General features: G+C 37.8%; 1 long non-coding RNA gene across 1 annotated transcript; it reads left to right on the forward strand.

Annotated features, from left to right (window-relative positions):
- The first annotated feature begins 9,237 nt into the window (after positions 1-9,237).
- LOC132652210 (uncharacterized) lies at positions 9,238-197,437 on the forward strand. Its single transcript, XR_009589690.1, has 3 exons — positions 9,238-9,399; positions 53,687-53,817; positions 197,309-197,437. It is a non-coding gene; the product is annotated as an uncharacterized LOC132652210 (long non-coding RNA).
- Positions 197,438-288,358: the final 90,921 nt, after the last annotated feature.

The following is a 288,358-nucleotide window of genomic DNA, read 5'->3' on the forward strand; positions in this document are numbered from 1 at the left end:
ATTTAAGCTTTAATAATGTTTCATTTACGAATGTTGGTGCTCTTGTATTTGGGGCATAGATATTCAAGATTGTGATGTCCTCTTGGTGGATTTTTTCTTTGATGAGAATATAGTGGCCCTCCTTATCTTTTTTGATTAACTTGGGTTGAAAGTCTATTTTATTAGATATTAGGATGGCTAGTCCAGCTTGTTTTCTGGAACCATTTGCTTGAAAAACAGTTTTCCAGCCCTTTACTCTGATGTAGTGTTTATCTTTGTTGCATAGGTGTGTTTCTTGGATGCAACAGAATGTTGGATCCTGTTTCCTTAACCACTCTGTTAGCCTGTGTCTTTTATTGGTGAGTTGAGTCCATTGATAATGATAGATAATAGTGACCAATGCATGTTAGTTCCTTTTGTAATGGAGTCGGTGATCTAACCCTGTTTCATTGCTTGTTTTCTTTTCATTTTTGTTGGGATATTATCTGTATGCCCTGTTTTCTTGGGTGAATTTGTTTTCATTGGATTGGAGTTTTCCTTCTAGTATCTTCTGTAGGGTTGGTTTGCTGTGTAGATATTGTATAAATTTAGTTTTGTCATGGAATATTTTGTTTTCTCCATCTATGTTGATTGAAAGCTTTGCAGGGTATAGTAGTCTGGGTTGACATTTGTGATCTCTTAGAGTCTCCATGATACTTGCCCAGGCCCTTCTGGCTTTCATAGTTTCTGATGAGAAGTCCGGTGTGATTCTGATAGGTCTAACTTCATATGTTACTTAACCTTTTTTCCTTGCTGCTTTTAATATCTTTTCTTTGTTCTGTAGATTTAGTGTTTTGACTATGATGTGACATGATGTGTTTCTTTTCTGGTCTAGTCTATTTGGAGTTGTGTAGGCCTCTTGTATATTTATGGACATCTCTTTCTTTAAGTTGGGAAAATTTTCTTCTATGATTTTCTTGAAAATATTTTCTGGACCTTGGAGTCTGGAGTCTTCTTTTTCATGAATTCCTATTATTCTTAGATTTTGTCTTTTCATAGCATCCTTGATTTCTTGGATATTTTGTGATTGGAACTTTTCTGATTTTACTTTTTCTTTGAGAGAAGTATCCATTTCTGCAAGTGTGTCTTCAGCTCCAGAGATTCTCTCTTCCATCTCTTGTATTCTGTTGGTGATGCTTACTTTTGTGGTTCCTGATCTTTTCTCCAAGTTCTCCAGCTCAAGGGTTTTCTCATTTTGTGTTTTTTTTTTTATTGATTCTAATTCTGTTTTCATGCCTTACACCATTTCTTTCATGTGTTTGAATTTGGATTCCTGCCTCTCTACGATGGCCTCTATTTCTTTTTTCATTTCCTTTTTATATGCCCCTAATTTTTCCTCTACTTGTGTATCTATTTGTTTGTCTATGTTTACCTGTGTTTCTTTAAGAATATTGTCTATTTCTTCTTTCTTTGCCTCCAATTGATTGGCCATCTCTTTGAAAGACTTGTTCATTTCCTCCTTATGAGCCTCAAATAATTGGGCAAGCATGGCTTTAAAATCATTTTCCTGTGCTTCTGCTGAATTGGAGTATCCATCGATTTGGGGGTTTGCTGGTGAAGTCATGATGTCCTGATTTATGTTGGAAGTGTTCTTTCGTCTACCCCTGGCCATTGGCTTATCTGAAACCTTCCCTGTTTGTTTTTGGATTCTGCAGATCAGACTGGTGCTGTCTCTCTCTGGTATCTGGAGGGTTCTTCAGGAATCTGAGCACTCTCAGCGTGTGCTGAGGACTAGCTGTACCTGTGGGAGTAAAGTACGCAGGTGCAAACGGGGCAAATGCAAGCTTGCACGTGTGTGTGTGTGTGTATGTGTGTGTGTGTATGTGTGTGTAAGTGTGCGTGGACGTGTGTCTCGAGGGACAGTGATGGCTAATGTTGAACCCTTGAGTGTGTGGGAGGGCCTCTGCACTGTATATATCACAGGCGCTAATGATGATCACAGTGCAATTTCTGGCATTAACTGCTTTAACTCCTCAATTAGATCCGCAGGGCAGAAACTTCAATGTCCCTAGTGCCCCTCTGTTTCCCAAAGTGGGTATGTGGGTGGGAGGGGGTTCGATGCCTGTCTTTTGTTTTAGAAGGACCCATGATCTGGGGAATTGCAGATTCTCAAGGGTGCACTCACTTACAGGCAGGTCACTTGGCAGAGATCGTGGTATCCGGTATCAGGGGCTCTCTGCTCTCTGGTTTGGCCCTGCTTCTTTGATGTGCTCCACCCGTTCTGTGCTGCTGTCACTGCCAGGTTCTGAGGTCTTGCTGCAGCTGGAGATTTCAGGGTGGTCACATCAGCAGGGATGTGGTAACTAGGCTCTCTGTTCTCTGGTTTGGCCCTGGTTAGTCTTAAACTGGAGGGCTGTTGTGCCCTGCCAGCTCAGTGCTGCTCTGCTACCAAGTCCTGCTGTAACTGGAGACTGGGTCGCTAGTCCTGATGCTTTCTGGGAAGTCCTGGGGTCTCTTCACTGTGCTCTCCAAGCTTGGAAGGCCCAGGGCCTGGTGTGTCCAGGTTGTATGAAGTATCTGCCTGGTTTTGGTGAGTATATAGCGTATTCTCTGTCACTGTGGGATTGGGCGGGCCGGACCGTCAGTGATGGCGATCCTGCGGAGCTAGTATGGCATCTAGCAGATTTGTGCCCTGGGAGGATGGTGCAGCTGCCTCATGATTCTGGTACTCTGGGACAAGTACTGCTGGCCTTTGCCTGCGGCTAAAGGGCTTGGGGCTCTGCCTCAGCGGTTGTATACCCCAGGCAGTTAGGTCTGTGCTGAGAAAGATGAGTCTGCTGTGCCTGAGCTGCTGTGCCGAGGAGGAAGGAGGTCTGAGGGAAGGGAGTGCAGCAAGATCAAAGGATCATTTCTCTCCCTCCCCAAGCAAGTTCCCGGGTGACCGGAGACCAAAGTTTTCACCTCCTGCAATGTTCCCTGTTGTTTAGAAATCCTCACCGTGGTTTTCCTGGGTTAGAGGCCCTTCCATTCACCAACTCAGAAGTTCAGGTATCCCACAGCTCAGAAACTGTGTGTGCTAGTCGCCATCTTGGCTCCATCCCCCAGGCTCTTTCTGTCTTTCTCTGACTCTTTCCCCTCTCTCTCTTTTTCTCTCTCCTATCTTTCACCACTGAGTCCCTTTAGTATTGCCTGTGTGTGCATGGAACAACTACCTGAACAAGGATAGATCTCAGGGTCCACGTCACTGAAGAAAACTGACTCTCCAGGAAAATAGAGTATTTTTGGGAGTCTGCTCATTCTTTCCACCAGTGGTTCCAGGGATTAAACTTTGACTTTCTGAGTTGTTACAGCCTTGTAAGCCTTCTTATTGGCCCAGTATTTTCATTAGATAATTGACAGGACTGAAACAGCCAGTTCACGTAAATGCATCATCTAAATTGGCAGCATACATTAATGACAATTTCAGCAGTTGCTGGCAATTCTGACCTAATGCCCAGTTAAAATTTGTTGAATATTTTCATTTTTATAAAACTTGCCAACAACTCAGAGCGCAGGGTTTTAAAACAAACATATTTGTGCTGTAAAATTTAATAGACACTAATTCAGTATGTGCTGAGCAAAGACAGTAGGAAAATATTAAGCTTTTGTTTTCTATATTTTAGATAACATGACTCGACAAAGAGGAGATCATTTCATTTGTTCGGGAAAACATTGCATTTCATAATACAAAGTCATCTTGCATGGTTTTTGTGGCAGTGTTTGCAGGTCTGCGTGGTTATTAAGCACAGGGAAAAGCGGGGATACACTCTGTTCAGAACAAACGTTCTAGTGATGGTATCTGCTGCCAGACAGTTGGACAGTCCTAAAAAATCCCATATTCATTATGTGTTTGATTTTCTGTTAAGAATTGTTTCAATATCCAAGTGGGTTCCATTGTGATAGGAACAGGGACTGTCTCTGACATGAACTGATTGGCCTGCTCTTTAATTCCCTCCCCCTGAGGGGGAAGCAGCATTACCAGGCCACAGAAGAAGACACTGCAGCCACTCCTGAAGAGACCTAATTGACTAGGGTCAGAAGGAAGGAAAAGAAGACCTCCCCTATCAGTGGACTTGGGGAGGGGCATGCATGCAGAGGGTGGAGGAAGGGAGGGATTGGGATGGGGGGAGGGAGGCAACCACAGGGGGGATACAAAGTGAACAAAGTGTAATTAATAAAAAAAGACTTGTTTTTTTAACATTCAGAAACTTTTTACTGTAGACAGTTTTTCTCTACAACTACATAATTCAGTTATGTCACTCCTTATGCGGTCATGGTCCACAGTTTCGGAAGTTCAGTCCCAGGCCATGCCAGATTCAATTCACCTGAATAATTGAACATGAGGACATGCATCAACTTAATGATTTTTTAGTTTCATCTTGAGTATTAAGTATACCAAAATATGGATACACTGATATGATTTGTTTCTGCTTGTATGTAATTCTCTCTGCTGGGTGTGACCTTTTTGAGCAGTGCTTACAGCTGAAACTACCTCTATAGTTTCTTTCCTTTTTGTTTAACAGAAGAAATTTGAGTGTGTTCACATTTTGTAAGGGTCAGTCAGATATTTTGCAAGATAGCATTTGGTACCCCCCTTTGCCTGGTAATTATCTGCCAGTATTCCAACATACTGTTATTAGGCATCATTTCCCAACCAGTTTTAAGGCTTCTCTCTATTATGTGGATTTTTTTCTTTGTTTATGTTTCATATTTGTGGCTTCAATTTCATTTCATCCCTGGCCAACAGTGACTAAAATTAACTTATTTTTAGTTTAAAGATTTATTTATTTTTGTCTTGTATGTTCGAGGATTTGACTTCATATATGTCCATGCACCACATATGTATATTACTCTACAGGCCAGAAAAATTGGCATTGGATCCCCTGAAAATGGACTTTAAAACTGTTGTGATACACCATGTGTGCTGGGAACAGAACTTGGGTCTTCTGGCAGAGCAGCCTGTACCATAACCACTTTGCCATCTCTCCAGTCCATATGACCTGCATAGTTCCCCTTCTGATTATGTCTTTTTCACTGAACATAATGAAATATGTCAACTATTCAGCCCTGTCACAAACTGTCCACTTTATTTTGTTCTGTATAGAAATTGACGCAATCAGAAAACATATCAAATAAAACATAAGTAATGAGTAATAAAGCACAATATGTACAAATAAAACAATTGAAATGTTAACATGATGTAAATTTTTAAATTTTATAAATGCATATCTAAATCTAATCTATAAACAACTATTTGAAATTATAGTGTATGGAATTTAACATTGCTGTGGCTCTTATTTTTCTATATGGGATTATAAAATAAATTATATATTCATTACTCTTTTATAAGCTGTTACACTTTATGAGTGAATAATATCATTAAGATTTAATTAATGTAGACACAAAAAAATAATTTAAGTGGAGAAAATCAATGGTCGGATGTTTGACCTTCCCCCTCCAGTGTGGAGCAGCCCTGCAGGCCACAGAGAAGGACTTTGCAGCCAGGTCTGAAGATACCTGATAAAACAGGGTCAGATGAAAGGGGAGGAGGTCCTCCTCAATCAGTGGACTTGGAAAGAGGCAGGGAGGAGACCAGGGAGGGAGTGTGGGATTGGGAAGGAATGAAGGAGCAGGATACAGCTGGGATACAAAGTTAAAAAACTGTAACTAATATTAAAAAAGAAAAAACAAACAAACAAAAAAAGAAACTGAAAAAGAGATCCCCTCCATAGGCTGACATCTTGATGGAATTAGAAGGAACTTGAAAGTAAAATGGATTAGGTAGCATAATATTTTCATATACACTTTTTTGAGTTGTTTTCATTCCTATTTTCAATCCTTGGATATTGGCATGTTTACTGTTTGAGAATGGGGCTTGTCCTGTGTAAAACACAGCGCCTGCTATCTAATTCATCATATCTTTGAACTATCAGGTTTACTATTGTAACATTTACAAATCTTATATTCTTGACCTTATAAGCTAACTTGGGCTTTTGTCTAGGGGCCTATAGAATAAATGTTAAGTACAGATTTATGCAAATACATACATTATTTGGAAAGTTAAATGTTAAAATGGTGCTTTGAGAGTGGAAAACACCACAAAATTAAGGGAAATATGATAAAATTGATCAAGCAATATGAAGTTGATGCATTTGTTGTACTTTTATTATTGCAAAGTTAACTTGAGGGTTATTATCAGGTGCATAAATATAGATGACTAATTAATACCAGCAAATGTCAATACTTGAGAATCCTTGACGTTACTGAGCTTGTGCTCAGGTATTAAACGGAGGTCTGTACTACAGCATCCACATTCACTTCTGTTTTATCTCTAAAGTAATAAAGCAATGAGATAATGTCTGAGGATGTTAACTTCTTTCCAGTAATGAAACATGTGAGCAGCCTTGAAGCTCAGATTTAGTCACATAAGGAGCATACACTGTAACGTAGTAGAAGAAAAATATTTAAGAAATTACAGTGATACTTTTCATTAGTTTCATAATGAATGATTAATATTAAAATAGTTAAGAAAAGTATGAAAGGAAGAGAAAATCTTACTTATTTTTGTGCTCTTGAATTATTTTTCTATCTATCTATCTATTACAATTTATTCACTTTGTATCTCCCTCTAGCCCTCTCCCTTGTCTCTTCCTAGTTTCACCCACCCTCCCTCTTCTCCCCCTATGCCCTCTCTCTAGTCCCCTGATAGGGGTGGACCTCCTCCCCTTCTATATGATCCTAGCCTATCAGGTCTCATCAGGACTGGCTGCATTGTCTTCCTCTGTGGCCTTGTGAGGCTGCTCCCGTAAAGGGGGAGGTGATCAAAGAGCCAACTCTTGAGTTCATGTCAGAGACGCCCCTTTACCCCTTACTAGGAATTCTACTTGAAAAATGAGCAGCCAATGGGCTTCTTCTGAGCAGACAATCTAGGTCCTCTCCATGCATAGTCCTTGGTTAGAGCATGGGTCTCTGCAGGACCCCCTGGGCTCACATGTTTTGTCTCTGTTGGTCTCCTTGTGGAGTTCACATTTGTTTGTAAAGACACCACTGAAAATCTTACAGTTTAAATTATCTTCCCTGTCAAATACAAAGGCATTCTTATTTGTATTTTGCATTTTCTTCATTTTTTCTGGTGAAACTGCCTTTATTTTTTGTCAAAGACATGGTCTTAAAATGCAGCCTTGGCTGGCCTGGAACTTAAAAGGATATACTTACCTCTGCCTTGTGAGTGTTTAATTATAGGCACACACCCCTTCCCACTGCGGGTGAAAAGCCATAGATGATATTTATTAATATGATTTTAAATAGAAAGGTTTCAAATAGGAAGTATAAACACAGATAAACATTCTTAGATGCGATTGATACCCTAATCATCTGAGAAAACTAAATTTTAATTTTATGAAATTTGGAAACAAGTAACAGACACCTGACTGTCCATTGTACTTTAATGGGCACTAAAGCTCCTTGATCAGCAAAGATACATATTACAAATGTTGATATGAGAACACACGAGAGGTCCCATATTAGCAACCATGCTTCATCTGGAACAAAGTTAGGGATTCTATTAATTAGGTGGTATGTATACACACACACACACACACACGCGCGCGCGCGCGCGCACACACGCACACGCACATACCACAGATTAGATAGATAGATAAAGAGATAGATAGATATAGAGAGATGATAGAGATAGATATATATAGATGATAAATAGTTATAGATAGATAGATAGATAGATAGATAGATAGATAGATAGATACCTAAAATATTGGCATAGTAACAGTTTGCATAAGAACTAACATGTGAAACTTACATGCATGCTACATCTTCCAAATTTATGTTTTTTTATGCATCAGGATAATAGATACTTTTTAAGTAATTGTCTAGTAGATTGTTTAATCTGCCAACATAGAATTTTTTTCAAAATAAGCTTAGCAAAAGAAATAGAATATTCAAGGTGTTTATTCAATCTTTGAAAGGTGTGAAAACTGAGCTACTTTTAGAAATTGAGTAAATCTCTAGCAGTAAGTATTTGGAACATAAGCACTTTTATAAAAACAATTATCTAGAGCTGGGCATGCTGTCACACACCTTTAACTCCAGCACTTGGGAGGCAGAGGCAGGCAGATCTCTATGAGTTCTAGGCTAACATGTTCTACAAAGAGAGTCCAGGACAGCCAGGGCTATTACACAGAGCCACCCTGTGTCAAAAAATAAAATAAAATAAAATCATCTATCTTAAATAATCCACGGTTGGCATTAAAGATGGTAATGTATAGTCTCAGTGGCAGTGGCAGTTAAGAGATTACTTGCTGACATAGACCAGGACAGGCTTCAAGTCTTGTTTTTCCCATTGACATATTATCATAATGTCACTTTCACCTTTTTAAGGAAAGATTGACTATATGACTTTTATAGGACTTCTGTCCAGTGAAACACAGATACACTTGGAGATGTCTTAGCAATGACAGGGGAGAGAGGCATATCAAATTGGTGACCTATATCATTCAGTGTGTTGCTGATTGTAACATATTTCAGGTATAAGGGTTACATGTAAAATTGGTTGGCTCTAAAAGGCTATAAATGTATCAAGAATATAATATTCTGATCTATGTTATGCAATTAAGCTTAGCAAGTACTACCTTTTCATTTTCATGATAAAATCAATCAAATAAATGGTTTCAGGGAGTGCCTGCTTGGCCAACCTCATGAGAGAAGTTATTGGAATCTATGAGTTTCACAAAGATTCTTTAGTTGAAAAAGCACCTTGATAATCATAAATTCATCAGGATTCTTCTCACTCATTCCTATAATTTTAATGTTTAAAAGCGGTTACCTAGAAAAATAAACACCACTTTTAATACTTATGATAGATATTTTATTATGCAAAGGTATTTATTAATAAATAAATAGCTAAGAGAATATCTTCCTATCAAAGCAGTTTTCTCTTTCTGCAACTTTAATACATTCCTTTCCTTTTCTTGCCATGATTGAAAATGGCAGTTTTAAAAACTAATTTGCATAGGACCAGTTGAATTAGCAACAGGAAGCAATTAGACTTGACCAGATCAACTGAGAATTTTCACAGATTTTGTCAGTTTATAATAATGAAAAACCTGTGTGAGCATTCAAAGAAAACTGTTGACATAAGGAAAATATTTACATTTTATTATGCAGGAAATTCCCAGAGAAAATATTCAAGCCTCATTTCATCTCCTATGTTTGGTTTCAGATGAGAATCTGGAAACCTTCACAAACTGGAAATGACTCATGCAATGGGACATCAAACCAGATTTCCATGACTTTTCTCTGCTGCTTTCCTTGAGTCAAATTCATTGTTGACCTAAGCAAACTTTATTTTACAAGAATGCAAATCAAGCGATTGAAAATGGAAATGTTGTAAGTATGTAAATTGCTTTATCCCCGGCAAACACCTAAACTACATAATATTTATTCACTTAGGAAAAATATTTTATTTTATATTTTTAATTTTTTTATGTTTTATTTTTTAAATTTAATTTAACCAGTATGTATTTCTGACTGGCCTGCAACTCACTTTGTAGATGAGAAAGGCCTCCGACTTCCAAAGATTTACTTGCTTTTGTATCCTTAGTTTGTGTATTAAAGGTATGCATCACCATGCCTGGTCTTTTTTTCTTTTTAACACTCCCTGGTGTGTGTGTCTGTGTGTCTGTGTGTTTGTGTGTGAGTGATATGAATACAAGTCCCCACAAAGGGTATCAGACAGGCTAAAACTGGAGTTAAGGGTGGCTGTGATCCATCCAAGTAGGTGTTGGGAACTGTGCTTGGGTCTGCAATAAGAGCAAAGAATGCTCTTATGAGCTGAGTAGTCTCTCCAACCCAAGTATTTTAATATACATAAAACTAATTTCTAACACTTTTTCTCACAAACTATACACAAAACCAATGGCTAACTTTGTTGTTCTTCTGTGACTACATTTACATATCAGCAAATTATTTAGCATTGCACATTTTTAATGATTGCTAAATCAAAGTCAACATCTTTGCTTGGCAGGGAGGGAGGTGCTATATCTTGCTTCTAACTACTAATGGGTCTTAACAGTCCAATTTCTCTGTTTCAATGAAAGTATGATCACCTTCCTCAGTGACACTTTTGAGGTAGGATTAGAAGTCTGTTCTGAAGGTGTTTTTTTTTTTTGTTTTTTTTTTTTTTTTTTGATCAACAGTATTTTAGCAATCTGGGAGCAAGAAATAACAAAGTCCTACCATGCAATAAATCTTACACAATTTTGGGAAGTGACATAGAAAGGCAGCTGCCTCAGAACAGGAAGAGAGGGATTAGAGGGTTCGGTGGAGGGTAGGATTTTTATCAGTTTTAAGAGTATGTGTAATGAGGTAGTGAAAAAGAACAGACAGTGGAGACAGAAGTATTGTTTCGCCATTTAACTCTGAGTCAACCCAAGGACAGGGTGTTTTTCCTTTTGCCATATTCTTGGGCTTGAGGTCAGTTCAGGGACAGAGGATTTATCTCTGGCCCCTTTCTCTGCAGTGTTCTTTGTTCTATTAGCCCATTCTTCTTCCTGGCTATTTCAGACCTTTCTTTTCTTCTTCCTTTCACCTCCCAGGACTTCAGAAAACTTGCAGATTGGGATGCCTGCAATCATCCCAACCCTCTGAAATTTACATCATTGCAAACATGAATTGCTATGTTATTGGAACAGTGAAAGCAGGCCTGATTTTATCTGCAGTAAGGATGAGGTTCTGGAGGAGGTCACATTTAAGTAGATACATGTGGTTGGGGCTATAAAGATGAAAAGAGTATCAGGACAGATGTAATACCAGTGAAGTTCTGACTGGCATAGGAAAGGAGATATGAAGACATGGAGATGAGAAAGACAGAGAGAGAGAGAGGGAAACTAACTGACTGACTGAGATTAGACAACGATTTCAATGAAAGAATTGCAGGAAAGTATGGTCCATAAAAATGAAGATGAAGATTCAGTTTAGGATGATGCAGTGTGACAACATCCAGCAGGAGCACAAGTCTCTGCTGCTACACTTAAGCAGATATGAATGGGGATACCATTCTGTATCTGTGAGATACAGCTCATCTTCCTTCAGTCTGAAGGGGAATCACAGCTCCTATTGCTTACCTGGCAGAGAGGGGCCAAGAGAATCTGATCAGTCTCAGAGATTTCCTCAAACTCTTTTGAATTGTTTGCTTTCTGTTTTAAGGAGCTTCCCTTCAAGGTGGAATGGTTGAATATCTGAGGAAACTGTTACATAACAGCACTTAATAGCTAAGATATTACATTTACTCTATCTATTAATTATTTGTTAAAGATGTTAATACAGGTAAGATTTAATCGTTATCATCATCATCATCATCAATCTTCCTGGAATATTTATGTGGTAAAATAAATAGACTGAAGAGTGAAAATGTTACAGAAACTTAGCTTTATGTGTGTGCTTTATATGTGTAAGAGCAAGAACAATTTATTATAATCTCATCATCTAGACATAATTCACATAAATATTAAGTGAGGTTAATAATATATCCAGGAAAATACTGTTGACTGTAATAAGTGCTCTGATAGTTAATGCAAGGCCGTAAGACATTTTACATCAATTTGCTCTAAAATGTATGTTATAGATGTTTATTATAAAAGTTTTTGCTTATAAAATATAGGGAGCAGCCTTGCCAGGACAGAGAGGAAGACAATGCAGCCAGTGCTGATGAGACCTGATAAGCTAGGGTCAGATGGAAGGGGAGGAGGACCTCCTCTATCAGTGGACTTAGAGAGGGGCAGGTAGGAGATGAGGGAGGGTAGAGTTGGGAGGGAAAGAGGTAAGGGGCTACAGCTGGGAAACAAAGTTAATAAACTGTAATTAATATAAAAATTAAAAAATAATTAAAAATGTAGCTTATAAGTACCATGAACAATATTATACCAAAAAACTGTTGATTTTAAAATATTCAGCTCACTCTCTGTGTGGGTTCCCTACTAAGAGGAGAAGAGACACCCTCCTTGATTGCTCTTCCCTGATGGGGTGACCTAACCAGCCCATAGAGGAAGAGGATCCAGGCAGTCCTGATGGGACCTGATAGGCTACAGTCAGACATTAGGGGAGGAAGACTTCCCATATCAGTGGACTAAGGAAGAGGGATAAGGGAGGGGAAGGAAAGAAGGTGGGACTAGGAGGAGATGAGGGAGGGGGCTACAACTGGGATACAAAGTAAATAAGTTGCAAATAATAATAATAATAGTTAAAAAGACTCCTTTTGGTACAATTAATTTTATTTAAGCCATCAATACATTATGAATAGAATTTACTGAATTATTTTCTTGAAACAGACAAGCAGATAAACATTTGGATCGGTGTGTGTGATCAAACCTGTTACATGCTCTAGTCATTGGTTTCATAGTTTAGTAGACGACAGAAACTTCTACTGTATTATTTGTGAATGAACCTCTTAGTAACAATGAGTAATAATAAGCTACAAGGCTGTGTAACCAAAACAAATGAAGCATAAAGTGAATTAATAGAGTAACATGACAAATTAAATGTAGGTTTAATTTTTGTGGCTGAATGATGCTTTTTTTCAGTAGGATATAGCATAAATAAAAATGTGCTTCAGTATGCTAATTTCATGAACAAAAGCATAATTACCAGACCAGTTAAGTTACATTATTGAAATTCATTTGATCAAATCAATGTCTACACCCTTCATGTAGCAATTACTTGACACATGTTATGTACCATAACTAGGAAAATTACAACTCATATATTTTTATGGTGTGTATTTACATATCCTCTTCAATGTAATAAAATGGTCATTTATTTTTAATATCTTACTAAAATGTGTAAGCTTCCTGAAAATATGACTTTGTTCTTACCAATGAAGCTGCCTGGTTTTGTTTTGTTTTGTTTCATTTTTATGTATTTAAAGCCAATTTGATATTCCAAATTAATTGAGAGAATAATTTTGTTATTTAACTTTTGTTGATTTGTAAATGGGGATCATACCATATGGAGCACTAAACAAAGCCCATGCATGGGCTAGACCTAGGCCTCTTACACATATAGAGACAATAGGTAGCTTGGCCAACATGTTGGTCCTCTTGAAACAAGAGAGGGGGCTATCTCTGACACGGATTCTACTGTCTGCTTTTCAAGCCCTTATCCCTGGCGGAGCTGCCTCTCTAGGCCACAGGAGAAGATGTCTTAAGTCATGATCTGCCTAGATGTTCTGGTGTGAGTTGGGAGGGAGGAGGCTCCCCTTATCCAAGGAGTAGGAGATGGAGGGAGTTAGAGGGAAGGGAAAGGGAGGAAAAGAAAGGGAGTAGAGGAGGGAGGGCCTAAGATCTGGATGTAAAGTTAATTAATTAATTAATTATTTTTTTAAAAGCTGAAGAATAAAAAAGCATAGTAACAAATTCTGCAGTATAAACACTATATAACCTAGCTTTTTTCCAGAAAGCTCCGAATAAAGTTATTTAGAAGAAAAAATATTTCTTTGACAGCAGCACAGTAAACATCAATAGAAATAAATAAAACAAATCCATATCTCTGAATCCAAAATAGAAACTGAAAAATAGAAATCATGCCCATTTGCTTCAAATTAACAAGCATTCCTTCCATCCCTTTAAAGATTATATTGTCAAATTAAATAGAAAAAGCGGCTCTGATTTAAATCCATTCTTGGTGTTGGGAGGTAGACTTGAGGAATTAACCACAGACAAAGCAATAAAGGGCACATTGATCAGAAGACCAAGCTCTACATGTGGGAGGAACAATTGACTGACCACCCCTTGCGGTGCATGTTATTTTAATTGAGATTTAAAATGGAGATACTGTGAGACCAAAGATGACAACGACCAGGCATTCTGTGTCATAAGTACTTGTTAAGTCCCAGGCATCAATTTATGTGCTGATGATTGAAAGAATAAAAGGACCCTTCCTCAGAAGGACCAGCTTGACAGTCCTTAGCAACAGACATGGGGAATTACATCTGCATAAAAACAGAAATTCAAAGACAAGAGAAATCCTGTAATGTCATAAGAAATGACTTAGGCTGGATAATGATGTTTGGGATTACATACAAAGAAAGGATTATGGTGTGACAAACATGACATCTGAATTTAAGGGAGAAAATGGGAATGATGTCAGTGTGAGAATGTGGAAGACTTAGGTGTGGTCTGTGGTTCTAGACTTAAATTGCAATTCAGTGGGCAGTTTCCGCAGGATTTCAATTCTATATTTTAACAATCTTTTTCTATCAGAAACATTAGGAATGCTTCTCTTGTGATAAACAGGAGAGACAGAAATGGCACCTCAATAAATCCAAATAAGGAGTTTGATTCTAGTTTGATTCTAGTGTGTATGAGCCAAGAAGACAAATTCCTCTGATAACTGGATCTGTTCATATCTGTCACCACAGAGACTAGAACTCCAAAGGTGCACTGTGTTTTGGGCATATGGGAAACACTGTATTTACCATTGTGTGAACTCTAGATCACATTTGCAAATTATCAATATTTCTAGAGTGTGACATGTTCAAAGAGGTATGCAGCAAAAATGTTTTAGTAAGACTTTGAAACTTAGACAATTTTCTCATCTACTTTTGTTCAGAAACAGAAGTCAAAATATATAAAATGGAGCTTAGAATTTAAAATGGTTAATTAGCAGTAAAGTATTTTTAAGGGAGAGAGTTTTATTGTTCATACCATAGCCAGTTTAAGAAGATTTTTACTTAAAAAGACTTTGGAACTATGTACTTCATGAATAACCTTAGATTAATGAAAACTTCCAGTTTTGACTAATGTCACATTGTCATTAAAGCCAATGAGAAAATTCACTGAATTTTGCATAAATGTTTAATAAACTGCATTACTTTTAAATAAGATTACCAAAAGACCTGAGAAAAAACACACATTTCTTCAAAGCTCATGCGTGACCAGCAGCTAATTTTTCAAGTTTGTTGTATCAGGGTTGTGCTTTCCTAACTTCAAATGCAATTAGATAAAATTAAAAGTTTGATAAATGGCATGAAATTGGGAGGAAAGTTTTTAGAGCATTTATTGAACATCCAATACAAGGAGGAATGACTCATCTGCTAAAGGAACCAAAAGTAGCCACAGGAGCAGAGATAACAAGATGAGATTCCATTGGTCCTGAGGTAACAAACTTTCCCATTCAGTGCAGAATATGTTCTTATCTTCATGTGACACTGAAAGTGTGCCCTTGTTAAGACTTTATTAGTTAAACTGGAGGCTAATTTACTTTAAAGAAGGTCCAGAAGGAAAGAAAAGTGTACAGATGCATGACGTCCTACAGGTAGTGGGAGGAGCAATAGACTTAGGGAATAGTTTTCTCTGGCATATTTTAAATGCCTACTTCATCTTTTAAACTAGATTAATTCCCACCATCTGTCTACATAATTCAATGATAACATTATAGATTGAATAGACCAACACTAAGATTAATTAAAAATTTAATAGTCTTCAATTATGATAATCTACATTTATAAGGTGCAGTATGAGCTTTTTCTTTTCTTTTTTTTTTTTTTTGCGCTTTAATTTTCACACGGATATTAAAACTTCCAAACCGCCAAGGATAAAAACCTGTTTTTCTAATCAATGTGAAGTATCTGAGTATTTTTGCAAGAATAATTTGTAAATATTTAGTATTATTGCTTATTGATTTTTTTTTGTTAAAATAGTTAACTTTCTTATCAAATACATGTCTTCCTTATTAAAAAATCAAATAAAGGCCTGGGACTGGGTAAACTCTTTAGAACAGCAGCATACTCCAAGTGCCATCCTAGGGCCCTGCTCTGTTTCTGGGAACACATCTCCATCTGCATGCTCAGAGACCTGCAACCAACAGGGAACAGTGGGCATCAGAAAGCAGCAGCAACAATCGGGGAGCAATAGTGACCAACACCTATCAGGGACCAACAGCATCCTGTATGCTCTATATTTAACAACCCATCCCCACCTACAAACCCAGAGTCTAACACCATCAAACACTATCAGTTCTTCCTGTATCCATGGAGAAATGCTGTCATCACCAACAATTCTGAGTACAAGAGATGGAAGAGGAAATCGCAGGTGTAGAAGATACAATTGAAGAAATTGTTACATGAGTCAAAGAAAATGTTAAATCTAAAATGTTCCTGACAGGAAACACCCAAACATTTTGGGACACTACGAAAAGAACAAACCTGAGAATAAGAGGAATAGAAGAGGGAGAAGATACCCAGCTCCAGGGCCCAGAAAACATTTTCCACAAAAAATCATAGAAGCAAAATTTCCCTAACCTACAGAAAGAGATGCCTATACAAATATAAGAAGCTTGCAGAACACCAAATATATTGGACAAGGAAAGAAAATTCTCCCGACATAATAAAACACTAAATGTACAGAAGAAAAGAAGAATTTATTAAAAACTGCAAAGGAAAAAGCGCATATCATGTATTTAGGCATACCTATCAGAATTACACATGACTCCCCACAAGAAACTCAGCCAGAAGAGCCTGGGCAGATATCTTTCAGACACTAAGAGACCACTGATGTCAGCCCTGACTACTATACCAAGTAAAACTTGTAATCACCATAGAGGGAGAAGAGAAGATAGTACAACACAAAAGGTACAAATTTAAACAGTACCAAACTCCAAATCCAGCTCTACAGAAGATTCTAGAAGGAAAACTCCAACCCACGGAAGCTAACTACACCTAGAAAACATAGGAAATAAGTAACATCACATCAACAAAACCAAAAGAAAGGAAGCACACACACTCATACACACACATGTGAAAGCACACACACTCTACCACCAAAATAACAGGTAGTAACAATCACTGGTCATTAATATCTCTCAACATCAATGGGCTCAACTCCACAATAAAAAAAAAAAAACAGAGCTTAACAGAATAGATGCAAAAATAAGACCCATCATTCTGCTGACCCACAAGAAAGACATTTAGCAATAAAGATAGATATTACTTCAGAGTAAAAGACTGGAAAAAAGGTATTTCAAGGAAAAGGACCCAATAGGCAAGCTGGATTAGCCAATCTAGTAGCTAATAAAATAAACATTCAGCCAAAATTAATCAAAAAAGATGGGAAAGGACTCTTCATACTCATCAAAGGAAAAGTATACCAAGATGACGTCTCAATTCTGAACATTTATGCCCCACATGCAAAGGCACCCACATTCAAAAAGTAAGCATTACTAAAGTTTAAATTACACATTGAACCCCACACATTAATAATGGGAGACTTCAACAACTCACTCTCACCAATGGACAGACCATGATGAAACTAGCAGACATCATGGATCAAATGGACCTTACAAATACCTACAGAACATTTCACACAAACACAAAGGAATATACGTTCTTCTCAATACTTCACATAACCTTCTCCAAAATACTCTTTCAAAAAGCAAGCCTCAAACAGATACAAGATTGAAATAACCCCTTGTATCTTATCAGACCGCCAAGGATTAAAGCTGGAACTCAGCAACAACAGAAAGCCTATAAACTCATGAAAACTGAAAAACTCCCTAGTCAATGACCACTGGGTCAGGGAAGAAATAAGAAAGAAATTTAAAACTTTCTAGAATTCAATGAAATGAAGGTAAAACATACCCAAACTTATTGGACACAATGAAAGCGGGGCTAAGAGGAAAGTTCCTAGCACGAAGTGCCTTCATAAAGAAACTGGAGAGTTCTCATACCAGCAATTTAAAAGCAGATCTAAGAGTTCTAGAATATAAAGAAGCACACCCAAGAGGAGTAGATGGCAGAAAATAACCAAACTCAAGGCTGAAATAAATAACTTGTAAACAAAGAGAACAATGCAAAGCATCAAGAAAATCAACAAGATAGACAAACCCCTAGCCAAACTAACTAAAGACAGAGACACAGTATTACTTAACAAAACCAGAAATAAAAAGGGGTATAACAACAGACCTTAAGGAAATCCAAAGAATCATCAGGTTTTACTTCAATAGCCTGTATTCCTCAAAATAAGAAAATCTAAAATAAATTGATGGTTTTCTCGAGAGATTTCACTTACCAACCTTAAATCAAGATCAGGTAAACAATTAAAACAGTCTATAACCCCTAAGAAAATAAAAGAAGTCATTAAAAATCTCCAACCAAAAAACACGTGGGGCCAGATGATTTACCACTGAATTCTACCAGACTTTCAAAGAAGATATAATACCAACACTCCTCAAACTATTCCCCAAAATAGAAACAGAAGGAACATTGTCAAACTCATTCTATGAAGCTACAGTCACCCTGATACCTAAACCACACAAAGATTCAACAAAGAAAGAGAATTTCAGACCAATCTCCCTCATGAACACTAATGCAAAGATACTCAATAACATAATTGCAAACAGAATCCAAGTACCCATTAAGTACATTATAAATAATGATCAATTAAGCTTTATTACAGGGGTGCATGGATGGTTCAATATACAAAAATCCATAAATGTAATCTACCACATAAACAAACTGAAGGGGAAAAATTTGCATGATTATCTCAATAGATGCAGAAAAAGCCTTTGACAAAATTATACAACTTTTCATGATAAAAGTCTTGAAGAGATCAGGTATACAAGGCACATACCTAAACAGACTAAAATACAGCAAGTCAATAGCCAACATCAAATTAAATGGAGAGGAACTCAAAGCCATTGCATTAAAATAGAGACTAGACAAGGCTGCCCACTCTCTCTGTATTTCTTCAATACAGTATTTCAAGTCCTAGCTAGACCAGTAAGACATCAAAAATCAAGGGAGAGCACATGATGGAGAGGTTGTGGGGAAAGGGGAACATTCTTCCATTGCTAGTGGTTGTAAAAACTTTTACATACACTTTGGAAATCATTCTGATACTTTATCAGAAAATTGTGAACAATTCCACCTCAAGACCCAGCTATGCTACTCCTTTACATATACCCAAAAGATGTTCCACAGTATAACAAGGACATTTGTTCAGATATGTTCATAGATAAATTTTTATATTAATTATAGTTGATTTTTCCTGGCAGGGAAGCCTTGCTATGCCACAGAGGAAGAGGATGCAGGCAGTCCTGATGAAACTGGTGACACTAGGGTCATTTGGTAGAGGAGAAAAGCTCTCTCTTTCTGAGGAAAAGGGAAAGGGTAGGAACTAGAGGAAGAGGGAGGTAGTGTGGGACCTGGAGATGAGAAGGAAGGGGTCTATGATAAGGATGTAAAGTAAATCAATTTTAAAAAAAAGAAATTAAAAAATTAAAAAGCAAGATGTTTAAAAAAGAATAAATTTAGAGAATGGGAAATTAAACAGTAGAATTCTAACAGGCTTAAATTCTTAGTTAAAAATTAAATGCCCTTCCAATTTCAAATGAAACATATGTATTTACACACATATTACATACATATACATGTATATACATGTGTATACATAGTTGCCTTTTTTTGTTTAGAGAAGTAATGTTTCTTATGTAACCAGATATATTAAAAACATATAATACTGTTCATGTACACACATGGTAGGTGTGTTTATTTATTTATTTATTTATTTTTTATTTTTGATTGAGATTTTTCTTCAAACCAGGAGCTCACTGACTGTCTAGTTTGCTCCAGGGCTCCCATCTCTATCTCCCAGCTCTGCAGTTACAGGCATATGCTGCATGCTCACATTTTTACTTGGCTGCTAGGGATCCACCCTAAGTTCCTCATGCTACTCTGAACAAGTTTTATCTAGCTTAGCTTTCCTCTCTATTCCTTTTCTCCCCCTTCATTTTGCTTTGTTATTAATAGGTTGTCTTCTTTTGCAAATCTTCAGTTTTCAGACTTGCATTTTTTTTTTACCATATCTGTGAGAAATTCTTTCTGCTCATGATGTTCCCCTTTTTATTCTCGCTTATTAATATCCTTTTATAGATGTTTTAACATCTGAGCCTATGAAGCCCTCACCTACCATTTTTCTTTCTGACACTTCTTGTTTGGCTTTATGATGGGGATGAGTGAGTCATCACTATTATTTTTACTACATCAACTACCACTACACTTAAGCTTCTAATATTTCTAGCTTGTATTTTAAAGACTTTTTTTTATTGCAGCTAATTTTTTTCCCTTATGTTTTGAATATTTTCAGGCAAACCTGAAAAATATGGAATAAAGTTTCTTACATTTCACATGTCCTTCTCTTTCTTCATCCATTTGATACTTTTAAGTGGTTTATTTATATTACAGGATATGTATGTATATATTAACTTATTGTAGAACTTTGGCAATGGATGATGGACAGTGAAGATTCAAGATATGCAAAGGGTTTGCTGTCAAGCAAGGGTCACTTCACTACGCACTGCTATTCCTCAACTAACTTTCCATGTACTCACTATGCTAAACCACTCTGTAACTTACATCAGGACATCGCCCATAGTAACTGAAGATAGACTCTGGCTTTGTTTCAAAATGTAAAATCTGGGTTTTTATTTTATTTATTTATTATTTTTGGGGGGTGGAGGGCAGTGGATATCAGATATTCCCGTTTTTAATGACAATATATGTGTAATGATGGTTATCATAGAAGATCTGGTTTGGTCTAGTTGTTATGAACTTGGGTCCTAAGGCTGCTAACCGACCTCTCACTGCAGCTCTCTGAACTTGTGCTACCTACACTGGAGATCATTGTGAAGCTTCAAAGAGAAAAGAGTTTTCCAACTGCAGAACCTGCATCTTTGTCTAACTTCCCTGGGATCCACTTGATTTTTTCACTTCACCAGTTACAACATGATGTGAGGATGAAAAGGATTCTATATAACTATAAGACCTTATTTTCAAGGGAACTCATATGATATTTAAATATCCACTGTTTGTTTTTTTTTTCTTTTTCACATTTATCTACTGTACATAAAATGCATAAAACAATGTGCTTATGGGTGTAAGAACATAATATTTTCAGTCATAAACAGTGGAGACATACTACTCATCTTATGAATTCTTAGAAGGAGGAGTGCACAGTTATTGGCTCTCACTAGACCCATGCTTGAATGAACATTGTTGCAGTGTCGCTGTTACAGTTGTAAAAAAAAAATGCTCAAACTAACACTGGAGGGATGGTATTTGGCTTACCTACATCAGGTCATAGTTGATTGCGGGAAGTCAAGGCAGGAACTGAAGGCAGGAGCAAGGGGAAATAATTAAAACATAAGCTATGGAGCAACTCTCAACAGTGTACAGGCCTATCCCAGGGACTTTGTCAGCCTCCAATTTTATACGCTCAAGAACCGACTGCCCAAGGGTAGCAAAGTCCCCATTCCAAGTACTGTGAGCTCTACCACCTCAGTTGTTTAGAGAAACTCTTCTACAGACTAGCCTGCAAGTCACTATTATGAAAACTTTTTATTAAGATTCTTTCTTCCAGAAAGGCTGGGTGGGACTGGGAACAGATGGAAGGGGCTACAGCAGGATTCAAAGTGAATAAATTGTCATAAATAAATAAAGGAAAAAAGAGATCCTCTCTTCCTAGGTATGTCTGGGCTTGAGGCAAATTGACAAGAATCAACCAGCACAGCATCCGTTGAATGACATTGATCATTTTCACTTTTGATACTTTCTCATCTTTGTTTTGAGGCCATTCATATCTATAAAAGGGTTCAGTTCTACTTTTTCTCTGTTGATACAAGATTTGATATTCATTTATTTTTTTTCTGCAATCAATTGTCTTTTATAGTTCTTATGATTTTCTGTGGTTCTGACTCCCAAAAATTGCAGGGAACTAGCTAGAAAACATTGTATTTGATGCTGTTTCTACACATTTTATGCTTCATTTGGTTTGTAGAAAAATGAACACAAGCTTTTTAAAATAGCCATATCTTGCTCAAATGTATTTTTATAGCCTAACTCTAAAGCTCTAACTAAACCCTAAACTCTCCAGCACTTTGGCTCACCATCAAGAGCAGTACTGTGAGCAGCGGTTCCATAATATAACATTGCTATTGTTTTTTTTATGACAATCTGCAGGCACTCAGGAGAACAGGATGGGCCATTCGTATAATTCTACCACATAATGCAAATTTCTTTGAACTATAAGGTAGCATTTGTCTTAGTAGTAACATGAAGGTGAACACCGAGTGCTGTAGAAAAGCAAGTGATTTATGGTCCATGGGAAATGGTTGTGCCCCACTGGCTGTTTTAGTGTGGGGCTTTAACAGCTCTAAAGCATAAATCTACTGTCGATGAGGCTGCTCAGTTTTATTACTATTTTTCTAACTTGAGAATTTTTCTGTTGGGGATAGAACCACCTTGCCTAGTCATTTATTACTCATGCTTAAAGCTTTAGTTACAGAGTGAGTCTTTGCATATGGTGGTATTAGGATTTCTTAGTTCTCTATGTGGAATAACAGGTCGGTTCTCATAGGCTTTTTCACTCTCCATTTTATAGTTCGAGAAGGGAAGCCAGTTGTTAAAAGAAACATACTTGCAAAGATTCAAGGCTATAAAGATTCTGATTCTGAAGAAGGGATAGTAATACATAGTAAAGACACACAAATACACACACACACAGTAGTCATAATGATGAAGAAAAAAGTAAAACCTTTCAAAGCTCACAAGCAGAAACCAAAGGGCAACAAAGTATTACTTTAGTATATTCTTCCAAAAGACATAATGGAGAGGCCTTGGCCTATGGAACATGGAGTGGGAAGGGTTAAATCTATTTATTCATGCAGTTAATATTGTTGTCCATCTGAACAATTTTATTCTTGAGTCTTTTTGTGTGCTATTTTGGATCTTTTGCTAAGCATTTATCCTAGCTATATGCTTTGTTTATTTTCTTTTATTCATTCAAACAGAATAGAAACTATTTTCCTCCGTTTTAGCCTTTTGCTAGGCAAGCATTAATGTGTGTGTATGTTTGTGTGTGTGTATACATCATACAGGTACTGACATTTTTCAAAATTATATATTTAGTTTTCCATGGTTCCAAGTTGTGAAGTGATTTCCCTTTTTTATTAATATTTATTACAATTTATTCACTTTGTATCCCTCCCTCGTCTCCTGCCAATCCCACCCTCCCTCTCTTTTCTCCCCCATGCCCCTTCCCTAGTCCACTGATAGGGGAGGACTTCCTCCCCTTCTATAAGACCCTAGTCCATCAGTCCTCATTAGGATTGCCTGCACTGTCTTCCTCTGTGGCCTGGCAACCCCCAGTGGGAGGTGATCACAGAGCCAGCCACTGAGTTCATGCCAGAGACAGTCCCTGCTCCCCTTACTAAGGTATCCACGTGGAGATTGAGTCTATGGGCTACATCCGAGCAGGGGTTTTAGGTCCTCTGTATGCCTGTTCCACGGTTGGGTTATCAATGTCTTCAGGGCCCCCAGAGACTTTTTTTTTTTGTCTCTGTTGGTTTACTTTTGGAGCTCCTGTCCCCTCCAAGTCTTTCTATCTCCCCTTTCTTTCACAAAATTCCATGCATTTTTCCCAAAGTTTGGCTATGAGTCTCAGCCCCTGCTTTGATACCTTGATCAGGAGAGTCTTTCAGAGGTCATCTGTTGTAAGCTCCTTCCTGTTTTCTGTCTTCTCCTGCTTCCGATGTCTCATGAGGATTGAGCATCTATCCTAGGGTCCTCCTTTTTCTTTAGCTTCTTTAGGAGAATTTAGTATGTTAATCCAATATTATATGTCTAATAACCACTTATACACAATATATACCATGTGTATCTCTGCTTCTGTTTTACCTCACTCAGATGTGGTAACCTTTTCTTTACTAGTTCCCACCATTTGCCTGCAAATTTCATGATTTCCTTCTTTGTAACTGCTGAGTAGTGTTCCATTGTGTAAATGTACCACACTTTTTGTATCCATTCTTCCACTGAGGGACATCTACATTGTTTCCAGATTCTGGCTATTACAAATAGAACTGCTACAAATGTGAAATGATTTCTTTAAAAAAAATGTGGAAATCAATCTGGCACTTTCTCAGACAACTAGGAATAATGCTTCCTCAAGATCCAGCCATACCACTCCTAGGCATATATCCAAAAGGGGCTCAAGTACACAATAAAGATATTTAATCAACCATGTTTGTAGTAGCTTTATGTGTAATAGCCAGAAGCTGGAAACAGCCCAGATGCCCCTCAACTGAAGAATGGATGCAGAAATTGTGGTACTCCATCTACACAATGGAGTACTACTTTGCAATGAAAAATAAGGAAATCATGAAATTTCCAGATGGGACCTGGAAAGGATCATCCTGAGTGAGCTGTCGCAGAAGCAGAAAGACACACATAGTATATACTCACTCATATAGACATATAACATAGGACAAACCTACTAAAACTTGTACATCTAAAGAAACTAATTAAGAAAGAGGACCCTGACTAAAACGCTCAATCCCCATCCTGAAAGGCAAAGAGGATAGACATCAGAAGAAGAAGAAAATAGGAAACAAGTTAGGAACCTGCCACAGAGGGCCTCTGAAAGGCTCTGCCCTGCAGACTATCAAAGCAGATGCTGAGACTTATTGTTGGGCAGAGTGCTGCAAATCTTATGAAAGAAGTGGGAAATAGTAAGATGTAGAGAGGACAGGAACTCCACAAGGAGAGCAACAGAACCAGAAAATTTGAACACAGGGGTCTTCCCAGAGACTCATACTCCAACCAAGTACCATGCATGGAGATAACCTAGAACCCCTTCCCAGATGTAATCCATGGCAATATAGTGTCCAAGAGGGTTACATAGTAATGGGAAATGGGACTGCCTCTGACATAATCTGATAGGCCTGTTCTTTGATCACCTCCCCCTGAGGGGAGAGCAGTCTTACCAGGCCACAGAAGATGACAATGCAGCCATTCCTGATGTGATCTGATAGACTAAGATCAGAAGGAAGGAGAGGAGGACCTCCCCTATCAGTAGACTTGGGAAGGGGCATGTGTGAAGAAGGGGGAGGGAGTGTGGGACCGGGAGAGGAGGAGGGAGGGGCTTATGGGGGGATACAAAGTGAATAAATTGTAATTAATAATAATAATAATAATAAAATATATATATTCTTATATCAACTGTTAGCTTCAGTCTCACATACTTTACCCAAATAAATTAAGAAAATATCGTTAATGGTTAATGATGAAATAAAATAAATCACCCAGATTTGAAATGATATCTAAGACAGTAACTCTGATGTATATAAGATAGTTTACAAGATTTCTAGTAATAAATACTTAGTTTCTCACACTTATTTATAGATGTGCAGGTGTTAATCCTATGCCACATTAGACAAGCATGAGAGCATGTTCATGAGATTCCTGTGCATGTGTTTTGAGATGGCTTTAGCCTTTGGTAGAAAGGTTGCTCACTGGGATATATTTTTGATTGTGTGATCCACCTTTATTCATATCCTATCAGTTCTGTAATTTTTAGAACATCTTTTCATTTATTAATTTACATGATTGTTCCCTAATCTGCAATGGAAGAAAAATAAAACTTCTTCAGTTGTCAAAGTCCACTCATGTAAGTATGTGAACTCATTGGAGATGAGGCCTGGATAATTAACACTGGTGTAGAGTCTGCTTTACTGAAACAGTTTCAGCTGTAAGGATATGGTATCATTTTTTACCACTGTCCTATATTGCATTGGATAGCTGATTTAATAGAAAGGTTGTTGCTTTTCCCAAATCAGTGCCCTGCTGAGACATTCTAAGCAAAATGATTAGACATAGACTTGTACTGACAACATTTCCTGGGGATCTGGGATCACATGCAGCGATCACTGAACAATGAAAAGGTCACCTTTGTTGCATGCTCTAGTGAACATTCAAAGTTCACATATCAGACGTCCAGTCCAGTTGAAATGTTTATTTTCTTTATAAAAACAAAAACTCTTTGGAACTAGAAAGATCTAATGAGCAAAGCTCAGAAACAAAACATTTAAGACTAGTTTTTTTTTCTCCTTTCTTACAGGTTATAATTAATCATTTCAGGTAGCTAATTAAAATATTTGAAGTACAACAGTCCAAAAACTAGAGAAGCACATTTATTTTCTGTGATTATTATGTCGAGAGGCATTTCCAGGTCAACAAACTGAATGCCTTAGGGAACTGAGAAATAAGTATGACTCCATGAAAGATGAGACTATACTATGGTATGAACAGTTCTTAACACATGGACAGATGAGTCTCTGCATCTGAGTGGCAAGATTCAGTAATGGGTTGTTTTTAATGCAGTTATCTTAGATCAAGGCAAGTAGATTCTTTTTTTCATAATCATTTAACTAAATAATCTGGCAGAAAGCAATCTGAGGCTTTAAGATGAAATGGTTATGGCTATTGTAATTTGGTCCATGAAGAAAATAAAAAGATGTTTTGTTTGTTCATTTTTGAGACAGGGTCTCTATTTAGACTTGACTGCTTGAAACTATGTAAACCAGACTGTCCTGTAAGTCACAGAGATCTGCCTGCCTCTGCCTCTGCCTTCTACATGCTGGGAATAAAGGCATGAGCCTTTTTGCAAAGACAGATACAAAGCACACTCTCTAATTTCAGTGATGTTTAAAAAAAATTTACAGTCCCAGAGTATGGTACAATTTGGAGTTGTGTCATGGGCAGCACAGCTTGCTTCTGATAACTTGACAGGGGCAGAGAGGGAATAAAGGAAGGACAGACAAACAAACACAACTAAAGAAAATCTAGGGTCAGGTGAATCATGTCCCCTCCAGTAGAGTGGCTCAAGCTCTGCCACCAGCCAGAATCTCAGCACTCTTATTTATAAGACAGTGGAATGGGTTAGCTATACAAGACTCATTCACTCAGGACCTTACCTGCTCATTTTTTATTCACTTAGGACTTCCTTAACTCCCCACAGAATCGCTTCCCAAGGATGACTGAAACTGTAAGACTTGGTTCAGAAGCTAAAGACATGGCTCAGTGATTAAAGTTGTGCTCTTACAGAGAACCCTGTTCAGATCACACAACTCATGTTGGGCAGTGTAAAACCATCTGTATCTTTATTTCCAAGAGATAAGATGTCATATTCTGTAAGTGAAGACATCCTCACTCACACACACACTGCCCCCCCAACACACACACACACACACACACACACACACACACACACACACACACACATTTCCTGTACCCCTCTACAGACACGCAATCAAGTTTTTCTTTTTTTAAATTTTTTTATTAATTACACTTTATTTACTTTGTATCCCCCCTCTAGTTCCCTCCCTCCTCCTCTCCCAACCCCTCCTTTCCTCCCCTTTCTCTATGCATGCCCCTCCCCAAGTCCCCTGGTAGGGGAGAGTTTCTTTTCCTTCCTTCAAGACCATGCAGCCACTCCTGATGAGACCTAACACACAACTAATTTTTTAATCTAAATAAAAGAGTTTTATGAGAGCAGCAGTTACATCATACAAATCTTCTGCTTTGTGTTCAAACTCTTCTCTACCATGTTAAGTGTCTAAGAAAAGATAAAATAAAGTTGGCCACAGGCCATTTCCCCATTTATAATTTTCATCATTGTTCTACAGATAGTGTGACATGTTTTAGTACCATCAGTTATCCTCATGTCTCAAGAATTGTCAATCTGAGATGAGATGGGAACAGATTTATTAGCAAGGCTACAGACTCCCTTGCAGCTGCCAATTCTATTTATAAGGAATTTCAACAGAATTTTAAAACTGTGCTTGTAAGTGTGCTTTGTACTTGGTGTTCTAATTCTTGACAGTTCCATCCATTAGTTCAGATTCATAACATTCTTTTTTATTCAACTCTCATTAACAACATTTGGTTTACTATTAATGCACTTAGTCATGATAAGTCCAAATTAAATGGGATCGTTATTCCTAGACTAAAGCTATAATTTAGAACTCTACCATTGATTCAGAAACACTTTAAGTTTCTATTGAATGTAAGGTTATTGAAGAGGAGAGGGGTATTTTGCTGATCAATGGTTTATAACCAATAAAAACCTGCTTTGTACTCCTGAATTGTTTGTGGAGCTATTAAAGCAGCAGCTAGCATCCTTTAAAACAAAGTCTAAAGGACTGAATGTCTTCTCTGGATGAAAAATAATATTTTTTCAATAATCTGAAGTCAATTTAAAAGTATCTATTTTTGAAAAGTTTGAAAATGGAACTAAATACACAAGAGTACACATTAAATCCACTAAGCCCCTAATCTGCTGTTTTAGGGCCATCCTAACTTAATTTTCTCAAGTGCAAAGCCTTGATTTTTGCTTTGTCTTCTGACCTTTATCTAAAGGCAAAGAAACACATATATGGGACATCACTCTCTATCAAGATGAGAAAGGACTAATAAATCACTACCAATGAGAAATTACTACTGTGAAACTTATCAGTCATTGAACAACAAGCTAGTTTTATGTCTCCAAGGTACTGAATGTTGGGTAGCATGAGCAACCAGAATCCCTCTGACCCATTTTACACCCCTACTGTCCACCCATGTAGCTTTAAGTCCAGGTATGATAGATTGTGTGTTACAGTGTTTTCTTTTACTGAACTTTGATTTTCTGATGAAATCTGAGAAAATGGTTTCTATCATAATGACTGATAATATTGAAATGTAAACAATTTTCTGTAATTTCCATGACTTTTCAGGGATCATTGCTGTAACTCCTGGAAACTATAATAGAAATTCAATGATTTTCTCAGTTTCATGTGTTGGAAAGAAAATCTCAGCACTAAATCCAAATTATCTGACCACAGAAAGGCGTGGATCTCAGAATATCATCTTTCCCTATATGTATTTCTTTAGAATACACACCTGCAAATAATTGAATGTGCATCAAAATACTTGTTGAACTCTAACTCCCTGGTTGTCTGTAACAATATTTACTACATTTGGTGTTAGGCAATGCTTTGTTCTTCATCACATAATTAATCCAGTACATTCTTACTCTATTAATTTTTACAAGTACATATTCTTATTCTTCTCTTTTACTTTTGATTTTTTCTAAAACATTTAAACATAATATGGATTTAATTTTTCACTGCCTGTAGCCTATTCTGATAGCATTGCCAGACTTAATTTCCCAACCACAGCAAAGATGAAAACACTTCCTCTTGAAGATGAAAAATTATAATGTTGTCCTTGTCATATTACTTTTATTTTATTTGTTGAGAGAGGATCCTTCTGAGCAGACAAGGCTGACTTTGACTTTGCATCCTCTTCCTAAACCACCTAAACTGCTGGATTATAAGTGTGTGCTACCACATCCTGCTGTCTAGGTGTATTTCAAAGGCATAAATTTCAATCAGTCGTAGAAATTTTGCTGAGATGCAAAAGTTTTCATTTTTCCCATTAAAAAAAGACATATATATATACAAACATACATATATATAATTTTGTCTGGTCCAACTGCATGCCCTTTAAGATTATTTATCCCAAATTTGATAATTTTTCTGCACCATGCTGTTCATTAATGGTCTATGACTCAGCTTTCTTTGCCAAGGATCAGCGCTTGTATAAGTCCATGACCCTTGGCAGATGGCTATTAATAATTTTGCAGTTAAAGATTTTTATTTTTACATCACGCTTTTCAGGAGCAGCTTAATGTGGCTTCTATATCTTTAAAGACCAAAGTCTTGGAGGTTTAAATCTTTTCAGGTAAGTTTTACTGTGAGAACTGTGTAGATAAAATGCAAATTATATTGAAATGTACTACCATTTCTAACATCTTATGTGGTGTTTTTGTGATAAGAACAGTCAGCTCTGCACATTTAATGTCATCAACCATAATCCCACGTCACACATCAGAACACTAGATCTCTAAACTCATGCTATGCATCTGCTTTCTTGTATTCGTCTATAAATACCTCATTTCTCCTTTCCTCCTTCTCATCCTTCTGTGCTCTCTAATTTGTTCTCTGCCTGTCTGCATGACTTCATTTTGCATTTTATGCCTCTACCTTACCTATACTACATAATTGACTCCTACAAAGGATTATTTTTTTGTCTATGTGTGTCCAGATAATCTCTTGTACACGGTATAAAGGTTGCCTTTGTGTTATTCAATGGTTGGTTTCTGTATTATTCAGGCTGGACTGGTGTTGTGTCACACTCCTCACCATCCCCTTCTCATTGGTTTGATAAAGAGCTGAACAGCCTATAACAAGGCAGGAGACGATAGGCAGTAGGGATGCTGGGAAAGAGTCAGGCATGGGAGATTATCCAGCCAGAAGCAGAGGAAGAAACAGGTGCAGGTACTGAAGAGAGGCAACAAAACACACAGAAGAACAAAGATTAGTATAAATAAGTTAATGTAAATTATACAAGCTAGTTGGAAACAAGCCTAGGCTAAGGCCAAGCTTTCACATATTTATAAAATGTCTGTGTGAGTACTTAGGTGGCTGGCAAGTCCAGACAGTCTGGAGAGATATGTGACTTGCTAAACAGGGAAAAATGCCCTTCAAGTCCATTAGTGCATGTGTGGTAGATGATAGGATCTGGTTTAGACCCTAGACACGTGTGTATATGTGTGTGTGTGTGTGTGTGTGTGTGTGTTAACAATTTCTTCATCTATATAGCTCTTGGTGAATTTGTCTCTTGAATATAAAGTACAGACGTCTTGACAAGGTGTTGTTTTGTTGTTGTTGTTGTTGTTTTTTGTTTGTTTTTTTTTAGTCTATACGTTGGGAAACAGATCACTGGACTATACGATGCTTCTAACCTCTTTTTATTTGTAGGAACATTTTTACAACATTAGCTATGTTCTAGCATTTCCTTTTCTCCTTAACTAATGCTTGTTTCTTTTTTTATATAGAAACCACTCAACTGAGTACAGACATGTTAGTCCACAGAGATTTATATTTCTTTTTTTCTTAAGGTTTATTGGAATAGGGAACCCATTGCATATACTCATTGGGAAATTTCTCTGTCTCTATAGAAGTTTCTACTCATTCTTTGACAAAAATTGTATTTATTTATTGTTCATAACTGGGTTTGAACCCAAGGCCAAAAAATGCTTGGCACATGTTGTACTACTGAGCTATAATCCCAGTCCTATTTATTAATCAGCCTATTTTTCCATGATTTTGTAATGAAAGTTCTCAATAACATTGAATGTTAACATTTTGAATATTCATAACACTTAATTATCAGATATGTAGTTTGCAAATAATTTCTCCAGTCTATATGTTAATTGTTTCATTGGTTAAGATCCAGCTTTGTAGTTAGATGTGTTTTGTACAAGTTAATCAAACTACAGCAAAGATGGAGTGAAGGTATGCGATTTTAGTGTGTAATCTTGCTCTCCAAAGCAATAGGTTATTGTTTTCATTCTTATAGTATTAAGATTTTGGTGTGTTTTTCAACAGATCATAATTTCTGCCAAAGCAGAAATTAACTACTTTCTACCTTGATCCTTATGTTTTCATCTAGAAGTTTACATGGGTCATATAATATATGGAGGTTGTGTGTCCACGCTGCTGGATTTTAGAATATGAGTTAGATTGAGCTCTAACTTCAACCTCTTGCAGGTGAGATTCTTGTTTTACTAGAACCAGTCACTAATGAATCCGTCCTTTTTCTATTCTGGCTTCTAAATACCCTGTCAAAACTGAGTAAAGTTGGAGTTGTTTTCTTTTGTTTGTTTGTTTGTTTTTTACATTCATCTGTTTCTGCTTTATGCCTTTTCTAGGTTTATCTATACTTTTGTTTTGTTTTGTTTTTGCTTTGTTTTTATGTCACTTTCAATTAGAACTAGGTTGGCTCAGATAATTTTATATTATTTCTCATTCATAACATTGGAGAAAAACAAATAAACAACAATGAAAATAACTGCCCCCCCAAGTGTTCTGAATAGAGGCACTGTATTCCTTGAAGTTCATCTATTAATCTCTCCTCCTTATTTCTAGGTTAATTCTAATGAGTTCATAATTTAGCCACATAAAATAAAAAGGTAGGTGATTCACTAGAAAAACAAATGTTTTTTGTTCCAAAATTTTTATTTATTTATTTTTTCTAAAATGAGTTAACTTCCTTCAACTTACAGCTTAATGGAGTACATATAAATATGTTTTAATTTATGTGCTCATAAAGATGCTCTGAGATAATACCCTAAATGAACAAAGTCTGTTGTAAAAAAAACAGATACATTAAGCAAAGGAATTTAACAGAACATTTAGGAAATATCAGTTTATTTTCCTTTAAAAGACTCTACTTAGCAATGTATCAAAGCAGATGCTTTCATAACCAGTCTTTGGGCAGAGTGCAGGCAATCACATGAAAGAAGGGGGAGTTAGTATGACCTGGAGAGTACAGGAGCTCCACAAGGAGAGCAACAGAACCAAAAAATCTGGTCTCAGGGTGTTTTCTGAGACTAATACTCCAATCAAGGCACATTCATGGATATAACCTAGAATCTCTGCTCAGATGTAGCCCATGGCAGCTCAGGATCTAAGTGGGTTCCCTCGAAAAGGGAGCAGGGATCACCTCTGACATGAACTCTGTGGCTGGCTCTTTGACCACCTCCCTCCACCCCCAAGGGAGGAGCAGCCTTTCCAGTACACAGAGGAGGACATTGCAGCCAGTCCCAAAGAGACCTGATAAGCTAGGGTTGGATGGAAAGAGAGGTGGACCTCCCCTATCAGTGGACTTAGAGAGGGGCATGGGAGGAGATGAGGGAGGGAGGGTCGGATTAGGAGGGAAAGAGGGCGGGGGCTACAGCTGGGATGCAAAGCGATTAAAATGTAATTAATGCAAAAAAATAAAAATTTAATTTAAAAATGTTACCAGGAAGAGACCAAAATGTTAAGATGAAATCAAAGGGGGCATAAGCATAGCAACCAAAAAAAAAAAAAAAAGTGACCTGCAGATTGAAAGAAAATATTTACTGAAGAGGCTAACATCCAAACTGGATAAGGAATCTAAACAGCCATTAGCATGAAAGAGGGCAAGGAGGGTTAATATGGGTGGATTTGGAGGGAGGAAAAGGAAGGGGGAATGATGGAATTATATTCTCCAAAACTAAAATAAGTAATTTAGGAAATTCAATACAGAGATGCAAAAATAGAATGAATAACTCTTAAATATACTTCACAAAAAGGGTGAAGGATACCCAGAAGAAAGATGACAAAATATTTGACCAATTTAGTGATGAGAACAACTAAAAACACAGTGATATATGGGCAGGTTGAAAGGGAGACTGCCAATAGGATGGATGTTACCAGGACAGCAAAGCTGTGGAAAACAAGAAAAACTTGACCCTCAGTGGAAACAGTAACTTAGTGCAGCCATTTGTGAATAGTCTACAGGGTCTTAAAATCTAAAAGCAAAATGAAGAAATCACCAGAGATCAAGCTTCATCCCTCCAGGGAAATATCCAATGGAATTCAGATTGGTGTGTTGGATACATACATATTATCCCGTGTTTACTTTAGGTTGGAGTTAACAGTTGTAATGGCCACTTATTTCAAAGTTACTAAAATAGATTTTAAAATTCTCACAAAAAGATTATTGTTTAAATTGGTTAGGAAATGTATTGTTCCTTATATCGGATTAATATTTCTATAATATACATAGGTCAACTATTATTTTGTGTGACATTAATATCATAATTATCACTGGTGAATTAAAAATGTATTTTAAAGGCCAAGCAAATGTCCTAGCAGATAAAGAGATTTGAAATGCATGTCTCATGACTGGAGAGTTTTCCTCTCACCTCCATATGTGATCATCCATGGCACACTTTCATTCCCCCATTACACACATGTACACACACACACTCTCACACACACACAAACAAATACACACAAACCCAATAGCAAGAACAGGAAGGGATAACTTTTTAAATTGCAAAATAATTGTCATCCTGCAGAGATTGAATTCTCATAATAGCTAATAACAGATTAAGAGTATATATTGGCATATTTTTTATCCATAGGAAGACAGATGTTTTCTTGATACAAACATTGATTCTCAATATGGCTCTAGTCACCATGTACCCCTGAGCCAATGAATCTTGATATTGAACTCAATAGTCATCAATTCCTACTTCATGTTGCAAAGCCATAAATCATAGTTACCTGACACTCCACTGTTTCTGTTTTCTAATTTCCCAAGACATCACAAATCAATACTTTCCTATTTACAAAATGAAGAAAACACTTTATTCTGATACCTAATTTGTAGAACATAGCATTTTAAAATAGCAAAGCTGAAATGCTAGCATTTATAATTTTTAAAAGCCCTTACAGCATAGAATGTGATCAAGGGAACTGACACCTTTGAATTTTAAATAATGTGTTCCATAATTGATGATGGAAGCGCATTTTTCTTTCTAAGTGTGAAGGGTACATAAACAAATAGGTAGTTACGTTATTTTATTCAGAGACATGCCACTTAAAGCAATATTATAAATGCAAAATACTTGCAATTGAATTAAGCAATTTAACCTGAACCATAAAATGAGTAGCTGGAATGTGGAGTTGGAAGGTAATTGCCAGATTTCAGCATCCGTCTGTCCTATTCTCTAAAACTTTAGAAGTGTTATGACAGTATTTAAAATATAAAAAGCTGCACCTAGATAAAATTGACTCATCAAAAGAAACATCCAGCAAAGAGACTGCAGAATGGGCCTGGAAAATTAACAAGGCCCTGGTGCTCTCCGCCTAAATTATTGTCACACACTAATTAGCGATGCGCTCCGTTTTGAGTCTTTAAGCTTGTTCCTTTGAAGATTTCCTTAAAATTGTATTCAAAGGAAAGCTCTTCTTTAATACAACTGTATAATTCTCTGCTCACTTGGGAAACAGAGCTTCCCAGCATAACATTGCTCAAATGAAAGAGCCGACTTTTAATAGAGGTGCTAATTATTAGCATTCTAGCACCAGCCGATGGCTGTATTCTTTCGTATGGATATAAAATAATAGTGCACATTTCAATAAGCACTTGAAAAATTAAATAATCTTCATCGAATCCATAAATGTGCATGTTAAAAAATAAAGATTTCCCCCTGTGATTTATTGTGCACTATCTGACAAGCAATGCTTAAGGAAGCTATCATTCTAGGCATGAGAAGGAATTTTGTGGCTGCTAATTAAAATATAAATTAATTACAGTCTAGAAAAGAGATAAGTCATATCTTAAAAAAAAAGAAAAAGAAAAAAAAAGCTACGCAGAGATAACTTGGTCACTCAAGATGCATTAACCTTCACCTCACATGGTACAGTAAGGAGAAGGGGCATGTAAATTGTTGAGAAGCCTAAAGACAACTTAAAAGAAAAATCTAGCAGTAGTCTGATATTAATGATTTAAAAAGTACAGCAGGGGAAAAGAGAGCTTTCTATGTGAGGAAGACAGTGTATTTTACAAGAAAACTCACAATCAGCCTTACTGTCACTATCTGCATGACACCTTATTTACTACTTTTTCTTTGTCAGCTTTCTCATGACATTGAATGTAATCTTGAGTTCCCCTTCTCACTATAAAACTCATTATTGCTAAGGTGGGAAAGGAAGTACCTCAGACTGGGAGATAAAGGAATAACTTGTTGAGATATGAAATTTGTGTGTGTCCTTGGGAAAACAGCCTTCTCAGTACCATGCCCTCACCTATGCAGTGAGAGAGCAAGATGAACTCATATCAGATGTTCAAGATTATACCCTTAAATAATGGCAGAATTGTTTCCAATGGTGTAGCAGCAGTGGGGTGTTAGGTCTTTTGTATTTTGTGTACTTAAGCTGACAACAGTCGATTCTTCTTCGGAGTTTCTTCTTCATCCTTCTGTGGCAATAGAAAAGGATAGGGCACAAAACATACTCTTTTCTAAAACTGAGAAGAAAAGAAATGAATAAAAATCATTGTAATTTGAAAGTCATTTTCCAGGCAGTGAGGTATGGCCAGGAACTGCAGTTTGTTTCACTTCCTCCTGCTCAGTTATACTTCCTTGTGACTTGGCTTCCTTCTGACCAGCTCTAAGGCATTTGTGACAAAGAGCAGTGGTAGCCACTAGCTTGCATGCTGTAGATTCCTGCAAAGTTTTAGCCATGCCTTCCAAGACACTGTAATGATTACCCTTTATTTTTTTCTGGGTCCTCTCTCCTTCCTTAACCTTGTAATTCCTTCAAAAATTCTACCATACTTAATTTCTCTATATACTGAACTTCCAAAAACTTAAGTCTTGCTTTCTTGGTAGAAGGCTAACTGATACAGTTTGTAAGTATTAGTTGTAGCTCTTTTAAAAAAGAGTGATAGGTAACACATGTATAATGATGAAAAGAAAATAAAGATCTATATGTATTTTATTTATATTACATTTATTATATATATATATATTTCAATTATAGTACTACAGAAACAGACAGATAATTCATGAGGTATCTGTGTGTGTGCCTCAGTGTGTGTGGGTGAGTATGTGTGTTTTTGTGGGTGCACAAATATGAATATGAACATGGAAGCTAGAGATGATGTAGGAATCTATTTCTTATCTGCTCATTTGTTGCTGTTGTTGAAACATGATCTCTCATTGCATCTGGACCTCAGCAAATTAAAAAACTAGAGAGCGCACACTTCTGTTGTACTGCCCCCATACCTGACTTGCTTTTTGTATAAGATCTAGAATATCAAGCTCAAGCCGTCCTTCTCACATAGCAAATGATTTACTGACTGAGCCATCTCTCCCGCAAAATAATCTTGAAGGTAGCTTAAATCCACCCACTCTACATGAATGTCTTTTGGATTTTGCCATCTGTTCAAAATTCTGCAGAAATATAATCAGTCACTGTCTTTTTAAAAAATCTTCAAAAAGGCTCAACTGTTATACTTTTATAAACTAAGAATAGACAAAAAACATTTAAGATATTATATACTAGGAAAAACTAATTCCACATTTAAACCAATCTGTGCTGAGAATAGTAATAAGGACCCTAAGTGATGAAGTCATTTAGATGCTTTTTCTCTTAGTTTGTAAGTCTAACTTGATATATTTTACATTCAACATATTTCCCTTGAGCATTTTCTTTAAGTTTTTTTAAGTCTTTCAACTTACTTTTTTTTAGAATATTTGTGGTAAAATGTAATAGGATTCATTAGGCCATTTCCTACGAACATTACTAATGAGCATAATTTGCTTATTGATGGGTGACATAGGAGAAAGGTTACAACTTTGCAAAGTAGTTTGTATTCTTTTAACCATGTGTCACCATTTTTTTTCAAGTGTAAAACAATCTATAAACTGTGACTGTCACAAACATGCAAGTTCCTGAGTGAGGATTTCTAAGAGCCAATGTAGACACAGAAAAATGCTGATTTGCTTTGAAGTTAAGGTTGTGTTTGGTGATCTGATTAAAGTGAGGTAGTCTGAAGAGTGGAATTGCGAGCTTCACTACAGGCAATACAGAGAAGAGAAGGAAGAAAGCAGCCATCCTTCGACATCACAAATGAGATGAAGGGGATGAGAAGAGCTCCCATGATCACAGAAACAATGCAGTCTCACCCTACCTCCAACAGCAAACTATCTCAGGGATGCTAAAGCACAAGGTGAATTAGGAAAACTTTCTACAAATAGCATTATAAACTCACGTCAGAATGTTTTCTCATTTCATGTGTACATTTTTCTTTGGTCGCTTTATGGTTGTTGTTTGTAGTTTTGTTATTTGGGCGTTTTTCTTTGTTTGTTTGCTGTGCGTGTTGGCATCCCACTCGGTGTGCCTTCTGTCTCCTGGCATGAGATGATGATCAAATACCACTAGATCCCACTCACAAATTTTTATTTACTTGGTTGGAGCTAAAGTGAAGATGAGCAAGTCTGAATATGAATGTGAAATACCAGACATACATTTTTTTTTTCTAAAACATGTATGATAAAATAGCATTTCAAAGGTTCTATAATGGAGCAAATTATAAAACATAGAGTTCAGTTCAAACTACATTCATAGACATGGGATGAATATTTTATATATTGTTCTTTTTATTTTGATAGATTATTGAAAGAACAGCTAACAAAATTCTGAGGGAGGAATTCCACATGAACAGGATATGAGACAGCAGGGGACAATGAGACAAACGTGAGAGGCTGTGTATTATTATTTAGCTGAGAAACCAAAGGTGAGGTATTGCTGGTGTGTCAGTCAGAATTATCTTCAATCAGAAGTTTTCAGAATATTTACAAATAAGCACAGTAAGCAAGAGAGCAAACAGTTTTCATCGAAGCAATAGGAGTTCAACAGTATCAAGTCCTGTTTTTACCTTGTGTGGGATTTCATAAAATCATTAGTGTGGCAGACAGCCATGTGGCTTCTGCAATCTCCACCCTTTATTTTCTCCACACAGCATGTATAATTTTTAGGTTGTTAGTAATTGGTGTCCTTCTGGGTTTAAGATAGGCAAAGATTAAGGGATTATGCAGATGTGGTATAGGTATCTATCTAAACTGTTGACCGTTATTTATCAGTGGAAACATTTGTTGGCATACCCAAGTTAATATGATAAGGTCTTCAAAGAACATCTGGGCTGTCTCTAGTACAGCTTGCATGTTGATTGAATAGATTGCCATGTAACATAGAAGGGTATCAAGTAGAGATAATGGCCAACATCTTGTACTTAAGACTTTGGTTCAATAAATCCTTAAAACTCAATTTGGCCTTCAACTACAAATTCGAAAAAGAGGAGAAGGAGCAAGAGATGGAACAGTCACCTCTTTCTCTGTCAGTGCCTTTATTACTGTCTCATTCATGAAAGTGTGAACTGAGGACCACTTCTAACATTTCCATATCCCTACCCCTAGAAATTATGAATACCAAACGGCTGCTAATTCTTCTTTATCTCAGATAATTCAACGACTAATGTCTTCATCTCTTATGTAAAAAAGAAGGGAGAGCTTACAAAAGAAGAAGATGAAGGAGAAGTTGGAGAAGAATCCACTGCCTCCCTTTAAGGACACTTTCTAAATTTGAAGGAGCATTGTCCCCCTCATATCTCAGTCACTACTACAATGTGACATCACTTAACTACTTAGTTCTTTATTCTGTACAGCTATTGAAAATTCATTACTGATAAAAGTGTGAGACTTGATAATCAGAGAAAACTTAATTTCTTTTCCACAATTTTGTAATAATTTGTCTGTTTAGGAGGGTAAAATTATGATGCTATTATAATTATGGGGCATTAGACCATAAACCAGAACTTTACCAGGCAGGAGACTTTCGGTCAGTGAGGACATAAAAAAGATAGACCTGGAGAAATCCATTATGTGACAGAACTCTCAAAATTCACATCTGTCTCTTATAATTATAACTTGGGTGTGATAGCTGTTTCCAAATTAAAAACATGCCATTTGTAGATAATAAAATATGAAAAGCTTGCTAATATTGTCTTTGCAGCAGCAAGATTTTTCTCTGAATATACGTGTGTTCTTATAACTTATGTCTGGTAAAGTTTTGAGGGAGCAAATGATATCTTGTCGGACTTCTTAACTTCCACTTTCACATGAATTGATCCCCAAATTTGTGGACAACAACCTTTAGTCTTATCAATAACATTGCTTTTAGGGGATTCCTATGGGACCACTTTGGTCAACAGCTCAGCTATCTGTAACCCAATTCCAGCAAGAAGGCTCTATTGTAGAAAAGAGATGGTCAGTTAGGATATTGTCTCCCTCAACATTTGGTGATGTTAATTACAATATTATCAGATACCTATATAACTTAGGAAGCTTCTACTCTTTTAAGTTTCCATAAGGTCTCTAAATGACTTAATCTTATCTGTTTCTCTGTGTGCCTCCTGCTTCATCCTCCGCCTCCCTCCTCCCCACTTGCTCCTCCCATTTAAGCTGCTCCATCCATTGACAAATATCTATTTTCTTTCCCTTTTCCTAACAAGATCAGGGAGTCACCCTAGTCCTTTACTCTATTTCTAGCCACTGTGGTTCTACCAATTGCAGCATGGATATCACTGATATCATAGCTATGTCCCCATATAAGTGAACACATACCTTCAGGGTTATAAATGTTGTTTTTATTTTCTCAGATATGAGGATGAGATGAGAGCCATTTCCAAGCTTTACTAATACATGGCTTAGGCTGAGCCCAGAGCGCTTCTATCTAAATATCCCTATGCCTAGGCCTGAAAGCTTCTAGTTTTATAGAATCTAAACTTCTGCAAGCCCAGGCCTTGAAAGCTTCAGCTTCCAGCCTCCACTTGCTAACCTAGGCCTAGAATGTTTTCAGCCTCTGAGATTTACTGCTGAATAAGCTCACCATTTCTAGTTCTTTCTCGACTCTGGTTGGCTGGTTCTACTCAGATGTTTTAACTCAAAACTCCTCTGTAAGATGACTAGTTCAAATTGGCTTCCTTAGTTTCTCACTGAATTTTTCACTCTGCTACAAAAAAAAAAAAAAAAATGCCACTGAGGTGCACACAGTGAACTGCACCAATTTGCCTGCAAGGAACTCAACCTAAATGCGCTAAAACACATTGTCTGCATGAAATGTACTGTCCTCCTGAATGGTACTCTCCTCTTTTCTCTGTACTACTCTCCAGTAGCTTTTCCGTCCTGTCTGTTCTCATGAGATTTGGGTATATCCTGTATCTGACACACATTTTGTCATTCTTTCTCTGAGTACTCACTTTGTTAGATTTCATTGTTTGGGATTAAGTGGGGTATACTAAAAGCATGTCTACATTTCCAGCCAGAGGGATTGTAGGTATTTACTAAGGGTAGATCTGTATTTCAACTAGATGACACAGACCTTGGTCTTTAGATATGAGCCCTTGCCAGAGTAGCTAAATTGTTGGATTAAAATCCTTCTACACAAGATAAACTTTTTTCATTTCTATTCATATACCTGTAAATGACATGATTTCATTTTTTTAATGGCTGAATAATACTCCATTGTGTAAATGCACTACATTTTCTTTTCTATTCTACTGCTAAGAGGACTCTAGGTCATTTCCAATTTCTGAATATTATGACTAAAACTGCAATATTTGAGCAATAGTGTTTGTAGTAGGATGAAGCATCCTTCGAGTATATTCTCAAGAGCAGTATAGTTAGATCTTTATGAAGATGGTTACGCATCCTTCTGAGGAAACACCAAACTGATTTTCATAATTGTTATTAAAGATTACACTCCTACCAACAATGGATAGGTATTCTCTGTACTCCACATCATTGCCAGAATGAGCTTCCATTTGTTTTAATAATCTTAGGCATTCTGATGGATGTTAGATGAAATCTCAAAGTGACTTTGATTTTTATTCCTGATGATTAAAAATGTTGAACATTTCTTTGTTTCTCAAATTTGAATCTTATGTTTAGAGAAGTGTCTGTCACCCAATCAAAGACAAGACTCGATATCTTCATGTAGAATTACAATCTTTCTGAATTCAGTTTCCTAGACTTCAGTGTAAAACACAATCAGTAAGGAATAGGACATTAGGTTTCTAATATCCTAGCAACACTCCCACAGCCGGCTCTGTGGAGCTGAAGAACAGGAGGGTGAAAACAAGAGAAACATCTTCAAATAGCTTTTAATGAATATGATAGACATCCTTAATTAATAAAGCCCTTAAACAAATCTATAGATACATAAACAAAAAGTAGAAGGAAACGAATGGATCAGTTTGAGACCAGAATGTGGAACCAGAACCAATAATGGAAATATAACCTTAGGCAAATCTTGAAATGAAAAATTTAGAAACTCAATCAAGAACTTCAGAGGCAAGCTTCACCAAAGGAATACAAATCATAGAAGAGAGAATAGCAGCCATTAAATTGAGGGTAGAATAAATTAATTCTCCATATAAAAAATGTTAAATCTAAAAAAATTCCTGGCATAAAACATTCAGGAAATCTGGGACACTATGAAAAGACTAAATCTAAGAATAATAGGAAAAAGAGGAAGAAAAAGACCCCAGGTTAAAGGCACAGAAAATATTTTCAACAAAATCATAGAAGAAAATTTCTCTATCATAAAGAAGGAAATACCTACCTAGGTACAAAAAAAAAAAAAAAAAAAAAAAACAGTGAACCATTAAATAGAATGGACTAGAAAAGAAAATATCCTCAGGACGTAATCAAAACACTGGACATACAGAACAAAGAGAGAAAGACAGAGATTATTAAAAGCTGAAAAGAATATCCAGAGACCTGCATAGCGTGCAGATAGGGCAAGGAAAGATGCTCAGAGACCTGTCTGTCACTACATTGCATGTGTGGGCCATAGATATAAATAGGTCCACTAGCCACATTATCTACCTGCAGCTGAAACCGCTACAGTGTGCACATACATATTGGACAGATGGAAGAGAAAGAGAAGCAGAATAGTTTGAGCATTATGAAGAAAGACGAAACTGGAGGAATAGCCTGTTGTGAATTGCCAGCCTCTGCACCTGAGACCACAGTAAAGCTCCTGCCCATACCGCCACTGACATGACTCGTGTCTGGGTCCATGCACATGCAGTGGCAGGGATTGGTGTCAAAGTTTGTGGTTCATGAAGAAGTCCCTGGTCTAGGCAGACACCTGGGAGTATGTAGATTTCTGAAGGTTGTGCAGAAACAGCCCTGCCCCTCACTGGATATACTACTCCATAGAGCTGATAGGTATCACCTCTCACTGGCTTCTGCACTTAGAAGAACAGGCTCTGCACCTCACCTGGGAAGCAATGTAGAGCTTGACCTCGTGGGAGGTGGGCACTGGTGAGCTGGCAGAGTTGACCCTACCACTCATCTGCCTTGAAGTGGCAAGGGTTGTGGAGGTGAGGCCTTCCTTGGAGCCTCTCTACCTGCAACTGGTCATAGGAACAAGAGAGCTGGGCCTGCCCCTGACCGACTGACTCGCTTGGGAAAGTGGTTGCTACATCTTGTCTGGGAAGTACAGCAGAGCTGGCCATGATAGTGGAAGAATGAGTGAGCCATAGGACCCCATTGCCAACTCTGGTAGTTGGGATATATGGCACCAAGGCGAGGAGAGCTTTTCCGGCCCCTGATGGGCTGCAGCTCTTGGGAGAGTGGAGCCTTGGCTGGACAGCACAGTGGATCTGGCTCTGGTGACATGAGTGCAGATGGGTCAGTCCTAGAGAGGTGAGCCTGCCCACTGCCAGCAGTGACATTAATTGAGCCTGCTGTGGCAGTGCTGGAGAGCTAGACCTGGTGGTGAAGATGTGGGTGAGCTGGTGGGCTAACCAACTCAGCTCTCCACTGAATCCTGGGCTTTGAGTTACTCCACCCTAGGCTACATCATCTGTGAACTGTAGGAGCACATGAAAGGGTGGGTCCTGCTGATCCCAAACTGCAGGATCTCCATGACACAGCGCTACAACAGGATACCCAAAAGGGGTCCCAGTGAGGATCCAGTATTGATGGTGTAGCAGAAACCAGAGGCTTCAAACCAGACCAATGACTCATTGCTATGAATATTGGCAAGTAAAACAACGAACGAAAGTGTAAACAAAAGGGCACACTGTGGGACACACTGGGGCACACTACAGCTTCCACAGCGAGATGCTTTCTATGGTTTCGCGTGTGCTTGATAACTGTACAGGTTTAGTGAAGGGTTTAATTACTCTTATCTTTTCAATTCTCAAGTGAAGGATATTCGTAATTATACTCAGGTAAAGTTTTGTAAATATGTAAATGACATTTTAATGCAAGGAATCAGGTTTTAAAGGCTTGGGGACACAATGGTAGTAGCTTCCATATGTGAGGGATAAAATGGCATTTGTAAGACTACAAACAGGAAGACAATGAGTCATGGTGATAAATGCTTCGTTTCTATTCCACAGAAGCATCTTTAATAATTTCCAATTATTGAATTAATGAAATAAAAATATGCATCCCACTAGAGTTTGCATATTGTAATATGGCTAAAATAATTTCAATTATCTGTAGTGCCCCTAGTGCCCCTCATGTCTATTTTCATTTTGATTATTTTAGCTATCAAATATTTTCTTTTTTTTTCTTCTTCTTTTAAATGGCCAAACTGTCATGTCACAACTCTATTCCACAGGATTTACCTACCACAACTGAAAAATTCATATTGTACTGAATTTCTAGTTAGCATGCTATTATCAAAGAATCGGTTTAGAACGCTCATACTTACTACACTGGAGAAACGTCAGAGGGGTCTGTTCCTTTTCTAATGTTCTTAAGTTTCCCTGTTCTGAATGAACTCCATTCGCTCTGTTAAAGCAGAAGGACAAAGGGTCACAAGAAATGAACTCAATTGGAAAAAAAATTAAAGTGCCTTTAGTTTCAACTAATACAATGTGGCACAGGGCTGGCATTTAATTCCCATTTGTTTACAAACAGCAGACAATTCTGAATTTCTGAAGCCTCAGGAGGGACCCTGAGAAAGAGGTAATATATTAACAGGGCAGAATAAGTCTCTTTTATCCTGCTCTACTTCAAATTGTGGTATCCAACTCACTTCACCTAACTAAAATTCTCAGAATTGATCATATATAGAATTTCAGACAGTAGATTTGTTTTCCCTTTTAAGATTTTTTTTTTGGTCAGTCTGTCTTCCTCTTATCAGAAATTAAGTCAATAAAGTAAGAGAGGAACAATTACCTATCATATAATATTCCAATTATTTTTACTTAAATTTAGTTAGAGTACTTTGGTAGTAGTTGTCATCATTAGCATTTGTGCATTTACCTGTATGCACAACTATTTCTAAAACCAATTTCTTAAAAAAAAAATATTGCATGTTCTTTTACCAAGTCAGCTTAGAGACAAGAAATCTCAGAATACAAGAAATCCATTTAATCTGCTTAGGTCCACGTTCTGCCTTAATATCTTTGTTCATTTTTTTGACACAAATATCCAGAACAAAATTTCATTTTCCTCAGAGCAAAGAAGCATATCCAGCAGCTTTCATGTTTAACAACTCAACAACCTTTTGCTCAAGATTAAATACTTTATTGTGTCTACAGGCAGGTGCATATTTATTACTCCCGAGGCAGTGGTATTTGAAATAAGTGGAATTGAATGACTCTGCACAATAATTTCTGAAATCCATACACCTTGAGTTTTCTATCTGAAAGGAAAAGAAAATATCTCAGATTTCCTATTAGAATTGAGCAGTCTAAGAGAAACACATCATGGCTAGGAGATTTAAGTGTCTTATGAATTGTGGGTCCATTCATTTTATTTAGGTCTAAATTCTTAGAATTATAAGAATTAGTGTCTGCATTGATCAATTGTTTATTTTCTTAAAACATATAGATCTACTTAACTTCAGGTTTTTAATGTTCCTGTACACTGTTCAGTCTTGATTGAGCAGTTCATAAGACATACTGACACAAAGGACACAGATCCCAAACCAGGATATGAAGATGTTTCTGGATGGATTAGTGGAGATGGGAGCACACACTTTAAGTATGAGGGGCACTCAGGAGTCCATGGACTAGGACCCTGGACTAAATAAAAAGGAGAAAAGAAGCTGAACACCAGCATCCATCTCTCTGCTTTATGACTAGGGGTTTAATGTGACACCTTCCTCAAACTTCTGTCAAGATGACTTTCCCACCAGGATAGATTGTGTACTTGCACTTTGAGGAAAAGAAAATGTGTGCTTTCTTAAGTTGTTTTGTTTTGTTTGTTTGTTTGTTTTTGTTTTGTTTTTTGGTAGAAACCTTTTGTCCTAGCAAAAGCAAAACTTACTAATATGTGTGTTAGGGAAATCTATAGCGCTTACATTTTATTATGCATTTTATTAGATGACATTACATTAGTTATCTACATCTCTGACAAAATAAGTTGTGATGTTAAACATATGTGTTATAGGTATAACAGTGTGTATACAAGTCATGCCTGCTATGAATATCTGACCCCACTTGACTTACAGAGACTCCGTGCTGCTTTGAGATACATCCAAGGACAGACTCTTTTCTTTTATTATTCCTTCTGCTAGAAGTTTTCTTCAACATGCATCTGCAGGATGTATTCTTTCTTTGAAATTCTCTTCTAAAAATTCCAGCAACAGTGAACTCACCTATGACTCACATCCTCTGTTCGTGCTGTCTCTTTCATGATGCTTAATAGCCTAATCACCGCCCACAGTGTCTTCCTCTCCTCCAGTGTTCCCACCTCATGAGAAGGGGCCATGTTTAAGTCTTACAACAATCTAAGGAACAAAGCATGTGGGTTGTTAGAATCTCAAAAATATCTTTCTGCTATGCATACTGAACCTCAAACACCTTAACATGATCTTATTTTATATTTTATCCAATTCCACTTTCTGAAAAGTCTCCAAAACTTCGAAGCCTTTAATTTGAAAAGCTATCTTCCACAACTAAAATAAAAAAATTAAAAACTAATGTGTCACCATGTGTTTATTGTAATATCACATGAACCATATGGCAACTCTTGTGCACAGTGTACAATGGTCCCTATGATGGTGAGTTCACAAAACTGTTACGTAGAGGCACAACGTGGTGGTTTGAATGTAATGCCCCACATTGTATGTGTCATTTGTAAACTTGGTCCACAGTTGGTAATATTGTGAGATACTGAGAGGTGTGGTCTTACTACAGAAAGATTATCCCTGGAGATCAGCACTGAGGATTCAAAGACTGTCATTCTCAGTTCTCTCCTTGTTTCTTACAGCTTAAGGTCTTAGAGCTCAGGTTCCTCATGGTGCCACCCTCCATTCACTCGGCCACTATGGACTCTAATTCTGTAGGACCATCGACCCAAATAAACTCCTTCTTCCTTAAGTTGCCTTCATTATGGTATTTTATTACTATAATAGAAAAGAAACTAATATATATTATGTAATAAAATGGCAGAGAACCATGTAATGTTTATGTAAATGAGCAGGGTAATGAACAAAGTAAAAATTCATGTTTTATTATTTAACAGAATAGTTTATATTATGCGAGAGCTGTATTGAAAAAAAAACGCATTAGAATTCCTTAATAATTAGACTAATTTAGTCACTGTTTTGTCTTTTCAAGGCAATCAAATATCTGAAGTAAAAGAATAGTAGGACAAGGCCTTATTGTACTCAATGCCACCTCGACTTTTCCCCTTGTATGCAGATGTTATCTTTCTCTCAAATTTATCATTCCTCTCTAGTGTTAAGTATTATATATAAAAACATCCAAAGCAGGTATATCTGAATAGCTTTAATGTGACAATCTTTATTTAGATGACATTATTATAACAATAAAATTGCTATATTACTTGTCATAAGAAATGGATCAAAGGGGCTAGAGAGACAGCTCAGTTGTTGAAGAGAGCTTAAGTTTATTTACCAGCTCACAAACACATTTCACTCCAGTTCTACACAACACAGCGTGCTTGTATGGCCTCTGTCAGCATGACACATGCACATACTTGCAGGCAAATAAAAGAAAATAACGGTTTTGTTGTTGTTGTTTTTATTTTTTTATTATTACTTTTTTGATAATGCTGAGAACTGGCACATTTCTTGCTTTCTGGGAATCTCTTTGCAGTTCTTTCCTCGTGTTTTTGTGGGTTTTTTTTTTTTTTTTGCCTGTGTATTCCCACCGTTGTTTATTTGTTAACTTTCTGAACAAACCACACAATTTTTTGGCCATATTCTTGCCACAACATTCATCTCATGAGCCTAGGTATATCTGTGCTCACATTGATTTTAAGTTTTGGCCATTGTTATCTAAGCTAATATAGAGATACCAATAATGATTGTGCACAACTTTTAGTCATTTTTTGTGGACATATGTGCATGACTATACATATCATGCTTTATTATCTTTTCTGTAGACTATCTTCCTTTGTTCTTTTCACCTTTTTTCCATAATTGAAGGGAAAACATAAATTAAATTTCTATTGATCAGGTTCAAGGAGGATATTGGCAAGTTACATAGTTGTTTCTTAAACACCTTGGAGCCATTTTCTATTCTAAACACTGTTTTTGTCATCATAGGGAAAAATTCATGACTTTAATAATGGTTATAACTGTTACTAGAGCATATCAGAACCAAACCACATCATCCATGTGTGTTTGTGGTATGTGTGTGTACACATGTAGTATGTAAACCCACTGTTATAAGACTATCAAATTTTGCTTAGTAGTGTTTCTCTTAACCCTTTATAAAATTGTCCATTGATACAGAGATTTATTTTTGCACTTTCCTCGCATTCTATTACATACTCAGAGTTTTCTAGTGTGTTATCCTTCATTCAATCCAGTGTTGGCCTGGATATAGTTGAGAAAGAATCCAAAGGATTGTATCCCCATAGTAGGACACAAAGGATAAGCTATTATCAAATCAACCAGAAACCTGCTGGTGAGAGAACTAACGATTACAGGAAGGAATTCTGTTTATTTGTTTGTTTCTTTGTTTAACCTTCCAGGTCAGGCTGGCAGTGGGAAATATCTTCCCAGGACCAGTATGAAATTGGTACACGGAGGCCCTAATACCGGACATACTGAAACCACGAGCTGGCAAAAGGGGATTAGCATGGGGCAGAAGCAGGGCCAGAGTAGCATCGGAAGCAGGATACGTGGTCAGGGTCACGTTGACTGAAGTCGCAAAACGTGGGCCGTGTGAGCCTAAGATGTAGCCCAAACTATTGCCTTGTACAGATCTGGTGGCCTGAAGGACAAGTGCCTGTGTGAACAACTATGGTGGTGACAAAAAGAACGACATAAATGAGAACAGCTTCCGGCATTCAGGCGCAAGTCGTAAGGGTTGTGGGACAGTAGCAGGAGATTAAACAAAATAGTCTTCAGTCTGGGTCAAGGAAGGGAAGAGAATGGCGGAGATAAACACGAGTCAGGTCTTGCTTTCGCGAATACCTCAAGGCCTCGGCACTAAAACCTGTGCACTCAGACAAGTAGCAAGTCTACAGCCGCCAGCAGCAGCAGGGTACCGAGGGAGACACCCCAAAGCTCTGAACTGGGAAACTCTTACCTGAAGCTGAGGCCTGACTGAGAAGCTCCTCTCGGCGGGGAGGCCATTCTGATCTAACTGTTTTGAATGAGAGGATTAGTAGCCTCTCCACACCTGCTGAGCCAGCTTCAAAGGCAGCTAAGGGAGAGAGAAAGCAGCCTTTCCAGGAAGGAGAGTACTCACCCGTACTTTGGTACTTCCTAGCTCATTTTAATTCTTTGCCTTCGCTTCTGTCTCCCCACGTAGGCCGTTAGGACTGCTTTTTACTTTTCTTCACTTATTTTATAGTATTCAATTATTATTCATTACTCATTCCTTGTATTTTCCTTTAATTTATCCTTTACTTTTTAGAATCTTTCCCACATTATCTCTTTTATTTTCCCCTCAATTATTAGTACCTTCAATAAATACCAAATTTAAAGATTTTAACCATCAATTTCCAAACTACTTTGGCTCTGAAGCTCATTGGGGTTCTTGAAGCAAAAGTACAAATCTCACTTCAAAGAGAATAGGAGTTTATTTACTCTGGTGGCAATTATAAGCGTCCATGGTCAGGATTAAGGTCACCTCACATGCCATGGTTTAACATACTAACAGTTCCATGACATTTTTATGCTAACAGAACAAAAAACATTATGAGTCACGATGATATTCAAATACCTTAGTGGTGGTATCAGTAGGGTAGGTAACAGCAAAGTAGAGAAACTCCTGCTAATTGGCTTCTAGATGCTATTTGTTGTTGACATTCTTAAATTTTTGGTTGGTGGAAGGAAGAAGTGTGTTCTCAGACTCGAAAAGGCTTTACCTAACAGTCACATGGCTATTTGATCACACAGAGAAATGGTCAATAAAAGGTTACTTAAGAGACAAGGTGGCTCAAGATAATTCAGTTCTGAACCAGCAGCAACACACCCCAGTCACTGAGGTTCTTCTCGGTCTATCATGTTGAACATGGCTTCCATTTAGGGGCCTAACCAAAGTAGTTCAAACACAATCATCTTTAGCTTAAATAAAACTTCTGTACTTACTCTCTGTTTCCTACATAATTTGATAGTTCTTCCTTCCTGAAGTCAAACACTTCAAATGACAACTACTCAGGATGAAATTCAGTTTCCATCAGACTTGGCAAAGCCTTGGTTATAGGCACAGACCAGGAAAGGATAGAATCTCATAGCTTCTCCTGTTGCTCTTTGTCTCTCATTTCTTAACACTGAGGAGTCCTTATGCTTTGGACTTCCACTAAACATACCTATTCCTCCTACCTTTCTGGGGTATTTTAATAATAAAATTCGTGAGTTTGAGCATTTTGATTTGCCTGCCCCTGTGATTTCCCTAATTGACATATTGGAACCTAACTCTCTTCCTTCTGAGAAACTTGAATTAAGGCCATCCAGAGTGAGTTTATGACCAGTGTTGAAAACATAACAATAGAAGTCACATCATGTCCAGGAAGCTGTCCTTGAGATACATAAATAGTTGGCCCAGCAATGCACTCTCTTTCATTGCTCTTCACCTGACATCAATATCTGGAGGTCATATAGATACCTTATGGTTCACAGGAGTGGAAGAAAATGTTGGAATTGGCTTATAGATATAGCGTATTCAAAAGAACATTGAGTACACTACATTTCTTGTCAAGAGAACTTTGTGTGATACACCAGTAATTCATGTTGTAGAAAAATAGAAGTGCCTGAAGGTGTGAATTCAATGACAATGATGACTGGTTCCTCTAAATTTTTAAAGTTCAGAAATTAGTAATATTAAGGTTTTATGGTGTTTAGAATACAGACACAGAGAGCCTTCCTTAAAGAGAGTTCTGAAAAGCCCAGAAAAGTAGAGCACTTTGTACATCAACACCAGCCCACACTGATGTTATTAATCATCCCAGTGCACAATGTGTACGTGAAAAAAAATTGTAAAAGACATGTAAGCATCCAGAAACGTGTGTTTCTACTCATTAACACTGCTTCCACAGTCCACATTACACACAGAAGAATACAAGAATACGACTGAGTTCATATATCATTTAGACCAGTGGGGCAGCTTGTGACAAGTTTATTATCTTGCTTAAAGGGTGGGCACTCCATGGCACTCCTCTAGAGTGAAGAATGGTGTTTTTGCCCTCAAAAGACTCCAAGCTTCTTGGAAGAAGTGTCTTGACATAAAACAAACAATATTTAAAGCACACTTCTTCCTAGAAGCTAACACATCTCAGTACTTGATAATACAATTAGAAAACTCCAGTTTTTGCCCCAGTTTTCTAAACTTCTGAAAAGTCACATCAAAACCAAAACTTCCCATTATCTATTGATACTTCTACTGAGAATATCAAACACCTCAGCTTCTTCTGCTAGTCAACCCTACTCCTTTTCTTCATTTTCACAGATGTTAATACCCAAAAAAACTCTTAATAAAAAAAACCCATACATACTTCATTTTCAAGTCTGCCTTTATAACCTACCAGAAATTTAAGCACCTGTTCATGAGGCATTAAAACTAAAAGTGTCACTGTAGTTTTGACTAACCATCAACTCAGTTGTCTCAGTTACTTTTTTATTGCTATAATGAAACTCCATGACCAAGGCAATAGGAAGAGTTTACCAATTCATAGGATTAAAGTCCATGACAGAGAATAATATCACAGGAGGAGTAATTTAATGTTCACATATTGAGACACAACCATTAAGCAGAAAGAAACAGGGGGGGGGGAGTTTCAGAACAGCACAAGCCTTTTGAAGCATAAAAATCATGTCCCCAATAGCATATGCCTTTCATATACCTCTTTAATCCTTCGAAACAGTTCCACCAACTGGAAACCAAGTATTCAAGCATATGAACCTATGGGAGCCATCCACATAAGTTCATATATTTGAGTGCTAAGTTACCAGGCCATGGAATTGTTTTATGAAGATTAGGGAATGTGAATTGTTGGAGTAGGTATGTCTTGTTGGTTGTAGGTGTAGCCTTGTTAGAAGAGGTGTGTTACAGGTAGTGGGTTTTGAAGCTGAACCCACCTTCCTCTTCCTGTTGCCTATAGATAAAGATGTAGCTCTCAGCTACTTCTCCAGCATTATACCTGGCTGCAGCCATGTCCCCCACTGAGATGATAACGGACTAAACCTGTGAAGCTGTGAGAAAGCCCAATTAAATGCTTGTATAAAAGTAGCCTTTATTGTTCTCTCCAAGACATTAGATATGGAAAAAAACATTATTTTCTATACCTAATTTCAGTTCATTGTGGTAATTAGGTGATGGGTTCACATAAAATGTCAAAATTGGAAACGTTATTCAGTGGTTTGTGCTTAAAGTTTATTTGTGTTTGGGCTAAGCAACATTATCCATCAAGTAAAGGCATATACTACCAAGGCTGATAACTTGGACTTAATTCCTGGTTTCCAGTGAGTCCCCTAATTGTCCTCTGACTTCTGCATGTTTGCTCTTGAACACTCCATTGTAGTGTTAGCTACAAAAGATTTTTTTAATCATTCGCATTCTTGTTCAATATAGGCAGACTCTATACACCTTCTTTTTATCATTCATATGTTAAATTGATTATCACTTACTGGGTTAACATAAGCTTTGGGCAGTTTTGAAGGAGTTGGGGTGAAGTATGTCACTGAAGGAATCAATATCTTCATGTGTTCTCTTGCTTTCATGGCCTACTTTAACATCCAAGGGTTTGATCATTGTACTAGAATCACCAGACCCCCTTTAGGCTACCAAATTTATTTCTTGATATCTTGCTTACAACTCTTAAGGCCACCAGCTATCTCTACTGTTTCTGTGTTTTCTAATTTTAACACCAGGGCTCACAATCTTATTCTAATGCCGTCTATGGACCCAAGTTCAGATGCATACAATGCTATTTTCCTTATACAACTTGAATGGGACACCAGATATTCCTATTTGAAAAGACACCCCCCTGAAGTTAAAATTCAAAGTGAATATTCATGATTGATACTTATGGACCCCTATGTTTTATAAGAGAGTGTTCTAACAGTCCTGAAAAGTGAAGATTTAGATGAAGAAGACATAGGACATGCCTTAACACTATCAAGTATTTTCTTTATTTTTTCCTGTATATACAAGCTTAATCAAATTTAGAACATGAAAATTATCACTTACTCTCAAGTGTTCTCAAATCCATTGTTTATAATGTAAACATCACTTTGGCATTCAAAGCCAATTTCTGATTTCTTCCAATTTATTGTGCCTGTACAGAGTTTCCAAAACAAAAAAAAAAAAAGAAATGCTTTTTAGAATCTAAAAGTTCTTGGCACACAAAATTTCTAGGAAAGCATTTTGTGCTAGAAGAAATAAGGATTTGTTTTTGAAAAGCTGAAAAATATTTGCTAGGGAGGGGTGGGTGTTTATTCTACCTTCATTATACTTAGCTAACTTGTAACCATGACAAAGCTCTTGGCATAAAAAATATCATCTTTCTCATCTTCAGTCACTGATATGCAAAGCTATTCCCAGGGAGGTCATCACACCTCTTCCAGCTTTCACCATGCTTTACGTTAGCATATCAGGTGTTGGTTTTTAGAGCCAAATGAGACATATTAGAAGAGTACACTTCATTAGAATTGATGGAATCTTATTTGAGTCTCCTTTAGCCAGAACAGAGTGCATTATTTATTGATCTCCTACCCACATTCTTCCACCATACTATTACTGAATAAATTTTGATATATGCAGAATGACCCATAGCGCCAAATGTCATCTCATACCCAATAGAATGCTAATTCCTGTTACTCAGGTGGCCTCTTTCTCATCCCAGAAATGTAATGCATGTGTTGCTTCTTATAGGATTTCAATAAAATATTGATGTGCTAATACTTTATCCACTTACAGGATATGAGGTCAAGGGTTCAAGAATGAGCGAAGTCTATTCAAAGCTTATCATAAAAAGACTGAAAATACAGTGGCTCGGGATGGAAAGAGGAGCCCACGGTGCCATCATGCCCTGCGCTTCATCAGACAAGGTTTGCTGCACATTCCAATTCTAAAGGGGATTCTCTGAAGTGGGATTTTAAAGTAAACTGTGTAACATTAAATTATTTTAATGTAATTATTTTTTATGTATCATTATTTACTGAAGTCATTCAGTACTTTATATTCTCTGGCATACAGGAGAGGCTAAAATCTATTTTAGATCCTAGTTACTAATTAACTGATTCACCCTCTTTTCAGTGAGAAAAAAACCTTAATTAGATACAAGGTTCCTCTCCTTAAATATCTATGCATAGTGTTATCTGAAAGTTGCAAATCTTTATAGAAACTGCAAAAAGATTTAATGAAAATGGAAATATAATATTTGAAATAAGAACGAAACACATCAAAGGGAACTTTAACTGCTAAAACACCCAGGCAGTGGGCTCTGGTACGGTAGCCTGACTTTCCTCTCTGCGGAAATAACTTTACCTTCTTTGATTTTCGTTTTTGTTGTGTTTTATTCTGTTTTTCTCCATGGTGCTTTCACAGGGTTTTGCTTCTTTTCCTGAAAAGCTAGGCACATTTCTTTCCCTTTGCTGTGGATGAAGACTGTCCCCTCGGGAGGTCTTAGCTTTTCTTTCTTATGCAGTGGGTCAGAGTAAAGCCTTCACCATACCGCACCTTCATAAATTGCCTCCCACACACGATGGCTCTTCCTTCCAAGAGATTCTGCAAATTCTGGCATCCCGCTTTCCTTGTGAACGGTGAGGCTGCATGCCTTGGCCTCAGCCTACAGCGCGAGCGTTCTAAACCACTCTCACTCATGGAGTTTCTATGTATTAGCAGAATTTTTAACTCCAACACCCTCCTTTTCCCTTTTTCAGTGTGAGGCCAATGAAATAATATGCTTTTGTGCTTTTATACCTAGGAGTTTCCATGTGTGTAGGCATATCAATGCGTTTGTGGATGCGTGCGTGAGTACAGTTGTCGCAGGGATTTCTGAGGTATGAGAAGCTGACTAGAAGCTGCAAGGGTAGTTTCTGCTCAACCCTTGCTGGATCACCTGAGGCCAGAAGGGCTATTCCCATCTGTGTACGGGAATACCCTTAAGCTTAATACAGCTTAAGCCTCCACAAGCATAATTCTGAGAATGCTCATTTTCCAGGCAGACCCCATTCCAGACCGGGGGTTGGGCAGGAGAGGCTAGGAGATGCCCCATGTGTGGAAACAAGAGCTTCGTATATAAAGATTTCCTTTTTTTGCTCTTCATCTTATGTCATGTGATGAGGTCTCTCAGTTTACCCAGAACTCAAAAATTTGGTCTGACTAGCCAGCCATCTGCTCCAGATTTCCCTAGTTTCTGCTTCCCAGGTGCTAAGATTAAAGATAAGCTGCTATGCCCACCTGGCATTTTACTGGGTGCAAGTCATCTGAATTTCTGCTCCCAGGCTTCCATAGCAAGAGTTTATACCCTGATCCTTCTCCCAAGCACAAGGGTTGAATGTTTAATCCTACAGCAGGCAACAAGTTCTTTACTCAGTGAAAGAGCACAATTTATAACCTTATTCTTTCCCAGTTTCCTAGCATGTTTTTTTTTTCTAATAAAAAATCAAACCCTTCATCAATAATGATGTCTGTGGATCCTGCTGCTTAATCACTTCATGATTACTTTCATGTAAACTACTCTTTCTCACTAATCACTTCACTTGATCTCTATTGCAAATATGAGCACCATAAAAGAGGGGTGGGGAGATGCACAGACATGAGCATCTCCACTGTTCTTGAAACACTAGTGCCCACGTACTAGCCAGGTGTGGCAGCTGCTGTCTATAACTCCAGCATTGGGAGTCATTCAGACTAGAAAGACATGGGGATTATGGAACATGGTATGGAAGGAGCCCCATTCAGAGTCTCATTAAAGTTCCTGTCCACTAAGAAGAAAGAATTACACAATTACCATTTGCTGTAAAGGCTGCTGGCATAGAAAAAATATGTAGATAGTCTATATTAATATCACCGTGACCCAGGCTTAAAGTCTGCATAAATGACCTTATGTAGGGTCTCACTACATTTCCCATACATCACGTGACAACATTAAAAAAAAAAAGTGTTTAAGTTAACTACCCTACAACCCTATATCCTCCTGGTGATCAATAAGACAACCCTCATGAATGACCGAGTGATGAGGTAGTAACATCAAATTCCACTAATATCCTATGTAAGACCATTGGGGAAAACATTGAGATTCAATAATCCACTGAAGGGACAGTGCCTGCATACGGCTAGTCTGACTTTCAGAAATACTTTTTTGAGAAACCAACATACCTACATTTGGGTACGTCTTACTTTCTTCTAAGCACCTTTCTCCTAGCTTTTAAACTTGTAGTAAACTATCATTGATAAAAACTGCAGTTCATGCTAGTTCTGGCTAGTATTGAAATTATTTTCTGTATTGAGATCTTGTATTCCAGTTTAGCCTAGTTCAAGAACCATAAAATTCCAAGGAAATGTCTCAGGCTATTGAAAGTAGACAGTAAGTATGGAGCTGTCTGTGTCCCCTCACTGTTGACTGGGCATGAAGACAAGCACATCCTGAGAGCTGCACAGGCAATATCAATGTAGTGGCAGCTTCTAGGTTCTGTCTCAAAAACTAGTGTGGAGAAGCAAGAAAAGAAGATACCGGCACTCTGCCCAAAGTCTGGCTATGTGTCTCAGTATCTCCTTCGATACCCAGGTGGGTAGAGTCTTTCAGAAGTCCTCTGTAGAAGGTTCCTGTCCTGTTCCTTGTCTTCTCCTATTTCTGATGTCTAGCCTTTTGGTCCTTTGGATTGAGAATTAAGCATCTTCCCTAGGGTCCTCTTAGTTGCTTAACTTCTTTAAGACTATAGATTTTAGAATGTTTATCCTATATTATATGGCTAATATCCATTCATGAGTGAGTATATACCCTGTGTGTCTTTCTGCTTCTGGGTTACCTTATTCAGGATGACCTTTTCTAGTTCCCACCATTTGCCTGCAAAATTCATGATTTCCCTGTTTTTAATTGCTGAGTAGTATTTCATTGTGTAAATGTACCATACTTTCTGTTCCCATTTCATCTTTGAGGGACATGTAGGCTGTTTCCAGATTCTGGCTATTACAAATAAATCAGCTACGAACATATTTGAGCAAATGTCCTTACTGAATGGTGGGGCATCTTTTAGTCATATGCCTAGGAGTGGTTTAGCTGGATCTTGAGGTAGCACTATTCCTAATTATCTGAGAAAGCACCAGATTGATTTCCAAAGTGGTTGTACAAGTTTACATTCCCACCAGCAAGGGAGGAGGGTTCCCCTTTCTCCACATCTTTTCTAGCATACATTAACCCTTGAGTTTTTTTATATTAGCCATTCTGATGGGTGTGAGATGAAATCTCAGGGTCATTTTGATTTGCATTGAATGACTAAGGATTTTGAACATTTCTTTAAGTTTTTTCTCTGCCTTTGGTTATTCCTCTGTTGAGAATTCTCTGTTTAGCTCTGTACACCATTTTTTAATTGAATTACTTGGTTTTGGTGTTTAACTTCTTCAGTTCTTTATATATTCTTGATAAGCCCTCTCTCAGGTATAGGGTTGGTGAAGATCCTTTCCGAATATGTATGCTGTCGTTTTGTTCTGATGACAGTGACCTTTGCTTTACAGAAGATTTTCAGTTTTATGAGGTCCCATTTATTGATTGTTGCTCTTAGTGCCTGTGCTGTTGGTGTTCTGTTCAGGAAGTTGTCTTCTGTGCCAGTGAGCTCAAGGCTCTTCCCCACTCTCAATTCTAACTGAGAACCATACCCAAATTTTGGACAAAGTACCAGAATCCTTATGGAAGAAGAGGGAAATAGAAAGACCTGGAGGAGATAGGAACTCCACAAGGAGAACAACACAGCCAAAATACCTGGGTTGGGGGGTGGGCCTGCAGAGACCAATACTCCAACTAAGGACCCTGCATGGAGAGGACCTAGACTCCCTGTTCAAAGAAAGCTCATTGGCTGCTCAGTTTCCAAGTGGGTTACCTAGTAAGGTGTACAGGAGCTGTCTCTGACATGAACTTAGTGGCAGACACTTTCAACTGGAGGGGTTCAGCCTTGCCAGGCCACAGAGGAAGATGATGCAGCCAGCCTTGATGAGACCTGATAATCTAGGCTCAGATAGAAGGGGAGGAGGTACTCCCCTATCAGGGGACTAAGAAAAGGGCATAGGTGGAGAGAGGTAGGGTGGGTAGGAGTGGAAGGAGACAAGAAGTGGGCTGCAGTGGAGATATAAAGTGAATAAATTGTAATAAATAAATACATAAATAAAATTAAATTTTCAAAATAATTTAGAAATATCTAGTGTAAACCTCTGGACTCCACTTGTATCAACTACAATGTACACTCAAACACACATAAGCATCCATGTATTCACCACACGTACATGAAAAATAAATGCATGTGCACAAAAATATATTTCTTTTTGATCTTCACCTTATGGTTCTTATAAAATCATACCTTAAGCTATTATGTTATTAGCGTATTATCTCAAAGGGGAAATAATGTATTTAATGACCAAGAATATAGTAAAATAACAGAATTTAAGTATTGAAATGTTCTTGAAGATTAGAGTTTTGATTTACAAGGACAAATTATATTGAGAGAGAAAGGTTTCAGAATGTAGAAAGCCCATTTTTGCATATCAAAAGCAAAATTCAAAAAGAATCAAAGCTTAGGGCTTTTGACATTAAAAACAGATTTAATAAAAAACAGTCTTTTTCAGCTGTTTACCAAGTAGAACAAGAGAAAAAAAGTTATAGACAAGGTGGGAAAATTAATAAAGAATTTGCTGTTGGGAGCTTCAGAAAACACACCAATGTTAACCACTTTCACTAGATGTGGGAAGCAATACAACCCAGGACTCAATAAAACATTGAGAGCATACTACATGTCACTTCCAGTGATGCCTGAAGACAAACAAATCATATTGGAAAAAAACAAAAACAAAAAAAAACTTATATAACATACAGTCTTGGGTACTATCCTTCAAACTGGAAAATAAAGAGATGAAAGATTTTACAAGACAGATTTACTAGTTAGACTTCCAGACTGTGAAGATTAGAATGTAGAAGACTCTCATTATTTGCTTTGCTACACTGCTGGGTAGAGTCTTTCAGAGGCCCTCTGTGGTAGGCTCCTGTCCTGTTTCCTGTTTTCTCCTTCTTCCAATGTCTGTCCCATTTGCCTTTCTGAGTAAGGATTCATCATCTTTTCCCTGAAATGAACTCAGGGGCTAGCTCTTTGACTGCCTCCCCTGAATCGGGCAGCAGCCTTGCCAGGCCACAGAGGAGGACAAGGCAGCCATTTCAGATGAGACCAGATAAGCGAGGGTCAGATGGAAGGGGAGGAGGACTTCCCCTATCCGTGGACTTGGAGAGGGACATAGATGAGAGAGAAGGGAGGATGGGATTGGGAGGAGGAGGAGGAAGGGGCTACAGCTGTAATACAAAGTGAATATGCTGTAATTAATGTAAAAAATAAAATTTATATAAAAAATGAATGTGGAAGACCACTAGACCAATAATATGGACTATCTTTATTCCCCATCATCCACACCTGGTCTGAATTAGTATCCTTTCAAACCTCATTTAAATTTTTTGAATGTATTAATATAATACATGAGTCATCATCAATCCTAAAATTAAGAATGCAGGCAGATACCTTTGAAACTTAAACATACACACACATAACTTTAAGAATGCTGCACATTGCCTGCTCTGAGGTTTTAAGTAAGAGATAATTACAAGACAAGTCAAGTTACAGCAACCTAGTCCTATCTTCTATACCTTTTGTACTTTTTGGCTTGACAATGAGTTATATACTTCCTAGGGTTTGGCCAAAAATAAGACAGGGATTTGAGAGGGATATGTGCTGCACTGAATCATGCTCTACCCATGAGCCTTATAAACACCATATCAAGGAGAGGGTGGGAGTGTGAAAGAAGAAAGTTCAGTCCCACTGTAGAAAGGTTAGTTAATATGTGCTTTGTGCTATGTTTTGAAGGTAGAGGAGTGGGTTATGTGACCTGGGTGTGTGACAGATGGCAGTAATTTTCTGGGTAGGAAACTGGGGTTTGGTTATCATGTGACTTGTATCGTATGACAGAGTGGTGATGCCATTGATACTCTGGCTGGTTTTGCTGAGTCCCCCCTCCCTTCCTTTCTTATTTTCTCTTCTGCTTAGGGCTATGCATGGCATTTTTTAACAACAAACTGTGCCCAAAAATTCAGCAGATTTAGAGCTTGCTTTTGTTTTGCTTATTTTTTTTTGTTTTGTTTTATGATGAAATTTAAGTCTAAAGACACTCATTGACCAACTCCAAGTCTCAAAGAAGTGAAATGTAGTCGAAAGTCAATAGTCCTTGTCATCTGCTGTTTTTCATTATTTCTATTTTCATAAAACATTTATTATTTCATTGTTCTAGAATTTCTGATAGTTACAATTCATTTCATATTTCCTTAAGTGCACAGTTCTTGAATGAGGAATATGGTTTGAACATCAAGTGAGGGTGCTACTTGGCAGGATGAGATAGGTGCCTGACAGTTTATTTTGGCTGTCTATGTTTCCCAGCTGCTCACTGTGCTTGGATTTTGCTTCCCTTGACTGCCACTTCCTCAGGGTTCTTCCCAACGTCCATTAAACCCTGTGTGTTCTGTGATTATTTCCACTCCTGTGACCAAGGAATTATATAGTCCATGAAAACAAGAAATCAGCCTCTTTTGTTTGCTTTTATTATTTTGTGGTTCAATCATTCTATAAGCAAAACAGATACTGGGTGAAGTAATTCACTGTAAGGAGGTATTGATTATCCTTAAGAGGAAAGATAGAATACATAGAAAATTGACATAAATTTCTAGCTTCCGGTTAGTGGGAGCAATTCATTGATTGTTCAGCATCTGAAACAGCCTAGAATGCCATGCATAGAAAAGCCATCTCCTATCTCTCGACTGCATCAGAATAATTTGCTCAATGTACTAAAAATCCAGATTCTCAGATCATGTGACTAAGGACTGTGCTTTAATAGACTCAGAGAACAAGCTCCCACCCAGCTGTCATTTCCTAAGTTTATTTCGTGACCTGGTCAAATTGTCATTGTAGTTCAGCCTCCAGAGCTACTGCTCAGATTCACTGTTTGTGTGTGATTTCAAGCCCAGTGTGAACTATCTTTCTCTCATGGTTGATAAGAAAAGACCATACAACCTTAAGGATAATAGGGTATAAAAACAACTGATCATTTGGATAATTGAAACACCTAGCACTAAAGACACTTCAAGGGCCTTTGGTAACAAACTCATGTTTCATTAGTAGCCTCTCCTTTGTGAATAACCCGTAGCAATACATAAAACATATTTTTTTTGCATAAATAAGTAAAGAGTTAGTAATATTGATTTTATAATTTAAGGACAGGGTCTCCACAAGGAGAGCAACAGAACAAGAAAATTTGAACATAGGGAACTTCCCAGAGACTCATACTCCAACCAAGGACTATTCATGGAGATAACCCAGAACCCCTGCACAGATGTAGCCCATGGCAGTTCAGTGTCCAAGTGGGTTACATAGTAATGGGAAGAGGCACTGCCTCTGACATAATCTGATTGGCCTGCTCTTTGATCACCTCCCCCTGGGGGGGGAGCAGCCTTACCAGGCCACAGTAGAGGACAGCCACTTTTGATGAGAACTGATAGACTAAGATTAGAAATGAGAGGAGAACCCCTATCAGTGGACTTGGGGAGTGGCATGCATGTAGAAAGGGGTGGGAGGGTGGGATCGGCAGGGGAGGAGGGATGGGCTTATGAGGGGATACAAAATGAATAAAGTGTAATTAATAAAAAAATTAAAAAAATGAACATTACACAACTCATACATTCACAAAAACAATAGTCTTTCTTTCCACTGAATATTTTGGTGACTTTGTGGTATATTGTTTACAATGAAAGACCAGGAAAATATTGCTGTGAACTTTTTCTTCCCTTCAAAATATCTATCTTAGGGTCATTGGAAATCGGCTCTGCTGTTTGAGCCTGTCCCTATGTCAAGAGATGCCAGAGGCACATTAGAGTAATAACAAGACCTGTAGTCTTCCATCTGGTCTTATGGGACATACAGTAATGAGCTCTTAACTCTAGCTCTCCCATGCTTTGAATGTCCCTGTTGAAACTAATCCAATCGATATTTAGTTTCCCAGAACAGGAGAAGGATGTAATTATAACATCAATGTACCCACGGAAACATATGGCACAGTGGAACCCAACATAGATGTCTATTTTCTGTTGGCAACTTACTAAACCCAGTGCAATTTCCTTACAGGGCAGATTTTGATACCAGCTATCCTCTGACATTGCCCAAATATCCTCCTCAGGCCTCATATGACCAAGTCTATTTTAGATTCATATATGCAAATGTAGTAAGATTCTGTCTGCGTACTTTAAACTCCATTTTGAAGTCCATTCTGAATAACATAAATCCTTGTGTGCTGTTCCTTTGAAAGTTTGCATTCATCTGTCACTGATATTCATATAACATTCAAAGGCAACTGGCAGATAAAGTATTGGTGCAGAATTTTCACAGAACATATTATATGGATAAACATTTTGGAGAAATAAAGCTAAATAATTTCAATGACCTAAATATATCATACAATTTAAAAGATTGTTGCCAGAGTTTTATATATATATATATATATATATATATATATACACATATATACATACATACATACATATATATACATATATATTAAAGAAAAACTAGTTAGAAATAAATATCTATAAATGAGGTTGAAAGAATAAGTGATAGTAATGCGTACCCTTGTGCAGTGTGTGTGTGTGTGTGTGTGTGTGAGAGAGAGAGAGAGAGAGAGAGAATATGCACTTGTGGAAGCTAAAAATTAATATTGGGTTTTACTAAGTTCCTCTCCAACTTATTGTTGGGATAATATCTCTCACTGAGCCTAAGGATCACCACTTTGTCTCCATTTCTTGTCTCTGCCTCTCCAGCTGGCATTATAGACACAGGATGTCCTGCCTGGCTTTTGACTTGAGTTAAGAGAAGTTAACCCACTTTCTCAAGCTTACTCAGCAAGCACTTTACCGACTGAGCCATTTCCCTATCCCCCATGAACTAGTTAGATGTTGGTAACGACAGAGTGTCTTCATCTACAAACCTAAACTGAACAGTAATATTTTTTTCTACCTAGTATTGTGCAGTAGGTACCACCAATTTGAGGCATTTAAATATAATTTAATTCCTCTTGGATATATTTTGTTAAAAGCATTTGATAACATCCAAGAGGACTGAATTACCAAATGGTTTGTATGACACACATTTAATTAACTGAACTAATAATGAACAATGACATTACAGAGGCTATCCAATTCATTTACTATATAATAATATGCTGGTTAACACTTAAGAAAGGTGGCCAGTAATTATCAATATATCATTGTGCATTGCGGGAACATTAATCGGATCAAGTTAATGTAGTGTTACTTTGAACGTAGGCAGGCATTAATGAACGCTTTATCACTTAAAAATGTCATGGTGACATGTTATCAAACTATCAAGAGCTTAACTTCATGTTTAGCCTAAAAAGGTTCATTAAATACTCATGGTAATGAGAACTTTGTTTTTTTCTTTTATTATTGTGATAAAGATCACCATTATAAAATATTAATAATTTTTATTTATATTATAATAGGTCATCTTAAAAGTTGCATACCTGAGGAATAATACTACATTTAAAACTATGGAGATTCTTTTTCAGCTTCTACTTTTAGTCAGTGGATCAGTTAATTTCTATTAAGAAACAGAAATATGACTTCATATTAATGATGGAATCAAAACAGATGGAGCTATCTAATGGTTCAGGCAGGAAATGAGAGGAGGAATTATAGCTTCTTACACTTATATTCACCACTGATTCACTCAATGACCTTGGGCAAATTACTTAAGCTGCCAGGTCAAATTTTCTAAGTGCACATCTTTTTTTTTTTTTTTTTCTTTAATGCCCAGAGCTCATATTAACAGAAAGGAAACTCTAGAGACATAGGAAAAGGAAATGATATAATACAGACAGGAGAAAAAAAGCCTTTGGCATGAAACAGATTAAGTGGCTTACCCAAAGTTTCAAGTCAGTGTGTGGACTACCTGAGATTCAAATTCAACTTTGAGATGCAGTGAGACTCAATTTCTCAGTCTCCAATATCTGCAGAACAGACAGCTTGAATATAGATTAGAATAATGAGAAATTTGCCTAACAAACTATAGGTATGAATATTTTATATCTTTTCTCTTTTCAGGTAATAAAGAATAATAATTTATTGTGATGTTTGCTTTTTTATCTATATGTATCACACATGTATGTATCTATATGTATCACACATGTACAGAAATATATGGAGGCCAGAAGAGGACATTAGGTATCAGCAACTGGACTTGCATATGGTTATGAACTGTTATATTATATAAATGCTGGGATATGAACCTGTGTTCTCTGCAAGAGCCATAAGCTTTCTTTACTGAGGAACCATTTCTCAGAAACAATTTCCATTCTTAAAATAACTTATAGATTCATGTTTATTTTTTCCATAATTTTATTTTTCTCATTAGTTACATTTTGTTAATTCTGTATCCCTCATTCCCTCCCCAATCCCACCCTCCCTTCCTCATCTCCTCCCTGCCCCTTTCCAAGTCCACTAATAGGGGAGGACCTCCTCCCCTTTCATATGACTCGCTTTTGTCAGGTATTTTCCGGACTGGCTGCAAAGTCCTCCTCTGTGGCCTAACAGTACTGCTCCTCCCTTGGGAGGTGGGGAGGTCAAAGAGCCAGTCATTGAGTTCATGTTAGAAATAGTCCTTGTCCCCCTTACTATGGGAAACCATTGATTACTGAGCTATCACGGGTCACATCCGAGCAGAGGTTCTAGATTTTATCCTCTCATGGACTTTGGTTGAGTGTCTATCTCAGAAAGGACCCTGTGCCCAGATACGTTTGGTCCTTGTGGAGCTCCTATCCTTTCCACATCAAACTCCCCTTCTTTCATATGATTCCCTGCACTCTGCCAAAGGTTTGGTTGTGAGTCTTAGTATCTATTTTGGAGCACTGCTAGGTAGAGTCTTTCAGATGCTTTCTGTGGTAGACTCCTGTCATACGTTCAATGCATATCCCATTTGTCTTTCTAAATGAGGATAGATCATCATACCCCATGTCTGCTTTCTTGATTATCTTCTTTAGGTGTATAGATTTCATTATGTTTATCCTATCTTTTAGGTCTATATAAGCGAGTATATTCCATGTTTGTCTTTCTCCTTCTGGGCTTTCTACACAATGGAATACTACTCAGCAATCAAAAGGGAGGAAATCATGAAATTTGCAGGCAAGTGGTGGGATCTAGAAAAGATCATTCTGAGTGAAGTATCCCAGATTCATGTTTATTTAAGAGAGACTTTATCATCTTGATTCTATGTTTAATAGATTTGAGCAGACTTTCATTAACTTATAGACAGTTGTGTCATAACACCATTGCTTTTCCACATCCATTTCATGATTGTACTATTCAAAGTTTACACAGAACATTTTAGACAGCAGCACTAAAGCCTTGAAGCACAATACTAAGAAGGCCAAGACCTCTTTATAATAGAAAAACTTAGTCTTCTAAAATATGCTGAAAGAAAGAAGCAGAAGACATAATTACACTCTGATCGTGTCCAGACCATCATTTCAATGTCCAAACCAAGTGCATTTTCAGGATACTGCTTCTAATTCTCTTATTTGAACCTGTTAACCATCAACATCAATCCAAAGGAACATTTCTCCAATCAGCCGTATGTTATTTTCTTGGAGATTTGGCTAGTTCTCTAGCCTCTAACATTTCTTCCTCATGTTTTCCAGACTGAGATTTGTTCAACTCCACTTGTAGCCTAGCATTGAGAGTAAGTGTGAACATCATAATAATACATAGTGCCTTGTCTTAGGGTTACCATCTCTGTGATGAAACACCATGATCGAAAGCAACTTGAGAGGAGAAAAGAATTTATTTGGCTTACACACTCTGAGTCACAGTCAAGGCAAGAAGTCAAACTAGGCAGAAACCGGGGGCACGAGATGATGCGGAGACTATGAAATTGTGCTGCCTACTGATTGCTCATAATGGCTTGCACAGTCTTAAAGACAAACCCAGGACATCAACAGAGGGTTGTCCCCACCCACCATCAGCAGGGCCCTAACCAACAATCATTTATTATGAAAATATCTAGAGACTGCATAGAGCCTGGTTCTTATGTCTTCTCAATGATGATCCCTCCTTTCTGATGACACTAGCTTGTGTCGCATTGACATAATACTAATGAGCACACATCCTTGGATCTCTCTGTATGCTCTGTCCTCTACTAGAGCCACCAAACTATACTTTGCATATTCTGGAAGCCCATGTATTTAGAGGACAGACAATACTGGTTATGTTTTTTCATATAAAATTGGCATATATCCACAATTAGATGATTCCAATTTTTAAAATTGAGTTCCTTTTAGTTTTTCTCTTTTTTTTTCTTTTGAGACCATATCTTTGTTGTTTCAAACCTCACAGAGTGAATTAAACAAACAAGAGAGGCTTAATTTGCCTGATGTAATAGGGGTGAAGGTGAACTTGATTTTGTTTCAACAAGACACAGGAGGTTTTAAATTACTGTGAAATATACTGAAGGTTGTTTTAATTATTTTTAAACAGCTTATTATTATTATTTATTACAATTTATTCCCTTCATGTCATGGCTGTAGCGCCCTTCGTCTTCCCCTAGTTGCACCCAGCCTCCCTCTTCTCCCCCTGAACTCCTTTTCTAGTCCACTGATAGGGGAGGGCCTCCTCCCCTTCTAGCTGACCCTAGCCTATCAAGTCACATCAGGGATGGCTACATCATCTTCCTCTGTGGCCTGGTAAGGCTGTACCCCCCAGGGGGAGGCTGTGAGTTCACGTCAGAGACAGCCCCTGACCCCCTTACTAGGGAACCCACTTGGAAACTGATCAGGGGGTTTAAGTCAATCTGGCACTTTCTCAGAAAATTAGGAATAGTGCTACCTCGAGATCCAGCTATACCACTCCTGGGCATATATCTGAAAGATGCTCCATACAACAAGGACATGTGCTCAACTGTGTTCATAGCAGCATTATTCATAATAACAAGAATCTGAAGGTTGTTTTAAAAGAAGTCAGTGACCAGGCATTTGTTGATTGGCATTGATGCTTAGAGTGCTGAGGCTTCAACTGGCAGAGAGCCTTGAGGACACCCTCTTTCTTGGTAATTTTATTTTATAATGATAGCTTTCAAGCCCTTTAAAAAACTCTTCCTGAATTTTAAAACTGTAAAAAGGCTCAGAGATTTACATCTCAAGGGGGCAAAAAGAGAATTTACAACTACCAGGTTTCTGAAGTAAATGCTCCAGGAGAAGGGAGGTCAGAGGCCTGTGGTCAGGCTGAAACCTGTCCAAAGTAACCAAAGCCCAGGAGAAGTGAAGGCCATCTGGGTCGATACTTACCTTTAGGGATTTTGAGTCTTGGAAAACACTGTAAATTGTCTTTGTATCTATGTTGTATAAGGTGTGCTTCATGGTTGGCACTATTATATGTCTTTAAACATATGATTTTGTTTTCTTTTTGCCTAATTATAGATACACCAGAGCTTCAGATGTTGATAGATTCTCCACATTTTTTTTAATTTTCTCTTTTTATACTGATGAATTCATTCCTAATTTTCCCTCATTTTTTTCCCTCCCTTATTTGTATGCTGTAGTCCTTGTCTTTACTGACTTATGCTAAGGAGACCCAAAGTATCTTTGTTTAAACCAAGCCTATTTGCAGCTCTATCTGGACGCTTCAGGGCATTTCTCACTTCACACTAAGTAAAACTTTTTGTGTGTGGGGAGGGGTGAGAGGTCTCTGTCATGTCAATATGGTTCTCTACACAGAGCCTAAATGTGACATAACATGGACCACACTGCACAGCAGTGTGTGCTAATGTTTGTTCTATCATATATAGAGAGGTTGACAGTTGAATAAATATTGGGGTTAGCTACTGCATAATTTCCATCCCTGCTTTATAGACACTATGTGACATATCTTAGACATCTACATGTAGACACATGTCTACATAGTGGTGCATCGTGTTAGACACTCAAAATGTGAGGAGAAAGGTTATATCTTTGAGCCTAGCTTAGACTGCATAGATACCCTGTCTCAGTCAACAAACAAGCAAATATTTGTCAACCATATTTGCAAAGTCAAATAATTCTTCAAGAATAGGAATGCCATTATTCATGCACATTATATAGAAATGCCTATGTAAACACATTTAAGGTTAAACTTATTTATATTAAATATAAATATAAAAGTTATATTGGAGAATTTCTGGGTCATGACTTTCACCAAAGAACCTGAGGGCCAGTCTTAGCTCCTAACATTACAGTAAGAAGAAAACTGAAAAGCAACTACTTGTCCTGGACACATCGTCAATTGGATGTTATCAGGCAAACTACTTCTTTGAAATATAGATGGACAGAAAACCCCAGAGTCAGAAGTGGGAGCAGGTTACTTAGAATAGAGTTTACAGGGGCTGTTACATGGTAGAACTCAGATATATTGTTGGTGGTAACTGGGTGAGTGAGAGATATTACTCAAGTCTAGTTTTAGGAATGTCGCCATGTTTTGACAGTGAAGGTAGAAGAACACCTGCTTGGGTGTGTCTGCAGAAGGCAGAGTAATCACTGTGAAATACGCCAGTGAATCTGTGGTGAATAAAATAAAAGCAAACAAACTACCTTAAGGTTATTGTCTAAACTCCGTGATCTTTGTATACCATCCTGGAAGTGGCTGAGACTGGGGATGCTTAGAAATATTGGTTATTCCATTGAATGGTTTTGTATTCTTTGTCAAAAATCAAGTATTCATAGGTGTGTGGGTTTATTTCTGGGTCTTCTATTTGTTTCCGTTGTTCCACCATTCTGTTTTTATGCCAATACCATGCAGCTTTTATTACTATTGCTCTGTAGTACAGCTTGAGATTAGGGATGGAGCTACCTCCAGACAATTTGTTGTTGTACAGGATCATTCTGTAAATTCTGTTTTTTTTTTCCATATAAAGTTGATAATTTTTCTTACAAGGTCTGTAAAGAATTGTGACGGTATTTTGATGGGAATTGCACTGAATTTATAGATTGCTTTTGGCACAATGGTCATTTTCAATGTTTATCCTACCGATCCATGAGCACAGGAGATCTTTCCATCTTCTGATACCTTCTTCAATTTCTTTCTTCAGATACCTGAAGGTTTTTTTCAAACAGGTCTTTCACTTGCTTGGTTAGAGTCACCCCAAGATACTTTATGTTATTAGTGGCTGTGTGAAGGGTATTGTTTCCTTAATTTCTTTCTCGGCCCTTTTGTCTTTGGTATAGAGGAGGGTTTCTGATTTTTTTGTTAATTTTGTATGCAGCCCCTTTGCTCGAGGTGATTATCAACTTAAGGAGTTCTCTGGTTGAATTTTTGGCGTCACTCAAGTATACTATCATATCATCTGCAAATACTGATATTTTGATTTCTTCCTTTCACCTTAAACCCATCAGAATGGCTATGATCAAAATCCCAAGTGACAACATATGCTGAGAGGCTGTGGAGAAAGTGGAACCCTCCTTCATTGCTGGTGGGAATGTAAACGTGTAAAATCACTTTGGAAATCATTCTGGTGCTTTCTCAGACAATTAGGAATAGTGCTTACTCACGATCCAGCTATACCACTCCTAGGTATATATCCAAAAGATGCTAAAGTACACAACAAGGACATTTGTTCAACCATGTTCATAGCAACTTTATTCCTAATAGCCAGAACCTGGAAACAACTCAGATGTCCCTCAGCGTAGGAACGGATACAGAAACTGTGGTACATTTACACAATGGAATTCTACTCAGCAATTAAAAACAAAGAAACATGAAATTTGTAGGCAAATGGTAGGATCTAGAAAAAATCATCCTGAGTGAGATATCCCAGAAGCAGAAAGACACACACGGTATATACTCACTTATAAGTGGATACTGGACCAATAAGATAGGATAAAAATACTAAAATTTGTACACTTAATAAAGATAAACAAGAAGAGGTTCCAGGGTAAGATGATCAATCTTCACTTAGAAAGGCAAATGGGATGGACATTGGAAGTAGGTGAAAACAAGAAACAGGACAGGAGCCTACCATAGCAGGTCTCTGAAAGACTCTACCTACCAATGTATCAAAGCAGATGCTAAGACTCATAACCAAACCTTCGGCAGAGTGCAGGGAATCATATGGAAGAAGGGGAAGTTAGAATGACCTGGAGAGGACAGGAGCTCAACAAGGACCAAATATATCTGGGCATAGGGTTTTTTTCTGAAACTGATTCTCCAAGCAAGGACTAGGCATGTATATAACCTATAACGTCTGCTCAGACGTAGCCCATTAAAGCTCAGCATCCATGTGGGTTTTTTTCCCTAGTAAGGGGAACAGGGACTGTCTCTGACATGAACTCAGTGGCAGGCTCTTTGACCTACCCCCCCACCTCCGGAGGGAGGAGCAGCCTTACTAGGTCACAGAAGAGGCCATTGCAGTCATTCCTGAAGATACCTGATAAACTAGGGTCAGATGGAAGGGGAGGGAGACCTCTCCTATCAGTGGACTTAGAGAGGGGCAAGGAGGAGATGAAGAAGGGAGGGTGGGATAGGGAGGGAATGAAGGAGGGGGCTAAAGCTGGGATACAATGTATATAACCTGTGATTTATATAAAAAAGAAATATTTGTGATTCCAGCTACGCTTGAAATTATTTTAACTACTCTATGATTATGAAGAGGAGCAAAATGAAATAATTTATTTTGCATCAAAAGTTGAGAGCAGCTTTGAGATTTATCACTGATTATTTATTATTTTCACTTAAAAATGATGAGGGATGAACTCATTGACAAATGTCTTGTGGAAGGTCCTAATGTAAAATAGAAATGTCAAAGCAAACTAAAGAAAAGGAGTGTAAACCTGTGCCTTTTAATTCAGTAAATAATGTACAAAAACTCTCAATAAGCTAATAACAAGAAAGAATAAATAGTAAACTTAGAAAGAGAAAGGATGGGTAAGATCTAGCAAAGACAACTTCAAAAATTATCAAAGAAATGATATCTACCCAATATTAGTCAATACATTTTCAAACTGTAAATGGATACTTTTTTAATGGAAGCAAAAAAATAAAAAATATCCTTAAGAAGTTCAAAAATAGCTTTATAATTACAATTATCATAGTAGTAGAAAAATTGCCTAAAGTTATGAACAATTAAATGGCATGTTCAAAGCTCACTTATTCTACTTAAAAAAAAAAAACTCACTGTATCTCTGTACTCTAAGTCAATGAAGATGTAAGGAAGATAGAAATTTTGTAAATTAATTTTATGAAGCCAGCATAATATATAATTACATCAATCATAGAGAAACAGGCATTTAATGAAATTCAAATGTCATGTCTAATAAGAGATCCAAATAAAATAAGAACAAATGGTATGTTATTTAAATATCATAGGAAATTCTTAATAACATTGAATTGCAAATATCAGTTTTAGAGAGACAGTGGCATAATTAACTTAAAACAGTAATGTCCTTTACCATCATCACCATTAGTAAGTTCTGAGAATTGTAATAATTTCTTAAGGTAAATAAAATAAATAACTGGAACAAATATTACAAAAAAGGAGATGGAGTTATCTTCCTCTGCCAGTGATATGATTTTATAATTTGAAAGCACTGAAAACAATTTTAGGAATAAAGTATTATAGTAATTATAGTATTTTGTGTCATCAGTACCTAATACCTACTCTCTACTATCATAAATAAAACAAAACAATCCAGATGTGTGAAATAATTCCACCCCAAAATTAGGACCAAAAGGTTGTTTATATTGCATAATGTAGAAGGATTTTAATCCAGCAGTTTGGCTACTCTGCTAAGGGATCACATCTAAAGACTCAGGTCTATGTGAACTGGCTGGAATACAGAGATGCCCTTAATATGCATCTTTAATCCCTCTGGCTGGAATACACACCTTTTAGCCCCCTGGATAGAATACAGACACATGTTTACTACCTCTTTAATGCCAAACAATGGCATCCAACTGAGAGACAAAATGAGGAATTAGAGAAAGATTTGACAAAATGAGTGAGAGACAGGGTACACCCAACTCTCATGAGAGAAAGGCTACTTAAGAGCACTGCAAAAAAAAAAGAGAGAGAGAGAGAGAGAGAGAGAGTCAAATAGTACAGTACAGTAGAGGAGAGTACAGTATAGGAATATTGTAGTTTGTTCAGTCATTTCAGTGCAGCTTGATTGAGTTCTATGCTGGCAATTCCGTGCAGTTCAGTTCCTGAAATTTAGGAAGTTTTTCCAAGCAGAGCAATTCAGTGAGAAGCTGAGAGAAGCCAGTCTGAATAGTCACATTGGAGAGAGGTTTTTGAGGTAGAGAACAGCTAAGCTGAACCAGCCAGCCTGAGTTCAGAAAGACCTGGAAAGGCTGAGTTTCTGGAGCAGTGAGTCTCAGGGGTGGAAAACATTCTAGACTAGGTTAGCATATGGAACCTGAAACTTGAAGCCTTTAAGGTCTGGGTTTGAAGAATAGATTGTATGGAGGTTGGAAGCTAGGCCTAGGGTTATTTAGAAATGCTCTGGGCTCAGCCCAAGCCATGTATCTGTAAAGCTTGCGTATAGCTCGCATTTCATCCCCAAATCTGAGGAAATAGGAACAACATTTACAGCATGAAGATAATGTTTTTAAAGGGGACTGATTTTACATATATAAAATTAAAAAACATGCTGCAATTTTTGAGTTAGCTTTCCGTGGCTGTGACAAAACGCCTGTGTCCTGGTAGGTCAACAGTACTCAAGGGGAAGGGAAGCACAGATATCCCAGAATAGTTGGTCAGCGCAAATTTATCTTGATGAGGAAAAAGGAGAGGCAAGCACAAAGTTGGTTGGATATGGAAGAGGGAGAATCAGGGAAGAGGTGAGCAGGGACAGGAATATTATCCGAACACTTGGAGAGATGGAGAGTTTGGAGTTACAATATCCTTTCAAAGGAATGCCTGCAATGACTATCCAGTATGCCTCACCTTCAAAGATTCCTCCACTTGCTAATAGTCCCATGTTTAACACTTCAACCTTTCCAGATCTTTATGATCCAAGCTGTGTGAGAACTATAGTTCTTCATCTGGCTTCTGTTGTCTGCATGTTTCTTAACTGATTATGAGTGCATTCAGCACAGAATTGTTAATTGAATTTGAGTTCATGTTCTCCTGGATTGAGAAGTCACTTTACCTGACTCAATGTGCTTGGAGGACATCAAAATCCTGGTTTTGGAAAGATGAGTCTGGAATGTAGTTCTTCCAGTCCAGGTGTTTTATAATACTTCATATGCTTTTACAATATGAAAATATTGCTTATCGTTGGGATGCTAAGTAAACTACTGTAAAGTAAAGAAAAAAAAAATGGAACTGTCATGAAGAAACACAGACATCTCAGAACTACCAGTGTAGATCCTATTGACCACAGTGACAACTCTTTTCTAAGATTGTTTCTAAAGTCTTTGGATGGACCAAGATGAGAAGAAAAAAGTGAACTTTAGAATATAATCATTATTCTTGAAAACATGGATTAAACATCTGGAGAAGGCACTGGCAGGAACAACTGGTCACCTGTGTTTCCTGTCATTATTTTATGGGAACCCTCATGAATGCAGCTTTCATGAGTTTTCACTGATGCTGGGGTGGAATTTTAGATGATGTAACTGCCTCTGAATTATTCATTTGGAAGTAATCCTTCAATCACATTCCTGCAATTTCATAAATTATACCAGTATACCTGTTTAGCATGTTGCGCTTGTTAAAATCATTACTTTGATCAGTGTTTGTGTTTTCTCAAGAAGTGTCTCTGGAATGTTGCATTGCTATTACTTTCTGTTTGCTCTAGTCACATTGATGCACCTCACTTAGCTTTGCTTTTTATCCAGGGAAGCCTGATTAACATCATTTCTTTTGATATTATTCTGTCATTTGGAATCTCACATTAGCCTTATTAACCACTTAAGTCCTGGCATTTGGCTATATTGACTGTAAAGATGCTAGGTGCCCTGAATTTAACAGACATGTGTAATGTAGTCCATTAGCTTACAGTCTTTCTTAGGTTGGCTGAATGATAAGTATATTGATTTAGTTCACAACTTTATTGCTTGAATCATTGTTAAACGGTCCTGGAACATTTCTGTCTGTTAATGTATTAATCCATTTTACTCTTTGCAAGCCTGTTGATTTCAGGATATTTTATTGTCTGTGAATATTATATTTGGCTAGGTAGTGTTCCCACTTGTAAATTATCCTGCACTAAACCAGATTTACTCACTGAATGCTGTGCTTATTATCTTTCTATGATGTAGAACTATGGAAGTGTAGCACTAGATGGACAATAGCATACATAATATTTATTATTTAATTATGTTTTGTGAAATCTCTAAATTTCATACCGAATATTGGAAGAGGAAAAAAAAAAGTAAAAGAAGAATACTTCATGTTAATATAAAGATGTAATGATGATAGTTAATAATTCAAAGATGATGGAACTAATCTTTCATTTTTTATGATTTTATTTTTTATATGACTCCCTACATATCTGCTGCCTAAACAAAAATCTAAAAAAAATAAACATTAAGGAGGAAAAATAATGCCATTAAAAATCTTCAAATTCTACAGCAGAATTAAAAATATAATGTATATGAAACTACCTCCATTTTGCATTAACTTTAATATTAGTGCAAGGTAGACAGATAGTGGTCCACAAAAGAACATGCTTACTCCAATTAGCCAGAATTGGAAGCTTCTCTTTCAATAAGAGACCCTGTTAATAAATATGATTGCATATAATCAAGAAAGTCATTCTGTGTCAATGTTGGGCTTCTACATGCTTGTGCGTGTAAGGACAGCATTATGTGTACATATAAACCTGTGAAAATGTATCTATATATACACCACACACATACATAATGAATGCATTTCATATACACATACAAATGCAAAAAGGCAAGTATAAAAAAAAAGGATTAAAAAAGCATAAAAGTGGAAATGTAGGGGAATATCATTGGTTCCTGACAGTTTAAAACAGAGATTTAAACCTGCAACACCAATATCATAGGTCTAAGTAAGAGAAGTGAGCTTTATGAAAGGAAAGTGTAAAAATGGTAAAAGCTTTAAAAGTTTACTTAGAATAGAGAAGATACTCCATAAATTCCAAAAGTAAACAAAAGTGGCCACAGCAAAGATCTCCATATTTAAAAAGAATGGGAAACATTGGCTACAAAAGAAATATCAGTACCAAGTTGAGAGCAAATACTACAGTATTAATAATGTGAATTAACTCACTGACTAGAAGATTCAGATTTGTGCTTAGTTGCCCAAGATAAAAGCCTGTTCCATGTCATACGAGCCACACACAAAATGATAGGATCAGAACATCCAAGTAATAGAGGCATGGACAAGCAAGCATATTAAAGACACACATTTTAAGACAGCAGCCATGGCGGGTAGACACTACTTGGAGGTGCAATTAGGAATAAACTGTTATTCTTAGAAAATTAGATGCTTTAAAATACTCAAGACCATAACTTTAGTGAAGACAAAATAATTTGGTGCTTTTATGAATTTCATAACAGAGAAATTGCCAAGTTAACAGAGTTCAAGGAACTGACCAAGTGCTCTACTATTAGGAGACTTTAACACTAAATAAAAAAAATAAAGAAAATTGTAAGGTAAATAACATATATATTAAAATTTCCAATATGATGATATCAAATGTATTATCAGTGTAGAATTCTATGAAACTGACAAAATATTAAACAAGAAAAAAAACAAAAGTGTTCTGATCATAACACACCTATCATCACTGTTAATAAGATATTACCAAGAACAACAACAACAACAAAAAAGTCAGTATTTACACAGATTTAGATATTCCTAACTGCTTGAGTTAAGTGCTAATATTAATCAAATTTGCAGTGTTTCTTGACAAAATTGGTCAATAAAACACTTGGAATCAAAATCTATACTTTGAAATTAAAGCTGAGAGTCCATAGCACTGTATTATCTCCATAACACATCAGTATGAAAAAAACCAAGGAAATTGATGGAGATTGTTTTTGAATAAAATCTGTATAGGAAAGTTGGTAAGCATAAATGAAATAGAAACCTAAAAAGGCTTTGTCAACTCAGCTTGACATCAGAGATTAATAAAGATGTAAAAATAAAATATTATCAATATATTCTAAATAGTGATTCTTTGAAAGCATTAATGTCATCTATAACCTACTACCAATATCACTGGAGCAAGAAAAAACAAGTTTAAATTTATAGGAAAATAAATATAAAAGTAAAAAGATGATATTAAAATGGTTAAGGTCAATAATCCGTAGCTGATTTTTTTTAAATCTCTAGGTATATTGATTTCACAGAAAAAGTGATGTGTTGGTAACACAATAAGAACATATGTCCAAAATAGTAATAGTGTAAATAGTTAACTTTAGAAACTATAGAAGAGATAAGAAAAATGCAAATTTGGTCTGCATATAACAAGTAAAAACTGCTGTCCAAATATATTAGTGAATTTGACCTGAATATTTCCTCCAATACTGAAGATTTTCTAAATCTGGTTGGAAATCAGACTGATGAGGAAACCATTTTAAATCAGAACCAAGTGGAATTTGTTCTAGAAATTAAATGCGTGTGTGATTCAATATTAAGAAATGTAAAACATTTATGTAATTCTTTATATAAAATGTAATTGTCTTCAAAGAAGACACATGCTTGATATTAGCCCAATCTGGACATCCACAGGTGTACACACTCTACACACATGGAAAGTTAATGAGAGAATGCTGGCAATTACGAGTTGAGAGTAAAACCTGTGTGATATTTAACAGTCTTTCAACGTTACTGTTAGTTTAAAACTAAAAAAAAAAAAAAAAAAAGTCAGTGGATCCTATAGCCATTTAAAAAGATAAAAACAAAATAAATAGTTAATTTAATAGGATACACCTTTAAAATAGGTGAGCAAAAAAATTAAAATTTTAAACACACATTGTAATAAGATGAGAGAAGACCAGACCTTCTTTTGAGATATGTCTGAGTTCCTGGGAAAAAATGTCCAGCCGAGGAGTTTCCATATGTGTCAGTAAAAAGTTCGCTGATTCATGGCTACTATGGATAGAAGCATTTTCAACGTACCTCAAGACATGTTTGAGATTGCCTCAGAGAGTTTCATAATTGATATAACTCATGGGCTAACATAACTGTGTATAAGCCTTGAGTGAAACTTCACGTCGAACTTGATTTTTAAATGACTGCCTACAGACTGGGAAAGAATCTTCACCAACCGTTTATCTGACAGAGGGCTAATATGCAGTATATACAAAGAACTAAAGAAGCTGAAAAACAGCAAACCAAGTAATCGCATTAAAAAATGGGGAACAGAGCTAAACAGAGAATTCTCTGTAGAGGAATATCGAATGGCAGCGAAACACTTAAAGAAATGCTCAACATCATTAGCCATTCGGGAAATGCAAATCAAAACAACCCTAAGATTTCACCTTATACCCATCAGAATGGCCAAGATGAAAAACTCAAGTGACAACACATGCTGGAGAGGCTGTGGAGAAAGGGGAACCCTCCTCCACTGTTGGTGGGAATGTAAACTCTTAAAACCACTCTGGAAATCAATCTGGTGCTTTCTCAGACAACTAGGAATAGCACTTCCTCAAGATCCGGCCATACCACTCCTAGGCATATATCCAAAAGGGGTTCAAGTACACAATAAAGACATTTGCTCAACCATGTTTGTAGCAGCTTTATTTGTAATAGCCAGAAGTTGCAAACAGCCCAGATGCCCCTCAACTGAAGAATGGATGCAGAAACTGTGGTACATCTATACAATGGAGTATTACTCAGCAATGAAAAATAAGGAAATCATGAAATTTGCAGGTAAATGGTAGGACCTGGAAAGGATCACCCTGACTGAGTTGTCTCAGAAGCAGAAAGACACAAATGGAATATACTCACTCATATAGACATATAACATAGGATAAACCTACTAAAACCCTGAATATCTAAAGAAACTAATCAAGAGAGTGGACCCTGACTAAAACGCTCAATCCCCATCCCAAAAGGCAAAGAGGATAGACATCAGAAGAAGAAGAAAACAGGAAACAACCTAGGAACCTGCCACAGAGGGCCTCTGAAAGGCTCTGTCCTACAGACTATTAAAGCAGACACTGAGACTTAAGGCCAACTGATGGGCAAAGTGCATGGAATCTTAAGTAAGAAGTGGGAAATAGTAAGATCTGGAGAGGACAGAAACCCCACAAGGAGAGCAACAGACAGAAAATTTGAACACAGGGGTCTCCCCAGGGACACTAGTATACCAACCAAGTACCAGGCATGGAGATAACCTAGAATCCCTGCACAGATGTAGTCCATGACAGCATAGTATCCAAGTGGGTTCCATAGTAATGGGAAGAGGGACTGCCTCTGACATAGTCTGATAGGCCTGTTCTTTGATCACCTCCCCTTGAGGGGAGAGCAGCCCTACCAGGCCACAGAAGATGACAATGCAGCCATTCCTGATGGGATCTGATAGACTAAGATCAGAAGGAAGGAGAGGAGGACCTCCCCTATCAGTGGACTTGGGAGGGGCAATCGAGAAGAAGGGCGAGGAAGGGTGGGGCTTGGAGGGTAATAGGGAGGGGCTTTTGGGGGGATACAAAGTGAATAAACTGTAATTAATAAAAAATAAAAAATAAAAAAAAACATAGTTTAAAACATTTACTCCATTGGTTTAATATGCTATATGGAAAGGTGAGGTTGAAAAAATGTTTTTTCTTTTATTTTGTTTTGCTTTTTGTAAAAACAAATTATAACTTTAGCAGACAACACATAATATATGACTCAAACTTATTTAAAGGCTCAGCTCTGTACATAATAACTTATTGTAGTATAAAGTCATAAATGGAGTAATTTTGCTTCGAATTACATGATTGACCAGTTTTACAGTGGCTCTGCTGTTTTTTTTTTTTTTTTACTTTCATTCATTACACTTTATTCACTTTGTATCCCCCCATAAGCTCCTCCCTCCTCCCCTCCCAATCCCATCCTAATTCCCCCTTCTTCACGCATGCCCCTCCCCAAGTCCACTGCTAGGGGAGGTCCTCCTCTCCTTCCTTCTGATCTTAGTCTATCAGATGTCATCAGGAGTGGCTGCCTTGTCATCTGTGGCCTGGTAAGGATGGCTCTGCTTTTACATAGTTCGCCCACTTAAAGAAGTTTGAAAGTATCTGTGAAGAAAAGTGTCTGTCTCCATTTAATCTTTATTTTTATTTATGTGTGTATGTGTGCTCACAGGCACATGTGTGCGAACACATGCCGCAGTTGTGCAGGTACCATGGTGGGCAGAGATGATTGACTGACCCCCTGTGGCTGGAGTTAGAAGCCGTTGGGAAAAAAAAAAATGAGCACTGACTGGGACAAGAACTTTTGTATAAACTGAAAGCCACTGTCACCTATTCTGATGATGAGACTCAGTCAGATTTACAGGTATCCAGAAAAATGTTGGTATCTTAACCTCTGTCAGAAGACTATTTTCTAGCTGAAAGTGCTGCCTTCAATAAAAAGACTGTCTCTCAGACTGACAACAAAGATTCCATGGGATACAGGCAGAAACCAAACCCTCAGGACTGGCCCAACACCAAGTTTCTATAATTGTTCAACTAACCAGTTCAGCTATCCTGTACAGATTAAACAATGCCCAATGACCTTGGAAATACAAAGGGAAATTGCAGTCCATATTGCCTGGCTTAGAAAGGCATCCTGGTGCCCTGACAGTCACCTTGGAATATGCCTCTACTGCCTACGAATAAGCCTGGAACATTTGATTCTCATGAATATGATTCTTCCAGAGAAACAAGTATACACTGTCTTAGAACTGAAAGATGCATTCTTCAGTCTCCCATTGCTAGAGGTCAGCCAAACCATTTTTGCTTTTAAATGGACAGACCCAGAGCAAGATTACAGTGGGCAACATATCTTGACCAAGTTGTTCCAGGATTTAAAGACAACAAATCCAAACGTCCTGCCCTTCTATCATTGATTTCCTGAGGTTATAATCTTATAATATGCAAATGCCCTCCTCCTAGCCTCTAAACCTAAAATAAACTATGCAAGGCCCAAGAATTACAGAACTTGGGCTACAGAATGTTGACTAAGAAATTCCAACTTTGTACATCAGAGGCTACCTATCTTGGCTACCAGCTGAGGGGAGGCTAAAGGAGCCTGCCTCAAGTGTTGGTATAATGTTCTTGTGGAATATATACAATTTATCTTTGTTCATTCAAATGCTGATTTTTCTACCCCTCTATCTGGTTTAAATCTGGGCATTGCATTGTCACATCTCTCGTTTGTGTAAACATGCCATCATTTGTTCTCTGTGTTGTCAATTAAAACAATCAGCCACAAAAAAAAAAAAAAAAAAAAAAAAAAATTCCTGATAGAGGTTCTGGTAACCAATTTCTGGACCACTTCACCCTGGTGCTCTTCACCACTGAAACATCTCACCAACCCATTACAATGTCTATTACTTGTTATTTCAAAACTGCACTGAACCCCGTAGAAATTAGATTGTGTGCTTGCAGATTCCGATTTAGGGAATTGTTTTCAGGACAAAAGAAGAAGTTTAAGTGTGATTATATGTTGTTTGGCAAAAATCATGACTCAGAGAACAATTTACTTCCACATCTCAATGAGTCAGCCTAAACTTGACTAGGCCCTGTGATCACTGTAGGAAAGATTTTGGTTCACTGAGCCTTCAGATTTTCATCAGCAGAGCTTCTCTGGGCTCTGCTGAGCAGCTAGTCCTCAGAAAATTTCTGACATAGAGGCAGGGTGGGCCAGGTAGCTCAGGAGGAAAAGTGGTGCCTTATAAGCTAAGAACACGAGTTCAGTCTGCCTCAGCACACGCAGAAGAATTCTGGCTTGGAGATACTATTTTGTGTTATGAAACAATTTTGTCTCTGGGTCTTACTGTCTAGCTCCAGCACCTTGTTTATTATGTTCTCGGCCAATGGGAGAGTTTTTTCAGATTAAATGATGAATGACATTCAATATTGTTTTCTGTTCTTCTTATACATGCATGTACACAGCCCTACCATGCACAGACTTGTACCTGAACACTATAAACTCACATCCAGACACACATGTACACAAACACATACACAAGCAATACTAAAATAATATCAGAACATGGCTTTCCTTCCTTTAAAAAGAGGTTTTCTGATATGAACTCAGTGGCTAGCTCTTTGATCACCCTTCCTGAGGGGGGAGCAGTCTTACCAGTCCACAGAGGAAGACAATACAGCCAGTCCTGATGAGACCTGATAGGCTAGGATCAGATGGAAGGGGAGGAGGACCTCCCCTATCAGCAGACTTGGAGAGGGGTATGGGAGGAGATGAGGGAGGGAGGGTGAGTTTGGGAGGGGACAGGGAAGATGGCCAGAGTTGGGATACAAACTGAAGAAATTGTAATTAAAAAAAGGTTTTTCATTGTTCTAATTTCTGTTATACTGTCTTCTTTATTCTAACATTGTTTCATTTTATTCTCTGTAAATAACCAAGATCTCATCAATAAGTATGAATGCAAATACTATACTTAGTAGAATGCAGACCTAATGAGGAATTGTTAATTACACTGCTTCCTGAAATTAAAAAAAAGGGGGGGGGGGAGCATACAAGAACAGAAGAAGGCACACTTTTCAGAAGTATGAAAAGGAAATACAGGAAATAGATGAATCAAGCCACATGTTGACTTAAAAGCACTTAAATCATTCATCGTATATACTGAGAATGAGTAGGGTTAGTTAGCATCTTATTATACTACATGATCCAGCTGATACTATGAAGAACTCTGTCACACATTTATAATATAAACATGTTCACTCTTTTACATGTTTGTGAGATATGTTCATCGTCTTATGGCTATATTAATAGATCTGTCTTTATTATTTCATTTTGCTGAAAGAGTACAGGATGAAGAAGTTAAAGATTCAGGTGTAAAGCTCTGGGAATATCTGATTTAATAATGAAGGATGAACTCATTTTATTTCTCTTGTTCAACCCTTTTTCTGACAGAAGTAAAAATAGAAGACATGGATGAGACAGTATGAAAGTGAAGCTCTATATTTCGTCAAAGAGAATCAAAGACTAAAAACATAAATTTTCGTTTAAATCATGGTTCGCAGCCTTCCTAACATTGCAACCATTTAACTCAGTTCCTCATGTTGTGGTGACCCCCAAACCATAAAATGACTTTTGTTGCTGTTGCATAACTGTAATTTTGCTGCTGTTATGAATCATAATATAAATATCTGTGTTTTCCTTGGGCAACCCCTGTGAAAGGGTCCATCCCCCCAAAGGGTTTGACCCAGAGCTTGAGAACCATTGATTTAAAGTAAAAATTATAAACTGTTTCCCAAGTCATTTGCTAAATAGTTTTTGCTTATCTGTTTTATGAATAAAATTTGAAAAGACAATATACAGCTAAATTTATTTTACATGCCTTTTTAATGTATTCATACTTTAGTTTTGAAAAAGAAAAGAAATGATAATTGTTAGAAATGAATTATAGTTAATAAGGGAGGGGGCTACAGCTGGGATACAAAATGAATAAACTAATTAATATAAAAATAAAAATCTGGAAAAAAAGAAATGACTTATAGTTATGATTGTTTTTTTCAATGGTGACAAAATCTGCGAATGGCAGTTTAGTCACTTAGATAAAATATAAAAATTTTATTAATGTGATTATGAAATTGACTAAATATACTATGCTTCAAATTTACTCAAACAATAAAAAATAAAGTAAAATTCCATATTTAATGGAAGGTAAAAATAAAAAGGAGAAAGAATTAAAAAGAAAGTAAATCCATGTGCTTTGGTTTCAGAATTACTGAAATGAATCTTTCTGCCGTTTAATTACGACCTACAGAACAGTGTAATCTTTTAATTCCCATGAGCTTCTCATTTGTCCTGGTAGCTGGCACTCACGCCTCCAGCATTCACAGGCCACTCTTTATGTCAGGAACAAGGCAGACTGTGGAATTAGAGGCTTTTCAAGAGTGGGGCTCCTGCTCTTCAGCTGGTGATATATGAATCACATTGAATACCCCATCGAACATCACCCTTTGATGGGGTTAATCTATATGTTAATGCTTCTCCTGCTTTTTGTGCATATTCTTAGCCTTTTCGTTTGTTGAATATGTTGTATCCTTGAAGTGTATTCTGTTCGAAATGAATTTGCAAGTCAGTGAAGAGTGCAGCATCCTCTCATGACAGGGAAATTACATTCTGTAAAACTTCAGTTTTAATGATATATTCATATTAGGTTAAAAAGCTCATTTCCAACGGGGTTTGATTGTAATAGAAAAATGTATAGAAATTGCAGGTAGATTTAGTGGGAAGAAGGGAAGAGAGCAACATGGCAGAAAACTGATGCAGCAACTGAAATGGCTCCTTCTGCCATTTAATTACAATTTTCAGTTTGATGTAAAAGGTCTGCTTTATTTTAGCATGCAGAGATGTTAGGTTGTAGGCCAAACTGATAGGTGTTCTGTAAATACATCAACCTCTAAACTATTGAAACTTCCAGAATTGACTCACATCTCTAAACAACCAATCAGATTTAAAGGTGGTACTTAGGTATAAGGAGACAGATACAACTGTTAGACCATCAGGGATATCTTTCTCTACTAAGAAAGATGTGTTTTAACAAAGAAGTAAAGTTTTTTTTTGTTTTTGTTTTTCTTATTTTAAAATGACACAATATAATGTGTATAGCGTTCCAGAGAGTTGTCCAAAATCTGGTCGTTGGAAGTCAAGAATGACTTTATTTCAGAAATATCATACACTACAACATACTATGATGGAATTTAATCTGTACCCCATTGGCTCAACTGTACTATTTTGGTTTATCTATTTAGTTCACATGCCACAGTGTCAGTCTTTGCAAAATGAACATAACGTGTGTGAGTGTGTGTGAATAGTAAGTTTTTAATAAGTGAGAGGAAGCATGTGAGTGAATAAATTTCTTGTAACAATGAATAGTAGTCATTATTTTATTATGTGTCAACTTCTAGCTTAACAATGTGCTGTGGGTTAAGGTAGAGCCATGGAACTCCTTTTCTCTGCTCATGTGTGTCCAAGCTTGGGCTGGCCAAGGACTGGATATGTTGGTTTATTTGCCAAAATTAAATGCACACAATTGCAAATATCTGACAGTCTTGGTCTTTCCAAATTTGCCAAAAATGAATAGGTAATTTATTCTAGAATAATAGACACTATGTATTTTCAAATCATTTTGTGGTCTCTTATTTTTGTATTTAAATTTGATTTCAATTACTTCAAATGTTCTAAAATTATCAGTCAATCACAGCTAAGGTAAAGTCATATTTGATGTTCCTTTTACTTCTAAAGAAAGTGCCCTTGTTAACCAGTTGGACTTGTTCTGCAGTATATCTGCTATACATTTACACTTTGTGTGAAGGGATGTTTTCGCACATAGAAAAGTATCCTACTGCTTGAACCATTATTTGTGCACTCAGATCTGCCTTCTTTAAAGTTACTCTAAAAAATTATTTCTTTGATGTGGTGATGTTGTGTAATGCCTTACTAATTCTTATATTCGTTTCTTAACATTTTAAGGATTATCTGTGTACATCAATTTTAAAATGCCTTATAAATAGTGTTTGCTTTTGTAAATCAGTCTCTTGACTATTCTTCCAACTTCTCCAATGTCTTTATGATAGGGCTGCGGCAATAGGTAAGAAGGGGTGCAGCTCTTGGAAATCAAGGTGGCAAGAAAGGTGTCTTTGAGAACAACTTTCTATGCTCCACATTCTGTGGAGAAATGCTGTGTGCTTGGATAGCTGTTCTCCTTTGGAGATGCTCAAATGACATCCAAGAGCAACTGTCTCATCTTCGTTTTGTTTGTGTTCTCTTTTGACTTTACTCTGAAGCCTTCGGAACCCCTCTTTTGTGTCTCCTTTGCAATGAAACTCAGGTGTCTTTCACTTCACTGTAAGACTCATTTGTCAAGATATCAGGCACTTTCCTTTTATTAGGCTCCTTCCTGCTGCTATAAGCAGGAATAATGACAGGCATATTTGCTTTGAGTCAGTGTCCGAAATGCAAACAGACAGAGGGTGCTCTAAGAGAAACTGCTGTGCAGATATTTTCTTCTAAACCAGGAAGCAAACAAACTTACAAGTTCTAGGAGCCTCCTGCAATTTATAAGATTTCCCTCTCTACTTGCCTATGTTCTCACACTGTCATGGTCTTCACTTGCTAAGAGTTACAACAGTGTAGTGCAATACAGTGCAGTGGAAAACACTTCAGATTCACAGGTCAGAATAGTTTTTTTGTTCACACCCTAGAAAGATAGAGTAAGAACTTGAAAGAATTCACTCAGTTTATGGGGAAAATAATGAATATGGAATATTTTTATCCTCAAAGTCTATTTCTGATAGATAATGTCATTTTTACATGTTGGAAGCTATAATTACACTCCTTGTTTGCAATTTGTTCTACCTTTTATGTTTCAAAGACATAGAGCAATGTCAAAGGATGGCATCTGCTTTATCTCGTCTCCAACTTTCAACATTAGCCAACTGCATTTTAAAAATTTATTTCATTAATGTACCATAGCATTGGTACATGTTCAGTTAAAATGACGTAGGCTGAAGGCAGGGAGCACCAGTGCAGCTCAGGGTAACAGCACTGGTTGGATCACATATTAAAAATTGTCAACAACCTGGTGGTCTGAAAAAGGATGTGCTGTGGCTCTCTGCACTCCCCTTACTTATCACCATGTATGTTTTAACCTAGGGCAAGATCTCATTTTGGTTATTTAATGACAACTCCAATTTTGCTGCTTACATCCAGATATAGTAGTGTCCAGAGGCAGAAAAAGATGTTTTCCCCCTATGTGCTCGTTAGAGTGAAAACAAAAGGTAAGCTACTGATGTTACCTTGTGGCCCCCAACAATGCCTCAATAAACAATGACAAGAATGCCCTAATGCCTAAAGCTGTCACTTGCAAGTAGAGTTTATACTTGACATACATAAATTGGTTCCCAGCCAGGATGCGTCAGAGCCTTTGGCTAAGGTAGTGGTTGATCTTATTGGAGGTCCACGGCCATCAGGAGGTGTTTGGAATCTGGATTTATGGGAAGCTCTGTGACCCAAGGTTTCAAGGGAAACTATATGGAATGCTATCTAGGCAAACAATTTCTGTTATTTTTTTTTTTTTTTTGCAAGAAGAGAAGGAAACTTTTTCTCCCTTCTAAAGTTACCTCCAATGAAGAATAAGTAGTGTTCAAACAGCAACATTGTTAAGGAATCAATTGAGAAGTGAGGATGCCCAAGGATAAAAATCCTGCAAATGTTCTGACACAGAAATGGAGTTTTTGGACTATGAGTTTTATAAAAAAAAATCAGTCATATGCTTACCAGTAAATTCCATGAAAATATATAAATGAACACATTATTCTAAATTTAGTGTTTCCGATAGAAATAAAGCTTAAAGTATTTGTTATCAATGAGCCAATTGCTAAGAAAAACATTTATTTAAAGAATATAGAAATCTGCAAGGTATCAGTTCTAAGAACTGGTAAAATATACCTGAAACAGAGAAAGTGAACAAACATCCAAACAAAGGTACCATGACTTAGATCATGCTAACTACCAGGAAACTGGTGGAATGAGAAGCAATAAGGCAGATTAGAACAGGTGAGATTAGTGTATGCATTGTTATTTTATATATAATAATTGATTAAGGGCTCCTTTTAAAGATGGCCTTTTGGAAGTAAAGGAAAAGTTTCTGTAGGTAGCAGAATATTTAAAGTCCATGAGAGAAATGTGCGAACAAACAACCAAAAATAACTAGGAAAAAAAAAGGTAATTTTCAGTTAAAGAAACAAAACAAAATTAAAAAAAAACAATAATTTCACTACTTTCATTTTTTCTTAAATTATTTATGCTCAAGACCCACTTATAGGAGAATGAAATATAAAATTTTCACTCTTCATTGAAACTTTCTGTTACACTGGTAATCTAGTTGCCCAAAGACATGGTAACAAAGGAAAAGAAATCAGGGATATCCAAAAGATGCCCTGCCATTCAATAAGAACATTTGCTCAGCAATGTTTGTAGTACCTTTATTTGTAGTAGCCAGAATCTGAAAACAACCCAGATGACCCTCAATGGAGGAATGGATACAGAGAGTGTGGTACATTAATACAATGGAATACTACTCAACAATTAAAAACAAGGAAATCATGAAATTTGCAGCCAAAAGGTGGGAACTAGAAAAGATTATCCTGAGTGAGGTAAGCCAGAAGCAGAAAGACTCTTGTGATATATTCTCACTTGTAAGTGACTATTAGATATAAATATTAGTTAAACATACAAATATCCATAGTCCTAAAGAAACAGCAAGGAGGACCCTAGGGAAGATGTTTACTCCTCATTCAGAAGGGCAGACAAGAGAGACATCGGAAGTAGAAGACAAGGAACAGGACAGGAGCCTTCCACAGAGGACCTCTGAAAGACTCTATCCACCAGGGTACTGAAGGAGATACTGAGACTCATAGCCAGAATTTGGGCACAGTGTCATGATCCTTAGGGAAGAAGAGGGAGATAGAAAGTCTTGGAGGGGACAGGAACTCCACAAGGAGAAAAACATAGTCAAAATACCTGGGTACAGGGGAGCTTGCAGAGACCAATACCCCATCTAAGAACCATGCTTGGACAGGACTTAGACCTCCTGTTCATAGGGGGCCCATTGGCTGCTCAGTTTCCAAGTGGGTTATATCTAGTAAGGGGTACACGAGGCTGTCACTAACATTAACTCAGTGGCTCGCCCTTAGATCACCTCCCCCGGTTGGGTGCAGCTTTGCCAAGCCACAGAGGAAGATGATTCAGCCTGATAGGCTAGGGTCAGATAGAAGGGGAGGAGGTCCTCCCCTATCAGGGGACTAGGGCCCCAGCATAATGAGAGAGGAGGGAGGGTGGGTGAGCCTGGGAAAACATAAGGGAAGGGGGCTGCAGCAGTGATACAAAGTGAATAAATTGTAAAAAAAAAAAAGTAATATATAAATATAATTAAAAATATCTGGATACAAATTGTAAAAGATAAAGGGATATCTGGATACAAATTGTAAGAGATAAAGTTTCTGTATTTTAATCACCAGCCCTTTTCTTAGGTACATCTTCAGACTTGCTGTGAATGGAACCGTTTCTTGTGACAGTTCATCAACATAAAATATATAGAGATCCAGACAAAAATATGTCAGGACTTATGAAGCAGCCTGTGAAACAAAGCTTACTATGTCTGTTATAACTGAGTCACAGGAGCAACTGCCTTACAGTAGGAAGAGATGATTATCCGAGGTCTAGTCTAACATCGTTAATATGACTCCTCACATGACCACATGCACTTTCATTATTTTTAAGATCAGTTCTGTGACATAATTAGGAGAAAGCATTTAGAATAGGATGTGCGCCCGATCAATGACTCTACTGTGACTGGGCTGTTTATGTGTCTACTTCACATTCAACACAGATATCCTCTACATGTTCATTCTTCTTGCTGTACACTGATACCCCGGACCCGGGTACCCATGAAGTATCATGCCATCCTTCATGGCATGAGATGGACATGTTTTCCAAAAAATTCTAAGAAACACAAAACATTGGAGTGTCACACTATCTGGATTCTGGAACCATGTCCCCACAGGTCAAAATGAATTGTCTCTCATTAGAGGGAAAGAGAATTTCTAATTCCCTCTTCCCTGGAACCCTGGCCTCCATAATCTTCTATATGTTTACATTGGATCCATGTGCATTCTTTCTCTTAGAGTGTAAACGTTGGCTTTGATGTATTTACAAGTACTGTGATGTTTTACATTAGTGTGTGTATGCAGATTCTATATATGATTTTAAACTTGTTAGCAGTTTTTTTCAGATTTATTTTTATTAATTTTATTTATTTGTATATACGTGTTTTATTGAGAATATGGAGTGGGAATACAGGTGCCCACAGGGGATGGAAGAGGGCAGCACATCCATTGGAGCAGGAATTACAGGAGGTTATGAGCCACTTGACATGGGTGGTGGAGACTGAACTCAGACATCTGCTCTTAATGGTTGAGTTATCTCTCCACCCCTCGCAGTTTCTAAGCTTTGATTATACCCTCTCATTCTCATCTATAACCATGTACATTTAGTGAATGGGTGGTGTGTGATCTGATGCTATGAAAAGGACTAACTACCTTTGCTACCTCCCATGCTCACAGTCACAATATCCCCATTCTTTATCTAACTAAAACTCTAAGCAGCATTTCCCAACTCAATTCATGGAAATAAGCAATTTCTTTGACCACCTTTGGAGTCACCTTGGTCTATCAAAAGTCCTCTTACTATGTTACAACCCTTCAGTCTGCACCTCAGGGCTTTTTGCAGAGTTGTCATATGGCTACAGATTTTCCAAATTACACTTCTGTTTCTTATTTTGTTTTTACTGAAACATTGTCTTTATGTATATTTACTCAGAGTAATTCTTTTTAGGTACATTGATTTGTTTCTCACAGATACATGGTTTTCTGTAGTGTAGTGGAATCCATTATATTTTACTTTCTTGAATATGCATAGGAGAACACCGACTCAGAAAAAAAAAAGTCAACCGTCTCAAAGACTATTGAGCAACATAATTTATATTGCTACACTACACAACTAAACAGTGTTCCCTAGGACACATTTATTTTACTGACACTTTTGTTCATACCTTTTTAGTATTATGCTTTCTCTACTACTTAATTTACTGGATCGTTTTTTCTCTAAAATCAGCTTTTTAGGTTTATTTATTTTATTTCATTCATGTGGATATTTTGCCTACCTGTATCTTTGTGTATCGTGTGCATATCTGGTGCACACAAGGTCATAAGAACTGATCAGATAGCCTGGTACGGGAGCTATAGTCAGTTGTTATCTACCTTGGATGTGTTAGAAATTGAACCCCAGTCCTTTTAACAGGAACAAGCACTTTTAAACACTGAACCATCATTTTGTGGATCGGATGCTCTTTTATGTACTTATATATGATTTGATCCTCTTCCAGCCAATTACTACTTTGTTAGTAGGGATGTGCTAAAGACTTTCTTTTTTCATTTTTAATTTCAACATAGATGAATTCACAATTTACTTTCTACTTGACCTAAGCTGATCTTTAAGAAGTATCTCCACAATCTTAGGTATTAAGGTATTCTGAAATGCTCCCCTCCATTTGAAGCCATGTTTTAATTTAGTTCAGAATAAAGATATAGATTTCTTTCTCCTCCAAATCACGGGATGATAGAATCTTATATTTTCACCACCACCACTACCGTCATCATCATCATCATCATCATTTTTGTTCTTATGGAAGTCTCATTATGTAGCCTTGAATGGCTGGTTTGGGACTTCCTACGTAGACTATTCTAGACTTGAAACAATAGATGTTTGCTTGCTTCTGTCTTTTGAGTGCTGGGACTAAAGGCAGGTGCCAACATGACCATCTACCATGTATTCTGTCTACTGTGCACATAGATTTTGATACCTTCTGGATGATGATGCACATTGTCATAAGAAATGGCTCATTTCCCTTTTCTCCCTGATTGTGTAGCAGCATTTACTACAGTGGGTTAAATCATGCCTTTTTCTTTTTCAAATGTTACTTAACAATTTGTTATTTTTTATTGCTTATATAGATCTTTATACTTTTAATTAAAAGTATAGTTGCAGATTCATTTAATTGGTAGTTTAATTTGAGATGGAAACATCACATGTAACTCATTAATGCATTTGTTTTTTTTGGTTTCATAGCTTTTTAATATAGTATTATGGTTTATTTTTGTATAGTCAATAATCATAAATTTTCCATGATGGTTTTGATAATCTATTTTTGATACATAAATATTTCATTATTATTTGAGTTATATGTAAATATAATATTTTGTAATAAGCAAAATGTGAGCTGATGAAATGGAACTTGCTGTGAAGCCTGATGTCCTGAGTTTCATCTCTCAAATTTACACCTTTGGAGGAGAGAAAAAGTTCTTACAGGCTGTCCTCTGAACACCACAAATACACTCTCAGGAATGCACACCTTTCTACACATACACACACACACACACAGAGACACACAGGTACACACACAGACAGAACACACACACACACACACACACTAAATAAAAGTAATAAAATATTTAAATAAATGTCTTGACAGTAGACTAAATGCAGATATAAAATTTTTGGTAATTTGGTTTCTTTCTTTTCTCCACACACAAATCAGCTTGAGATATATGAAATCATAGTTGTTGTTTTATATGAGTCTGTGTGGAGAGGTTTGTGTTCTTGGAAAAATGTTAGATAAGACAGTGTATCCAAAGACATCATCACTCTCATTCAAAAGCCTGCTGTTTCTGAATTTAGATGAAAATACTTGGAAAATATAGTTTAATATTCCTGGAATTGTTGTCCTGCCTATTTCAGGACCAGGATCATCTTTAGCAAATTTAAAGCCAGTACTTTAACTTTGCCTGTGGGTGATGTCAAGACTTGCAGACCAGGCAGCAGAAGCCTCAAAGCCTAGTAGTTTCCCCACTAATATCGATGAAGTAATATTATTAACTTATGGTAATATATTATTAAATTATATGTGGTCTAGACTTTGTATCCTGTTTCTCAGACTTTTGAAAACTTTTGGTGAAGTTTGTATGGGTTTAGTAGTGGGCATACAATTTCATCCTGTATTTCGTCAACAGTTTCCACTATTTCAACCTTTTGGTAGTTTGTTGATATTGTGATTGTCACTGTGATGATAATCTAATTTTTAATGACTAAAGGTTTTTTTTTTCTATTCATTTCTAAGTCATTCAGTTTATGGTTATAGAATTAGCCACTGAGAGAACAGAGAAACCAAGGAAAAGGGAAAAGAAACTTCCCCAAAATAAAGTGAAGAGTAGAAATAGAATTACATACTTTGAAGGGTCACAGCCAGAAAGCCAGGGGTAAACAAAGATTGTGACGAGCTTTCTTCTGTGAGATAGATATACCTGAAATTCTCGTCAAATATAACGTTTGCTGAATGGTGTTTCTATGAACTGGAACCAGTGTAGGCATTGCCCAGTGCTGCTTAACGAAAGAATCTTTCCATTAAAAAAAACTCCCTTAAGAAAGACAGCTAAAGTTAAGAGCCATTTGGGGTAGTTTGCAAACGATACAGAAGAAGTTTTCTAAAATACACACATATAAGTAATATATACATAAAATGAAATCACAAAATAACGAGGGAAACAAAAACCCTATCTGGCTAACTATTGTCACCAAATGAAGCTTCCCATATCAGGATTGTGTTACATTTAGTTGAGCAGTTGGTGAAAAGTTCCATTGTAATCACCCCAAGCAACTCAGACTGTAGACTGCCATGACTGTAAATTGTTCTCTACAAACTGACAACAAGGCCTCGTTGCTGGAGATAACATCTACGTAACTCATTGAACATGATGAGGTTAAGCTGGCGCCTACACAGTGTCTTCACCCCTATGTTTGAGGGTCTATTTTATTTTGGGTCCTACAGTTCCTTCCTCAGCCATCATTAGAGAAGTTTACTCCTTTAGCTGCTGGGAACAAATATTCAGACCCACAATCAGCCATTTTGCATAGAGTGAGAGACCTTGAAACACTTAGCTCTAAATGGAATGTCTCCATCCCTCCCCTCAGTGCTCAGAGAAGCAGGAAGAGTATTAGGGTCAGAGGGAATATAGGGCCCCGTGAAAACAATGCCCTTTAAATCAACACGATCAAAATGCACATGGACTCACAGAAATCAAGGTTGCATCCACTGTGGAGGGAGGGATCTGCACCCGGACCTTTGCATATGTACTATGGTTTCCAGTTTAGTGTTGTTATGGTTTCCTGAATATGGTTGTTGTTTCTTGTGCTTCTTGCCAGCTCTTTTTCTGATGTGTTTTTTTTTGTTTTATCTTGTTGTGTTATATTTATTAAATTATTATCCCTTAGAAGCCTGTTTGTTCTATTTTTCCCAATATAAGATTCTCATTGGTTATTTGAAAATTTCACATCATGAACGCCTTCCACGTCTATGCTCCAACTCTTGTCACACTCCCCCCTCCCCCCCAAAAAAAAGAAAAAGAAAATTTAAAAATGAGTCCAATTTGTGTAATCCACTTACTCACTGAAATATGGTCAAACTCTCAAGGGCCAGCTCCTTAAGGAAAACTGAGTCCTTCATCAACCTCTTGCCTGGAATAAGTTGTAAATTGTGAAGAGCTTTCTTACCACAATTTCTAAGAGTTTTACTCAATGGCTTTCTGTCTAGGCTATAACTGTTTGAAGAGTGGGGTGAGCTGACAGACAGAGCAGGAAGGTAGCAGAAGAACTGGGAGTAGAGAGTGGGGAAGCTGTAATCAGGATATATTAAATGAGGAAAAATATGTCTACTTCCTATAAAAGGAAAAGGGAAAAGAAACTTTCCAAAAAATAAAGCAAAGAGCAGAAATAGAATGATATACTTTGAAGGGTCACAGTCAGAAAGCCAGTGGAAAACGAAGATTGTGATGAGCATGACAACAAAGTTCTGCCTGGAAGTAGTAAGCCTAGAAATAAAAAACCGTGTTTTGTCTTTCATGCCAACCCAGGAAGAAATAATTAACTGCATTCTGTTATACTTAGTTGCAATATTGTGGTACCTGAGTATGTCTTGTCCATGGAAATAGAAAGGAGTTCATTAGAGAAGAAGAAAAGTTATTAAGAGAAGAGGAGAGAAAAAAAAATGAAGGTTAAAAAAGATCTGTGAATGAAAGTCACAAAACAATTGAAGAGGCAGTGATCCCTCAAGGCTTCTGCATCATTTCCTGACTCTAGGTCCCTGCCTGGAGCTCCTGCCCTGACATCTTTTGATAATGGACTGTGAAGTGGAAGTAAAAGAAGAAAGAAACACTCTTTTCTCCCTCAAGTTGCTTTTGGTCATTTGTTGATCTCAGCAATAGAAACCTAAGAGATGCAATGTAGTAGACTTGTAGACGTTCTTGACTGATGGTTTTATCTCAGTCTGCAAATTTGAACAATGTACCTCAGAGAATAACTAATGATATCATACACTAAATGTTTGGATATATATCTTATTAACAGAAATATTTAATAAATATATCTAAAGTTTAAAATTTATTTTTAAGAATAAATAATCTTATAAATGACTATGAAGTAGATAGCTACTCTTTTTCATGTATATCAAATACAATTGTTTTATTAAATCTCGATTTCTGAGGTACATAATAAAGGATTTCAGATGTTACTACTAATATCTGTACCTAGTGTGTAGAAAATGGGGGACTAGAAACTTTTGAACTATGCTTTATTATATTCTGTCTAATCTCAGATATCTACAGCTCCAAATGTGAAAGAAGCCCATTGACTTAGAGTGTTGTGATTTTTCTGTACATCTGAGTTATGTGATTGGACTCCCAGCAAAGAAGTCATTGTAGGATGTTGTATTAGTTTCTCTTCTGTTGCTCTGCTAAATACCCTGATCATAAGCAAATTAAGGAAAAAAGGTTTATGATTAAAGATGGCTGAGAATCAATGGTGGCAGAGTGGAGGAATGCCAACATGCAGAAAGCATCATGGCTAGAGGAGGAAACCAATGAGACTAAGAGAGCAAACTAGAACAAGGTAAAGCTACTTGCTGTCAAAGCCCATCACCAGTGTTTTTACTTCCTTAATCAAGGCTGCAATCACTTAAACATCACCAAACAATCCCACCAGCTGGTGCCCAAGGACTCAAATACCCTAGACTAGGATGGGGATTTTTCCATTCAAACTTCCACAGATATATATGACCAAATGCATATAATGATGTAGAGAAAAATGTAAGCTCTTTCTGAAACAGATGTATAGAGTTTAAAAAACTGTTCTAAAGCCTGAGCTGAATAAGAACTGGGAACATTAGTGTAGATGAGGGAATTGAAGAAATACAGTTAAATTTTATGCCTTCACGATTTCTGAATCCAGTATATTTTAGCAGCTTACTAATATCTTAGTAAGCTTAGTAACGTATTTTATTGTTATTAAACAACGGTAGAACATATATTTTCTTTTTCTGTGATGTACATGCATATGTGTCATAATCACCCATTAATATTACTTTATAAAATCTTCATGCCATATTTAGTAATTGTGTCTGTGTGTCTGTGTGTGCAATAAGTGGTATATTCATGAATATGTGTTCATGTGTATATTCTTGTGGAGACCAGAAGTCAGTATTAGGTTTCATCTTTAATCACTTTTCATATTTTTTGAAACAATGTCTGTCATTAAACCTCAGATTTACAGATTAGTGTTCCCAGTCTGGCCAACAAAGCCCAAGTATTGATCACAGTTTCACACTCCTGTGCACAGTGTGTAAGTCTTCACATGGGATCTGAAGGATCAAACTAAGATTCTCAAGCACCTTTCTGACTGACCAATCTCTCCAGCCTTTATATGATATTATACTTTCTACATTTGAGTAGAGCAGTGGTTTTCAACCTATGGGTAATGAACCCTTTAGGGGTTGACCAACTCTTTCATTGAGGTTGTCAAAGGCCATTGGAAAGTACAGATACTTATATTATGATTCATAACAGTAGCAAAGTTACAGTTAGAAAATAGCAACAAAAGTAACTTAAGATTGGGGGTCACCACAACACAAGGAACTGTATTAAATGTTGCAGCTTTAAGAAGGTTGAGAACCACTGAATTAGAGCATTAAAAATAACAATTCATTTTGTATTAACCCATATGCATGAATGCCTTTACACTGACTGTAGCAAGTATTTTTCCTGATTTCCTTGTATTACTGTCAATGCCCTACGATTGGTTAGATCTACAATAACAAGATCTGACAACAATGTCAGCAGAAACATCAACACTTCTGGTCATTTAAAGCAGCTACAACTATTTATAATACAGTAGGACAATTGATTGCAGAATAAATGTGGCCCAAAACTTTCACAAAATCTCAGCTTTCAAAAGTTCTTTTCTCTATATTTTACATAACTTTATTTGGCATTCATGCACACTGAAGTCACTAAAGAAGAGAATGATGGTAGAACCGATGTGTTGAATTTGTTGTGTTCTTACTGGCAATAACTCTTACATCTTATAACTTATTGTAATACAGTATTCACAATAAGCTATGAACACTCTCAAGGAGGCCACTGAGATACTGTCACAAAGTAAGCAAGGTCATGTCTGTATTGATGATGTCTCTGTAATATACAAGCATTAATTGCTTGTGTGAATTTAAAAATAAAGTGATTTATTTTGCTTTCTGGCTTCCTACCTATGTGCAATCCATTTATTCATAGGTGTGGGTATATTGTCCTGTAATCAAAAATTTTAAACCATGTCTATTAAGAAGTCAGTAAAACAATGTGTTGAAATGCAGATTGCATTGATTTGCTCCAAGTTATTGCAAGGTAAGAGGAAACAGTTGTGTTAGGCTAAATCGATATAATCTACATTAAAGTACATTGTCTCTCCGAGTGTCAGGAAATATCTAGTGCTCTCCGTTATGAAGTGGCCATTGTGACCACCTTATGTAACCTGTCCTTAGATTTTTAAATTTATGTCCTTTGTGCTTCAAAGTAAGACTTGCAAGCTTCCTCAGATCCTAAATTTAGCTTCCGTATGGTTTCCTCTCAGTGCTTCCATTTGCTGATCCAAGAATAAGGATTTGGCTCCATTACCAAGAGCACTGATGGCTTTATGGCACTCTTATCCCTAAATTTATACCTTTACTATAATTTCGGTATAAAATTATGACTTTACTAAATATTAGCATAATAAAATATAATTTGTGGTTTTTAATATATTCTTTTTCAAAGTCTTTCTTGGAGGTGACTTAATGTTCTTATTTTGACAAGCCAAATGGGTTTTTAAACATTCCCCTTGGGATAATAATTGTTTTATATGAATAAAATGAACTCTGTAAATTGTTACTAGGAAACTAATGTGAGTCACAGCAAGATGGAAATTTTTATGGAATGTAATATTCAAAAACTCAAGTGACAATACATGCTCAAGAGGATGAGGAGAAAGGAGAACCCTAGTCCATTGCTGGTAGGAATGTAAACTTGTAAAACCACTTTGGAAATAAATCTGGTGCTTTCTCAGACAATTAGGAATAGTGCTACCTCAAGATCCAGCTATACCACTCCTAGGCATATATCTGAAAGATTCTCAACCATTCAACAAGGACATTTGCTCAACTATGTTCATAGCAGCTTTATTCCTAATACCCAGAATCTGGAAAAATCAAGATGCCCTTCAACCTAAGAATGTATGCAGAAATTGTGGTACATTTACACAATGGAATGCTAGACAGCATTCAAAAACAAGGAGATCATGAAATGTGCAGGCAAATGGTGGGAACTAGAACAGAGCATACTGAGCAAAGTAACCCACAAGCATAAATACACACGTGGCAAATACTCACTTGTGGATATTACCCATAAATATAATTTAATCATGATAAAATCTACAGACCTAAAGAAGCTAAACAACAAGTAGGACCCTAGAAAGGATGCTTAAATCTCATTCAGAAGGGCAAACAGGATAAATATAAGAAGCAGCAGAGAAAAGGGAACAGAAATGTAGCCGACCTCAGATGTCCTCTGAAAGACTCCGCCCAACTCAGAGGTAATAGCCCATGGGCCTCTCAGTCTCAATGTGGGTTCCCGAGTAAGGGTAGCAGGGGCAGTCTTTGGCATGAACTCAGTTGCCTGTTCTTTGATCACCTTCCCCCTGGTGAGGTGGCCTTACTAGGCCACAAAGAAAGAGGATCCAGAAAGTCCTTATGAGACCTTATAGGATAGGGTCAGATTGTAGGGGAGGAGGACCTCCCCTATAGGTAGACTAGGAGAGGAACATATTGGGGCAAGAGGGAGAGAGGGAGGGAGGGACCTGTAGAGGATGAGTGAGGGTGCTACAGCTGGGATAAAAAATGTATAAATTTTAAATAACAATGAAAAAATAAAACAAAATTAAATACAAACAAACCAAATAATCCAATTGAAAAATAGGATACAGAGGAAATTCTCAACAGAGGAAACTTGAATGGTGGAAAAGCACTTAAACAAATGCTCAACATCCTTAGTCATCAGGAAAATACAAGTCAAAATGACTCAGCTTCCATCTCACACCTGTAAGCATGGCTAAAATTAAAGAACTCAAGTGACAAGACATGCTGGCAAGAATGTAGAGAAAGGGGAACCCTCCTCCATTGCTGGTAAGAGTGCAAACTTGTACAGCAACTTTGGAAATCAGTCTGATGCTTTCTCAGGAAACCAGGAATAACCATACCTTAAGATCCTGCTATACCACTCCCAGGCATACAGTGAGGTTAACCCAGAAACAGAAATACAGGCATGGTATACACTCGCTAGTAAGCCATATATAGTCCTAAAGACTTAAACACTAAGGGGGACCCTAGCAAGGATGCATAAATCTCATTCAGAATGGCAAACAGACTAGATACCAGAAGTGGTGGAAGAGAGGAAACAGGATGGGAGTCTACTATAGAGGGTCCTCTGAAAGGATTCACCCAATAGGGGATGGAAGTAGATGCTGAGACTAAGAGCCAAACTTTGTGCAGAGCGCAGGGAATCTTATGGGAGAAGAGAGAGGTGGGATTAGAAGGACATGGAGGGGACAGGTGTCCCACAAGGAGAACAACAAACTTAAAAGATATGGGCCCAGGGGGTCTTGAAGAGATTGATACACCAAGGGAGGATCATACATGGAGAGGACCTAGATGCGAGAGGGGCTGCCTCTATCATGAACTCAACAGACTGCTCTCTGATCACTCGCCCCTGATGATTCAGCCTTGCCAGACCACGGAAGAAAAGCATCCAAGCAGTCCTGGTGGGACTTAACAAGCTATGGGTAGATGGGAATAGTGGAAAACTCCCCCTTTCAGTGGACTATGGGAAAGGGATGAGGGAAGGAAGGAGGGAGGGTGACTGGAGGAGTTTAGGCATGGGGCTTCAATCCTTCAATCAGGATATATCATGAATAAATTGTGAAGAAAAAATTAAAAAACAAGAAAATCATGAAATTTGCAGGCAAATCTCTGGAACTAGATTAGATTATCTTAATGAGGAAACACAGACCCAGATTGAGATCCATGGTAAAATCTGCAAGAAGATTTTAATCATGTAGTACAGAATAGACATATTACAATTCACAGACCCCAAGAAGATAAGTAACAAGGGGGACCCAAGGGAAGTCATGTAACTCTCACTCAGAAGGAGAAGCAGAATAGACAGTGGTAGTGGTTGAAGTGCAGACAAGATAGAAAAGGAAGCACAGCAAGAAATAAGAGAGACCAGACCTGGGAAGAATAGAAGTGGAAGCGCAGAAGACATGAAGAGAAAAGAGAAACCCTGGGTGGCTGTATCTCTGAGACTAGCTACAGACCAAAATCACAATAGTTCTCTGGGAGGCTATGAAGAGGACTCCAGCTAAAACTCTTGGTACCAGGGGCCATGGAGACTGAACAGGACATACTTTACGAGTTAAAGGAGAAGATCACCAACCCACCCACAAAAATCTCAATTAAAAACTTATCCTATCTACAAGACCTGCTGGGACAAAGACAGAACAGATAGAGCAAAGATTAAGGGAATGTCCAACCAATGCCTGGCCCAACCCTAAGACCTACCCCATGGAAGAGAGTCAACCCCTATCACTACTAAATATACTCTGATATGCTTGCAGACAGGAGCCTACCTTAGTTGTCCTCTTAGAGTCTACCCCCAGCAACATCTCTAAACAGATGATGAGACTCACAGTCAAACATTGGGTGAAGCATAGGGAGGCTGGAAAAGCGTGGGGAAGGATAAATGTATCTAGAGGAGACTAAAGCTGCACAAGAAGACCGTCAGAGACAATCAACCAGAGCCTCGAGGGGCCTATGGAGTCTGAAGCACTCACCACGAACTGTGCATGGTCTATACCTATATCCTGTACTTATCAGTAGCCAATTGGCATCTTAAGCTTCATGTTAGGGAAGTGGGGGATATCTCTGACATGGACCATGTTGTCTTCTTTTTGATCACTTTCCCCTGATGGGACTGCCCTATTAGGCCACATGGAAGGAAGATGAACTCAGTCCTCATGTGAATGGGTGAGCTGGGGTGTCTGGGGGGGCTCCCCTATTCTAAGGATTAGGGGTAAAGGGATGCATGAGAGAGAGCGGGACTGGGAGGAGAGAATAAGGTACTTACGTCCAAGATGTTAATTGAATTAATTAATAAAAAATAAATAAAAAGAATTCCTACTGCTCTCAGCTGTCCAAATACCTGGGAGACAATGCTAGTGGAAGAAATTCAAAGCTAGATCTGAGGAAGAAGTAGGAGAAACAGAGGGCTGTAGTGAGAAAATGTTCAAGAAGTCCACATACCGGAAGAGTCTTCTAGAATCATATCTTCTCTGACTGCCACACTTTATGAATTCAAAGCTCCTGAAAGCTACTTAATTACCACATAAAGAGAGGTGTTCTTCCACACAGAGGATTAGGGACAAAAGGCAGAGGGGAGAGGAAGCAGGACAGCCATACAGGAAGTCCTGGCACAGTATTATTACTTTCGATGAAAGATGAAATTGGTTTTCCTAGGCCTCATGCTTTCTGGCTCTAGTGCCAGCACTAGGAAGTCTGAAGCTGAAATAGAGTGTTCAAGGCTAGCATTGACTGAATAGAGAGATGCTATCTTAAAAGGAATGTGTAAAAAAGTAAAGCCATAAGTTTCCTGATGATTTACATTATAAATATATTTGAAGAAATAAGCAATGGAATGTTAAAGTAGCTATTTCCATCTCTGTCACAGTATTCTATAATGTCTATATTTCTCATTGTGAAAAGTGTTTCAAAATTGTCTACAATGAAGGAGTACCATTTTTTTTTCCTTTTACTGTTTTATGACTGACAGTCACTTTTTGTTTCCCTTTAGAATGAGGATGAAACATGGAGACTACTCAAAGATTTGAAACAAAATATGTCATTAAAAAACAGATTATAGAGTTAGTAAATGTGCCTGAAGTACTGTAGAAATTATTTATTGATTTTGATTCTATTTCTTCTGAGCTTTGTTCAAATGTTGACTAGTTATTTATGTTGATAACATGTACTTGCGTTTCCTTTAATTCATGATTATTAGACTACTTGAAAATCACTGACCATTTATAGCCATGTGAGGAATGTTATTAATATACTGAGTGATGGACTGACGTTCAGTGGTTAAGGGGACTTGCTGTATTTTCAGGGAACACAGGTTTAATTCCCAGGATGCACATGGAGAGTCATAACCATCTGTAACTCTGATTCTAAAGGTGCTGATCCTTCCTTCTGTTCTCTTTAGGCTCCAGGCACACAAGCAGTGATCAGACATGCAGACATGCATGCAAGTAATGAATTTATGCACATAAAAATAAAAATATATAGTAATATACTGATAACATACTAATATTATGGTAATATAATACTAATTTATTATCTAGGATATTTTTCCACATTTTTTTTACATTAAGAGCTCTGTTTTTATTTTCTAGAAATATTATAATTTAGAATTATACTTAATAATATATGTACACATATATCGGCATATGTGTGCATGTGTGTGTCAGGGAGCATGTTTGGTTCACATGTATGCAGGTGCATGTGTGTGAATGTACACAGGAGACAAAAGGACAGTCCAGTCTTGTTCTTCATCAGCTGTCTGTCTTTTTGCTGGAGGTTCTCTCATTGAATCTGGACCTCACCCTGTAGGCTTGTCTGCATAGCCAGAGTGTCTTAGGTATCCTCCTGTCTCTATCTTCTCAGTGTTGGAATTGCAAATTCTTGCCCCAAGTCATATATTGATGTTTCTGTTTTAGAAATTTAGTTAAACATATAAAATAAATTTGGTTTACTCTGTTTAGTAAGTTCCTTTAGAATGTATCACATTTGTTCATTCATTCATTCATTCATTCATTCATTGGTATTGGTATTAGATTCAGGGCCTGGGTCCTAGGGATCAAATCCTTTCCTCATGCTTGCTAGACAAGTACTTTATAAAGACAACCTTATTTCCAGAACCATTTTTTTCTGAATATTCTTTTTTTGTAAGTTAATTGATTAAATTTGCATTTTGGTCATATGCTTTCCCCTCTTCTCCTCCCAGTCCCACCATCCCTCCTGCATCCTCTGTCCCCTATTTCTCAGAATTGTGGAGCCTCTGTACCCACACACCCCAGCTCATCTATTCACATGAGGACTGAGTTCTTCCTCCTCTGTGGCCTGGTAGGGAAGTCCCATCAGGTCAAAGCAGTTAAAGAGCAGGCAACATAGTATATTTCAGATATATCCCCCAGTCCCCTAACTAGAAGGATGACATAAAGTTTAAGATGCCTATTAGACTTATCTTCTTGAGTTCTGTGTGTGGTAGTATGTCTATCTTGTATTATTCTTATTTATAAGTGATTTCCTCATTCTATGTGAATATTAGTATGTAAAGCTATCATTAAACCACTTTGTTTATTTGACTATATAAATTATCAGGGATACTTAAAGTGATAAAAAGAAATTTCTAACTAGTCTGGAGAAGCTGACCCACAATTCTGTTGCCTGCATTAGCCTGGTAGTTGTTACGTTTCATTCAATTTTCCTTTCTGAAATACAAACTGGAACTGAGAATGGTTATACTCACAGTTGGTTCTCTAGACACAGTACAGGGAACTTTTTCCTAAACAACAGTTTCATTAGAAAACTTCAGGCTTTGAAAAGTATTGCCACTCAAATGCTTAATCATTCCTGACCAGGATTTTTGGGAAATGGAGAAGGAGTGGATATGGGGAGAGAAGAGGTGGGGTGGGAAAGAATGGTAAGAGGGGAGGGAGAGAAACTGCACTTGGGACATATGGAAAACAAAAAATATATTTAAAAAATTCAACTAATTTACAGAAAAACGTTTGTCTGACTCATAGTGGTTGGTTTAGACAGTCAAATCATGTTTTTAAAGATTTCCTGCTCATGTAATAGGAATTAATGTAGTATTTTTTCTTATTCAGAGTACACAAATCAATTTAGAGCTATCTATATTTTTAACTCCGCCAAATGACTATGGGAGTAATTCTTTAGGTTTGTGAAGAGTCACTTTATCAAAGATCTCTAGTTCCACAGTGAGGATCCTTCTAAGATGGGGGACCTGTGAGTGTGTGAACATAACTATTCAAGTAACCTATTTGGAGAAAAGTTTCTCATGGATTATTCAGTATATCTGTAATGTGTTTTAAACAGTTCACTTGTCTCTATTTGTGGGACAAATGTCACACATGTATCTGCAAATCCACAGCATCAGCAGAATTATATATACTCAGCCATTATTCATTCCATCCTTCTAATTCACTTGACAGTTGACGTTGGTTATGGGTTTTTCCACTCATTTATGTGAATTTACATTTATTTTTCCAAAATTTGTGGATGTATTTTTATATGCCTAAGACAAAGATGGATGGAAGTAAAGCAAATGGCCAAGATACATGTCAAATAGATCTGAGATGATTTTTATAGTGACATTTTATATTCAAAAATAATCGTTAAAACTTACTTAAGGATTTAGAGGATTTCAGAAAACATTTGGAAATGTGTTTATGAGACACAAAACTGATTAATAGAATAATGTTTGTGTGTTAATTTGAACACTGAGAATAAAAGTAACTTGAAATTTTCAAATTAGTTTAGATTAAGAATGAAAAACTACTCATCCTGTTACTCTACATCAACTTTTGGGTAATTGTGACTTAGTAAAGAGGCAACTTTGTTGATTGATGTGATCTTAAGTGTTCTGTCAAGTGTCCTTAACAAGACCTGGCACATCAGGTGTTAATTCAATGTTGGTTGTTATTGTAAAACACACACACACACACACACACACACATATATATATATATGTATATGTATGTATCTTGAAAAAGCAGTAGAAAATTGTGAGCCTCATTTAGTTGGTGCATTTTTACCATATGATTACATCACATTAGTATCCAAACTATCACTTGCAACGTCTGTTATACAGCCTTCTAAATTCTTTTCCTCGAAAATTTTAAACAATCATTGGATTCATATATGTTTCTATGTTTACCATATACCTATCTTCCTTTTTATAGTATGTCTGGGTACATACACCCTTCCACACTAATGTTTCTAAAGTAGGCTGAAGCTACCTGTGTCAAAACACTTGACATCGCACGAGAGTAATCATCTCTAGTAATCACGAGAGTAATCATCTTCTTTACTAAGAAGAAAATGTAAGTGTTGGAATATACAATTAATTATCATTTTTTCTCACTTATTTTGTATTCTGTACAAATGGCTATCACCTAATATTTTGGAAAAATTATTTGTTTAACATTTTTAAATGACCACTTACATTCAATATATGCTCTTCATAGGATAAACAACTGTTTAGTAACTATGCTCAAATATGAAATAAGTAATATTATTTATATGTAACACCAGTTCATATGCCCAGGCATATTTCTGTATAGATTTGTCAAGGTAACTAGGATTAAATTATCTTTTCCTTGTAAATATCAGAAAACAAAATGCTCTTTTTAATGATATCCATTGCCATTTTACTATTATTTGTGAAGACCTGTTTGACAGTGTATGTACACATACCCATGAATTTCCCCAAATGGAAGATTAAATGCTGTTATTTTTCTTAATTTTATTTCAACGTTGAAGTCTCTATCATGCGGAATAAACATTTTGCTTATGATTAAGTGGTTACTATTACCTTATTTAGTGGTTCCTATTACCTTATTGGTGTATCTGAGTCCTGTCTGTTTTGCAGTGTTTCACTTGTGTCTCTATATATGGCTCTAACGCCTTTCGTAAAGTAAGTACTTCATATTTGTATGTTGAGTTAATGAATTTTGAGCTCCTATGGAAACTAAGAAGAAAGCTTACGTTTGGCAGCATTCTTTTTTTTGTTTTTTTTAATTTTTTTTTATCAGTTACATTTTATTAACTCGGTTTCCTAGCAGTGTCCTGATCTCTTATTCCCTCCCAGTCCCTCCCTCCCTCCCTCATCTCCACCGGGCCCCTTTCCAAGTCCACTGATAGGGGGGACCTCCTCCCCATTCATCTGATCCTGTTTTATCAGGTATCTTCAGGACTGGCTGCAAAGCCCTCCTCTGTGGCCTAACAGGACTGCTCCTCCCTTCGGGGGTGGGGAGACCAAAGAGCCAGTCATTGAGTTCCTGTTAGAAATAGTCCTTGTTCCCCTCACTTTGGGAAACCAATTGGTTACTGAGCTACCACAGGCTACATCTGAGTGGAGGTTCTAGGTTATATCCATACATGGTCCTTGGTTGAATGTCAGTCTCAGAAAAGACCCTGTGCCCAGATATATTTGGTCCTTGTGGAGCTCCTATCCTTTCCCCATCAGACTAACTCCCCTTCTTTCTTATGATTCCCTGTACTCTGCCAAAGGTTTGGTCATGAGTCTTTGCTTTGAAAACACTGCTAGTTAGAGTCTTTCAGATGCGCTCAGTAGACTCCTGTCATACGTTCAATGCACATCCCATCTGTCCTTCTAAACGAGGATTGATCATCTTACCCCATGTCCACTCAATTGAATATCTTTTTTAGGTGTATAGATTTCATTATGTTTATCATATCTTATAGGTCTATATAAGTGAGTATATCCCATGTTTGTCTTTCTCCTTCTGGGATATTTCACTCAGAATGATCTTTTCTAGATCCCACCATTTGCCTGCAAATTTCATGATTTCCTCCTTTTTGATTGCTGAGTAGTATTCCATTGTATAAAAATACCACAATTTCTGTACCCATTCCACCGTTGATGGACATCTGGGTTGTTTCCAGGTTCTGGCTATTACAAATAGAGCTGCTATAAACATGGTTGAGCAAGTGTCCTTTTTTTGTACTTGAACAAACTTTGGGTATATACCTAGCAGTGGTATAGCTGGGTCTGGAGGAAGCACTATTCCTATTTGTCTTAGAAAGCGCCAGATAGCTTTCCAGAGTGGTTGTACCAGTTTACATTCCCACCAGCAGTGGAGGAGGGTTCCCCTTTCTCCACAACCTCTCCAGCATGTGTTATCGCTTGAGTTTTTCATCTTGTTGGCAGCATTCTTATTCTTGAAGTAGAGTAACGTACATCCACCCCCCCATTGTTGTGATTGTATGTAGATAGAACAATGGAGTTCCATATATATCCATACAATGCAGTTCAGCTCATGTTTTGTCAACTTTCTTATTCAGCATTTGGGGACACAGAAGTTGGTAGCTTTGGTGTGAAGGGACAAAAAATGCTTTCTTGGGTGTTTTGCCATTTCAACATATTAATTTACAAAGTGATATTGAGGATAGGGTTGGAAGGGTTGGAAGTGATTGAAGTCTTTAATATTTATTATTTTCTTTTTTCTCCAACTCCTCTCTTCCTCCCTTCTTCTCCCTCCCCACTTCCCTTTTCTTCTCCTCCTCATAGCTGTTATAATTTTGTTCATTATGCAAACCAAATAATTTCATTGTGTGACATTTCCAAATATCTATCATTATTCATAGATTTACTGCCCTTCTCTATACTCTCTCTCCACTGATAATAGGCTCCTCTTATGATTTTATTGTTTATATTTTCCATTACTGTAGAAGAAGTTTAATCCAGCAACATCACCACTATACCTGGAATACAGACATGACTTTAGCACACACTTTTAATCCCTCTGTCTAGAATACAGACATATCCTTATTACATACCTTTAGTTCCAAACAATGATGGTAAAGTTTAGTTTGTAGAAGGAAGCAGCCATGTTTGAAAGTGATGTCTAATTGAGAGGCAGAAAAAGTGACTAATAAGAGAAGGGTTTGACAGGATAAGGTACTACCAACTTGAGAGATAGATAGATAGATAGATAGATAGATAGATAGATAGATAGCACTAGGTACTGGGAGAGTATATACAGAGAGGTTACTTGAGAGAGCAGTACAGGGAATACAAGAGAGAGAGAAACATTTTTACTGCAAGTGTTTTACAGAGACAGGTTGAAAGGAGAACAAGCTAGACATAGGTGAGGACAGAATGACTCAGAGAATTAGAAGGAGCCAGAAGATTAGAATATATTGCCAAAATTAGTATAAGGTCAAACAGAGCAATTCAGTCAACAGTGAAAGAAGCCAGTTTGAATCAATCAGTTTGGAGAGGTGTTTGAGCCAGAAAGCTGAACTGAACCAATCAACTTGAGTTCACAAAAAACTAATAAGGCTAGACATATTCAGCAGTAAGTCTAAGGCCTAGGATGGATTTTATGGAGGCAAGAAGTTTCTAGAACTAGGCCTACACTGCCAGATGGAGGCATAAGCTTCTGCGACAATTACATCTGGCAAATAAAAGCTACTTTTACACATCACTCCTATTGACCTCTCTTTTATTCCTTTAGACTTCTTTTTCTGATCTCACAGTCTTTTTCTACTTTCATTTTCTACACACATATAAACACACAGATAAACCTAAACTTATACATACATGCATATATACAAATGGCATGCATACATGCTTACATCTAAATTGTGCATATAAAAAAATAAAAATATATTGTTTACCTTTCTTAGTCTGATTTATGCTTAGTAGAGAGAAATCAGGTCACAAGGCTTCAAGAAAAATATAAAGATTGTATATATGTAAAGGTGTAACAAAAAGTAAGATATTTATTTTAATTAAAATGCAAAGAAAATACATGAATATTTTTTATAATTTACTGTGAATGTTATATAATGCAAGCAAAACTAGAAAGCCAGAAATATAACAAATGAGCATGTGCATATTTCAAGGAAGCAGTAAATGAATCCTAGCATTTTTTTTTGCATAGGCCAATGTACATATTATACTCAACATAAAAATATGCACCTACAGGAAATTAGGCTGAAAATGTACAAACATGGAAGCACAAAATCAGATTCTTAAGTATTATCTACAGTTATTTTGGTGGATAGAAATCCTATCTTGATATGAGGGTCATTTACTTGTGATCATTAGGTCCTATATTATATTAGTATGGAAAAAAACATTTCAATTATAATTATAGAGAGGAAAACTGAATAGAAAAACTGAATTTAATACAAGCAATTCCTGAGTATATTCTGGAAATAACATATTGACACTAATTTAGAAACAATACTGCTATAAGAATCTACAGAGCCAATCCTATATTTCACAAGATGCTAAACTAAAGTGTATTAAAATTTATTAAAAATATTTTCTAATATTTTATGTCAGAAAAAGTTTTATCACCTATTTTTAAGTATCCAAGGAAAAACAAGATATTATTTGCCTGTTTATTATGAGTAAACTGCATCCTCTCAGCATCCTTCATATCCTGGTTGGGTATGATCAAACTTGACTGTCCTATCTGGAATGAACTTATATATGAGTGTATTTTGAAGTTCTATCAAATATTGCACAGAATCACAAGATTATTAAAAATGTTTTAATTTCTTGAATTCACTTAGAGTTTCTCAATATATAGGCCTTGGACCCTTTCCTGAGGACTTCAGAGATAGACAAGAAAGATTCTTTCCTATACTAAAATTTGAACATCACCAGAATGAAAAATAAATTGATTCTTGTAGTTTTTATTATTTTTTATTTAATTAAAATATGGCATAATTGGTGATAAATAATTCCTGTTCTGCTTTCTGCTCTCCAAAGCCTGAATAGTTGACTTAATGATTGAAGCATAAATGCATTTTAAACATCACACCTTATCCAAGGCAACCAGCTCACCCACACTTCTAAAGGAGCACATGTTTCCTAAATGACTCACAAGCTTCCTGCAGAGATAATTTTCCTACAGGATATAGGGAAAAACTTATTCTTTTCGTTTTGTATGTGAAGAAGCAGGAACTTTGAGAAAGCTATTTCTTATTATAAGTATGAGTTTTTTTACTTTGTTTCTATTGATTTTAAAAAGAAATCAAAACCCTCAACTACAAAAAAAATTACAATTCAATGATTCTTTTTTCTTTAAAGCCTTTGTGTGTCCTGCAAAACTATACTGCTATGTATTACCATATAATTTCTAAAAGAGGCCAGGTGAAATTATAGACCCAGCCCTTGGAAATAATGACGGCAGCAATGTGGCTTTTTTGAATTTTTAGTCTTTGTACTAAAGATGTGGATAGCTTCACACCAAATATATGATTCTAAAGCATTTTGAATTTGTCTCCATGCTCACTCTCACCAGTGAGTACTGTGACTTCCCAGGAGCTCTTAGCAATGCATATGTCTTTCATATTTTTTGTCTTTGTTTTTATCACAATGTTTCCTGTATCAAATCGTACTCTCAAACTTGTTTTTGTAGATGAGGTTAGCCTAACACTTCTAATGTCACAGTGCTGTGATGACAGGCATGTGGCACCAGGTCCAGATGTGCAGTGTTGGCATAAATCTAGGGCCTCTGATGCAAAGAAGCACTCAGCTCAGGGCTGAGCTGCTGCCATGACCATGGCTTATCTCAGTTCAAGAACCTCCATTAATAATCCACTCAACAATTCTCATTGCATTTGTAAATCCATCACAGTGTTACCCCTCCCAGCCTCCCAGTACTATTTGGGGGTAATTATTTCAGTTGTTGGAGCTATTGTTATTGTTAGTTGGTGTTCTTTGGTGAAGCAAATTCTCCAGGCCCATGAGGTTCCTACATGGAAATTTGCAGTCAGGCATGCTTATCATCCTGCTGAGAGAAGTCTCTTTGTCACTGGAGTTGAAAGGACGTCTTTATTGTAATATGTCTTGGGGTAGACTTGGTTAAAATGACTATTGTGACTTATGACCCATCTTGTACCTACATGTGGTATCCTTCAAGAGAGGGGCGCTTTCTGCTATGATGACTTTCAGTATGCTTTCTAATGATTGGACTTTCTCATGTCCCCTTTAAATTCAAGGAACTCACACATTCACTCTTTTAAGAATTCTCCACATTTTGTGTAAGCTTTCCTTTTGAAAATTAAATTTTACGTGTGCATGCTTGCATGTGTTCTAGCACTTACGTACCCAAGTGTGTTGACTCTTGGGAGTCACTATTCTCTCTCCTAGCAATGCGAGTTGAAGGATTTGTGTAACATAAGAAGATGAGACAAAAGCTAACACATCTGCAGTGGACAAAACAAACAAACAAACAAACAAACAAACAGAGCTCAAGAGAAGGCATGAGAATCAGAGACCCACTCATTTATACACTCAGAAATTACATAGAAACATTAAACTGGAAGCCACAGTATATAGGCAGAAGACCTGATGCTAGCCTGTGCAGATCCTGTGCCTACTGTCTCAGTCTCTGTGAGCTCATACGAGCATCGATCATGTTGACTTAGAAGGCCTTCTTTTCTTAGTATTCTCCATCTCCTATGACTCTTACATTTCTTCCTTCTATGCTTCCAAGGAGTTCCCTGAATTCTGAGGGAGACAATTTGCTGAAGAGAGCCAATTTAGGCTTGAGTGATTCAAGGTTACTTAAACTATGCAAAATGTCTAGCTGGGAGTCTGAATATTTGTTTACAATTGCTTCCAAGCTGCAGGAGGAATCTTCTGTAACGGTGGCTGAGCAAGAAACTGATCTTTCTCCTTGGGTAATGCATAGAAAAGCTTCTGGTACCAAAGACTTTGGAACATAGGGTTTAAGGCTCTGTATAGGCTCCAGGTTGACTTCTCTATGTTCAATGAGTTCTCTAGGTGTTGTCTTCAGCAATGGGGCATTTCGAGCAGTTTATGCTAGCAGCCTATAGTTGTGGGAACAGTCTGGGTTGTTTGGGGATTCTCATGAGATCCCTTTGGCCAATAATGTAATTAATTCTAATCTAATCTAATCTAATCTAATATAATCTAATCTAATCTCATTAGATGTAATCTAATTTTGGTCTAAGAAGCTTCATTTGGTGACAAGAGGTGTCCATATGAGACTCAATTCCCTCATTCTTTCAAGATTTCATTTAGATCACTTTCATATATGTATATATTTCTGAAAGTTTCTACTGTATTAGGTTTTCATCCTCCCCCTCAAATGTCCCTTAATTTTACTTATTTCTGCCACGTTGCTTCCCACATCTGCTTCACCCTTCTTTCTCCTAACTTTATCCTACTGTTCTAGCCCTCTGCTCATATAATCATAACTATTCTATTTCCGTTTCTTAAGTAGTTCTATCTGATCCCAATACTCTAAAAGTAACCACTATCATTCTGCAGATTAGAGCTCGCTTACTATTGACCTGACAGCTAATAGATACATAATGAATGCATACAGTATTTGTCTTGCTGTGTCTGGATTAGCTCACGAAAGATGATTTTGTCTTTCCATCCATTTACTTGCAAATTTCATTTTTGATGACTTAGTAATACTCCAACGTGTAAAAGTAAGACATTTTCTTCATCCATTGTGTTAAATGATATTTAGGTGGTCTCCCATGTCTGGCTATTATGAATACAGAAACAATGAACATGGTTGAGCAATTGTCTCTGTGGTAGGGTACTTGCCCAAGAATGATATAGCTGGATCCTGATGTAACTCCATCCCTGTTTTCCTGAGGAATCGACACATAGGTTTTTATGGTGGCTGTACAAGTTTTCAGTCCCACTAGCAATGGATGGGTGTTGCCCCTCTTCCACATCTTTGCTAACATGTGTGTCACTTGTTTTATTGATCTTAGCCTTTCTGACAAGCTTACGATGAGATTTCAAAGTAGTTTGATTTGCATTTTGCTGATAACTAATGATGTTCAACAATTGTTTGTTTCTTATCAATTTGAGAAATCCCCTTTAGAGTATTCTGTGTTTAGAACTGTATCTTATATTTAAATAAGGCTGTGTGTTTATACACACACATATATATATATATATATATATATATATGCCCTCTAGCAAAAGAGTAGTTGCTAAAATCATTTTTTTTCTATTCTGTAGCATGCTGTCTCTGAATGATGGTGTCCTTTGCCATACAGAGGTTCTCAGTTTATGAGGTCCGACTTATTAGTTGTTGATATTTTTGCCTGTATTAATGGTGTTTTGTTCAGAAAGTCCTTTCTTTTGCCAAGGAGTTCAAGTCTATTCTACTCTTTCTCTTCTATAAGTTTAAATGTATCTGTTTTTGTGTTGAGGTCTTTGATAAATTTAGGGTTGAATTTTGTGCAGGTTGATAAATATGGAACTATTTGGATTCTGCTATATGCTGATAATTCAGTTTGACTAGCACCATTTGTTGAAGATTCTATCTTTTCTGCAGTGTGGATTTTTGGCTTCTTTATCAAAAATTAGGTGCCCATAGGTGTGTGGATTACATCTGAGTTTCCTCTGCTGTGCTGCATTTTCAGCAATAGAAAGTTATCCAAACCCACAGTTTTCCCAAATCTGCAACTGGTGTATTAAAGAAAAGGTTCTGCCAAAGATGTTCTTATCCTCCACAGCCACTGCCCAAGGTTAGAGGAGGGATAACCTCATTCTTAATCAGCAGTTTAGAGACAGACACTGAAAAGTCTCTGCCTAGCTTTGAAAGATTGAACACAATTTACAAGAATATCTCTGTATTAATCAATACAAAAAAAACTTGTTCAATTCTGTAACCCATCAATACCAGGAAATCAGCAAAGTAATACACATTACAAATGTGATTTAGATGAACCAAGACTGTTGTCAACAACCCATGTTTATTAGTTAGTCTTTTATCATTGTGATAAAATACTGTAACTAAAAGAATTTTATGGAAAGTTGATTTTATCTGGGCTTATAGTTCTAGAGGGATAAGAACATAACACCATTATGTTGGGGAAGTGGGAAAGCAGGCAGGAATGGCAACCACAGGAAGCATATATCGAGAGAACTTGAAATGGTGAAGGTAAAACAAAGTTTACCTTCAGAGCTGTATACCTTCCAGTTAGGCTGTTCCTCCTAAGCCTACGCAAAAGATGCCACCACGTAGAGACCGAGTATTCAAATGTCTGAGGCGATGGGGGTCATTTTCAGTCAAGCCACTGAATTCCATTCCCTGGTCCCCACATTCTGGGGGACAAATCACAATGCAAAGTACATTTAGTACAACATGAAAAAATTCCACAGTTTTTGTTTTGTTTTGTTTTGTTTTTTATCTCAGAAGTGTTTAAAAGTTCAGAATCCCTTCTGAGACTCAAGACAGTGTCTTAATTATAAACCTTTGGAAAATTAAAAGCAAATTATATATTACTAATCTATACTGGCACAGTACTGAGCTAACTGCCATGTTCTGTTCTTTAGGAGTTTTAGTACAGACTTTATTGCCTGAGGGATGGTAGTGATGGAAAGACCAGTTTCTTGGCCAACGGCTATATGGTCTTGGGGGCTGAATCCATACCCATACTGCAGTTGAGAGAGATGCAGCCCAGAACACTAATGTGAATTACTAAGAAGTGGATTTGTTCTTGGTGTCTAGCTGTTGTTGATACTCTGTGAACACTGGTCTGCAGATAGATGTGCTGTCCAAGCTTGGATGATGGGTGTTAGAGAAAATTTATTGACTATCACAGCTTTTGCTAAGCAGGGTCACAGCAGCAAGGAGCTGAACAGTCTGGGAAATAAGGTGTCTACTCAGATCTACTCTGAGGCTGGTGACAAGGCCAATCAAAACTCAAGTCTGTTTCTCCTGTGTACAGATCTCTGGAGATGCCAAGGCAGGCTTAATGTGTTCATCTCCATACCATAGCCTTTGGTATATTGGCCTTTGTCTTTTCCTTGGTAAAGAAAATACTCTTAACTTAAGGTATTCAAGAAATAAGTTCAAACATATTCCATACTAGCAATTGTACACTGGAATCAGAAATTATAGTCTGGCTAACTTCTCTGCTGCTTGACATTTAAGGAAGAAACATAGAAACAGCCTCTTAGTTTCCTGGTTAATACAATGTGGTTTTCTCTTCAGGTATTGTACTAAGGTTAGAGTCTCTGTAGCCTTGTTTAGCCCTGACATTGTTGTGGTGTCTAAGGTTTCAAGTCTAAGACCTGGATTCAATTCTCTTTCCCACCCCCACGTGGAATGTGAGCCATAGAAAGAAGTGTAGCTCTATTTTCCACCAATGCTCAATGAAATAAACCATGTCAAAGAATTTTGAATACCCTGAAACAAAGACAGTTCAAAATTTCACAATTATGTGTTCATTGTTTTTGAAGAGATAAAAAAGGAACCAATTTATGAGTATAGCACAATTACCAAACAATTAAACCAGTTAATATGTACGTATTCATTGAATCGAATGCAAAGTGCAAAGTGTTCTTCAAAAATCCTCAGCACAATGGAGAATGTAAAGTCAAGATTAGGTGTAGTTTCTATTCCTCAGGGTTTCTGTCAAGATGAAGAAAACTTGAGTCTTTTATAAGGTTTCAGTCCACTCATTTTAGTAGATAGGGACACAGAGGAAAGGTTCCAAGAAAGGGGAGGGGTTTAGAGTGGGTTGAGTCTCATGTAAAGGAGACCTAGTGAGACCTTGGCCTGCAGCCTCAGAATCACAGCAGTGGAACTCACAAGCAGCAAAGGGCTTTATTTCACAGAATAGAAAGAAAATTCTAATATGTAATTTGCTCACTGTAAATTAAATCACTCTGCTTTTTACAGTACTAAGTGATGATCAAATAGTTTGCATAAAATATACTGTGATAAAACTATACCAGACACACCATATTTCTCTATTAACATATCAGAAAGTAGAGTGCAAACTTATTTAAAATGCATTAAATGTGTACCTGACTTAAACTAGAACCAAAATATGTAAACCAACATTTCTATAACCAAACACATAACATCATTTTTTTATTGGAATATGAAATCATTACAAACAGCTAAAAGATGGGATCCTCTTGTGGTGTTTCTATTTCAGGGAAAATAATAAAAAATGCTGCGGCTAATTAAATCGGCATTGCTCCAAAGTCACTCTAAGGATTCTGAAACTCTGGAACTGATTTCCCAGGTGTAACTAGGAAAGCCTACAGGATCTGAGAGAGAATTTAGTCACAGAATTATAGTCAAAGACAGCAAATGTAAGACAAATAATATATATATATTATTAAAGATGCTAATATTTAATGTAAAAATGGACAGCTTTCCACATTAAACTAACTCTCTCTTCTAGGCAGAACTTTGGATCAGGACATCAGTACAATGAAAACTTATATAAGCACGTATTTCTACAGTTATCTTTGTTTTGTTTTTCATTTTTTAAAGATTTACTTTATTTTTAACTGTATGTGTTTGTGTAACTGCTTGTGGCTCTGTGCACCTGAGTGCAAATACTGCCAGAGACCAGAGTCACTAGGTCTTGTGAACCTTGTAAAGGGGATACTGGTCAACGCACCTGTGTCCCCTACAGGAGAAATACGTGCTCCTGACATCTGAGCCATCTTTACAGGTCCCCACAACTTTATTTTGAATGTCAGAGCCAGATTGACAAGGGACATAGGTAACATTTACTCAATAATAACAATATGTTTAATCAGTCAGTTAAAACCTTACTTGATTATGATTCTCAGTATCTGCTTTGATACACTGCTAGGTAGAGTCTTTCAGGGGCCCTCTGTGGTAGGCTCCTGTCCTGTTACTTGTTTTTTCCTACATCCAATGCCCATCCCATTTGTCTTCCTAAGTGAGGATTGATCATCTTATCCCAGGTCCTCTTTCTTTTTATCTTCTTTAGGTGAACATATTTTAGTATGTTTATCCTATCTTATAGGTTTATCTAAGTGAGTATATACCATGTGTGTCTTTCTGCTCCTGGGATACCTCACTCAGGATGATCTTTTGCCTGCAAATTTCATGATTTCCTTGTTTTTAATTGCTGAGTAGTATTCTATTGTGTAAAACTACCACAATTTCTGTATCCATTCCTCCAATGATAGACATCTGGCTTGTTTCAAGGTTCTGGTTATTACGAATAAAGCTACTACAAACATGGTTGAGCAAATGTTCTTGTTGTGTACTTAAGCATCTTTTGGATATATGCCTAGGAGTGGTATAGCTGGAGCTTGAGGAAGTGCTATTTCTAATTGTCTGAGAAACCACCAGAGTATGACCTGGAGAGGACGGGAGCTCCACAAGGACCAAATATATATGGGCACAGGGATCTTTTATGAAATTGTATCTACAACCAAGGACCATGTATGGATATAACCTAGAACCCCTGCTCAGATGTAGCCCTTGGTAGCTCAGTATCCAAGTAGGTTTCCCTAGTAAGTGCAAGAGGGACAAATTCTGACATGAACTCAATGGCTGGCTCTTTGACCTCCTCCCTCCCCCCCAGGGAGGAGCAGCCTTGCTAGGCCACAGAGGAGGGCTTTGCAGCCTGTCCTGAAGATACCGGATAAGCTAGGGTCAGATGAAAGTGCAGGAGGACCTACCCTATCAGTGGACTTGGAAAGGGGCAGGGAAGAGATGAGGGAGGGAGAGTGGGATTGGGAGGGCATGAGGGAGTGGGCCTCATCTGGGATACAAAGTTAATAAACTGTAACTAATATTAAAAAAAAATAAAAATGGAGAGGGGCGGAGCCAAGATGGTGACTAGCACACACAGTTTCTGCGCGGTGGGATACCTGATCTTCTGAGTTGGAGAATGGAAGGACCCCCAACCCAGGAAAACCACAGCGAGGCTTTCTGAACAACAGGGAACATCGCAGGAGGTGAAAACTTTGGCCTCCGGTCACCCGGAGACTTGCTTGGGGAAGGAGAGAAAGGATCCTTTCTTCTTGCTGCACTCCCTTCCCCCAGACCTCCTTCCTCATTGGCACAGCGGCACAGCGGACTCATCTTTCTCAGCCCAGACCTAACTGCCTGGGGTATACAGCCGCTGAGACGGAGCCCCAAGCACTTTAGCAGCAGACAAAAGCCAGCAGTACGTGTCACGGAGTCCCAGATTCGCACAGCAGCTGCATCATCCTCCCAGGGCGCAAATCTGCTAGACACCATACTAGCTCCGCAGGATCGCCATCACTGACGGTACGGTCCGCCCAATCCCACAGTGACAGAGAATACGCTATATACTCACCAAAACCAGGCAGAAACGTCATACAACCTGGACACACCAGGCGCTGGGCCTCCCAAGCTTGGAGAGCACAACGAAGAGATCCCAGGACTTCCCAGAAAGCATTGGGACTAGCAACCCAGTCTCCAGTTACAGTGGGACTTGGCAGCAGAGCAGCACTGAACTGGCGGGGCACCACAGCCCTCCAGTTTAAGACTACCCAGGGCCAAACCAGAGAACAGAGAGCCTGTTACCCCATCCCTGCTGAAGTGACCACCCTGAAATCTCCAGCTGCAGCAAGACCTCAGAACCTGGCAGTGACAGCAGCACAGAACTGGCAGAACACATCAAAGAAGCAGGGCCAAACCAGAGAGCAGAGAGCCCCGGATACCAAGATCTCTGCCAAGAGACCTGCCTGTAAGTGAGTGCACCCTTGAGAATCTGCAGTTCCCCAGATCCTGGGTCCTTCTAAATCAGAAGCCAGGCATCGAACCCCCCTCCCACCCACATACCCACTTTGGGAAACAGAGGGGCACTAGGGACATTAAAGTTCCTGCACTGTGGGCCTGATTGAGGAGTTAGGACAGTTAATGCCAGAAATTGCGCTGCGATCATCATTAGCGCCTGTGACATATACAGTGCAGAGCCCCTCCCACACACTCAAGGGTTCAACATTAGCCATCACTCTGTCCCTCGAAAAACTCATCCACGCACACTAACACACACAGACACACACACGCACGCGCACACACACCCTTGCATTTGCCCCGTTTGCGCCTGCATACTTTCCTCCCACAGGTACAGCTAGTCCTCAGCACACGCTGAGAGTGCTCAGCTTCCTGAAGAACTCTCCAGACACCAGAGAGAGACAGCACCAGTCTGATCTGCAGAATCCAAAAACAAACAGGAAAGGTTTCAGATAAGCCAATGGCCAGAGGTAGGCGAAAGAACACTTCCAACATAAATCAGGACATCATGACTTCACCAGCAAACCCCCAAATCGATGGATACTCCAATTCAGCAGAAGCACAGGAAAATGATTTTAAAGCCATGCTTGCCCAATTATTTGAGGCTCATAAGGAGGAAATGAACAAGTCTTTCAAAGAGATGGCCAGTCAATTGGAGGTAAAGAGAGAAGAAACAGACAATGTCCTTAAAGAAACAAAGGCAAACATAGCCAAACAAATAGATACACAAGTAGAGGAAAAATTAGTGGCATATAAGAAGGAAATGAAAAAAGAAATAGAGGCCATCATAGAGAGACAGGAATCCAACTTCAAACACATGAAAGAAATGGTGCAAGGCATGACAACAGAATTAGAATCAATAAAGAAAACACAAAATGAGAAAACCCTTGAGCTGGAGAACTTGGAGAAAAGATCAGGAACCACAAAAGTAAGCATCACCAACAGAATACAAGAGATGGAAGAGAGAATCTCTGGAGCTGAAGACACACTTGCAGAAATGGATACTTCTCTCAAAGAAAAAGTAAAATCAGAAAAGTTCCAATCACAAAATATCCAAGAAATCAAGGATGCTATGAAAAGACAAAATCTAAGACAAAATCTAAGAACTCACGAAAAAGAAGACTCCAGACTCCAAGGTCCAGAAAATATTTTCAAGAAAATCATAGAAGAAAATTTTCCCAACTTAAAGAAAGAGATGTCCATAAATATACAAGAGGCCTACAGAACTCCAAATAGACTAGACCAGAAAAGAAACACATCATGTCACATCATAGTCAAAACACTAAATCTACAGAACAAAGAAAAGATATTAAAAACAGCAAGAGAAAAAGGCCAAGTAACATATGAAGGTAGACCTATCAGAATCACACCGGACTTCTCATCAGAAACTATGAAAGCCAGAAGGGCCTGGGCAAGTATCATGGAGACTCTAAGAGATCACAAATGTCAACCCAGACTACTATACCCTGCAAAGCTTTCAATCAACATAGATGGAGAAAACAAAATATTCCATGACAAAACTAAATTTACACAATATCTACACAGCAAACCATCCCTACAGAAGATACTAGAAGGAAAACTCCAATCCAATGAAAACAAATTCACCCAAGAAAACAGGGCATACAGATAATGTCCCAACAAAAATGAAAAGAAAACAAGCAATGAAACAGGGTTAGATCATCGACTCCATTACAAAAGGAACTAACATGCATTGGTCACTATTATCTATCAATATCAATGGACTCAACTCACCAATAAAAAGACACAGGCTAACAGAATGGTTAAGGAAACAGGATCCAACATTCTGTTGCATCCAAGAAACACACCTATGCAACAAAGACAAACACTACCTCAGAGTAAAGGGATGGAAAACTGTTTTTCAAGCAAATGGTTCCAGAAAACAAGCTGGAGTAGCCATCCTAATATCTAATAAAATAGACTTTCAACCCAAGTTAATCAAAAAAGATAAGGAGGGCCACTATATTCTCATCAAAGGAAAAATCCACCAAGAGGACATCACAATCTTGAATATCTATGCCCCAAATACAAGAGCACCGACATTCGTAAATGAAACATTATTAAAGCTTAAATCATACATTGATCCTAATACCTTAATAGTGGGAGACTTCAACACTCCACTCTCACCAAGGGACAGATCAACTAGACAGACACCAAATAGGGAGATAAAAGCACTCACAGAATCCCTAAATCAAATGGACCTAATAGACATCTACAGATCATTTCACCCAAACTCAAAAGAGTACACCTTCTTTTCAGCACCGTATGGAACCTTTTCCAAAATAGACCATATAGTGGGCCAAAAAGCAAGCCTCAACAGATACAAAAGGATTGAAATAATCCCTTGTATACTATCTGACCACCATGGACTAAAGCTAGACATCAACAACAACAGAAACAACAAAAAGCCGACACGCACATGGAAACTGAACAACTTACTACTCAATGACAGCTGGGTTAAGGAAGAAATAAAGAAAGAAATTAAAGACTTCCTAGAATTCAATGAAAAGAAAGGCACAACATACCCAAATTTATGGGACACATTGAAAGCAGTGCTCAGAGGAAAATTTATGGCACTAAGTGCCTGCAAGAAGAAATTCGTAACATCACATACAAACAACTTAATGGCCCAACTGAAAACCCTAGAAAAAAAAGAAGCAGATACACCCAAGAGGAGCAGACGGCTGGAAATAATCAAACTAAGGGCTGAATTCAATCAACTAGAAACAAATAAAACTATCCAAAGAATCAATGAAAAAAAAAGCTGGTTCTTTGAGAAAATCAACAAGATAGACAAACCCTTAGCCAAACTAACTAAAAAGCAGAGAGAAACTATCCAGATCAGCAAAATCAGAAATGAAAATGGGGACATAACCACAGACATTGAGGAAATCCAAACAATTATTTTGTAGTATTATTATACTACAAAAGCCTATATGCCACAAAATTTGAGAATCTAAATGAAATGGATAATTTTCTTGAAAGATTCCATCTACCAAGACTAAGTCAAGATCAGGTAGAAAGACTGAATAGCCCTATATCTCCCAAGGAAATCGAAGCAGTCATTAACAGTCTCCCCTCCAAAAAAAGCCCTGGACCAGATGGCTTCGGCGCAGAATTCTACAAGACCTTCAAAGAAGTGCTAACACCAATTCTCCTCAAGTTTTCCACAAAATAGAAACAGAAGGAACACTACCAAACTCATTCTATGAAGCCACAGTCACCTTAATACCTAAACCACACAAAGACCCAACAAAAAAAGAGAACTTCAGGCCTATCTCTCTTATGAACATTGACGCAAAAATACTCAATAAAATACTTGCAAACCGAATCCAAGAACACATCAAAGATATCATCCACCATGACCAAGTAGGCTTCATCCCAGGCATGCAAAGGTGGTTCAACATACGGAAATCCATCAATGTAATCCAGTACATAAACAAACTAAAGGAGAAAAACCACATGATCATCTCCTTAGACGCCGAAAAAGCATTTGACAAAGTCCAACACCCATTCATGTTTAAAGTCTTGGAGAGATCAGGGATAAAAGGCACATACCTAAACATAGTAAAGGCAATATACAGCAAGCCTATAGCTAACATCAAACTCAATGGAGAGAAACTTAAATCAATCCCACTGAAATCAGGGACAAGACAAGGCTGTCCATTGTCCCCATATCTCTTCAACATAGTACTTGAAGTCCTAGCCAGAGCAATAAGACAACTAAAGGAGATCAAGGGGATACAAATCTGAAAGGAAGAGGTCAAAGTGTCACTATTTGCAGATGATATGATAGTATACATGAGCGACCCCAAAAATTCAACCAGAGAACCCCTTCAGCTGATAAACACCTTCAGCAAAGTGGCAGGATACAAAATCAACTCAAAAAAATCAGAAACCCTCCTATATACCAAAGACCAAAAGGCTGAGAAAGAAATTAGGGAAACAACACCCTTCATAATAGCCACTAATAACATAAAGTACCTTGGTGTGACTCTAACCAAGCAAGTGAAAGACCTGTTTGAGAAAAACTTCAAGTCTCTGAAGAAAGAAATTGAAGAAGATATCAGAAGATGGAAAGATCTCCTGTGCTCATGGATTGGTAGGATTAACATTGTGAAAATGGCCATCCTGCCAAAAGCAATCTACAGATTCAATGCAATTCCCTTCAAAATACCAACTCAATTCTTTACAGACCTTGAAAAAAAGATTCTCAGCTTCATATGGAGAAACAAAAAACCCAGAATCTCCAGAATGATCCTGTACAACAACAGATCATCTGGAGGTATCTCCATTCCTGATCTCAAGCTGTACTACAGGGCAACAGTAATAAAAACTGCATGGTATTGGCATAGAAACAGAAAGGAGGATCAATGGAACCGCATAGAAGACCCAGAAATAAATCCACACACCTATGAATACTCGACATTCGACAAAGAAGCCAATTCCATTCAATGGAAAAAAGACAGCATCTTTAACAAATGGTGCTGGACCAACTGGATGTCTACATGCAGAAAAATGAAAATAGATCCATATTTATCACCCTGCACAAAACTAAAGTCAAAGTGGATCAAGGACCTCAACATAAAACCAGATACCCTAAATCAATTGGAAAAAAAAGTGGGGAGCAGCCTAGAACTCATTGGCACAGGAGACAACTTCCTGAACAGAACACCAACAGCACAGGCTCTAAGAGCAACAATCAATAAATGGGACCTCATGAAACTGAAAAGTTTCTGTAAAGCAAAGGATACCGTCATCAAAACAAAACGACTGCCTACAGATTGGGAAAGAATCTTCACTAACCCTTTATCTGACAGAGGACTAATATCCAGTATATACAAAGAACTAAAGAAGCTGAAAAGCAGCAATCCAAGTAATCCAATTAAAAAATGGGGAACAGAGCTAAACAGAGTATTCTCGACAGAGGAATATCGAATGGCAGAAAAACACTTAAAGAAATGTTCATCCTCATTAGCCATCAGGGAAATGCAAATCAAAAGTACCCTGAGATATCACCTTACACCCATCAGAATGGCCAAGATGAAAAACTCAAGCGATAACACATGCTGGAGAGGTTGTGGAGAAAGGGGAACCCTCCTCCACTGCTGGTGGGAATGTAAACTGGTACAACCACTCTGGAAATCTATCTGGCGCTTTCTAAGACAAATAGGAATAGTGCTTCCTCCAGACCCAGCTATACCACTGCTAGGTATATACCCAAAGTTTGTTCAAGTACAAAAAAAGGACACTTGCTCAACCATGTTTATAGCAGCTCTATTTGTAATAGCCAGAACCTGGAAACAATCCAGATGTCCATCAACGGTGGAATGGGTACAGAAATTGTGGTATTTTTATACAATGGAATACTACTCAGCAATCAAAAAGGAGGAAATCACGAAATTTGCAGGCAAATGGTGGGATCTAGAAAAGATCATTCTGAGTGAAATATCCCAGAAGGAGAAAGACAAACATGGGATATACTCACTTATATAGACCTATAAGATATGATAAACATAATGAAATCTATATGCCTAAAAAAGATAATCAATTGAGCGGACATGAGTTAAGATGATCAATCCTCGTTTAGAAGGACAGATGGGATGTGCATTGAACGTATGACAGGAGTCTACTGAGCGCATCTGAAAGACTCTAACTAGCAGTGTTTTCAAAGCAAAGACTCATGACCAAACCTTTGGCAGATTACAGGGAATCATAAGAAAGAAGGGGAGTTAGTCTGATGGGGAAAGGATAGGAGCTCCACAAGGACCAAATATATCTGGGCACAGGGTCTTTTCTGAGACTGGCATTCAACCAAGAACCATGTATGGATATAACCTAGAACCTCCACTCAGATGTAGCCTGTGGTAGCTCAGTAACCAATTGGTTTCCCAAAGTGAGGGGAACAAGGACTATTTCTAACAGGAACTCAATGACTGGCTCTTTGGTCTCCCCACCCTCGAAGGGAGGAGCAGTCCTGTTAGGCCACAGAGGAGGGCTTTGCAGCCAGTCCTGAAGATACCTGATAAAACAGGATCAGATGAATGGGGAGGAGGTCCCCCCTATCAGTGGACTTGGAAAGGGGCATGGTGGAGATGAGGGAGGGAGGGAGGGACTGGGAGGGAATGAGGGTTCGGGACACGGCTGGGATACAGAGTTAATAAAATGTAACTGATAAAAAAAATAAATAAATAAAAAAATAAAAAATAAAAATTTAATTTAAAAAACCTTACTTGAGCTATGGTTATTTGTATACTTATAGATAAAAGTTACTAAATCTGAGTTATTATAATACCTGTTTATTTAGATATTTATTGAGGTATTCTCAAAAAAAGGATACTTATTTTTCTATGTTTTTTTTTTATCTTTGAAATAATATCAATCTTCTAAGAAAATAAGAATCAATGTCCTTTTAGCCAAATGGTATCTTCTCATAAAAATGTTTTTGGCACAGACAAAGGTAAACTAAGTTTTATTGTAGTGTATATTATAGAGTAAATTTTAGGAAGACCATAAACGAACATTTTATTGTTAAAAATCCCTGAATATTGCTAGGCCTAATAGTGGAAACTTACCACGTGGTATGCTGGATGCTACATGTTCAAGACTTGTGTGGGTGATAGAGTGAGGCAGAGACCAGCATGGACAATTTAGGTTATTCAAAATGAAATGTGATTGAGGGCTCGGGTTGTTGCTAGGATGTACAACAGTTGCTGAGCATGCACAAAGACCTAGGTTCAACACTATCAATAAAAACAAGAGAAAAAAACTCCTGTTGTTTGACAGATCTCATGATCTGCCAAAAGTTGAAGAGTTTACGTAGATGTTAGCATTGTACGTGACAGAGACATTTTTTTACTAAGGGAAATTTTCTGCTTATGATAAATTCAGAGGAACTCACAAAATGAGTCTTTGCATTAATGATTTTTCTTACGTTCTAGTTTGTTCTTTATTCCGGTGATAAACGCCATGGCCAAAATCAACTTTATGGAGGAAATGGTTTATTTCAGCTTCATACTTCCAGGTCAGAATCAATCATTCAGGAAAGTCGGGGCAGCAACTGAGCGCAAGAACCGGAAGCAGACAACGTAGAGCAACACTGCTTCTAAGCTTACTTTCTGGGTCACTCTCTGTGCTAACTTTATTATTCAGACATGTTCTATCTGCCTCAGGAATGATCCTCCCAACATGGGCTGGGCCTCCGTCACCAATCATCAACCATGACAGTTCCTCACAGTCATACTGACAAGACAGTCTGATCCGGAAAATTCTTCAATTGAGTCTTTTTCTTTTCAGGTGATTCTAGGTTGTGTCATCTTGACAAAAATACCTCACAGAAAAACATAACTCCCCTGGGTTTGTCACAGTAGGGATATCAGAGTATCCTCTGTGCCTAGAAACGTGTTTTCAGTGGCTCAAACACTGAGTTCGGCTGAAGAGATCTGAGACAGAGCGGACAGCATCTGGTGCATACCTAAACAGGTCATCACTATTGGTCATTGGAGATCTCACTTCTTGTTCAATTCTGTGGGAGACAGGGGACACACTTCGGAACCCAGGGAGTCTCCTTGCAAAATCCAGTTAGTCATTGTTGAAGGACTGGCTGAAGGAGATAAGCACAGGTGAGAGAGGAAAGATTTAATTTCTCAGCCCTCTTCACAGGCTACCAGTGAGACTCATCATCCATTGTATCTTAATTGCTTAAAGCAAGAAGCTATCTCTGAGAACAGTGATGCCATGCTGAGTGAGCACAATAATACTTTTGCCTGAGCCTCCTGCAGAGGGCAAAGTACACACTGAGACTTAGAGTGTGTTGAAAGTAGAAAAACAAGGCTAATGTAGTGCAGTGTTGAATAATGTATTCTAGAAATGTCACATGTATATAGCGATCCCTTTCCTTTTTGTATGCATATCTTTGTGTAAGTGTGTATGCATGTGCTTGCGGAGGCCAGTGGTCAACTTCTGATGCCATTCCTCATGAACCATCCATTTTGTAAGGCACTGTCTGCCAATGGCTTGGTACTCACCAAGTAGGCTGGTCTGGCTGGCCAAGAGCTTCAGTGATCCACCTCTCCTGCATCCCCAGTGCTGGAATTACAAAGGATCCACCTGTCTCTGACTTTTTGGTGCTGGTATTACAAGCCTGCATCACTGTGCTTTGCTTTTTATTTTTTCCTGATGAGATGCTGTGGTTAGACTTAACCTTCATAATCGCAAGGGAGTGTTTGTTTACATTACTGGCTCAACTTTATCCTCAGCCAAGATTTTACTTTCCTAAGGATGAGATCTCTGTAGTCTCCATATCAGAAAAAGCCAGGAAAATACAGGGAAGTAGAGGGTTGACACTGAAAGTGAAAAGACATTACATAGTAGGTGCTACTGAAACTAATAGAGAACCAGAATAGTCTCCGAATTAGGATTGTGGAAGTCTGCTACTGCAATGAGATACATACCTTGCCTAAAATTTTATAGTCCTGAAGTAGATATAGAGACTTACTTTGAAACACACACACACACACACACACACACACTCATACACACACACACAAACAAACCACTTTTGGGGTTACTTTCATCACACGAAGGATATGAGATGCAGTTTTCAAGGCACTTCTAGGGTGGCAAATGTGCATAATGGATAACCAAAATGCCATCAATCTCATTCCATGGAGACGCTGAAGAAAGCATTATCATCATTCAAAATGGGAGAAATTAACTTACTGCACAGGCAAGTCTGTCACCTGCTCAGGGCATATATTCATGGCTATGGAAATCACCACAGAGTCTGACTTTCCAAAAGGCTTTTCAGAAGTACCTATTCTTATATGAGAATGTATCAGGCAAGCCCTTATGTCATTTGCATATTTTCTGAAATCTACGGTCATGTGCATGAGGCTTTACACGCAGATCAAAATGTTCACAGATGCTGTACTAATGGGAGAACCAAGAACAACTGAAGCTTAGGCTGTAGAAGTTAATGCAACAGGAAAGGCTTCTTTGTCCAGGTTGGTGTTAGCCAAATCTAATAATATCAAATGTTTACTTTATTTGGAAAGAGCAAGATTTTTTATAGACTCCGGCATTTGCATTCAGTAATCACAAGTGTTATTAAAACTTGTTAGTAATATTTGAGGTTAGTCTTACTTTGTAGCCCAAGCTGCCTTGGAACTTATGCTCCTCACCCATCTTCCAAGCACGTGAACTCAAGCTATTAACACCAGGCCCACCTTTAAATTATTTTGAATAAGTTTTTCAAAAGACAATAAAGTAATAAATAAACAGATATCTTATGTTCTAAAGTTTTCTCAAGAACCATGTTTATTGGTCATGTTTTAATACATTAATATAAATCTGCTCTATTTGTTCTAAAAATTTGTAGGGAAGTTTTAACATTGTCCTTCATAATTATTACTGGCTTCTCATGTTTATATAAAATTATCAACATTGCAAATTACTCTTTTTTTGTATATGTATAGGACAATATATTTCCCATTTGAGCCACTATGGGTAGCTAAAACATATATGAAAATAATAATAAATTCATTTAAATAATTATTTAGGGAAAGTTTTAGAACTTCAAAATACATTCTTAATGGAATGAGAGTTATGGAAGGAATATCGGGAATTAAATGTCTCCAACGACGGATTAAAGATAAGGCACATTTCCTAATTGATAATATTGCAAAACTTGTCTGAAACTTTGTTCAAATATTATTTCCCTCATCACAATTGTTTTCACTCTCAAGATCCTATTATAGACATATAGCGTAAACATAACTCCCAAACATTAAAGTTATATACCCCTTAAGGAATATGCTATTAGATGTTAAACCAATGTTTGTTTGTTTTTGGAAGCGTCAAAGGTTCTAAAACCAAAATTTCTTGTGAGTAATTATTAATGGATTTTGATCATTAAAAAGAATTTGATCAATTTTATTTTCGGACTACTTTACACATGGCACCTTACTCACCCAACCATGGCAACATGTGTTTCCTTTTACAGTATTTGGAAATGAAGAATAATTCAATATCTCAAAGGATAGAATAGATTCAGATGAATAAAAAAAAGCAAGTCATTTTTTTTTGCTCTCACAAAGGTTACGTGGAAAACATCTAACATAATAACTAATTTGTTGAGTTATTCTAGATGAGAGCTGTGCACCACCATATTATTCCAAATACATACAAACCTTCACGCAATAATCATTCCATCAACCTTGTCATTTCAGGACGTGACTATCACTAAGGTTGGTACCTTACCCAATGCCATAGAATAGGTTTGCAGACACACTGCAAGTTTAATTCTATTGAACAGCAAACTATCTTACCATTCTGCCTCCTGTTGTTAGCTTGACTTTCCAGAAAGTAAACATTACACTATTAAGATGAACTGATTTATTTTTTTGTCTCAGAAATAACAAAAGCTCTCCACCTCCGTGAACACTTTGTTTTATCATCCATCTCATCGACATAATACATCAGAAAGAAGAAGTGGCTGGGGAGAAATTGCTTTATTTCCAAATTGTTATTCCAAGAGGCCACTTTTTACAGGAATGTAATCTTACAATTTTCTAACTAATAAAACTGTCACATCAATAGACAGCTTCAGAAATGATACTCATAAGGGATTAATGAAAAGAAATGTTTCCTCCTATACACCTTCCATCTCTCACAGGTATTAAAAAGTAATTGTGATCCAGTAGAGGCTATATATGGTTATAAGATCATTGAGCATAGTCTTGCAGTAAAAGAAACATTGCAATTGATCTGGATAAAAATGATTGGGAAAATGTCTGGCACCTGCCTGCTAAACAAACAGCTATAACCAAACCAGCAATGGGACTCTCAGTTCAAACATATTCTTTTGAGGATATCAAGAATCAGTCTTTTATTGATGAGTAACAAAATAACATATTAACTTATTATCAAGAGGAAGCTAGATAACTTTTTAAAAGAAAAATAAAACATAGTATTTGAGAATCAAATATATAATGACACAGGAAAATCAATCAAAATGTCTTGTATTGAAGTCATTACCCATTGTTACTGGGATATTTAAAGTGAAACTAACATTTATGTTGTGATAGTTCTTCCTATTTACTTTCTGATGTTTCTTTTTTTCCTACTATGTAACCTCCATTTTCTCATTGTGTTGCTTTATCTACAATTTTCTTTGTCTCTTTATGATCATATAGCATCAGGATTTAGATTAAAAAAAAACTTTAACATGTACTTTTTTTTCTCTTTTAAATTGATTTATTATTTATTACAGTTTATTTACTTTATGTCCTGGCTGTAATCCCTTTCCTCATCTCCTCCCAGTCCAACCCTCCCTCTCTCTTCTCTCCTATGTCCCTTCCCTAGTCCATGGATAGGGGAGGATCTCCTCCCCTTCTGTGTGACCCCAGCCTATCAGGTCTCACCAGGATTGGCTGCATCTTCTTCCTCTGTGGCCTAGCAAGGCTATAATTGAATAGTGGTTATAATATTTCAACTGTAAACATATTTCATTCCCATAGATACTTATTTTATCCATTAGGGGATTTTTAGATATCAAAATTCACTTTTCTCAAAGTGAAAATAAAAAAAAAAATGTTTTCATCTGGAACTTTAGGTTGTTTTTCATTCTTTTAGTTGCTATTTAATTTTTCCTAAGATACCATGATTTTATTAAAGTAAGTTGTTAAATGAATTGAAGAATGATGTGGCAAGACAATAACATGGTGATTGTAGAAAGAACAAAAGATTATTGTTGGGAAAATCAGAATATATGTATATTGAAAATTTGTACAGTGTGTACATTTTCTTATCTCACAAAATAGTAGAAGCCATTAACTCTAGCTAAATGGGAAGAAAGAATTGGCTTTCTGAACAGCTGACTTGGAAGTGCAGCAAATACAAGGCTTAGATCTCAGCAGAAATAATGGCCCAATGGCATGGCTGTTATTTGCCATGAAATGCAGATTCAGGATGTTTTAGCTAGATGAGGCCTTTCAATATAAAGCATAAATGAAATTGTAATGTACATAATATCTCTGATAGAATTTGTGACCTTAATGCTTACAGATATGGGTTAATGTTTTATTTGCATACATCACCAGGTCTTGCCCATTCTTTGCATCGATTTATCACAAGTCTGCAGGCATGACTTTCTGGTAGATTGCACAATTACATTTCCAGTCTAAAATAAGGGAAAGATGCCACTGCAGCTGGATTTGCTTATCCCATTGGTAGCTGTACTGATGAGGTGAAAAGATTCTGGAGAGTAAGAAATCTAAAGTGCCCATGCAAATCTCAAGCTTGATTTGGATATTATTATCCTTGAATATCACCAGATCAGGAGTCATCTCAAGGTAGTAGAGGAACCCAGGGCTAAGAAGCAAAAAGAATGAGTTGCAGCCAACAAAACAAAACTTTACAGTGTGTACATAGACAGTCACACAGCACTGGCATGCAGTATTTTGTAACATCACATTGCGTTTATCAGATGGAAGGGGAGGAGGACTCCCCCATCAGTGGACTGGGGGAGAGTTATGAGAGGAGAAGAGGGAGGGAGGGCAGGATTGGGAGGGGTTGAGGGAGGGGGCTACAACTGGGATATAAAGTGAATAATTTTAATAATCAAATAAATACATAAGAACATCCATTGCAGAAAGGTTGAGTTCTATTTTCAAGCAAAGCAGAAACATTTTCAACATCTCTGTGATACTTGAAAGGATTGATTGTTTTAATTTGTATGCTTTCAAGGGTGCCTCCTCCTTACCTGTATTTATCAAAGTTTAAGAATATACAAATTCTGAAAATAGTCAGACACCTTCCTGCCTATTTACTCATCTGCATTCTAACTGATTGTTTTTCCAATCGCTGTGCCACACTATTTTAAGGTGGCTGAATAGAGAATTTTAACCTACTTGCTCAAATGCTGCAATTCCTAATGCTGGAATGAACAATAAAATAATTTAAATACAGGATCATTACTTTTAGATTTTGATGTAATAATTTGAAAAGATATTCATCTACTATCTGTTTGTCATTCATTTTTCTATCCATATCAAGAAACTTGAACACTTTTATCTTAGTGCACAGTTTTTTGAGCTTCTGCCCTTGGGTTTAGCTCCACATCAGTGCTATATATAAATAATATGGGTTGGGGCTGAAAGGAAATAGAGAACTCACTTACTGATCTGTAACATTTATGGAAAAGAAACTAATTATATAGCCTGCCTGTAAAAGTCATTTTATTGAGTGAAGCAGGGTCTACTGTTTTCACTTACAAATTGATATGGTACTCCTTTACAAAATAATAGACAGGATATTTCCAAGCCAGTAACTGCCGCCTCCAGAATGCTAGTATTTTTTCAAAAGCTCATAAATAGGTTCTAGTTTTTAAATTTATTATGCTCTTTTACAATCATTCTTTTCAACATGGGAAATTTAAATTAATATGACTAATTTAACTGTTTAATGTTTCACAGCATGAAATGTCACACATACTACTCAACAAGAACAAATTACTAAACTAGGCACATGAAATATTTATATTTTTGGTAGAGGAATTTTAGTACAAAAACATGACTGCTCTGGCAAAGGATCACATCCAAACACCTAGGTCTGTATGATCCCACTGGAATACAGACACATCCTTAGTATTCCCCTTTAATTAAACCCTCTGGCTGTAATAAAGACATGCCTTTAATACACACCTATAATTCCAGAGGATGACATCTAATTCACAGGCAGACAAACTAAGGAATCAGAGAAAGATTTGTTAGAATGAACCAGAAATCCGATACACCCAACTCTCAAGAGAATACACAGTTAAGAGAAAGTACATAACAACAGCACAGTCTCCAAGTGGGTGCCCTAGTAAGGGGATCAGGAGATGTCTCTGACCTGAACTCAGTGGCTGGCTCTTTGATCACCTCCCTCTGAGTGGGGGAGCAGCCTTACTAGGCCACAGGGGAAGACAATGCAGCCAGTCCTGATGAGACCTGATAGGCTAGGGTCAGAGGGAAGGGGAAGAGGACCGCCCCTATCTGTGGACTGGGAGAGGGGCATGGGAAGAGAAGAGAGAGGGAAGTGGGATTGGGAGGGGGCTACAAAGTGAATGAATGAGCGGCGGGGGGAATGGATGAGCGGGGATACAAAGTGAATAAATTATTATTAATAAAAAAAATTAAAAGCAGCACAGACAGAGTTGGGAGGAGGAGAGTATACAGGAATACATTAGAGTTTTCAGAGTCAGTACATTTTAGTGCAGTTAGGTTGTGTTCTCTTCAGGAAGTATGATGCAGTTCAGTTCATGGAATGTGCAGTTCTGTTTCTCCAGCTCAGAGGCAGTTTTTCGAAGCAGAGCAATTCAGCGAGAAGCCAGCAGAGGAAAGCCAATTTGAATCAGTCAGCTTGGAGAGGGACTATGAGCCAAAAGAGCTGAGTTCAGCTAGCCAGCCTGAGCAGAAAGCTAGAAAAAGTGAGTTTATTCAGCAGTAAAGTTTGGAGGGCTGAAAACATTATAGGCCTAGGTCAGTCGATGGAGGCTGGAAGACAAAGCCTTCAAGAACCAGGCTTGCAGATTAGATTATGTGAAGTTTCCAGGTCAAAGCCTAGAGATATTTACATAGGAACTCGAGGGCCTTAGCCCAAGCCATGTGTTTTTAAAGCTCTCATCTCATCCCCTCTTCTGAAGAAATAAAAACATTTACACTTTTTTATTATGATTATTTTGTTTGTATTCATTTGGGATGCTTATATGATTGTCTGTTTTTTAATCTTAGTAAAATACTCTACAACCTACCTAAATTCTCCAAGACTTTTGTCATACAAACACAGGCACATGTGCCTGCATGTACACACACACACACACACACACACACACACACAACTAATTTAAATTCTCCAAGACCTTTGTCATACACAGGCACACACAATCAAACACACTCACACACATTCAAATACAGTCTAGTGCACAAACACACATTCTCAAACACATAAATATTCTTATACAAATATACGCATAGGCAAACAAACTCATATTTAACTGAAAAATTTAAAATAAATTTATTTGTATGTGTATGTGTATGTGAAACTCCATGTTCCTTCATAAGAACATCATTCCTCTTAGCTGACAAGAGACCTGTAAAGCCATTGCTTTGTCCTGTATTTAGGACTTTTAATTTAGATGGCTAGGGGACCTCAAATATGGGATCCTCCTGCCTCAGCCTCTAACTCTCTGGGATTATAGGTGTGTGCCCATGTGCATAGCTCATTATGATTTCCTGTATCTATATGATGCTATTTTTTCTGACTAGGTAAATGAATGGAACTAGAAAATGTCATTCTGAGTGAGGTAACCCAGAAGCAGAAAGACAGGCAAGGTATATACTCACTTATAAGCAGATATTACCCATATAACATAGGATGAACATACTAAAATCTACAAACCTAAAGAAGCTAAAAAATGAGGAGGACCCTAGGGAGGATGCTTAAATCTCATTCAGAAGGACAAAAAGGATAGAGACAGAAAGCAGTGGAGGAAAGGGAACACAAATGGAGCTGACTTCAGATGTCCACTGAAAGACTCTACCCAGCAGTGTTTCAAAGCAAATGCAGAGACTCACAGAGACTCGCAGAGACTCAGAGCACAGGGAGTCTTATGGAAGAAAGGGCAGAAAGAAGGATTTGGAGGGGACAGGAGATTAACAAGGAGACCAACAGAGCCCAAAAATCTGGGACCAGGGAGGGGCTTCAAGAGATTGATGTATCAATCAAAGAACATGCATGGAGAGGACACAGACCACCTGCTCAAATGTAGCACATAGGCCTCTCAGTCTCAAAGTGAGTTCCCTAATAATGGGAGCAGGCATAGTCACTGACATGAACTTGGTTACCTGTTCCTTGATTACTTCCCCCTGGCGGGTTGGCCTTACCAGGCAACAGAGGAAGAGGATCCAGGCAGTCTTATTTTTTTGCACATTTTATTATTATTATTAATTACACTTTATTCATTTTGTATCCCCCCATAAGCCCCTCCCTTTTCCCCTCCCGATCCCACCCTCCCTCCCCTTTCTGCATGCATGCCCCTCCCCAAGTCCACTGATAGGGGAGGTTCTCCTCTCCTTCTTTCTGATCTTAGACTATCAGTTCTCATCAGAAGTGGCTGCATTGTCATCTTCTGTGGCCTGATAAGGCTGCTCCCCCCTCAGGGGGAGGTGATCAAAGAGCAGGCCAATCAGATTATGTCAGAGGCAGTCATTCTTCCAATTACTATGTAACCCACATGGACACTGAACTGCCATGGGCTACATCTGTGCAGGGGTTTTAGGTTATATCCATGCATGGTCATTAGTTGGAGTATGAGTCTCTGCGAAGTTCCTTGTGTTCAAATTTTCTTGTTCTGTTACTCTCCTTGTGGAGTTCCTGTCCTCTCCAGCTCTTGCTATTTCCCACTTCTTACATAAAATTCCATTCACTCTGCCCAACAGTTGGCCATAAGGCTCAGCATCTGCTTTGATAGTCTGCAGGGCAGAGGCTTTCAGAGGCCCTCAGTGGCAGGTTCCTAGGTTGTTTCCTTTTTTCTTCTTCTGGCTTTCAGAGGCCCTCTGTAGCAGGTTCTAGGTTGTTCCCTGTTTTCTTCTTCTTCTGATATCCATCCTCTTTGCCCTTCAGCATGGGGATTGAGCATTTTAGTTAGGGTCCTCTCTTTTGCTTAGTTTGTTTAGATGTACCAATTTTAGTGGGTTTATCCTATGTTGTATGTTTATATGAGTGAGTATATACCATGTGTCTTTTTGCTTCTGGGACAACTCACTCAGGATGATCCTTTCCAGGTCCCACCATTTACCTGCAAATTTCATGATTTCCTTATTTTTCTTTGCTGAGTAATACTCCATTATATAGATGTACCACAATTTCTGCATCCATTCTTCAGTTGAGGGGCATCTGGGCTGTTTCCAGGTTCTGGCTATTACAAATAAAGCTGCTACAAACATGGTTGAGCAAATGTCCTTATTGTGTACTTGAGCCTCTTTTGGATATATGTCTAGGAGTGGTATAGCTGGGTCTTGAGGAAGCGCTATTCCTAGTTGACTGAGAAAGTGCCAGAATGATTTCCAGAGTGGTTCTACAAGTTTACATTCCCACCATCAGTGGAGAAGGGTTCTCCTTTCTCCATAACCTCTCCAGCATGTGTTGTCACTTGAGTTTTTGATCTTGTCCATTCTGATGGGTATAAGGTGAAATCTCAGGGTTGTTTTGATTTGCATTTCCCTAATGGCTAATGAGGTTGAGCATTTCTTTAAATGCTTCTCTGCCATTCGGTATTCCTCTCCAGAGAATTCTCTGTTTAGCTCTGTTCCCCATTTTTTAAGTGGATTACTTACTTGGTTTGCTGCTTTTCAGCTTCTTTAGTTCTTTATATATACTGGATATGAGTCCTCTGTCAGATAAAGGGTTGGTGAAGATTCTTTCCCAATATGTAGGCAGTCGCTTTGTTTTGATGACAGTGTCCTTTGCTTTATAGAAGCTTTTCAGTTTCATGAGGTCCCATTTATTGATTGTTGCTCTTAGAGCCTGTGCTGTTGGTGTTCTGTTCAGGAAGTTTTCTCCTGTACCAATGAGTTCTAGGGTATTCCCCACTTTTTTTTTTTCTAACCTATTTAATGTGTCTGGTTTTATGTTGAGGTCTTTGATCCACTTGGACTTCAGTTTTGTGCAGGGTGATAAGTATGGATCTATTTTTATTTTTCTACATGTACACATCCAGTTAGACCAGCACCATTTGTTGAAGATGCTATATTTTTTCCATTGTATGGTTTTGGCATCTTTGTCAAAAATCAGGTGTCCATAAGTGTGTGGGTTTATTTCTGGGTCTTCTGTTCGGTTCCATTGATCCACCATTCTGTTTCTATGCTAGTACCATGCAGTCTTTATAACTGTTGCTCTATAGTACAGCTTGAGATCAGGGATGGAGATATCTCCAGAAGATCTTTTATTGTAGAGGATTGTTTTAGCAATTCTGGGTTTCTTGTTATTCCATACGAAGTTGAGAATTTTTCTTTCCAGGTCTATAAAGATTTGTGTTGGCAATTTGATGGAAATTGCATTAAATCTGTAGATTGCTTTTGGTAAGATGGCCATTTTTATTATGTTAATCCTGACAAGCCATGAGCATGGGAGATCTTTCCATCTTCTCATATCTTCTTCTAATTCTTTCCTCGGAGACTTGAAATTTTTTTTCATACAACTCTTTGACTTGCTTGGTTAGGGTTTAACCAAGGTACTTTATGTCATTTGTGGCTATTGTGAAGGGTGTTGTTTTCCTAATTTCATTCTCAGCCCATTTGTCTTTTGTATACAGGAGTGCTACTGATTTTTTTGCGTTAATTTTGTACCCGGCCACTTTGCTGAAGGTTTTTATCAGCTATAGGAGTTCCCTGGTAGAGTTTTTGGGGTCACTCATCTATATTATCACATCTTCTGCAAATAGTGATAATTTGACTTCTTCCTTTCTAATCTGTATCCCCTTGATCTCCTTCTACTGTCTTATTGCTCTAGCAAGGACTTCCAGCACTATGTTGAAGAGATACGGAGAGAGTGGGCAGCCTTGTCTTGTCTCCAGGCAGTCTTGATGAGACTTTATAAACAAGGGTCAGATAGTAGCGAAGGAGAACTCCCCCTTTTCAGTCAGCTAGAGGAGGGAGATGGTAGGGAAGATGGAGGGAGGTTCATCCTGGGAGAAATGAGAGAGCAGGCAACAATTGGGATGAGGGAATGTTTTAAAAAATAATAAAATATAAATTAGAAAGTTTAAAAAAGGTATTTCCCAGAGCAATATATATTTTAAAATTTGTTAAGTAACCTGAAATCAAAATTAGTATTTCTTTAATAAAGCTTTCCGTGTTTTTGATAGCTGAGTAGTATTCCATTTTGTAAATGTACCACACTTCAATTGAGGGAAATCCATTCTTTAATTGAGGAAAACCTTGGTTGCTTTGGCTATTACCAATAAATCTGCTATGAACATAGTTGAGCAAATGTCCTTGAAGTATGGTGGAGTATATTTTGGATATATGCCAAAAAGTGGTAGAGCCTTGTCTTGAGGTAGCACTATCACATGTTTTGTGAGAAACGCCAGATTCATTTCTAAAGTAGTTGTACAATTTTGGTCTCCAAACAGCAATGGAGGAGGGTTCCCATTTCTCCACATGTTCTCCAGTATATGTTGTCAGTTGAGTATTTGATATGTGTAAGATGGAATTTCAGAGTCCTTTTGATTTGCATTTCCTAGATGACTAAGAACATTGAGCATTTCTTTAAGTGTTTCTCTACCATTCCATATTCCTCTACTGAGAATTCTCTCTTTAGCTCTTCACCCTATCTTTTAACTGGATTATTTCATATGTTGGTGTTTAGTTTCTTGATTTTCTTTATATATTCTGGATATTAGTCCTTGGTCAGATGTAGGGTTGGTGAAGATCTTTTCTCAGTCCAGGCTGTCATTTTGTTTTGTTGACAATGTCCTTTGCTTTACAGAAGCTTTTCAGTTTCATGTGGTCCCATTTATTAATTGTCAATCTTAGAGCTATAGCTGTTCCTGTTCTGTTCAGGAAATTATCTCCTGTGCCAATGAGATCAAGGCTCCATCCCACTTTTTTTTTTTCTACCAGATTTAGTGTGTCTGGTTTTGTGTTCAGGTCTTTGATCCACTTGGACTTTAGTTTTGTGCAGGGTGTTTAATGTGGATCTATTTGCATTTTTCTACATATAGACATCCAGTTAGACCAGCATCATTTGTTAAAGATGTTGTCTCTTTTTTATTTTTTATTTTTTAAATTTATCACAGTTTATTCACTTTGTATCCCAGCTGTAGCCCCCTCCTTTGTATGGTTTTGGCCCCTTTGTCAAAAATCAAGTGTCTGTAGGTTTTATTTCTACATCTTCAATTGGATTACAAGCCCTTCACTCTGAGGCAGTGTCTATCTTTATTGCAGAGGTGTGTTTCTTAGATGCAGCAGAAGGTTGGATTCTGGTTTCTGCAACTTTTCTGTTAGTCTGTGTCTTTTTATTGGAGAGTTGAGTCCATTGATGTTGATAGATACTAGTGGCCAATGATTGTTATTTCCTTTTATTGTGGAGTTGGGGGTGATTGTGTGTTTGTATGCTTGTTTTCTTTTGCTTTTTTTTTGTGAAGGTGTCTTTATCCTGTGTTTTCTTGGGTATAAATGATTTCATTGCCTTGGAGTATCTTCTGTAGGGCTGTGTTTCTGTATATATATTGTTTAAATTTAGTTGTTTCATGGAATATTTTGTTTTCTCCATCTATGTTAATTGAAAGCTTTGCTGGGTAGAGTAGTCTGGGGTGCCATCTGTGGTCTCTTAGTGTCTGCATAATATCCTCTCAGGCCCTTCTGGCTATCATGGTTTCTGTTGATTCTGTGTGATTCTGCTAGGTCTATCTTTATATGTTACTTAGCCTTTTTCCCTTGCTAGTTTTAATATTTTTCTTTGTTCTATAGATTTAGTGTTTTGAATATTATGTGGCAGAAGTAATTTCTTTCTGATCTAGTCTACTTGGTATTCTGTAAGCTTCTTGTATATTTACAGGCATTTCTTAAGGTTGGGGAATTATTATTATTTTTTTTTGTCTGATTTTCTTGAAAATATTTTCTGGATCTTGGAGCGTGGAATCTTTTTCTCATCTATTTCTATTATTCTTAGGTTTAGTGTTTTCACGGTGTCCTTGATTTCTTGTATGATTTGTGTCATGAACTTTTCCATTTTTATATTTTCTTTGAGAGATGTATTAATTTCTGCAATTATATTCTCAGAGCCTCAGATTCTCTCTTCCTTCTCTTGTATTCTGTTGGTGATGCTTATCTCTGTAGTTCTTGATCTCTTCTCTAAGTTCTACATATCCAGGGTTTTCATGGTTTGTGTTTTCTTTATTGATTCTAATTCTGTTTTCATGTCTTGAAAACATGTCACAATTTTATTCATTGTCTTCACCTGTTTGCTTATGGATTCCTGTCTGTCCATGATGGCTCTATTATTTTGTTCATTTCCTCATTATGTGCCTCTAATAAATGTATAACCATAGAGTTAAGATTATTTTCCATTGTTTTAACTACATTAGGATATCCATTGATTTTGGGAGATTTCTGGTGAAGTCATGATATCCTGTGTTTTGTTGATTGTATTCTTAACCTGGCCTCTAGCCATCTGGTTGTTGGTTGCCTTGACTGTTTGTTTCTGGAGCCTGTACTGCAGACTGAGTCTGCCTGTTTCTGGAGTCTGGAGTGATCTACAGCAACTTGAGAGTCTCTAGAACCAGTGCTGGAGATTTGGATGCAGGTAAGGAAGGGAGGGTGCTCTGCTGAGTTCTCCGTCTCTGTCTCTATTGGCTCAGTGTTTGTGATACACGTAGGCCAGGAGCTGGGACCAGGCTGGTCTGGTTGCCTGGCTTAACTGGTAAGTTCAAATCCAAGTGAGAGACTCACAAGAAAAGGTATATGGCACTTGAGACCCAAGGCATAAGAGTCAAGGTTGACCTCTTCATTCACATTCCTGCTCACATATGTATACACACAGCTACTAACCTGTGCACATGCTGTAAGCATGCATATGCATGTATATATACCCACACATCTCAAACAAACAGAACACAATTTTGGCCTCAAAATATGCTTACAATCCTAGTTCACATCAACAGCTATTAGTGCCTTTCAATCATCCTCTGAATTCCTGGTCAGTATTTAACATTGTCTCTCAAAGGTCCTGGTTCTGCAGAGAGGGGAAAAATGAAACAACACTACAATGTATTTTAATATTGAATCAATGATAAGTAATGAAATGCTGTGTGAACAAGGTCTATTATCTACTTGACTTTTAATTACCTTAAAATATATATCCTGGGACTTTATTTTATTCATTATACCTGCCAGACCTTGAATTTTTAATTTCAGCTTTTTAATTACAATGATATCCCCAGGTCCTTTTCACCCTCTATTTCTGCAAGTATAGTAGCATCCTAAACATTTACTTTACCTTTTTGTCTGTCTCCCTTGATGTCTAACTTCAATTTACACATACTGAATTCCATGCCACTTTGTTGCTGCCATAACAAATTTCAATTTCTTTTCTTCTTAACAGTATCCTTCTCAGAGCTAACAATGTTTCCTACTCCATCACTAAATTTTATTGTCAGGAGATTTTGCTGTAGAAATGCAATTGTCTGTAAATCTGAGCACCACTAAAGCTGCTAAAATCACTGTGAGTCATATTTAACTGTCTGGCACATAAATCAGGGAAATTTTATTTGATTTCAGTGGGATGTTTTTCTAGACCTTAGTACTCTAACACATACTGATATTAACTAACTGCACATTCAAGAGCAGATTATTGCTTTAGGAAGAGACAATTCATCTACCAGAACAGCTCATGTCTCTAAAAAGCAATCATGAAGAAAGATGTCTGGAATCATGTTATCCAGGGTCAGTGAAACAAAAGGGGCCTGGAGAGGCAAAGCTTTACAAGGTGGTCATTAATTCATTTTAAGACTGCCCAAGAGTCTCTAAATGCCAGATGTATTAGTTTGCTCTACAACATATCAGCCTATCATTCTTTTCAGTGGTGGTAATACATATAAAATATTTGAATAATTTTTGTGTATATGTTTTCAACCACATACATTTTGTTGCTGTTTGAGTGTTTGCTTGTTTGTTGGTGCTAGAATGTTGGAACACAGTCCAGGAATGGAGCCACATAAGAAGAATTCTGAGTGCTTGTGAGAAAACTCCAAACCAGACAAGAGTCATGTCAGTTTCTTCACAGCACAGAATTAATTATTCTTGCAATGTGTTTTTGTGTTTCTCCCAGGTGTAACAGATAGGAATGATTTCACTTCAGCTGTTATTATTCATATTCCTCTATGGAAAAAAAAACATGTCTATGTTACATGAGGCTTGTCCTTGTGGTCAAGCACCTTACTCATGTGACTCCTCTTTTTTTTATTTATTATTAGTTACATTTTATTAACTCTGTGTCTCAGCTGTATCCCACTCCTCATTCCCTCCCAAACCCTCCCACCCTCCCTCATCTCCTCCCTGCCCCTTTCCAAGTCCACTGATTGGGGAGGACCTCCTCCCCTTTCATCTGACCCTGTTTTATCAGGTATCTTCAGGACTGGCTGCAAAGTCCTCCTCTGTGGCCTAGCAGGACTGCTCCTCCCTTGTGTGTGGGGAGGTCAAAGAACCAGTCATTGAGTTCCTGTCAGAAATAGTCCCTGTTCCCCTTACTATGGGAAACCACTTGGTTACTGAGCTACCACAGGCTACATCTGAGCAGAGGTTCTAGGCTATATCCATACATGTTCCTTGGTGGAGTGTCAGTCTCAGAAAAGACCACTGTGCCCAGATATATTTGGTCCTTGTGTAGCTCCTGTTCTCTACAGGTCATACTAACTCCCCCTTCTTTTATATGATTCCCTGCACTCTGCTGAAGGTTTGGTTATGAGCATGTGACTCCTCTTAACCCTCACAGTATAAACTATCTGATACTCTGAATAAAGATGGCTATTTTATGAGATGTTAGCCTGCCTTATTCCCCATGACTCCTAGGTTCAGGCTGCCTCCTAGAGCTGTAAACAAATGACACATGAACAAGGGCCTAAAGTCAGCTATTTTATAAAAGAATGGGGACCCTCACAGAAGGAGGTGAATGAGAACAATGGGTCAGAAATCAGAAAAGGCTTTGTCTTATATCAAGTTTGTTCATAGTGTTTTGTTTGTTTGTTTGCTTGTTTTTTTTGTTTTGTTTTTCTTTTTAGAAAGGAGGGGCACAGGTGTAATCACTGGTTTTCAGAAGAAGGAACCCAGAAACCTTATGGAAGAAGAGCAAGATAGAAAGACCTGGAGAGGACAGGAACTCCACAAAGAGACCAAGAGTCAAAAAACAAAAATCAAAAAACAAAACAAACAAAAATCAAACAAAAAACTGGGCCCAAGATATCCTGCAGACACAGACACAAGGACCATGCATGGAATGGACCTAGACTCCCTGCTTAAGTGTAGCCCATGGGTAGCTCAGTCTTCAAGTGGTCTCCCTGGTAAGGGGATTAGGGGCTGTCTGACATGAACTCAGTGGCTGGCTCTTTGATCACCTCCCTCAGGGGAGGGGAGAGAATGAAGTCTTACCAGGCCACAGAGGAAGGTGATGCAACCAGCCTTGATGAGACCTGATATGCTAGGGTCAGATAGAAGGGGAGGAGGTCCTCCTCTCTCAGGGAACTAGGGAAAAGCCATAGGGGGGAGAACAGGGGTGGTAGATGAGACTGGGAGGCGACAAGGGAGGGGGCTGCGATGGGGATGCAAAGTGAATAAGTTGAAATAAATAAATAAATCTGTTTTTAAAAAAAGTATGGGACAGAAACCGAAAGAATATTGACAGGGCAACAATAACAAGGGCAAAACATTACTCTTCAATTTTTGCTCACTTGAACATTGATTTTAACTATTATTAAAATACTTAAGGAAGGTTGAAAAAGAAGATATTAACCATGTCGAAGAGGTTGTTAATTTTTTGAATGAATATAAACTGGATGATCAAGCCTTAAAATTGATAAAAGTGACAAAGAAGAGGTTTTCTTATGCAGGCAAAATCAAAAGTAAAATCAATGCCACCTATGCCCCTGACAGTTTCTCCAGCTCTCTTACTGGAGCCTTTCTCAGATTTGTAACCTTTATGACTTGACAATGACCATGAAGTACATGGTGAGGAATTTGATAAGCAGTCTACCACTGAATTCTCCCCATTTTTTTTTTTTTTCCAATCAGGACTTACAGGAGCCTATGCAAAACCTAAGTTTACAACCGAGGCAAACAAGGGCATGGCAGGGATACAAAGTTTGTTTAGCAATTTCTCCCTCATCTCATGAGCTATACTTGGTATTTTCAGTGCGCTAACCATCTCTTAGTTTCAAGAAGGAAATATGACATTGTGCAATTCTCACATAGTATCTTGAGAGGCAAGAAAATAAGTACAGCTGTTTGAATCCAATAATCATGTAAAGTGGATCTTTTGCTGTCCTTAAACTTATTTTCCACACTAACGTGTCTCCCACATATATTGTAGCAGGAGAGGACAAAACCATAGGAATGGATTTACTTATACTATATGGATCATAAAACACCAACTGCTTAACTGCTTACCTTACTTTTCTTGCTCAAATAGCAAATTAGAGGAGGTTGCGATGTCAACAATTAAGTGGATTTGATCCCTGCCATATTATATTACCCTCAGCTGACAATCAGTCTCTAAGAGTGCTATAGAACTCTATGGATTTTCAAATTTCTTTTGCAGATTACACTGGGAAATTAGGACATCATTATCTAGCTTGTGAGCTATGGGATTTTCTCATATGAACCGAATTGTGATTACAAAAGTTGTTCAGCTTTCTCCCATTCCACAGGCTGATACTTAATTTATTGATGGCTCATCTAATGGTATATATAGGGGGGATTCACAGTCCAAATATTCATCAATCTATTTATTCTCTTTTTTTTCCGCTCAGTCTAACAAGAAGAAATGCCTGTTTTTATCAGTCTCTCAACAACTATTGATATGGGATATTCTTACTGCTCCTTTTCTTTTTAGGGTCTTAAATCTAATATTAAGAATAAATCTGTCTCCGTAATAATTAAAAACAGAAAAAAATTATTCATATATGATGATTTGATACTGGCTTGCAAGTAAGTGTGTGTGTTTTTAAAACAAAACAAAACAAACAAAATAAAAACCCAAAGCCCCAAACAAACAAACAAAAGAACCATATTTCATACTACAATTCAGATGCCCATGGAGATTTTGGTGAAATATTACATTTTGTTGCTATTTTGTCATTGATGGTCTTAGAATATTGGAAGAGAAATAATTTTCAGGAATGTGGAGGTCTCTTTTATTGGAGTATCCTTGAGTCATGAGGAGCATTCTCAATCTCCTGTGCTAATCACTGAGAGTCCTCTGGGCCAGTGAACACTCTGAATTGCAGGTGTACTGACTCTGTCACTGAGCAAAATTGAATCAGTTCCTTCGCTTTGCTTGCATCCTTAAGAATTGGTTCTAGTGACAGCTTTTTCTATTTACAGAAGTGTCCCCCCATTAATTATGAGAAGGAAAGACTTGCCTAAGAAGGCCAAGGCAAAAGTCATGAAAGCTCAAGTGCACAGCCTAAACGTACCTTGTAAGGTCAGAAGATCAGTTCCAAGGCACATTCCTAACATATAAAATATTTAAAAAGAAATTAGCATATATTCATATTTATCATGATGTAGAAGGCAAGATTTACCAGTGTCAGAATGAAGCGGATTTCTATAAAAAATATTTGGGAAATCTTAAAAGGTAAAGTAATCAGGAACAAATACTACACACAAAACAAATGAGCATAAACACACATTTTCACACACATACATATATACATATAAACATTTCACATAAGCATATATACACATGCATAAATATATACATAAAAATATGAATATTCATAGGCACATATACTTATACACTCATATACATATTAATGAACACATGCACACATACAACACATACACATCGACACAAACATATCCATACTTCTATGTGAATATAATATAAATATATATGCACACACATATACACAAACATATATAAAATGCATATATACATACACACAACACATGTGTACATATTCACACATACACATGTACACATGTGCATACATACAAATAAACATAATTCACGAAATTGTTTCTTTTTATTAATGTTTACTAGTCGTTCTTCAGCACCCTGAGATTTAACTCAGCTGTGCTACAACATATCCCTATTTGATTTGTATCATGTGCATATATAATGTTATAAAAAAACAGGGCTTTTCTGTTTCCCAAGCTGTCATAGCTTGTGTATATATGTCTATGTGTATGTGTGGATTTAGGTATACAAACATATATATGTATATATATATATACATTTATATGTTTGCAGATATGTTTATTTGCATTCTGTGTGTACATATGGATATATGTATCATGCAGCTAGACTGGTGGCTGAATTTCAGGTACCAAGACTGGAGAGAGAGGGGCCAGAGGTGATCCACTCATGGATACTCCTTTGACAGCTGGAGGAAGAGAAAAGCCCTTTTTTTCCCACAACATTATATATGCACATAATACAAAGAGAGATGTGCGGTAGCTCAATGGAGTTAAATATCACGGTACTAAAGAAATATTAAGTTTCCAACTATCACAAGAGCGGATGGAAGACATCGGGAATGAAAGGCTTGCTAAGTCAGCATGAGCAGAGCTCATAAGAACTCCAAGCGGCATGCACATGGCCTGCATGGGGCTGCATCACATTTTTTTTTTTCAATGCAGTTTATTCAGGAACCTTGAACAATCCTCGGACCCTGGGGAAAGCCAGCCCACACCTTAAATAGCCTCTGGGTAGCCAACCCAGGCGTGCCATGTGGGCAATGCAGATAGGTCCACATACATGGAAGCAAGCCAGATCCTCAGCCTTAGCCAAATGTGGAATTGTTCGTGACAGAGAGCACTCACCATCGGGAAGGTGGAAGGCAGAAACCAGCTCCATCTTTAAGGCACAGCATTCCGCAGCTCTCTACAGTTCCCCCTTTTTGTTTTAGACGCATCAGGCAAGAGTAGAGGTCTGATCTCCGATATTAGAAATAAATTGGGACTTTGTACCGATGTTCATTTAGGTGTCATCCACCCAAAGAGCATCAGACCCGTCTGATACCTTTCTCTCAGAGGCGGGACCTGGGGCATCAACCCGCATGCAATCAGACATGCTCTTTTCTGGGTCGAAAGCGGCTGACCCTGAGTGCAGTGCTTAGCCTCGCATCCTGAGCGTATCATTTTAGCTTTTTATGGTATCCAACCATGCTTGGGGAGAATGTCCTGCTTCAATGGCTGTAAAGGCCTGAATGATCATGGCTGCATCACACTGTTGTGAGACTCTAATCTTGCATATATACCACAGGCAAACCAAGGAGACCAACACCAGAAGGCCTGCTAACGCTCCCATGCCCGCCCATTCCTTCAGATGATTCATGGCTGCAGCAATCCATGTTGATAATCCTGTGGCTAGTCCTGCGTCCACTCTGGTAGAATTTACTAGCTGTCAATGAAAGTATGCTGGACTTTGTGTCACTAACATACAACATGAGAATTTTTCCTGTGCTGCAAATCTGTCTAAACAATTGTCGAGCTATATTTTAGGTAATTGGACTGGAGAATTCGATACTACGATGGAGCAGCTGAGAGTGGCCATTGTCACAGTAAATTCTGCATCACATTTTATGTGCTTATATTATGGTTTCTAATTTAGTGTTTTGGTGGGATTACTGAGTGTGTGAACAAGTGCGTCTCTGATTTTTGTATCTTCTCTTGATCCCATTTCCTTCTGTTGGTTTGTCTTGTTTTACTATGATGTGATAGTTTTTTTATTTTATCTTATATTTGATTTTGTTATATGTCAAAAATGAATGGATGGGTGAGTGAATGAGTGAAAAGCTAGTCACTAGGGTAAAGGCTAACAACTAAATTGTCATCTATACCTGCTGGGAGAGGGACAATCACTTCTACCTAATGGGTGTTATCAAACATTCCAGGACAGGCCTCATGTTCGGGAGTAGTTGAGCAGCAATAATAGACTCCACAAGTTTGTTTGTCCAATGTGCTTTCATTTTGCGGCATGCTGTTTCTTTGTTTTCTTGTTTTGGGGTGTTTTGTTGTTGTATTAGGTATTTGTTTTTTAAGGGAGAACTTGAAGTACAGCCAAGTAACACACTTTCTGACAACTTTCCCTCTTGAAGGAGAGAAAACTGATATGATGATGATGATGATGATGGTGATGGTGGTGGTAGGACCATACCAAGACCAGGACTTCTGAAGCCTGTCTACCTCTTGACATCTTTTTAAAGCTATGAACATGGTCAGTCATTGGACCTTATCCATCCACTTTCCAAAGTAGCCACATTGAGTAAATTTCATTTCCCCTTGCTTAATTTACAGAAAGGAATGCAAACCAAATCAAGAAACTAGAGATTATCAAAATATCTTAGATATATAGAGAAAAAAATTAGTCTTTCTAAACACTTGAAATTCAGCTCTTAAAATAAAAAAGTGAAAAGTTCTAGGAAGATGTCTCCAGGTGCTATAGCAGGAAAACGACTGAGTTTTTCTTGCTAAGACCCAGACAAAACCTGGATACAATAAACAGTGTATACAGCAAGGGTCAACATCCAAAGTTGTCTCACCCCACATGCGCCCTGAGCAGGTAAATTCCCCTCACCCAGGCTCACTTATACAGAAACGTTATGTATGCTCAATCACACATATTCAAAAAAATGTGTAATTACTTGGTAAAGTAGATGAAGGACATGCATGAGATCATACTTCTAGAATGTGATGTAGAAACGGTATATAAAATTAAGAAGAGAAAGGAGGAAATGTGTAGATTTACTTTTGTTTTTACATTGTGTCTCTGTAAAATTTACAGAACCACATAATGTATGTTTACATATGCTGTGGACATTGGTGTTGTGTATGTGTGGCTCACCTATGAGAGTGTAATCTTGTGTGTGGCTACACGGTGCAAGAGGACATTGAGTATCTTCTTCTTTCCCTTTTTTAGAGCAAATTTATTCTGTAGTTTTATAAAAATATAAAATAATATATACTTATGACAAATCCTTCAGAATTTTTTTAAAAGGTAAAAAAATTTCAAGTGATCACAAAGGTCACTAAACAGAAATAATCAGCATAGAATCAGTGTGGACATCATTTCAGATGTCCTGTTACACATGAACAGACAAAAAAAAAGTGTAAGCAGACTCAGAGTAAATCCTATCTTAAATAATTTCTTATTGTACATTTTATCAGATTTGTGCTACAGAATATAGAGAACTTATAGAGAAATTACCTTGGGTTCAGAAAGATTAATACTGGCAAAATAACCTAGACTACAAATGGTAAAAACAGTAATATTGACATCACATAAAATGAGCAACAGGAACATGACATGGCCTAGAGTTTCTATTTAGATACATATTCAAAGATCATCCTGAGTGAGGTATCCCAGAAGCAGAAAGACACACAGGGTATATATTCACTTATAACTGGACATTAGACATATAATATAGGATAAACATACTAAAACACCTAAAGAAGCTAAGAAAGAAGGAGGACCCTGGGAAACATGAGCAATTCTCATTCAGAAAGGCAAGCAGGACAGACATTGGAAGAGGCAGAAAACAGGGAACAGGATAGGATCCTACCACAAAGGGTCTCTGAAAGACTCTACTGGGCTGGGAAAATGGCTCAGTGGTTAAGAACTTCATCTGCTCTTCCACAGATTCTGAGTTCAATTCCCCACAACGACATGGTTGCTCACAACCATCTATAATGGAACCTGATGCTCTCTTCTGTCATGCAGGCATACATGCAAATAGAGTGCTCTTGTGTATAAATAAATAATCCTAAAAAAAAAAGGAAAGAATGTCTCTACCCAGCAGGTATTAAAGCAGATATTGAGGCTCATAGCCAAACTTTGGGCAGAGTGCAGTGAATCTTACTTAAGGGGGAGATAGAAAGACCTGGAGGGGACAGGAGCTCTACAAAGAGAATCAAAATATCTGAGCTCAGGGTTCTTTTCTGAGACTGACACTCCAACCAAGGACCATGCATGGAGATAACCTAGAACCCCTGCACAGACATAGCCTATGGCAGCTCAGTCTCTAAGTGGGTTCCCTAGTGATGGGAACAGGGACTGTCTGTGCCATGAACACAGTGTCTGGCTCTTTGATTGCCTCCCCCTGAGAGACGAGCAGCCTTACCAGGCCACAGAGGAAGACAATGAAGACATTGGGTATTTTGTGCTACCATCCTCCATACTTTTCTCTTTAAACCATGATCTCTTGCAGAATCAGGATCTTGGCATCTTTGCTAGGCTGGAGGCAACAATTGTCTGAAATCACACCTCTCCTCCCCTGAATCTTAGGGTAACAAGTGCACAGGTGGGCAAGCCTAGATCTTGCATGAGTGTTGAGGGTCTGAATTAATGCCTTCCTCCTTATCCAAGTGTTGCCAGTCATACAGTCGTCTTTGCAGCTTGCTGAACAAATAATTCCCCACCCTTAACTGTGGACTTATTTACAGTTAATGGCTTCTAAGAGAGGGAGTGTCAGTTTTATTTAAGAGTATGGTCCCTCAAAGATTGATTATGTCCCAGTATATGGCCCTACACTCATGACTATAAGAATGGTACAAATTTGACTAGATTGGTCAATGAAAAACAGGAAAGAAAAGTAGAACAAGGGGATGTGGTGATGAATCTGGGAGGAAATAAGAGGATGAACAGTGGGTGAATATGACCAAAATACTTTGGATGAAATTCTCAGAGTTAATTAAGACTATACTATGTAAAAGAAATGAAGTATAGTAAAATAAAAATACATTTTTCCTCTTATAATATGGCATTGTATTTATGAATTCTAATAAAAATTCGTAAAAAACCACAGTACTACATAAATGAAAATAACAACACAGGGAAACATTTAAAATTTATCTTTATATAACAACTTGGAGTTGGAACAAATTCATATATTTAATATATTCCAGATGGATAGTGAAGTAAATAGATACATATTTATATGCACATTCATATATACACACTAAATACACTTTTATTTATGTGAAATTTAAATAAAGTCATAACAAATGCTTTACTGGTTGTCAAGTAGAAGAGAAGTATATAAATTAAAAATTCATTCATTTAGAGAGCAACAAAGGAGGTGAAGAAGAGACCCTGTTGTGAAATAAATCTGGAAAATGAAGCCAGTTCTGAGAGTAAGAACTAAGACAGGGTGTAAGAGATTGCCACGAGAGCTTCAGAGCACACAATGCATGGAAAAGGATGAAAAGGTCTGCTCTCAGGACCCATGATAGTGATCCACAACCCACTGAAATTCCAGGTCCAGATGATCAGATGCATTCTTTTATCTTCTGCTGGCACCTCACTTACATTCAGAAACATAAAAATATAATCAAATATAAAATAAATATTAAAAACATAATCCAGGTACTGCTATGAAAATATAACTCATACAAGCATACACTCAAACTTATCTATCTCTATATATAGACATATATGTATATATTTTCGGTATACAATATGAACACACATGCACACACATATGTACAAATGTGTGTATATGTGTGTGTGGTATGGTGTGTCTATGTGTATACATATATATACATATATGTATTCACATTCTCCAGTATTTATCACACCATATAAGTTTTTAAAAACATTCCACAAAACAGAAATTGACATGTCTCTGCAATGTTAAAATTTCATATATATTCATTAAGGGAATCAATAGGCAATGCACTTAGGACAAGGTTTGGTAATATATTAATGTGTATGTGCTACATAATTTTTATCTACTCTATATACAAACTGAGAAAAAGTAAACCCATAGTTAAAAAATCCAAAAACTGAATAAACTATAATGAAAAATCCAAGTCTGAATATATAGTTGACTTTATGCACTAGAAAATAGTGAATGAGGTTCATTATCAGAGACAGAAAAGTAAAATTCTGTGCATTATTTTATATCTATTAGAATGTAAACTATCACAAAACACAATTTCTTAAAAAGAATGAAGAGGATAAAGGAATCCCTGTATTTGACTATCTGTGTCACTGTAGCAGCGACTTTAAAGACTGAGAATCATGAAGATCATCTCACTCAGCCAGTGTCCTTCCTCACTTTTCTACAGAAAGTGTCAAAAAGGAACACACAGAGACAGATACATCATGGAAACAAACAAAGCAAGAAGGAAATGAATAAATAAACTATCACGTTCATGAAATTGACATATGGCAGAACAAAAAATAGCAGCTTACCTTACCAATATCAAATGGACTGAGATCTGGGAATCATGAAGTTGGCCTGGCCTAGCTGCTTGAGATGTATTCTTCCTAGGGTTTTCAGGTTAGAGCCCACGGCTTGTTGGGCAAAATATGCCTTCCAGTTTCTGAGAGACCAGTGACCTCCCTCAGACAAGGAAGCCCCTTTGTGTTTCAATGTAAGTTCCCTCAGAAGTCAAAGAAACATGGAAGCTTGACAGGACGATTGGTCGTAGACATTAATGTTGTGTAATTTGTATAATTTGTGAATGTTATTATATTCTGGCAACTACAACCATATTGATTCCGGAATTGCCATTACATTCTGTTTCTAAGGTATAAAAATCTGACTGTTCTCAGTAAAATTACCACAGATTAAGTTTTGCTGTGGCCCTCCAAACAACCCGGTTTAATTCCTTGAGGCAAGTAGCCTGTAACCTTAGCCTGGTAACTACGCACAGGTGCTTGCACCAACCTCCAAAGCTTAAAGTTTTAGAAGAAAGAGAAAAGTAAGGAGCAGGAAAAAAAATAACAACAACAACAAAACCAAAACACCAACCAAACAAACAACCAAAAAAGACATCTGTCATGACAGCACTTAGCTACTTGACACCTAGAAACAATCTAGTATTTCTTTATGTTTTTTTAGTCAAAATACTTCTATTTTTATTTTATTTAGTTTTAAGATTTGTTGGTTTTGAAATTATCATTGAAAGTAGTAGTTTTATTATGGGATTCTAGAGACTGAGAGCTGGACTACATAAGGAGGCATAAGCAGAGGGAAATGTCATGTGTTGATAAAATAACTTTTTTTTTTTCAATGCAGTTTATTCAGGAACCTTGAACAATCCTCGGACCCTGGGGAAAGCCAGCCCACAGCTTAAATAGCCTCTGGGTGGCCAACCCAGGCATGCCACGTGGGCAATGCAGATAGGTCCACATACATGGAAGCAAGCCAGATCCTCAGCCTTAGCCAAATGTGGAATTGTTCGTGACAGAGAGCACTCACCATCGGGAAGGTGGAAGGCAGAAACCAGCTCCATCTTTAAGGCATAGCATTCTGCAGCTCTCTACAGTTCCCCCTTTTTGTTTTAGATGCATCAGGCAAGAGTAGAGGTCTGATCTCTGATATTAGAAATAAATTGGGACTTTGTACCGATGTTCATTTAGGTGTCATCCACCCAAAGAGCATCAGACCCGTCTGATACCTTTCTCTCAGAGGCGGGACCTGGGGCATCAACCCACATGCAATCAGACATGCTCTTCTCTTATCACAAAGACAAAGGTAGCTTTTCTTTCTGAATCCAACTATGGCCTACTGTGGGGCTTCAGGTACTTATCTGATAAGAGTCTGAATGATAAATTTATCAGTGTGATGAATAATTTTTTGGATTAGCTTGTTCTGTTGGGAAAATTTATGTCTTGTGACTTTCACAGCTATTCATTCATTTACTGGAGCCAGTCAGCAAGTACTGAAGCTGGCACCATATGCTAGACAGGGTCCTAATTTATGACATCAGTGGGTTAAACTGACAAATAAAAAACAGCTCTATTCCCAATCCATTCATAAAATAATAGGGAACAAAAAGATTAAACACAGGGCCTGTGAGATGACTCAGCAGGTAAAGCTGCTTGCAGCCAAGGCTGATGACCTGAGCTTGATTGATCAGAGCAACCCACAGGTGGAAGGAGAAAACAGACTCCAGCACGTTGTTTGACCTACATTCGTGTGGTCGTACCATGCATATACACAAATACACCACAAATTAATACATAAAATAAAAAAATAAGAAACTCAAATACCATGAGCCCTCCATTTCTGGAGAATACAAGCGTGGATTCTACTGACAACACATCAGCAATAGGTCGTCTGTGAGTATGTATGGATGTCTTACAGGGAGATGTACAATGGACCTGCATAGGGAAGTGGGTGCACATTATTATCCTAATTTCATTACTAGAGGTTTACTAATTTCACTTGAAACATAGCAAGATAATTTTAAAATGTAGAAACAGTCATCTTAATAGTCAGGACATGTTGGTGACCTTAAAAGGTTAGTAAATGTTTTAAGCATGGACTATGACCTCATTGTCTAAGATGCTTTAAAATTAGCCAAATATTACCAAGTATTTCCTTTTTTATCTAGAGAATGACATAATGGGGGTAAGATATCTGTACTGATGCTGGCTTAAATTTTTAAAAAGCTTATGAAACTCTCAGAACTTTGTTTAGGTGATGCTGGTACAATTCTTAGTTTTATAAAAGTGTTTGGCTAAATCAATCTCAGTGTGTTTTTCTATAGCTTCTTTGTATGTCTATATGTGTGTTTCTGTGTCTGTGATTATACATGAATGTATGTATGTGTGTATGCATGTATGTATGTATGTATGTATGTGTGGTTATACAGATGTGTATGTATTTTTATCCATATAGGTATGTGTGTCTGTGTATTTGTGTGTATGTGTGTGTGTGTTTATCATGTAAGTGTGTTTGATTACAGGTGTATATGTAGGAGGCCCTGGTTTCCCCCAGGCCAATTTAGGGCTCAGAGATTGATACTGAGTACTGAGTGTCTTCATTATATAGTATATACTATTATATACTATGTTATACATTATATATATATGTATATATATATATATACACACATTATATACTATAGGATCATTATATAGTATTAAAGAATTTAGAAGATGCAGAATTCATTTTCAGTATTCTTCTGAAGTTGCTGGATGGTACATTTGACTGTCTGTTTTCCAAAGAAAGAAATCTCTTTGTACCCAGAGGCAGTGAGGTAATACTTTCAATTGTAAATTGAGTACATGTAAACATGCCAGATAGTTTGCCATCAATTCATATTATTTTTATTTTGTTCAAATAGATGGGTGAACTGAAAATGATCACTTCCTTGAAAATTAACCCACTGACTCTCTATCAAGAACTTAAGTTAATAGTAAAATGCATATAAAAAGAATAAAAAGAAGTTCATACAATATAAACTCATAACATTTGGAAATGTACACAAATGAGGTATTTAATTTAGTAGCAATATTACTAATGGATTTGTAAAGTTTAAACATATCAATATGTCCCCATAATTTATACTTTTATATAAACCAGCAATGGGCTTGTAACCAGAAAACTACTTGCTTGAAGTTATGAATGTTTAAATGAAGTTCTTAATTCTATTGTTCAGATGAAAATCATTTAGTGTTTGTTTCACAGGATTTGATTTAACTTACTCCAAAATTATAAGTTCTAAAGTGATATTTTGCATAACCAAGCTATAATACTTCCACTAATTTGGCCTAATGAGTCTTCAGTGTATCCTACAATTTATACACACAAATAATGTCATAGATTGTTTTTAATTATTGTGATAAAACACAAGTGCAAAAGCAACTTGAAGTGAAACAGGTTTATTTCAGCTTGTAATTTAGACTCCACAAAGAGAAATAGGATAGGAACTAAAAGAAGGTAGAAACCTGCAGGCAGGAACTGAAGCAGAGTCCAGGGAGGAAGGCTGCTTACATTCTTGTTCTTCATAGCTTACTAAACTACCATTCTTATGTCTGACATGTCTGCCTCTGCAGAGGTGTTGCTTCCTACAATGGATAGGGCTCTTCTCCATCAACATTGGTGAAGAACAGACTTGTCTGCAGGCCAATATTATGGAGTCACATTCTTTTTTATAATTTAGTTTTTCTTCACAATTTATTCATCATATATCCCAATTGATGCTCCCTCCCCCGTTCCATCCAGTCCCACCCTCCATCCCTCCTCCCCTCATCCCCTTCAGTCTACTGAAAGGGGAGTTCTCTACTATTGTCATCTGACCATAGCTTGTTGAGTCTCATCAGGTTGTCCTGGATCCTCTTCCTTCATGGCCTGGCAAGGCTACATCATCAGGGGCCGGTGATCACAGGGCAGTCAACTGAGTTCATGATAGAGACAGCCCTTGATCACCTCACTCATAGCTCTACATGGAGACTAAGCTGCCAATCGGCCACATCTGAGCAAGGGGTCCTCTCCATTGGTGCACCAGTTTCTGCAGGATGCCCTGGGCCTCAGATACTTTAGGTTTCTTGGTCTCCTTGTAGGGCTCCTGTCCTCTCCATGTTCCTGTAATTCCACCCCTCTCTTTTTCCATAAAACTCCCTGGGCTCTGCCTAAAGTTTGGCCCTGATTCTCAGCATCTGCTTCTATCCCCTGGTTTGCTATTTCCAGCTGACCTTACCTTGTGTTAAGTTTATAGTAACAAACAAACCAACCGAAACAAACTAAATATAATTAGTAAAAAATAAAATTCTTTATTCTTTACATGAATGGGGCAACTTTAGCATCTGGAAAATTAGAATAAGTTATGAAATATTTGACTACAGATAAAGGACATCATCAGTAACTGTAAAGTCAAAGATCCTTAATTTTGTTCATGTCACAAGTTGTCTCTGGTACAAAATATACTCTGCTACCATTTTTTGATAAATTGACATAGAGATGCTAGAACAAAAACCAGACATTCTATAACAAATGAAGTATAGTCTTTGTTTTCCAAGATGGCTATAGCAAAGCTCTAAATTTTGTACTCTTTCTTTTCCCCAGATCATCTAGGCTTGTATCTTTTTACTTAATTTGCTTTTATAAGAGTAACTGCAAGTATTTTATTATTTATTATTATGTATGTCTGGGCATTTGGGTGTGTTCATCTGAGTGCAGGAAAAAGTCTGAGGTGTTGGGTTCACCTGGAGCCAGTCACCTGATGTAGGTCCTAGGAACTGGATGTGGTCCTCTGCAGGCGGAGTACATACCATTAACTGGTAAGCCATTTCTCTATCCCTTAAAAGGGTTATCTTGTATTGCACATATCTCTGGATTTAGAATAGCAAGAATATATCATCTACCTATTGAGCTATATAGGTGGTTTGTCTTGGAAAGCAGATAATTTAGGAATACCCTTTGATTCAAATGAAATTTCTGACTAAAATATTTTCTGAATTCATAATCCTGAGATATATTACTCAATAACTCAAATTTGTTCTTTATATTAATTATATTATCTTAAAATATTTCATAGAATTTTCATCAAATGGCATAGACAAAATCTTAAAGAAATGCTCAATGTCCTTTGTCATCTGGGGAATGCAAATCAAATGGTGGGAACTAGTAAAGATCTTCCTGAATGAGGTATCCCAGAAGCAGAAAGGCACACATGGTATATATTCATTTATAAGTGGATATTAGCCATATAATATAGGATAAACATACTAAAATCTGTACACCTAAAGAAGCTAAGTAAGTAGAAGGACCCTGGGTAATAAGATCAATCCTCACTCAGAAAGGCATATGAACAGACATTGGAAGAGGAAGAAAACAGGGAACAGGACAGGAAACCACCACAGAGGGCCTTTGAAAGACTCTACCTAGCAGGGTATCAAAGCAGATGATGAGACTCATAGCCAAACTTTGGGCAGAGTGCTGGGAATCTTATGAAAGAAGCAGAGATAGAAAGATCTGGAGGGAACATGAGATCCACAAGGAGAGCAACAGAACCAAAAATTTGGTCACTGGAATCTTTTCTGAGGCTATACTGCAACCAAGGACCAGGCATGAAGATAACCTAGAACCCCTGCCCAGATGTAGCCCATGGCAGTTCAGTGTCCAAGTGGGTTCCCTAGTGATGGCAACAGGGACTGTCTCTGACATGACTTACTGGCTGGCTCTTTGATCACCTCTCCCCGAGGGGGCAGCAGCGTTTCCAGCCCACAGAGGAGGACAATGCAGCTAGTCCTGATGAGACCTGAGAGACTAGGGTCAGGTAGTAGGGGAGGAGAACTGCCCCATCAGTGGACAAGGGGAGGGATATGGGGAGGAGGGGAAGGTAGCTTTTCTTTTCTTTGCACATAAATACACCCAATTTTAAAACAAAATTGATATGATTATTCATGCTGTACCACGTATTCAAGTTCTCACTCCCTAAGTGGGCTAAGTGTAAGCAGACCTAGTGCTATCTCTTATGCCATCTCTGAGACACTGATGCATTTTCATACTCAGGAGAAGGCCTAGAAGAGTAGAGAAGACGCTGCACACAAGCTCATTGCTGGACAATTAATGGTTCTAAGGGATATAGGATACAGAAGATGGGAGATCAGTTTTGTAATGATCATATCTCCTGGGCCTGGAGAGGCTATTTCATGTGATGTGGTCAATGTGGCTAAAGCAAGGTCATGGTAAAGTCTTTTTTTCAATCAGTGTGTAGTGTGAGATACAAGGACTTTTATACTGACTAATTAAAAGTATCTACTAATACTGAATATAAGTATATTATATAAGTATATAATATATATAATGTATATAAGTATATGATTTAATCAACCAGCAATAACCCGATTTTATACGCAAAACACAAGTATACACTGAGATATGCTTGTACAATTCGTGGTATTGTCATGGTCATTACTGCTTATTACTGGAAATAATCACAATTCACACACACATACCCACACACACACAAGAAGAAGACAACCAGGCAATTGAAAGGAAGAAACTTTCGTAAATGTATTATCATCAATGAATCTCCTGCTCTATATTTATCTAAAACTATACACACACAACACATGCTATATGATTTTATGTATAAAAGCCACATATGGTAACAGAAAATACATGAAGCTAAAAGTTAAAACAGTAGTTTATTTTTTTAAATTTATTTATTTTTATTAATTTCACTTTGTATCCCCCCATAAGCCCCTCCTGCCTCCCCTCCCAATCCCACCCTCCCTCCCCCTTCTTCACACATACCCCTCCCCAAGTCCACTGATAGGGGAGGTCCTCCTCTCCTTCCTTCTTATCTTAGTCTATCAAATCTCAACAGGAGTGGCTGCACTGTCAGCAGTTGATTTTTAATGTGTCTATTATTTCTTATGCCTTGGCCCTGTTACTGGAAACTGTCCCCTTTGCTTGTGAATGGCATAATGTGGTACTGCTCACACTGTAAGCTTTAATCACTCTGATTTGTATACTTTTCTTTCATGTGTTACATTTAAATTTAATCTGAATAGTTGAAGACTTGCCTAAACTCCTCAGGGACTTCTGTAATCTTTCCAAATGGAAACAAGAATGTAAGAGGTCTCTTATTGGAATATCTTAGACTCCAGTTCAGTCCCTGGGAGTCAGGCCATCACATATTCTTTCAATGACAAGAAGGAATTAACTCCCATTTAGTCCATTTAGATTTTCAGAGTGCTAATGGATGAGTGAGTCTTATCTAAACAAAACCATGCCTGCTTTCAATCATCATTGACTATGAGCTATACCTCCAGAGATACAGAATTTGTGAAATCTCTGGAGACATTGTTCCATCCAACAGCTTGCCTTGCTCTTGATTTTTCTCCTAATTGTGTATTCTGTTGTTTAATAGGAATACTTCTATCAAGCTTTGTAAGATCTATGTCTGCATATGTTTTCTGTTAAGGTAACTTCCTTGTCCATTGATCAAAAACAATAGATTAGATCTGTATACCAGATAAACCAACAGCTGTGGAATATGAGTAATAAAAATAGATGAACTATGACTAAGGTGACCTGACTTTGTGTTGGCTCTGCCAGAAGTCACCTCACTCATGACAGTCCATCTTGAGCCAATACTCAATGAAGGCTTTTTATATTTCTCTATATGGTATTCAACATTTTTCAAGGGGAAACTATTTTCTTAGACATGAGTTCAAAGTCTTCTTTGATTTGCAACGAAGCAGTATATAGCTTTAAATGCTGGATTCTTCATGTCAGTTCCTCATACAATTCAATATGCTATATTTATTTGCTTTTGTAACTTTCCATACCAGAAAATGAACTACAAGTAAAATTTTTCATAACAACTGATATGTAACTTGACAAATTATTTGTTCTTTACAGCTAGATCAGTAACTAGATATTCTATCAGTAACTAAGATATTCTTCCACTAAGAACAATTAATTAGTGGAATCAGCCTTCCCATGAACTGAAATACTAAATTATATAACTAATCATAGGTAACTATAACAATCACTTTTTAAATTCTATATCATCATATCATATTTTCTTTGTTTTTATCATTACAATGTTTAGTATTTGTCTACTTATTATTGTTATTGTTATTATTTTATGGTGTTTGTGCATGTGCATGTATGTGTGTATATGTATGCTGTCATGTGTGCCATAGTGCACATATGGAGATCAAGGGACAGAGTTTTCTTCTCCCATGCCAACTATATAGAGTATCTATGGATCCTTAGGCTTGGAAGTAACACTTTTCCTTCTAAGCTATCTTTGCTCCCCAATATATAGCTCTTATATACTATGCTACCTAAGAAACTAGAATAGTATGTACCACCTGGAAAAATGGCATCTATCTCACTGAGGCATCACTTGTATTAATCAGTTGAATTAATAAAGCACACAGCTTTAGACCACACACTTTATTGAAAAGTGAATAAAGACAGATATGGCAAATTCCACTACTCCTTCTGTCTGAAGTAGTAGTAGAAGCTGTGTCCCTGTGAACAGCTATGAATTTAGTGATGTATACACTTGCACTCATCTCTGGTTTACAGCCTAAGCTGGAGAGGTGGACAGCTTTCACTGCACAATACCCGGTGGACATGCTGGGAACTTTAATCTTAGAAACATGCATAGTTTAAATAAAAGCACCTCAAGTGTAAAACTCACAACACTCATTTGCCCCTAAGTCTCTACCTAGGGGACAAAACCATCTTCTTTTCTATCCTTCTCCTTTCCTAAACCATCTCCTTTTTTGTTATTTTCTTTAAATTTGTTCTTTTAGTGCATTGGTTCCCAACCTGTGTATCGCGAGTTCTTTGGGAGATGAACATCTTTTTCACAGGAGTTGCCTAATACCTTTAGAAAACACAGACAGATATTTATCTGATAATTTATAACAGCAGCAAAATTACAGTTATAAAGTAGCAATGAAAATAATTTTATGGTTGGGAGTGTTACCACAACAAGAAGAACTGTATTAAAGTGTCACAGCATTATGACGGTTGAGAACTAAAATTTTAAAACTTTGTCTTCTATGAGAAGAAAGCACATTTTTTGGCAATAAAAACTCTATAAAATGTTCTAAGACAAATTACTTGCAAATCCAGGAAGTTATCTGCATGTTAGATCACTTCATGTTTTTATTCCCATTGCATTAATTTAAAGAAATGTTTGAAAGGAAGATGAGTCAATGCCATAGTTCTGACGGTGACAAAGGTATCTATCATGCTAGCCAGGACTATGAGAATATTAAAAAAGCAGCCAGAGTCCTTGTCAACGCTGCAATCAGTCACACTTTTAAATCTAACTTCTTGACCCAAATGGTAAATGTGGATGTGCCAATCTGGCATTACTTGTTCTTTATTTTCATTGAACTGGCCTTCTTTTCAAGACAGAGCTATGACTAAGAAGAGCTTCAAAATGTTTAAAGACGTAAGACATGTTTCTAAGCTTCAGAATGTTCAAAGATAGTCCCATAAATTAGCTATTATGCCCTTAAGAGAATTATTATGCATAGAAGGGAAGGAATGCAGAGTTACACAGTCTACAGGGAAGAACCTATTCAACACAATTGTACAGCAAAAGAAATGCTGCAATGGCTATTTTCACTGACATGTTTATGTCAAATATTAAAAGACATTCTAGGATTTCTAGACAATACAAGGAAATATGGAAGAACAATTGGTATCTGTTCTCTTTCTCTGTTCTATGGCTCAAGTCAACTCAACTATTTCCAGGATGAATATTCAAGTTAGTTTCCTGTTTAATGGGCAGACCTTTCCTGGTTTTTATCTGCTGTAAGTTATTAATAAACCATTTATCAAATATGTATCATTACCTTCTAATATTCATGTAATTTTTTTAAGATAACATTTCTCTCTGTTCTGGAACTTACTCTGCATTCCAGGCTCCACTCAAAGTCCCAGAGATCTGTTTGCCTCGACCTCCCTGAGTACTGGGATTAATGATGTGTGCTACCACTGCCTGGCTTACCTAATTGTTTTCTTTTTTTATTGTAACGTTTTTTTTATTAATTACAGTTTATTCACCTAATTGTTTTCAATAACACAAAATATGGTGGTCTTTGGGGAAATGTCTCAGATCACAGGAGATCTGTTTACTTTTTTTGTTTTTGTTGTTTTACACAGGTCTCTAGAAAAAATTTCTTTTATCAAAAAGTTCCTGGTTAAAAGGGAGGGAACCACAGGGGGGATACACAGTGAATAAAGTGTAATTAATAAAGAATTAAAAAAAAAGAATGGAGAATGTGAACTGAAAAAAAATTACTCCCCACAAACTGTTACTGATTTTAGATTCTTTAGAGAATCTTCATTTTAAATGGTTTTGCATTTGTTTTGAAACATGAGCATTGCCATATTTCCTCAAATTAGAGAAAGCAGTGTTTCCAGATACTCAGAAGCTGAAGCATTTACCACTTAGCCTGACAACACAAGTCCCATCCTCAGGACTAACACATGTATGGGGAGGAGAAAACTAAATCCTGTCATTATCCTCTTACTTCAACATGAATGCTGTGTTGTGTACTTGTGCAATAAATCCATACAATGTACTAAAGGTTACGAAACCTTCTCCTTTTTAGCATGGAGGTCATATATGAATCACATATATATGAGGTTCTGAGTTCAATCCTGCAGTTCCATATGCTAGAAGTAAAAAAAAAAAAAAATCCCTTTCACTGATTACTGTCCCTCATATTCTGTAACTAGCTGTTAACTGAATCAATAAAACATTGTAAAATTTATTATGAAAGTAAACACATTAAATAAACCATAAAATTTAAGCTTCCTTCCTTCCTTCCTTCCTTCCTTCCTTCCTTTCTTCCTTCCTCTCTCTGTCTCTCTCTCTCTTTCTCTCATCACATTACAGCCTGATCCTAGATTCCTCCTTCCTTTCCTCTCAGTCCCACCCTCATGCCCCACCGCCATTTTTCATTTTCCTTCTCAGAGAAGAGGAGGCCTCCCCATGGCTACCAACCCACCCACTGAAGTGGGACAGTTCTGTCCAGCTAGGGGGAAAGGGATATAAAGGCAGGCAACAGAGACAGCCCCTGCTCCAACTTTTAAGGAACCCACATGTTGACCAAGCTGCACGTCCGCTACGTATGTGTGGGGGATCTAGGGGTCCAGCCTATTCATGCTCTTTGGTTGGTGGGTTCAGGCTCTGTGAGGCCCCAGGAGCCCAGGTTAACTTACTCTGTAGGTCTTCTTGTAATGTCCTTGACTACTCTGGCTCCCTCAATTCTTTTTTTACAGACCTTGAAGACCTTGAAAGAACAATTCTCAACTTCATATGGAAAAAAAAAAAGCAACACATAATCGCTAAGTTATAGGTTTTAATCAAATTTTAATTTTATGGTGTATTTAATGTATTTCCTTTCATATTAAATTTACAGAATATGAGGCATAGAATAATAATCAGTGAAAGTTGGTTCTTTCCTTCCAGCATATGGATCGCCAGGACTGAACTCAGAACCTCAGTTTAGTGGCAAGTACCATTACCCTAAGATCTACCTCTCCTCGTCCCCATGCAAATATTAAAAACAAACAAACAAACAAACAAAAAACCAACAACTGAAAAAGAACATTTTTTTACCTCTTCAAATTAGAACAAGGAGAAGCTGCATTTTAACACTGGAATACAATATAGACATGAGTAAAGACAACTTTTATTCAGTGTTAGAATAGAATTTCTGTCCAGTTTAGCCAGTCAATAACCATGAATAAAATTTGCTGCCACTGGATAGGAGAGAGAAAAATTCTTTATATTTACAGCAATCATTATCCATGTATGTAATTCACTAGATTATTAGAAATAAACTATTAAAAAAAACACATTTAGTGCAACCATGTGTCATGAAATCTGTATAGGAAAATATGCTGTGCTTTTCTTTGGCACATTAAGAATTCAGAAGCTAAAATAACTTCTTTTGTTTGTTTGTTTTCGAAACTGGAGCCTTTATTTTCTTACTGATTGAAATCCTCAAGATAAACTGGATGCTGCAACAGCTTCCTGCTTGTGTTCAGATTCGCGGAATGCTTGCCTGAATCTGCAATAGACAATTTTCAGGTGCCTCATCCTCCCAGTCCCAGGAGTGTTTCATCTCTTAGTCTTGGCACTCCAATTTTACTCTCTTTTGCTTGTCAGGGTAGCCACACTTGCCAAAGGTTGACTTCTAAAGGTGATAGACTGTAGAGCCACATCATTGGCATAGTTGTGCTTCTTACTGTGATGTTTTCCAAAGGATGACCTTCCTTTTGTCATCTTGCTGTTGCCGCCAAGATGTTTATCTATCTATCTATCTATCTATCTATCTATCTATCTATCTATCTATCTATCTATCCACTTTACTTCATGGTCTTAGCACCATCCCTCTTCACCTCCCAGTCCTACCCTCTCTCTCTCTCTCTTCTTATCCCCCCCATTCTCACCAAAGGAATGATCCCCTTTCTATGCACCCCCACTTGCTTATCAAGTCCTATCAGAGCTGAGCATTTGTCCTCTTTCCTTGTAGCCTGGCAAGGCAGTCCCTCCAGGGGGAAGTAATCGAAAAGTTGGCAAGAAAGTCCTTGTCAGAGAGAACGCCACTCTCCTTATTAGGAGAAACCAAAGAGACTGGAGCTTCCCATTATCTACCTCAGAGAACCAGCTCTTGGTTTCATTGCTTCTTTGTATTGTTGTCTTTGTTTCTAATTTATTAATTTCAGCACTGAGTTTGATGATTATCTTTCATCTACTCCTCTTCATTATAGTTGTTTCCTTCTGTTCTAGAGCTTTCAGGTGTGCTGTTAAGTTGCTAGTATGGATTCTCTCTAATGTCTTTATGAGAGTGCTTACTGCTATGAAATTTCCTCTTAGCACTACTTTCATTGTATTCTATAGGTTTGGGTATGTTTTGCCTTCATTTTTATATACTTCTAGAAAATCTTTAATTTCTTTATTTTGCCCCTGCAATATCCAGTGCACATTGAGTATGGAGTTGTTCAGTTTCCATGAATTTGTAGGCTTTCCTCTTTTTCTGCTGATGTTGAGTTTCAGCTTCAATCCAGGGTGATATGATAAAAATGCACAGGTTATTTCAATCTTCTTGTATCTGTTGAGGTTTGTTTTGTGACTGAGTATATGGTCAGTTTTGAAGAAGGTTCCATAAGGTGCTGAGAAGATGTGTTTGGGTGAAATATATTTTAGATAAATGTTAGGTCCATTTGATTCATGACATCTACATGTTTTAATATATATAATTTAGTTTCTGTCTAGATTATCTTTCTAGTGATGGGTGTGGGGTGTTGAAGTCTCCCACTATTAATGTGTGGGGTTTGATGTGTGATTTGTTTTAGTAATGTTTCTTTTACAAACGTGGGTGCTGGAGAGATGGCTCAGTGCTTAAAGAGCATATGCTGCTCTTCCAGAGGACTTGGGTGCAATTCCCATCACCTACATGACAGCTCACACTGTCTATAACTCTTGGTCCAGGGGATCTGGCACCCTCACAGAGACATACATGCAGGCAAAACACCAAAATGCATAAAAATAAAAATAAATTAATTATAAAAAAGAAACCAAATGTGGTGTGGGTGGCCTTGTGTTTGGGCATAGATGTTCAGAACTGAAGTGTCATCTTGGTGTATTTTTCCTTTGATGAGTACAAAGTGTCCTTCCCCATCTCTTTTGATTAGTTTTGGTTGAAAGTCTATTTTACTAGATACTAGAATGCTTATTGGGTCCGTTTTATTGGAAGACCTTTTTCCTAACCCATCTAGAAAGTCCGGCAGATCTATCTATCTATCTATCTATCTATCTATCTATCTATCTATCTATCTATCTATTCCTTAAGAATCATCTTTCATTGTTTATTGGCCACATTGTAGTATATGTTCGTGTATCAATAAGTGCCTAGGAATCATCCATCTTTCACCTATTTTGAGTAATTCTGCATTAAAGGAAAAAAAAAAAAGACTACCAAATGCTCATACAGCAGTTAAGTATCTATTTTTGAGCTGATAAACATTGCTGTCATATAATGCAGTTCGAGCTTTCATTTTTTTCATGAGTCTCCCTTACGTTTTTTCATTTTGACTGTTTAATCCGCTCTTTTAGTAATAATGTGTTATTAGGGTCCTTTTATGACACCTTTAAAAAGTTCTGTTATCAGCTTACTGATTAGGCTTCCTCGAGATGTGAGAGGGTATCTCTGTCCACTCAGTCTGCTTTGCCTTACTTTTAGTGAGATTTAGTAGTTGTTCAAGTCACCATTTACCATTTTTATGTCTTCCCTCTAAAATAATTTGTTGACATATTTTCCCTATTTTAAAACATATTAAAACATGTTCCTATATTAAAACATTTTAAATTTCTGAGACTGAGCTGTATGCCATTTATATACATTGTGTACTAAGCACTTATATGATATTTGGTTTCATAATGCTTTTTTATTGAATTGGCTTTCACTACTTCACTTGTTTCATTTGCTATACAGAGAAACTATTCCCACAAGAAAAAAAAAAGATTTAGAGATTGAGATATATGCACTATGACTACTAACTAGAGGGCTAATACCACATTTACCAATTAATTGTGCTTCTTGCTCTTTTAAGGACTTGGTCCTCACATGGTACTTCAAACAGTCCAATTCTAGAAGATAGTCCAATGCCTTCTCATTTCCACAGTCACTGTATAAGGTGGTACACAGACAAAAATGGAGGCAAAAAAAAAAAAAAACATGCATAGAAAATAAAAATAAATAAATCAATGAACGTTGTTGAGCATTACTCTTAATATTTGCAATGATTCTTGTATGTAAGTTTGGCCTTTTCTTTTTCTTTTTTTCTTTTTTCCCCGTGTTTGGTTATTTTGTCCTATTCCAAATTCTTTTATCATATTTAACTTTATTAGATTGTTGTTTGTTTTCTAAAGAAAAACAGAAAGGGTATGGAACTGGATGGGAGGGAAGGTAGGGAGGACCTGGAAAGAAAACTATAATTAGAATATATTGTATGCAAAAAATCTATATTTAATTGAAAATGCAATAATTTTTAATGATTTTTCACATTTATATTTTAATAAATTATAAATTTTAAAAATGTTATTCAAATAATTTAAATAATTTTGTCAGATTATTGTATTTTTTTTGGTTTTTGCCATGTATAAATTGCACTATTAAAATGTTCTCGGATAAAAATGTATATTTTTTAAATATAAGAGATGTAATGATATATAAATTACACACTGTGCAGTAGGTTGTGGTGCAAGGAACTTTATTATGGTAAGGCGAGACAGAGATGGTGGGAGAGCTTAGAAGAGACAGGAGAATAAACAGTGGAGAGGGAGACAGAATCAGGCAGACAGAAGGCCATAAAGAGACAAGAGGAGGAGAGAGAAGTCAGTGAGGAAGAGAGTTGGAGAGCACAGGAGAAGAGAGAAAGGGGGATGCGATGTGGTGCTCCAGGAGAGAGAAGTCAGAGCGGGAGAGAGAACCGGAGGCAGAGAGGGCTTGCATTGACTGGCCAGCCCTTTCTATCTGGTGGCAACAGGTGATGACTTCAGATTGCTAAGTAACCTAGTGCTAGTGCTTCGACTTATGAACTAACAAAAAATGTATTTATATTGAAAAATAATTTTTATTTTAAATATAAACAATATAAATAAATAAACGCAATGGATATAATAAATAAAAATATGTACTTTATAATTTTATGAAGTACATTCTGAGTTTGTAAAAGCTTGTTAAAGAAGCCATGCTTGCACAAAGGTTTCAAATGCAAACTCTCTCGAACCTGGGAAACAACCATATTTTTACTTAAGGAAGTGATTCATTTAGATATTTTTCTCTTTATTGTAACTGATAATTTTACAATGTGGTTGGAAACCAGAATACACAAAATGTCTGCATTTTCTGACTCCATAGTTCATCTAAATCACCTTAAAAAAAAAGCACCTCTTCTTTAATTGTCTTAGTAATGTTTTTTTTTCCCTTTCTCCTTTTACTTGATTTTGTCACGAAATTTTGTTCTTGATAACAATCTAATTAATAACAATCTAAAAATACAAATGACAACACATGTTGGAGAGGTTGTGGAGAAAGAGGAACCCTCCTCCATTGCTGGTGGGAATGTAATCTGGTACAACCACTTTGGAAGTCAATCTGGCGCTTTCTCAGACAATTAGGAATAGCGCTTCCTCAAGACCCAGCTATACCACTGCTAGGCATATACCCAAAATTTGCTCAAGTACACAATAAGGACATTTGCTCAACCATGTTTGTAGCAGCTTTATTTGTAATAGCCAGAACCTGGAAACAACCCAGATGTCCATCAACGGAGGAATGGATACAGAAATTGTGGTATTTCTACACAATGGAATACTACTCAGCAATCAAAAAGGAAGAAATCATGAAATTTGCAGGCAAATGGTGGGATCTAGAAAAGATCATTCTGAGTGAAGTATCCCAGAAGGAGAAAGACAAACATGGAATATACTCGCTTATATAGACCTAAAAGATAGGATAAACAAAATGAAATCTATACACCTAAAGAAGATAATCAAGAAAGCAGACATGGGGTATGATGATCTATCCTCATTTAGAAAGACAAATGGGATATGCATTGAACGTATGACAGGAGTCTACCGCAGAAAGCATCTGAAAGACTCTACCTAGCAGTGCTCCAAAATAGATACTAAGACTCACAACCAAACCTTCAGCAGAGTGCAGGGAATCATGAAAGAAGGGGAGTTTGATGTGGAAAGGATAGGAGCTCCACAAGGACCAAACATATCTGGGCACAGGGTCTTTTCTGAGATGGACAGTCAACCAAAGTCCATGAGAGGATAAAACCTAGAACCTCTGCTCGGATGTGACCCGTGGTAGCTCAGTAATCAATTGGTTTCCAATAGTAAGGGGAACAAAGACTATTTCTAACATGAACTCAATGACTGGCTCTTTGACCTCCCCACCTCCCAAGGGAGGAGCAGTACTGTTAGGCCACAGAGGAGGACTTTGCAGCCAGTCCGGAAAAAACCTGACAAAAGCGAGTCATATGAAATGGGAGGAGGTCCTCCCCTATTAATGGACTTGGAAAGGGGCAGGGAGGAGATGAGGGAGGGAGGGTGGGATTGGGGAGGGAATGAGGGATATAGCTGGGATACAGAATTAACAAAATGTAACTAATGAGAAACATAAAATTATGGAAAAAAATAAAGGGAAAAATAACAATCTAATTAACACCTACTCTTTCATGTGAAGGGTCAAAATACAAAACTTCACAGCATTAAATGGTGTTTAACAGCAGTTTTTTTGTGTAACGATTATATATATATATATATATATATATATATATATATATATATATATACACACACACATATATATGTATATGTACGTTATTTATTTGGAAGTTTCATTTCATTAAGCAGAATAAAGAATATGGTTCACTCCACTATTTGAGTATTCTTCAATTATCTCTAAAGATCTAAGGAGAATTTGAATGAATGCCATGTTCTTTGAGAGCCAGTTGCTTACTGACCTATAGGCTCTCTAAACTTGTTACAGTACTATTTTTAAGATTTGCTTATTTTTGTTTATGTATATAGCTGTTTTGCCTTCAAGTATACTTGTGAACCCCATGGAGGGTCCCCAAAATGCATATATATAATGTGCAGGCAAAACCCAGATGGTTGTCAACCACTAAGTGGGTGCTGGGAATTGAACTTAGGTCACCTTACGTATGTTCTAACCTCTGAGCACTAACCTCTCCTGTCCCAAGTATGATATTTAATGTAGGTAATGATGTATATTAGGATAAAATCATCTTACCAGATGTTTATCTGGTGTAGTGTGTAACCAATATCAATAATAGTTAAACCTATTCTGTCAATATTTAGAGAAATTTCTGTGCAATTAATGTCTTCTCTGAGGATGACTTATAACACATAAGTGAATATTTCCATTCCTAAGATGTGGTATATCTCAAATTTTAATATATATATATATATATATATATATATATGTATGTATGTATATATAGTTAAGAAATACACCTCCCAAACAAAAAAATAGCACACTTGAATATCGACATTGTTATTTTACATGCCAACTAATATTTTTATTTGTTGTTGATACCAAGTTAGCACATGGCCTTCTTCTAAGTGATCTTTCTAGACAAACTGTGTGACAGGCAATAGCTGACATTCTCAGAACAGTGGTATTTCAACTTAGTGCTGAGTGTAACTACAGCAAATGGAATGTGAAAAATGTTTTAGGATCAACTGTGCACAGTTGTTTGGTAATGCTTAACCTTGTTATCCAGAAACTATACAGCATTTGTCTTCCAATAGGAAGTGTTTGACACCAAGAAAATTCAATGGTCTGTAGAAACTCCAACACTTGCACTCAGTCAGATAATACCTCCCTGTCTTCCTGTCTATCTACACGAAAACATGCACACACGCACACACACATAGTCACAAATGCACATATGCATGCATGCACACACACACACACACACACACAGACATGTTAAACTTCAGTGATGTACTCAACTGTATAGAAATATCAAACACCCTTTTATTTCACACAGAATATCAAATTAGAATATCTGGAAGGGGAAAAAATATCTGATTTCATTCTTAAAATCCAAATACTGATTTTGAAAAAAGATTGTTTTAGTTTTAGTCTCTTAATTTTAATTTGATAGAATAGCTGGATCAGGCTGGGATAATAAATTTACCGTGGTGAGCATGACTCTGTATTTGCTGATTTCTATAGGTGTCATTCTCAGAAAACACATTCTTTAACAGAAAAAGGGAGATAGATGTGACAACATTATTAAAAAGAAGTTATCCTGGGTGCTGAGGACTTGCCTCACTGCCTAAGAGCACTTGTACAAGCATGAAGATCTGGGTTCAAATCTCTAGTACTCTCATAAAATTTTGAGTGTTGTCAGGTCCATCTGTAAGCACCAAACTGGAGAGTAAAGCCAGGAGAATCACTGGGCTTGCAAAATGCCAACCTAGCTCCAGGGGGAGGACTTGAGAAGGGAATGAAGAAAAGACAGACAGACAGACTTCCCACATCCTCCCCAGGACTCTGCGCTCACACAAAGATTCAAATATAGAACACCTGGCACATGCGTAGTGCACACACACACACACACACACACACACACACAAACACACACCTGAAACCAAAAGAAATGACACATATTTCATTTTTAAAACTCGCCTCATCAGAATCATCATCAACAACAACAAAAACAATGAAAACTTACATGCTTAGGAATTTTTCAGTGATTGTGAAGCATAGGGATAATTTGATGATGGGCTAGATTTCTTGTTGAAGCAAAGTAAAAGTAAGACTCATAGTTACTTCTGATCACAAATGAACTAAAATCATTTTAAGTTGGAGCACAAATTAAACTTAGGCATGTATCTCAAGTTATCTAGTGGTAGAACTGAAAAGAACATATTTAGACATATTTTTATAGGCACAGTACTTCTTAGAGAACAAAATGTGATGTCTATTAAATATATACTGTATGAATGTTTAGTATTTGTAAGCATTTTAGTTGAAAAAATGAGGAAACTTCTTACTATCCACTCATTTAATTTTAATAATATTTTAATTTGAAACCAAAAGCTACTTATTTTTGTCAGTATTCTTGGAAAGTTTCTGCTTTCTACATCTTTTTGCTCATGAAGAACACTGCACATTTATTCTGGCTCTTTCTTATTTTGGAGGACGGTGCATTATTTTCCTCTTCGATCTTATGAAGAGAGATAAAAATTGCAATCTGTCACCAACTTTTTCTCATAACCTTGGATGCAGTTCATAATTACTAAATTGCAAACTTGGCAAAAAGTTGTTTCCATTTGCTTCATTGATTTTAAAAGTGATTGAATTTGAGAGCTGCTGTTGTTGATGATCAAATTCTGCCACAGCAAAGTTTGTGACTGTGTTCAACTGTTTCCTGCTCCCTTGTTGCTAACATACTCCTTTTTAATACAACCATGTGTTATAGCTGAGAACAAAAAAAGCGTTTTCATTGGCTAATAGGGCCAAGGTGACTGATTGTATGAACAGTGGGTTTTCAAAAAGAATTATGTTGATGTCCTTTGTAAGTATAGCACTAGTGCTCCAGTGTGAATGTAAACCATTCTGTGTTTGTTCACTTGATCCCCAAATGGTGGCAGTGTTTTGGAAGGTCGTGGAGGAGAAGGTGGAGCATTGCTGAAGCAAGTAGGTCACTGAACTTTGGCTTTTTCTCTTTCATGAGTGAGGAAGTAGTGTGATCAGCCACATTATATGTTTTTTATTTTTCTATTTTTATTTCTTATTTATTTTCTAAATTTATTCATTTATTTTTATCTATTACAATTTAGTTTCTTTGTATCCCAGCTGTAGCCCCCTCCCAGTGTAGTACCCTTCCACTCCCACCCTCTCCCTCTTCTCCTCCCATGCACCTCCCCCAGTCCACTTATAGGGAAGTATAAGTATAAGGGCACCTGCCCTTCCAGCTGACCCTAGCCTATCTGGTCTCCTCAGGACTGGCTGCATTGTCTTACTCTGTGGACTGGTAAGGCTGATCCCCCTCTCCCCAAGGGAGGTGATCAAAGAGCCCATCCCTGAGTTCATGTTAGAGACAGCCTCTGTTCCCCTCACTAGGGAACCCCTGGGAGACTAAGCTTCCATGGGTTACATCTGAGCAGGGGTTCTAGGTTATTTTAATGCATAGCACATAATCTTTTTATCTCATTATATTGGATTCTTGTCCTCTGAAGCCTTAAGGGAAAACAAACAAGAAACAAAATAAATAAATATTTATCTTTTTCTCCCCCAAATTTCTTTTTTCTATTTTTGTTTTTGATTTGTTTGTTTAGGTTATCTTATCACAACACACACACACACACACACACACACACACATACACAAACACAAAGAATACATTTAAATTAACCATGGTTATCACAGAACTTATGGGAGTAGCTAACCAATGACAGGTTTAACTTATGACCCACCATTTAAAAGGGAGCCTATATCCTAAACTACCTGGATGGCCAAGAATCAGAGACTAGATAGGTCAGAGACCTAGGGTAGAACAAAGAAACCTGGCAAAAGTAACTGAATGATTGAATGAATATGTAAATAGATAAAATACAATGATGCCTATGATATTCTGCTCTAGTCATTGAACTCTGTCTTTCATTTGATTCCCTGTACTCTGCCCAAGGTTTGGTTATTCGTCTCAACAGAGAATCATATGAAAGAAGGGGGAGTTAGTGTAACCTGGAGAGGACAGGAGCTCCATAAGGACCAAATATATCTGGGTACAGGGCTCTTTTCTGAGATTGATTATCCAACCAAGGACCATGCATGGCTATTACCTAGAACCCCAGCTCAGATGTAGCCTATGGCAGCACAATATCCAAGTGGGATATTAAGGGAAATAGTGGCTGTCTCTGACATGAACTCAGAGGTGGGCTCTTTGATTACCTCCCCTGAGGGGAGGGACATCAGCCTTACCTATCCACAGAGTAAGACAATGCAGCCATTCCTGAGGAGACCAGATAGGCTAGGGTCAGATGGAAGGGGAGGAGCATCTCCTCTATCAGTGGACTTAAAGAGGGCCAGGGAGGAGATGAGGGAGGGACTGTGGGATTGGGAAATAATGAGGGAGGGGGCTACACCTGGTATACAAAGTAAATAAACTGTAATTAGTATTAAAGATTAAAAATATAAAACAAGAACTCTACCTTGTCTGGCTGTCCTCTGAGAGACTTCCTCCGGAAGCAGATGGGAATAGGTAGGGAGATTCTCAGCCAGGTGTTATGTGGAGAGAGAGTCTAAATTGGAGTTACTCCTCTTGGAGCTTGGAAGGCTTCTCCCATTAAAGAATGGGAGAAAAAAGAAAGTTTGCAGAAGTCAGAGGTGATGTGTGAAAATAGGAGAACATGGCTCCCTGAATCAATTAAGCAGGGCTCATGCTGGAATAACTCACAGACCCTGACATGCCCCTTAGCAATGCTCGCAGGAAGTAAAAATCAAACCAACCAAACACAGAAACAAAAAAACTGAACTGAAAAAGAAATTTAAAAAACAAGTGCCCTGATCACTGCTCTCTGAAAGAGGGTATTAAACTTCCATCTGTACTGAGAATACTGCAAGTTAGTATTATCTGTTAAGGAAGCCACTTTCCATTAGTTTTGGGGGATGCTGTCCATATAAGAACAGAGCAAACTAAAACTCTCCTTTATGGTAAGGGGAGTTTCTATGAACCAGTACAGAGCAAACCAATGACCTTAGTCCAAGATGGCACCACAGGACACTCTGGTTCCTCTCCATCCCAGCTTGTTCCCAGCAGCCTTGCTCTGTTCCTAAGAGGGCTCACAGCCTGTGCTGGTATTTTCTTAGCCTCTCACTCCCAGCAGAATTTTGCTTCAGGTATTATGCCTGCCTTGTCTCTCTGGTATCACAACCAGCTCTGCTCAAAAAAAGCAGACACTTAACCATGAATCAGTCTGACTGATGAAGGCACAGACAAAGAAATATATTTGTTAGGATTTGACACACACATGGAGAAGAACCATCTTGCTGTGACCCCTACCACCTCCCTTTAGGTTCAGCTGCTTTAACCTTGCTCCCTGGCTGATAGTGCTCCTTTGGAAGGTGCTAGAACCTTTACAGGAGAAAGACTCATTGAAGAAATTGGGTCATTTGGGGTCAGGCCTTGAGGGTTTGCTATCCCTGCTCCATTTCTGACTGCTTTCTGCTTCCTGACCTCAGAAGCAGCGGGACCAGTGTCTCTGGCTCCTCGCACACTGCCGCCACCAAGACAGAGACCATCCTTTCAACCTGTGAGCCAAAGTAGCCCTTACCCCTCAAGTCGCTTCTTGTCAGATATGTGATCGACAACAGTAAGAAGGGTAAATGTAACAACCACATACTTACCAAAAGGTCGCTTTCAGTGTCTGAGGCTAATATCTGAAAACGGCTTGGACTTGGGGATTTGTGTGGAACATGGCTGGTAGCCATCCTCGGTTTCAAACTAGCTATGTTTCAGTAATGACTGATTAGTATTTTAATCCGTCCTGCTTTTCTCCGCTACACAGTATTTCACAGTCCACATAATGAGAGATGAGTATCATCTCATGATTCTAATTATCATTTCCACAAAGCCCACTTTCTTTTAGCACAGCACATCTCTGAGTGAAGAATGAAATTCTGATGCTCAGAAAGCATCTGAGCAATTCTAGGGCCAGATCAGAGAAAGAGACTGCAGGACCATAGCTTGCTTCCTCATTACAGCTCCTTTCGCTTAAATTTTTTAACAATCCTTGTCTCGCTTCAATTTACTGTTTGTCTGATCACTGTCTTTACAGGATGATGAAAAGCCAGCTTCACTAGATCCAGACATTTCAAAATTTGTTAAAAATCCTTTCCCTTCTCAATATAAATGAAAAGAAAACAAAAATTTGTCAGTACATCTAGGGTATTTGACACCAAAAGTTCAAGTAATATTTAGACTTACTAGGTTTTGTGTGTGTGTGTGTGTGTGTAGAAATTAAAAAAAAAATTATGAATTTGTGAGGGAGTGGGGGAGAAGGAGATAGATCAGGAAGAGGGAGGGATGGAAGTATGTAAATTAATGAAGAATGTTTAAAAATAATTAAAAGACATTTCATCTGAATGTAACCCTAAAATTTGGGTCATAAAACAGTCTGTGTTTTGTGTTTAAATGATTTCCATGTGCCACTATAGCTTGAATCCATCAGTCTTAAATGCATTGTGTTCAAATGTAAGGATGTGGAAAATTGGTAAGGCATCAGATATTGACTTACGCATAGAGGAGGCGTTCTTTGGAAATATGTGCATTTATAAATATATTATTGTATTTGCATAATACATTTAAATCACTTTATCTTTCTCTGCCAATATCCAAATATATTTATTTTGTGTTTTATTTCTCTATCTAATAAACTCTTATCAGTCTCTTATGTCAACATGACAAAGCATAACTGTTTTTTAGCTTGCTGTTTTTATACTAAGAGATCATGATCTCTTAACTGAAAAACCAAATTTTCACTTATTTGATATTCTTTACCACATATTATTATTCATAGTTTTTATGCTTTTTCATCCTCGGCTGTAAGTTTATTTTCCACATTTAGTTATTTTCAATTTTATACAATTATTTTTTTAATTCTTAATTTTACTTTCATTTCATTTGAGACAGTCAATATTTCAAAGTTTTCATTTGCATGGCCCTTTTTCTGTTTTCATCAGTTTTTCAGGAAATATGTACTATATTTTTATTTTAATGATCTGAGTAAATCTGTAATATGTTTCCGTGCATGCATATTTTGTCTGCATGTATGTTTGTGCTCTTTTTGTGCTCAGTGCTTGAAGAAGGCACAAGCTGGTGGGTATCGTGGAACTGCAGTTAAGATGATTGTTAGCCACTAGAAGAGTGTGGGAATTGAACCTGCTGTCTTCTGGAGTCAGCGCTAGTCCTCTTAAACTCTGAGCCATCTCTACAGCCCCCATCCCAACCACATTACAGTGCGAAAAGAATCTGTAGCTGGCAAAACTATGTGTTAGTATCTTCTAGGAATATAATAAGCCTTGACGAAAGCAAAGCTAGTCAAAACTTTCAAATGACTGTGTTAAGACAGAAGTAATGGGTTGCCTTGAATGAAAGAAGTAAAGACTTCAAAAGTTTTCAACATTAAAAACATAATTAATGTATGTATGACCATGTCTGTTTGAATGCATATATGAGTGTGTGTGCAAGTGTGTGCCTCTGTGTATGTGTATATATGTGTCTGCGTGTTTGTGTGGGTGCAATTCTGAATGTCTGTGCCTATGGAGGCAGGAAAAGAACACTGGGCTCCCTGGAGCTAGAGTTACAGTGGAGTTAGGAATCAAACCCTGGCCCCATGGAAGAGCAGAAGCACCCTTACAGTATTAACCATCTCTCTAGCCTCCAGGTTTTGAACATCCTATTAGGACAAAATATATAATTAGTTGTTTAATGTATTAAATTATATTGGCTGGGTAAGAATAGGAAAAGTGATGGGCTGTCGTTTGAGTGAGTATTGAATTCACTTTTGCAACAATATAAAAAGTCTTTTCATAAAAAGCTGTAAAGGCTAAAAGATAGACTCTATGGTGCATTCCCTAAAGTGCACTGGGCCTGCCATACCAAGTCTTTTGGTTTCCACTTTTCTTATTTGCTCGACCACTGTCTCCCTGCGTTGCAGGACAAACTAATGAAGTGTTCTTTAGGTTTTGTGCATCGTTGACTTAATAAAAAGGAATTGCACATGCTCTCTACGCAGCAGGACTCAGGTTGCACTCTGGGTTCCAGGGGCTCATGCAGGGTTACTGAGGACATGCTACTCCAAGTAAACTTACACCTCAGAAAGTGCCAACTATCAGGTTTCTATTCCTCTCTTTCACTTGAGGCTCATAACTATTGAAAAGAAAATTAAAGTAACTCAAGAAGAGGAAATATGTATTTATGTGTTAAACACAATACACAAATATGACATAAATACATGTATTTTATCTACTAGAGTAACATTCATTAATATTTAAATTATTATTATGAAAGGGTAGAGATTCATTAAAGAGGTCAATTTAGAATGATCCATAGCCAAAATTAAGATCATGTCTATAAATTATCTTTCACTTGTTACACATCTAGTGTAAAATTTTTGTATTTGTGTGTGCTTGATAGGAATAGGTATGAATCTGTCTACTCAGTGTGTATACTGAATACAATTATCTGAAAACCTTTACAATATTTTAAATATTTGAACATATGCATGAAGTGACTTTAAAACAGTGTGCACAATTTAGTCTAATTATTATATGTATTTTTGTGCTCTGAAGTCCACTTTTGGAATAACTGAGTTTATCCTAATTTGAATTTGTAACAACTTGTGCTATTTACACTTTTCAATGTACTCATTTATAAGTAGCTGATCAGATATTCACATGGAATGGAAGCTGGCCAGTGTTTCAATGTAAGCACAATCAACTCTAAACATAGCTCATGGAGTGATATGTGCTGAAAGGCGGCTGCTGTCCTTTAGCAAACCACTGAAGTGAATTTAGTGGCTGGGAAAACTGCCAGACAAAGAAAAATGCAAACCAAACTCTTTAAGCCATAGAATTATAACATCAAAGCAAGCATAATTACTGTTGCTGATGTCTGTCCTACAGGGCACTTTACCCTACCCTGGCAAAACCTTTTAAGTCCTTAAAGTAATGTCAGGTTACACTGAAGGTGGGGAAAATGCACAGTTCCCAATATTGTTATCTGAAAATGAAATATCTAAGTTAATGTGATCGTGCATTTAAAAAAAATAATGCTTATTGTTTAAACTGTTTTACTTTTACTTATGTGTATGTGTGGGTATCTTTATATAGGTTCAAGGACCTGTAGAGGCCAGGAGAGAATGTCATATCTTCTGGAGTGGGAGTTTCAGTGGTTGTGAGATTTCCTATCTAGGTGACCTCAGGAAAAGCAACACACTCTTTAAAAATTTTATATCAGTATATATTTTATATATAAATATATACATTTTTAAAGTTAAAACATAATTACATAACTTATTCCATTCCTTTTTCTCCCTCTGAACCATTCCATGTACTCTCAAACCCTCCTACTCCCTCTCAAATTCAGGGCCAGCTACACATATCTCTGTGTGTGTGCATGTGTGTGTGCATGCGCTCGCCAGTGCATGTATGCGTGTATATGTATAAATGTATGCATGTATGTATATTTTGATATTTAGTGGTCCTTACAGGTGTATGATTTCAGGACTGACAGCTTTGTATTTGTTGGACCAATATTTTTTAAAGTTCTTTTTATGAAATTTTTATTTTTTATATTAATTACAGTTTATTTGTATCCCAGCTGTAGCTCCCTCTCTCATTCCCTCCCATTCCCACCCTCTCTCCCTCATCTCCTCCTATGCCCCTCTCTAAGTCCATTGATAGGAGAGGTCTTCTTCCCCTTCCGTCTGACCCTAGTTTATCAGGTCTCACCAGGACTGGCTGCAATGTCCTCCTCTGTGGCCTAGCCAATATATTCTTAACCACTGAACAATATCACCAATCCAGAATAATGTTTTCTTATTCACTAACATATTTATATATGTCAAAATTATATAAAAATTCCAATTTCAAATCGTGATAAAATTTTAAAAAGCAGCCCGATATTTACAGGTAAAATCTAAAAATATTGAGATAATAAAGTAATTCTATATTTGCCTATAGTTTTAATATAGATACAAACATTATGAATTTAGAAATTTAGTTAAGAAAATAAGAGTTCATATGAAGTTCAAGAAAACCTACTTTTTTTCTTTTTTTCTTTTGCTACTAAGGGTCAAACCTAGGGCTCCTAATACCAAGCAAGTACTTTGCTCCCAACTTACAATCCTACATCAGAAAACATTCTTTTTCGTCTTTGATACATGCTTAAATGGAAGAAAAAGCATTGACATTTATGAAGTAATTGACATCTTAGGGTACATCATACACAATAAATCATTACTTTTCAAATTAAAACCCTTAAATTTTAAATTTTAAATTTTAAAACCCTTAAATTTCAAATTTTAAAGTTGATCTATTTCCAGTGGTATGTAGGTGCCTCTTATACTTCCATGTTGTATGGATTTGCATTTAATTTTCTGTAAGTATGAAATGAAAAGGTACTATTCAATTATTTCTGAAACCAACTATTCTCCAATAAGGACTTTTCTGGAAAAAAGACAAGGGATGGACCCAATTTTGTGGACCCTTTAGAATTTGTACATTAGAGTTCAAAATTTTAAATTGCATAAAATGCATAATATACATACTCACACACATACGTCACCTGTAACATTTATAAGGCAGTATAATTTCTAAGGCCGGGTGCATAAAAAAGTAGTATTCCCCCTGGTTACATAGACTTTGGCATATTAACTTATTTCTATTTTTGTCATTTTAAATAATTTCTTATAAATTTTAAAAGTAGAAAATATCTAATAAAAACATACAAAATGCTTACAGAATTTATCATATGCCAAGAGATTATTAAAGTCAGTATTGGCATGTGTATTGGTTTCAGCAAGTCAAGCAACAACAAAGTAAGAACAACAGTCCATTAAGTGATTGGGGAATTATCAGGGGTTGAAGCTCAGGAGGAAAAATAAGTGCTGCATGAAAGAAAGCGGCTGAAAACAGGTCACTGGATCCAGGTGTGGGAGGGCTTGTGTGTAATCTGGCACTGGGAGCAAACACTGAGGAGCTCATGGCAGGTGACCCTGAGCCTTGTTGAGTTGGAAACCAGCCCGAATTATCAAAGCAAGTTTATATCTGATACCTAGATAGTTGGAAAATATTCCCATGTTTAGTTCTTACTGTGACATAGTTTGAATAAGACAGAAATCTGAAATCTGGCAGAAGAATTCTCCATTCGTTCCAATCACTTCCATTTTCTATAAGAAAATTCAAGCTTTCTACCACTATATTTCCCTTTATTTAATGGGTTTTATGCTTTTCTTAGTTTCAAATTTCAAAAATTGTAATTTCAATGAGCATTCCCTTTTTAATTATTTTTCCCTTTACAGTTTATTTATTATATATCCTTATTGAAGCCCCCTCCCTCATTCCTTTCCCCTAGTCCACTGAAAGGTGCAGTTCTCCACTATTTTCATCCGCCCATAGCTTATTAAGTCTCATCAGGAGTGCCTGGATCCTCTTTCCTCTAAGGCCTGGCAAGGCTGCATCACCAGGGGCAAGTGATCAGAGAGCAGTCATCTGCGTTCATGATAGAGGCAGCCTTAATCCCATCACTCAGAAATGGGAGCCTACTATGGAGGGTCCTCTGAAAGAATTCACCCAACAGGGCATCTAAGCAGATGCTGAGCTCAGGGCCAAACTTTGGGCAGAGTGCAGGGAGTCTTATAGAGGAAGAGAGGGGTTGGATTAGAGGGACATGTGGGGGACAGGTGCCTTGTAAGAAGACCAACAAAACTAAAAAATCTGATCCCAGGGGATTCTGCAGAGACTGATGCACTAGCAGAGGACATGCATGGAGAGGACCAAGATCCTCTGATAAGATATGGATATAACTTAGAACCCCTGTCAGATGTAGCTCATGGCAGCTCAGTATCCAAGTCGTTTCCCTAGTAAGGGGAACAGGGACTGTCTCTGACATGAACTCAGTGGCTGGTTCTTTGACCCATCCCCCCCACCCCAGAGAGGAGCAGCCTTGCCAGGCCACAGAGGAGGACAATGCAGCCAGTCCTGATGAGACCTGAAAAGCTAGAGCCAGATGGAAGGGGAGGAGGACCTCCCCTATCAGTGGACTTGGACAGGGGAATGGGAGGAGATGAGGAAGGGAGGGTAGGATTAGGAGGGAATGAGGGAAGGGGCTACAGCTGGGAATCAAAGTGAATAAACTGTAATTAATATAAAAAAGTAAAAATTTAATTAAAAAAAGACGTGGTCATTGGCATCTCAGTCTCCATGTGGAGCATTCATGTTTTTATTGATTTAGTTTTATATGCAGCCACCCTTAAGTACATTATGTTCTGTACAAATTAAATTACTATTACAATATTTGCAAAATATTTCATAAATATTAAAAGCAACACTTAAAACTGAATGGTCGAGCCAGGTGTGGTTGTACATGCTAGTAATCCCAGCTCTTGGAATGTGTAGGCAGGGTGATCAGGCATTCAAGGTCAACCTCAACTTACTGAGTTTGAGGCCAGCCTGGGCCTCCAAAATACAGAAAGCAAACCAGAAATGATTTTTTTTTTCAATGCAGTTTATTCAGGAACCTTGAACAATCATCGGACCCTGGGGAAAGCCAGCCCACAGCTTAAATTGCCTCTGGGTAGCCAACCCAGGCGTGCCACGTGGGCAATGCAGATAGGTCCACATACATGGAAGCAAGCCAGATCCTCAGCCTTAGCCAAATGTGGAATTGTTCGTGACAGAGAGCACTCACCATCGGGAAGGTGGAAGGCGGAAACCAGCTCCATCTTTAAGGCACAGCATTCCGCAGCTCTCTACAGTTCCCCCTTTTTGTTTTAGACGCATCAGGCAAGAGTAGAGGTCTGATCTCTGATATTAGAAATAAATTGGGACTTTGTACCGATGTTCATTTAGGTGTCATCCACCCAAAGAGCATCAGACCCGTCTGATACCTTTTTCTCAGAGGTGGGACCTGGGGTATCAACCCGCATGCAATCAGACATGCTCTTCTCTGGGTCCAAAGCGGCTGACCCTGAGTGCAGTGCTTAGCCTCACATCCGGAGCGTAACATTTTAGCTTTTTATGGTATCCAACCATGCTTGGGGCGAATGTCCTGCTTCAATGGCTGTAAAGGCCTGAATGATCATGGCTGCATCACACTGTTGTGAGACTCTAATCTTGCATATATATCACAGGCAGAAATGATTATTTTTAATACGAGTTATTTTCAGATACGTGATAGTATAGTAAAAACATTTTATTATGTTATAATCACTCATTATACAGATCTGTACAAATATCTTTGTTCTTTTTGAAAGAAATATCCATGCTTAAACTCTGTTCCTCTTTAAATTTTCCCATCACTGCTGTCAAAGTGTTTAGTCAAGAGTAGTTGTGGTGTGGGTGGTAAGACTCAGCAGTCCACGATATGCCATTTGACATAAAGATTTCTTTTCCAGATGAAGACAGTGGAAGAAATGGACATGGCAAGTTCCCTGTCCTTCACTCATTTGCCTAAAAGCAGGGCATAAGTTGGCAAAGCAGTCCTTCTTTTCTGTCTGGAAGACAAGCATTAATCACTGTCAACTGGAGACTACCCTAGATCTTGTTAATCCAGAATCTTTACGGAGTTCTCTATTCACTGACTCTTCCGTGGTGTATGATTTCCCTTCTATGCACCTTTAGAAGACTAAAATTCCTTTCCCCTTTTTATCATTTTCTTATACTGTATTGCCTTTCTTCTAGGATGTTACATAAGCCCACGTCTCAGTGAACCCTCAAGATATTTATCTTTGGGAAATCATGTGTATAGATCCTATGCACAAACAGAGTCTTTGTTTCACTCATGGTTTGCCCCCTCACCCCGAGTCTTGTTTTAAAATTCTTAGCCTGAGTCTCTACATCTGTTTCAATCCCCTCCTGGTTGGAGCCTTCAAAGGACTTCTGTGGTAGGTTCCTGTCCTATTCCCTCTCTTGAACTGCTTCCAGTTACTATCCTCTTTTTGCTTCTGAATGAGAATGAAGCATCTTCTCTAGAGTCCTTCTTATTGTTTGGTTTCCTTAGATCTGTGAATTTTAGTATGTTTATCCTATGTTTTATGGTTAATTCCCACTTAAAATTGAGTACATACCATTCATGTCTTTCTCTTTCTGGGTTATCTCACTCAGAGAGCACGGAGTCTTATGCAAGAAGGGGGATATAAAAAGGCCCAGAAAGAACAGGAGTCATATAAGGAGACCAACAAAGCCAAAATGGAACTGCTTCCATGGAGGACTGCAGAGACTGATGCATCAACCAAAGACCAAGCATAAAGAGAAACTAGATGCCCTGCTCAGATGTAGCCCATAGGAAGCTCAGTCTCCATGTGCATTCCCCACTAAGCAGAGAAGAGGCAGTGTCTGACATGAATTCAGTTGCCTGCTCTTGATCACTTTGCCCTGGTGGGGCAACCTAGCCAGCCCACAAAGGAAGAGGATCCAGGCCGTGCTGATAGGACCTGACAGGCTAGAGTCAGATAGTAGGGAAGGAGGGCTTCCCTTATCAGTGTACTAGGGGAGAGGGATAGGAGAGAAAGAGGGACAGATAGTAGAACTGGGAGGAGAAGAGGGAAGGGCTACAACCATGATACAAAGTGAATAAATTGTAAATAATAATAATAATAGAAAAAAAATTCCAAGCCTCAGAATCAGGTAGGGTATTAGGAAAAAATAATGAATCTCCCCCAACTTAAAAGAATATAGCACCGTTTTTTTTCTTCTCAGCTATTCCAAACATCTGCCATCTCCTTACTTATTAGTTGTGGCAAAATCAATATAATACTTTTAGTGACCAAAGGTCATTGACGTTGTTGCTGCTAAGTGCTGAGACCACCACTGACTACCAGAAATCATACATGGTCCTGTGATCTTGATAATGATAAAAGATTTCTGCATTACTCATTTTTATTTCATTGTTTTTAGGACATCAATTGACCTTACTTTATTTACTTTTAGTAAGAAGTATGTAAATTTCAGCCAGCCTTGATGAGACCTGATAAGCTAGGGTCAGATAGAAGGAGAGGATATCCTCCCCTATCAGGGGACTAGGGAAAGGGCATAAGGGAAGAAGAGGGAGGGTGGGTAGGAGAGGGTGGGTGGGACTGGGAGGAGACAAGGGAAGGAGCTGTAGCAGGGATACAAAGTAAATAAATTGTAATAAATAAATATATAAATAAAATTAAATTAAGAAGTAAATACATTTCCTTAATTATGAAATCAAGAAAATTGTTGATATAACTGTGGTAGAATCACAAAATGAGTAATGGTGGGTTTGCGCTTAGAACAAAGAAACAACGAGGTATCTGAGTCCTTCAAAAATATTTGGAATAGGAAGGTCTCATCTTTACAAGCCACTTCTTTGGCCATTCACAAATCGTAAGTGGTGACTCTTCAGTTGCATTTCAGATGAGCTGAGTGTTTTAAGAACAGGACGGTGTCTTCAGCTCTGCTTACTTTCTGACTGTCATTTCGTGCTTGTTATAGTACCTGGGCTCTCGGCAGTCCCTACAAGTGAGGTGACTAAGTCAAAGTTATTCACTAGGAAACATTAAAACTCAACTTCCATTTCAAGCTACTTGACACTTACGCCAATGTGTGCACAGCACTGTGTATCCCAGGGGTTTACTGGGTTTTACACGAACTGTTTCTTTTCCTGTTAATTCCAGGAATTCCCTTAGCAGAGATAGATGAGTATAGAAAAACCACTTAAATATGAATATTTAGATCACCACTGAAAAGGCACATGCTGCTGTTTCACATTTGATAGGTGGATATAATACATTTTTTCTAAGATTTTTTTTTTTTCCTAAAATTCTGTGTTTGGGTTGACTTTTGCAAAGCTTCCAGGTGAGTCTTTCAAGAGAATCATGGCCTGTCTGTGTTCTTGGCAATCATATGTCAGGACTAACACATCTTTACACTGCTCAATGAACATGACTGATCTTCTCGAGCATTATTGTGTAAGAAAATGCTTTTTACTAATATAGGTAAAAATACTGTAAGACATTATTGTTTCTTCTTTTTATTTGCAGAAGTTCTTAACTTGTTATAGGCCTTCTGGAGATCCTTTCTTCCTTAGTCTTTGGCTGTGCACCCACTGCTGAGCCTGCAAGGCTTCCAGCGATACATGAACAGGGACAGTATTTGGTAATCTCAGCGGGTCATAAACGACATAGATGGTGACATGTAAGAAACATTTGTGGCGTAGTGGGGGGAGCATTAAAAGAGGCGTTAAGGACATAGGGGGCACATGTTGTTTAAAAGTGTAATACCACATACAGACAAATTCATTTAATAAAATAAATCACTCAGTTTTAGCACAAATTGAATGTTTGTGTGATCAAAATTAGTATAGTTTCATGATAGACAATTTCTAATGGGGACAATAAATATTCATCAATGTGATGTTGAGATAGGACATAATTTATCAGATAACAAACACAGGTCACAAAGCATTACAGATAACTATTTTCAAAACAGATTTTTTTTTCTCTAAATAATTTCATTATAATGTTGTAAGCAATTAATTCATTAAAGGCTGCTATTTATCAACCAAAACAAGACATTTTTCTCCCTGTCAAATAGGAAACACATGTGGACCTACCCATTAGATTCTTTAGGCCTTTCACAGTTTATAATTAAAAAATAGAGCAAAAAAAAAAAAAAGTCTCACCACGTCGAATACAACTTTAAAAAAATTTTAGGTAGACCACAAAGACAGTTAGTGCTGCCTGTATTGCAGAAATGTGAGCCTCTCTACTGAAGCAGAGGAAACCACTAGTGGGAACATTATCAGTGAAGAATGACCCTACCTTCTTCAGCAGACACCAACTATCAGTAGCTCCTTTGTAAAGAGTGGAGCCTAGAGAGCACATCTTCCATCTGTGTTGGAATTTTAAATCTTATGTTGGTCTTGATCCGGTAACCACATCTGCAGTGAGAAGAACAACAAAATTACAATACAAAATAAGCGAATAGTTTCAGAAACTATTTACTTCTCCCTTTCCTTAGACTGTTTTGTTTCTAAATTAAAGTTAATGTCAAATTAATGTCTGTCAGCTGTCTACATGCTGATCACACTCAACCCTCATGATACAAACAAACAAAACAAAAACAAAACTCTTTAAACTTGACTTGATAAAGGTCTGACTCAGGAGGCCCTAGAGTTTGAATATAGCCATTGTTATTGAGCAAGACCTTGGTTTCAAATACACAAATAGCGAACAAATGCCAGCAAACAAAAACCAAGAATGCATGTCCATTCGGATTGCTTAATTTGGAAGTATGATGTTAATAAAAGTGCAATGGATCTTAATTTTAATGACTATTGCTGTCTTTATTATGAGATATGTACTTTATTATTTATTAATGCACAGTCTCTGTTTAATTTAAGAAGTATATATTTCAGGCCGGAAGATGGTAAAGCACATCTTTAATCCCAGCACTTTGGAGGCAGAGGCAGGTGGATCTCTGTAGGTTCAAGGCCAGACTGGTATACAGAGTGAGTTTCAGGACAGGCAAGGCCACAATTTTTAAAAAACCAAAAAAAAGGAAAAAAAAAAACAAAAAAACAAAAAATTATATTTCACAAGAAGTATAAACACTGATATTGTCTTTAAGAATGTGTAGGAGGGGCAAGATGGCGGCGCCAGGAGGACTCTCATTCTGAGCAGCAGCACAGCAGGATCAGCACAGTGAACAGCAATCAGAACTCTCGGCCATAAAACACAGTCATTGTGTTTCCCAGGTGAGAGGATACCCCACGGTGGGGGATTCAATCAGCTTTTAACTCACCCGGCTAAACCGCGGAAGAGATCCCGGTTCCGCCAGACGCTTGGCTGCTGGCCGCCAGCCCCAGCCCCAGCCCAGAGCCACAAGCCAGTGTCTCTGGTCACGGTCCCAGACTGAACCTTGGGCACCACACTATCAGAGACTGGAATTTTCAGTCGAGAGATAACCCAGGGTACAGGAAACGATTGGGACCGGCCTTAGGTCACCCAGACATCCCCTGGAAAAGACTCGGGCACCCCAGGAGCCAGCCCGGAGCCAGAGCCGGGGACCCAGGTTCCAGCACAGAGCCCTGCCTGCCTGCGTGCCTGATTCGCCGCCAGAGATAGAAACGGCGGGTCTGATCTCAGAGCACTCAGCTCACCCCCAACCTGAAAAGGTCCCCGGAAAATTACCCAGCTTAGGGAGCCACTCAGACTCCCAAAAGCCACAAAGGCAGACACAGGCAGTTTCTGCACACCAGACAGCTGGCAGAGACTGAGCCGCCATCACACAGCTGTGCTCCAGGCACAGGCAAATTTCTGTGGCCAGCCAGCTGGCGGACACTGAGCAGTGTGCACCAGGGCAAAAAAAGACACTAGGAGTCCCTGTCTCCAGAGAATCCACGAGGAAGGAAGGAAACTGTACTGATCTAAATCACCCAATCCTTCCCTAGAAAAAGTCTAGTAGTCTAGTGGGGCCGAGGCGCCAGCACTCAGCTGTGCTCCAGACACAAGCACAAACAGTTGAGGCGCGCCTGATGTCCAACTGGGTCACAGCAGCTGATCATTAAATTTGCAACAAGAAACCCAGAAACAGGGCAGCTGCCCTCAGGACTTCCCTGGGTGAGAGGAGAACCCTCTCGACTAACAAAGACCACAGTTACCACTCAGGTCTATATCCCTGAGGTGAGCAACTCCTGAAAAAACACCAGCCATCCAGGGACTATACCCAAAAAGCTGAGAAGACATCCTTCAGGAAAATCCAGCTTTCTGCAAAGGGGATTCTCTCCACCACAGGATCCCCAGGAACCACCATAAAATAACCCCAAACTCCTAAGATAACACAATGGGTAGAGGCCAGCGTAAAAGCTCAAGCAACAAAAGACAGAGCAATATGGCATCTCCAGAACCCAGTTACCCAGGGGCAAGTAGCCCTGGACACCCCACCATAACTGAAATCCAAGAAGATGACCTAACAAGTATGCTCATGAAGATGATAACAGAGGAAACAAATAAGATTCATGAAGACATAGAGGAAGATAAACTCAAACAGAATATTGCCATCCGTAAAGAAATAGAGGAAGCTGCAGCCAAACAGTTTATGGCCTTTAGAAAGGAAATGCTTAAAACACTGAATGAAATGAAAGAAACAGAGTTGAAGGAACTAAAAGAAAAACAGGAAAGTACAATCAGACAGGTGAAGGAAGTAAACAAAACAACTCAAGACCTGAAGATAGAATTGGAAAAATTAAAGAAAACACAAATGGAAGAAATAATGGAAAGGAAGAATCTAGGGAAGAAAACAGGAACTACAGAGGTAAGCATAACCAACAGACTACAAGAGATGGAAGAAAGAATCTCAGGTGTAGAAGATACCATGGAAGAAATCGATGTATCTGTCAAAGAAAATGTTAAATCTGAAAAATTCCTGACACAGACCGTCCAAGAAATGCAAGACAATATGAAAAGACAAAACCTAAGAATAATAGGTATAGAGGAAAAAGAAGACTCCCTTCTCCAAGGCCCAGAAAATATTTTCAACAAAATCATTGAAGAAAATTTCCCCAAGCTAAAGGAGAGGCCAATTAGAATACATGAGGCCTACAGAACACCCAGCAAATTTGACCAGAAAAGAAAATCCTCCCGCCACATAATAATCAAAACAGTAAGTATACAGAACAAAGAAAAAATACTAAAAGCTGCAAGGGAAAAAGGCCAAGTAACATATAATGGCAAACCCATTAGAATCACACCTGACTTTTCAACAGAGACTATGAAAGCCAGAAGGGCCTGGACAGATATCATGCAGACCCTAAGAGAACACAGATGTCAGCCCAGGCTACTATACCCAGCAAAACTCTCAGTCCTCATAGATGGAGAAAACAAGATATTCAATGACAAAAACAAATTTCAACAATACCTACAAACAAATCCAGCATTACAGAAGACACTGGAAGGGAAAATACAACCCAAGAAAGCTAGCTACATTCAAGAAAACACAGGAAATAAATAACCTCACTTCAGTAAAACAAAAAGCAACCAAGCACACAACCTGATGACCACAGCCAACATCAAAATCAAGAGATCTAACAGCCACTGGTCATTAATCTCTCTCAACATCAATGGACTCAACTCTCCAATAAAAAGACACAGATTAACAGAATGGATACGTAAACAAAACCCAGCAATCTGTTGCATACAAGAAACACACCTAAGACACAAAGATAGACATTACCTGAGGGTAAAGGGTTGGAAGACGACTTTCCAAGCAAACGGAACCAAGAAGCAAGCAGGAGTAGCCATTCTAATATCTGATAAAATAGACTTTCAACCAAAATTAATCAAAAGAGATGGGGAAGGACACTTTATACTCATCAAGGGAAAATTCCACCAGGAAGACATCACAATCCTGAACATATATGCCCCAAATACAAGGGCACCCACATTTGTGAAAGAAACATTGATAAAATTTAAAGCACATATAGATCCACACACATTAATAGTGGGAGACTTCAACACCCCACTCTCAACAAAGGACAGGTCAACCAAACAGAAATTAAACAAAGAAACAATGTCTCTGACAGAGGTCATGAATCAAATGGACCTAACAGACATTTACAGAACTTTACACCCAAACACAAAAGAATTTACCTTCTTCTCAGCACCTCATGGAACCTTCTCCAAAATAGACCACATAGTGGGTCACAAAGCAAGCCTCAACAAATACAAGAAGATTGAAATAATCCCATGTATCTTGTCTGATCACCATGGAATAAAGCTGGACCTCAACAATAACAGAAATAACAAAAAGCCTACACACACATGGAAACTGAACAACTTGTTACTAAATGACAGCTGGGTCAGGGAAGAAATAAAGAAAGAAATTAAAGTCTTTCTAGAAATCAATGAAAATGAAGACACAACATACCCGAACTTGTGGGACACAATGAAAGCAGTGCTAAGAGGAAAGTTCATAGCACTAAGTGCCTTCAAAAAGAAATTCGAGACAGCTCATTCAAGCACCCTAATGGCTCACTTAAAAACCCTAGAAAAAGAAGAAGCAGACACACCAAGAAGGAGTAGACGGCTGGAAATAATCAAACTCAGGGCTGAAATCAATCAATTGGAAACAAATAAAACAATTCAAAGAATCAATGAAACCAAGAGCTGGTTCTTTGAGAAAATCAACAAGATCGACAAACCCTTAGCCAGGCTAACTAAAAGGCAGAGAGACACCACCCAAATCAACAAAATCAGAAATGAAAAGGGGGATATAACTACAGACACTGAGGAAATCCAAACAATCATTAGGACTTACTTCAAAAGTCTATATGCCACAAAATTTGAAAATCTAAATGAAATGGACAATTTTCTTGATCGATTTGACTTACCAAAGCTGAATCAGGACCAGGTAAATCAACTAAATAGACCTATATCCCCCAAAGAAATAGAAGCGGTCATCAAAAGTCTCCCATCCAAAAAAAGCCCAGGACCAGATGGCTTCAGCGCAGAATTCTACCAGACCTTCAAAGAAGAGCTAACACCAATTCTCTTCAAACTATTCCACAAAATAGAAACAGAAGGAATATTACCAAATTCATTCTATGAAGCCACAGTCACCTTGGTACCTAAACCTCACAAAGACTCAACAAAGAAAGAGAATTTCCGGCCAATCTCCCTTATGAACATTGATGCAAAAATACTTAATAAAATACTTGCAAACCAAATCCAAGAACACATCAAAGATATTATCCACTATGACCAAGTAGGCTTCATCCCAGGTATGCAGGGGTGGTTCAATATACGGAAATCCATCAATGTGATCCACCATATTAACAAACTGAAAGAAAAAAACCACATGATAATCTCCCTAGATGCTGAAAAAGCCTTTGACAAAATCCAACATCCATTCATGTTCAAAGTATTGGAGAGATCAGGGATACAAGGCACATATCTAAACATAGTAAAGGCGATATACAGCAAGCCTATAGCCAACATCAAACTGAATGGAGAGAAACTTAAAGCAATCCCACTGAAATCAGGGACAAGACAAGGCTGCCCACTCTCTCCATATCTCTTCAACATAGTGTTGGAAGTCCTTGCTAGAGCAATAAGACAGTTGAAGGAGATCAAGGGGATACAAATTGGAAAGGAAGAAGTCAAATTATCACTATTTGCAGATGATATGATAGTATACGTGAGTGACCCCAAAAACTCTACCAGGGAACTCCTACAGCTGATAAACACCTTCAGCAAAGTGGCAGGATACAAAATTAACTCAAAAAAATCAGTAGCCCTCCTGTATACAAAAGACAAAAGGGCTGAGAAAGAAATTAAGGAAACAACACCCTTCACAATAGCCACAAATGACATAAGGTACCTCGGAGTAACCCTAACCAAGGAAGTCAAAGACTTGTATGAAAAAAATTTCAAATCTCTGAAGAAAGAATTAGAAGAAGATATGAGAAGATGGAAAGATCTCCCATGCTCATGGCTTGGTAGGATTAACATAGTAAAAATGGCCATCTTACCAAAAGCAATCTACAGATTCAATGCAATGCCCATCAAATTACCAACACAATTCTTTACAGACCTGGAAAGGAAAATTCTCAACTTCATATGGAATAACAAGAAACCCAGAATTGCTAAAACAATCCTCTACAATAAAAGATCTTCTGGAGGTATCTCCATCCCTGATCTTAAGTTGTACTCTAGAGCAACAGTTTTAAAAACTGCATGGTACTGGCATAGAAACAGAATGGTGGATCAATGGAACCGAACAGAGGACCCAGAAATAAACCCACACACTTATGGACACCTGATCTTTGACAAAGACGCCAAAACCATACAATGGAAAAAAGATAGCATCTTCAACAAATGGTGCTGGTCTAACTGGATGTCTACATGTAGAAAAATGAAAATAGATCCATACTTGTCACCCTGCACAAAACTGAAGTCCAAGTGGATCAAAGACCTCAACATAAAACCAGACACATTAAATCGGCTTGAAAAAAAAGTGGGAAATACCCTAGAACTCATTGGTACAGGGGGAAACTTCCTGAACAGAACACCAACAGCACAGGCTCTAAGAGCAACAACCAATAAATGGGACCTCATGAAACTGAAAAGCTTCTGTAAAGCAAAGGACACCGTCATCAAAACAAAGCGACCACCTACAGATTGGGAAAGAATCTTCACCAACCCTTTATCTGACAGAGGACTCATATCCAGTATATATAAAGAACTAAAGAAGCTGAAAAGCAGCAAACCAAGTAATCCACTTAAAAAATGGGGAACAGAGCTAAACAGAGAATTCTCTGTAGAGGAATACCAAATGGCAGAGAAGCACTTAAAGAAATGCTCAACCTCATTAGCCATTAGGGAAATGCAAATCAAAACAACCCTGAGATTTCACCTTACACCCATGAGAATGGCCAAGATCAAAAATTCAAGTGACAACACATGCTGGAGAGGTTGTGGAGAAAGGGGAACCCTTCTCCACTGCTGGTGGGAATGTAAACTTGTACAACCACTCTGGAAATCAATCTGGCGCTTTCTCAGACAACTAGGAATAGCGCTTCCTCAAGATCCAGCCATACCACTACTGGGCATATATCCAAAAGAGGCTCAAGTACACAAAAAGGACATTTGCTCAACCATGTTTGTAGCAGCTTTATTTGTAATAGCCAGAAGCTGGAAACAACCCAGATGCCCCTCAACTGAAGAATGGATGCAGAAATTGTGGTACATCTACACAATGGAATATTACTCAGCAATGAAAAATAAGGAAATCATGAAATTTGCAGGTAAATGGTGGGATCTGGAAAGGATCATCCTGAGTGAGTTGTCTCAGAAGCAAAAAGACACACATGGTATATACTCACTCATATAGACATACAACATAGGACAAACCCACTAAAACCTGTGCATCTAAAGAAACTAAGCAAGAGAGAGGACCCTAACTAAAACGTCCAAACCCCATCCAGAAAGGCAAAGAGGATGGACATCAGAAGAAGAAGAAAACAGGAAACAACCTAGGAACCTACCACAGAGGGCCTCTGAAAGCCTCTGCCCTTCAGACTATCAAAGCAGATGCTGAGCCTGATGGGCAACTGTTGGGCAGAGTGAATGGAATTTTAGGTAAGAACTGGGAAATAGTAAGAGCTGGAGAGGACAGGGTCTCCACAAGGAGAGCAACAGAACAAGAAAATTTGAACATAGGGAACTTCCCAGAGACTCATACTCCAACCAAGGACTATTCATGGAGATAACCTAGAACCCCTGCACAGATGTAGCCCAGGGCAGTTCAGAGTCCAATTGGGTTACATAGTAATGTGAAGAAGGACTGCCTCTGACATAATCTGATTGGGCTGCTCTTTGATCACCTCCCTCTGGGGGGGGGGGGAGCAGCCTTACCAGGCCACAGTAGAGGACAATACAGCCACTTTTGATGTGAACTGACAGACTAAGATCAGAAAGGAGAGGAGAACCTCCCCTATTAGTGGACTTGGGGAGTGGCATGCAAGCAGAGGGAGGAGGGAGGGTGGGATTGGGATGGGAGGAGGGAGGGGCTTATGGGGGGATGCAGAATGAATAAAGTGTAATTGATGAAAAATTTAAGAAAAAAGGGAAAAAAGTAATTTAAGAACCTTAAATGACTTTCAAAATTGGAGGAAAACATGGAGTTAATCAATTGGCATGGAGCACGTCTCGCCCCTGGGGGCAATGGTCTCCTGAACCTACTCAGACCTCAGACACCACCACTGCTAGTTCTAGAACTGACGCAGGATGTTCCAACGAGGGGTTAAGGCTTCTCATAATATTTCCTATAAGCCCACACCTGTTTGTCTATATCCCCCATTTTTATTCATTATTAGCCAGATAGAGCCAAGTAATTGTGGTAATGATACTTGCTTTTTTGCCCAATGCTGGAATGCTAGTAAAGTTAGGTATGCCCTGGTTACTCGCATGCCTCACTGGGTGCCTATGCCCATTGATGCCCCTCACGCTATGACTCTCTTCAGACAGAAAAGGGATCTTGGAACTACAGCCACCATTGTTACTACCATCTCATTGACGGCTGTTGGAGCTACCACCAGGGCATTAGCCATGAGTCATACTGGGCAGACTGCTCAGACCCTGAATAATCATTTAGCCAATGTAGCTCATGCCTTAGTTGTACATAAAGGAATTAATGCTCAACTAAAAGGAAGCTTGATGGTGTTCAATCAGAGGATTGACCTCTTGCAGGAGCAAATTGATACCCTATGGCAAATCGCTCAACCTGGCTGTCAATGAAAGTATGCTGGACTTTGTGTCACTAGCATACAACATGAGAATTTTTCCTGCGCTGCAAATCTGTCTAAACAATTGTCGAGCTATATTTTAGGTAATTGGACTGGAGAATTCGATACTACGATGGAGCAGCTGAGAGCGGCCATTGTCACAGTAAATTCTACCGGAGTGGACGCAGGACTAGCCACAGGATTATCAACATGGATTGCTGCAGCCATGAATCATCTGAAGGAATGGGCGGGCATGGGAGTGTTAGCAGGCCTTCTGGTGTTGGTCTCCTTGGTTTGCCTGTGGTATATATGCAAGATTAGAGTCTCACAACAGTGTGATGCAGCCATGATCATTCAGGCCTTTACAGCCATTGAAGCAGGACATTCTCCCCAAGCATGGTTGGATACCATAAAAAGCTAAAATGATACGCTCAGGATGCGAGGCTAAGCACTGCACTCAGGGTCAGCCGCTTTGGACCCAGAGAAGAGCATGTCTGATTGCATGCGGGTTGATGCCACAGGTCCCGCCTCTGAGAAAAAGGTATCGGACTGGTCTGATGCTCTTTGGGTGGATGACACCTAAATGAACATCAGTACAAAGTCCCAATTTACTTCTAATATCAGAGATCAGACCTCTACTCTTGCCTGATGCGTCTAAAACAAAAAGGGGGAACTGTAGAGAGCTGCGGAATGCTATGCCTTAAAGATGGAGCTGGTTTCCGCCTTCCACCTTCCAGATGGTGAGTGCTCTCTGTCACGAACAACTCCACATTTGGCTAAGGCCGAGGATCTGGCTTGCTTCCATGTATGTGGACCTATCTGCATTGCCCCCGTGGCATGCCTGGGTTGGCTACCCAGAGGCTATTTAAGCTGTGGGCTGGCTTTCCCCGGGGTCCGAGGATTGTTCAATGTTCCTGAATAAACTGCATTGAAAAAAAAAAAAAAGACAATGTATGTTTATGAAAAAAGACACAAATTATTTGAGCTAGATATGATCTAAAGACTCTTTCTTCAGTCTACCTTCCATGGTTCCAGCAAATACTATACACAGAAGTAGTCTTAACTACTCTATACATTCAACTTTGTTCTTCATTCTCTCTAAATCACAGAATTAAAACTTCTGTGGATGCTTTCCTCATTGTAATCTATCTATGTAGCATATTATGTGTAATTTTTGTAACACATTTACAAATATAAAAAAAAAAGAATGTGCAGCATTTATAGTTTGATGTTTTAAAAGCAATTGTCTTTTCATCTTTGAATTACAGTATTTCTTTAAAAAATAAAAAATAATAAGCAATCTTAATAAATTATTATAGGCTATTATTTATGACATTAGATTTACAACATAATTTCATTTATAATGCATTTGTTGTGAATAAATTGAATCAATGATTTTTTAATTTTTTTTTTAATTCATTCACTTTACAACCTGATTATAGCCTCTTGACTTTGTCTTCTCCTTGTCTCACCCTCCTCCTCCTCTTATCCCCTTCTCCTAGTCCTCAAAAGGGGGAGTCCTCGTTGCCCTACCAACTGACCCCAGCCTATCAAGTCTCATCAGGACTGCCTGCATCCTCTTCCACACATTGGTCAGTTAATATCATGTCCAGACTACAAGGCAGATCACTGTTTTTACTTTAGAGTGAAGAAAACATGGGTTGTGATATCTTCAATTTCTTTCTTTAGAGACTTGAAGTTATTGTCATACAGGTCTTTTCCTTGCTTTGTTAGAGTTACACTGCGATTTTTATGTTTTTTGAGGCTGTGGTAAAGGTTGTGGTTTTCCTGATATTTTCCCTAGGTTCTTTGTCTTTTGCATACAAGAGGGCTACTGATTTTATGCATCTAATGAGATGATCAGATGACCTTTATTGAGTTTGTTTATATGGTGGATTATATTAATACATTATCAGATATTGAACCATCCCTGCATCCCTAGGATGGAGCTTACTTATTCATGTAGGCTTAAGTATTTGATGTGTTTCTTAGATTCAGTTTGCGACTATTTTACTGAGTATTTTTGTATCAATGTTCATGAGGGAGACTGGTGTGTAATTCTCTTTCTATGTTGAGTCTTTATGTGAATTAGGTATCAGGGTGACTTTGGCATCTTAGAATGAGTTTGGCAATCAATGTTTCTTTTGTTTCTTTTTTATAGAATAATTTGAGGAGTATTGGTATTAGCTCTTCTATGAAAGTCTGATAGAATTCTGAGCAACAGCCATCTGGCCCTAGGCATTTTTTAAGGGGGGGTGTTGGGAACCTTTTGATGACTGCTTCTAATTTTTCAGTGGTTATAAGACTGTTTTAACCATTTACTAGATCTTTATTTGATTTAGGTTTGGTAAGTGAAATCAAGCAAGAACATTGCCCATTTTCTTTAAGTTTTCCAATTTTGTGGAATACAGGCTTTTGAAGTAAGACCTAATCATTCTTTGGTATTCCTCAAGGTCTGTTGATATGTCCCTCTTAATTCTGATTTTGTTAATTTGGATACTGTCTCTCTGCATTTTAGTTAGTTTTGCTAGGGGTTTGTCTCTGTTATTTATTTTCTCAAGGAACTTGCTCTTGGTTTTACTGATTCTTTGTATTGTTCTCTTTGTTTTTAAGTTATTGACTTCAGCCTTGAGTTTGATGATTTCCTGATGTCTACTCCTCTTAGGTGTGTTTGATTCTTTTTGTTGTAAAGCTTTCAGGTGTGCTTTTAATTGTTAATATGAGAACTCACCTGTTTCTTTATGAAGGCTATAAACTTTCATCTTGGCACTTTTTTTCATTGTGTGCATAAGTTGGGGTATCTGAAATCTAAAAAGTTATTTATTTATTTATTTTTATTTCTTTCCTGACCCAGTGGTTATTGAGTAGGGAGATTTTGTTTTCCATTTGTTAATAGTTTTCCATTGTTAATAGGCTTTCTGCTGTTTTTGTTGTTGCTGAATTCCAGCTTTAGTCCATGGTGGTATCTGTATTGTTGAGGTGTGTTTCTTGTATGTAACAGATTGATGGGTCCTCTATTCATATCCATTCTGTTAGCCTGTTATTTTTTTATTGGGTGCTGAGTCAATTGATATTGAGAGATGCTAATGGCCAGTGGTTGTTAATTCCTGTTATTTTGATATTGTTGATTGTAGGGCATGTGTGTGTGCTTCCTCTCTTTTGGTTTGTTGATGTAGTGTTACTTATTTTCTATGTTTTTCTGGGTATAGTTATCCTCTTTGGGTTGGAAGGTTCTTTCTAGTATCTTCAGCAGAACTGTGTTTATGGTTAGGTACTGTTTAAATTTATTTTTGTGGTGGTATATCTTGTCCTTTTCCTTTATGGTGATTACAAGCTTACTGGGTATAATAGTCAAAGCTAACATTTGTGGTCTCTTAAATCTGTGTATGTAAGATATCTGCCTTGGCCCTTTTGGCTTTTAGAGTTTCTAGGGAGAAATCAGATATAGTTCTGGTAGGTCTTCCTTTAATTGTGACTTGGCCTTTTATGCTTGCAGATTTTAATATTCTTTATTTGTTCTGTACACTTAGTGTTTTGATTAGTATATGTCAGGAAGATTTTTTTTTCTGGTCCAATCTATTTGGTCTTTTGTAAGTTTTTGTGTGTTTATAGGCATCTCTTTCTTTAGATTGGCAACATTTTCTCCTATGATTTTCCTGAAAATATTTCTGGGCCTTGGAGCTGGGAGTTTTCTCCTTCTTCTATTCCTATTATTTACAGGTTAGGTCTTTTCATTCTGTCCCAGATTTCTTGTTTGTTTTGTGTCAGGAACTTTTTAGATTTAACATTTTTTTTCACTGATGTATCATTTTCTTCAATTGTATCTTCTACATTTGAGATTCTTTCTTTCATCTCTTCTATTCAGAATTGTTGGTGACTCTTGTATCTGTAGTTCCTGTTCTCTTCTCTAGGTATTCCATATCCAGGATTGCCTCAAATTGTGTTTTCTTTATTGCTTCTATTTCCCCTTTTTTAGGTATTGAACAGTTTGTTTATTCCCTTTTCTCATTTGATTGTATTTTCCTGTAGTTCTTTAAGGGATTTACTCAGTTCATTCACCTGTTTGATTGTATTTTCATGCTTTTCTCTGAGGCATTTATTTTCTATTTCAAGGCTGCTATCATTTTCATAACTTCAGCTAGAGCAACAGAACAAGAAAATTTGAACACAGGGAACTTCCCAGAGACTCATACTCCAACCAAGGACTATTCATGGAGATAACCTAGAACCCTGACAATGCAGCCACTTCTGATGAGAACTGATAGACCAAGATCAGAAAGAAGGAGAAGAGGACCTCCCCAGTCAGTGGACATAGGGAGGGGCATGCATGCAGAAAGCAGAGGGGGGGAGGGGACGGGAGGAGAGGAGGGAGGGACTTATGGGGGGATACAAAATGAATAAAGTGTAATTAATAAAAGTTAAATAAAATTTTTTTTTAAAAAAAAGATTGTTTTCTTGTGCTTCATCAGGTAGGATTGTATCTCGTGGGTTTGCTCTGGTAGAATGTTTGGGTTCCAGTGGTCAGTTGGCCCTGGGTCTTGTTGCTTGTGTTCTTATGCTAGCCTCTAGCCATTTGGCTGTCTGTGGTATTAACAAATATGTTGGTGTCTGATGATAGTTGGCCTCTAGGATTGTAGGATTAGCTGGTAGGCCAAGATGGCAACAGTCCTCAGGCTTTCCTGGGAGATAGCAGATTTCTGCTGATACAGGAGGAACTGGTAGTCTCTGATGGCTGCCAGACTCTGGACTGCAGGTGGGGATTAGGACCAGGATATGGGGCACACCAGATGCTGTTGGTCCCTGGTGGGTATCAGGCTCTGCTTCACCCTGCTGGTTGCTGGTGCTTCCTGATAGCTGCTGTTTCCCATTGGCTACAGGTGTGCAGGTGGAAATGCGGCCCAGAAAATGAAAAGAGCCAAGAAGACATTGCTAGGTGCATGCTGCATTTTTCAGGTGGTTACTGGTCCAGGAAAGTGGGGAGAGCCCTGTATGTGGCATGCTGGGGAGGACTGGGCACAGATGGCTAGAGGTAGGCCTTGCCTGCAGACTTCTGCAACTGGTCTTTAGCAGGTCAGGGCTGGACGAAGTGTCCTCACCTACTATTTCCTAGAACTTGCCATTCTGAGAAATGGAGCAGGCCCAGAAAATGGTGCTTGGAGCAATGCTGTTCCCAAGTCATTAGCACCAACACATTCTTAACTGTTACATATCAAATGACATTGTATTATTAGTATAGGTTATAAAAATACTTGTATGTATAATTTTTCTTTAAGTGGTTATGATTTAAATTACAAAGCTTGCAGCTTTCTTGATATAGAAATTTATATTCTGGACAAAGAAATAAAAACAAAAATAAACAAAGAAAGTAAATACTTTCAGGTTAGGGGTGAGGGTGATAAAGTAACTACAAGAGATGCTATGATAGTGATGAATAAGTGGAAAAGGGAGCTACTCTCTTTTTTCCATTTTATTAATTTATGTTTATTTACTTTATATCCCAAGGGCAGCACCTCCCTCCTTTCTTCCCAGTTCCCCTCCTCCCTCTTGCTCCCTTCTAATTTCCCTGTTCCCCTATAAAAGGAAACCCCTTCTCCCCCTCTCCAGCCCATAAACTTGCATCAGGACTGAGAATATCCTCATCCCCTGAGGCCAGGCAAGACATGCCAAGTGGAAGTGATCCAAAAACAGACAACAGAGTCAATGTTAGAAACAGCACCCCCCCTCCTAACCAATCCACTTGCCATGAGACACACATGAAGACCAAGCCACAGGGATAGAGAACAGAGATTGAGGCAATGTCTAACCATTGACTGGCCCAGCCTGATACCCATACCACAGTGCAGAGCCAGACCCTGACACTATTAATGATGCTCTGCTATGCTTACACACAGGAGCCTAACATGTCTTCTGGGAAGCTCCACCTAGCAGCTGATCCAGAGCTGCTTCCAATGAGAAACAAAACAAGGTCATTCTGAGGAAGTTCAAGTTAATGTGGTGCTTAAACACTTGAAGTTAGTCAGCTCCCTAGATGAAGTGATGAAAAACAAATAGCAATTCCCCACAGTGTTGGGGCAGGTGAAAGTGGTCAATGTATTATCAGAATGCACTCTGCAAAGGACACTAGACAGATGGTGATGGTGGTAATGGTGTGTGTATTGGCAGGGAGATCATCAGGGTCTCAAAAGCAGGAATATGCATCTTGTTTTCTGTGTCAGGTTTACTCTGAAGAATTAGAGAGAAGTGTGAAGATTCCTATTCTGTTGGGAAGACTTGATGCCATCTGGTAATGTTTTATTCTAGAAATAAAGTTACATACTTTCATACACACTCACACACAATTTCAGTGAAATGATTTTCTCAGGCTTTAATGTGGGACTCAAAACAGTTAGATGCTGTAATATCAACTACTTCCTGTAACAGTATAGTGGAAATGCCGGACTCAGGATTCTATCATTATTCTGCTCTCTCATAAAATTTTTCATATCATAACAAACCGAGTTCTAAATAATCCATAGCTTGACGTATGGAATGAGCTGTATTTCATAAATGAAAATGGGGTGGGCATGTTATCTCTTTCTCCAGTAGACTTTTATACCGTTGTGCATTAAATATGAAAAACTTTTTAGCAAACAAAGCATATCACAAACTACTAAACAGAAGAAAAGTCATATTTTAGGGTTTTATCTTAAACATATTTCATGTAAGTCAGTTTTCTTGTAAATCCATTATAAGTTATTAGAGATTAATAAAAAATGAAATTTCCAATGTAGCCCACACTCTTGTGTACTGAGATACTTTTACCCAGTATGCGACCATAAAAAATATTCTTTCAATAACTGTAAAAGTATAATCTAAACTGACTTTGGTTTTGAGGTCAAAATTGCAGAAGAAAGGAGAGGGAGGGTGGGATTGAAAGGGGAGGAGGGGGGGCTTATGGGGGGATACAAAGTGAATAAAGTGTAATTAATAAAATAAAATTAAATTAAAAAAGAAAAGAAAAAATTGGAGTAGAACCAATGAAGATAATAAGAATATATCAGAAGCTCAAGATTTTATTTTCTAAACACAAAAGTATGCTTGAAATCACATCTTGTAATTACCTTTGAAAATTTTATAGCTATCAGAAGTTGAAAAATAAATATGTTGAAACATGTCAGTACTCTCTCTTGAAATTATATAATGATATGTTTTCTAATAAGACATTTCTATTAAATTTTCTGTAAATAAACATTCAACGTGTGTGCTGAAAACTACTTCTTTATCCTAACTACCAATCAAAGCCTTTTTGTAACACTGTAGATGCTCTTGACCATGCTACTTAATACAAAAACATAACAGTCCAAGACACCACCATGGAAGTACCTTACTTTGGTCTTAATTGTCATTAGGAAATTCTTTCTGTTTGAATTTCTTATGCATAGGCTACAAAAAGAGTAAAAAATAATTTTGCTTTTCATTTAGTTGCTTAACGGAAGAAAAATATCATAATTTCTGAATATAGATTATTTGCTACAATTTGAAAGATCTATTAGTGATGTTAAATGTACTTCAAATGGCATTAGCTCACTGTAACCTGCTGAGGCAGGGGCATACATTTTCAGAGCAGATAGGGTTCAAAAGACCCCAAATGGCAGGTATCAAACTGGTGCAGACATCTCAAGCAAAATAACACACTTTGTATTTCATCTGCTTTTAAAAACATAAAACCTTTTTGCCTAGTATGTTTCCTTTTTCAGTCTTTGACTTGGCACTGACATTGATCTCAACATCTCATTCCTTAACCTTTCTTCTCTTTCGCTGAATAAGCTGAAAGTCTACACTGAACTCCTGGTCTTCTTATTTCACTAACAGTATAGAAGCACCTACTTTTCTCTTTTTCTGCTGGCATGTCTTCAAGAGAACAGCAAGTCAAGGCTGCAAGGATGTGACCATGTCTCCTACAGAGCTGAGATCAGAACTTTCATCTTTTAAGACCTTCATCTACTGAGAAAAGTACTGAAAAGTCTATACTCTCACTTTAAATACAGAACCATGCCCACTCTACAGGAATTCCCGCCTCCCCTATTCTGGCTTTCTTTTGGCACAGCCAGGACTGGATTCTTTCTTCTTTTTTACGTTTTCTCTCTGAAGATGGTGTTGATTGAACATTTGTATACTCTGTCTCAGAGTCCTTTGTATGTGATGATAAAAGCTGGTCTTTTTCTTGTGCTAAAGAAATTGGTTGTGTATGTCACATGTAAAAGAGCAGAAATGGATCAGTCTGGTTTAAGAGTATTAGAGGTTATACAGTTTTGCTCTAAGTTTCATAATTTTCACGTTCTTTATTTCTGCAGGTGAAATATTTACTACTCATATTTACTTTCAAATTATTTTCTAATTATTATTGTCTCGTACCTTAAGTTTATTATCTTCTATATTTTATGCTTGAGGAAACAAGCATATGATTTTTGAGACAGGGTCCTACACAGCTCAGGTTTGAAGTACAGGTGAGACTGGCCTTCAACTCTTGTGTCTTCTTGCTTTTACCCTGAAAGTATTGAAGTCACTGACATGCACTGCCAGGCATAGAACACAAACATTATATAATTTTTGTACAAGATATTGAGAATAATACTATGTTTGACTGTTTAATGCAATGAGATGAAATTCTACAAACTATCAACATAATCAAACTCCCCAAAGCCACTATTTCATGTGGATATTTAAAGGAATATTTATGAATTAAAAGTAGATACACACATAAATAAATCAATTAAAATATGTAACAGCACTGTTTCATGATTCCAAAAGATGTATACTTAAGTTTAAGAACTCAAGTTTAAAATGTATTGCATGCCCTTGATATAGTTACCATTACAGATAAACATCCCAAGACACTTTGGCCTTAGCTGTTTTCTGACAATTGGGCGGGTGAGTGCTATAGTTACTCTCACTACCTGATATTGTGAGGTAGCATCTAATCAAATATCACCACCTTGGGAAAGATAAAAATTGAAATTTCGAGTATGATTTCTAACAAATGAACATCATTTCATTTCACAAAATAAAAGAAAAATGTCACCTACGCCACGTTGAGTTGGTGGGGGGGAGGCATGTAACTCAATATTAAACAATTTAGATCATAACATGAACTGACTATGCTTTAGACTCTTTGAAATAGAGGTCCATAGTAATAACTCATAGCTCATTGACCTGTAGATTAACTAAGCTAGCTGTAAAGGAGAAATTTCACATGTGATAATCATGGCAATTTATTATTACTTTTTTCAGAATGAGGAATTCCAATTTAGAGAAGTTTCCAAAACAAACAGAGGAATGCCTGATACAGTTATCAGACACTATTAGAGTAGCAGTAATTATTTAAAGTCATTGAAACTCTCTTACTTGGGTCCACCCATCTATGGACACACAGTTGATTTCAAAAGGAAGTGTTTGCCAGAGGAAGAAACCTGCATGAGTGGGAGAACAGCATGATCACTAAAAATAGAGATTAAACAAGACAATAAGAATATGGGAGTCATACTGGGCAGACTGCTCAGACCCTGAATAATCATTTAGCCAATGTTGCTCATGCCTTAGTTGTACATAAAGGAATTAATGCTTAACTAAAAGGAAGCTTGATGGTGTTCAATCAGAGGATTGACCTCGTGCAGGAGCAAATTGATACCCTATGGCAAATCGCTCAACCTGGCTGTCAATGAAAGTATGCTGGACTTTGTGTCACTAGCATACAACATGAGAATTTTTCCTGTGCTGCAAATCTGTCTAAACAATTGTCGAGCTATATTTTAGGTAATTGGACTGGAGAATTTGATACTACGATGGAGCAGCTGAGAGTGGCCATTGTCACAGTAAATTCTACCGGAGTGGACGCAGGACTAGCCACAGGATTATCAACATGGATTGCTGCAGCCATGTTGATTCATCTGAAGGAATGGGCGGGCATGGGAGTGTTAGCAGGCCTTCTGGTGTTGGTCTCCTTGGTTTGCCTGTGGTATATATGCAAGATTAGAGTCTCACAACAGTGTAATGCAGCCATGATCATTCAGGCCTTTACAGCCATTGAAGCAGGACATTCTCCCCAAGCATGGTTGGATACCATAAAAAGCTAAAATGATACGCTCAGGATGCGAGGCTAAGCACTGCACTCAGGGTCAGCCGCTTTGGACCCAGAGAAGAGCATGTCTGATTGCATGCGGGTTGATGCCCCAGGTCCCGCCTCTGAGAAAAAGGTATCAGACGGGTCTGATGCTCTTTGGGTGGATGACACCTAAATGAACATCTGTACAAAGTCCCAATTTATTTCTAATATCAGAGATCAGACCTCTACTCTTGCCTGATGCGTCTAAAACAAAAAGGGGGAACTGTAGAGAGCTGCGGAATGCTATGCCTTAAAGATGGAGCTGGTTTCCGCCTTCCACCTTCCCGATGGTGAGTGCTCTCTGTCATGAACAATTCCACATTTGGCTAAGGCTGAGGATCTGGCTTGCTTCCATGTATGTGGACCTATCTGCATTGCCCCCGTGGCACGCCTGGGTTGGCTACCCAGAGGCTATTTAAGCTGTGGGCTGGCTTTCCCCAGGGTCCGAGGATTGTTCAATGTTCCTGAATAAACTGCATTGAAAAAAAAAAAAAAGAATATGGGATTAAACAATAAGAATAAAAATTAAACCAGAACAAGGGATTCTGATGAGTTCTAGACTCACCTATGTTCACGAAATCTTAGAATGTATTTATGTATGTGTTTTTGCCAAGAGAGTTGAGTTTTGTTACTTAAGGCTATAAATCATTAGTTATTTGCCATCTGGCAGCAAGAAGGAAGAGTTAGTAAAAGACAGGAGCTCTCTGTACTAATAGCTATCACTCCACTCACTCAGGGAGACTCCTTTCATGCATATTTTAGCTGTGAGAAGCAATCTGAGATTGAGCTCTCACAACTGGCAAATGGACCCCAGAGAAGTCAGGTTAAACTATAAGGAGAGGAAAGAGTTGGGATTTCCTTTTCCACAAGTCTTTGATCCATCCATCTCTATCTTCTCGTTATGTTTAATTTATTATGCCATTAACTAACGGTGGCAACTGTACTGTACTCTCTTGGTATGCTAGGAGAATAATAGGAAGCTATACACATACACCTTATTATTACATATATGTATTTATACAATGTTAAGTGAATGATATTTTGTGTTTGTTTGATATAGTACCATAATGAAGCTCTCCAGAAGCTCTTTGAATATATTAAGTGTTTTATACTGTTTGCTAATACTTATCTATAAAAAGAATTTCAGTCTAAATTGTTTTATAGCATAAGATGTTAGGGAATTCTGGAGGCAGATTTTTAAAGCAGTTAAAGCTGGACTCATTTGGCAAATATTCTTGAAGTTCTGGTGCCTCATCTTGGCCAATCATGATGGTTATTTATCTATAAGAAGCCATGGGTATAAATTAATGGACTGCAAAATAATTTAATTAGAAAACATTAGTACTTTATTGTAATATGTGCTCCTAGTGAAGCTACAAAACAATACTGCCCAAAATTTAAATATGACTTGCTCTGTGTATCCATATCATCTTCTCCACATTATGTGTTCTATGGCTTATATCATAATATTTCAAGTAAAAGTCTGTTTTACACAGCATGGTATGATAGAAAGAATAGATTGCCTACTATCAGAGAAGAGAAATAGTGCTCTTTGAATCTTTCTCCAATTGTGCAAAATCACTATTCATTTAAATTTAAAATTAAATTATTTAAAATTTTGAAGACTTCTTTTTCATTTCTGAAAAAACAATTATTTATTATTTATTACAATTTATTTACTTTGTATTCTGACTGTAGCCCCTTCCCTCATCTCATCCCACCATCTCCCTCTTCTCCCACTTTGCCCCTTCCCTAGTTCATTAATAGGGGAGGACCTCCTCCCCTCCTATCTGACTTTAGCCTATCAGGTCTCATTAGGACTGTCTGCATTGTCTTCCTCTGTGGTCTGGTTAGGCTGTACCTGCCCAGGGCGAGGTGATCAAAGAGTCAGCCACTGAGTCCATGTCTGAGACAGCTCTTGCTCCCCTTACTAGGCATCCCTTCCCCATGGAGACTGGGCTGCCATGGGATGCATCTGAGCAGGGTATCTAGGTCCTCTCCATGCACAGTCCTTGGATGGATCATCCATTGATCTCTGTGGGGCCCTCAACCCGGATTTTTTGGCTGTGTTGGTCAGTCTCCTTGTGGAGCTCCTGTCCCACCCAGGTCTTTCTATGTCCGCATTTTTCCCTAAGATTCCCTGTACTCTACCCAAAATGATTAGAATTAATAGTAGGCTACTGTGACAAGAAGAATTGGTTATCAGGCAGAAGCCCTCAGCATACAAGGCCTGGCCACATGAGTCCAATTCCAGGAACTTGAATAAAGAAGGAAGAAATAAAGTTATGCTACAACGTTGTTTTCTGATATGTGATGATGTTCAGGTCATAACCTCTTGCACTCCCTGTTCTACACTCTCTTAATTGCCTATAAATCCTTGGATAAAGGTGGGACCTTGTGTGCCCATCCTAGGCAATTACTCCATAACACATAGTTAATGAGTTTAGTGCTGTGCCTTTGGATAATTTCACCTAACATTTGAAGAGAGAAAGAGCTGTGTCATGTGTGGAAGAAACATTGTTCACCAATTGTAATATCTCTATCATTCTCAAATAGAACCGAATACAAAGGAATACTAACTCAACATCATTGTCACCTCACTATTTGGACTAACTCTAGCCAAGAAAGTGAAAGACCTATATGACAAGAAATTCAAGACTCTGAAAAAAGAAATTGAAGATGAAATTAGAAGATGGAAAGACATATCTTGCTTGTGGATAGTAAAGATTAACATACTACAAATAGCCATCTTACAAATAGCAATCTACAGATTCAATAGAATCACCATCAAAATAACCATGTAGTTCTTTATAGACTGTGAAAGAACAATTCTAAACTTTATACGGAAAAACAAAAGCTCAGACTAATTAAAACAATACTGTACAATAAAAGATCTTCAGGAGGTATTGCCATCCTTTTTCTCAAGCTGTACTATAGAACAATGGTAATTAAAACGGCATGGTACTGGCATAGAAACAGACTGGTGGATCAATGGAATCAAATCAAAGACACAGAAACAAAGACACAGGTAACTAGGGTCACTTGATTTTTAACAAAGGAACTGAAACTTTACAATGGAAAAAAGACAGCATATAAAGATATCAAAAGCATTAAAAGTCAGTATACTATCAAAATTATTTATAATTATTTTTCCTAATTAATTAATTAATTAATTATAATGTATTCACTTTGTATCTCAGTTGTGGCCTCCTCCCTCAGCCCTTCCCACCCCCACCTTCCCTGCCTCATCTCCTCCCATGACCCTCCCCAAGTCCACTGATAAGGGAGAGCCACCACCCCTTCCATTTGATCCTAGCCTATCAGGTCTCACCAGGACTGACTGTATAGGCTTTCTCTGTGGCCTGGTAAGGCTGTTCCCCCCATCAGGAGGAGGTGATCAAAGAGCCAGCCACTGAGCTCCTGTCAGAGACAGCCTCTGTTCCCCTTACTAGCACACTCACTTGGATACTGAGCTGCCATGGGCTACATTTGTGCAGGGGTTTTAGGTTATCTCCATGCATGGTCCTTGGTTGGAGTATCAGTCTCAGAAAAAACCCCGTGCCCAGATGTTTTGGTTCTGTTTCTCTCCTTGTGGCTCTCCTGTCCCCTACAGGTCTTTCTCCCTCCTTCATAAGATTCCCTGCACTCTGCCTAAAGTTTAGCTATGAGTATCAGCATCTGCTTCCATACTCTGCTGGGTAGAGTGTTTCAGAGGCCCTCTGCGAAGAGCCTTGCACTCACTGGCACAGGAGACAACTTCTTGAACAGAACACCAACAATACAAGCTTTAAGAGCAACAATAAATAAATGAGACCTCATGAAACTGAAACCCTTATGTAAAGCAAAGGACACTGTCATCAGAACAAAATGACAGCCTACAGATTGGGAAAGGATCTTCACTGGCACTATATCTGACAGAGGGCTAATATCCAGAATGTATAAAGAACTGAAGAAGTTAAACAGCAACGAATCAAGTAACCCAGTTAAAAATGGAGTATAGAGCTAAACAGAGAATTCTCAGTAAAGAAATATCGAATGGCAGAGAAACACTTAAAGAAATTTTCAACCTCCTCAATCATCAGAGAAATGCAAAAAAAAAAAAAAAAAAAAACCCTGAGGTTTTCCCTTATACCAATCATAATGGCTATTGGAGAGGTTGTGGAGAAATGGGAACTCTATTGCTGGTTTGAATATAAACTTGTACAACCACTTTGGAAATCATTCTGACACTTTCTCAGGAAATTAGGAATAGTGCTACTTCATGATTCAGCTATAGCACTCCTAGGCATATATGCAAAATATGCTCAAGTATACAAGAACGTTTCCTCAACCATTTTCACAGTAGCTTTACTCATAATAGCCAGAACCTAGAAACAACCCAGATGTCCCTCAGTGGAAGAATGGATACAGAATTTGTGTTACATTTACACAGTGGAATACTGCTCAGCTATTAAAAGCAAGGAAATCATGAAATTTGCAAGCAAATGGTGGGATCTAGAAAAGATCATCTTGAGTGAGGTAACTCAGAAACAGAAAGACACACATAATATATACTCAGTTATAAGTGGTTATTAGACATATAATATAGGAAAAGCATACTAAAATATGTACACCTAAAGAAACTAAGCAAGAAGGAGATGTACACCTAAAGAAGCTAAGCAAGAGTAAGATGCTCAGTCCTAATCCTGAAAGACAGACATGGTAGATATTGGAAGAGGGAGAAAACAGGCAACTTTATTGAATGGATAACTTCAGCCTTTTCACTTTTAGGGTCACTTTATAGCATATCTCTGTCACATTCTAATACCATGATGTAGCACTGTCACCCTTCGGTGATACTATACAGCAGGAGAGCTGCTTGACCACAGTTAGGCACAGTGAAACAGTCCATCTGGTAACTAAAGTGGCTGATGAGTGAGCAGTGTGTGGGTATCTTATCATGATGTAGATATAAGGTGTAAACGGATGATTCATATTGCAGAGCAGCCAGAGCAGGATGCTATGACGCTTCAACAGCATTCCAAAAATCTCAGGCAATATTAAAATTTGGAATTGTTTACTTTAGAATTTTTATATCTAATATTTTAAATTTTTACTTATTTACATTTCTCATGACTGCAGTTTCTCCTCCCTCCTCTCTTCCCAGTCCCTCTCTTCCACTTCTCCATTCTCCCAGATCCACTCCTCCTCCATTTCTTCTCAAAAACAAAAAAAAGCAGACCTTTAACAGTTATCAACCAAGCATGGCATAACAGGTTACAATAAAACTAGGCACATAGCTCATATCAAGGCTGGACGAGGCAATACTGTAGGAGAAGAAGGTTCCCCTTCATGGTCACTGAAAAATAAAATCAGAATAAGCAAAATCATAATTAAAATAGATAATCACAGACACATTTTTACAGTAGAATTTATGGAGCACAGAGTATTTTTTTTTTGTTCCACTGTGTTTGCAGCTGCTAATTTACAAAACACGTAGCAAATGTAATCACATACATTCAATATTTTGTTGTGTTTCAACAGATATCAAGTGCCAAGAACTATTAAAAGGCACATAGTGAAATCAATAAATATTAACATTATTTCCGTTCATATGAATAGTGCACTTTTATAAGGGAGGAAAAGTATTTCCTTAAAAATTAACAATAGAAAATATAAAAATTTCCCATAAAATTCATGTAAGAAAAAAAGAACATAAGTAAGGATGCACTAATAGTTTTAACAAATAAGAAAACCTTAACCTCAGCAGATAGGAGAATATGATGAAAAAAATTATTTCTTTAAAAAACAAACAAACAATAACAACAGCAACTACAAAAACACCTCTTGCCTAAGTTCTGACATATAGGCTACAGTTTATCCTTAGATCTTATTGGGATAAATATTCTAACAACAGATTCATTCTCTGTTCTTTCATCTAATTGGCTTGGAGAATTAGTGAAACAGAGGAGGAACACATTATGTTTGATAATTTAAAAAGATCCTGTTAACAGATTTTTGGAGAATACTTTGGATTGAAGGGTGAAATGGGGCATATGGTGAATTGGTATGGAAGGAATTTAGGTGACAGAACAGGGTAACGGAGCTTAAAAACATCAAAAATAAGTGAAAGTATTAAGCCATACACCATTTCTGGATGATTTCAGAGCAATGGACAGGACATCTCTTTAAGAGAAGTGGGTTTGTGTGTGTAGCTGTGTGAGTGTGTGTTTAGGGTCATCAGTTCATTTGTAGAAGAGCTACCAGTGGCCAGAGATTCAGAAAAGACAAAATTTTCCTCTTCCAGCAGCTATCAACTGGTGATACCTCTTTACTAAGATGGAGCTTGGTGATCACCTTCATCATCAACATAATTTTGTCTGGACTGATGTTGTACAAGTATAGGGCAGGTAACCAGAGGTGCTGCGTGTTCACGAATGCAATAGCTGCTTTAAGTCCAGGGGTTTGCCTTTCACAGCACCCTTTTCCTCATCCAGCTTGTACATTCTTTGTGCTTCCTCATCTATCATTTTCCAAGCGCAATGATCCATGGTCTTTTGGAAGCTTCCAGGCCTCCCTGACCAATAACTCCTAGGGATCTATTCATGATTTACACTGACAGTTTTGTTAAATATAGCCCATGTATTATAGGCATTGTACAAGGATGCATCAGCAACCGTTCTTTTCCAATTCCTATGTTTAGGGTATATTTTGAAAATATTTTACTAACTATTGTGTTTACATAAGGCATGGTCATAGAGTCTTAGTTTTTCTTAACCCACTAATTTCTTTATCACATCCCATCATCACTTAATCTTTTATTTCCTGGTTTGTAGTTTTATTTGTACTTTATTTTATTCTTTTTCACACTTTATTATTATCATTTATTACAATTTATTCAATTTGTGTCCCAGCTGTGGACCCCTCCCTGATCTCCTCCCCATCCCACCCTCTCTCTCAACTCCCCCTATGCCCCTCCCCTAGTCCACTGATAGGTGAGGTCTTCCTCCCCTTCTATTTGCCCCTAACCTATTAGGTCTCATCAGGACTGGCCACATTGTCTTCCTCTGTGGCCTGGCAGCCCATCAGGGTTAGATGATCAGAGAGCCAGCTCCTGAGTTCATGCCAGAGACAGCCCCTGCTCTCCTTACTAGGGATTCCACTTGAAGACTAAGTCTATGGGCTACATCTGAGTGGGTGTTTTAGGTCCTATCCATGTATTGTCTTTGGTTGGGGATCACTTAATATTTTAAATACTAATATGTTTCCCTCTTCTTTGAATCACATACATTCTACTCTCACAACTATGCTTCAGTTTATAAACACAGTTAAAGTACATTCTGAATAAGACTTTGGCAGCACAGAAATAAGACCAGCAATCAACAAATGGTATCTGAGGAAGCTAAAAACCTTTCCATTCAGAAAAGGCACCTAAGAAGAAAGTGAATGTGCACACACACACACACACACACACACACACACACACACACTCACACTCACACATTGGGAGGAAGTCTATGACAGCTATTCTTCTGACAAATTAATGTCTAAATTATTCTTCTTTATCTTTTGAGTCAGAATCTCTCACTGAGCCTGAAGCTTTCAGATACAACCAAAGTGTTTGGCTGCCCTTCAGCTTCCACAGGCTGACTGTGTTTGGCTCCACTCAAGGAAATGCCTGGCTTTTTACATGTGTTTTTCAGATACAAACATAAGTTGTTGTTCTTATACATCAGGAGAATTACTCTCTGAGCCATTGACTCACATCAGGAGCAGTGTTCTACTTATTAAACTGAGAAAACGCATGAAAAGAGCATTGTAGGTGTGTGGAACGATTTTAGATTGGGGATGGCCGATGAAGGCTTTGAGAGCTTTCTCGGTCTGAACAGACACTTTCACTGTGTTTCATTCCTGGGCTGTAGTAGCCTCAGAAGTGATGGTAACTTTTGGGTTTGGAATATTCAGACTGTAACTTCAACATTTTAAGATTGTTTCCAAGAGAAAAAAAAAATACTCATTAAAATCTCAGAATAGCAACTTGATGGATGACTTCCTCAGACTCACAATCAAGATCCCTTTAATAAACCTAGTCACTAATTCAAGAAATAGTTTTGACATTTCTTCTCTGCTTTGGTCAGTGTGAGAAGAATTTACTTCCAGTAACAAAGAAAACAACTATAGTCCAAGCCTCATTAGAATCTACACAGCTGATGTTTGTGTGTGTGTGTGTGTGTGTGTGTGTGTGTGACAGAGAGAAAGGTAAATTAATTTTGTTCAAAATTTTTTGGTGTTTTAATGTGTAAGGGGCCATCAATATGTAAGCAGGTACAATATAATAAATGATTAACTCTATGGGTGTGCTCAAAGAGAAATCTTAGGAACAGATTTTGAAAATATGTAGGTTTTTTTTTTTTTTTTCCATAGGACACGAGGAACAGAAGAGTATATTTACAAGTCTGGCTTACAGCCTTCATTATTAATCTCAAGATTTATAAAGACACTTCAAAGGTCCAACCACCAAATATAACTTAGGACCACTTAAAGATGAACTAGTTTAAAGGATATTCACAGCACAACAATATTTTTAAAAGGTTTATTGAAATATAAATATAAAATAAACCACTATATTTTAAGAAGCTGTGTGATTTCTCAGTTAGCTTTAGTTTTACAGTGCCAATGTAGTTAATAATATACTTACTAAAAAAAAAAAAAAAAACAAACAGTTTGAGGGACTGCCTCTGTCATAATCTGATTGGCCTGTTCTTTGTTCACCTCCCCCTGAGGGGGGAGCAGCCTTACCAAGCCACAGAAGATGACAATTCAGTGACTCCTGAGGTGATCTGATAGACTAAGTTCAGAAGGAAGGAGAAGAGGACCTCCCCTCTCAGTGGACTTGGGGAGGGGCATGTGTAAAGAAGGGGGAGGGAGAGTGGGATCGGGAGGGGAGGAGGGAGGGGCTTATGGGGGAATACAAAATGAATAAAGTATAATTAATAGTAAAAAAATAAAAAAAATTAATGAGATCCCATTTATTGATTGTTGCTCTTAGAGCCTGTGCTGTTGGTGTTCTGTTCAGGAAGTTGTCTCCTGTGCCAATGAGTTCTAGGGTCTTCCCCACTTTTTCTTCTAACAGATTTAGTGTGTCTGGTTTTATGTTGAGGATTTTGATCCACTTGGACTTTAGTTTTGTGCAGGGTGATAAGTATGGATCTATTTTCATTTTTCTGCATCAGACATCTAGTTGGACCAGCACCATTTGTTGACGATGCTGTCTAAGACCCTAGTGACAATTGATGCAAAGGAATATATGCATAAAAATTGTGTATGTGCTTTGTGTTGTACTGTATATTATTGGCAACATAGTATAATAATATTTAAAATATTATATAGTTTTGTAACATAAATGTTAATAGCATTAAATAGTAATGATATTTATTTCTTTTGCTTGTGTGACTACTTTTAATAATATTCTCTGACACATACTGTTCTAAAATGTGACCTAGAGGAACAACAAGGAAGGCTCCTCATTTGGATTTCACCACTGCAGTGGGGTAGACAGGATGCTATGCCCTTCTAAGGCAAGCCAATGACAAACCAGTATTGCTCTAACTTGCTCTGTAGAATTGAGACTCTTGAAGCTTTCAGCACCACAGAAACCAGTAACTTGTAATGCTGCAAACTGAAACAAAACTGGCATTGTTTTTTAACTGAGAGGTGTGAGTGAAGTGAATTGAGTCAGGAAGAGATGGAGCTCAGCAGCATTGCTGCTGCTCTATGAAATTAGGTTTGAGGTTCTGGCCACCTCCTTTCCAGGAATGTACAAGACCAACAGAAGAAGAGTGTGGGATTCTGACCCTCAGAAGCAGGAGACGGGGATAACACCTTTATGCCATTCTTATGTGCTGCTTGGTGCTGCTGTAGGAGTAAGTCAGAGCCCAGGACTTTCCACCACTACTACTGCTAACCCCTCCAGTGACCTATTAATGACAAAAAGCAGAAAATCGTGAAGTTATATGCAATGTGGCCACACTGAGAAGAACAAAGGCTCTCACTCACCTTGGAATAAATTGCTCAATGGGGTCTTAGGAGTAGGTTTAGGTCTCCATAGGGAGCAGGAGGAGGAGTCCATATCTATACAGTTGTGGTCAGAATGTTGTTCTGCCCATCATCCTTTACTAGGCTCAAGTCTCTCCTGCAAGGTAGTCTGATGACTTGTCAGAACTCTGTGGAATCCTTCTGGGAATGAAGTGTTTTCTCTGGATAACACCTTTTCCTAGCATATGGTTCTTGAAAAATCCCAGTACCTTAAGGTCCTCAGCTTCAGCAGTCTGATAGACAAAATGAGGATGGCAGAAACATCTCTTAAGAACAATTTCAATCCTGCCAGAATAGCTACTTTACGAGTCATTTTCGTTATGCAGTATCTGGAAAGCACAAACACTTTCAACTTAGGAAAAAAATAGTCTCAATTGTTTGCTTAAAGGAAAGCAGTGAAATATAAATATAAATATAAATAATATAAATATAAATATAATCAACCGCCTGCCAGTATGCGCCTGGCTATGTGATGAAGTGGTTTGAGATGGAATGATATGTGCGGAGTTCTGAACTTGATCTTCCTCCTCCCTCCTTATCTGATGCTTGTGCTGCAATCCCTAAATTAGAAGCAGTTCCCACCTTCTGCTGAGTCTTCTGTGCTGTCTGTCCCCCCGAGTATTACTCTTCTTTAATATTCTCCTGATGTGCAAACTTAAACAGTTCTTCTGGGAAGAGAATCTTCATTTTGTGTGTTTGTATCAGCAATTTCTTTTTTTTGCTTTCATTTCCTTTATGTTTTAAAAAGAATTTGTTTTGAGTTTACATGCATATGTTTGTGTTGGTGTGTAAGTGTTCACATGTGAGTGCAAGTGTCCATGTAGGTCAGAAGAGGGTGTTGGATCCCCAGAGCAAAAGCCACTGGTGGTTGTAAGTCATCAACAGGCTTATTGGAACTGAACTTGCTGTTGTCAACAGATTTAGGACATGCTCTTAAATACCAAGCTATCTCTCCAACATGATCTCTTCTTCATCTTCTGTCTTTCCCAATATGCTCCTCTTAATACTTTCTAGAATAAGACCCTTTATATGTGCTTAGTATGTCAAGTTTGCTAAAATTCACGTACAGTCTTGTGATACGTGTGTTTTCTTATGTTTGTGATTTCTATTGCAAAAGAAATTGTTTTTGTCTCAATGAACCACCGCTCCTTGAGGACTCAAAAATGCCTGCATTTCTCAAGGGAAGGTGGAAGTGGTGTCAACTCCCGAATCCCACTTCTATGTCCTGTACTACCCCTAAGACTCAGTAGCTTTCTTACTATACTGTTTATGGGATCTATAAGAACCAACTTGCTTTTCATTATTCCCTTCCTCCTCTTGAATGGGATTTGTTTGTTTTGTTTTATTGTTATTATGATGTAAAAGTTTAGTTCCAACATTTGCAACCCACTTATAAAATTCATAACATTGGTACAGGATAGGTTTCATCAGCTTTCCTCCCTAATGGTTCAAGTAAGATAAAGAACAATATACTTTCTGACTAGTCATATGACTTATCATTAAAATAATTTTGATATTTTTTGTTATTTTTTAAATTTTGTCTCTGTCTCTCTCTGTCTCTGTCTCTCTCTCTCTTTCTGTGTGTGTGTGTGTGTGTGTGTGTGTGTGTGTGTGTGTGTGTATTCTTCTAGGGATTGGAGGGTTACTCATAGGAGTTGGTTATTTTCTACTAGGTTGTAGCTGCCCAGGTATCAAACTCAAGGCTTAAAACCTTCACTCGGGTGCCTGTAGCCACTGAGATCTTTGCCAGGCCAGTTTTCATACTTTTCAGTGGTTGCAGATAATGCAAAAACAGAAATTGAATTTTCAGTATGTGACAGTTGACCATGAGGTAGAGACAGAGCCATGGTAATTTACAGAGAATTCATACTCTGTGACTTTTCTGGAGAGTGGTGGACAGAAACTTATTTGATCTAGACACGCTTCTAGCAACAGAAAAAAGGAGAAAACATCCACTGACTCCGTCTTGGCGAATCAAGGAGTTTGTTAGCATTACTTACAGGATTATGAATAAATGAAAGGTAGCCCAACAGCCAAAGACACAAACAAACAAACAAACAAAACTGACTCATTACAACTGCACCTCTGGGTCTAGCTGCCCAACTTCAGGCAACTTAGTGGCAAACCTTTTTTTCTTTCCCCCTGAAACTGTTTATTGCTCATATAACCATGGAGAGAGACATTGTAGATCATGGAAACTAACTGAGCTTTTTAAGCTCTTACATTCTGGAATCTTCCTGACTTCTCTTCTCCCAGAAAATTGCAATCTTTTATAACACAACAAATGGACCACAAGGTACATGAGTACACAGGGAGAATATGTAGTTGATTGGATACATCCTAAGATCAGGCTTTTCCTGAGCCTGTAGAGCAGTGGTTCCCAACCATCCTAATACTGCATGTGACCTTTAGTATAGTTCCTCATGTTCTGTTGTACACAAACCGTAAAATTATTTTTGTTGCTACTTCCTACTGTAATTTTACTGCTACTGTGAATTGTAATGTAAACATCTGTGTTTTCTCATGGCCTTGAGTGACACCTGTGAATGACCCATAGTTTGAGAGCCACTGCTCCAGATGAGAAAACAAAGGATCTCTGCTTGCACAACACAATGAATGTGCACTGCCATGCATGACAGAGCCCACAGAGTGTCAGGAGCCATAGCCAAACACTGGCCTGAATTCATCCAGTGTTCTCAATGCTTTAGCTCCTCAGATATAACCAGATATTTTTTTGCAAAACATTAGTGTAATATGCAAGTTGTAAACAATTTTGTTACAGTCCATCACCCAGGGAACAAGCTGCTATATGTTAACGGTGATGCAGAGAGACTCTTATGGAACAGATTACCAAGGGAAGCTCAGGGAAACAAGTTAGAATAAAGTATATTGTTTGTAATGTGCTGAGATAATTACCAATGTGGCCCATCAAAGTGCAAAAAAACAGGCAAACAAACAAAAGGCCCAGCTCTTCTCAGCCCCAAGTTCAAAATCATTTTTAGCTTTCTGTAGCTGATGCCGTCGTTTTTCATTTTCTGTACCTCCGAATCCATAAAAATGTGCAAATGGTTTTTTTGGCTTTAAAGTAGAATGTATTTATTTTTCATAAAATATTAAAAATTAGTATATTACTGAATGCATGGCCATATTTATTGTAATGCTATGATTAAAGCTCTTGAGAATAAATGAATGGATAGTGAAAATGTTTCTTTCTATCTTAAGCTCATATTTAGGATGTTTAGAAGTAACTTTAGGAGACATCAGGGAAAATGTGCTTTCCATTTATCCCTTACAGACATGAAGTAAAAACTTACATTCTGTAGGTCTTAAGAATGTGAAGAGTTACAGTGTTTTATGTCGAGGAGAGTCTTCATGAAATGCATAAATTTTGAAGGCCAAAAAAATGAAAAATTAGATATCCTTTCAACCACAATATTTTTAAAATTATAAATTGGTATAAATGCTTTTAAAACATAATTGACTTAAATAATAACATACCTGGGAAAAGTGCACAAGAAAATATTTTATATGAGCTACATTCATAAGAGATGACATTGATAAGAGAGTCGCAAAAATGAGGTGAAAATTGGGGAATATTCACAGCAACTCTAAGTGCCTTGAAAACTTGATCTGAATTGCTTACATCAAAGAGAAAATAGACTCCTTAATGATCACTTCCCTGACAACTAACAGTAACATCATTTTTAGCTATGACTGCTAAAATTAGATACCTTCCTGGTGGAATATGCATCTCCTGACAGCAGCAGGGGATGACAGCTTTCAGTGCATGATAAGAGGGAGAGTAATAATTCTTTAAATGAGCAATTTCTGTGATGAAGGAAAAATGTTACTTAAGAAGAATTCAATGGCAGTATCACAACAACCAAAAAAAAAAAACACTAATTATTTGAGCAGTATTTAGTGAGCTACTTGCTTGGAGTTCAACTGATACCATGTTCAAGATATTCTTTCATTATTAAGTTTGCTAATAACAGTAAAAGAACATTTTATTGGTGACAAGAAGACTTTTAACAACTTTTTTTAATAAAATTTTGCTTAGTTGAATAAACTCCACAATAGAGTGTTCTTATCAGAAGTGCAAACAAATGACTTTTAGAGTACTGCCTTAAGGCTGATAGATGCTGATAACTAAATGGGCAGGCTGGTGCCACAGTCATTTGCCTGGCAGAGCAAGGCTGAGCTAAGAGACCTCGTCAGACCATCCATCAAAGCTTGTCATCTGAAGACTTAAATAAAAATTCAGCATTTCCCTAGAAGGGTGGTGTATCTATTTGGTCTACTTGTGAAAAAATTATGGCTTAAATTAATCTCCTTAAGATGTATACATTAGTACTTGCACAGCCATGGAATCAACATTCATTTTGTGAAGTTAAAACAAAATGTACCATGGAAATTAGGCTCAGAGAGAGAGAAAGAGCTACAGACCTAATATCAAGTTAAAAGCCTCTAATTTTATAAATCATGGTAATTTGACAGATCAGTGTGTTAATGGGAAAGAATTGCATCTATTATGGCTATATAGAATTGCCAAAACGTCACAGGAAGGGAAAAAATAGCCTTACTGTTCTTTTGAAACATTTTGCTAAAACACACTGTGAGTAGAGGCATAGGTCAGAAAACTACTATAGATCTAGAGTCTATTAGGGGTGTGTTCTCTTTCTCCAAGGACAGGCAGAATATGTTTCAGATTTTAAAGGCTGTGAATGGTCTCTATTCCAAACTCCAAAAGTATGTAATGGCTCATATATTCATAAAGGTTTTTTCTTAGGTGAGCAGTGGTGCACAAAATTTTAGTGTACACTGGTTTCATTTGAATTCTGTGTGTCATAATTTGCAGGCAAGCAAACAACTCTTCATGCAAACAAGTGTTTTCATAGTGAATGAAAATTCATAAGGACTCTGCAATGATCTTAAAGGAAACAGTTTTATAAAAGTAGGCTAGAATCCATGATGTAAGAAAAGAAATTAGCAGCTGTAATCCCCAGCATGTAAGTGCATTTTCCATCTAATCTATGATTTAGGCCAAACTGGTACCTTCTAACATGAAAGGATAAAGCAGGATAGACTGTCCTGCATCTTTCTGCTGCCACCAGAAATGGTGCAGTAGACAATCTGGTGATAGATAATGTTCATGGGGGCCCCAAGCACAAAGCAGCAGATAGTGTCCAACCCATTCTTCAGACGTGCTCATCACGCTGAGGCCATGAGCCATATCCTTAACACGACAATTTTAATTTCAGCAAAAATCAGGAGCAAAACAAACTTTAAATCTTGAATGCTTTCTTTTCTTGTGTGTGTTTATTCTATACTTTTGCAAGGCAAAGAGTGATTATTCTTTTTTTTTTAAGAGTGATTATTCTTACCAGGTGTTTTGAGGGGAAAGAAGATGCACAGTTAAAAAAAAAAAAAACACCAAACAAGACCCACTGAAATGGTCACTCATATACTGCTTAAACATACTTCAAGAAAACACTGGAGTTTTTTCACTCAGTGAAAATTTACCACCTTCAATATCTTCAACACAGCATACTTATCTGATGTTACAATAAATCTGAACTTTTATTATGGTTATAATTTTGTTTAACCTACTGGTATTTATTTTATGCCATTTTTTTTTCAGTGTTAAATGCTTGAAGACCACTGATATGGAGCTGTAGAGCTGGGCAAAACCTTTGCTGCTATTTAAAAGAACCAGTTTTTGATCCCAAGCACACATATGGTGACTCATAACCGTCAGTCATTCCAGTTCCAAGAAATCCAACTTTCTTGTCTATCTTCTGCAGGGACCAGCATACAATTACCCGACATAGGTGTGCACACATACATTTTAAATCATATAAAAGAGATGTTGAGGCTAAAACATTGTACCAATATTTCTATGTTTAATTAATTGTCTTTAATTTTTCACTTTTTCATTAATATATTATTGTTACTGTGTTCCAGTGATGATTTGAGTCCCAAATTGGTAAATCGTAGCAGATGTATTTTGGAGTGCACAGCCAGTGGGCTGTAGCACAAGTTTAACATTTAGCATTTAGTATGGACTGGGCAGTACTGATACCACAGATGTTCTCCGTAGTCCAAGTCTAAGGACTCTCAACATCTCAGAGCCCTGTCACAAGGCAAACATCAAGGGAGAATTAAGAAGTATTTTCGTACTATGATGATGAATAAGTAATCTGCAGTATACAGGCTGGCTTAGATTCTAAAATGTTATATCTTTTACATGTTTGTGCTCCACTGCAAGCCCAGGCTGATCCCTAGCCTTTCATGTTCATAATCGAAAGAAAGCACCCGAATTTTATTGTTGTTCCTCTTGTTTTGTTTTTTTTTTTCGCTTGTTTGTGTTTGATTGTTTTTAATTAATTAATATTAATTAATTATTACAATTTATTCACTATGCATCCCTGCTGCAGCCCCTCCCCTCATCTCCTTCCAGTACCACCTTCCCTCCCTCTTCTCCCCTTATGCTCCTCTTCTAGTCCCCTAATAGGAGAGGACCTCCTCCCCTTCCATCTCGCCCTAGCCTATCAGGGCTCATCAGGACTGGCTGCATCATTTCCCTTTGCGGCTTGGCAAAGCTGCACCTCCCAGGGGGAGGTGATCAAAAAGCCAGCCACTGAGTTTTTGTCAGAGGCAGCCTCTATTCCCCTTACTAGGGAAACCACTTGGAATCTGAGCAGCCTATGGTCTACATCTGAGCAAGATGTCTATGTCTGCTCCATGCATCTTCGCTGGTTGGAGTATAAGTCTTTATAGCCCCCGCATCCCCTGTCCAGGTATTTTTGGCTCTGTTGTTCTCCTTGTGGATTTCCTGTCCCCTCCACGTCTTTCTATGTCCGTCTTCTTGCATAAGGATTCTGGTGCTCTGCCCAAAGTTTGGCTATGAGTCTCACAGGGTATTTTCTTCGATACCATGGTGGATAGTCTTTCAGAAGTCATCTGTGAAAGGCTCCTGTCCTGTTTCTAGCACTCTCCTACTGCCAATGTCTATCCTATTTGCCCTGCTAAATAAGGATTGAGCATCTTCCCTAGGGTCCTCCTTGTTTTTAACTTCTTTAGGACTATAGATTTTAGTATGTTTATTGCATATCATATGGTTAATATCCACTTATAAGCGAATATATACCATGTGTGTCTTTCTGCTTCTGGGTTATCTCATTCAGGATGATCTCTTCTAGTTCCCACCAGTTGCCTGCAAATTTCATTGTTTTTAATTGCTGGGTAGTATTCCTTTGTGTAAAAGTATCTCACTTTCTGTATCCATTCCTCTGCCCAGGGACATCGAGGTTCTTTCCAGATTATATTATAAATAAAGCTTCTATGAACATAGTTGAGGAAATATCCTTATTGAAAGGTGGGACATCTTTTTGGTGTATGCCTCAGAGCGATATAGCTGAATCTTGAGGTAGAACTATTCTTAATTTTTTGCAAAAGTGCCAGATGTATATGGTTATATTCTTTTTTTTTTTTTTTTTTCAATGCAGTTTATTCAGGAACCTTGAACAATCCTCGGACCCTGGGGAAAGCCAGCCCACAGCTTAAATAGCCTCTGGGTAGCCAACCCAGGCGTGCCACGTGGGCAATGCAGATAGGTCCACATACATGGAAGCAAGCCAGATCCTCGGCCTTAGCCAAATGTGGAGTTGTTCGTGACAGAGAGCACTCACCATCGGGAAGGTGGAAGGCGGAAACCAGCTCCATCTTTAAGGCATAGCATTCCACAGCTCTCTACAGTTCCCCCTTTTTGTTTTAGACGCATCAGGCAAGAGTAGAGGTCTGATCTCTGATATTAGAAATACATTGGGACTTTGTACTGATGTTCATTTAGGTGTCATCCACCCAAAGAGCATCAGACCCGTCCGATATATGGTTATATTCTTACGAGCAATGGTGGAGGGTTCCCTTTTCTCCACAACCTCTCCAGCAGAAACCAAAACCATACAATGGAAAAAAGACAGCATTTTCTTTTTTGTTGTTTTGTTTTTTAAAATTAATTACACTTTATTCACTTTTGTATCCCCCCATAAGGCCCTCTCTCCTCCCCTCCTGATCCCACCCTCCCACCCCCTTCTTCACGCATGCCCCTCCCCAAGTCCACTGCTAGGGGAGGTCCTCCTCTCCTTCCTTCTGATCTTAGTCTATCAGGTCTCATCAGGAGTGGCCGCATCGTCATCTTCTGTGGCCTGGTAGTGCTGGTCTAACTGAATGTGTACATGTAAAAACTGCAAACAGATCCATATGAATCACACTGCACTCAGTTAACATCCAAGTGGATCAGAGACCTCAACAGAAAGCCAGACACACTGAATCTGTTAGCATAAAAAGTGGGGAAGAGCCTTGACCTCATTGGCACAGGAGACAACTTCCTGAGCAGAACACCAGCAGCACAGGCTCTTAGACCAACAACTAATAAATGGGACCTCATGAAACTGATTACCTTCTGTAAAGCAAAGGACACTGTAGTCAAAACAAAACAGCATCCTACAGAGTGGGAAAAGATCTTCACCAACCCTCTATCTGACAGAGTGCTAATATACAGAATATATAAAGAACACAAGAAGTTAAACACCAACAAAAAAAGTAAAAAAAAAAAAAAAAAACAATTAAAAAATGGGGTACAGAGCTAAACAGAGAATTCTCAACAGAGGAATATCGAATGGTAGAGAAACACTAAAAAGAAAAATGCTTAATGTCCTTAGTCATCAGGAAAATAGAAACCAAAAGGACCCTGAGGTTTCACCTCACACATTTCTTGGCTAAAATAAAAAAAAAAAAAAAGTGTTGATGCATACTGGAGAGGTTGGGTTTGATTGTTTGTAATTTTTTTTTTAATTATTACAGCTTAATCACTCTGTCTCCCACTGTAGCCCCCTCCCTCTGCCCCTCCGTCTTCTCATCCCATAACCCTCCTCTAGTCCACTGAAAGGGGAGGTCTTCCTCCCCTTCCAGCCTAGCCTATCAGATCTTATCAGGAATGGCTACATTGTAGTCCCCTGTGGCCTGGTAAGGCTTCTCCCTGCTCAGAAGTAGGTGATCAAAGAGCCAGCCACTGAATTCATGTCAGAAATTGCCTCTGTTTCCATCACTAGGGAACCTTCTTGGAGACTGAGCTGCTATTGGCTATACCTGTGCAAGAATTCTAGTTTATCTCCATGAATGGTACTTCTTTGGATCATCAGTCTCAGAAAAGACCTCTGCGCCCAGAGTTTTTTGTTTTGTTTTGTTTTGTTTTGTTTTGTTTGTTTGTTTGTTTTTGGTTCTGTTGCTCTCCCTGTGAAGCTCTTGTCCCCTCATGTAGAAAAATGCAAATAGACTCATATTTATCATCTTGCACAAAACTAAAGTTGAAGTGGATCAAAGACCTCAACATAAAACCAGACACACTAAATCTGCTAAAAGAAAAAGTGAGGAATGGCCTTGAACTCATTGGCACAGGAGACATCTTCCTGAAGAGAACACCAACGGCACAGGCTCTAAGATCAACAATAAATAAAAGGAACCTCATGAAACTGAAAAGTTTGTGTCTTTTAAGACAGGCTTTCTTGATGTAGCCCTGGTTGTCCTGGAACTCACTCTATAGAACATGCTGCTCTCAAATTAACAGAGACCCACCTGTCTCTTTCTCCCTAGTGCTGAGATTACAAGTGTGCACCATCACCAAAGAGAAACACAGTAGTAGTCCTTTAACAATGGCCTGTGGGCATGCATGTGGGAATTTTATTAATTGCTAATTGAAGGAGGAAGATTCAGAACACTGGTAGCAGTGTTATCACTAGCCAAGGGTGCCTGCATTGTAGTAAAATATGCCTGATCGAACCTGTAAATCTTTTAATTTCCTCATATAACAAGTATGAGTTTTTCTTTCTCTGTTATATGTGTCAGTAGGCCTTGGCCTGGAAATTCTAACGTCCATATAATCTCATCTTATATAAGCTAGACGTCTTCAACCTCTAGCCTATGTAGGCTAACTTAAGCATAGAATGCTTTCAGCGTTTGAGACTTACTGCTGAATAAGCTCACCCTTTCTAGTTCTTTCTGAACTCTGGCTGGCTGGTTCCACTCAGCTATTCTGCCTCAAAACTCTTTTCCAAGCAGACTGATTCAAATTGTATTCTTTTAGCTTCTTACTGACTTGCTGTGCTGTGTAAAATTGCCTCTGAATTCCACAAACTGACTACACTGACTGCATGGGCAAGAAATTTAGGAACTCAGTTGAACTCAACTGAACTGAACAAACGCAACTCTCTTCTCTCTCCTTGCAGCACTTTTAAATAGTTTATCCTATCTCTGACTCATTTTATCAAATCTTTCTCTGATTCATCATTTTGTCTGCCCCTCAATTAGATGACGTTGTTTGTAATTAAAGGTGTATGCTAAAGGAATGTCTGCATTCCAGCCAGAGAATTTAATGGTGTGTGGACTCTCTGCATTCTAGTCTGATCACACAGACCCAAAAAGTCTTTGAATGTGATCAGTTTCCAGATAACTCATGTTGCTGGATCACCATTTCTCTACACAGGCCAGTTGGGTTTGTTGGGTTTGAGGCTAAAGCTGTCCATCTTGAAGATAAACTCTTTAGAAATGGGTTGTAAAGAGAAAGTGAAAAACAGAATGATTTAGAACAGAACAATTATAAGAAAGTGAAAGAAGAGAATGTTTTCTGTGGAGGTTAAAACACACCATCCTGAAAGCGCTATTAAGACAGGATGTAAACAACTCAAAACACCTTCAGGAAATCAGTGAGAATGAGCAGATTCCCGAGGTCCCTGGCTTCCCAGGAGTAAGCACAAAAAAAAAAAAAAAAACTGCTAAGAATCACTTGTAGACAAGCAAAGCTGCAGAGAGACTCTCAGACCACAGAGCCTGGAAAAAAAATAAAGCCTGAGAAGCAGCAAAGCAGCCTAGAAGAAGCAAAGACCTGCCAAGCTGGTTAGAACACACTCAGAGCCGCTGAGCCATCAAAAAAGGACACCCTCCAATCTGCTGAGCTGCCTCCAGGCTGTGCAGGTTAGACTTCAGGTTTTCTCCTTTTCTAAGTGTCACTCATACTGAGGGGGGCTTTGGTAATGTAGCTCTCTTTTTGTCTTTTCCCATTACCCATATTCTTGTAAGTAATCCCAATACAACTCACTGAACAAAAAGTTTGACTTTGGCGATGTCCATACTTGCTATGTCATCAGTTTCCTATCTAGGGACATACACATTATTCATATCTTCCAAATCTGTCACACAACAGGGCTTTAACTGTTAAGTAGAGTGAAAATTATGGGAAAAAAATGAAGAGGTGATATATCCATGCTATAAATTTATGTTTTAAATTTTGTAGAAAAAAATTTGAGTGGCATTGGGGGTTTTTGTGTATGTGGATAATCACAGTGAAATGACACTAAAGGATTATACAAAACTCAGGGAGAGAAAATGATGGCTCCAGGTGGGAGACTATAATGACAATTTATAGAGTGAGGAAGACCATTGCACTGGGGAGTTAATGGATTTGCTTAGAATATTGAGGGACTAGAAGAGATATTGATGTGATTTCTCCTGAGCTATGGTGTCAGGATTATGGAAGAATTCCCCACTGGGGTTTGGTGAATGCAGTCAGAGAGGAAATACAGCTTTAATTTTGAAGATGTTGATTTTTAGATGCTCATCAATTACTGGTAAATTTTAAGGGCAGATAACAGTATATTGTAGATTAAGTGTTCTATATTAGAAATAAGAACTTGCCACCAATATCTGGACAAAGTGCCAACTGTCTAATGATATTTAGAAAAATGTAAAAGAAAAGCATGTTATTAGAGGTAGTAAGATACCCTGGAATGAGTGCTTGATTCTGATACCAAGTGATCAAGAATGCAGAAGCTATCATAGAAGTGGGAACAGAAATTGTGGCAATAAGAAATCAGTCCTGCTATGTTTCCAGAAAATGTGTAAATAGCGTACAGAGGCACTTTCTTTGCAAAGGATGTCTCCCACACATACCACAGAGTTATAATGAAAATCCTCCCAATATGGAGCCCTATAAACAACAGACAACTTTTTTTTTCTGTGTGGCTTTCTCTCTCTCTCTCTCTCTCTCTCTCTCTCTCTCTCTCTCTCTCTTAATTTTATTTTTCTCATTAGTTACATTTTGTTAATTCTGTATCCCAGCTGTATCCCTCATTCCCTCCACAATTCCACCCTCCCTCCCTTATCTTCTCCCTGCCCCTTTCCAAGTCCACTGATAGGGGAGGACCTCCTCCCCTTTCATATGATTCCCTTTTGTCAGGTATTTTCAGGACTGGCTGCAAAGTCCTCCTCTGTGGCCTAACAGGACTGCTCCTCCCTTGGGAGGTGGGGAGTTCAAAGAGCCAGTCATTGAGTTCCTGTTAGAAATAGTCCTTGTTCCCCTTACTATGGGAAGCCAATTGATTACTGAGCTACCACAGGTCACATCCAAGCAGAGGTTCTAGGTTTTATCCTCTCATGGTCTTTGGTTTGGTGTCCATCTCAGAAAAGACCCTGTGCCCAAATATGTTTGGTCCTTGTGGAGCTCCTATACTTTCCACATCAAATTCTCCTTCTTTCGTATGATTCCCTTCACTCTGCCAAAGGTTTGGTTATGAGTCTTAGTATCTATTTTGGAGCACTGCTAGGTAAAGTCTTTCAGATGCTTTTTGTGGTAGACTCCTGTCATACATTCAATGCATATCCCATTTGTCTTTCTAAATGAGGATAGATCATCATACCCCCTGTCAGCTTTCTTGATTATCTTCTGTAGGTGTATAGATTTCATTATGTTTATCATATCTTTTAGGTCTATATAAGCGAGTATATTCCATGTTTGTCTTTCTCCTTCTGGGATACTTCACTCAGAATGATCGTTTCTACATCCCAGCATTTGCCTGCAAATTTCATAATTTCCTCCTTTTTGATTGCTGAGTAGTATTCCATTGTGTAAAAATACCAAAATTTCTGTATCCATTCCTCTGTTGATGGACATCTGGGTTGTTTCCAGGTTCTGGCTATTACAAATAAAGCTGCTAAAAACATGGTTGAGCAAATGTCCTTATTTGAGTGTACTTGAGCAAATTTTGGGTATATGCCTAGGAGTGGTATAGCTGGGTCTTGAGGAAGCACTATTCCTAATTGTCTTAGAAAGCGCCAGATTGACTTCCAGAGTGGTTGTACCAGTTTACATTCCCACCAGCAATGGAGGAGGGTTCCCCTTTCTCCACAACCTCTCCAGCATGTGTTGTCACTTGAGTTTTTCATCTTGGCCATTCTGATGGGTGTAAGGTGAAATCTCAGGGTCGTTTTGATTTGCATTTCTCTGATGGCTAATGACATTGAGCATTTCTTTAAGTGTTTCTCTGCCATTCTATATTCCTCTACAGAGAATTCTCTGTTTAGCTCCGTTCCCCATTTTTTTTTCAATGCAGTTTATTCAGGAACCTTGAACAATCCTCGGACCCTGGGGAAAGCCAGCCCACAGCTTAAATAGCCTCTGGGGAGCCAACCCAGGTGTGCCAAGTGGGCAATGCAGATAGGTCCACATATATGGAAGCAAGCCAGATCCTCAGCCTTAGCCAAATGTGGAATTGTTCGTGACAGAGAGCACTCACCATCGGGAAGGTGGAAGGCGGAAACCAGCTCCATCTTTAAGGCATAGCATTCCGCAGCTCTCTACAGTTCCCCCTTTTTTGTTTTAGACGCATCAGGCAAGAGTAGAGGTCTGATCTCTGATGTTAGAAATAAATTGGGACTTTGTACCGATGTTCATTTAGGTGTCATCCACCCAAAGAGCATCAGACCCGTCCGATACCTTTTTCTCAGAGGCGGGACCTGGGGCATCAACCCGCATGCAATCAGACATGCTCTTCTCTGGGTCCAAAGCGGCTGACCCTGAGTGCAGTGCTTAGCCTTGCATCCTGAGCGTAGATTACTTGTTTTGCTGCTTTTCAGCTTCTTTAGTTCTTTATCTATCAGATAAAGGGTTGGTGAATATTCTTTCCCAATCTGTAGGCAATCGTTTTGTTTTGATGAAGGTGTCCTTTGCTTTAAAGAAGCTTTTCAGTTTCATGAGGTCCCATTTATTGATTGTTGCTCTTAAAGCCTGTGCTGTTGGAGTTCTGTTCAGGAAGTTGTCTCCTGTGCCAATGAGTTCTAGGCTGTTCCCCACTTTTTCTTCTAACAGATTTAGTGTATCTGGTTTTATGTTGAGGTCTTTGATCCACTTAGACTTTAGTTTTGTGCAGGGTGATAAATGTGGATATACTTTCATTTTTCTGCATGTAGACATCCAATTAAACCAGCACCATCTGTTGAAGATGCTGTCTTTTTCCCATTGAATGGTTTTGGCTGCTTTGTAAAAAATTGAGTACTCATAGGTGTGTGGGTTTATTTCTGGGTCTTCTATTCCATTGATCCTCCTTTCTATTTCTATGCCAATACCATGCAGTTTTTATTACTGTTGCCCTGTAGTAAAGCTTGAGATCTGGGATGGAGATACCTCCAGATGATCTGTTGTTGTACAGGGTTGTTTTGGAGATTCTGGGTTTTTTATTTCTCCATATGAAGCTGAGAATCTTTTTTTCAAGGTCTGAAACTAATTGAGTTGGTATTTTGATGGGAATTGCGTTGAATCTGTAGATTGCTTTTGGCAGGATGGCCATTTTCACAATGTGCGGAGGACCATTCTCTTTCCACTTTTTTCGTGTGCCAGCAGGTGCCCTTCCAAGCCTTACCCCAGCCTTACTCCTGCAGCCTCCACGCAATGTTACCATGCACATTTCCTCTCAAAAGTATCACAACCTCCATTAGAACTTTCACAGAAAATAAAAGACACATTCCCGCTTCTAGAATGCTAACTTAAGAGAATTTCCTAAGTCTCTACATGTATCTCAGAAAGTCTGAGACAAACACTCTGTAGACGCAAGTGACATCAATGTTGGGACTACTTTGGGTTTCAGATGGTGAAAGCATGCATATTTTAATTCACCCATTGTTCTGTGTATCATGGGCACACAGGTCAAAAGTCTCTTGATTTTTTTTCTTGTTTATGATTTCCCAGTTTTGTGAAATTCAAATAAGATAAAGAGGTTCATTAATGATGTCATATATTTCATTGACCAATGGGAAACAGGAACAAACCTTGGACATGTTCATTGACTACCCAGACAAAGAAAAATGTTTCTTTAGAAAAGTTTTGAAAAGATTTTGGAAAAAAAATGCAAGCAATCGTAAAATGTAGTGGCTCAAATCAATTCACTTTAGGATGTGAAGCACACTCTACTCCAGTTGCTCTTGAAGTTTGGCTGTCCTTGAAATGGGATTTTGGTCATTACAGCAGAAGTGAAATGGACTTTGGGCAAGACTTGGAAGAATTTCCAGATAATATTGTTAATATAAATCACTACACCAGGTTTCTCCCACGAAGCGTGCAGCACAAGCTGAAGGGATCTTCCTGGCATGTATCTTCATGAGTCCAGTATACTGGTCGGACCACTTTGCTCTGCTTAATTTGCACAGGCAAGGTACAAAGTCATATATACAGGAAGAAAGGAGAAGTCAAGCATTTGAAAATAAAGAGCCCCAAGTAAGTAAAACTATAAAAATAAATGACAATTAAAATACTTCTAGGCATTAAGAAATTTACTTGGAAGAAAGCTACAGACTTATAAAACTATCTGCCTCCCTGTTGCCGGTGACTTGATTATTCAACTACCACAGCAAAATCTTCTTAGTGTCAGCATATATTCTTAAATAAAGGCTAGCTTTCAAAATTATTCATCATTATTGTTGTGTATTGGAACTCTAGTAGTATCATGAGATAAAAATCTTACTTTTACACATATTCTTTGCCTAATAATTTTGATATAGTTATAAATTATTTTAGTCAGAAACATTTTTATTTAATACACACAACTTTCTAAGCTTTGAAATAAGGTCCATAAATTAGAGTGGCATTTCTCTACATTACAGCAGCCATTTATTCTTATTATGGTTTTTATTAAACTTAATGTAATTATCGCAGAATCTATGAGCCTTGGTGATAAAATGTTAGGCGTAGAATTAGGTATTACTGACATTGATGTCTCAAGCAAAGATTTAATGTTGTTTACACAAGATGGATAAAGATTATGAGAAAATGATTTGGGGAAATAATTTACATGGGTATAATTAAACTTTAATTCATAAATTCAATGTCAAGATTGGACATATACAATATACATATTTATTACTTGGTTTATGAAATGAGACACTTAAAAGAGCAAATATGGATTTTAAAACATTGGATTTCATATGCTGATGGCTTTGATCTGTAATTCCTTCACACCCCAACAGCCTGGGGATTCACATCAACCATAACTACAAGATTTATGTCTATATGTAAACTCTTTAAAAATTAATGTTTTACAATTTCTATTTTTGTTTCTTCTACTCCCACTGTCTGTATCAAGATTTAATGCTGGATTACATCACTCATATGGGAAGATTACTTTTACTTAAGCTACCAGTTTCTGCATCATCTCTAAATTTCATAGACATTTCCAAGTTTTTACCATGGTTGACCTTTCAGAATCATTAGATTCTATTGTACTTTCAACACCTGAATGCTTTACCTTGGGTGTCTGTTAGGGTTCATTTTTCTTTCTGTTTCTCTGACAGTCCCTATTTTTCCTTTAAATGACCATTCTACTCTCTGGAGACATTCTCTGTATCAGTTTTCTCTGACTGGGTGATTGGTGCTAGGCCCCTTTTTCTCTTCATAGGTAACTGGCAATGTCTGCATGCCTCATAGCTAAATGTTGCAGAAGCACTCATAAGATAAGACTTCAGCACTCATCATTCTACTTCTAAAACTCTACATTAATTGTTTATAGAACATCTTTTTTTTCCTCCAAGCAGACCTCAAAACTAATAATAAAATCACCTGAGAAAAGTTGAGTCTTCTCTAAAAACAAAGAAAAAAAAAACAACTATGACAGCATTAACCATTTCTATTTAACACACTACTAGAAGTACTAGCTAGAGAAATTAAGCAAGAAAGTAAAAAAAAAAAATCAAATAGAAAAAAAATAAAGCAAAATATCAACTGTTGTGAGACTCTAATCTTGCATATACACCACAGGCAAACCATGGCTGCGTAATGCAGCCATGATCATTCAGGCCTTTACAGCCATTGAAGCAGGACAGTCTCCCCAAGCACAGTTGGCTACCATAAAAAGCTAAAATGTTATGCTCAGGATGCGAAAGCACTGCACTCAGGGTCAGCCGCTTTCGACCCAGAGAAGAGCAAGTCTGATTGCATGCGGGTTGATGCCCCAGGTCCCGCCTCTGAGAAAAAGGTATTGGACGGGTCTGATGCTCTTTGGGTGGATGACACCTAAATGAACATCAGTACAAAGTCCCAATTTATTTCTAATATCAGAGATCAGACCTCTACTCTTGCCTGATACATCTAAAACAAAAAGGGGGAACTGTAGAGAGCTGCTAAATGCCGCGCCTTAAAGATGGAGCTGGTTTCTGCCTTCCACCTTCCCGATGGTGAGTGCTCTCTGTCACAAACAACTCCACATTTGGCTAAGGCTGAGGATCTGGCTTGCTTCCCTGTATGTGGATCTATCTGCATTGCCCACGTGGCACGCTGGGGTTGGCTACCCAGAGGCTATTTAAGCTGTGGGCTGGCTTTCCCCAGGGTCAGATGATTGTTCAAGGTTCCTGAGTAAACAGCATTGAAAAAAAAAATATATATATATCAACTGTTTACATACACATTATTTTGTATGGAGAAAACCATATCACCACTCAAAAAAAGAAAAGAAGAGAAAAAGGAGTAAGCTCAGTAAGTTTAGAAAAGTCAAAAGATATAAAATTATTCATAACACACTAAAATGAAATGAAACAGTGTCATTAAGTCTAATATGAAGTGAGTAGTAAAAAAATTAAGCCAAGGCAATTAATGCTTTGTAAAGTAAACCTCTGTATTCTTAAAACACACTAGAGGAATATCAACTAAAGAAAAAGGGATACACATCAAGCCGGTACTGGGTATTGATGGTGAGAGTTTCAAGCAGTGCTGCTAATGTGAAAACCAGCATAGAAGGTCCAGAAGCACTTCAGAACAGAATGATCAAACGAACAACCAAATTCACCTCTAGATGTATACATGAAAGGAAATTAGTTCATCACATTCCAAAGGTGGGTGCATACCCTATGGGTGCACACTTGAGGGGTGATGGCTGCATTACCATACTTTTTGGAGCATTATTTATAATAGCCAAGGTATGCAAACAAATTTTCTATGCAGAAAATGAAGTAATAATACAATACTATGATGTGTATAAATATTTAAGAATTTCTTCAACATACTTAGTCCTTAGTGAAATGAAACTAAAACTATTTTGATATTTTATCTCACAGCCATGGTAGCCAGACCAAAAAAAAAATGATAATGAGTAATGGTGTGAATATGGACAAAGAAAAACACTTATTAAATGTTGGTGAGAGTTTAGATGGGTCCAGTGACCTTGGAAATTAAGGTGGAGATTCCTTAAGTATTTAGAAATAGATGTGATACATGATCCAGCCATACAATTATTGGCCATGTACCCAAAGGACATTTCTTCCTGTACAGAGATACATGCATACATCTATGCTCATTTCTGCTTTGTTTACCATTATCAGGAAACAGAAACAGTCCAGATATTTCAACTGATGAATGGATAATAAAAATGTGGTTCATGTGTAAAATGACATTTTATACAGCTGTAAAGAAAAAATAAAAACAAGAAACTTTAAGGCAAATGAATGGAACTAGAAATATTGATTCTGAATGAAGAACCTGGACCCTGAAATGCCACAAATTCTCTCTCATATGTGAAATCTAGCTTTAAGTCTTTAAATAGGGGTGATAGGATTGCAGTATTCACATAAGTCAAAGAACGGGGAATGGGTCATGGTGGAATATCATGGGGGTAGAAAAGAGAAGACCATAGGCATAAAATAAGAGAGGAAATTAATTTTATGGGAATGGTTAGGAGGGGTGGAAAATGCAAGGGGCCAGGTAGAGGATGAAATTTATAGAGGATGACTAACATTTTGGGTGAAAATACAGGGAAATAAAATATTGTGGAAACATCTTAAAGTACATATACATGCACATAATCGAAAATATTTGAATGGAACTACCATATGTATCAGGTGGACAATGCCTTTCCCAGTCAATATAGAATACCAAATAAGAAGCACATGAAGCTTATTTTACTTCTTCTGTGGTTGGTTAGTGGGGTATCTTGGGCTCCCAAACATTATATGTTATTACAAATGCCTTTGCATATCCTCCAGAACTTGATGGTAAGACCCTACCACTGAAGCCACCTCATCCTTGACTCATAGTACATAGAGAAACCAAGGTGGTACTGTTCTTTAAGCCTTGTAGCTGCTAGCTACCTTTCATACTGGAAGGTGTGGCTGGAAGGTCCTATCAATGCCACCAAGGGATAGTCTTGTCCAGCTGATAAACATGTACACTGAAATAACTACCATCTAGCAAGATGTGCCCAGTGGTAAAACAGTGATATGAGTATTATGAAAGCAAAAACCACTTTCTGACTGGATTCAAGATCCCCTTCACCAGCCACAACTCATGCCTGCTACTATTAACCTCTCCAAGAACCGATCGCTGGCTAAATCATGAGCCTTAGGAGAGAGGTTGTTATTATTATGATGATAAAAGTACTTAGCATAAAACTCCCAAAGTTTTAATCTTTCTAAACATGAGTGTATCTCTTAACACTAAACAGAGAGGCTTCTTTTGTATGTAAATGCTGAGTAACACAGAGAAAGCAAAGATTAATGAGCAGAGAGCGTGAGACTGTGAGTTGCTGAGCCCAAAGAAGAAAATCTACTTTGCATCCCTTCTTTGAAGTCTCAGAGATCATTGCGGAAGAGTGGGTGAAATTCTTATCAGAGATGGAGCTGATAAATGACACCACACCCCAGCATTATTTTCCTGATGGGGCCATTGCACAAATGAACTCAACAACTGACTGAGCAAAACCTGCACCCTATCAAGCTAGTCAAAATCTAGCACTCAAAACTCTAAACCTAGTACTCTTAGGAGAAGGGATGGTGAAGTTTCACCCTTAGCTGAGCTGTTTTTCACATGGCATTGCTCCTGAGAGATGGAAAGTCAGCTTTTTTTTAGGGATGCGATCCTGAGAGGTTATCCATGCTCCAGTAGATGGCCCTATAATGCACGTACAACTCTAAGTGAAATCAGCGGACTTTAATAAAAATGCAGATGAAGAATATTCCATTGTGTAAAAATACCACAATTTCTGTATCCATTCCTCAACTGAGGGAAATCTGAGTTGTTTCCAGGTTCTGGCTATTACAAATAAGGCTGCTACAAACATGGTTGAGCAAATGTCCTTGTTGTGTACTTGAGCCTCTTTTGGATATATGCCTAGCTGGATCTTGAGGAAGCACTATTCCTAATTGTCTGAGAAAGCACCAGATTGATTTCTAAAGTGGATGTAAAAGTTTGCATTCCCACCAGCAATGGAGGAGTGTTCCCCTTTCTCCACAATCTCTCCAGCATGTGTTGTCACTTGAGTTTTTGATCTTAGCCATTCTGGTGGGTGTAAGGTGAAATCTCAGGGTCGTTTTGATTTGCATCTCTCTGATGGTTAAGGACATTGAGCATTTCTTTAAGTGTTTCTCTGCCATTGTGTATTCCTCTACTGAGAATTCTGTTTACCTCTGTACCCCATTTTTTAATCAGATTGCTTGATTTTCTGCTTTTTAACTTCTTTAGTTCTTTATATATTCTGGATATCAGCCCTCTGTCAGATATAGGGTTTGTGAAGATCCTTTCCCAGTCTGTAGGCTGTTATTTTGTTTTGATGACTATGTCCTTTGATTTTACACAATGGAATACTACTCAGCAATTAAAAACGAGGAAATAATGAAATTTGCAGATAAATGGTGGGACCTAGAAACAATCAACCTGAGTGAGGTATTCCAAAAGAAGAAAGACACACATGGTATAAACTCACTTTTATAGACATATAAGATAGGATAAATATACTGAAATCTATCCACCTAAAGAAGATAAAAAAAGAAAGAGGACCCAGGGTAAGATGATCAATCCTCACTTAGAAAGACAAATGGGATGGACATTGGATGTAAGAGCAAACAAGTAACAGGAAAGGAGCCTACCACAGAGGGCCTTTGAAAGACTCCACCTAGCAGTGTATCAAAGCAGATACTAAGACTCAAAACCAAACCTCTGGCAGAATGCAGGGAATCAAAAAAAAAGGGGGGGGGGGGAGGGAGTTACTACGACCTGGAGAGGACAGGAGTTCCACAGGGACCAAATATATATGGGCACAGAGTTCTTTTATGAGACTGTTTCTCCAAATAAGGACTATGTATGGATGCAACCTAGAACCCCTGCTCAGATGTAGCCCTTGGTAGCTCAGCATGCAAGTGGGTACCCTAATAAAGGAACAGGGACTGTTTCTGATATGAACTCGATGGTGGGCTCTTTGACCTCCCCCCCCACACACACACACAGGGAGCAGCAGCCTTGCTAGGATACAGAGGAGGACTTTGCAGCCAGTCCTGAAGACACCTGATAAACCAGTATCAGATGTAAGGGGAGGAGGTTCTCCCTTACCAGGACTTGGAAAGGGGCAGGAAGGAGATGATGGTGGGAGGGTGGGATTGCAAGGGAAAGAGGGAGTGGGATACGGCAGGGATACAAAGTTAACAAACTGTAACTAATATCAAAAAAATAAAAATTTAAATAAAAAATGCAGATGAAGTTGGAAAGGAAAAGTTGTGAGGAGATAAGGGATGAAGTAGGGGTGAGGTTGATAAAAACACATTATATGCTTATATCAAACTTGCAAAAAATAAACAAATATACATATATTATTAGAATCAATATATTCCAGAGCTATCAAAACAGCACTGGAGCGGAAAAATGTATGCTGATTTTACTATGTTTAGAATGCAGTCTAGGATAGCCATCCCTTGGCCAGTTTTAGTTCTAAGAATTTGTAGGACAGAAAGTTCCCTAAGTATTTTATTTAAGAGATACTGTGTAACTCTCTCTTTTTTCATGGCTATATTCCAATATTTAAAATATTTACTCATTTAACATTTCAAATGTGTCTATAAGATATTTATAGTTAACATTTGTCTTTAATAAGCAACAACAATGAGACTAAGAAAATTGCTAAGGTACAGCAGCAAGTTTAGATTATGAAATAGGGGAGTGGGAGAGTATCAGCTTGATGTAAGTTGTTTTTCTTACTAATTAAAAATCACTAGCAGTGTTAACTCATTTTCTTTAAATTTCCTGAGAATTTTTTTTCATGTGTTCAATGAAGAAGATAACCCCTTTTCTCCACTCCTACTTCCTCTGGATTTCCCCCTTACTATGTTATGTTCCATATTTCATGTATCTTGTTACTTCTTTAAATAACTCAGTATGTCCAATTAGAGATGCTCATAAGTCCACGAACATGGAGCCATCCCTTGAAGCATGAGTAGACTATGAAGTGGCTCAACTGTCAAATAAGAATGTTTCTTCTCCCAGCGGCTATCAGTTACAGTTATTTCTTCAGTAAGAGTCGGGAACCCAAGATAATCCCCTTCAACCACATTCGAAATTTGCTCTCTTGATCTTGTGCAAGTCCTTTGCTAAATTGTCATAAAACCCATGAGTTCATGAATGTAGCAGCCATATAATGTCCATAACATAGCAATTCAAAGCACAGGGTCCCATCTCCTGGTTCTTACATTCCTTAAACCACTGCTTTGAAGACAGATTCTGAGGTTTGACTTGGGGATGACATTAAAGTGGTTCAAGTAGGACTGAGCATTAACTCTTATCTATTCTTAGTCCTTTGCCCAGTTGTGAGTTTAGTTTTAATTGGTACCTGAGCAGAATGAATTTATATTTCACAAACAAAATGTATATTGCTTATTTATTTGAATTTTTAAATAAACATTTTCTAGATTATTCCATATCACCCAAGTATTTCTTGTGTTCCCAACAGAAACATACAGTTACAGAGTGTCCACCTCCCTCTCAGAGAGATCAGCATTGTAATGGCTTCTACAAAGCTCTGTGTATATATCCACTTAGTGAAGGGGTAACCAAACAATACCTTTGAGGGATGGTAAGGGTATATTTCAAAAGATGAACCAAACTAGACCATTTTGCTTTTGATGAGTTTTTGAAAATTTCAATTAAGCTGAATATCAAGTAAGCTGAAATAATTTTTCAAACAATTGAAAATAAGGCTTTACTTATTTTTATTTAAATTTTTATTTTTTATATTAATTACAATTTATTCACTTTGCATCCCAGCTGTGGCCTCCTCTCTCATCTCTCCCAACCCCACCCTCCTTCCCTCATCTCTTCCTATGCTCCTCTCCAAGTCCTCCTCCCCTTCCATCTGACCCTAGCTAGTCAGGTCTGGTCAGAACTGGCTGCATTGTAGCCTGTGGGCTGGCATGGCTGCTGCCCCATCAGGGGGAGGCAGTCAAACAGCTAGCCACTGAGTTCATATCAGAGATAGTCCCTGTTCCCCTTACTAGCCACTCACGTGGAGACTGAGCTGCCATTGGTTACATCTGAGCAGGGGTTCTAGGTTATATCCATGAATAGTCCTTGTTTGGAGTATCAGTCTCAGAAGAGACCCCTCTGCCAAGATAAGTGGTTCTGTTGCTCTCCTTGTGGAGCTCCTGTCCTCTCCAGGTTTTACTATCTCCCCTTTCTTTTTTAAGATTCCCTGCAATTTGACTATGAGTCTCAGCATATGCATTGATACCTTGCAGGGTAGACTCTTTCAAAGGCCCTCTGTGATAGGCTCCTGTCCTGTTTTTTTTGTTTGTTTGTTTTGTTTTGTTTTTCTCCCTTTTCTCATATCTATCTTATTTGCCTTTCTGAGTGATGATTGATAATCTTACTCAGGGTCCTTCATCTTGCTTAGCTTCTTTAGGTGCACAGATTTTAGAATGTTTATCCTATATCATATGTCTAATATCGACTTTTAAGTGAGTATATAATTATCCAGATAAAATGAAAAATATATGGAAATAGGGTATCAGCTTAGTCATCCTTTAGGAACTAGGTCTAGAATTTTTCTTTTCATTAGTTACAATGATTTCAACAATGTCTTACTAAACTGTACCACTGATCATACAAAATGTATTATGACAATGGAAAAAGAATCTTAGACATATGAACTTCAGAGCACAAAACAAGTAATTCTAAAGTCAATCTTTGTGTGAGAGAGATGTAGATGACATCTGAGAAGGTAAAAGATAAATATTGCATGTTCATCCTTTTCTTCCAACCTGTTTTGTGACACAAAGGCTCTCTTCTTCTTCTTCTTCAGTACAGCATAAATCAGGCTCAGAAGAGCTTCAGAGTTCTTCTGTTTCTTTCATCTTCCACAAGGCTTACAGAAGTGCCTCCATGCCTGGACTTATATATGTACTTGGGATTCAAGCAGGTCCTAATGTGTGCATAGCAAGCACTTGACCTGCTGACATGTCTTAAGATTCCATGTCATCTTTTAATGTCATTACCTATCCAAACCTTAGAAAATACAGTAGTGTCTGTGTTAGATATTTAATGCCAGGTAAATGTTTCCTCAAATGTGAGAATCAGAAAATACAAAGAGTTTTAGAGTTGAGCCATTAAATATTGTGTTAATTAACTATTGTATATTGAAACACAAAGCTCAGCTCCAAGCAATCACCAAGGAGTTAGTCACTTTGCTAGCATTACTGAGAATACTGAACATGCATGGGAAAATAACAATAGAGTGGAAAATAGAATAGATTAAACAGCTGTTATGCAGTCAACCTTTAAAAATTCCATTGAATTTATTGAAAAGCATGAATACAATAGGTTAAGAATAATTGTGTCATTATGAAATGTTGTTTTAAAAATATTTCTGGCTTCTCCTGTTTATCTGCTTAGAGTTTATATATATATATATATATATATACATTTGTATCATACACAGGAGTATTGATATGCTAAAAACAACAAATATGAAAAAGTATATTGTTTATTTTAGTAAAGAAGATGCAACAGCAAGACAGTTCATCTTTTTTACTTTAAGTGAATATTATTTGATATTTTATATTTAAATTAACTAGAATTATTCTTTGGTTTTAAAATTATTACTGTTATAACTGAAAACTACAAAACTATATGTATAGTTTGATCCCATAGAAAAAATGGAAATACACACATATATATGAATACAGACATTTTTCAAGAAGACTATAAATATAATAAGTTGTTAAACATATCAGTTATCTGTATGCTGGACATCTTTGCCTTGCAGCAGCATGGGAGAGAGGTGATGCCAAGAAAAGGTGTAGCCTAAAGAATAACAGCAGGAAAAATCTAAGTATATTCTTGAGGCTTTAATTTTTAACATTGGTTAATACACGGAGTTAAAGAAAGCATATGCTCTACTTTCTCTTCTGTCTCCGCATAAACTTGTTGTGTCTACCTGAAGTGTTGGAAGGATCTAGGGAACCCTTGTCTGTGCCACTGTCTTGCTGCCACAGCTTGATTCTGTTCTCAGCCCTCCTGGACCCTTAGGTTGAGCCTTATCATTTAAAATACTAATTCTTTGGAAATCAATCTGGTGTTTTCTAGAGAATTAGGAGTAGTGCTTCCTCAAGATCCAGCTATACCACTCCTAGGCATATATCCAAAATATGCTCAAGTAAATAACAAGGACATTTGTTCAACCATGTTCACAGCATCTTTATTCATAATAGCCAGAACTTGGAAACAACCCAGATGTCCCTCAGTAGAGGAATGGATACAGAAATTGTGGTACTTTTACACATACTACTCAGCAATTAAAAACAGGAAATCATGAAATCTGCAGGCAAATGGTGGGAACTAGGAAAGATCATTCTCAATGAGTTTTCTCAGAAGCAGAAAGACACACATGATATATACTACTTATAAGTGGATATTAGACATATAATTTAGGATAAGCATTCTAAAATCTGTACACCTGAAGAACCTAAGCAAGACCCTGGGTAAGATGATCAATCCTCACTAAGAAAAACAAACGGGACGCACATCCTAAGAGGGGAAAAACAGGTAACAGGACAGGAGCCTACCACAGAGGGCCTCTGAAAGACACTACCCAGCAGAGTATCAAAGCAGATGCTGAGGCTCATAGCTAACTTTGGGCAGAGTGCAGAGAATCTTATGAAAGAAGGGGGAAATAGAAAGACCTGGAGGGGACAGGAGGTCCACAAGGAGAGCAACAGAGCCAAGAAATATTGGCCCGGGGATCTTTTCTGAGACTGATACTCCAACCAAAGACCATGCATGGAGATAAACCTGAACGCCTGCACAGATGTAGCTCATGGCAGCTCAGTCTCCCAGTGGGTTCCATAGTGATGGGAAGAGGGACTGTCTCTGATGTGAACTCAGTGGCTGGCTCTTTGATCACCTCCCCCTGATGGTGGAGTAACCTTAACAGGTCACATAAAAAGAAAATGCAGTCCTTATGGGCCTTGATAAGGTAGGGTCAGATTGAAGGGGAGGAGGACTTATCAGCAGACTTGGGGAGAGGCATGGGAGGAGATGAGATAGGAAGAGAATAAGGGAGGGGGCCACAGCTGGGATACAAAGTGAATAAAATGTAATTAATATAAAAATAAAAATGAAAAAGCTAAAAAAATAAAACACTAATTCTATATGAAAAGTGAGGGGTGGCAGAAAAGTTTTTGAGCAATCACTGGGATCCTTCTGAAGCAAGTTAATTAAAATCATACACTATGAGCAATGGGTATAAGTTGTCAAGGGAGACTCCAATATACATGTTCTGATTCCCGTTATAAACTACAACAGCCTATATAGGAGCTTACTTACTTAAAAAAAGGTAATTTCAGAGCCAGAACCACAAAACCACTGTTGTTTATATAACCCTGCTTTATTGTGACTGCTAAGGGATATTGTTGTACGGAGAAAATATGTAATTCTTCCTAATAGTTACCATATTTACCTATATTTTTTTTCCCTTTTATTGAAAATAAATTTTTCTCACACAGAATACATTTGTTATATATTTCCCTTCCTCAAGTCCTTCTAGTTCCTTCTTATCTCGATTTTCATCCAAAACTACACTGTTTCTGTCTTTCCTTAGAAAATAAACAGGCTTTTAAGGAGCAATATTTAATTAAAATTTGAATCCCTTTCATCTCCTTCAGTTGTCTTATTGCTGTATCTAAGCCTTCAAATACTATATTGAGTAGGTATGGAGGGAGTGGACAACCTTGTCATGTATCTCTTTTTAGTGGAAATGCCTTAGATTTCTCTTCATTTAGTTGATGGTAGCTATGGGCTTTCTGTAAATTGCCTTTATTATATTAAGTATGTTCTTTGTATCTCTAATCTTTCCTGAACTTTTATTATGAAGGAGTGCTGGATATTGTAAAAGACTTTTTCTACATCTAATGAGATGATTCTATGATTTTTGTCTTTCACTTTATTTACATAGTGGATCACATTTATCAGTTTACTTGCATTTGTCCAACTTTGCACCTTTGAGATAAATCCTACTTAATTATAGTAGATGGGTGAATTCTGATGTCTTCTTTGAATCTACTTGCAAGTGTATTGGCCTGTACTTTTTGTTCTTTTTGGGTCTTTATGTGGTTTGTTTATCAGGGCAACTGTAGTCTCCTGAATCAAATTAGACAATGTTTCTTCTGATTCTGTTTTGTGGAATAATTTGAGGAGTATTGGTATTAACTTTTCTTTGAAAATCTGGTAAAATTCTGTGCTAAAGCTGTATGGTCCTTAGGTGGAAGACTTTTAATTACTTTTGTATCACTAGACGATATAAGTCTGTTTAAATTGCTTATTTGATCTTGATTTGACTTTGATCAGTGATATGTATTGAGTTCTTTTAGATTTTACAATTTAAGAATGTTTCCCTCTTTTATTTTTTAATTATTTCAATCTTCTTTACTGTTCAGTTAATTTGGATAAGTAAAGATTTGTAAATCTTACTGATTTTCTCAAAGAACCAACACTTTGTTTCATTGATTACTTTCATTTATTTTTCTTTTTATTATTTATTAATGATTTTATTTATTACAATTTATTCACTTTGTATCCCAGTTGTAGCCTTATCCTTCCACCCCTCCCAATCCTGACTGCCCTCTTTCTGTTCTCCTCCCCTGCCCCTTCCCCAATCCACTGAGAGGGTAGGTCCTCCTCCCTTTCCATCTGACCCTAGCCTTTAGGGTCTCACCAGGACTGGCTGCATTGTCCTCCTTTGTGGACTGGTAAGGCTGCTCCCCCCCTAAGGAGGAGGTGATCAAAGAGCCAGCGACTGAGTTCACATCAGAGACAATCTCTGTTCCCCTTACTAGAGAATCCATTTGGAGACTGAGTTGCCATGGGCTACATTTGTGCAGAGGTTCTAGGTTATCTCCATTCCTTATACTCAGTTGGAATTGAATACTACTCAAGAATTAAAAACAAGGAAATCATGAAATTTTCAGTCAAATGGTGGGAACTGGAAAAGATCATCCTGAGTAAAGTATCCCAGAAACAGAAAGATACACATGGTATATACTCACTTATAAGTTGATACTAGACCTAAAACTTAGGATAAACATTCTAAAATTTATACACCTAAAGAAGCTAAGCAAGAAGAAGGACCCTGGGTAAGATGCTCAGTCTTCACTCAGAAAGGCAAATGGGCTAGATATCAGGAGAGGGAGGGAACAAACAGGTAACAAGACAGGAGTCAACCACAGAGGACCTCTGAAAGACTACCTACCAGGGTATTGAACCAGATGCTGAGACTCGTTACCAAACTTTGGGCAGAGGGCAGGGAATATTATGAAAGAAGGTGGACATATAAAGACCTTGAGGGGACAAGAGCTCCACAAGGAGAGCAATAGAACTAAAAAATCTGGGTCCAGGAGTCTTTCCTTTTATTTTTTGTTTGTTTCTATTTTATTGATTTCAGACCTGAGATTGATTTTTTGTTAGTATCTACTCCTTTTGAATGTGATTTCTTCTTTTTGTTCTAGAACTTTCAGGTGTACTGCTAAGTTACTAATATAAGATCTTTGTGTTTTTCTTTTTTTATGTAAGTATTTACTTATATTAACTTGACACTTAGAACAACCTTTATTACGTCCCATAAGTTTGATTATGTTATATATTAATTTATTCAATTCCAGAAAGTTTTAAATTTATTTCTTAATTCCTGTCTTGACTCATTTTTTATTCTGTAGTAAGTTACTCAGTTTCTATGAGTCTCTATGCTTTCCATTGCTTCTGTTGTTGATAGATAGTTTTAATCCATGATGGTCAGATAGGATTCAAAGTGTTGTTTCACTTTTCTAGTATTTCTGAAGACTTTCTTTGTATCTATGTATGTGGTCCTTCCCCAGTCTTTGTATCTATGTATGTGGTCCTTCCCCAGTCTTGGGAGGTCATTTGAAATTCAACATCTGTATTTTTGTTAAATTCTGCAGTTTTCCTCCCTGAGAATTACATGAGCTACTCAGGACGTAATTGTCCGAGGTCTGTGTTCATCTGGGTAATTTAGTGGAAAACCTACTATTAGTTAAGCTGGCCATAATTTCATGGGATGGTTTACCAGCTAATCACCTTTGTTTGTGATGGGTACAAATTGGCCATTTATACCAAGGAATATATACAAATAATGCATTCCCTCAAAGCATATGACATATATTATTAGAAGTTTATAATTTACTGAGTGTAAAATTCCATAAAACTGAATAAATCTGTTTCTTTAAATTATAAATAAAATGTTTTTTGAAATATCTTGAAATATTATTTGGCAGTGTTTCTTGTCTTAGTACGTATCTATTAGATATCCATCACATAGAAAATACTATCTTTTCAAATCTTTCATCCTTAGTAAAGGAAATACAAGATCATTTCTGGATGCTTTTATGTCATCTTAGTGATTATTGACATTGATGTTGTTGTTTTAAAATGTTTATTGAACAAAAGACAGAATCCGAAGTATTCCTTGTTGGTTGTATTTTTATAAACTCCTGTGTTTCCGAATCTGTGGATGTTGAGTTTTTTCTGAAGTTTCCAAATAAACTTAATTTTTTATTTAAAAAAAAAAAAAAGAAGTTTCATGAGGCACTGTGAAGAAGGTATATTGTTTTGTGTTTGGCTGAAATGATCTGTAAATATCTGTTAAATCCATTTTTTTTTTATTGTCAGTTACCTACAGCATTTCCCTTTTCAGTTTTTGTCAGGATTACTTGTCTGTTTGCACAAATGGGGTATTGATATCTCCTGTTATCAGTGTAGAAGGGTTAATATGTGATTTACCCTGTAGTAATATTTTTTTTTAGGAATGTGGATCCCCTTGTGTTTGTGGGACAGATGTTAAGAATTGTGATTATGATTTTTAATTGGGGAATTGAGACCATTAATATGAGAGACATCAATGAACAATGTTTGTTGATTTATGTTATTTTGTTGGTAGTGATATTCATGGTGGTGATGGTAAAGTGTGTGTGTGTGTGTTTCCCCTTTTTTATTTGCTGATCTGGGATTATTTATTCCTAGTATTTTATTTTAGTGTGGTTAGCCTCTTTAAGTTGGAGTTTTGCTTCTAGCACTTTCTATGGTGCTGAGATTTCACATACATATTGCTTAAATTTGATTTTATCATAAAATACCTTATTTTCTCCATTTATTGTGATTGAAAGTTTTGCTACTTAGGGTAGTCTGGGTTGGCATCTGTGACCTCTTAAAGCTCATAGAATATCAGTCCATGCTATTCTTTCTTTTAGAGTCAGGTGTTATTCTAGTAGGTGTGCCTTTATATGTTACTTCTTCTTTCTTGCTTGCAGTGTTTTAATATTCTTTGTTCTGTATTTTCAGCATTTTGATTATTATGTGTTGTGCAGAATTTCATTTCTGGTCCAGTCTTCTTGGTATTCTGTATGCTTCTTGAACCTTGATAGTCATCTCCTTCTTTAGGTTAGGAGCATCTTTTAAGTTTTTTATATATTTACTCTTCAATGACATTTTATAATATTCACAAAATCTATTTCAATCTCTTTTTCTTCTGCTTCAGCTATGTTGGAATATTCAGGTCTTGCTAAATACTCTGCTACAGAGCTGGGAAAGGGACTAGACTATATGTTATGAAAGGAGAAGAAAGAGAGAGCAATGATATGAAACTTGCCTACCTGCTTTGCTGGCCTATTTGTTCCTCTGAACATCTTGGCTTTGTTGGGTTTTCAGAGAGTGTCTGCTGGACTTCAGTGCTTTGATAACAGAATGAGTCATAGAATGTTGGAGCATATGATAGTTGGGTCCATGGAGATGCGTGTTTGAGAAGAGGCAGAGGCCACAGTATATGGTCTGCTATAGAGATGGGGAGAAGATTTAGAGACTGGATTTAAGGGATTGGGGTTGATTTGCTGTTAGCCTGTAAACTTCCCTGACCAGAATGTCCTGTAGGTTTCCAGAAAAATCCTGCTGGAATTGGGGGGTGGAATAAGGAAATGAGTAGATGTGGGGGAAAGAAGCATGGTTAAAAGTCTACATTATTCATGGATGTGAGGGTAGAGAGGAGGGGAGACCGAAGAGGTGTTCTGTTGTGGAGCTCAGGAAGAGACATTTGAGGAGAGGTGGAATATGTGAACACCCGTCGTTATTTTACCTCATTTCTGCGCCAGAGTAGCTGTGGATTCCTAGAAAATGTCTGCTGTAGTTGGTGGCAGGGATATAGCAATTAGTTGGAGAAAGAAAGTTATAGTATTTCCTTGTTAATTGCTGAGTAGTATTCCGTTTTGTAGATGTACCACAATTTCTGTATCCATTCCTTCACTGAGGAACATCTGGGTTGTTTTCAGGTCCTGGCTATTACAAATAAAGCTGCTTCAAACATGGTTGGGCAAATGTCCTTGTTGTGTACTTGAGCCTCTTTTGGATATATGCCTAGGAGTGGTATAGCTGGATCTTGAGTAAGCACTATTCCTAATTGTCTGAGAAAGCACCAGAATTATTTCCAAAGTGGTTGTACAAGTTTACATTCCCACCAGCAATGGAGGAGGGTTCCCAATTCTCCACAGCCTTTCCAGCATGTGTTGTCACTTGAGTTTTTCATCTTGGCCATTCTAATGGGTGTAAGGTGAAATCTCAGGGTCGTTTTGATTTGCATCTCTCTGATGGCTAAGGACGTTGAGCATCTCTTTAGGTGTTTCTCCGCCATTCTATATGAAATTTGCAGGCAAATGGTGGGATCTAGAAAAGATCATCCTGAGTGAATTATCCCAGGAGCAGAAAGACATACATGGTGTATACTCACTTATATAGACCTATAAGATAGGATAAACATACTAAAATATGTGCACCTAAAGAAGACAAACAAGAGAGAGGAACCAGAATAAGATGATTAATCCTCACTCAGAGAGACAAATGGGATGGACAGAGAAAGTAGGAGAAAACAAGGACAGAAGCCTACTGCAGAGGGCCTCTGAAAGATTCTACCTAGCAGTGTATCAAAGCAGATGCTGAGACTCATAACCAAACCTTTGGCAGAGTTCAGGGAATCATATGAAAGGGACAGTTAGTATGACATAGAGAGGACAGGAGCTCCACAGGACAAAATATACCACTACATGGGGGCACTCTATGAGACTATTTCTCCAACCAAGGACCATGTATGGATATAACCTAGAACCCCTGCTTGGATGTAGCTCAGTAACCAAGTGGGTTTCCCTAGTAATGGGGACAGGAACTATTTCTGACATGAACTCAAGGACAGGCTTCTTTACCCCCCCACACACCCGAGGGTGGAACAGTCTTGCTAGGCCACAGAGGAGGACATGGCAGCCAGTCCTGAAGATACCTAATAAGCTAGGGTCAGATGGAAGGGGAGGAAGACCTCCCCTAGCAGTGGGCTTGGAAAGGGGCAGGGAAGAGATGAGGAAGGGAGGGTGGGATTGGGAGGGAATAAACAAGCTTGTTACGGCTGAGATACATATAAAAATGTGATTAATATAAAAAATAAAACAGCTGGAATAAAAAAAAGAAAGAAACTTAGAGGGTAGATCTATGTGATCCACTGGAGATGGATTGGGGGGAGCTGGAGAAGGACACATGCAGTAGGTTATTTCAGAGCTGCAGATGAGACTGGGGCATTGGATTAGGAGGGGCAGAAGAAGAGGTTAACAGCTTCAATTAGCCTACCCCCTAAACCTTTTATACTAAACATTGACTATTTAAAGTGTTTTTTCCTAAAGTAATGAGAAATAAGAACAAATTTAGTAGTCCTGAAATGAAGTTAAACATTAGTGTAGTTAAAGCTCTAGTTGTTGATACCTTAGACATCACAGTATAGAGTGTTAATGATGATTCCATGTGAGAGGAAATAAAAAGCAAACAAAGAACACCAAGAACTGCAGCAGCCATTTTGGATAATTCTTCTTGCTTTTGATTTTGGCATGGATAACAAATAGTGAATTGAAGATGACTATGCTCTTCAATTTGTTTTTTGTTTTGTTTTTAGTTATAAATTTGAGTAAAATTTTTATTAGCATTGCATTAAATAAATCAAATTGAGGATACCCAGCATCTTTATAAGAATATGGAATGTATCTCTCTTTAAATCATACACTGTTGCTTTTTTTGTTGTTGTTGTTGCTTAATTTTTTAACATTTATTAGTTACACTTTATTCACTTTGTATCTCCCCATAAATCCCTCCCTCCTCCCCTCCCAATTTCCCCCTTCCATCCCCCTTCTTCACTCATGTCCTTCCCTAAGTCCACTGGTAGGGGAGGTTCTCCTCTCCTTCCTTCTGATCTTAGTCTATCAAATCTCATCAAGAGTGGCTGCATTGTCATCATCTGTGGCCTGGTAAGGCTGTTCCCCCCTCAGGGGGAGATGATCAAAGAGCAGGCTAATCAGATTATATCAGAAGCAGTCCTTCTTCCCATTACTATGTAACCTACTTGGACAGTGAAGTGCCATGGGCTACATTTGTGCAGGGGTTCTAGATTATCTCCATGAATACTCCTTGGTTAGAGTATGAGTCTCTGGAAAGACTCCTGTGTTCAAATTTTCTGGTTCTGTTGCTCTCCTTGTGGGGTTCCTCAATTTGATTCACTAATTTATTCACTTCAAAATAAAGAAAGACTTAACTCTTAGAAGTATATTCATTCTGGAGTACACTCAAGCACAAATAAATGAGAAAAGCAAATCAAGATGTACGTAGAGATTTTATGTGAAAAAGGACATTGTAATTGAGATTGAAAAATCCCATCAACCATGGGGGTGGAGAAGGCTATGTGTTGAAAAATTATGGTAGGCTTAAATTCAGCCCCATTTTATACACTATTTAAAAACTTACAAAGACTGAATACAGTCTATTGTCTCCTGTTTATCTTCAGAAATGATGATTTAGGCATCAATTTGTTGTGAAATGGCAAGAATCACTGCCAAAATCAAAAGTAAGATTTTATGAGAACTCTGTGCTTAAAATCTTGAGAGAAGGAAAATATTTTGGTGTGGAAGACCAATCATCTGTCTGCTTCTATGCGTTTAGACACATATCCTGTCACCTTTGGTTTCAAAGCTTTGTTGCTTGCTAAGTTACAGAGGCGTGCACTGTCTCCATCCTTTGAATCTATCTTTAGTAAGCAGAAACATCTTTCTGTGCCAATAATTTCTCCCTTTCACTAAGTAGAGCAATAAAAAAAAAAAAACTAGAAAAAAAGCTGCATATTTTGTCTCTTCATTTTATTTTATTGGCAGCTGCTCAAATTACTTCTTCGTCTTCTTCTTTTTCTTTTTTCTAGCTGTAACAAATGTCATGACCAAAACCAATCTGATGAAAAGGGTGGTTTTGGCTTATTTTTCCAGGTCCAGCCAAGTCCATCATTGAGGGAGCAAGGGCAGGACATCAAGGCGGCGATCTGCAGACAAGGACTATAGAAGAAAACTGCTTGCTGGCTCAGGCTCCACATGCACCACAGGGTCTTGGTTGGCCACCTTTCTGGAACATCATGGATCTTCGGCCTAGCTGTAGTTCTGCTCACAGTTGGCTGTACCCTCTTCCATCAATTAATAAATGAAAGAATCCTCCACAGAGACGCCCACAGGACAATCTGTTCTAAGTATTTCCTAAACTGTGATTCTCTTGTCAGAGTACATTAGTCTATGTCAAGTTGAAATTTAAAGCTAGCAGGGTCAAAAGTTAATATCATTATATATGTCAACAAACAAGTCAGCACAGATAGTCAAAGACTAATCAGCTACAGATATTGTGTATCACATCAGTGTAAGCCTGTCACATGACTTTATCTGAATTTCATCCACGAGGAAACTAACATTGATAATTGTTTGAGGTGCTACTACCAGAAAGTGGCAGAAATGGAAAGAGAGAGAGAGAGAGAGAGAGAGAGAGAGAGAGAGAGAAAGAAAAAAAAGAGAGAAATCTTCATCTGTCTGTGCTCAGAGATTAATATCATAACCACTATTAAATATTCCACAAAGGCTTGATTAGATGACTCTTTCAAGCCCAGAGGGATTAGTAGCCAAATGTACCTGCCATCTGTATATCTTTTTTGTATCTATCTGTGTACTTGAGTTAGTGTCACTGTCTGGAAGTTATGTATTGTAAACCTATTATTGTTATGTATCCCTGCTTAAGTCATTATATCTGATTGGTTGATTAAACAGTCTATACATGGGCAGGGCAGAGTGTTGTAGGCTTTACCAAGATTCCTGGGCTTGAAGGAAGAAAGAACCATGGGAGACATACAGATGGGAAGAGAGGTGAAAGGAGGATGCCATGATGGGTTAGTGTGGAAAAGAAAACATGGGGGAGGAGGAAGGACTCTGAGGTTGGTATGAATGGAGAAAACACCAGATAAAGAATATAATCAAGTATTTACAAGATTATGGTTGGAAGATAGTTCACATGATTTTGATGAATGTGGATGGCATTGGATGGGGGCTGAAAGGTGACAGATAAGGTAGAAATATTTGCCTGCCCAAGGTAAAAAAGGCAATTGTAAAATCTAACAGGTGCCTGTGTCTATTATTTGTGACAGTGAGTTATATAATACCACTGCGAAAGCTTTAGGGCTAATAATAAAAATAATATAGCTAAACCCTTCTTAAAAAATTTCTACAACAATGTATGTTATTCACACAGTGTGAATTCCATTAACCAAATTAAAATTCTTAAAAAAAATGTGCTCATGGAAGGCTACCCCCAATAGAAGTATTGGCATTTATGAATAATAAATGCATTCATTCATTTTCTATTTGCAGATTATATTTCAGAAACAAACCAGAAGTGGAGGAGGGTAGGAGGATTTATCTTGATAGGAGGTATTTTTGTGGAATAAGCAAAAGACTAAAAATGTTAAACATCTCCCATAATGAAAATCAGCAGCTCCTCTTAAATTCATCTTGTCCTTCATTGCTTTCTGAATTCTCCTCTGACTTTGCATAGTTCAATATTCTTTCAAATGCTGACAAAGATCATCTTCTCTCAAGTTAGTCAATGGAATCTTTTCATTTGTTTTCTTATTTATTTATTGTTTATTTATTCACATTACATTTCAACTGTTAGCTCTTCCCTCCTTTCTTCTTGATCCCACCCTGCCTCTTTCTCCTATTCTCCCTCCCCTACTCCTCAGAAAATAGGAAACCTCACCCCAACATGCTAGAGTACATCTTCTTTCTCCTGTGGCCTATCTAGGCAGCTCCACAAAAGGGATGTGTTCTAAAGGCAAGCAACAAAGTCCATGTCAGAGACAGCCTCTGTTCCCCTTACTTGGGAACCCACATGAAGACCAACATGCTCATTTTCTATGCCTGTGTAGGAGACCTAGTTCCAGCCCATGCATGGTTCTTGGTTGGTGCTTCAGTCTCCATAAGTCTTCCTAGTCCCTGGTTAGTTGGCTCTGTTGTTCTTCTTTTGGAGCTCCTGTTCCATCATTTCTCCACCCCCTACCCTCCATGTGAGTCTCAGCATCTGGTTTTATCTGATGCTGGATGAAGCCTCTCAGAGGACAACTACATTAGGCTGCAAGCATAGCACAATATTATTAATTGTAGAGGATGACCCTTTCCCATGGGGTGGTTCTCAGGTTGAGCCAGACATTAGTTGGACATTCCCTCACTCTCTGTTCTGTCTTTGTCACTGAACATCTTGTAGGCAGGGTAAATTTTGGGTCAAAGTTTTTGTGAGTGGGATGGTGTTCCCTCCTTTAGGAATAATCCAATACACTCAGCTGTCCCTAGAAAAACACTCTCAGCAAACCACTGTTTTTCCTGCAATGCTTTCTCCAGATTTAGTAGGAATTCTTTGGACGTCATCTGAGAACTAGAGAGTAATATCACCAACTTATGACCAGAAGGATGAGTAATTCCTTTAAGATGTGATAATTACTGGATATTTGCTTAATAGTAATCCCCACTAATAATAGTATTTGATTGACTTGGGCTTTACCTGATGTAAAATCACTGTATTAACAATCCACAGCCCAGGATGATACTGAGCTTTTTAACTAAAGATAAAAAAGATGAAAAAAAAATACCACAACAAACAAAGACCACCAAACAGTAATTCATGAAATATGAATAATATTATATCAGAATTTTCAAATGGTCAGGCCTGAGAAAATAGAACAAATGCATAAGGATCTAAGGTTGTGTCCCCAGGAACCAGGTAAAACCTAGGGATAGTTCTATGTTCCTGCTCATTGGAGAATCCTGGCTATCATTGGTCAAATGTCTAGTCAAATGGATGAGTGACAGGTTCAGTGAGCAAACTTATTTCACAGGACAGAATGGAAAGAAATTGAGAAAACACTGACAATCTCCTTTGTCCTCCACACAGTTACACACTTATATGTTCACACCAATGTAAACATGCCTATATAATATATATATATACACAAACCTAAATTAATAATCATACAAATGAAATTTCCAGGGAATCAGATAAATCAGATAATCTGGAAAATATGATTTATTAAAATTGAGCCTGAAAGAAATAGAGCACTAAACTCATCTTGTTTTTCTTTTACAGAAGTGAAGTCATTAAAAATATTCTTAATGAATAACAAATACTTTAGAATGAAGCATATTTACTGGTAAATTAAAAGAAACAATACTAATCTTTCATAAGCTTCATCAGAATGCAAAATAAAGGAGTGTTTTTCAATTTATTTTCATAGGCCCCATATACACAATACTAAACTATTAAAAATATTTAATTGCAAATTAATCTTAGTTCAAGACACACTTTTAAGTCTTTACTAAATGTTAACTAACAAGCTACAGAAAAATATCAAATAATGTTAAAGAAAGAAATTATAAATATTTTGGTTGTTATAGGGATCCAAAGTAGATTTAACACTTAAGTCAATGCAATTAAACGATGGGGTGACAGAACAAAAACTAAGAGTTTTAACACGCAAAAACTTAAAAAAATAATCATTTAACTTCCTTTATAAAGAGTTGGAATTAGCTTAAAATAGCAATGAAAGTACCAGACACTTTAAGAGAAGCTACAAATAAACTACAGGAAATAGCACATTTAATGAGGACATTTTCAAAGCACCACACTTAGGATCGGGAGTCAAACAAGTATATATACACTCTTTTCTTTTGTGTAATACAATCTTAGTGAGTATAATTAGAATGGATTGTGGGTATGTTCAAGAATTGTGAAAGAATAAATGAAGCCATTATATAGAGATAAGCAATTGCCTATAAATAAATAATGCAATATAATTTTCAAATAGAGTATACAACTGGTTAATCAGTCTAGGGGTTACTGTAGTTAAGCTGGTAATCAAATGAAGTTTACTTTATTTTAACATGAAGAGAATAAGACTATATACTATCTAGGAAATTGTAATAAAAGTCTATTGACAATTTTACTATTACATATTATTTTATGCATTTCTGGAGAGAAATTAGATAAATATATCAAAAGAGAAACAAAAGGAAAAACTGAATATTCAAATAACAAGGCTTTCCAAATAATCTATAGTTTTAATTGAATCCAGCTCATTCTTAAATGTATGTGGATGGCCAAAGAATAGCAAGGATTTGTTTATTAATTCCTGTCTACTGAAAGAGCAAGCCTCTTTCATGATGACTGAGTAAGGCTGCAATCTTACTCAGAGTAAAGGATAATATCATTAGGAGTCATTCTATTGCTATGTTCCTTCTGCAGAACAGTTGTATTTGGTTTTCTGCTAGCTCCATGGCCTATCTAGTTTTACTCTCTTGGCTATCCAAGCATTAACAGGGAAATCCATAACTGGGCAACGTACAGTGAAAGACGTTGGAAAATTCAGGCCTGAATCTTCACAATCTCCTTTCCTGAGGTCCAGGAAGCTATGCAAAAAGGAGGCAGGGAGAATATGAGAGCCAGAGGGGATGAAAGACACCATGAAAGTAGACCATGTGTTGAAGACACAATTTGACTGATGCACATAAGCACTATAATCTGAGGCTAAACCAGCATGCACAGGGCTTGTTCTATAGGAAGTCCCAGAGCAGAGAGAGAGGGGAGTAGGCAGGAGCTCCCATTCCCAACTAAGAACCTATCTCTGGTTGACATCTGCTTCCAATGGAACTAATTTGTCTCCAGCGGAATCTCACTGAGTGTATTAACCACTTTTAAGGGTAGACTCCATGCCCATAAATCAAGCACCAACAGAAAATGATCTCGATGATGCTTTCAGTTAACTTTTTATATCAAATTTTCAGCATTTTTTCTTTCTTATCTCTTGTTTGTATATTATGGTTTCTGATTTTGGGTTTAATGGGTTTTGTTTATATGATGTGTGTGGGTGGAGAGGGTCTTACATTTCCTCTGTTATTTGTTATTGTCCTTTATTCTGGATTATTTACTCTTTGTCTTATGTGGAGTGGGGTGAGTGGAGGTGGGAAGAACCTAGAAGAGGTATGGGAAGGGGAACCTTGGTCAGAATATGTTGTATGAATAAAAAAAATATTTTTCTACTAGAAGAAAATAGCAAAGATATTCTGAATTATAACCACAGCTGAAAAATTAAAATAATTAGCTATTGAAATTAATCATAATGGTACAAGAAACAAGACACAGTTGTTTCTATGCAACATAGAAATAATATAGAGGCAGGAAAGCTTCACACATGCCTCTGAATCCACATGACAAGTGACAGTGCAAAGACATGGATAAAGGACAGCCTTTTCAGTGAGCTGTGCACAGTGAATGCCATATCCATAGCTGAAATATAAGACATGACCTGTGCTTCCCTTCATAAAGGAAAAGAATCAATCCACTGCAGATTGTGGATATAAATGGCAAAGGCAAAATGTCAAATATCAAAGGCAAACTAATAAAAAATATAATATGAGAAAAATCTTCATAAACTTGAAGCAGAGTAAGTGGTCAGAAAGGGAACGAGAGGTAATAACAGTTCAACTGCAACTTTCAAATAAGAGGTTCAAATTTCCCAGTTGCAAATGAAGGAGAACAAAAGGCAAACTACATCGTGAAACACACCAGGGAATATAAACTACCAAGAAATCCAAAAGTAGGTCATGAAATTTTATACATTGAAAATAAAAACAAAACCACAAAGCAGTGTAAAATGGATTGTTGTGGTGCTTCATGAAGCCAGATAATCAATGACCATGATAATATAAAGTGATCTCTAGTTTATTAGTGTCATGGGAAATAAAAGTGAAAATAAAAAAAGACACTATTGAATGACTACCAAATAGATAAAATAAAAAACAGAATATAAATTTGGATGGGCTCAAGAATCAAGACTTCATTACACAATACTATATCTGTGTATAGCAAATATTGTGAAAAACTACTTTAAAAATCCCTCACATTGAAGACTCACATACTCTAGAAACAAGTTATTCTCCTTTGTCACATACTCTGTAGATACATGTGTAAACATATACCAATACCAGACATTATTTAAGTTAAAATATGAAAACCCGCAGACTTTCTAGTTGTTGCCCTGACCAGCAGGGCTTCAACATGGATTCCTAAGGGAGGAGAGTGGAAGGAATGGGAGGGGATGAGATGTGCAAGGAAGGAAGCCAAGTCTGTTTGTCTGATCAAGGTTTCCGTTTATTAGAAATTTTTACCCAACTTATATAGGGAGAAGGCAGAAAAGGGGGAAGGTTAATCTACTGCTGCAGGAAATAGGAAGAGTGCTTTCATGGGTTAACTATTGTACCTGCAAGATACCATAAGGATGTTCTCTTAAGATATATTACGGATGCTCTAACAAAGGATGTCCTCACAATCTATCACCCATGATTTAGGGTCTAGATAACTCTTTCACTATATAGCTTTAGGTCTCCACTAAATGACCTTTGCTCTCTACTTGGCTTTGGCTTCAGTAACTACCTTTGTCTCCACTAGATAGCTTTGACTTTGGCTTCCATATACAGCCTTGGCTCACTAATTGACTTTGGCTTCCATAGATACCTTTGTCTTCACTAGATAGCTTTGGCTTCCGTATATAGCTTTGGTTCCTGGCAAGTTGTAAATACATAGATGAATTATGTATAACAAATAAACTTGAATGGAATAAATATATAATTACAAATAATTTCTTATTTTTAATATTTATTTATTACAATTTATTCACTTTGTATCCCTGCTGTAGCCTCCTCCGTTAAGCTCCTCTTAGTCCTGTCTATCCTCCCTCTTCTCCTCTGCCCTTTTCCTTGTTCCCTGTGAGGGGAGGACCTCCTCCACTTTATCTGACCCTAGCCTATCAGGTCTCATCAAGACTGGCTGCATTATCTTCATCTGTGGCCTGGCAAGGATGCACCCCACAGCGGGAGGTGATGAAAAAGCTAGCCACTGAGCTCCTGTCAGAGACAAACCCTCCCCCATTTACTAGGCAACCACTTGGAAACTGAGCAGCTTATTCCTCTGAGCAGGGCATCTAGGTCCTCTCCATGCATGGTCCTTGGTTGTTGGAGTATAGGTCTTTGAAGCACCCCCTGGGCCCAGGTATTTTGTTGTTCTCATTGTGGAGCTCCTGTCCCCTCCTGGTCTGTCTTTCTTTCTTTCTTTCTTTCTTTCTTTCTTTCTTTCTTTCTTTCTTTCTTTCTTTCTTTCTTTCGGGAGTCACGTATGTTAATTTTTTTAATTTTATTTTTTTCTTATCAGTTACATTTTATTAACTCTGTATCCCAGCCATGTCCCGATGCCTCATTCCCTCCCAGTCCCTCCCTCCCTCCCTCATCTCCACCGTGCCCCTTTCCAAGTCCACTGATAGGGGGGGACCTCCTCCCCATTCATCTGATCCTATTTTATCAGGTATCTTCAGGACTGGCTGCAAAGCCCTCCTCTGTGGCCTAACAGGACTGCTCCTCCCTTGGAGGTGGGGAGGCCAAAGAGCGAGTCATTGAGTTTCTGTTAGAAATAGTCCTTGTTCCCCTCACTTTGGGAAACCAATTGGTTACTGAGCTACCACAGGCTACATCTGAGCAGAGGTTCTAGGTTATATCCATACATGGTCCTTGGTTGAATGTCATTCTCAGAAAAGACCCTGTGCCCAGATATATTTGGTCATTGTGGAGCTCCTATCCTTTCTGTATCAGACTAACTCCCCTTCTTTCTTATGATTCCCTGTACTCTGCCAAAGGTTTGGTTATGAGTCTTTGCTTTGAAAACACTGCTAGTTAGTCTTTCAGATGTGCTCAGTAGACTCCTGTCATACATTCAATGCACATCCCATCTGTCTTTCTAAACGAGGATTGATCATCTTACCCCATGTCCGCTCTCTTGATTATCTTCTTTAGGTGTATAGATTTCATTATGTTTATCATATCTTTTAGGTCTATATAAGCAAGTATATTCCATGTTTGTCTTTCTCCTTCTGGGATATTTCACTCAGAATGATCTTTTCTAGATCCAACCATTTGCCTGCAAATTTCATGATTTCCTCCTTTTTGATTGCTGAGTAGTACTCCATTGTGTAAAAAATACCACAATTTCTGCACTCATTCCTCCGTTGATGGACATCTGGGTTGTTGCCAGGTTCTGGCTATTCCAAATAAAGCTGCTATAAACATGGTTGAGCAAGTATCCCTTTTGTGTACTTGAGCAAACTTTGGGTATATACCTAGCAGTGGTATAGCTGGGTCTTGAGGAAGTACTATTCCTAATTGTCGTAGAAAGCGCCAGATAGATTTCCAGAGTGGTTGTACCAGTTTACATTCCCACCAGTAGTGGAGGAGGGTTCCCCTTTCCCCACAACCTCTCCAGCATGTGTTGTCACTTGAGTTTTTCATCTTGGCCATTCTGATGGGTGTAAGGTGATATCTCAGGGTCTTTTTGATTTGTATTTCCCCGATGGCTAATGAAGTTGAGCATTTCTTTAAGTGTTTCTCTGCCATTCGATATTCCTCTACAGAGAATTCTCTGTTTAGCTCTGTTCCCCATTTTTTAATTGGATTACTTGGTTTGCTGTTTTACAGCTTCTTTAGTTCTTTGTATATACTGGATATTAGTCCTCTGTCAGATAAAGGGTTAGTGAAGATTCTTTCCCAATCTGTAGGCAATCGTTTTGTTTTGATGAAGGTGTCCTTTGCTTTAAAGAAGCTTTTCAGTTTCATGAGGTCCCATTTATTGATTGTTGCTCTTAGAGCCTGTGCTGTTGGTGTTCTGTTCAGGAAGTTGTCTTCCGTGCCAATGAGTTCTAGGCTGTTCCCCACTTTTTCTTCTAAGAGATTTAGAGTATCTGGCTTTATGGTGAGGTCTTTGATCCACTTGGACTTTAGTTTTGTGCAGGGTGATAAATATAGATCTATTTTCATTTTTCTGCATGTGGACATCCAGTTGGACCAGCACCATTTGTTGAAGATGCTATCTTTTTTCCACTGAATGATTTTGCCTGCTTTGTCAAAAATCGAGTATTCATAGGTGTGTGGGTTTATTTATGAGTCTTCTATGTGGTTCCATTGATCCTCCTTTCTGTTTCTATGTCAATACCATGCAGTTTTTATTACTATTGCTCTGTAGTATAACTTGAGATTGGGGATGGAGATACCTCCAGATGATCTGTTGTTGTACAGGATTGTTTTGGAGATTCTGGGTTTTTTGTTTCTCCATATGAAGCTGAGAATCTTTTTTTCAAGGTCTGTAAAGAATTGAGTTGGTATTTTAATGGGAATTGCGTTGAATCTGTAGATTGCTTTTGGCAGGATAGCCATTTTCACAATGTTAATCCTACCAATCCATGAGCACCGGAGATCTTTCCATCTTCTGAGATCTTCTTCAATTTCTTTCTTCAGAGACTTGAAGTTTTTCTTAAATAGGTCATTCACTTGCTTGGTTAGTGTCACCCAAGTTACTTTATGTTATTAGTGGCTATTTTGAGGGGTGTTGTTTCCCTAATTTCTTTCTCAGCCCTTTTGTCTTTGATATACAGGAGGGCTTCTGATTTTTTTGAGTTGATTTTGTATCCTGCCACTTTGCTGAAGGTGTTTATCAGCTGGAGGAGTTCTCTGGTTGAATTTTTGGGGTCGCTCATGTATACTATCATATCATCTGCAAATAGTGACAATTTGACCTCTTCTTTTCTAATTTGTATCCCCTTGATCTCCTTTAGTTGTCTTACTTCTCTGGCTAGGACTTCAAGTACTATGTTGAAGAGGTATGGAGAGAGTGGGCAACCTTGTCTTGTCCCTGATTTCAGTGGGATTGATTTAAGTTTCTCTCCATTGAGTTTGATGTTGGCTATAGGCTTTTTGTATATTGCCTTTACTATGTTTAGATATGTGCCTTGTATCCCTGATTTCTCCAAGACTTTAAACATGAATGGGTGTTGGACTTTGTCAAAAGCTTTTCAGCATCTAAGTAGATGATCATGTGGTATTTCTCCTTCAGTTTGTTTATGTGGTGGATTTCATTGATGGATTTCCATATGTAGAACCACCCTTGCATGCCTGGGATGAAGCCTACTTGGTCATGGTGGATGATATCTTTGATGTGTTCTTGGATTCAGTTTGCAAGTATTTTATTGAGTATTTTTGCATCAATGTTCATAAGAGAGATATGTCTGAAGTTCTCTTTTTTTGTTGGGTCTTTGTGTGGTTTACGTATCAGGGTGACTGTCGCTTCATAGAATGAGTTTGGTAATGTACCTACTGTTTCTATTTTGTGGAATAGTTTGAGGAGAATTGGTGTTAGCACTTCTTTGAAGGTCTTGTAGAATTCTGTGCTGAAACCATCTGGCCCAGGGCTGTTTTTGGAGGGGAGACTGTGAATGACTGCTTCAATTTCCTTAGGGGATATAGGGCTATTCAGTCTTTCTACCTGATCTTGACTTAATGTTGGAAGATGGAATCTATCAAGAAAATTGTCTATTTCATTTAGGTTTTCAAATTTTGTGGCATATAGGCTTTTGTAGTATGACCTAATGATTGTTTGAATTTCCTCAGTGTCTGTAGTTATGTCACCCTTTTCATCTCTGATTTTGTTTATTTGGATAGATTCTCTCTGCTTTTTAGTTAGTTTGGCTAAGGGTTTGTCTATCTTGTTGATTTTCTCAAAGAACCAGCTTTTTGTTTCATTGATTCTTTGAATAGTTTTATTTGTTACTAATTGATTGATTTTAGCCCTGAGTTTGATTATTTGCAGCCATCTGCTCCTCTTGGGTGTATCTGCTTCTTTTTTTTCTAGGGTTTTCAGTTGGGCCATTAAGTTGTTTGTATGTGATGTTACGAATTTCTTCTTGCAGGCACTGAGTGCTATAAATTTTCCCCTGAGCACTGCTTTCAATGTGTCCCATAAATTTGGGTATGTTGTGCCTTCATTTTCATTGAATTCTAGGAAGTCTTTAATTTCTTTCTTTATTTCTTCCTTAACCCAGCTGTCATTGAGTAACAAGTTGTTCAGTTTCCATGTGTGTGTAGGCTGTTTGTTATTTCTGTTGTTGCTGAGGTCCAGCTTTAGTCCATGGTGGTCAGATAGAATACAAAGGATTATTTCAATCTTTTTGTATCTGTTTAGGCTTACTTTATGACCAACTATATGGTATATTTTGGAGAAGGTTCCATGCAGTGCTGAAAAGAAGGTGTACTCTTTTGAATTTGGATGAAAAGATCTGTAGACATCTATTAGGTCCATTTGATTTAGGGTCTCTGTAAGTGTTTTTATTTCCCTATTTGTTTTCTGTCTAGTTGATCTGTCCCTTGGTGAGAGTGGAGTGTTGAAGTCTCCCACTATTAGGGTATTTGGATCAATGTGTGATTTAAGCTTTAATATTGTTTCATTTACGAATGTAGGTGCTCTTGTATTTGTGGCATAGATATTCAAAATTGTGATGTCCTCTTGGTGGATTTTTCCTTTGATGAGAATATAGTGGCCCTCCTTATCTTTTTTTATTAACTTGGGTTGAAAGTCTATTTTATTAGATATTAAGATGGCTACTCCCACTTGTTTTCTGGATCCATTTGCTTGAAAAACTTTTTTCCAGCCCTTTACTCTGAGGTAGTGTTCATCTTTGTTGCATAGGTGTGTTTCTTGGATGCAACAGAAGGTTGGATCCTGTTTCTGCAACCATTTTGTTAGTCTGTGTCTTTTTATTGGGGAGTTGAGTCCATTGATGTTGATAGATACTAGTGACCAACAATTGTTACTTACTTTAGATGTGGGGTTGGTGGTGTCAGTGAGTTTCATTGCTTGTATTATTTTGGTTTTTTTTTTTTGTGTAGTTCTTTCTTTCTTTCTTTCTTTCTTTCTTTCTTTCTTTCTTTCTTTCTCTTTCTTTCTTTCCTTCTTTTCTTTCTCTCCTTCTTTTCTTTCTTTCTTCATATATTTTCTTTATTTTTTATTACGATTTATTCACTATTTCCCAGCTGTAGCCCCCTCCCTCAGCCCCTCTCACTCCTGCTCTGCTCTCTCTCACTCTTCTTGCCCTATGCCTCTCCACCAGTGTACTGATAGGGAAGGTCCTCTTCCCCTTCCATCTGATCCTAGCTTATCAGTTCTCATCAGGATGGCTGCATTGTCTTCCTCTGTGTTCTGGTAAAGCTACCCCCCACCCCCTGGAATTCATGTCATTCAGCCAGCCCTTGAATTCATGTCAGATATAGCCCTTGTCACCTTAATTGAGAAGCCACTTGGAGACTGAGCTGCCATGGGCTACATCTGTGTAGGGGCTCTAGGTTACTTCTATGAATGACCTGTGGTTGGAGTATCAGTCTCAGACAAGACTACTGGGCCAGATTTTATGGTTCTGTTGCTCTCCTTGTGAAGCTCCTGTCCCCTCCAGGTCTTTTTATCTCCTCGCCCCTTTGTTTTTCATATGATTCCCTGTACTCTTCCCAAAGTTTGACTATGTGTCTTTCAGAGGCCTTCTATGGTAGGCTCTTGTCCTGTTCCCTGTTTTCTCCCCCTTCAGATGTCTATTGTGTTCACTTTTATGAATGATGACTGTGCATCTTATCCAGGGTCCTCTTTCTTTCCATCTTCCTCTTCTTCCATAAGGTTTCCAGCACTCTGCCAAAAGTTTAGCTGTGAGTCTCAATATCTCCTTCCATACCCTGTTGGGTATGTAAAAAAAAGGTGTTGGTATATTGATGGGAATTAAAATGTGTAGATGGATGAGTACACATATATCAATCTCAAACATTTTATAAGTTAAAATCTGAAAACTCTCACATTTTCTTGTTGTAACATACATAAATAAATAATGTATATCCAATAGAATTGAATGGAGTAAATACATAATAACATAAACAATTTCTTTAAAGAAAAGTTTGTTTCAAAGTTTTCACTTGTTTGAGATTCTGTTCAAGACATCTAAAAGAACAGATTGGAGCTTAGCCCAATTGTTATCAAAGAGGTTTCATCCAGAAACTGATGGGTGCAGAAGTAGAGATGCACAGCCAAACTTTAGGTAGAGCTCACAGAACTCCAGAGAAGAAAAGAAGAAAGGAGTGCAGGCATGAGAGAGGTCAAGACCACCAGCAGAACATGGCCCATGAAGTCAACTAAAGAGAGTATCTGAACCAACAATCAGAATGCCTGTATGAGTCTGACTTAGAAGCTCTGCATATATGTTATATTTCTGTAAGTTCTGTAACTTGGTGTTTTTGTGGGAATCCTAATAGTTTGTACAGAGGAGAGTGTCTCTGATATTTTTGATTGCTTTTGGGATCCCTTTTCTCCTAATTTGGTTGGCTCACTGAGCATTAATATGAGGGATTGTTCCTAGTCTTATTGTAACTTGTTATGATTTGTTGGGTTTTTATCCCAGTAAGGCATGCTCTGTTCTGAAGTGTAATGGAGGGAGAGTAGATGTAGATGAGAAATGAGATGCATGGGTGAAGTTTGGGTGCATGCTGGAAGGAGACAAAGGAGAGAAAACTGAGGTTGGGATGTAATGTATAAGAGAAAATAAATTCAAAATACATGTTCTAAAACATATAAAAAATATCCTGAAGAGCTAGAAATCATGATAGCTTTTGCACAGAAAGAGAAAACCAGACATATTTAGGAGTGATATTAAGAAGGCTGCATCTGGGATAGCTCACTCAGGATGATCTATTCCAGATCCCACCATTTACCTGCAAATTTCATGATTTCCATGTTTTTTATTGCTGAGTAATATTCCATTATGTAGATATACCACAATTTGTGCATCCATTTTTCCACTGAGGGACATCTGGGCTGTTTCCAGCTTCTGGCTATTACAGATAAGGCTGCTACAAACATGGTTGAGCAAATGTCCTTATTGTGTACTTGAGACTTTTTTGGGTATATGCCTAGGAGTGGTATAGCTGGATCTTGAGGAAGCGCTATTCCTAGTTGTCTGAGAAAGTGCCAGATTGATTTCCAGAGTGGTTGTACAAGTTTACATTCCTACCAGCAGTGGAGGAGGGTTCCCTTTTCTCCACAACCTCTACAGCATGTGTTGTCTCTTGAGTTTTTCATCTTAGCCATGCTGATGGATGTAAGGTGAGATCTTAGGATCATTTTGATTTGTATTTCCCTGATGGCTAATGAGGTTGAGCATTTCTTTAAGTGTTTCTCTGCCATTCGAAAGATGCACACAGTATATACTCACTCATATAGACATATAATATAGGATAAACCTACTAAAATCTGTACACCTAAAAAAACTAATCAAAAGGGAAGACTCATGCTAAAATGCTCAATTCTTATCCAGAAAGGCAAAGAGGCTGGGCATCAGAAGAAGGAGAAAAGAGGGAACCAGTCAGGGGCCTGACACAGAGGACCTCTGAAAGGCTCTGCCCTATAGACTATCAATGCAGATGTTGAGACTTATGGACAACCTTTGGGCAGAGTGCAGGAAATCTTATGAAAGAAGTGGGAAACAGTAAGATCTGGAGAGGACAGGAGCTCCACAAGAAGAGGAACAGAACCAAAAAAGATGAGCACAGGGGAAGCAGCATTACCAGGAAGCAGCATTACCAGGACACAGAAGAAGACAATACAGCCACTTCTGATGAGACCTAATTGACTAGGATCAGAAGGAAGGAAAAGAAGACGTCCCCGATCAGTGGACTTGGGGAGAGGTATGCATGCAGAGGGTGAAGGAAGGGAGGGATTGGGACAGGAGGAGGGAGGGAACCACAGGGGCTATACAATGTGAATAAAGTTTAATTAATAAAGAATTTTACAAAAAGAAAAGTAAAAAAAAAAAAAAAAAAAAGAGGCCTGCAGAAGTCTGGTACATTTTTGTTCTGGATATAGGTAGGTTTCAACTTTATCTGCTTTGAGACTTTGTGACTTCTTATACATTTGATATTTTTTTCTTTTTCTTTTTAAAAAAAATATTCATGACTCATGTTTCACAGTAATTTTTAATCACAGAGAAAATAAATATCAAGTTGTTAGAATAAGAAAGAGCAGTTAAATATATCTTGTCCACTACATTCTGGTGACTTTGTTCTGATATATGGGTGACAATGAAGAACCTGGTTAAAAGAGGAAGAAGTTAAAAGCACATTACTGTTAGTCACCTGGTAAATTTGTTTCATTTTTCCTTGTAATAGGGAAGGATGGAAGCCTTGGACTTTTCTTATCCTGGTTTTGTTTCTTCTCCTCTTGTGTTAGATAGCATCTGTCTTCATCTCTAATTTCAGATGTTCTCATTTTCCCTGGTCCAAGCAACTTCTCTCTATGAGACTCATTTAACATATTTAATGGGACAATAATGCTGACTGTTGATGATAGAGATCAAAGGCATAGTTTAACCAGTGATTTATTTTCTATAAAGATTTTGAGAAAGACAGTCTCATATTTTGCATTACTGATTACTTTTTAAGCTCCTGGCTTAGAGTCAGCATTCAATTTACTAAAGATATGAAAAGATGACACTGACCTTAGTTTTCTTATTGAGAAAAAAAAACATAGGGCCTCGTGGTGACACGCTGGGCTCAAGAGTTGTGTTGCATATAAACAAGCATGTAATTGTTATTGAACTCTTAAGACCTGGAATCATTTATACATTTTTGTAACTACCGTACAAGTGCAATAATATCTCTGTCAGCATAAGATTCACAGTAGCAGTGACACCATTTAACATCCTGTCTTGTATCCACCAGTTTATAACCACTAGCTTGTCAAACTTCGTATTTACTGATTTTCTCAATTTGTTTGCACAATATCTTTAATCAAAGTAGAATCTCAGATAAAAGTGACTAGAGATACTGTTTGATGGGAGAAAAATAATGATTATGTTGTTTTTTGTTTGTTTGTTTGTTTTTGTTTTCTATTTAGTAGTGCTCTACCATCTTCAGCTAAGTGAAAGGAGCTAGCCACACAGAATTGAGTTTAAGCAACTTGCAGGTTTGTTCAAGTGTGTTTCTCCCTGCAGCTGCATGCTGGGGTAGCTGTGTGCAAACACTGAAAATTATGTGGCCTTATACCTAGAGGTTGATTGACTAGGGTTCCATGGCAAGAAGCTGACTATCAGTGAAGGCTGTGGAGCTCACCTGCTGTCTGTCTATTTATGATATTATTGTCAGTTTGTGCTGCTCTAGCCAACCATTAGACAGAGAAATCCATTTCTCAAAGTTCTAGAAAGAGTGCAACTCAAGTTAAAGCACTGGGTAGTTTCGTTTCTGAGGAAGCGCAGACTTCTGTTTCCAAGATGGGACTCCCAATGCTGCTTCCCACATGGAGGACAGATACTACAGCAAGGCAAAAGGGACCTAATTTATTCTTCATCTGCTTTTTGGATCACTAATCCTATTCCTCAGGGCTCTTCCTACATGACTTAGTTAGCTGCTTCTCCATGCTACACATTGGCAATGCCGTTTTAACACACAGATTCTTTGGGGGCACTTTCCCATCATAGCTCATTGCATCAAGTGGTTTGATAGAAACCTTTGGTGTATCAGGGTTTGCTAAACAAATATTCTATTTCTCTCCTATATTAATATACATTTTTTTTTGTATTTTGTGGCCTTATGTCTGAATTATTTAGTATATCGACATAAGTATATTGGATTAACACACACACTAAAGAACCCATCTTCCTAATTAGACCTGCAGAAATATTCTATATCAGAGGTCTCAGTTTTTGAAATACTGGATATGTTAAACATTTCAGTACATGAATTTTGAGAGGATAAAAGGGATTCAATAATAATATAGACCATTTTCACACACACACACACACACACACACACATTTTTCTTTTACTCAAGCTCCTTATTCTCTTTAGGTTAGGATTTATCTAATTGTAATGAAGATTATGTTGTAGATTCTAAGTTAGGCAGCAACAGAACATATCACTTCTAATCCTTGTATGTCTATGGGATGATTACATGTGTGTGTGTGTGACTATAAACACATGTGTGTCATGCCATGTGAATGAAAATCAGAATACAATCTCCTATGTCAGTCTTTGACATCTGACTTTTGGAGACAATCTCATGTTACTTGCCTCTGTACTTGCCAAGCTAGCTGTACAAGAAAACTCAGAGGATTTTTTTTTAATCTCTCTTTCTATTTACCTTGAAGAACACCAGGGGTGTAGGTACTTGCCACCTTGTCTGGCTTCATGTTGCTTCTAGCAATCCAACCTCAGGATTGCACAGTAAGTGCTTTACTCACTGAGCCATCTCCCCAGCCCAAACAGGAAGATTTGATTTTATAAGAATCTATGTCGGGGCAGTTCAGTGTCCAAGTGGGTTCCATAGTAATGGGAAGAGGGACTGCCTCTGACATGAACTGATTGTCCTGCTCTTTGATCACCTCACCCTGATGGGGGAGCAGCCTTACCAGGCCACAGAGGAAGACAATGCAGCCACTCCTGATGAGATCTGATAGACTAAGATCAGAAAGAAAGAGAGGAGGACCTCCCCTATCAGTGAACTTGGGAAGGGGCATGCATGAAGAAGGGGGATGGAGGGTGGGATCGGGAGGAGAGGAGGGAGGGACTTATGGGGGGACTCAAAATGAATAAAGTGTAATTAATAAAAATTAAAATAAAAAATATATATTTTTAAAACAGAATCTATGTCAGGACTAGATTATATGGAAATCTGATAAATTCAAAAATCCCACAATTTAAGCATGGCTTATCTTGGACAGCAGAGGGCAGCAAGTGAAGGTTCGCTTTGTTTTATTATGATTGGTTCTTTCTATTTATTTATTTTTATCTTTTTTTTTCAATGCAGTTTATTCAGGAACCTTGAACAATCATCTGACCCTGGGGAAAGCCAGCCCACAGCTTAAATAGCCTCTGGGTAGCCAACCCCAGCGTGCCACATGGGCAATGCAGATAGGTCCACATACATGGAAGCAAGCCAGATCCTCAGCCTTAGCCAAATGTGGAATTGTTCGTGACAGAGAACACTCACCAGGAAGGTGGAAGGCGGAAACCAGCTCCATCTTTAAGGCACAGCATTCCGCAGCTCTCTACAGTTCCCCCTTTTTGTTTTAGACGCATCAGGCAAGAGTAGAGGTCTGATCTCTGATACTAGAAATAGATTGGGACTTTGTACTGATGTTCATTTAGGTGTCATCCACCCAAAGAGCATCAGACCCGTCTGATACCTTTTTCTCAGAGGCGGGACCTGGGGCATCAACCCGCATGCAATCAGACATGCTCTTCTCTGGGTACAAAGCAGCTGACCCTGAGTGCAGTGCTTAGCCTCGCATCCTGAGCGTAACATTTTAGCTTTTTATGGTAGGCAACCATGCTTGGGGAGACTGTCCTGCTTCAATGGCTGTAAAGGCCTGAATGGTCATGGCTGCATTACGCTGTTGTGAGACTCTAATCTTGCATATATACCACAGGCAAACCAAGGAGACCAACACCAGAAGGCCTGCTAAAGCTCCCATGCCCGCCCATTCTTTCAGATGATTCATGGCTGCAGCAATCCATGATGATAATCCTGTGGCTAGTCCTGCGTACACTCTGGTAGAATTTACTGTGACAATGGCCACTCTCAGCTGCTCCATTGTAGTATCGAATTCTCCAGACCAATTACCTAAAATATAGCTCGACAATTGTTTAGACAGATTTGCAGCACAGGAAAAAAATCTCATGTTATATGCTAGTGACTCAAAGTCCAGCATATTTTCATTGACAGCCAAGTTGAGAGATTTGTTCCTGCACGAGGTCAATCCTCTGAATGAACACCATCAAGCTTCCTTTTAGTTGAGCATTATTTCCTTTTTGTACAACTAAGGCATGAGCTACATTGGCTAAATGATTATTCAGGGTCTGAGCAGTCTGCCCAGTATGACTCATGGCTAATGCCCTGGTGGTAGCTCCAACAGCCGTCAATGAGATGGTAGTAACAATGGTGGCTGTAGTTCCAAGATCCCTTTTCTGTCTGAAGAGAGTCATAGCGTGAGGGGCATCAATGGGCATAGGCACCCAGTGAGGCATGTGAGTAACCAGGGCATACCTAACTTTACTAGCATTCCAGCATTGGGCAAAAAAGCAAGTATCATTACCACAATTACTTGGCTCTATCTGGTTAATAATGAAAAAAAATGGGGGATATAAACAAACAGGTGTGGGCTTATAGGAAATATTATGAGAAGCCTTAACCCCCTCGTTGGAACATCCTGCATCAGTTCTAGAACTAGCAGTGGTGGTGTCCGAGGTCTGAGTAGGTTCAGGAGACCATTGCACCCAGGGGCGAGACGTGCTCCATGCCAATTGACTAACTCCATGTTTTCCTCCACTTTTGAAAGTCATTTAAGGTTCTTAAATTATTTTTCCCTTTTTTTTTAAATTTTTCATCAATTACACTTTATTCATTCTGCATCCCCCCATAAGCCCCTCCCTCCTCCCCTCCCAATCCCACCCTCCCTCCTCCCTCTGCTTGCATGCCACTCCCCAAGTCCACTGATAGGGGAGGTTCTCCTCTCCTTTCTGATCTTAGTCTATCAGTTCACATCAAAAGTGGCTGCATTGTCCTCTACTATGGCCTGGTAAGGCTGCTCCCCCCCAGGGGGAGGTGATCAAAGAGCAGGCCAATCAGATTATGTCAGAGGCAGTCCCTCTTCCCATTACTATGTAACCCAATTGGACTCTGAACTGCCCTGGGCTACATCTGTGCAGGGGTTCTGGGTTTTCTCCATGAATAGTCCTTGGTTGGAGTATGAGTCTCTGGGAAGTTCCCTGTTTTCAAATTTTCTTGTTCTGTTGCTCTCCTTGTGGAGACCCTGTCCTCTCCAGCTCTTACTATTTCCCATTTCTTACCTAAAATCCTGTTCACTCTGCCCAACAGTTGCCCATCAGGCTCAGTATCTGCTTTGATAGTCTGTAGGGCAGAGGCTTTCAGAGGCCCTCTGTGGTAGGTTCCTAGGTTGTTTCCTGTTTTCTTCTTCTTCTGATGTCCATCCTCTTTGCCTTTCTGGATGGGGATTGGACATTTTAGTTAGGGTCCTCTCTCTTCCTTAGTTTCTTTAGATGCACAGGTTTTAGTGGGTTTGTCCTATGTTGTATGTCTATATGAGTGAGTATATACCATGTGTGTCTTTTTGCTTCTAGGACAACTCACTCAGGATGATCCTTTCCAGATCCCACCATTTACCTGCAAATTTCATGATTTCCTTATTTTTCATTGCTGAGTAATATTCCATTGTGTAGATGTACCACAATTTCTGCATCCATTCTTCAGTTGAGGGGCATCTGGGTTGTTTCCAGCTTCTGGCTATTACAAATAAAGCTGCTACAAACATGGTTGAGCAAATGTCCTTTTTGTGTACTTGAGCCTCTTTTGGATATATGCCCAGGAGTGGTATGGCTGGATCTTGAAGAAGCGCTATTCCTAGTTGTCTGAGAAAACGCCAGATTTATTTCCAGAGTGGTTGTACAAGTTTACATTCCCACCAGCAGTGGAGAAGGGTTCCCCTTTCTCCACAACCTCTCCAGCATGTGTTGTCACTTGAGTTTTTCATCTTGGCCATTCTCATGGGTGTAAGGTGAAATCTCAGGGTTGTTTTGATTTGCATTTCCCTAATGGCTAGTGAGGTTGAGCATTTCTTTAAGTGCTTCTCTGCCATTCGATATTCCTCTACAGAGAATTCTCTGTTTAGCTCTGTTCCCCATTTTTTAAGTGGATTACTTGGTTTGCTGCTTTTCAGCTTCTTTAGTTCTTTATATATACTGGATATGAGTCCTCTGTCAGATAAAGGGTTGGTGCAGATTCTTTCCCAATCTGTAGGTGGTCGCTTTGTTTTTATGATGGTGTCCTTTGCTTTAGAGAAGCTTTTCTGAGAGTTCTGCGGGGTATAGTAGCCTGGGCTGACATCTGTGTTCTCTTAGGGTCTGCATGATATCCGTCCAGGCCCTTCTGGCTTTCATAGTCTCTGTTGAAAAGTCAGGTGTGATTCTAATGGGTTTGCCATTATATGTTACTTGGCCTTTTTCCCTTGCAGCTTTTAGTATTTTTTCTTTGTTCTGTATACTTATGGCTTTGATTATTATGTGGCGGGAGGATTTTCTTTTGTGGTCAAATTTGTTGGGTGTTCTGTAGGCCTCATGTATTCTAATTGGACTCTCCTTTAGCTTGGGGAAATTTTCTTCAATGATTTTGTTAAAAATATTTTCTGGGCCTTGGAGAAGGGAGTCTTCTTTTTCCTCTATACCTATTATTCTTAGGTTTTGTCTTTTCATATTGTCTTGGTTTTTTTGAACGGTCTGTGTCAGGAATTTTTTGGATTTAACATTTTCTTTGACAGATACATCGATTTCTTCCATTGTATCTTCTACACCTGAGATTCTTTCTTCCATCTCTTGTAGTCTGTTGGTTATGCTTACCTCTGTAGTTCCTGTTTTCTTCCCATGATTCTTCCTTTCAATTATTTCCTCCATTTGTGTTTTCTTTAATTTTTCCAATTCTATCTTCAGGTCTTGAGTTGTTTTGTTTACTTCCTTCACCTGTCTGAGTGTACTTTCCTGTTTTTCTTTTAGTTCCTTCAACTCTGTTTCTTTTATTTCATTCAGTGTTTTAAGCATTTCCTTTCTAAAGGCCATACACTGTTTGGCTGCAGCTTCCTCTATTTCTCTACGGATGGCAATATTCTGTTTGAGTTTATCTTCCTCTATGTCTTTATGAATCTTATTTGTTTCCTCTGTTATCATCTTCATGAGCATACTTGTTAGGTCATCTTCTTGGATTTCAGTTATGGTGGGGTGTCCAGGGCTACTTGCCCCTGGGTAACTGGGTTCTGGAGATGCCATATTGCTCTGTCTTTTGTTGCTTGAGCTTTTACGGTGGCCTCTACCCATTGTGCTATCTTAGGTGTTTGGGGTTATTTTCTGGTGGTTCCTGGGGATCCTGTGGTGGAGAGAATACCCTTTGCAGACAGTTGGTTTTTCCTGAAGGATGTCTTCTCAGCTTTTTGGGTATAGTCCCTGGATGGCTGGTGTTTTTTCAGGAGTTGCTCACCTCAGGGATATAGACCTGAGTGGTAACTGTGGTCTTTGTTAGTCGAGAGGGTTCTCCTCTCACCCAGGGAAGTCCTGAGGGCAGCTGCCCTGTTTCTGGGTTTCTTGTTGTAAATTTAATGATCAGCTGCTGTGACCCAGTTGGATGGACATCAGGCGCGCCTCAACTGTTTGTGCCTGTGTCTGGAGCACAGCTGAGTGCTGGCGCCTCGGCCCCACTAGTCTGCTAGACTTTTTCTAGGGAAGGATTGGGTGATTTAAGTCAGTACAGTTTCCTTCCTTCCCTGTGGATTCTCTGGAGACACGAACTCCCAGTGACGTTTTTTGCCTTGGTGCACACTACTCAGAGTCCGCCAGCTGGCTGGCTGCAGAAACTGCCTGTGCCTGGAGCACAGCTGTGTGATGGCGGCTCAGTCTCTGCCAGCTGTCTGGTGCACAGAAACTGCCTGTGTCTGCCTTTGCGGCCTTTGGGAACCTGGGTGCCTCCCTAAGCTGGGTAATTTTCCGAGGACCTTTTCAGGTTGGGGGTGTCGGCTGAGTGCTCTGAGATCAGACCAGCCATTTCCCTCCCTGTGTGTTTGCACTGGACAGTGAAACTCATTCGCTGGTGCCCTGGTGCCCACAGTTCTATCTCAGGCGGCGAATCAGGTGCGCAGGCAGGCAGAGCTCTGTGGTGCTGGAACCTGGGTCCCCGGCTCTGGCTCTGGGCTGGCTCCTGGGGTGCCCGTGGAGCCCAAGTCTTTTCCAGGGTATGTCTGGGTGACCTAAGGCCAGTCTCAATTGTTTCCTGTACCCTGGGGTTATCTCTCGACTGAAAATTCCAGTCTCTGATAGTGTGGTGCACACGGTTCAGTCTGGGACCATGACCAGAGACACTGGCTTGTGGCTCTGGGCTGGGGCTGGGGCTGGTGGCCGGCAGCCAAGTGTCTGGTGGAATCGGGATCTCTTCCGCGGTTTAGCCGGGTGAGTTAAAAGCTGATTGAATCCCCCACCGTGGGGTATCCTCTTACCTGGGAAACACAATGACTGTGTTTTATGGCCGCGAGTTCTGATTACTGGTCACTGTGCTGATCCTGCTGCTGCTGCTCAGAATGAGAGTCCTCCTGGCGCCGCCATCTTGCCCCTCCTCCTATTTTTATCTTTTATGTTGCTTCTATTTGTAACTTTTTGTTTAGTTTCTTCCTTTTTTGTATTGCATTGGTTCCCTGTCTGTCTCTGTGTGGCTGTCCTTCTCTTTGCCACCCGTTTCCCCCTCCCTCCCTTATTGTCTTCCTGCCTCTCTCATTTCTTCCAACTTGTAAATTTGGAATATATTTTATCTTAGTGCTACCTGCATTTTATTTATTTATCTTTCTGTTGACATCAGGAAAGTAGTAGCATAGGCTGACCACACAATCACTGTCTAGCTCAAGATGGGCTGGGTCTCCAGATCCCATGTGTATGCCTCCTGACTTCTGGGAGTCCAGGCATGAACCATCCCAACCATGTCAGAATTTAAAATTTTTTTTATTTCATGAATAATTGGAAACAGGTACCACAGTTGTAATTTATTTTGCCTCTGGAGGTTTAGACACTTAAATATCAAAAAGTTCAGCTTAGGCCAAACAGCACAGGATCCATTAACAAAAGAAGTCTCAATTCCATAGTCCAAATTTTTATCATTATAGAGCTTTAAAATTGAATTTATTATATTCAAAATCAAATTGCTCCAATATAGGCTAAAATGTTGTACTTTTATAGGAGTAATTATATCATATTTATAAAAATTTAATACTTAATATACAGTTTGGAAGTTAGTTTAGGTGAAAATGCACCGAAATAAAATTTAATAATAAATTTTTTAGCAATGGATTGTGATACTTATTACCTAAATACAAAAAGAAGTTATTTCTTCATACCTAAATATTGTTTTTAATTTCCAACCATCAATTTAACTCAAACTTCATAGTGAAAATATGTAAAATTCAATTAATTTTGTAGTGAGAAATTTACTACTTTCCATTCTTTTCTAGAATAATTATTTACAGAATCAAATGAAAATTAAAAAAATTACTGCAGTGAGATAATCATGCTGCCATTTTTAGTTCTTTGATCATTGGCAATGTATTCTGGGAAGAAATTTTAATGCTGAAGTCTATTTCTGTATATTGTGTGGTTTTATGTTTTTTGCTTCTTTTCATCAAGAGGTTCTAAGGATTGCATTTTCAGGTAAGAGTTGGTTTTCCAGTAAGAACAATTTCTTCCATGTTTTGGCCTTAGATAAGTTTCTTACACTCCATTGTACAACTTTATAGCACTGCTTAGAGAGCAAACTCTAAACTCAGTAGCTCACACACAAAGAATATATAAAAGTAGTACTGGAAATCATTTAGAAGGGTGCCAGTGGGAAAGGAAGTGTTCCAATGGAGTAAAAGGGCAGGTAAAAATTGTTAAAACTTATTGTGTAAATGCATGAAATTATCAAATAATTAAAATTTCTGGAAATGAAAAATGATGCCCTTCAAAATCAAAATAGCCAAACCAACAGAAGCATGATTCACAACACAGAAATAAAACAAAAACAAAATCAAAGTAATACAGCTTCTCTGAAAGGTGGTAATTTCTGGGCAGCAGAGATTGTCTAGAGCTTGTGACCACCGGCTGCTCTTTCAGAGGACCAGCAGGTTGGTGCCAAACAATCCAGGAGTAACAACTGTCAGTAACTCGAGTTTCAGGGAATGCAATGTCCTCCTCAGGCCCCCACGGACAGCAAATGTGCAGGTGGTTGGAAATAATTAAATATATAAGATAAATAAACAACTGCATTCACAGATGCTGAACTCACAGGTAAAAAAAATGGCACATCAGTATTTCCAATATTTTCTGAAAAGAAAAATGCCAGTTGTCTGAAAGAGGATAAAATTTAGCAAATGACTTCAATCCAGGCTCTGATGAGGAAAGTCAACATCATAAATGGAAAATTCAAAAAAATGGGTGAAAAAAGTCACTGAGAATGAAAAATTTTCAGCAGACAAGTTGAGATCACAAGTAGAAAAAGCCCAAGGCCAGATGATTTTTGTGCAAATTAATGTCAATACTCCTCAAACTATTCCACAAAATACAAATAGTAGAGGAACATTATCCAATTCATTTTTTGAATATTTATTTATTTATTTATTATTTATATAGTATTCTACTTGTGTGCCAGCAGACCAGAAGAGGGCATCAGCTCTCATTATAGAAGTTTATAAGCAACCATGTGGTTGCTGGAAATTGAACTCAGCACCTTTGGAAGAGCAGAGAGTGCTCTTAACCACTGAGCCGTTCCTTCAGCCCTTGCTCATTTCATTTTATGAGGCCATGGTGACCCTGTTACAAAGCCATGAAAAAAAATTCAAAAAAGAAAGAGAATTACAGACCAATTCCCTTTATAAACTTTAATACAAAATTCAATAAAATACTTGTAAATAAAATTCAAGAACACATCAAAAAATTCATCCACTAAGATCACATAGGCTTCCTCCCAGAGATTCAGTGATGGTTCAATATACAAAAAAAAAAAAAAAAAAAAAAAAAAAAAAAATTCAATATAATCTATCGTAGAAACAAACAGGAAAAAAACAAAAGATGGTTATCTCAGATGATGATGAAAATCCTTTGACAAAATCCAACATCCTTTATAAAAAATTATTGGAGAGATCTGCCATACAAGGGACATATCTAAACATAACAAAAGGAATGTACAGCAAGCCAATAGCCAACATCAAACTAAAGGGAGAGAAACTCAAAGAAATACCATTAAAACCAGGAATAAGAAAAGGGTGTCCACTCTTTCCATTGTTAGTCAATATAGCACTTGAAGTTCTATCCAGAGCCATAAGACAGGTGAAGGAGATCAAGGGTATGCAAATTGAAAAGGAAGAAGTTAAAGGATCACTATTTACAGATTATACTATAGTGTAAATAAGTGACCCTCCAAATTCTATCAGAGAACTCCTATTGCTGATAATCAACAACCTCACGGACATGGTTGGATTCAAAATTAACTCAAAAACATCAAAAACCCTCCTTTTCACAAATGACAAAAATGCTGATAAAGAAATCAGGGAAGGAACATACCACATTACCCACAAATAACATCTTGCGGTAACTCAAGTGAAAGACCTATATAACAGTGACTTCAAATCTAGAAGAAAGAAATTGAAAAAGATATCAGAAGATAGAATAATCTACCATGTTCACAGATAACTAGAATTAAAATAGTAAAAATGACCATCTTACCAAAAGCATCTACAAATTCAATGAAATCCCCATTAAAATTCCAGCACAATTCTTTCCAGATCTTGAAAGAACAATATTCAACTTCATATCAAAAACCAAAACAAACCAAGATAACTAGACCCATGCTATAAAATAAAGGACCTTCCAGAGATATCACCATCCTTGATTTAAAGCTATAGTTCATAGCTACGGTAATAAGACTGCATTGAACTGGCATAAAAGTAGAAATGTTTATCAATGGAATCAATTCAAAAACCCAGAAATAAATCCATACACTTATGGACACCTGATCTTTGATAAAGTCAGAAATATACAATGAAAAAATAAAAAAGAAAGCATCTTCAACAAATGTTGCTTGTCTAGGTAGATGTCAACATGTAGAACAAGGTGGATAGATCCGTACTTATGACCCCACACAAAACTCAAGCACAATTGGATAAAAGACCTTAACATTAAAATAAATACACTAAACCTGATTAAAGAGGAAAGGAGAATAGCCCATAATGCATGGGCACAGGAGACAACTTTTTGGAAAGAACACCAATAGCACAGGCATGAAGATCAACAATTGATATATGGGACCTCATAAAACTGAAAAGCTTCAGTAAGGCAAAGGTCACCATTAATAAGACAAAACAACAGCATAGAGAATGGGAAAAAAATTTCACCAACTCCTCATTTGACAGAGGGCTAATGTCAACACTCTACAAAGAACTCAAGAAACTAGATATCAACGAAGCAAATAATCCAATTGAAAATGGGCAACAGATATAAACATGTAATTCCCAAAAGAAAAATACCCAATGGCTGTAACACTCAAAGAAACGTTTAATATCTTTAGCCATCATTGAAATTCAAATTAAAATATCTTTGAGACTCCATCTTAAAACTGTCAGAATGGCTAAGATCAATAACATCAGTGACAGGTCATTCTTGTGAGAATGTGGAACAAAGGGAACACTCCTCCACTGCTGTTAAGAGTGAGTACAAAGTCCCAATTTATTTCTAATATCAGAGATCAGACCTCTAGTCTTGCCTGATGCGTCCAAAACAAAAAAGGGGGAACTTTAGAGAGCTGCATAATGCCGCGCCTGAAAGATGGACCTGGTTTCCGCCTTCCTTCCACCTTCCCGATAGTGAGTGCTCTCTGAAACAAACAACTCCACATTTGGCTAAGGCTGAGGATCTGGCTTGCTTCCATGTATGTGGACCTATCTGCATTGCCCACGTGGCATGCTGAGGTTGGCTACCCAGAGGCTATTTAAAGTGGGCTGGCTTTACCCAGGGTCAGATGATTGTTCAAGGTTCCTGAATAAACTGCATTGAAAAAAAAAAAGAGTGCAAACTTGTACAGCCACTTTAGAAATCATTTTGGCATTTTGGCAAATGCTCAGAAACTTGGGACTCAATCTACACAAGAACTATATCAGTTTTCGACATAATCCCAAAGAATCTTCCATCATACATCAAGGACACTTTCACAACTTTTTTCATTGCATCTTTATTTAAAATAGACAGAAAATGAAAACAATCTAGATGTCCCTCAACTGAAGAATGGATAACAAAACTGTGCTACATTTAAACAATGGAGTATTACTCAGCTGTTAGAAAAAGGATATCATAAAATTTGCAGGCCAACTAGAAAAATTATCCTGAGGGAAACAGATGCTGTACCCACAGCAAAACATTAGGTAGAGGTTGGGGAGTCTTGTGGAAGAATGAGGAGAAGGATAGACAGTACTGGAGGGGACCAGAACTTCCAAAGGAGAGCATCAGAGTCAACCAACATAGGCCCATAGGAGCTTACAGTGACTAGACCACCAACCAAAGAGCATGCATGGAATGAGCATAAGCCCCATACATATGTAACTGATGAGCAGCTTTGTCTTCCCGTGGGTTCCCTAGGAAGTGGAAGAAGCAATGTCTTAGACATAGGCTCTGTTGCCTGCTTTTGCATCACTTTTCCCTAAGTGGGCTACCTTATCAGACCTCAGTGGAAGAGAATGTGCTTAGTCCTGATCTGAATTAAAGTGCCAGAGTGGGTTTGTATAAGAGGCTACACATTTCTGAGAATAAGGGGAGGTAGGAAAAGGGGTAGAGGGTGGTAGGGTGGGACCAGGTGGATAGTAAGGAGGGGGCTAGAGTTGGGATTGAAATGAATAAATACATAAATAAATAAACAAACAGATGATAAAGAGATACATAGATAAATCTAATTTAGAAAAAGAGAGAGAAAAAAACAAACATAGTATGTATGCACTTGTAAGTGAATATTAGCTGCTACAATCCAGAGATGTAGATAGCCTGAGTAAGAAGAGCTCACAGGGAGATGCATGGATCCCTCTGGGAAAGAGAAATAGAATAGATTTCAAGGGTGGACTGGGGCCAGTGAGGGATGGGAACAGGAGGGATCATGTAAGGTGAGGGAATAGTGGAAGAAAATTGCAGGAAAGACATCTGGAACTGGAAAGCATTTGGGAAGCGAGATAGAAACCCAGTGCAATGGTGACTCCCTAGAATCTATGAGGGTGGACCTAGCAAAGAATCCTAACAATTGGGGATATGGAACCTGAACTGGTCATCTTCTGCAAGCCCGCAAGATTTTCAGTGGAGGGTTTTGAACACCAATCTACAACATGTTAGTTTCTAGTTTGAAAGAATTAACTGAGAATGAGTTTAATATAATATGGAAATCAACCACTGTTATAATTATTTTCTATTCTTCTCTTATATTTTATATCCTTTTACCAGTTTCCCCTTCCATCTCTCTGTGAAACCTAAAGCCCTTATTACTTGAGTCTGTGTGCCATTTCCTGTGTGCCCTTGACTCACTGTCTCCTACAATCCTTTTTCCTCTTCTTTTGCAGGATTGCCTGAGATCAGCCTAATTTTGGCTGTGAGTTTAACATCAACCCTGAATGGAATCTCTGTGAAGAGAGTATGTCCAGCCTGCAAGATGGAGTAAAAGTGGTATAGAACTTATGGGAGGAGCCAACCAGTGACTGGTCCACCTTGCTTCCCATGCCATTGACTGTGGGGTACCCGGGCCAAACTTATACATCTACCCCTAAATCTCAAGGATCATCATGAAAGTGGGGGCATTATAGCATAAGAGCTACAGAGCAGGAAATCCACTGTGAGAGTTTTCTTCAGTAAAGTACAGGGAGTCTGTCCCCATCAGATCTCAACACAATGTTAGCCTAAACAAGACCTGAACAACTGCAATATCAGTTATAGCCTGGAAAACGTTTCACAAGTTTTCACCCCCCAAAGTGTTAAAGGCAATTAGTTGCTGCTGAGAGGAAGTTCTGTCTTATTGGTTATAAAATAATAATTGGACAAAGATAAAAACACATGAATTTGATCAAGGCTAAATTCACTCAGAAGGTGGTATTTAAGAGGCCATCATGGCAAAACAAGAAACCACATTCAAACAGATGAAGGAAATTGTGCAAGAGATGAAAACAGAATTAGAATTAATAAAGAAAACACAAACAGAGAAAACCCTGGAGCTGGAGAACTTAGAGATAAACGTAAGCATTACCAATAGAATACAAGAGAGGGAAGAGAGAATCTCAGTCTCTGAAGATATACTTGAAGAAATTGATACTTCTCTCAAAGAAAAAGTAAAATCTAAAAATCTCCAAACACAAAATATCCAAGAAATCAGATGCCTAAGAATAATAGGAATAGATGAAAAAGGAGATTACAGGCTCCAAGGTCCAGAAAATATTTTTAAAAAAATCATAGAAGAAAAATTTTCCAACTTAAAGAAAGGGATCTCCATAAACATACAAGAGTCCTGCAGAACACCGAATAGAATAGACCAGAAAAGAAACGCCACACGTCACATCATATCAAAACACTAAATCTACAGAACAAACAAAAAATATTAAAAGAAACAAGGGAAAAAGGCCAAGTAACAAATAAATATAGACCTATCAGAATCACAAGGGACTTCTCAAAAGAAACTATGAAAGGCAGAAGGGCATGAGCAGATACCATACAGACACCAAGGGACCACAGACTACTATACCCAGCAAAGCTTACCAACAACATAGATGGAGAAAAAAAAAATATCCCATGACAAAGCTAAACTTAAACGACATCTACACAGCAACCCAGCCCTACAGAAGATACTAGAAGGAAAACTCCAAATCAATGAAAACAACTATGCCCAAGAAAACACAGGATATTGATAATTTCATAATAAAAAAATTAGAAGAATACAAGCATTGAAACACAGCAACAGCACCAACTCCACAAGAAGAGGAACACTCATTGGTCACTATTATCTATCAACATCAATGGACTCAACTCTTCAATAAACAGACACAGGCTAACACAATGGGTACAGAAACAGGATCCAACATTCTGCTACATCCAAGAAACATACCTCTGCAAGAAAGATAAACACTACCTCAGAGTAAAGGGTTAGAAAAAATATTTTTCAAGCAAATTGACCCAAAAAACAAACTGGGGCAGCCATCCTAATATTGATTTAAACAGAATTTCAAGCAAAATTAATCATAAAATATGAGGAGGGGCACTTCATTCTCATCAAAAGAAAAATCCACTAGGAGGACATCACAATTCTGAATATCTATGGCCCAAATAAGAGAGCACATGCATTTGTAAATGAAACATTATTAAAACTTAAATCACACATTGAGCACAACACCTTAATACTGGGAGACTTCAACACTCCACTCTCACCAAGGGACAAATCATATAGAAAGAAGCTAACTAGGGAGTTAATGACACTTACAGAGATCCTAAATGAAAACTTACAGAGGCCCTAATAGATGTCTACAAAACTTTTCACCAAAACTAAAAAGAGTATACCTTCTTTTCAGCATGTCATGAAACCCCTCAAAAACTGACCATAGAGTTGGACAAAAAGCAAGGCTCAACAGATATAAGAAGATCAATATAATCACTTGTATCTTATCAGACCACCATTGCCTAAAACTAGATTTCAAAAACAACAGAAATAACAAAAGACTACATACACATGGAAACTAAACAACTCTCTACTCAATGATCTTGGTGAGAAGAAATGAAAATAGAAATTAGAGACTTCCTAAAAGTCAATAAAAGTGAAGGAACAACTTACACAAACTTACAGGATACAATGAAAGCAGTGCTAAGAGGAAAGTACATAGCACTAAGTGCCTCCAGAAAGAAGTTGGTGACATCTCATACAAGCAACTTAACAGCACACCTAAAAGCCACAGGAAAAAAAGAAGCAGACACACCCAAGAGGAGTAGATGATTGGAAATAATCAAACTCAGAGCTGAAATCAATGAATTATAAACAAAGAAATCAATACAAAGAATCAATGAGAATAAGAGCTGGCTCTTTAAGAAAATCAACAAGACAGACTAACCCAATCTAACTAAAAGGCAGAGAGATACTATCCAAATCAGCAAAATCAGAAACAAAAAGGAGGACATAACAACAGACACTGAGAAAATCCAAACAATCATTTGGCCTTACTACAAAAGACTATAAGTAACAAAATTTGAATATCTAAATGAAAAGGACAATTTTATTGATAGATTCCATTTACCAAAATTTAATCAAGATCAGGTAAATAGAGTGAATAGTCCTATTATCCCCCAAGGAAATAGAAGCAGTCATCAAAAGTCTCCCTTCCAAATAAAGCTCAAGGCCAGATTTTTTTCAGCGCAGAAATCTACCAGTCCTTCAAAGAATAGCTAAATCCAATTCTCTTCAAACTGTTCCACAAAATAGAAACAGAAATAGCATTACAAACTCATTCTATGAAGCCACAGTCACCTTGATACATAAAACACATAAAGACCCAACAATAAAAGAGAAATTCAGAACTATCTCTCTTATGAACATTGATGCTAAAATACTCAACAAAAATACTTGCAAAACGAATGCAAGAACACATAAAAGATTGGTTTCCCAAAGTGAGGGGAACAAGGACTATTTCTTTTTTTTTTTTTCTTTATTTTATTTTATTTTATTTTATTTTTATCAGTTACATTTTATTAACTCTGTATCCCAGCCGTGTCCCGATCCCTCATTCCCTCCCAGTCCCTCCCTCCTTCCCTCCCTCCCTCCCTCATCTCCACAAGGACTATTTCTAACAGGAACTCAATGACTGGCTCTTTGGTCTCCCCACCCCCAAAGGGAGGAGCAGTCCTGTTAGGCCACAGAGGAGGGCTTTGCAGCCAGTCCTGAAGATACCTGATAAAACAGGATCAGATGAATGGGGAGGAGGTCCCCCCTATCAGTGGACTTAGAAAGGGGCACGGTGAAGATGAGGGAGGGAGAGAGGGACTGGGAGGGAATGAGGGATCGGGACACGGCTGGGATACAGAGCTAATAAAATGTAACTGATAAAAAAATAATAAAATAAAATAAAATAAAAAAAAAGATATCATCCACCATGACGAAGTAGGCTTCATCCTAAGCAAGCAGGGGTGGTTCACTATATGGAAATCCATCAATGCAATCCACCATACAAAAAAACTGAAGGAGAAAAACCACATGATCATCTCACTAGATGCCGAAAAAGCATTTGACAAAATTTGACAACAATTCATGTTTAAAGTCTTGGAGAGATCAGGGATACAAGGCACATATCTAAACATAGTAAAGGAGATTTACAGCAAGCCTATAGCCAACATCAAACTAAAGAGAGAAACTTAAAGCAATCCCCCTGAAGTCAGGGACAAGGCAAGGCTGCCGAATCTCTCCATATATCTTCAACATAGATCTGGAAGTCCTTGTTAGAGCAATAAGATAATCGAAGGAGATCAAAGAGATACATGGTACTGGCATAGAAACAAAATGGTGGAACAATGGAACTGAACAGAACACCCAAAAATAAACCCACATACCTACAAATACTTGATATTGGACAAAGCATCCAAAACTATACAATGGAAAAAAGGCAGCCTCTTCAAAAAAATGATGCTGGCCTATCTGGATTTCTACGTGTGAAAAAATGCAAATAGTTCCATATCTATCACCCTGCACAAAACTAAAGTCCAAGTGGATCAAAGACCTAAGCATAAAACTAGACACACTAAATCTGTTAGAAGAAAAAGTGAGGACGATCCTAGAACTCATAGGCACAGGAGAAACTTCCTGAACAAAATACCAAGAGCATGGGCCCTAAGAGCAACAATCAATAAATGGGACTTTAAGAAACTGAAAAGCTTCTGTAAAGCAAAGGACACTGTCATCAGAACAAAACAACAGCCTACAGACTGGGAAAGGATCTTCACCAACCCTATATCTGACAGAGGGTTAATATCCAGTATATATAAATAACTCAAGAAGTTAAAAAGCAACAAATCAAGTAATCCAATTTAAAAAAATGGGGTACAGAGCTAAACAGAGAATTCTCTATAGAGGAAGATCAAATGGCAGAGAAACAAAGAAATGCTCAATGTCCTTAGCCATCAGGGAAATGCAAATCAAAATGATCCTGAGACTTTACCTTCTATCCATCAGAATGGCTAAGATCAAACCTTGAATGACAATACATGCTGGAGAGGATGTGGAGAAACAGGAACCTTCCTCTATTGCTCATGGGAATGTAAACATGTACAACTACTTTGAAAATCAGTCTGGCACTTTCTCAGACAATTAAGAATAGTGTTTCCTCAGTATACCACTCCTGGGCATATATCCAAAAATGCTCAAGTACGCAACAAATACATTTGCTCAACCATATTCATGGCAGCTTTATTAGTAATAGCGAGAACCTGGAAACAACTTAGATGCCTCACAAGGGAGGAATGGATACAGAAATTGTTGTACATTTATACAATGGAAGAGTATTTAGCAATTAAAAAAAAAGGAAATCATGAAATTTGCAGGCAAGTGGTGGGATCTAGAAAAGATCATCCTGAGTGAGATATCCCAGAAGCTGAAGCACACACATGGTATATATTCACTTATAAATGGATATTAGACTTATAATATAGGATAAACATACTAAAATCTGTACACCTAAAGAAGGTAAGCAAGGAGAAGTGCTCTGGGTAAGATGATCAATCCTTACTCAGAAAGGCAAATGGGACTGACATTGGAAGAAGGAGAAAACAGGAAACAGGACAGGAGCCTACCACAGAGGGCCTCTGAAAGACTCTACCCAGCAGTGTATCAAAGCAGATGCTAAGACTCATAACCAAACCTTGGGCAGAATGCAGGGAATCTTACAAAAGAAGGAGGAGACAGAAAGACCTGGAGGTGACAGGATCTTTACCATGAGAGCAACTGAACCAACAAATCTGGGTCCATGATTCTTTTCTGAGACTGACACTCCAATCAAGGCCATGCATGGAGATAACCTTGAACTTCTGCAGAGATGTAGCACATGGCAGCTCCGTGTCCAAGTGGGTTACCTAGTAATGTGAACAGCAACTGTCTCTGATGTGAACTCAGTGACTGGGTCTTTGATTACCTTTCCCTGAGAGGGGAGCAGCCTTATCACTCCACAGAGGAAGACAACACAGACAGTCCTGATGAGACCTGGTAGGCTAGGGTTTGAGGGAATGGGAGGAGAATATCCCCTATCAGTGTACCTGGTCAGAGATGAAGGAGGAAATTTGGGGTTTTGAGGGAATGAGCAAGGAGGATACAGCTGGAATACAAAGTGAATAAACTCTAAATAATATAAAATATAAAAATTAATAAAAATAGAAACCATTCACAAAAATGGTTGTATTTATATTTTCATAGTATACAAATATATTACTATTCAAATATTACCCATTTTTAAAATTGAGCTGTGTTTTCCTTATTATTGAGTTGCTCAAGGTTTTAATGTAGTCTGGAAATAAATCGCTGGCCAGGAAAAAATACACAGAATAGATCAAAGAGAAGTTTCTTTGGGAGGGTTTGAGATTAAAAACACATTGTCTAGATAACAGAGGATAAAGACATGCAACAATAAAATTAATGATGAAAAGGGAAAGACTACTACATATATTGATGACATAAGGTGCATCATTAGCATGTTCTTTGAAAACATATCTTCCAAACAATGTGGTCTTTATAATGTTACTTTTATGTAAATGGTTTTGGGCTAACTGCTTTGTATTGGATAACCAACTTTTCTCTGGAGTAGACTCTCTCTCTCTGTTTCTCTCAACATTCTATAGTTGCTTATGTATATTTTTCACACACACACACACAGAATGTGTGTACAATGAAAGAAAAAAGAGAACAGAGTACATGAATTTGAGAGATAGCAAGGATGAATTTTACAAAGGAAGGGATGGAGACAGAAAAGTAAAAAAAAATATAGGAATGTCTTTTAACTTCAAAAAATAAGAAAGTAAAATTATATGCAAACCTTGCCTAAGTTAGCCTTCATTTACTCAATAATTATCAATTGTACTACACTTGGCTATCTTTTTTTCCTTCTACATGGATGCAATCCGAAACACTCATTTATTTACAAATATTATAAACATAGTCTATCTTACAAAATGATTGGCTTTATTACAATTTTAGATATATATGATATACTTTGATAGTATGTGCCTCCATTGCTTCTTTCCCATTGATGATTTTCTTTTATACTCATATTTCTTGAATATGAGCTTCTATGTGATTATCCTGCAGGGTCTTCTTTAATTCTTTAATTTTTTCATGTATAATCTCACCCATTCCCAAAGCTCCAATAGTCTTCTTCTAAAATATTTCTGTCACCAGTGAATACACACCTGGAAACCAGATAAACCTCTTGTGCTACTACCCGCATCGGTCCACACAACTTATCTCTGGGATAAAGTTTTCTGCCACTAACAACAACCAAATATAGGCAGTTTTTATTGAAGTGTATAATCAATGTATCAGGAGAAAAAGAATAGGAATATTCCTCCTGCCTCTAATGCTCTCTAATATACAGGGTTTGAACTAAAATCTTTGAACAGAAAAATTCCAGATTTTGAAGGTGAAAAAACTGAAATACATAAACATGAGATATATATTACATCACTTGCTTCCTTTTTATATAATAATATTTATAGTAAAATTATAAACCCTTTTATTTCAATATCAGAGCTCAAAATTTAAGTTTGTGTACACTAGGCTATCTGGCAAATTTGAGGATATATAACTCCAAACAGAAAATCACCAAAAATTTAATTGAAAAATAAACTTTCCAATGTACCAAAACAAATAGAATTAACTAGATAAGTGTCAACAGTCAAGTTTCTACAGAAAAAAATGTATGCAATCAAAATCTCTACAGGTATATACATATATATCTCCTGCTGTGTGTGTGTATATATATATATATAATATATTTCTATATATATATTTTATATTCTGTATATATATTGTATATAAATATATATTTATATTTCTGGTGTGAAAGAATGGGAAATGCAAGCCAACAGCTAATTGCATTCTGATTTAAATCATTTTTAAAGCAAATTTAAGAACAGAAAATCAATGACTTTCAATTATATCTCTCAGACACACCAGGGATTTTCTATATAAAGTAGGTTGGTGTCCACATAGAGGTCTCATACGATTCAATTTGGACAGCTGAAATTTGGAGAGTTGAGGAAGATATTTAAGAGGTAGTGAGATCTAGATGTGGGTTAAAAGTCCCAGTTTCAGCTTGACTGAAAGAAAAATGTTTGTGGAATTACGTGCATGCAGAATAGGTTTGCTGCATTATTGAGTTTAGGATGAGAAATGCTAAGAGTTGATCCTGGGGAAGTTTGCATGTTTGAGGTTGTGCACAGTCTAGTTATACATGGAGAGATTTATTCTGGGAACACTGGGGGACCAGTAATACAGTTTACCAAAGACAGGACATGATCCAATTTGTGCTATAAAGAGAATACTTTTTGCTGTAGTGTGGAAAATGGATTTGATTTGCAAACGCCACTGCCAGCGGAAGCACTCGTTGTAATCTATTAGAGAAATTTCAGCCAGAGAGTCTGGTGGCATGAACTAAGTACATCAGTGAAAATGGAGAAGAAATGGACCAATGTGAATCATATTTAGGAGACAGGCTTGACACAAACTGATAATGGATTGGGTGTGGGTGACAGGAATATGAGGAAGTGGAGCTGCAATAATATACAGGTTCCTGACCTGAAGAAGATGAGTGAATGGCAGTGCCACTCTCCCCCAAGGAGAAGACATGCTAATCAAGATAACGATTTATTTCTTATTTTTCTCATTCAATTTCTTTTCGGGACATAATTCAACAGTTCTAAATTCAGCCTCGGGACATAATATGAAAGCGGTGGCTCTACAGAGAGGGCTGCCAGTGTCTTAACTAGCAAATTTCTCACATTTTTCTGAAATCAGGAAATCTGGTAATTGATGCCAACATAAATTTGCCAGACACTTGGCAGAGAACCCTTGTAAAGAAACCACTAAAGAGATGTGCTGGCAGAGATTAGACATGTGTGCATTTGCCCTTCATACCTATTAATGAGTATAGTTACTAAGAACCCATCCACAATTGGAAGTCATGGAGATTCACCAGCTTTACTAGTCAGGATAAACAGAGTTAATTGATGCGAGATAACTTTCCACACGTTCATAACATCCATACATGTGAATATAAATCTCTATGTGCACATGCAAACATACATATACAGATATTGAAAAGGAAAGATAAATTGATTGAATTTATCTATGTACAAAAAAACGACTACTTAATCTTAGGACAAAATTCTATCATTTAGTATCCATTAGGTCCAAAACTGAGAAAGGTGATAACAGGATTGAAGTCATTCCCTAACATCTTGAGGAAAGTTTATTTGTGGGTGGAAAAGTATTGGGTGTGAATATTAATATCATGCTGAATTGGAAGACCAAGAGTAAGGAGTGTTAATGACGTCCAACAAGAAACAAAAATGATTCTCTAGCTCAAACAGGAGACAGTTCTTCTGTTTTCAGTTCTATTCAGGACCTCCCCAGTTAGGAAGACTCTCATTCTGATTGGGGAGGGGCACATTTATATCCAAATATTAATCTTTTTGTTTTCAAATTCTCTCAAAGGTACTTAAATCGTTTATTTTTACAATGATTAAGTCATTCATCAAAGGAAACATACTTATTGCATACAACATAGGTTTTGAAATTTGTTCTCACTTTGTAAAAACTGAAGCAAATTAAATCAGACCAAATTAATTCAGCAAATTAATTCATTCCTTCTGATGATATTAACTTAAATTTTACACTGATATTAGTAATAAAAAAGAGATCATCAGCTACCTGGGTATTTTTAGCCTAGTCAAGGTGACAATAAAAATTATCTATTATACACGTATGGATTGCATTAGAAAAGAAAGTTCTAGTTGAGTTAGTCAATGAAGGCTACCATCAAAAGATAAATTAATAAAAAAAGAGAAAAAGACAAATTAATGTTCACAGAAACAGTTGTTTCTTTCTGAAGAGACAGAATCTTAGATACATAAGATTTCACATATTAATGGAAGCATATGGTATACTCTCTCAGTATCTCTCTTGTAAAATATTTTGTAATTAATCCTAAAAGATAGAAAGGAGAGAGTTGGAGAAATCAGAGAAGCACATTGGTTGTAAAATGCAATAGCACACCAAAACTCATTGGTGAGAAAATTAATGCATTTTTCTTTCAAGAATTATGTGGCCTTACTGGGATGGGGCCTAGAAGAAACCCTTGGTAGGAGAAGGGAGAAGAGTAGTTATTTTATTGTTTTGTTTATTTATTTATTTGCTTTTCATTTTAGCAAGAAGCCATATGGTTTAAGAAACAATAACAGATAAAAGTGATCTGACATCAGTAAGCCATTAGGAAGCTCAGGCTTTGTTAGGTATTAGTGAAGTTTAGGCTAAGGAAGATTGCCAGAGATCTGAGCCTGCTGTACCTCACTTGCTACCCTATGAATTTCAGCAGCCATGACCACATAAATCAGGTAAGGTTTCAGTGTGTGTCCTCTGAACTTACGCACCACTTTACATCTACAATGGGAATGTGTTGTGATACTGTTCTAGCCTGTTCCAGAGGGAGTGGGGTACTTCCAGACATATCCCTCTCAATGATTTCCTTCACACTTGACTGAACACATCAGCAACACCAGAAAATTCAAGTGTAATTTAAATGTTCAGTACTATTCTTGATATAAATGTTAAAGTGTATTCTGAAAGAATTTATATCAACAATCTTAAAATGAAATCTTCATCTGATTTGTATTTACTTAAAGTAACAACACTGTGAAATATAATCATATGAAAAGGAATGGTCAATTTGGGTGTTTTTTTTTTTTTTTTCATATTCCACAATGTCATTACTGCTGTATTGTTAAACACCATTTTGTTGATACTGATCACTGAAGAATTTAAAGATAGGAAAATTACAAACAAAAATTTCCACCAATGCTGTAGATGTAGATATTAGGTATTTTACCTGTGTACTGTAAGTGAACACAAGACATTTTATTTCTAATTACAAAGCTTGTACACATAAAAATGACATTAACATTCTGAAGTGTCATTTCTATGATGCCTAAACACTAAACATATGCTATATTTGCAAGAAGAAATTATGGTCCAATCTTTGCTTTTTACCATAGAAACCACTACCTGAAGTTTTACTGGGAGGGACTAAAGTGGATCTGAGTGGAAGTTAAATACCAGAAAGTATTTCTAATTAAAAACTTCTAACATTCTACATCTCAAAACCA

Source organism: Meriones unguiculatus, chromosome 2 (genome assembly GCF_030254825.1).
Source record: "Meriones unguiculatus strain TT.TT164.6M chromosome 2, Bangor_MerUng_6.1, whole genome shotgun sequence".
NCBI lineage: Eukaryota > Metazoa > Chordata > Mammalia > Rodentia > Muridae > Meriones > Meriones unguiculatus.